The sequence below is a fragment of the Vicugna pacos genome, chromosome 9, assembly GCF_048564905.1.
Source record: "Vicugna pacos chromosome 9, VicPac4, whole genome shotgun sequence".
NCBI lineage: Eukaryota > Metazoa > Chordata > Mammalia > Artiodactyla > Camelidae > Vicugna > Vicugna pacos.
The window spans coordinates 16,721,452-16,956,023 of NC_132995.1; the positions used below are offsets into that span (position 1 = coordinate 16,721,452).

Consider the following 234,572-nt stretch of genomic DNA (forward strand, 5'->3'; position numbering starts at 1 on the left):
TCGTGGTTTGTGCTGTCTGTGTGAGGAGGTCCTGGGAGTAGGGCCCTGGATGACCCAGCTATTGTCATCCCAGAGCCATGACTCTGGGTCAAGGAAGAGTATTGTCCGGCTCCACCACCAGGCCAAGAGATGGCTGTCAGGACTGGCTGTTCCGTGTAATGGAAATAAAGACAAAAATCCAAATGCAGCTGACCTCCAGCCCTCTCCTTTGTGTTTCCCCTCGGGAGTGTGCCTGCTTCTGTCCCTGGATCTCTCATTAGAATTTCAGAGAAGCCTTGTTTGCTACTGGAGGTGCCAGTGCTGAGCCTAGAGAGGATGTCAGCTCTGCTTGCAAATCAAAGTGTTTGGGGGTCATCTATGTACGAGGTCATGACAAAGTTGAAAACCATAATATGGAAAGTTCTCTCCCAGATAACTTTACAGAGCCTCGAGTAAACAATTCTTGTGGATAAACCAACATCCTCTCTTAGCCTATGTGCTGTCTTGTCCTCCAAGCTCGGTAGTGGCTTGTATATGTGAGCTGTCAATCACTGGCACCCATGTGGTTGTTAGGAAGATGAGGATCTTTGCAGTAAGTGGGGACCCTTTTGCTGACCGAGGTCTCTGCAGCCACATTAGCCCACTCTTAAAGTCCAAGTTATATGACCCTAAAATAGCACAAATACTGTCCAAGATTTGAGGGGTAGGAGGGTGAGACTGGAAATACAGGGAGCCTCTTCCCATGAATAAACAATTACCAACAGGCAGCGATGCCTGGATAGACATCCCTGGGAGTGGCCCCCACTCACCATGGGTCAGGCAGGTGCCTTGTTTGTCCAGCTCCAGGGCTTGGGGGAAGAGAGCTGCCACCTGGTGTTCCCAAACAAGACCAGCTGGTGGGGCAGGGGTGGGGTTGGGGAGGCTTCCCAGGAGCTGGGCTCTCCCTTCCACAGAAAGGTCTGAGAAATGCCCCTGGGCTTACTTAGGATGCAGAGGGCAGAGGCTGCGATCCAGGGAGAGTCCCTGGTTCCTTTTCTGACCCTCAGTCAACCCTCACTAGGTTGGGTTCCATTTGGGTCACCTTAGAAAACTCTGAAGCTCCTGAGAGAATGTCACAGCTAGTCTTGCTCCTGGCAGGAAGCTGCCCTTAGCTGTCACCAATACCCTTTTTTTCTCTTGGTCCACAAAGAGCTACCTCATGATCCTCAACCTCCAGGTGGGGCAAGGCATCTCTCTACGTGGCGCTGCCTCCTTTGGGTGGGGTCGAGGTGAGCAGAAAGAGGGCCAGCCACGTCCTCATCACATTTGAGACAAGTCCAGCATTATGCAGTGACTTTAAGCTTTGTGGCTAAACACTGCCCACCTTAAAATCAACAGAAGCCATGGCCGTCAAATTGTGGCATCACAGTTCCTACATTAGCCCAGATGTTAGGCTCAAGGCCAGAAGCTGTGCTCTCTGGCCAACAGTCCCTCCAGCTCTGTCTAGAACTCCCCATTGGCTTGAACCAAGTGCCCACCTTGAACTGAAAATCCCCTGGCAGCTCCTGTTTTGGTATGTTCCATCTTGTCATCTACTTAGAAGAAACTCCAAGCTTGTGTGTCCTTACAGTGTCCTCCAGGGCCATTGAAGCTGTTTTCCAGCCGCTGGAGAGTCAGGAGGGTGGACAGGGCCTGGTAGGATGGGGCCATTTGGTGCGCAGCATTCTCCAGAGAATGCAGGTCTGCCATCTTGCTCTTCCCTCGGTCAGGGGCTCAGTGGAGCCATTTCACACATCCATGCTGCTCTGCTTCTCAAATGTATTAGTGGTTTGGTTTATATATACAGATGCACAGAATGAATATAGTGCAAGAGGGCCCAACCCTCCATGGTGTCTCCTCACCTAGATCAGGAAGGTTTGGTATCTGGGACTTGGGCTACCCAAGGTCCTATTCAGTGGTCAAGCCAAGTCCCAGGGGTGAGGAGTGGTGGCTCCAGAGTCATCCAAGCCAGAGTACCTTCTTGTGGCTGCCTTGGTGGATTAGAAACAAAGTGCTAGAGTTGGGTGTATAATTTATAAAATATTCTTTATTTATGCTATGGAACACAGTCAAGTGGTAACTTTAAAAAAAAAACACTTTTTAAAAGATATTAGTGTGGTGACCCGGCTTTGAGCCCCGTGTGAGGACAGTGGCTGAAGCCATTTGCTTTGGCTTTGCCAAGGTCTCTCCTGCGCTGGGCGAGGTCTGGTGGGAAAGAGAGAAGTGTTGGTGCAGCGATCCTTCCACTTGCTTAGAACCAAGAATAACTTACGAAGAGCAGAGTAACGTTTATACTGCTGGTATCTGATCAAAAGATTACTTACAATACAGTATATTCATTCCAGGATGTATAAAAATGTTTGTACGTACTGTTTATGGGGACTACCCTAGAATTATAGCCTTACTATGGGAACACGGTATTTCTTTACAAATTTAGAAATTCTCTAGTTTATGTAGAAATCATACTTCCTGATTTTACTTAATTAGTAAAGAAATAATTAAGAGTAACATTCAGTAAGGTACTCTTTTTTTTTTTTCTTAAGCACAATGGTTGAATCAAAAAAGATAGTTTGCTTGAAAACGTTAGGGAGGCTCCACCAATCGGCAACCGCGCTGGCTGTCATAGTAGAAAAATCCATAAACCCATGAGGCACTGAGCTGTTTTCACAAGACTTCCCTTCTCATCAACACAACCCTTTCTCCTCCTCTCAGATGTGAACCTCAGATGCCCAAATACCCGTGTGCAAGCTGTAGGCGTGTTGCTGAGCACAGAAGGCTGGCAAGTCTGTCCGGCAAATTCAAGAGTATGATGGGATGGTGTCTGCTTTGGGGCCTCGAGGCTATGCTCTGGTCCTCTGGGCAGGTGGAAGTGGCCCTTACCAGCGCCAGAAAGCATCCCCATCAGAGCATAAGGACTTTCAAGAAAAATACAAAAAAGGCTGATTAAAATTGGAGGCCTACGTGAGTATGTTCAAACTCCTTCCCTTGGAATGAGCCGCACTGAGGTCTTGTGCTGGGCTTGGGTGGGTTACAGGTCCCCTGGCTGGCCTGAGCCCTGGACTGCGACCTCCTCCTCCTGCTCCGTGGGCTCTAAAGAGGACCTCATCCTCCACCAAAAACCAGAGAAAGGGAAAGTCACAAACATTGAGGACTGGGTTCAAAAGCCCCTGGACACCTTCCGTCTGCCTTTCCCCAGCCTGCATCTGGTTAGGGGCCATGAAGCAGAATTCAGAATCTGTGCTGCCCAGAGGGGACGGTCACAAAGGTAAGGAAACACCCAAAGGCAATAAATAACAGCAAGCTCGGGACCCTCACCCCTGCCTCTCCCCCAGCTACCACTGCAGGTTCTTCCCTCATTTGAGCGGGAGGAACCGAGGGAGGAATCCCACCCCAAACCTCCCTGCACAGCACCGAACGCTGGGACCTGGCTGCCGCTTCTGCACAGGATGGAGCCTCAGTCTTTCGCTTTATAGCATCATTTATGGCATGAACTAGGAACATGATGTGTTTACACAAACACACGACAATTGTACATCGGCATCTTTACAATATTAAAGGAGTCATATACAAGTCTACAGGCATCGTACATGGGGCAATGCCGGCCAGGTTGCCCCACCCGCCCAGCAGTTCTCTGTGGTCTCTCCACCCCAGGGAAAGAGCCATCGCAAGAGGGGAAGTGTGGCAAGGCAGGGGGTATCCATCTTTGGGCCTGTCTTCTAGGAGGCAGCAGGTCTGCGGGGACCTCCCTGGGACAGTCCTCATTGGAATCCGGGTCAAGAGCCCAAGGTGTGACTGTGTCTGGGTCTTACTGGCAGGTTGGGTAACAACAGTTTAATTAAAATTCAGTGTGCATGAGTGTGGGAAAATCAGAACTGGGGACGGCTTCCTGAGCTGGGGACCCAGAGGATGCTGACAGATGGGCCCCTTCACCATGGGACCCATTCCTGAGGTAAGGATGCGGTGTGGCCCCATGGCTGGTCCCCATGGGGAGAGACTCCTCTGGGAGCCCAGGTGTGAGTACATACAGATAGGAATCTAAGATCCCTGGGCATTAGTAGGTCAGGTAACTCACAAGTGTGGCCCGTGCCCCAGGCGGCAGCAAAAGTAGGGTCTCCAATGGTTCCAGAGCCATCCATCCCCCACGCCAGCACCACCTCACTCCCTGCAGCCCCACCCACCATGGGGGCCCAGCTTTAGCCCCTATGGCACTGCCATCCCTGCACCTGCACCTAGAGCAGGGACCAGAAGTCTCCAAGCCCCGCTCTGCAGGCACCTGGGCCCAAGTGCCCGGCAGCTCTGCCACCCATGCAGACATGCTGCGTGTCCAATTGAGCTGAGCACCAGATAAAGAAGCATTGATTGGTCCTTGTCAGCCTCTCTCACTTGCGCACTTAGTTACTTCCGCCTTAAATACTGTAGAAAAATAAGCCATCTCTGACGCAAGGAGACCCAGTAGAGTCTGCGCACGTGCAGAAGGATGGGCGGCTCCTCTGGAGTGGGCTGGGGGGTCTTCTGCTGACCTTGCCTCGGCAGGCGTGGAGCCTCGAGGATGCTGCACCAAGCTGGGGAGCCGAGGGGCCCGGGCCACTGGTGGCAGAGTTCCCACCTCGGCATCTTTGGGCCACATCAACAGTCCTTCAGTGGGCATGCCTCCAGCATCCCACGTTCTGTTGCCATGACACACCTAGGGCCCTGGGGCTCTCTGGGCAGGCACTGAACCCTCCAGCCCCACCCTCAGTCTCACGCCCACCGCTAAGCAGGCATAGGCAGAACTCCCCAGCACTGTTTCCAGGTCCCTGGGGCGTGTCCCCAGGGCCAAGGGGCCTCAGGTGGGCACTGAGGCAGGGCCTAGTCCAGGGGCTCCTGCTTTATTCGGACAGCAGTCGGGGTGGGCTGCGGCCGCCGCTCCTCCCGGCAAAGCACATACTCGCTGAACTGGGAGGAGTCCACACCACCCCCGCAGGATGCCGCCACGATGAAACCCCTCTGGAACAGCCTCTCCAGGACCTGCCGGAGAAGAAACAAGGGTCAGCGATGCCCCGCTGCAAGAGTCTGCCTGGCTTAGTCTGGTGGGCAGGTGGGTACTAGCCTCGACGAGCTGCCTTCTCCTGTTAAAATCTGTCTTGCTTACTGACAGAGGTCCCAGCAGAGCCACGAGTTGGCCGCCGCTGAAGGGACAGAAGCAGCCAGACCCTGGGGCCCCTCAAGTGACCAGACCTGGATGGGTGACCACTCTGCTGCCCTCAGGGGTCCACAGCCTTGATGCAAGAAGGCAGAGAGCACCTTTGGGCCCCTCCTGTTTTCTGGTGTAACCTGTCCCTCTCTCCAGATGCACGGTCCCAGGCCCCCCCTCCCTCACTGAGGCCCCCGTAATAGAGACCCTGCCCCCAGCCTTGGGGCAGCCACCTGCTTCCCTGAGCTGTGAGTCCCAGATGGTTTGAGGCCTGGGGGCCCATCAGCTCGAGGGAGCTCAGCGTGGAGAGGAGTCCTTCTCTCTGAGTCTCTGCAGGTCTCCATGTCCATATGGGTTTGTGCCTCTGTGAGGGTGGGGTCTGGACACTGTGTCTGACACCGTGTCCTGCCACTGGCAAGTTCTGGTGGACAGCCTGCGGAATCTGTGCACGGGGAAACTTTTCCCACAAAGTTTACTCTGGCCCAAGCCTGAAATGGGAGTCTGCTCTTAGGTCTGGGAGAGCAGGTGGAAGATGGGTCTCCATGCCATCTGGGGCTTCCCGACTCAGACCCATCTGGGGAAGGCCAGTCCAGAAACGCTCTGGCAGCTGTTTGGGTGAGAGTAGCCCCAGGTCAGCACAATGAGGAAAGGCCACCTCTATTCTCAGCCTCTGACCTGCCGCTCCTACTGCTTGGGTTTAATTTGAATCCAAAGTCAGACTCTGGGTGTCAAATGAAGCACACTTTGTTAAAAAGACTCCAGGCCATTTTTACAGAACATCCTTTTGGAAAAAAAAAAGCACAGATCAATTTTTTTAAGTCCATCCCCCAGGCGCCATCATTTAATTATGAGCAGGACATAAATTATGCATCGACACATTGTTGCCTTTTCTGTAAGATGGCACAGAGGGCCTCGCCATTTCAGGGACGGGGCCTCTCCCTCCAACTCCCTCTGCTGCCCCAGGGTTTCGGGGAGGCAGGGGCGGGCCCTCACCTGCACCGAGTTGAGCCGGCAGTAGCCGTTGAGCGGGAAGCGGATGACGTGCGTGGGGTCCTGGTTCCAGCCGGCGTTGACCGAGTTGCACATGACGTCCCCGGTCTCGGGGAAGACCTCCTCGATGAGGGCCTTCTCGCCGCTGAGCGCGATCCGCTCACCCAGGTCCGGCGTGACGCGCACCACCAGGCAGTCGCAGGCCCGGCTGCGGCGCCGCTGCTCCTGCTCCTGCTGCCAGCGCTCCAGCTCGCGCACCATGGGCTGCAGCTGGTAGTACCGCGCCTCCTCGTACAGCAGGCTGAAGTCCTGCGGGCATGCGCAGACGGGTGCGGGGCGTGGGGGTCTGCCCTGCAAACTCCGCCCCCATCACAATTCCACTGGGACGGCAATCCCCCGCCACCCCAACACACACACACACACACACACACACACACACACACACACACACACACACACACACACACACACACACACACACACACACACACACACACACCCCGTACCAATGGAAAAAATAAGGCTCTTGTGAAGGCGTGCAAACTCAAGGAGTCTCGCCTTCCTAGGGCAGTGGCTGGTATGCACCTGTGCCAGACCCCCTGAGCCCTTCCATCTGGACCCAAGCAATGGAGGGTTGCTTCATCCCCCTGAAGCAGGGAGAAGCTTCTGGAAAAGCTGGGAGGCTAGACTGGAGGAGCTGCAGGCTGTGTCTTTTCCTAGGGACCTGCTGCTTTCTGAGAGGAGAAGCTGGGCTGGGCAAAGGGCAGCCCTGTCCTCACCCACCCTGGAGGAGCTCACTATCCAGCAGGGAGGCAAAATAGACTTTTTTTTTTGCCGGGGTTGGACTTTCGACACCATTATTTGAGACCTTTTCTGAGCCTCAGTTTCCTCGTCTATAAAATGGATGGAAACAACCAGCTCAGAGATGGGGTGAGGCTTAAATGACAAGAAGATGGGCCCCTGCCCTAGCAGACAGTGTGAGGGGGTGTCTGGGGGGACACCCACCTCTCACCAGCAGCCCAGTCCTGGGCTGGCGGGCTCACACTAACCATCCCTCAGGCCCTGATATCAGCCCTCCGCCCCGGTCAAACACAGGTCCACCCACACTGCCCCAGCTCTGGGTAGCCGAGAACCCATGATTTACGCCATTCAGCTCAAGTCCAGCTGGTGAGCCTGAGGACCCCCGGGGAGAAGCAAGAAACCCTCAAAGAAGGCCCACCCCTCTGGCCCTAAGTCCTGCCGCCTGCTGACTGACCCTAGCCTTTGGGGCCACCCCTAGGGAAGCCTCCTTGGACCCAAGGACCCATCCATCCCTCCACATGGGTTCCTCAGGGCCCCATGCTGGGCCTCTGCTCTCATCCACTCGAAATTTTAAATATCTGCAAACCAGCAACCCCTACGTCTTTCCTCATAGTCCAGAACATTCCCCCGGAGGCTCCACCAGCTCTTCCACACAGGAATGGGATGCCACACTCCCCTCAGCCTGTCCTACCCTGGGCCCCTACACAACCACTCAGGACTCAAGCTACAGCTGGAGGCACCCTCGAGAGCCCCTGATCCCTGCCATCCACACACATGGCTTTTGCATCCTTTTCCTGAACATGAGTCTAATCGTCTGCAGATCTGATGGTCATTCCCCTGCTCACCATCCTTCCACTGCATTCAGGGTAAAATACCAAATGTGGAGCCGGCCGCCAAGGACATTGAACAGCAGCCTTCCTTCCTGCTCGTCCCTTCCCGGTTCATAAGGCCCCAGGCGGACACCTCCAGTTGTGGAATGTACAAGTGCTGTCCCCACTTCCCACCCCCCAAAGCCTTCACACTTGTTTGTCCCCGATCCTCCATCACTACCCGGAGACACATCTTTCCTCCAAACCCCCCGGGGCCAGGTTCCTCGTGGGTCACTCTCACAGAACCCTCTGCCTCTCTGAAGCGTTTGTCCCTGTGGGAGTCAAGTGTTTTTTGGTTCAATATCTATCTTCCTACTGGACTGTAACCATGGTGGGGACAGGACCCCCTTCTGCCTCGTGTTTCATCTCATGTTCAGCCTGATTTCAGTTGCTGGCACCCAGTAACTGAACTGAATGAAAGATAAAACAGCCCCAAGGCCATTGGGTCCTCTGTGTGCCAGAAGGAAGGACATTTGCTCGTTGGAGCTGGGGTAGCCTGGGCCTGGGATTCCTGCTTCCTGGCTCCCTGTGTCGTGAGGGGCCCAGTACCAAGGCAGGACTCTAGGAAGCATGTCCACTGCCCCATCCAGGTTCGCCCGGAGACCTGGGGGGAACCTTGTTTAAGGGTGTTTGGTTTGGATCAGGGTTTTCCCCCTGCAAAGTGCCAAAAAGGAAAATTTGGGAACCTCTAACTCCAGCCCTTCAACACAACAAACATGAAACTGGGGTGAGCGCCACTGCCACTGCTTAATTGTTGTTACACTCTGATAAATAAGCTAAAAATGTGAGAAAACAAAATTAGTTTAGAAAAACTGATTTAGCCCTTGGCTTCATCGTTTAAGTTTTTATGGTTGCCATGACAACCATGGGTCCATTTATTAAGTCACAGCGTCCCCTGTGTAATGCCATCGCACAGGCAGCGCAGGCGAGCCGCCGGCTGCGGACTTACCTTGAAGTCATCCGGGAGCAGCAGTTTCGACGTCCTCAGGAAGCTCAGGACATAGCGGAAAATCTCCCCATCCCGGTCGATGAAATAATGTTGCTTCAAACTGTCCAGGACGATGGGCTCGGTGCCGTTGAAGAGGCGGCTTATTCTGGGAGACATGGAGGGTGGGATGTCAGATGGAAAGGCCGGTCCACCTGCCCCGCCTGCAATCCGTAGGGCCCATCCTGCTGGAGGGGCAAGGGGCCTTACACGGGTGACCCTGGGATCACACCAGGCCTGAAAGGGATGTCTGCACACGCCAGGGCAGCCAGGCCACCAGTGCAGCAACCAGCACATGCACACACCCCGCCTACCCTTACAAGCCACAGGCAGAGAGAGACACACCCAGCTGTACACACCCACTGGCCGACGCAGGTTACAAGCCTGGAAGACTACAGTGAGACACAGCCACGCTGTCCCATGCACACAAACCCTTGCCAGACAGACTCGCCTAGAATCTCCCGCCGACAATCAGACACTCCAACACACAGCCACACGCCCAGTGAACCCATGTAGACCTGCCCAGATACTCTTGGGTCACACACAACCATCTCCCCCATCGTGAACAAGCATTGGATGCGGGCACAGGGTCACAGGGTCCCCTCTTCTTGCAGCACACAAATCACAGGCAGACCCAGACCCATCCAGGTGATGGACACACCAGGCAACACGACTCCACCACAGGCCTGGCTGTGTACACTCGACAAACCCACAGACAAACCACCCACAGCCTCGCCTTGCACTCAGAGAGCCCTAGGGGAGAACAGAGGCAGACAGCAGGGGCAGCGTGTGTGTGCAGCCATATGCACACACCCAACAGCATGCATGCACACACCCATGTGAACATGGGCACACATGCCGCACACGCGCATCCCTCAGTGTGTGCACACACACCAGTGTGGCTGCACACAGAACAGTGCACACACATGCACGAATGTGGGCACATCTGGGAGTGGACTGGGAGGGGAGGCAGGTCCTAGCACCCCATCCTCTGAAGGGCAGTAGTTCACACAGAAACACACACCTGCAGGAAGCTCTTGGGGAGCCCCCGATACCTGGCTTTCTCCACTCCAGGAAGAAACCAGGTCTCAGAGCCAGGGCTGCAGCCTCCCCAGTGCCCAGGGCACAGGCTTTGGTTTGGCTAATTCCCCTGCAGACCTCCAGCCCAGGTGGGGAGTGACAGGATTTCCTCAAGTGGGGGACACTTTAGGGTCACACACAACCACCAAGTCATCAAGGACACCAAGGGAACAGAAGGGAGGTCAGCACCTTCCAACACGCTTCGGCAGGCAGGGCCCCATGGGCCTCCCCAGTGGGACCCTGCACAGCCTGGGAGAAGGGTCGCCCAGATCTGGGGCCCAGATCTTCCAGCCCAGCCTGCACAAGCCGATGCTTAGTGCCCTCACTCACTCCCTGCCTGCACTGGCAAGGACCTCCCAGAACACTCCCGCTCCCCTCTGCCAGTGCCCACTCCTCTGTCCACTCCAAGTCACTGCTCCTCTGACCCTGCCACCACCACTGTGCATCAGGGCAACGAGCTGGGCGGAAGCTGATGGGTTACAGCACCCCCAGCCTCTCTCGGGGCTGCTGGTCGACACACCCTCCACGCTGGGTACTGGCATACTCATGTACCGGCCGGCAGGCTCTGCCCGGGTGTGGAGTGACTACCTGTTCTCACTCTGGGGACATGCCCCAGTAGCCCCGCAGAAAGGGCAAGGATGCCTCAGAGATGGGCATGAGCAGGTCAGAGCCTGCGGGGAGGGGCAGAGAGGCCCCAGCCTGTGGGACCAGTGCTGCAGGCACCCAGATACAACTCATCTCAGAGTTCCAAAGGCCCTGGAGCCCGATCAACCCCCCAGGCCTGGTGACGACAATCCTGGGGGACACAGCCTATTCCAGCTGTCAAACTCCCCAAGACAGAACCTCAGCAGAGCTTGGGCATTCAGATGTCAGGATAAGGGCCGCCCAGCTTCGCTGGAGACAGGTGGGCCTGAGCAAGGCTGCCAGGTACCATGGGGCCGTCACCAGATGACAGCTGAGGGCCCCACATGGCACCAGCAGGAAGAAGTAAGAGGTAAGTCAGCAAGTCTGAAGCCCCAGCTTCCCTGCGGAATTTTCTCCACCCTTCCTGGTGGAGCTCAAGCACTCTGGGCAGTGAGCAGCTTTCTGGGCCTGGCTGTGCTGCAAATCCCTGACATCAGGCTCTGAAGCTCCAGACCGTCCTCTCGGTGCAGAGGCCTGCCGGCCCCCCACATTCCAAGGCTGCCTGGTTCTATGCTGCCTTATCGGTCCAAGGCTAGAGTGTTCTCAGCTTGCTTCATTTCAGGACAGGCTGGTTCTAGGTCTTTCCAGGGTTCCGTGTCTCCACAGACTAAGGCCTTTCACGCCCTCGGGCTCTGAGGCTATCAAAGATGTGAGCAGCTGGAGGGAAGGTGAGGACAGACACCACAAAGGGACCTCCCAATTCTTGTGCGATCTCTTAAGAGTCAGTCTCCACCCCAGGCCACCTTCTGAGGGAGGCTGCTGGTTTGGGATGTCAACTTTAGAAGTCTGCCATGGAAGAAGCTGGCCAGTTCCGACCGCAGGTGTCTTCTTTTTCTTTTCTTCCTTTTTAAGCTTTGGGGCCAATTTCCTGGCTGCTTCAATGAAAGGTTTTATTAGTCCTGAAGCTCCTAGACATCTTAATTTGTTGCTTGTACAGAGGGGACGGACGCCAGTGTGGGGCTGTGATGGCAGCAGTTAAATGACATCCAGCAAGTGAGGTGGCAGACCCAGGGAGGCCACTACCAGCCCCGGGCAGCCGTGCTGTTCCAGGGCCACCCAGCAGCGGCACCCGCTGGAGCTGCCTGCATCGGAGCCACGCTGCCCTGCCAAGAACCCGAAGCCCAGACATAGCTCTGCGGGCACAGGGACCCGAGGGTGTGGGGGCATAAGCCCCTGGGTCTCACAGCACTGCCCAGCGTGGGACTGCTGACATCTCAAATCCCCCAGGTGACCTTGACATACTTAATTCTCCATCTCCAGGTGACTCATACATCAGTGACACCGGATGAGGGGTTGATCTTTGTTTCTAGAATTACTAAAAAAGTTTTTTTAATTTTAATGATTCACTCAAAGAAAGACAAGAGAGACCCGAGGGGCTCTTGCCAGCCCAGCTGCCCAACTCACTACTCAGGCCTGGCCTGACCCACTGTCCTGACTGTCCTCCTGGTCACATCACCACCCTGGCCTCCAGGCTGAAGCTTAGGCCTGGGAAGCAGCTCTCCTATGAGCTGGAAGCCATCCAGGCAGAACAACAGATTCATCTCGAGGCCCAGCCCCGGGAAAGAATGCAGACCGCCACCCCCTCTGGGCACATCCTGCCGGGGGAGGGTCCCACATGCCAGGTCACGGGGCCACCAGGGGCCTCAGCTCCCTGGCCAGAGGGCCTGCCCTACGGCGGAGCAGGAGGATGGGCGAGGGTGGGCTGCCCTGTGGGTCTGGGAGGGGAGGGCTGCCCCCTGCCTGCCCTGCTCCAGGCAGCAGCCTGGAGACAGAATGAGGAGGCCCTTCCCCGCAGGCCTGGGCTGTGATGACTCCAGGAAGGCAAGTGTCTGATTTCAGGAAACACTCTTCAGAGAGGTTGTGGGCAAGGGTTTTATGAATTTCACTCGCAAACGTCGTCAACCGATTAAGGGATGATCTATCTCAAACAACGAAGGAATGCCGCAGAAGGCAAAATTGAAATTAAATAAGCAGAATCCATCTCCCATCCTAGACAGGGTTCTGCCAGCCAGCAACTGACAGGCCGACGCAGCTGACATGGCCTCCTGACTGCTACACCCCCTGGAGGCCCCCAGGCCACAAGTGCCCCGGGCCTAGCCTGTCGGGCTGAGGGAATGAAGCTCCAACCGCCAACCAATGCCCAACTCCCCAAATTCTGAACCAGATGCTGCATCTGCCTCCAGCGGTCCCTCCTCCAGGGAGCCCTCCGCCTCCCTGGAGGGCACCACCCTGGCCTCCAATGAGCTCCCAAAGCAGCCACCACCACACACTATGAGTCCATGCTCTGAGCAACCACACCAGCAAACAAGACAGCCAGATCAGAAAGCTTCCCAGAGAGGCTCCCTCAGTATCTGGGGGATTAATTAACTCCTCTTTTTATTTTAAATGTCTAAAACAGGAGGTGATGCCCTGCAGCCTTGGCCCTTCTACTGCCAGCCCTTGGCAGTACCTCGCTCTACCAAGAGCAGTAAGCAATCATGGGCTCAGCAAGCAGCACACTGCATCACCTCCAGGAGATGCTCAGAGACCCATCCCGCCTCCTGTCAGCCCTGCTGCTACATGCCAGTGGGGAAACCAGGTCTGCCCCTAGGAGAGAAACGCTGGAAAGGCCAAAGCAGGAGAGTCACTCGTGCCGGCGCCTCCCACAGATGGGCCCAGGAGTCAGGAGCACTAGGGAGCTCGGCAGAGTGTAAAGCTCCCTGTAGGGAGGGTCCTGCTCAGAGACACTTTGCCCGCTAATGGCGGGATGAGGCTCATGCTTATCCAGAGCCGTGTGTATCCCGGAATATCCTGGAATTCCTAGCCAGTCACTGCAACACCTGCCTCCCCTGGGAGCCTGCTGCTGGCCCTTAGGGTCTGCAGTGGCCAACCAAAGATGACAAATCGCAGCTCCCCTCCATCCTTCCCCTTATGTACTTTCCCAAGTGTTAGACTAGGAAACAGGATTAAAGATTTCTCCCCAACACGACTCAGGGAAGCACACAGCATTGCTCACAAATGATCTCCTGCAGAGGCCAGGCCTGAGTCTCGCTCCAGGGGAACCTGAAGGTACATGAGATTCCCCAGCTAGCTGCTGGCCAGTTTCAGGTGGGGCTCGCTCTGAAAAGGGGCCTCTGCCAGTGGGCCAGGAGCTCCACCTACGCCTAGCGCTACCAATGCCACCAGCTCGAGGTCACAAGTTCCTGTGCAAAGCAGCCTTCAACAGGCAGACTTGGCCTCCTAAACTCTGATTGCCCAGGTCTGGGAGCAGGTGGAGAGCCCCGCATCTCGGCTGGCAGCAGGCTGTGGATGCTGCCTGTCACCCCAGCCCACCCCAGTGCTCTGAGGGGCTCGGCTCTTACCTGGAGTCAGGGTACTTGGTGAGCGTGGCCAGGCTGCTGGTGTACATGTGGCCACCCACGTCTATGTGCACAGGCGCGTTGGACTTAGTGAGCTGGGCGGGCAGTGGGATCCCCTGGGCGGCCAGGGGAGACACAGGCGACCGGGTGAGAGACAACCGGGACATGCTTCCTCCCTCCTGGAGGTGGAAACAAGGCAAAAACAAGGGTTTCTCCACGACAGAGCTAGGGACTCCCCTTTATTGCCACTGTGATCACAGATCTAATCAGATCACTTCTGCCTGTGCCTGATCACATATTCAGCTGACAAATTATGGCCACCACTGTAATTAAGTGTATTTGCATCATTTTCTTCCAAGTACCAGAGGGAACAAGGAAGATGCTTATTAGCAATAAGAAATCAAGAAAAAAAAATTTTTCAAGGTGTCAGCCTCCAGGGGCATAAAACAAACTGCAAAATTCTAATTAAAGGTCGCGGGCTTATGTGTTAGATGTGAAATATCCCCTGACAAACGAATCACCAATTTGTGAATTGGGATTCAGGGGTTTTTGCAAGTTTGTCTCAGTAACGAGACACCTCTAAATTAGTGACTTCCTCAGCACCTAAGGCGTTGAGTTTTATACATGTAGTAAATTTCACATCAAATTAAGAGCATTTTTGTTTCAAAAAAAAAATACATAATCGTACAGCCAGTCAACAGCGGTCTCTCGAAGGCCACAGCTGCGGCTGTGAGGAAGGGCAGCCAGTGAGCAGGCAAAGAAGGGGACACCAGCCCCTGACCCAGCCCACTCTGCTGGCTCTCACCGCGGTGCCAGTGCTGCCGTGGGTGTGAAGTGAGGACCCGCTCGGCCGCTCCTTGCGGTGAGGCATCTAGGCTTCCATCTCTGCCCAGAGTATCTGTGGGAAGCACGGGAAAAACCAGACAGAACTTACTCCTCAGGAGCGATGGACGCTGTTATCTCCCAGAGTCAAAGATGCTCACAATCGACCTTTCTGCACATGCTTTCTGGGACCCCATGCCCTATCACACAGCCCTCTCCAGATTCGCAATCCCCCCCCCCCCGCCACTAGCCTGTCCCTACCCCAAAGCAAAAGCCCCCCAAAGCCTCCGGGCGATAGATTACTTACACACACACATACATGCATGTAACGCACACACACTCACACACGTGTTTCCAGGGCAGCTCCACGCCTGTTAATTCAGCTAATGACAGTACTGAAACATATGCTCACCATTATTGCCCCAAAATGTTTCAGAACAAATCAGATTTTCTTGGTATTTTGGTTTAGAGCCATTTTACCAAGCGTGTCTCCTCTTGCTTCAGCAGAGAACACTGGGGACCACATCTCAGAGAGGATCCCCCACCCTCTATGGGCTGGGGAGCCCCAGGACCTCTCTGAACACTGTCTCTGCGATGTTTCAGGGGTAGTGTGTAACTGGCCAGACACAGAGAAGCCTCTTCCAGCAGAAGCCAGAGCACGGGGAAGAGCGAAAGTCACTGAGGAAGTCACCGCTCCCCTGTGGCTCCTTTGGGAGGAAAACTTGTCTTTGTTTGCCCAGCCTGTACCTCTGCAGTTTCTCCCCAGGCCCCCCAGAATGGTCTTGTTGATGCCTAATGTATTCCAGATCCCTTCGGGATCACACCCCCAAGGCAATAGTGAGCTGGCCAGGAGGCAGCAGCCAGCTAATAAACCCTTTCTCCTGCTCCTCCCCAGTCACTCGGCGACTCTCTGTGCCACAAACACCTGAAATAAGATTGTCCCACAGTTTCTAGAAGCTGCCTGAGGATGCTCTGCAGGTCCTATGCAGAGAGCTGGAGAAGAGCAGGTCTAAGCAGCCCCTTCCACTGACTTGGGGCTGTCTCATGGGGCCGGGGGAGGTTTGCACAGGCCAATTGCATCCCCTCCCCACTCCCCCACTGGCTTCCACACGCCTAACCTGGACTTCTCTCTTGCAGGTTTACCCTCAACCTCCCTCAAGGATTGACTTTGTGCCTTGAAATTTAACATCCAATTCTAAAACCTGGACCAAGGTCCAATGAGAATTAAATCCTGCCAGTTTAAGTCAGGTCACTCTCCTAGTATCTGTTCTGCCCTCGGTGTCCTGACAAGTTCTCTGACAGGAAACTGGGGTGGGGGCTAGCAGACAGTGTGGGCTCCCCAACAAGCTCAAAAAAGAAAACCAGGTCACTTATCTCAAGGAAGTTCTGAGCAACTAAAATATATCTCAGGAATAGGTTATCCTGTCCGGGGAGGCAATGCTGGGGGAGGAGTCAGAAGGAAAGCCACACTGAGGATAAACTGTGCTGGAAGAAATTCCGATGGAAATTCTATCAAAGCGGACTGCACAATGTTTTCCCTACTATCCGGACACTACTCAGGAGTGACATTTAACACCCAGTATCCATCACAACAGCTGCTCCATCCTGTTCTCACCCAGCCTCTTTTCCATTGCAAGCCCAACCGAGGTTCACGGCAAACCAGAAACTCACCATTGGAAGCCCCAGGCTGTACGCCTTGACTCGAACCTCCACTGCTTTCTCCGACAAACGCATCTGTGCTGGACAACGACCCTTTCCCAGAGACCACTGCTGAGGTCAGAAGCATAAAGTGGGTGCGGGAAGAGACACAAGTTCATTCCGTCAACACCAGCATCAAACCCACCACCCCAACCCCAGCGCGCCACCGCCCTCCCGAGGCTCGGCCAAACCGCCTGTTGCGGGGGCCTCGGCGGTAGTGTACTCCACCGCCCACGGGTTTCCAAACTGGCTGGGTATTGACCCGCTTCTCCAAGCTGCGGCGGGAGCCCCGGGTCCCGTGCCCGCCCGCCGCCGAGCCCCGCCCGCCCGAGCAGAGGGAAGCGAGCAGAATGCCACGCTCATTTACACACAAAATGATTTTGTGTCCCATTGTGCTCGCAGTTGTTCAGCTCTCTGGGGGTGATTAAACTGGCTGAGCTGCGGCAGCTTGAGACGATTTCACTAAATCGCTTCTTCGTGAATTCGCTTCTTTGCTAAGCTGTTATTTTAACCATAAAAGGTAAACAGAAGGCGCCTCGAGAGCTCCCTTCAGCTCTGCGCCCCGGGCGCCAGGGGCCTGCAGAACTGTCCAGAGGGTGGGCCAGGAGGAAGGCGGGCGGGCCACCTGGCGCGCGCCAGCCCAGCCAAGGAGCCCGCCAGCCGATGTGAACTTCGGGGCGGCGGGAGCTTGCTGGGCCCAGGCCGGCGGCGCCGCGGGGCGGGGGTGGCCGCGCAACCCAAAGCGCCTGGCAGGACCGGGAGGGGTGTGCGGCAGGGGCGGGGCGGAGGACAAAGTTAAATCAAGAGGCAGACACTTAGAGACCACAGATGGGAAGCTCGCCTAATTAAGGACGTAAAAGCGCTTTTGTTCTCAAAGTTTATTGTTGCCGGGATTTAAAAAAAATTAATTGAAACTAATGCTGTTATTCACTCGTGCAGTTAAATTCCTTCATGCACATTTGAGACACGGAGTGAAAACTTGAAGCTTATCTTTCTGCAGTCAGGGGTGGGGGGCGCGGGAGGACGGAAACACGCTCCAGCTACGGGGGAGGGGGGCTGTTTGCGAGTCTGTGCCGGTGCGCGAGTCCAGATCAGGGGATATCGGAGGGCAGCGGGGATCCCGAGGCGGCGATCGCGTCTCCGAGCAGCCCGCCTGGGGCTCCAGACCCCGCGCGCTTGGGACGACCACCAGCGCGCCAGCCCCTCCCGCTCCGTTTCGGACTCGCGGGTGGGCGTCAGAGGACGCACATCTGTCCCGTTGGAGACTTTTTCTCTCTCCGATTTGGACATCAAGCTGGGCCCAGTCAGCCCAAAGCCCCAGCTCCGTGAGCCGGGTTCTGACCCCGGAAACTCGCCGAGCCTGCAGGGCGCTCGGCCCTGCACTGAGGCCCGAGTGCCAGGACCTGAACACCCCCCATCCCCACCCCGCCCCACGCGGCAGGAAGCTCGGTGCCTGCCCGCGTGGGTAGGGTCCACCCGGGGCCAGGGCCTGCCCACGTGGGCAATCCCCCCCTCCCACGCCAGGCCTTTGTGCTAGGTGCCCCCTCGCCGCCAGTCCCCGCCGCCCTGCACCGGGACAAAGCAGCCGCCCCCGCCCAGGTCCGAATCCCGGCTGGGCGACTTTCCGGGTATCGCAGCCACTTTAGGGACAGGGGTAAGAGTCGCTGAACGGTGGCCGTCCGCGCGGGGCTTACCTTGGAGCGGGAGCGGCGGAGCGGGCTCCGGCGCAGCCCCCGCCCCCCGCAGCCGCCGGTCTCGGGCGCCGGGCGCAGCCTCGCCGCCTGTGCTCGCTGCGCGGGTCGCTCCGGTCTCGTCCTGGAGTTACTTTCTCTCTCGCCCCCAACCCTCCCCCCACCCACCCCTCCCGCCCCGGCCCCCGCTTCGCGCGGCCCCTCGCGGCGCGGCGCGCCGGGGCCTCCCCTCCCCGCCCTCCCCTCGCCTCCTCCCCTCCTCGCGGCCGCCGCCACCGCCTCCTCTTCGCGCCGCTCTCCGGCTGCCCTCCCGCCGCTCCCACCTCCTCTCCTCCCTCCTCTCTCTCCAGCGGCCTTCCCCGATTGCTGGCGAGAAAACCAGCCCCCCACCTCAGCCGGTAGCCCGCGCCCCGACGCGGCTGAGCCCGGACGCAAAGGGCAGCGATCCGGCTCCAAATTACCCAGCGCGGCAAGCGCGAGCGGGAGCGCGCGGCGACTCCTGGCTCGGGGCTCAGCTGCGCCGCGGGGCAGAGGATTAGAGTCGCAATTAGCTCCGCGCGCCCGCGCCTGCCGCGCTCGGCGACAAAAATGCGCCGTTTCCCCTCCTTTAGCCGGCCGATCACTACCCGCCTCCCTCGGAGCCCGCGCCTTCCCGCCGGGGCCTCCGTCAGGACCCTCCCGGGAGCGTTGCGCCCAGGCCCCCGCGCCCCCCGCCGGCCAGCCACGCGGCGCCCGGGCCTCCTCCGGGCTCGGGAGGGGGCGGGGGAGAAGCTGATTTTAATCATTGTCATTTCATCTGATGTAATATTTCCCCGGGCGCTTTCAGCTGGGCATAAATTTTCGGTTCCCAAATAAGTAACACAGGGCACGTTTCTCACATTTCTTGACTCCTCGGTTACAAAGAGGAGAGCAGCCGCCGCCGCGGCGCCCGAGGGTAGGGGCGGGACTAGGGAAGAAACTGGGCTGCGAGTCGGCCCGGTCTGGAGCGGAGCCGGGGCCCAGGGCCGCCCCTCCCCCTCTGTGGCCTTCCTCCCCGGGTCTCTGCCCCGACTGCCCCTCTACCGGGGAGCAGCGCCGCCCGTGACGTCTGCGGACACGCGGTCGGCCACCGCGGGGGAGGGGCACGCAGGGGGCACCGGGCCAGCCGCCCGCGGCCAGACGCGCCATTTCCTTTACGCGCGCGGCGCGATGGAGACGTCTACCGCCAAGACTCCCCACGGCGCCGAGGCTCACGCCTGGGGCGTCCCCCCTGGCCCCCTTGTCGGCTGCCCCTTCCTCCCCCTCTCCCACCTCCTCCTCCCCTTCCTTTTTCTCCTCTTTCCCTTGCGCCCCGCCCGCCCCCCTCCTCCTCCTGGACCATTTCCCGGCTCCTAGGAAACGGAGCGCAGAGCCTCTAGTGCAGTGCGCCCGGCCTGCACTGCGCCCCCGTCCGGCTCCGGGAGCGCCGGGGCCAGAGCCAGGCTCGAGCTGGAGGACCGGTGCGCTCTGGCCGGGAGCGGCACCGGGGCCCCCACCCCGAGCTCCAGCCGGACCTGGGCGCCCTCTAGCGGCCTCACTCACAGGGGCCGCTCGGGGCCGGCCGGGGGAGGGGGCGGGGGGAGGGGCGGCGGGCGCTGGTGGGAGGAGGAACGGGTTGGGGGCCTGCCTCCCTTGACCAGTGGACGTCGCGCGTGGAAAGAGGCCCGGACCTCGCTTCTGTTAACTTCTCCACGCGGGAATAAACAGAAACTTTCCTCCTAAGGGGAGGTTTTATTTATTTATTTATTTTAGAGCTTGAACTACAGGAGAAGGGGGAAATTTTCTCATTAAAGTTACATCCCTGCAGTTAGTTCAATTACTTGATATATGCAGAAGATGTTGTAAATTTATAGATTTAAATAGCTTACAAAGACGCCGCAGGCCCCATCAGTTAATTTCCTTAATTTATGGATTTTTAGCTGCTCCTAGAACTGAAAGGGGCCCTGGAAGTAGGTCAGGGATCTGTACGGCGGCTCCAGCATGGCCCACGGGCTGCCCATTCTGCTCCGCATGCCCTGGCGCCCCCCCCCCCCCCCCGGGCTTCTGGCTCTCAGCTCGGGCCTGACAGTACCACTCTCCGCTCCCTACATCTCAGCCAGGCCAGGCCTGGGAGGTCTGCTTCGTTCCTTGGTGACTGCCCCAGTCCCTCCAGGGCTGCACAAGGAGGCCAGGCCTGGGAGGTCTGCTTCGTTCCTTGGTGACTGCCCCAGTCCCTCCAGGGCTGCACAAGGCCAAGGAACAAACAGCAAAGCCCCCATCCACACTCACCCCACCCCGGCACTGGATGAATGGGCCCAAATAAGAAGTGAAGCAAGTCTCCAAAAACTTTGACCTTCTGTGCCTTCCCTTAATTGCTGGCTGGGATCACAAATGGAAAAGGGCATGTGTGGTTACGTGTGGGTACCCCAAACTTCTTCAGGGACAGAACCTTCCCCCTTCTCAAGCCTTTGCGTGCTTGCGGGGATGGGGGAGCCCAAGGAAGAATGCTCCAGGCTCCTGTTTGGGAAACACAGACCCACTGAAAACCCGCTTGTCATCGGGCCACCCCTGTGGCCCCCAGCTCTCCTCTTCTCCCCACGCTCTTAGGTGCCTGCTAGAGCTTCTTTGTTTTGTGTTCAATGTGGATGAATATATACATATAAATTAATACTTAGAAGATGAGTATAAACCAAACTGTTTTAGGAAGCCACATGGCGATGTGATTAGTATTGGTATTCATGATTTAACATTTCTTTTCCCACTAGATGAAGTTTCTAAGATTTGCAAGGTACATGTCAAGGACGGGTGTATAAATGGATTTTTATTTATTCACAACTCCAAGACTAATTGCTTCTCTTTGCCTCAAGGCCACGAGATTGGTTTTAATATGACACTTCAAAAGTATTCATAGAACTACAGAGATACTAAGTGTCATTGTTTAAGAGACAAATCTCACTGTGGTACTGGTGACCCTGAAAATAGGCTGTTCCATTTCATTTTAAATTCCTCAATGTTTTTTTAAGAGTTTCACTTTATACCAACTATATTAAAAATGCACAATTTAATCGAAACAAGAACTGGCCATTTGGAAAGACCTTTGTTTCCTTAATATTGCTGGGAACTTTGTTTTCATATTCCTGAATCCTTTTATTAAAGAGCTGAACTTTATACGTGTCATTAAGAAGAGTAAGTTTGGATCATAATTTATTCTCAAGTGTTTTAAAAGTTCCCGGCTAAATGTCAACCATCTTTTACATTGAGAGACTTGGACACAGACTGTGATAGGCATTTAATGATCTGTGGTATCTAATGCAATGGGGAGGCTTTTTTTTTTTAATTGAAGATGTGTAATTAGGACTGAAAACATATTGAAACATCTTGTGAAATACATCTTGTTTCATGACTATTGTCCAAAAGACGAATATGAATCTAATCAGAATAGAACTTGCTTTATCAGTAGATTTGACTAACACTTGAGCCATTATGGTTTGCATATTTTAAAAAGCAGGTTCAAATCTGAGTTTGCTTTGAGGCTGCCCTGCATGAGCTCACCTGAAGCGCGATGCAGGTCGGGCCCTGCATCCAGGTGCTGCAGACAAGACCTCAGTCTCCCGATGTTTCAAAGCGGCTTCCAGTGTGATTTTTGTACTTCGTTGTTGCTGTTTGCGGACTATATTTTAAGAAAAGTGAAATGAGCCCCAACATGAGGTCCCAGAGTCTGCTGAACTCGACCTTCTCAGGAAGTGTGTGACCTGGCACCAGATTAACAGGCCGAGACCCAGCTGCTGCCCTCGGAGGATGGGGTGTGTGTGGGGGTGGTGAAGAGCTGGGGTCTGGAGTGTTAAAGCAGGGCTGTCTCCTCTCCCACCCCCAGGCTCCCTGGGGTGAAAGCCAGACCCTCCTAGGTCTGTGCCCACCTCCAGGCTCAGACACGGCCCCTGACCAGGCTACGACGGAGCCAGCCTGGCCCAGAGATCACAGTCTGACGTCCACGTGGCCTCTGCCTCCTCACCAGGAATCCCACCAGTCTTCTCTCTGGGACCCCAGTGCACCTAGAGATTAAGGCAGTGGCTAAATGTGGGACTGTTAGTGCTGCCTCCCGCAAACTGGGTCTCCTGACTGTCAGCCTGGTGCTGGTGACCTACTCCCTGGAGAGCAGAGGATTGAAGGAGGAGAGGTGTGGGCAGATGGCCCCTGCCTGTTCTTAAAGACAGTAAAACAAGACCAACCAGCTCTCACTGAGCTCTGCCCAGTCCCCAGCAAGCTGCTCAGTGGGCACTTCTGGTTCCTGAAGGGAGAGGAAGCCAGGGATGCCTCCAGGTGCTACTGACTCCCCCCCGCTCCCCCCCAATTCCTGCCTTCTGCCTGCAGCCCGGGTATATGCTGCTCAGAACCAAACCAACCTGCCCTCCCCTGGAGCAGCATCAGAGTGACAGCAATGACACAAGACAGATCTCCTGACCAGGAATCCTAACATGGTGGTGGCCTGTGGATGACCTCTGGGGGACCAGGACACCCCCCACCCCTCAGATTGCTCAATGCTCTGCATTTGAGCTTTCTTCCCAAGAGAAGTTTCAGCAGTTTTACCAGATTCTCAGAGTCCATGTGAATTTGGGTGCAAATAACAAAACCTACCTCATAACAGCTTCATGATGAGGAAAGCAGGTTCTTTTACATAATGGGAGGCAAAGTGGCCCTGGAGCCCATTCAGTGACTCAGCAGAGTGTTCAGGGCCCAGGCTCTCTCTACTTGCCCCAGCCATCCTCTGCATGTTGGCCTGTCCTTACACCAAGTCCACTCTGGTCTCAAGATAATGTAGCTCAAAGCTTCATAACTACTTGGACATGCAAGGAGAACAGGGAAGTGATCCAGTGACCTTCACAGCCCTCTTTGGCACATCCCATTGGCCAACTTGCAAGCCACACCCTGGGAAAGCGTGAACCAATCAGGTTTAGCCCTGGTCTGCAACAGGCTGGGGTGGCTGCCCTGAGCGGTGGGGAGGTAGGTGGACCCTGGGCACAATCAGGATCTGCCTGGGGGAAGGAGGAGAGGGTGGGCTTTTTGTTGGGGGCCCCAAAGGTGAAGAGCTGTTGACTAGGACCCTGAGCTGGAAGGAAGGTAGAAGCTAAACAGGAAAGAGAGGCCCCAAATCCCTAAAAGGCACCTCCAGGAAGGTGGCAACAGAGATGCCCCTCCGGGGGCCTGGGAGACACCTGACCTGGCAGAGTCTGGCTGCCCCCAGGCAACCAGGCCAGGCCACAGACCCCAGACCCTCTGCCCTCCTCACCTTTGGCTTCCTCTCAGTTCTCCTCTCGAGCTGCATCAGTTAAACCCCGAGGTCCTCCCAGCAGCCCCTCAAGGTGTGGGGATGAGGCTGTTCCCTGTCAAAGGCATCTGGGCTTCAGCTGGGCAAGCCACATGTGTTGCTGTCTCTGCACAACACACAGAAGAGAGTTCCATTAAGCTGAAGCTGTTGCAGTCGCTGGGGGCCCATGAGTCCCTCTCTAGGGTCTGGGTCTCTCAATCATTGTCAGGCAAGCCTGGGGAAAACAGCCTTAAACACCAAGTCCTGCCCCTAAATGACTGTGTGGCTGCCACTCTGGCTCCAAGTGACCATCTAAGTGGCCCTAAGGTCACAGGACAAGGGGCCCTGCAGATGCATTTGCACGGGTCTGAGGGGAAAAAAAAGAGCTGAGTTAGTGAGGCAAGCAGCCTTTGGTCAGTCAGAAACCCCACCCAGGGCTCCTTCCTTCGGCCAAAGCTCGGTACACTGACCCTCTTCCTTGTCACAGGCAGCTCATTCTCCTTGGGCTTCCGGTCGGGAGACAGTCTGTGCATGAACTTGGAAATCTGAGTACAATGGAGTGACCTTGGGCTTAATCTTGCAGACAGTGCCAGTATCCTCCTGTGTAACGTGAGAACAGTAATAGTACGGAGCTGGTGGCCTTGCTGGGAGAAATCAGTGTAAGAGCAGATGCAAAGAACTCGGCCCAGCCCAGTGGCAGTGCTCTTGAAAGGGTGATGGTTGCTTCCTCTTCCAACTGACCTTCTGAGCGCCTCTGGTGGGGCTGCAGTTACATCCCCAGTCTTACACCGGGACCCACCTGCAGGGGGTGCACAGGAGCTGGGGAAGTGAGTGAAGGGGAGGCCCCTTGACTCCCAGATTTGGGAGTTAAAACCTAGTGCTTGTGTAATTAACAGAAACACGTATACATTGAAGGGGAGAATGTGAAAGTTGCTTAACATTTAAAGATAAAAAAGACTTGAGAGAAATTTTGTGCTTGCTTTGGGCCGTGTCCCTGGGGTGGGGCCAGAAAGTATCCTCAGGCTCCTCTGAGCTCAGGGCGCTTGGGGGCGGATGGAATCACGGGTTGGGACCCAGAAGGCAGAGAGGAGCCTTGGAGGGTAACAAGTATCTGCTGATAAATTCTTTTCATTTTTCAAACTGTGAAACTCTTTGCTGTCTCTTTAAGAAGTATTTTAAAATTTTAATAAAGAATGTATGAGGGGGGGGAGGGTATAGCTCAGTGGTAGAGTGCATGCTTAGCATGCACGACGTCCTGGGTTCAATCCCTGGTACCTCCACTAAAAATAATAAATAAACCTAATTACCTCTCCCCAACCAAAAAATAAATAAATAAATAAAAGAATATGTGATCACTGTTTAAAACACACACACACACACACACACACACACACACTGTGAAGTGTACAAAGAGGAAGCAAAAATTGGTTTCTCCTTCCCAGAGAGAAATGATTCAGTGATTTGGCGTTTGTCCAGCCAGTCATCTTCCTATTCATGTACACACATAGCCACACAATCGCATAGACTCACACAGATACACACATGTGCACACACGCCTGAATAGATATGCAAACATGCACACGGGCACGTGGTTTTTAAACCGTGGCATCAAACTGTTCATAATAATCCGCAGTCTATCTTCCCTCCTCTATTGTGTATTTCAAAATACAAAAAATCATCTAACAGTTATCTACATATGCCCATCACCCAGACATAACAAATGTCAGAAGCTCAAATATTTGCTTCAGATCCCTCTTTAAACAGCAAATGAACTAATAAATCAGTTTAAACCCCTCCCTTCTTCCCACACCCTGTAATTGCTACCCAGAAGTTGTCACATTCCTGAGCACATTTTATACTTTTTGCAACACATGAATGTGTTCATCAACAGAGATGACATTTCTGTATGTTTGAAACTTTTATATAAATGGTATCCAGTGGTACCTCCTCTTGCATTTTGTTTTTGCCACTCGCGCTTCTCACATCACTGGGAATGGTAGGTGCCCTCCCTTGTGGCTCGCTTCATCCACGCAGGGGGCCTCTGCCTCCTGCACTGCCCCCCCCCCGCCCGCCACCAGCCAGCTCTTCTGTGTATTATATGCCAAGGGCTCCCAAAGGCCTCTCCTGGTGGAACTGGGTCTTTGATGCAAATGCTGAAAACAGTGGTTTCTGGCCACTGTGGTGTCAGCGGGAAGGAACAGCTCCACCTCCCGCCTCCCACCAACCCCTCCCATCTCCCACCTCCCACCAGGCTGCTTTGGGAAGAGATGTTTGTGTGGCTGCGGTCCACTCCTCCCCTGTCCCCCTTCGTCCGTCCCCCTTCTTCCCCCTCCTTTCTTCCCGTCCTCCCTCTTTTCCCCTTCCTTTCCCTCCTCCTTCCTTCATCTCCCCCCTCCTCCCTTTCCCATCCTCCTCCTCCCTTGCCTCCCCCCCTTCTCCTCCTCCTTCCTCCTCTCTCCCCTTCCATCTCCCTCCACCTCTGGGCAATGCAAACCTCTAGCTGAAAAGCTGGAAGGTCACCCAAGGAAGTGCAAAAAGAAAAGGCATCTCGATATATTTCAAAACATTATCTCCCTGAGAATTCTTACAGTCCTGTTTTTACATTTAGGTCTCTTATACTTTTAGAATTAACTTTTGTTTGTGGTTTGAAATCAGGATCTAAAAATGAATTTGTCTTTCAAAACAGCTAGCCAGTCTTCCAGGTGAAGTAACTAGTATAAAAATCTATATGAAGATTTTGATCGGGCAAGGGAAGAATCAAGGTCTTCTTATTTTTGCTCTCTTACAGAGGAATGTGGGAATACATGTAAGTTGTAAAAAATTAAGACATCTGTTATTTTAGTAATTGGAATTACTTACAAATTAGCCTCTCCCCCTCAGCACACATACACACCCTGGTAACCTCATATTCCTTTTCCTAGGGAACCTCAGTTTGGTATATGTAATAGGTTAAATTATTGATACCAGTTTTTCCCTGTCCTGTAGTGGCTTTAGACATCTTTACCCTTGCCACTGCATCCTGCCTGGCAGAATGTCCTCCTCCACTCCCCGACACTGGGCTTCACCAAAGGGAAACCAGCAGATGTGGCAGGAGCGGAGGTCTGCCGTCTCCTCCTCTCAAGCTTCTGCCACTGCAATAGGGAGAAAGCGCCCCAGGCAGGTCTGCCCCTCCAAGCTGAGCTCCAGAATGAGACACGTGGGTTGAGGCTGCACGAGCAACCCTGAACACATACAGGAGAAATAAACGCTGATTGTCTATGCCACTGAAACTGTTTTGTGTGCTTGTCACACGGCAAAAGCTGACTGATACAAACTGTACCCGTGTGTGTGTGTTTGTGTGTGTGTATACCATCCCAATCCAATTTGGGTGGGAATGTATATATGGTAGATGTATAATGATCTATATCATTTATGTTTGATTTATGATCTAGGATTCATAATTATATTGTATATATATTTATTGTGTATTATGGATAATAAAGACAGTGTGTGCAATTTTATGTATGTGTACATTTATTTGTTTATTACCTACCTTGGTCCTCTCCTAACATTTGGAACAAGAGGATAAACAGAGAGCCTCATATCATATGTCTAAATACTTAAAAGGTATAAATCAAGCTCATAAGTGTTAAATCAAACAGATTATATGCTCCAACCTTGGCAAATACACCTTCATAATGACTTGAAAGGACGGGTTTCATTTGGAATTCTTGGATTCCTTTGCGTGATGTGCTAGAATGTGGTGGCATGGGGTCCAGGCCAACCCCCTTCTCTCACGACACCTGGCTCTATCCCCCACCATGTACCATAGCCACACCTTACCCTGCACACCCAGGCTGTCCGCACCACCCACAGATGGCAGACCTGGGGGTGCACACACTGGTGGATGCTGTTCACCCTCAAAGGACCTGAGAAAGAGGCCCCCTCAGGCCCAGGTAATAAGCTTAGGGCTGTTGAGGCAGGAAGTTCCGGGGCCCCAGGTACATCTGTACACATAGACCTCTTACCTGCTGATTGTCCCATCTTTCTCTTGCATAGTTACTCTCTCCCGAGCAATGGATCCTTTCCATTAGCCTTCGTGCACATTCAGGTTATCTCTCACTCGAAAAAAGCAAACAAAACTATTAACCGTTCAGCATCCTATTCCAGCCTCTTCCCTGACTCGCTCCACTGCTCCCAGCTGACATAATGGAAAGAAAGGTCTACACTGCCTGTCTCCTACTCACCTCCCAATCCCTCCACAATCAATTCCAGTCGTCTTCTGGCCTTTAATCCCTGAAGGCCACCAAACAGCTCTTTCTCAGGTCACCAAAGACCCACATCACCTCATTCAAAGGGCATTTCTCAGTCCTCTTGCTACTCTGCCTCTCAATAGCTTTTGACTCAGCCAGCCACTCCTCTCCCTTCCTTGGGGTGGTGACTCTGTGCTCCCCAAGAGCTCCCAGCTCTCTTCCTCTGTGGGCTCCATGGCGACATGGTCCCTCCCTCTGTCCCTCCTCTGAAGTTAGGTGAGGCCCCCAAACATGAGTGAGGAGCCAGGGTGCCTGGTTTCGAGATGGAGCCTCTCCTCACCCAGTTCCCAAGTGACCGTGATGAGCAGAGTGCCTGCTGACCCAAGCTGCGCCCATAGAGTGAGGGAGAAACCAACTTTGGTCTTTGCGATTTGGGACCTATTTGTTCTTGCAGTACAACCGCCCCTGTCCTGACTGCTGCACCAGATGTCTGCAGAGCACAGCAGACATCTCCTCCTACTCAGCCCACTGCTTTTCAATTTTTTTTTGCTGACTCATCCCCTCTCCGCCCCAGTCTGGCCATTCCCAGGCCTCCTCTTCCTCTCTTCTCATACCTTCTCCCTCCATAATCTCACCCAGCTCTGCCGTGTCAATGACTCACAGGTTTACACCTCCTCCCACCTGCAGGTCGTGCAGCCCATCTGATGCCTCCAGGGGATCAGAGGTTCCCAGACTACACATTCCCTGACTCAGGCTCATGATTTTGCCCCCTCCTCCAAGTCTGGCCTCCTCTCCGGGTCCCCGTCTCACCTTGCCACTCAAATGTGCAAGCTAGGACCTGAGAGTCATCTGGGAAGCTCCTTCTCCTTGACCCTCTTCATCTCCTCTTCATTTCCCATTTCCCGTCCATCACCAGGGTCTGTCAGATTACTCCCCACACCCACCCTCGTTCCTCCATCACCACCTCTACCAGCCTGGTCCAGCCACAGTCTATCTCACCTCATCTGGAGGCCTGCCAGACAGTCCTTCTGGCCTCACTGCTGTCAATCTTGCCCTCACAATCTTTTACTCATGCCAGCCAGAGGGATCTTTTAGAAAGATCGTGTAACTGCTTAAAACTTGCCAAGGCTTCCATGGCTCTAAGAGATGATACTGCCATCCTCTGTGGCGCATGCGGACTGGCCCACCTCTTCCCTAGCCCCACCTCCATCCTTCCCCTCATCCTCTGTTGCAGGTTGGGCTCCCTGGGAAGCAGGCGCTGAGGTGGAGATTATTGCAGGAGGTTTACTACAAAGAGCTTTTGCATCTGCATCTGTGAGAGGGAGGGCAAGGAAGGAGCGGGCAGAGGGAGAAGTTGAGCCCTTATCAATCTCAACAGAGGTCTCTGCTGACCCCTCAAGGGGCAGAGTTGTCCTCCATCTGGGGCAAGCGTGCTGGGCTTCCGTGTCTGCGCTGCCATATTGGCCACTGGATGTGTCTTTGGAGGTGGGGAGGCATCTCTCTTCACCTGAGGCATTCTCTGAAGGGAGCTGATGGCTAAAGGCTTTCTGCAGGCAACACTCCCAGCAGCTGTGGGAGTAAGTTCTTTCTCATTGAAGTGGGGTCTGGTGGTGCACGACAGTGTCCAACACAATCCAACCTTTGTGTTGACCAGGCTCCACTTTTTCATATACGTTCAGGGAGCCGCTCCTCCAGGATTCGGGCGTGCCTCCCTCTGGGGGAAGTTAGAAGAGGACGGTTGATAGGGTTAACTGCAGCGCGCACTGCTGCAGCTGGTGAGGCCACGACTGATCCTCATCTTCCCTTGCCTTCACTATTGATTCTGGACTCCCCTCCCCTCAGCGAATGACTGTCCTGGTCTCAGTGGCTTACCTGGTGGCATAGCCAGACCCTCATCCCGGAGGGGTCTGAGTTCCTGGCCAGCATGACCTTCTCATGCCAGAGATGCCGCGCCTGCCCATTTACTGTCAGAATTGCGCCGGGGAGTACCAGGAAGCAAATGCATTAAGCAGGCACCAAATGGATCTCACTGGGTGAAAAATCCAGGTGTAGGCAGGGCTGCGTTCCTTCTGAAGGTCCTAGGGAAGAATCCGTCTCTCTGCCTTTTCCAGCTCCTAGAGCCTGGCTCACTCCTCGCCTCATGGCTCCTTCCCTCATCAAAGCCAGCAAAGGCTGGTTGAGTCTTCCTCACCCTGCACCCACCTCTCTGACACTCTCTTGTTTCCCAATTTCGCTTAGAAGGATGTTGTCCCCACCCAGATAATTAAGGATAATCTCCCCATCTCAAGATCCTTAACTTAATCACACCTCCTAAGTCCCTTGTGCCAAGTAAAGAGAACCTATTCACAGGTTCTGGGAATTAGGACCTGGACATCTTGTGGGGAAGGAGCCATTATTCTGCTGACCTCACGGTAGACCCATGTCAACCTACTGCTTATTTAAAGCATGCAGTTTGCTCTGGAGAATGACACCCCCATCTTTGTGAAATAATATCTCTGAGCTGGCACTTGAGCTGTGCCAGTGACAGGCCCTCCGTTGCTTTATCAGACTGGCAGATTCAGGGTGACACAGCAAGTGATATGACCAGTGCACCTTATGGTCATGTGCCAGCCCTCACAGCTCGGTTGCTATACGGCCTTTTGGGGGACCCTGTGTGGGTGTATCCAGCGCTCCGGAAGCCCTCAGACAGTGGTCTGGCTTAGGCCTTGCGGGCAGGAAAAGCAAGTCTGTATCCAGAATATGTGTCTACCCCTAACAAAATGTCTCACTGCTCCTTTCAGGATGAAAGGGATCCACTGTGGTCAACTCGCCACTAGGCTGGTGTCCTCAAGGAGTGGCACTGTGTCTAGGACTTGGCTTTGGGCTCTGTTGCTGGAAGACTGAACATTCAGTAGCAGTAGCAGAGCAGCTTGATCAGCCTCGGTGGGTGAGATCCTACGCTGTTAGACGTCTTCCTAGCTCCACCCCTGCCACTTGTGTCAGCAGTGAACGGGTCAATGACAGAAGCTGGGTGATGTCACTTGGCCAAGTCATTCTGTTGACTCGCTTGTTTAGTGTTTCTTTCATGATGGATGCTCTCCATTGAGACAGAAAGCTTCTCACTTTGTGCCAAGTCCCGGCCACATGACTGCGCCAGATAGCCTTGTCCCACCATCCAGTCATTCTCCTTCTGGTCCCCTGACTTCTGTTTCCACCAAAGCAGATGACAAGTGCTCTGCCCAAACCTCTACCTATTGGCAAGATTTCACTTTGCCGTCAACTCTCCAGGCCAACCCTGAGTGGGGCTGCAGTCCAGGCACCATCTGGTTTTCACTTGCTTCCACAAACCAAGCCAACACTTCTGTGAACAAAGCTGTCTTTCATCAGCTGGTCACACTCCTCCCCTTGGGGCCATAGGTGCAAATCAAGGGAGGGGCCTCAGTGCAACAGTGGTGGATAACAAGGTGGTCTAAGCGGCCTGCCAGCACACCTTGCTTGTGGCCTCTCATCCTGCTCACCCCTGGTCCTGGATGTACCACTTCTGTCTTACGATGGATGATGCTGGGTCCACTTGACCTTCTGACCTGGTGGGTCTGACAGAACCCAACTCATGATGGGCAGTGCTACCGTCTGAGTGTTTCTGTCCCCCAAATTCTTCTATTGAAATATGATGGTATAAGGAGGTGGGGCCTCTGCCAGGTGCTTAAATCATAAGGGTGGGGCCCTGATGAATGAGATCAGTGCCTTCTAAAAGAGGGTCCATAGAGATTCCCCAGCCCCTTCTACTGTGTGAGGACACAGCAAGAAAATGCTGGCTGTGAACTAGAAAGAAGGTCTTCACCCAGTCATGCCGGTGCCATGATCTTGGACCTCCCAGCTTCTAGAACTGTGAGAAATAAATTTTTGCTGTTTATAAATTATCCAGTGTATGGTATTTTATTATAGCAGCCTGGACAGACCAAGACAGGCAGTTATGGCTGAATTTTTACTTGGCGTCCCACGGTCAGGGTGAGGGCCCACAGCATGCCAGGAACTGCTTTCCAAAAGATTTATAATTTTCCCTATGGCATGGCCTTGTGGCAGACCCTTAAGAGTCTTCTTTGTAATTCTCTCTTGGGGGCTTGCCAAAAACTCTGCATGGTGTCTTCTACCGGTGCTGATAACTCCAATACCATAGGGTCCTCTGGGGCAGATAGCCCGAGGCAGCTATATGAATTACACCTCTGGCACCATTGCCTAGACCTGCTGCAAAGTCCCTGCCATCTCTGGACTGACTCAAAGCTGGCAGCTCTTCACATCCCCTGGTATGTGGTTTGTAGGTACTCAATCCTGAAGGGGGACTGTGCCTTCAGAACCCACGGAGGCCTCCCAAGCATTGTGCCTCTTTCTTTGAGGTGGGAGGTGCAAGCAGCCATTATTTGTCCTTCACTGGCTACCCTGGCATGCTCCAGACCATGGCAGCTCCTAAAGGCTTTACTGGGATGACAGGCCCCCGAAACCTCACCGGGCTTACCCTCCCACCTTTTGGAGTGCATGGGTCTTAATCAGACTCACGGCGTACTCGCCACTTCCCGTTCATTCATTCTGAAGGGCACGAGGTTACTGATAAGGCAAACCAACATGATATTTTGCAGGATCCTCGGCCAGTCCAGAACTTGGAGACCTGAGAGTGAATGTATTTCTGGGGCAAGACTGTAAATGTATCCTGTTATCCATTCCAACTGAATGCAAGCTGGTTTTGATCCTCTTTTCTGATCGGGATGGAAAGTGATGCATTTGCCAGATCAATGGCCAAGGACCATGCACAGAGGTCATGATCATTGCGCTAGCAAGACTACCACATTTGTCACAGCAGCTGCAGTCTTGACTATCACTCGGCTGGGTTTGCACCGTCATCCTCCAGGATCTGTCTTGTTTTTGCAAAGGCCAAACTGGTTAATTCAATGGAGCTGTAATGAGGACCACGACCCTTAGATCCTCGAGCTTTTAAAAGGTAGCGCCAATATCTGCTACCACCCTCCCCCTCCCCGAGCTGGGATGAGGTACTATTTTTTATTTACTAGCTTGGAAGGATGCAGAGGAGAGTTTCAGGGACTTCCTCTTTGCCTGGCCCACTACAAAAGCTGCCACCCTACAGGCCAAGGAGTCAAAGTGGGAGTTGTTACAATTACTAAGTGTCTAATTACACTTTGGGGAGTAGGGAAAAGATGGTTGGGTAAATCCAGGGATCCAGTGGATCCACTGTAAGCCAGGCCTGGGCCAGCATTCCATCTGTTCCCTGACCTGTGTGCCCCTGCTCGAATGGAGGGCCGCTGTGATCCATCAGAGCTTAACGCATCTATACCGAGTTGGACCCCTTCCAATGCCCCAGATTTATTTAGCTTTTGCAGGAGGACTGGGGGTATGACTACTAGATAACACTTGCTTTGGTGTTGCAGGCTCATCCTGGGGGCTTGGTTTCTCCTTTAGTCGGTGGGTTCCTGGTCTGAAAACTGACTCACCTCCAGACACGGGGCAAAGAAATCATGACCATTACTATGGTCGGGAGGATCGCCATTAAGCTCTTGATTGTCCATTCTTGATTTCTTTGATTGCACAGATTGAGTAGAACATTTGTTGGCCGCCCATCTATTTTGTGTCCCAGGGGACACCTTGTTCTCCAGGACTCGCTGCAGCCAGGCCACCTGGGGCCACTACTACCTGGCCACTCATTATAATTGCATCTGCCTCTCTCTGGATGGGTAAACGTCACTGCTAGACCTCTGTTGTTTGGGGGTTCTCTTGCTCTTACTGCCGTTAGTGACCCTTGGACCATGAGAGCTGGCCCTACCAGTGGCCCGGGCCACAGACGCGAGCTGTCACCCACTGTCTCAGGGCTCTTCTCACTGGTGTGTCCCCGGCTGCTTGGGTAAGTGGTGTATCTGTCGGACCCTCCAGAGGAACGTAGTCCCCCTCCAATGTTCCCCGCCTCAGGGCTTTAGCACATTCACTCCAGCGCGCTCACTTCGCAGAGTCCTTCAATTCCCTTTTCCACCATCTGACTCAAAAATTCTGGCACTTTTAAAGGTACAGGCCGTGACTTTTTCTGTGCTTCTAGGAGCCACCCTAGCAGCATTTTGGCACCATCGCCTGTGGTGCTTGCGAGGACACTGAACCTCGTATCCTAGGAAAGTGCCTGCGCATTGATAAGCTCTCCAAACATTCCAACCGTATGTGTCTCTCCTGCTCTCCTGCCCAGCTCTGGACGATGCATCTTCAAAATCCAGTCCCACCTGTGCTCTCCTGGCCCCTCCCGTACCTGTGGGCTACAGCTCCTTTCCTTGCTTATCAAGTCCCAGCACTGCCTTGGCCCAGTCACGGAGGGACTTGACCCCTAATTACAGGTCTCGTGGCCAGAAGGGAGATGGGGGCAGATCCTGGGGGGGGGGCTGCGTACTGTCTCGCAAAGCAGAGACCTCCTGCATTTCTTCAAGGAATAGAGGAGCATTCACCCTGAATAGGGAAGAATGGGCCACTTCTGCAGGCCCAGAGGGTTCAAGGCAATCCAGGGACTTCAGATTTGGGGTGCATCAGCTCAGGTGTCCCATCTGAAACCTCCAGGTGCCACTCCTTCCCAATCAGAGCATGGTCTTGACATGGAGCTACTTCGGTTGCATTTAACTTTCTTTGGAACTTGGCTGCTCTGAGATCCTCCGCTGCCAGGACTCAAGGACCTCCTTATGTGCCACCGCCGGCCCTCTGGTTTTCACGCTTAACTCTTAATCAAGCTCAGCCTTTGGTTAGCTTTCTTCAAAGTGTCAGTCAAGTTTAGCAATAATTCCGATTTCGCTTTTCCCTGGTATTTCTCAGGTAGCTGAATAGCCCTCAGCATCGCATTTCCTTCCACAGGTAAACTACCTCAACTCACCGAAGGTGACCGTTTTAATTGCACTGTCACCTTGTTGTAACCGGAGCTGCCTGTGTCCCACTGACCACTGTGACCAGGCAGGCGAGATGGGTGAACCTGTTCTGGAACCCCGCCCCTCACCCCGAGATGGGTGAACCTGTTCTGGAATCCCGCCCCTCACCCCAGCATCTGCTTTCCCGGACTACTCAGCCCTGGCTGCTGTACGTGGGGGCCCCCTGCAAGCAGAACTCATCAGCATGTGAGAGGTTTACCAGGGAGAGCTCCCGGGAGCAGCGCTTGTGGAATGGAGGGGAAGGAAGCAGGATTAGACAGAGGGAGAAGCTGGGCTCTGATGCTGGGTTCGTTTCCTGCTGCTGTTACAACGAAATGCCACACGCTTAGGGGCTTAAAACAACACGCATGTATTATCTTACAGTTTTGGAGTTCAGAAGTTGGAAATGGGTCAGCAGGGGTTCCCGCAGTCCAGCTGGGTGTGTCCCCATTTTACCAGACCTTTGGTAAGGTCCTCCTTTCCCTGAAGTTGGTGCTGACAGATTTCCTATCCTTGCTACCAAAAGGGCTCGGCTGTTATAAATTCCAATTTTTGTCATTGTTCTCTAAATATGTGGCTTTTACATCCCTTCCTTGGGGACTGAAGGGTGTGTGTGTGTGTGTCATGTGTGTGTGAGAGAGAGAGAGAAAGAGAAAGAGAGAGAGAGAGAGAGGGAGAGAGATCTGTGATAAACTTTTGTATATATTTCAGAGGCCTTGGAAAAGATGACACACTCTGTTGGTTACAAAGTTATACTTAAGCAGACTGTGATCGGATCAGTGTGAGCCCCTCCTTGGCCTTGGCTGGGCTGGGTCTCCATGCCTGATTGTGGGTCAGGGGTGGAAGGAAGGGAGGGTTATGTGGGTAAGTACGTTCAGTGGCTCAGACCTCGTGCCAGATATGATGTCAGTGGACACAGCAGGGTAAGGTGGCGGTGGGCGTTGGGGGGTGTCACTGCACAGAGACTAGGCTGAGGGGCTGAGAGGCTGAAGGGGAGCAGAGTCTGAGCAATTTCCCGGCTTTGTGGCTGGGACTGGCAGCAGGCTGGCCCTGCAGGGTCTTTTGTGATCCCTGAGCCTCCCAGTGGTCCTGCAAGGGCAACGGGGGCTCTAGCCACCTGTCTAGGGGGCTGAGGGCCGTATGGGGGAGGAGTGGTCCCCAGCCTGACCGTCATCCCACCTGCTGACCACATGTCAGCAGCGCCTGGCGGATGTGTTGCTTAGGAGCTGTGGAGTGGACGGTCTCTGCCTCCTTATGATCCTTTTTGACATGGAAAAGCAATCACATTTCCCTGTCCTAAAGCCCTGCAGTGGCTCCCGGGTGTTTTCTGCACAAAATCCAATCTCCTTATCATGGCCTGCGGGGTTCTGCCCTCCCCCCAGCTCAGGAGCTGCAGGCGTGTCTGTGCGCACTGCCCTGACTCAGGCCTGCTCCGCCTCAGGGCTGGTCCCCATTCCTGCCCTAGGAGCCAGCCCTACGGGGGGTCGGGTCTCACGCCCTCTCAACCCTCGGGCTCCAAGTCACCGCGCCCCCCAAGGTCAGAGTCCTCAGCCCCACCCTGGGCCCCGCCCACATCGGTTCCCTCCGCACAGACCCTGTCAGGCCCAAGACGCCCCTGCAGCTCCGCGGAGAGCCCAACCCCTGAAAAAGGATGGCGAGCCTTGTCCCTGTGCCATTCATTCTCCTGTGACCAAGGCCTTCCCTCGGGGCACAGGGGAGCGCTGGGCGTCCCATCACACCTGCTGGGCCCGCCAGGACTTTGCCAGTGTTGTTGGAGTTTCCCAAGTGAAATGCAGCGTGGAGATGAAATTACCCCTGAGCCTCGGGCTTGGGTGGGCGAGGCTGGGCGGAGCCGGACCAGCCTACTGGGCCTGGACCCCCACCTGCTCCACCTGCCCCTTCTAGGAGCAGGGCTGCCTGGTCTTTACCTTCACCCAGGTTCTCAGGATCTCCCAGAAATGGTTGCCTCGGCTTCATGCCTGAAACCTCAAACACAAATAATTTTCAATTTGCCTGGGAGTTTCCATTGCACAATCCAATGTTAAATAATAGATTAGATGCCTCAGGGAGAGAAACAGGGTTTAAGCAGAAGAAATAAATAAAAGGAAAAGTAAAATTCAGCACATTGGCTTGGAGAGTAAGAAGGCAGCTTTCCCTCCTGAACTGCATTTGCTGCCCTGGCCTGTCCGGCAGGCTGGGTTCCCTTCCCTGTGTGGCCCAGAGCTGCCTGGAGAAGGTTCCAGGTGTCAGTAGTCCTGGGTCTGGCTCCACCCCTTACCCCTGCTCCCAGGCACTGCACACCAAGAAGATGCCTGACTCACAGCCCAGGGACCTGTCACCTGTCCTGCAGTCAGGCTGACCTGGACACTAAGCAGTTATAGTCACAGAGCCACCGTCAGGCAGACACAGGCTGTTCTAGGTGACAGGCAGGTTAGCAGGCAGGTGGCAGACATGACCTGATGGGGCTGGATGCAGGTGTGGGATGATGGCATCTTTGGACCCAAGAGGAGGCTGAAGAAGGTATGTCTATGGGACGTGACTTGTCTTCAAGCTCTGAAACTGATGTCATCTCTGTCCAGTGACTTTTCCTTCTGCCCACCCTGCCCCTGCCTCTCCCCCCATCAGCCACAGTCTGTCTTTGTTACACAGAAACCACACCATCTCCAAGGTCACAGATTCCCAACTCCCATCTTTCTTCCTCCATAGACCTTCCTACCTTCAATATGCCAGCAGCCTTTCCTGCTGTCCCTTCTTGTCTTGCTCAGGTCCCTCAGGCCACTGTTTCCCTGTCCCCTCCCCCCTTCCAGCACACATGTCTAGGAGGAGCCCAGCTCTGACCTTCTCCGTGCTGCTAGAGAAGCAGGACAGCACATGGGGGACACCAGGGCCAAACTGCCAGAGTTTGAACCCTGGAATATCCTCTTAATAGCTGTGTGAGCTTGGGCAAATTACTTAACCTCTCTGTGTGTCAGTATCCTCTTTCGTAAAAAATGGGAGGATAATGACTGTATCTACGTTACAGGGTACATAAGCTAATATATATGAAATGCTTAGAGCAGTCTCTGGTAAAGCAGTAAAATTATAATTCTTATGATTGCTTCAGGGGCTGAGGAGGGAGATAGAGGTGGCTTGTGTTAAGCTGAAGGCACTGGACAGGGAGAGAAGGATGGATTCAGGATGCACTCAGGGGACAGAGAGAATGACCTGTGTGAAAGGGAGGAGTCCGGGGCTAGAGGGCTGAGACAGGATGCCTGGGGGGGAAAGACCTGAGCGGGGAGAGATGTGAGGCTCAGCTGGGACGTGAGAAGCCAGGTGCCCTGAGACACGCCCACCAAGATGTGCTGCGGGGGTCTGAGCTCAGGGCTGGAGGTGCCGATTTGGGCACCAGCAGCACAGCGGTGTGAGGCTGGCTGAGCACGTCCAGGGAGCATGTAGATCCAGGAGTCTCTGTCCAATTCAGAACGTGGGATAGTTGGAGACGCTGAAGCGAGCTGTTTCTATGGGTGGGGGGACTGGAAGGCAGACCACGGTGAGTTCAAGAGTAAAAGGCTGGTGGATGTGTGAGGCAGCGGGACGAGTTCTGCTGGGAAGGAGAGGACGGAGATGGGACAGGAGCTGGGGGGGATATGGGGCTAAGGCTTTCCTGTTTTTGAAGATGGGGCACTGATCAAGCCTGATGAGCTGGCAGACAGAGGGTGCGGTCTTTGCAGAGGAGAGGAGGGCTGGGATGAGGGAGTGGAGGGCTGACCCTGGCAGGGCAGGAGGAGAAGGAGAACGGGCCAGGGGATAAGGAGCATCAGTTCGACATGAGACAGAGAGGGCCGCTCTGGTCCTTCCCTTTCATTTCACTGCAGTTAAGAGGTACACTGTCAGCTGTGCACATTTCTCTGTGTGTGTGTGTTTCTGTGTCCAGGTGCACCTGGGTCTCTGTGCATGCTTATATGTGTATATGTGTCACAAGTGTGCGTGTGTGTGTGTGCACGCATGTACCTTTTGTATCTGTGCATCTGTGGCTGTGTCTCTAGGTCTGGATGTGTATGGATTTCGGAGAAAGGGTATGTGTGTATCTCTGTGTGTCTGTGTGTGTGGGCATGTCTGCATGTGTTTATGCCCACAGAAGTGTGTGTGTGTGTATGTGTGTTGTGGCTGAGGTCACAGAAGGCCTGTGTCACCCTCCTGGAGAGTGGGAGATAAACACTGGCTGGTTGGTGGTGGCCCCGTGAAGTTTGTGATCATGAGTGTAAGGGAAGCTCAGTGCACCCTCTCCTCCTGCAGCAGAGGGGGCAGGCTGGAGTGGGTTGGTTGCACTGGGGTCCTCCAGGGGCAGGAGACAGAAAAAGTTCAAGGTCGTAAGGTGGGTCAGAATGCACTAAGCTTGCCGAAGGAGTGAAGCCAGCAGAGGTGATGGCAGCCCCCCATCCCCCCACCCCTGGTGACACCTGGCCCTTCTGCACTCTGTGTCCTTGGTGCTGACCAGTCTGTGCCTTCCATGGCTTCCTGGCCCCATTAGGCCTGTGAGGGGTGAGGAGCGCTGGGGACTTCTGGGGTTTTGATGTTAGGGCAGATGTGTCCTCTGGAACTGGTGGGTTTGAGAATGACCTCCAGGGTCTGCCTGGAGACAGAGTTGGAGAGGCACAGTCCCCGTGACCCCATGGCTGGGAGGGACAGAGGGCAGAAGACCGATGCACTTTCCGCTGGGTCTGGGGGAAGCAGCGCCCCGCATGAGCTGCACACATTCGGGGTGTTGCTGCCACCTCGTGGGCCGATCGGGATGCTCAGGGTACGGCTCAGGAGCGAGGACTTTGCGCCTTCTGGTGGCCAGGTGCTGTCTCTGCCCTCCTGCAAAACCCCCACCCCACCTTCCATCGCCCTCCCGCCCCCACAGCACAGTTGCCGAGGGGGCGGGGCGGTGGGCGGACACAAAAGCGAGGCGGCCCAGCCCGCCTGCATGGGTCGGATGCCAGCTCCAGGGCCTGACGCTGTGCAGCTCTGGGCAAGCCTCTGCGCCTCAGTCTCCTCACCTGAAAAGTCCGGCGAGGCGTGATCAGGGCTGCGGGGAGAGGCATTTCAGGCAGCACGTAGGCGAGGCCAGCACAGCACTGGCCCATCAGGAGCGCTTGATTCAAGCGGGCACATCCTAGGCTCCATGGTTTGGAATTACCCATTTCTGACCTCTGACCCCCGACCCTTACCCTAGGCTTCAGGTGCTCTCAGGAACAGCCCTTCAGCCTTCTCCCTCCACCTCCCACTTCCGGAGGCGGGGAGAGGGCAGGAACGTCTTTTCCCAGGTGGTCCCAATTTTGGCAGACCCCTGATCACCCTCTGCTGCCATCTTATGGTTGAGTCTTGTGTGCAAAGGGCCCTTCTGGGCAGCATGAATAGTCAGGGAACAGCAGCAGGCCTCACAGCCAGGCCAGGCCAGCCCCGGGAACCAAAACAAAGCTCAGGGCTCTCGCACACCTTCCCCTGTACCTGGGCTACCAGACGCTGGAGCCCATTCTCTCTGTAGTAACAGCTGTCAGAGCTACACATGCTCCATGCCAGGGGCAGCTCCACCAGCCTCATTCAGGGTCATTGTGCCCATCAGCCTCGGGGGCCCAGAGATGGGGGCAGGAGTATTTCAGGCCTGCTCAGCCCCAGACTGCCGGCCCCTGGCTTCCAGAGACCATCCTGGTCCATTCCTGGGACCATGAGTCAACTCTAAGCCCCCCACCCCGACCTGTGCCCAGCTCTGGGTTCCCCAGCACTTGGGTGGGATGGGGGCGACCCCAGGATTAGCCAAGGGTGTTCCCCAGAGAGGAAAGGGCTAAGATGCTGGAGGGAGAGAGAGGAGACCACCTCCCCACCTCAGGCTCCCCTGGGGCGCCCATCGCCCACTGAGGGGGCTCAACTCCTGAGGATGGAATTGGTAAATGGGCCCTGCCTGGGTGGGGAGGGGGTGCTGGATGACTGTTCCTCCATCCACTGCCGCCCACCTTGGTCCTGGGTCCTGTGTGCAGCCAGGCCCCTGGGGACAGCCATGTCTAGGAGGCCAGGGGGGCCTCAATTTCATGTCTGACCACCTGGCTTGATCTGGCACCTCACCTCCCCAGGGAACTCCAGATTTCTGGAGCTCACAGGCCATAGTGGGGACCCTAGGTTTGGGGACATCTATTTTCTTCAGTACATAGAGAGGAGGGCTCACGTCTGGGAAGGTCTCAGCCACTCTCAGGGCAAAGGCCTGGTAGGGGCTTCAGTGAAGTCTGGAGTACCAAGCTGGCAGAGGGCACTGGGGGTTCTCTGGTTATTTTCCCAACTCAATGGGCCTGCTTGACTCCTTGGAGGAGTCCGTGGCCCCTTCTAGATGGTTCCCTCTAGACTGTACCCCACAAAGTGATAAGCAGATGAAATGGGGCAGGGATGGGCAGGGGAGGGAGCAGCACAAGACTGTCCCAGAGAGGAGGACTGCCCACAGTCCCCCCAACCTCTGACACGTACAGACTCACACACATTTATACATCCCCTCACCCCAGACACTATCCCCATCAGACAGGTACCTCCTACGTCACTTATACACACACTCATACACGTAGACTCACATGCTCACCACCCTCTTCCTAGACACACACACACACACACACACACACACACACAAACCATGGGTGGATGGTCCCCGGGCAGTCTTGATCATCTCCAAACAGCAGCAGTGAGTGAAGGCGCCCTGCAGGCTGCCTCAGCTGGGCTTCCCGGTGTCTCCTCGTTGATCAGATGACCAGTGACATGGCCACAGGCTTTGCCAAATGCATCCACGACCAGAGACATTGTTTCTGCATTGTGTATTCCCTCTCACTTTGTGAGCACCACAGCCCAGGGGCAGCTGTTTCCGGGTCATTGTCCTCCAGGCCCCTCCCAGCTTCCTCCCATGCTGACCTGGCCCTGCCCAAGGTGTGGGTCCGTCTCTCTGGCTCTCTGAGCCTTCAGCATCTCCCTTCCTGCCCTTCACACCTGTGAGTCCTTCCAGCCCTGATCACAGCCTCCTACCCTCCCGCCTGACCTCAGGGGAATCTTCACCCTGCTCAGGGTTCTTGGATGCATGTGGCCCCAAGCAGACAGGTGGCAGCCTCAGCCCCTTGTTCTACTTTTATAAATTTCCAGAGCCTAGGAAGAAAGATGGAGCAGTTCATGACAGTGTGAGCCTGGCTGGGATCCAGCATCATATCCCACCTTGGGGACCAGCAGCATCCCCGCAGGGTCTGGCGGCACCCCCCAGCAAGTGGGAACAGATTGAGAGCAATCTCCCAGGAGAGACTCACAGGCCACAGAAAGATGTGGGAAGCTGTGCAGCGGACCGCTGACAGACAGATGAGACCTCAAAGTGGCAGAGAGACAGACAGACAGGCCCCTGGAAACAATCACAACAAACAAGACCTCAAAACAGCCACAGTCATGCCCTCACTTTTTCTGAGAACTTTCAAGAATCGCCCTGGCTTTTGACAATTTCAGAACCATTTTTGAGTGTGAAAATGTATGCTTTTGGAGAAAAAGTTTCCTATGCAGCTTCTCCTCCCCCTCCCCCTGAGTTGGTTCACAGGGGGGCAGGGAGTCCTACCAGTTTTGAGGTGATTTTGTCAGGTGAAGTCAGGGATCAAGGTCAGGGTCAGGGGATCTGTGGATGACATCTTTGGGCCAAAGCCCTGCTTCTCCTGAGGTTCAGAAAGCCAGGGATGGCATCACTCCCTGCTGGAAATGCAACCCCCCGAGACCCATGTGCAGTGTCCCACTGACCCCAGAGGCAGCCCCAGGTGGTAGCTTGCCCAGAGAGACCTTGTCACTGCTCTGGATGTCCCCAAAGGGCCCCCCACAAAGTGCACTTACAAGAAAGGACTCTGATGGTCCTCCACGGGAACAGATCTGTCTTCTTTTGGGATGACTGTGCTGGTAGCAAGACAGGAGGACCCCGTGGACAGAGTCCTAGTCTGGGGAGCCTGAGGCGGGTGCTGCCACCGAGTCGCCTGCTCCCTCTGCTCCTGTCACACACAGGCTTCTCCTGCCCTCGGCTGCCCTGGGTGGTGCTTGTGAGCACCTGGCTCAGGCCAGTGTGGGGAGGGAGGAAGAGTCCCAGAAAGCATAGGGAAGGGTCTGTGTGTTCCCACACCAACACAGGGAGTATAGACAAGGCTGCTCTGGAAACCATGTGCTTTATTTGGAAACTCATCCCAAGGGACCCTTCCCCCTTGGTCTTAGAAAAGCTGCAAACCGTGTGGTTTGGTACAAGGCAATGGCTAAGGGACTGCGGGAAATCCCTTACGGCTGGGGCCCCTGTCCTCTGGGCCTCAGACTTTCCTGGTCATCCTGACTCTTGGCCGAGCTGGATATGGGCAGCTGGGACTCCTGGGGTGTTCGGCTCACCCACCACCAGCATCTTCCTTATTTGAGGAGTGAGGAAGTGGGTATGGGGCAAGGGCCAGGGTCCCCATCCAAGGCCTGGGCCTCTGTCCCCCCTGAAGCTCCTGCACCATCCAGCAGCCACGGCTCCTCACCTCCTCAGAGCCCTGTTTCTCTGGGTACATCTCAGCTCCCAGGTGAGGACCTATGAGGAGTGGGATGCCCCCTGCCAACAGGTGAGTGGGTGAGGCAGGGTCGCCCATGCCCCTCAGTACAAATCTGCAAAGGGCTTGGAGTAGTTGAACATCAGGTAGTCCATGTAGTAGAAGTCGTAGGTGCGCTGCCGCTGCAGGGTCGAGAGCTGGGCGAAGTACTGGTGGGTGATCCGCGCGGTGGTCCGTGCCTCCTGCGAGTGCCGGTCCTTGAACTGGGGGAAGGTCAGGTTGCGCGGTGCATGGATGAGGCTCAGGAAGAAGTTGGCATCGTCCTCCATGCTCTCAAACTTGCCCACAAAGTCATAGTCGATGAGGCAGGGGCTGCAGAGCCGGCTGACGTGGTCCCAGTGGATGTCCATGCCCACGGGCCGGTGCACGTCCAGCAGGTACTGGACAAACTCGGGGAACCGCACACCGGAGCCTGTCCGCAGGGCCTCCCGAGAGGCGTTGGCCCGGTACCGGGCTAGGATGGCCTTACCGAAGACAGGGTGATAGTAGCTATTGGGGTGTTCGAACTTGTCGCGGAAGGCGGAGACCAGCCTCTCGAAGGGCTCGCGAACAAAGAGCATCTTGGTGTAGGTGCTGAGGCGGTGAAGGATGCCCTGGCGGTCGAAGGTGTCCAGCCTCTTGAGGGCGCTGCCGTAGTGGACGGTGTTGTGCTGGATGTCGGTGGTGGATGAGGCCAGCCCCGCCAGCACCATGAGCACCCGCTTCCAGTTGGAGCAGCCTGCCTTGGGCACCTCGCAGTACAGCACGCGGTGGCGGTCCTCCACGAAGATGCGGGACACGTGGCGGGGCGTGACCGCCCTGCGGCTGCTGCTTGCCCGGTACTTGGCGCACGCCTCCTGCATCACTCGCTTGCGCTCCTGCTGACGCCGCTGCAGGCTGACCCAGTAGCTGTCCAGGGCCCCGGGTGCCGGCTGGACGAACGTGCTGGCTGAGCTGTTGGTCAGAATGGCCGCCGCAGCCGGCATTTTCTTGATAAGCAGCCGGCGGCGGCGCTGCCGTGGTCGCAGACGGGCCCCCCTGTTTACGCGAGGTTGAGGCTGATCTGGCACCAGCAGGTTGAGGCCTCTTGGGGCCCGGCTGGACAAGTCTCGAGTGGCCCTCTCTGTGGGTGTCTTCAAGTCACCATTCTGGGAACTGCCTGGTGGGAGGTCCTGGGGCAAGAAGAGAAACAGTTAACAAGGTGGACAGGATAGCTGGACACTGAGGGTTACACAAGCCAGGACCTCGCCATGGCCAGGTCCCTACCCCCCTCTTTGGACTGAGTTTTTCCCAGGTGAGGGAGAGGGGGGCAGGCTGCCCTGCAAGATGTGACCTGCAGGATGTGACCCCCTTGGTCTGAGCCCTGGTCCAGCCCCCACTGCCCCCTCCCCTCTGCTGGCCATGGTGTGAGGTGCAAGTGTCATTTTGGCCACAAGATGGCGCAGGTCTCCCAGGAACCTCTGCCTGGCGAGGTGGAGTTGGGGTACTTGGTGGCCTGAAGGAGCCAGGCTCCGATTTAATGCTTCTATTAGCAGAGACCAAAGCTGCCATCCAACAGGAAAGGGAAATTCATGGGCCCAAAGCCCCGGCATTTGTTCCTAAGGCTCCTGGGAAGGACCGGACACATTTTCCTTTCCAAAAATAGATTTAATGTGAGCTCCGAGTTTTCTTCCCTGCCCTCCCCAGCTTTCCCCAGGCTGCCCATGCTGAGATTTATCAGACTCTCTGAACTCACGTTGTGGCGCTGCTGTGGCCTGATGTTGAACTTTATTCCTGAAAAGCAAAGAGAACAGTATTAACAGTGGAAGTACCACTGTGCGGCTCCCAGGGACCTGCTTATGGGCTCTTGACTGTGGGTGCCTGGGCTGGAGGGTACTTGGGGTGGGCTCTGTGAAAGGCAGTTCAGAGATGGGAGCAGAGGCACCCTTCAGCGCAAATGCCCCTCCACTCCCACACCCATGGGGAGAGTAGGGGTGCAGCAAAGATTTGGTCTCACTGGCTCCCAGCTGATGCACACATCTGGGGGTCTCACTTCCTGATGTGACCTGGAAGGTCCAGGAAGCACCCTGCCCAGGTGTGCCCACACACCCACCCAGTGGAGCAACCAGGAACCTCACACTGTCAATGTCACGAGGAAAGGGCCCTTCGGGAGGATCTTTCCATCTTCTCTCTACACCCTGCCCTGACTCTAGTCGACATGGACTTTTTGTACTCAACTATGACCCACTCCTACCCACACTCTTGCTCATACCAGGCCTGGGAGTGGAACACACTCCTTCCCCTCAAACTGGGGCCTCCTCGCTGGCTCCAGAAAGTTCCTTCACCTAGATATCTGCTTTGCGATTTTGGCTGTCTCAGGTGGTCGTGGGGCTCTGGGGTGAACTGGCCTCATCCTGCTCACCTGGTCTCCTCCAATGGGCAGAGGAGAGGCTAACACAGTGATTGATTGCCTGGCTACCCCTGCCTGGAGACTCGGGGGAGATGGAGAGAGATCAGTGCACCACTGGCTACACTTCAGAACATCCTCTCTGCCCACCAAGGAGGTGATTTTCCTGTGCTAGGGCCAGGGTCACTCAGGATAAGCCCTGGGGAGGCAAACCTTTGCCAGAGGAGAGGATTCTGCTTCATACCCAGTTTGACCCATTTTGGGGGAGGTCCTGAGAGGATTTCCTTCAGGGAAACCTACTTAGGAGTCTTGGTCTCCTTCGCTGTCCCTGCCTGGCCACTGAGACACTGGGGCTCTTCCTGCCCCTGTGCCATGTGAGTAGACATTTCTGCTCTGAGGCTTTGCCAAAATAAGGGCCAGCCATCCTTTAAACAAGCAGAGAGCTCCAGCTTCCAGCTGGCACAATAGGGCACTGTGTCGACCACACCTAACCGAGTTCTGGCTGCTGCCAGGGGTGGGGGGTGGGGTGTTCCGGAGGCCCAGTACTTCCCTGGCTGTCTCTGTGTACTTGGCAGAGGTCCAGTGGCTGGGGCCCAGCTGGCGAAGGGACATCCAGGTTCTCTGTCCCTGACCCAGGGACTCTGCTGATTTCTCATGCTGTCTAGTTTTGCAGGTTCAGCCACTGCTATAATCCTGGCCTTATACTGGTTAGTCTGTGGATATGCCCACAATTCTTCATTCATCAGCAATAGAGGACTGGGGATGGGGGAGGACGTGAGGTCACCCATGGGCTGGAAAGTTAAAATCCCTGAGCGTGCCGGGAACTTCTTCGAGTCCCAGGAGTGGTGGAGATAAAGGCACAGCTTGTCACGTTGCATCTTTTTTCTGCTGCAATACAATTCTTTGATCTCTTTGAACTGGGAACAGGGGCTGACCCTTCCCTGGGCAAAGGGCAGAGTGTCCACACCTTCCTGGGCATTTCCAAGCTGATGTGCATATGTGTGTGTGCATGTGGGTGAGCACTGAAACAGGCCATCCAGATTCTTCCATGGAGGCTGAGGGGAAGCTCCACGTAGAACTGGCTGCACCTCTCAGGGGATGGGGTGTGAGTAATGGGTGCCCAGCCTTGAGAGCTCTTAGAATTAAGCTCCTCACAAGGGTTCCCCTCTCAGCCCAGAGTCTCCTTCCCTCTGCTGGCCACCCCCTGCCCCATGGCTGTCCCCAGCATGAGTTTCCTGAGCTCATTTCCCTCTGGTATGTGTGGGTTTCCTCCTGCAGCCAATGAACACAGATCCCTTCACCAGAAGGGACCTTCTGCACACTCAGTTTTCCTCCACACTGCCGGGTTTCCTTAATTATTTTCTTCTGGTGATGGCAGCTGGCTCTGCTAAATCACTTCTCCTCCTCAGAGTCTCAGATATGGGAATTTACTCTGCTTGTCAGTCCTGTCAACCTGTCAAGGTGCGATGGCGCTTATTTATATTCCTTTTCTGGAGCAAATGAATCATGCCAGATTTGGCCGAGAGTGGGGCTGAGGAGCCACTTACAAAAGGCATCTTGCCGGTGGGTGAAGTCGGATGAGTATGTGCTTACAGAGGTCACAGCTGTGACCTTCCACTGGCAGCCTGGAGTGTGGTGGGCTGTGGAGCCTGACCTATTTTATCTGTGCAGACTGGACAAGAGGGCACTGAACCCAAAGAGTTTCCAAGGTTGGCCCACTGGAAGACAGGTGGGGCCAGAGCTCTAGACAAAGACCCTGCTGGACAGCGCCCAGGGCTCAGTGAGTCTCCTGACATCTTGGTTACTTTTGCCCAACAAAGCCAATGTGGCTGCAACTGCCCGCTTTGGGAAAACAAACAAACAAACAAACAAACAACAAACAAAACAGAATTATCTTGTGGAAAACCCAATAGCAGATCTTATGTGGAGCCTGAGTTTGCCACAAGCTGCGTGTTCCTGACCTTGAGCTTATGACAGCTTGTTTGTGAAGACTGAAACTGTCCCATGTAGCCACTTTGGAATAAAGAAAGAAACAACGGAGGAAATGTAATGGGCTCGCCCGCTGGCCGGGGGCCAAGTGTCCATACTTTTTCCGTGGAGGAAGCTGCTCCTTCATGCACTGCGCAGATAAAGGCTGAAGCAAAGACCGTCTCCAGCTCAGAGTGCAGCGACGAGGAATCTTGGGCATCTTGAGGCCGGGGGGGGGTCTGCGCGTTCCCCAGAGGGCTGCACTTCAGGACCCTGGACAGCTCCGAGGCGCGCCAGAGGAAGGGCTCTGCCTCTGCTACACCAGGAGGAAGGTACTGCCGCCAGGAGCCCCCAGAACCCGTGCCATGGGGGACTTAGAGCAGGGCTTGGCCTCAATGTAACACCGCCAGCCCCCCTCCAAGCCCTCAAATAAGTGTGCAGTCTAGATAAAAGCCATGCCCTCAGCCTCCCCTTCCATCCAAAATCATCACGTTGCCTCTCACATCCCATGTCTCCCTACCCCGACACTGTGACAGGAAACCCCAAGGAGAGTCATGTACACGATCCACTTTCAGAGTCTGAGTCACTTGTCTTCTCCTTTCAGCATAATATTAACAACCTGTAAGGGAGCCCTTCCCCCTGAAATGGTGAGAAATAAACAACCACTTTCTCTTTCTGGACAGAGAACATTCGCAGAGCAGTTGAAACACACGCAGGATGATAAGAGTGAGCATTGGTGAGAATAAACAAGGCATGAGTTATTGGGGCTGCCAAGTGTGCTCCACACTGTGAGCTCTTCATTGGCTGAAGATTTTCTTCTGAACATTTGGCTGAAAAGCTTTCTGGTTCCCTGCCAAGGGGAGGCAGAGGCTGATGTGAGGGTATGTTAGGCCAGGTTCCTATAATGAGGCCACACTGCCTGGGTCTGGAGCAGAGCAGGGGCAGGGGCTTCAACAAGCACGTGGGCTGTTGGGGAGGAGGGTCCTTTACCCACTGTTTTCTGAATCACAGGAGGGACATCTGCTGCATTCAATTCAAAAGCCCCAATCCTGGATGCTCACTGGGGCTGGGGGCTGAGGACCAGGCTTTTGGTGAGGCTGTGTAGACAGGTGACACTGACATGAGTCAAAACAGGACTCAAGTGCCTAGAAGGGTATGTTTCACGAGCTCTTGACCCCCTGGTCCCAGGTTGGTCATGTTTGAAGAGAGTGACTGCTATTAAGGCTGTTCAAATCCCAGCCCTGGGCCCTGATGGTCAGTAGGGAGAGGGTCTTATCACTGTGAACACTGCAGCCTTGGGGAAGTCATGGCCATCTTGAAGGAGTCAGACCCACAAAGAGGGACAGAGATGGGGAAGAACTGAAGGGGTCAGGAGAGGCCACAGGGCTTGAGGGTAAGTCCAAAGTCCCTGCCTTGTGCAGAGTTTCAGACTTATGGTCCTTGGATTCCCTGGAGTTTCTAACACCGAGCTGTGTTTCCTCGGCTCTTTTTCCATGGCCTGGCTCTTCTGTGGCTGAGCCTATATGGTGGATGGCCCCACACCCACCTGTGCCATCCACCCACATATCCACTTATGCTGCTCAGCAGGCCAGGAAACTTCCAGTGGTTTCAAGCTGAGTCAGGCCAGGAGAAACACCAAAGGCAAGTCCCTCACCGCACCTTGGCTTCTCCATGCATAAGATCCTGTGTCCAAGAGTCAGTCCCACCCCAGATTTGCTGGCAGTCACATCTGGTGGGACAAACACTGTTGCCCTGCTCTGCCGTTTCCACATTCCAATTAGAAAGAAGTATATCCTGCACCTAGCATGTGTGCTGGGAGGAAGACCGTCACGCCCTGGGGCTGCCCTGCATGGCTGGCCAGTGTACGGGACATCACATAAGTCAGATGAGCCACAAGGTGTGAAGCAGGGCTGATGGCAGGAAAAAATGCAGTCAGAGTGCATGTGCTGCCCGCTGGGGTCCGGAGAGAAAATTCTGAGGGAGCTGCCAGGCTCCACTCCAAAGGAAGTCTGTAAGGTTTCTGAATGAGGGTCTTCCAGAGAAACAATCCATAGGAGATACATAGAGAGAGAGAGAGAGGGTGAATTATTTTAAGGAATTGGCTCATGCAGTTATGGGCACTTTGTGAAATCTGCATGGCAGGTCAGCAGGCTGGAGACCCAGGGAAGAGTGGATGGTGCAGCTCAAGTCTGAGGGCCATCTCAGAATTCCTTCTTCCCTAGGGGACCTCAGTCTTTTCTCCTAATGCCTTCCACTGATTGGATGCGGCCCACCCACATTCTGGAGGGTAATCTGCTTTACTCAAAGTCTAATGATTTAAAGGTTTATCACAGGGAGGAGGGTATAGCTCAATGGTAGAGCACACGCTTATTGTGTACAAGGTCCTGGATTCAAATCCCAGTACCTCCATTAAAATAAATAAGCAAATGAATAAACCTAATTACCTCCCTGTATCAAAAAGAAAAAAAATAAAGAAAAGAAAAAAGAAAAGAAAAGAAAAAAAAAAGAAAAGAAAAAAAAAAGAAAAACAAATCCCAAAAAAGGAATAAAAAATTAAAGGTTAATCACATCTAAAAATTATCTTCACAGTAACATCTAGACTGCTGTTTGACCAAACATCTGGGCACCATAACTTCGTCAAGTTGGTTTATAAACTTAAGCATCCCGGTGGGTATATTTTGTTCTTTAAAAAGAACGAACATTTATTCTCTCACAGTCTGGAGGCCAGAGGTCTAAAATGAAGGTGTTAGCAGGGAGGTGCTCCCTCTGCAGCCTCCAGGGGAGCATCCTTCCTGGCCTCTCTCAGCTTCTGGTTGACCAGGTGTTCCTTGGCTGTGGCAATTTAAATCCAATTTCTGCCTCTGTCTTCACATGGCTGTCTTGGGTACCTATCTCTTCTCTGGTTGTTTTGAATTAGGGCCCATCCTAATGACTTCATCCTGATCACATCTAAAAAGACCCTATAATGTGGTCATGCTCACAGGTTCAACCCATTGTGGGGGAGTGAGGACACAATCCGACCCACAACAAGGAGTGGCGAGATTTCAGGGGGCTTTAAGAGCATGTGAAGGCAGGGCAGGAATGGCCTGGAGGAGGTGAGAAAATACTTACCCTGTTGGGTTGGGTTGTCCAATCAGTAGCAAAGGATTGTGTTAGTTCTCTGTGTTCTTTGGGGGCAGGGACTATGTCCTGTCCACCTGTGTTATTGGCAGAAGCTTCACAAATTCTTGTAGAAAAGCAGATGCTGTCTGGACTGAGAGCTGGCCCTGGACGTAGCGGTGGGTGTTGGGCTTTTCTCTGAAGAAGCTGGGCCCAGGGCTCTGGCTGGAGTCTGCCAACCCCTGGCCTGGCTGCCGGGGAAGGCTCTGTGTGTCTGGGGGCAGCTGCCAGCTCAGCACCCAGATACAGACAGGAGCTGCCCCGGCTGAGGGTCTGTCCACCCCACCCTGATGTGTGAGGTCTGTGGGGTCAGAACTAGGACACGCCCAGCTGGCTGCCTCCCCCTGCCATCAGCGGGGCACGCAGCCGGGGCCTGCCCGCCGGTGGCTGCACCTCCTCTGGCTCTTCTCCCACCAGCTCAGGCTCCACCCTTTGGAGGGGCAAACCCTCTCCACTCCCCATTGGCCTCTGCCTGCCTCATTTTGAGCGGCTCCCTTCAACTAGGCAGATTGTTAATTTATGCAGATTAGATGCAAAACTGAAGTTTAAACACACTCAGCAATTAGAGAGCAGCCTGGGCTCAAGGCACAGAATTCAGATAGAAGAAGCCTCACCAGAGGACCTTAAACCCTCACTTGTGTTCACTAGAAAATTCAACTCATTAAATTCTCTGCTAAGGCCTCTGTGCACAGCTGTGCCACCTCTGCTGCCCCCAGGGCCCAGGGCAGGGAAACGGGGCTCCAGGAAGCAGGAAGCCCCAGACAGAGGTGCCGGCTGCCCTTGGAACCCAAAGGTGGCTCTATGGTCAGAGTGTGGACCTCAGGAGAAGGTGAGAGTCACGCCACCCATGCTCCCCTCTCCTCCTGCCTCTGGTGGTGGGGATGGGGGGGTGCTTCTTCAGGTTGCTCTGAGACAACCCAGCTCATAGTGGTGTCACACATTTTCGGCCTAGATCAGAGCAGGGGCTTCCTCTTCCTTCACTTAGAGACTCCACTGAGTCATAGCTGTTAACAGGGGACAGTATATTTAAGAAGAAGAAGAAAAAAAAAGAGAATGAGGACCTTGACCTCACTGAACCTTAGTCTCCTCATCTGTAAAATGGGATAAAAATTCCCATCTCACCGATCCCACAATGTGCAAATGAAATGATGCACAGTGCTGGGCACAAAGAGCGCATGGGATGGAAGCCGCCGGCTCCCGGTGCTCCAATCACCTGGATCCCTTCCTGGTAGCTGAGTTTCCCTGAGCCCAGCTCCTGCACCAGCGCAGGGGCTCTGGGAGCTGTCTGTTGGGGAGGGAAGTGGGCATCTTCCCGTCTTGGGCTGATGGGCACCTGATGGCTCTGACCGCTACTTGTTTTGTTTAGCGATTCCATTGCCTCGCCTCTGTGATTAGGATCTACGATTCAACTGGGTAGTTCCCTGTCAGCTTAGCCTTGGCTGTGAATTCCCTTGGAGCTGTCAGAGTGGAGCATCGGAGCTGCCTGTCAGTCAACCAGCCAGCCAGTTAGCCGGTCTGCAAACCCAACAGCTGTCCTGCCACTCCACATCCCACCCCCCATCTGCCCATCACTTGGTTGCAGGAGGAAGGGGGTGGTGTGTCCCCGAGCATCCTCTGTGTGTCCTGTCCACAAGGGAGGGGTCCCCAGCTCCTGCTTTGAAGCTTTCCTCTGTCAGAGCCTGTGGGTGACTCCACCATGTTTGGGGTGTGTGTGGCCCCAGCATACATGCCATGCCCTGCACTGCACCCCCATGTGTGCATGCTGCATGGAACAGGGCTCATGCTGTTTTGTGCTGTGTTGTACCAAGCGTGCCGAGAGAATGCATCACATCACATCTCTGTACTGCACACTTGCAGGCTTCTGCTGTGTGCTGTGGCCTGTCCTGGGTGGAGAGTGTGTTCACAGCCATGTACAGTTTCTGAGAGCCCATGGCACGTGGTTTAGGGCAGGTCACACCTTTTCCTCCCTTCAACACACATTGGCCTGGAAGGATAAGTAGGAGCTAGTGCATGCTGCTGCAGATGAGAAAGAATTAAGTTTGTGACACTTGCCAGCAAAGCCACAGTGCCCCTGGCAGCCCCCATCTCTTCTTACCCTGCAGTATGAGATTTGGTGGCAGAGCACAGTCACACAGGCCACCACCATCTGTCCTTTCACTCTACACTGACTGAGTACTGTATGAGCCAGGCAGTGTCTCAGGCACCGGTGACGGTGTCTTGGCCATGAACAGGGCAGTCGTGGCCCCGCCCTCATGGAGTTTACAGTCTAGCAAGGAGGTGAGGCTCTGAAGTTCCACGTGTGATGGCAGCAATGAAGGACGTGGCAGGCAGCATGTCGTGGGAGACGTCAGCAAGACCAGGGCATCAGGTGAGGCCTCTCTAAGGTAGTGACAATTAATTGGCACCGGGCGGTAATGAGGTCATTCCTGGCAGAGGTTGGTGGCCTTGCACCGTGACAGCAGGGCTCATGGGACAAAGAGATGCAGAGACTGGCAGGTGTCAGGAAATGGCAGGACCACGGTGGCTGCAAGCAAGGCCTTATGGTCCTGGTAAAGGCAGCAGACCTTACCTTCTCTCCTAAGACCCAAGGGGAACCTAGAAGGGCTTTGAGCCATGAGGTACATTGAATTTACGGGCCATTCTGAGATGAAGAGCTGAAGACAGAAGCAGAAAGGCTGGTCAGCAGAAGTGACCATTGTCCAGGCAGGAGATGTCTGAGGCCTGGACCCAGGTGATGATGACAGGAGGTGGAGAAAAGATGCGGAGGGTATTTCAGGAGGAATAATCTGCAGGGCGGTGTGCTGCTAAATGTTTAACAACTGGCTCCTTGGGTGATGGGGTGGGGGTAGGGCGGAGCCTAATTTGTAGTATTTGCTGATTTCTGGGGTGTAAATACTCCTACTGTGGCAGATTTCAAGCTAATTATGTGAACGTGGTGTTGCTGGGCCCCCGTGGGCTGGTACCAGCCAGCTCCTGCAGCTGCCTGCTTCAGCAGGACCTGGGGACTGACTGAGTGCAGAATAAGGGAGAGTCTGGCTTCGGACTTGAGCAGTGGGTGGATGCTGGGACCATTTCCTGCAAAGAGGGGCAGGCTCTCGTTGAGTCTGAGATGCCTGTGGGTCTCCCAAGAGTAGACATCCAGAAGGCAGGGGACAGAGAGGGAAGGAGGGACAAGCAAGGGGTAGGGGCAGCTGTATGAGCCGGGGGCACATTCCACAGCCTGTGGCTGTCCAGGGTTGGTGGCGGTGTGGGACCCGCACTTTCCAGAGGACAGAAGGCAGGGCTGAGGCAGCCAATTACCTGAAGCACCGGCAGTGGGTGCTTTTGTCCAGAGCCCGTGGTTCCAGAGCCCGTGGGGCACCACAGCTTGGGCTCTGAGTGGTTGTGGCCATGTTTAATGGGATGGATGTAACGGTTCCTCCTGTGTGGCTATCAGGACCCCTGGTGACTGCTCTCCAGCCAGCTCTGCAGAAGGGGGCCGAATTTGGCTTAGATATTGGTGAGTTCCCACCAGGGGTTACCAGAAAATAAAAATGAGTGAGTCATGCTGGAGCCTGAGGTGGCCCCACCGAGGGGCTGCCTGCTTGCAGGAGAAATGCCAACATCACCGGCTGGTCCAGGCCTGTGACAGACACTTCTTCAGCGGAGCCGAGCCAGGCCAGCGGAGGCCACCAGCAGGGCAGTCTCATTATTGCGGTGGCCTGGCCGCAAGATAATGATCGGCCTGGCTCCAGCCGGCTTTAGGATGTGATGTTCCGGCCACGGCGTCAATTACTGAGCTGGGCTGTGGCTGTCAGACCCGCCACAGCTGTTGCCTGCAATGCCTGGAGAGCCACGGAAGTAAATCCTAGTTGATGGTACCTTGAAGTGCACCCCTCTACCTGCTGCCAGACAGCTCGGAGAGGGAGGTGCTCCAGGTCCCCAGGGGGGAGTCAGGCTCCTGCAACTGAGGCTGCAAAGAGCTGCCCAGGGGCTTGGGGATGGATATGCTGATCCTCAGAGGGGCACTCCAGATGATCGTGCACCGGTGGTCGCCACTGTCCCCTGACTGTACCCAGAGGGGCCCCCAGCCCCAACTCCAACACCGCCTAGGCTCAGCCTGTCTCCAGTGTCTCTTCCAGCACCTCTGGGACCACTGAGGGGCAGTGCAGTGGCATTTCAGAGATCATCCTGTGTGTCCCCTGAGCAGAATTGGGTCCCTGGTGACTCACGGATCACATGGGTAAGGTTGGTGGTGCCTGGAGCACCTGGGGGCCCTGGAGGTCAGTCCTGCTGTTCTCTCCCACGGGTCTGGAGAGCTGCCATCCACATCTAAGAGGAGAGGTGACTCTCCCAAGGCAGGGCCCTGAGAGTGGAGTTGGGTCCAGCCAAGGACTGCACAACCAGCAGCTCAGAAATCCTCTGGCCTGAGGATTTGGGTGGTTCTCCTATGAGGTAAGCCCCAGAGTACAGATGTAAATTCTGGCCTTGGCAGTGGCTGGTTGTGGGAACGTCACTTTCCTTGGACATCTGGCTGAGACCCACTTCCTCTCCCTTCTGGTTGGCCAGCCCTTGGCTCTGTCCAGCTTAGCACCCTGGGGTCCAGCTAGCAGTGGACCCCACTGGGCTGGCAGTGGGCTGACTACGGCTGCCTCAGGCCATCCTGGGAAGCACAGACGTCCTATCCTGCCACTGCTCCCCCACAGCGTGTTGGGGCTGGGCTCCACACCACGTCACAGCCCTGCAAACACCCACAGGCCCAGTGCATCCAGCTTCTGGCTCATGACCAATCCTGGGGCACTGACCGCGTGACTGGGAAAAGTGGGGAGGGCAGAGGGGCCCTGTGGGCTGCATGTTCAAAGGTCCTTCTGGAGGCAACTGGGGAATGGCCTGCAGAAGAGTAAGGCATAAAGAAAGGGGAAAACTGACTCATATCTCCTAACGTAGGTGAGCAATGGTGGGCCCGAACTCAGGAAGGGCAGGGAGATGAGAAGGGGAGAGTCGATTCTGGAGGATGACCAGGTGGGAGCACTGGAGGGCTTGGTGGGTCAGGAGTACGAGAGGTGAAGGTGAGGGAACTGTCTGGGGGACCAGCCAGCGTATACATGCCGTCAGAGGGAGGTTCGGGAGAGGGAGGAGCCAACCGGAGGAAGACCAGCCCCTGGGCTTGGCCATCTAGAGCCTGACACCCAAGTCTTGAGTAAAGCCTGCAGGTAGAGGCGCTCTGCTGGAGACAGTGTCCAGACATACCATGAAACCCAGCCCAAACTTCCAACATCCTTGAAACAGGAGCCCATATAACACTGCCTAACAACACCCTCATTAGCTCTGAGCACAGGAATTTTAAGTGGACCTGCACCCTGGCAATGACATCCAGAATTTTCACAAATGTCAAATGTTCTTAGAATTTGCCAAAATCTTTAAGGAAATCCCTCAGCAGAGACCCCCGCTCCGTGTCCCCTCCCCTGTCCAGGATTTTGGGGCTGTCTCCTTAACTCTGAGAGGCACCCTTCTCGGGGAACTCAATGTGGGCCTTTGCCTGGGTGGGGGCGCGGCTGCCGGTTTCCTGGAAGGCAGGTCTGAGGTCCCCCTGAACGTTCCCTTCAAGGCTCAGCAGTTCTCCTCTTAGCCTTGGCCTGCACATTAGCAGCAAACCCCTGGAAATTAGACCCGCCAGCTTTGCAAATAGAACATGGTCCCTGTGTAATGGCTGCTCGAAGGGTGGCGAGGGTCACCGTGAACAGAGAGCTAAAGAAGATGTTCTGAGCTGTTTTCCTGTTTTCTTTGAAGTCCAACCAGCGGCTGCTCTCAGGACGACGCATGCCGATCACAGGCATAGACGCGGCCCCTCCCAGCTGTGTGCATTTCCTTTGGAATTAAGACTCCTGTCTGGACTGCCAGGCACGGGTTTGGGGCTCCTCTTTGCAGTCATGAATGTGCTACTGCACAAAACAAAAGCAGCCTGGCTCGTCCCTTCGTCCTTCCAAAGCCTGTGTGCGGTGGAGACGAGGGGCTGCCCGTGTTGTTGCAGATGGGGCCATCTTCTCCAGAATTAATGATTCTCTGGCTGGGTGAGAACAGCTCAGCCCACTGAGGCTTCTTCTGCAGGATTAAACGTCATTCCTTCTAATGACTTGATTTATGTCTGGAGGTTTATAGCTCCAAACAAAATATTGTGATGATGGCAATAAATCACACGGGGGATGCTTACAACAGCGACTAGCATGTTTTCTGTTTGTTAGGGAGGTGATTACAGAATGAGGGGCTGCTGTGTAACAGCTCATGTGGCGCGTGGAGTGCCCAGGACACTGGCAGCGTCAGGTAGAGGGGCACCTGAACAGGATGTATCAGGCTTTGAATGCCTGAGGCCTTTGTGAGAATCTGTGGTTGGAGATGGTGGGGATTTTGGAAGAGCTGGAAATCCACAGGAAGGCACTATCCTGGACGCCAGGAGGGGCAGGGCACATGGGTGGCGGGCATCCTGAGAATATCATTTCCAGCTTTCAACCACTGTCTGCCCTGCTGCATCTCCGACTGAGAGCACAAGCCAGCTGAGATCGGGGCCCAGGAATCCATGTGTGCCTCCAGAGGTTATACCATTCCTCTGTGTAAGGAACACACTTGGGCCATTTTCCTGTCTTGGGTTGGGAGAGGACCTGGATGGGTCAGGCTAAGGTGGTGCTGCAGAGCTGAGCTCCTGGGAAGAATGAGGACTAGTCGGGCTGCAGAGGACCCTGGACTGGCATCTCTCACTGAGATGCTCTGGGATTGGCTGTCCTTGTGAGGCAGGACAGAGGCTGGAGATGGCATGCGGGGAGGTGCACACTCGAGAGGCTGTCCCAGAATAACCTGGACTGTTCCCACCAGCCCAGCTGAAGCTCCATTCTGGCCAGAAGTCTGTGGCAGCACGAGACTCCTTATTGGTAAAATGAATCCCATTCATGGCCTCAAAGCCGGAGGTGGGGGATGCGGAGCAGGGGTTGGGAGGTGATGGGAGGAGGCAGGACTGGGGTCAAGTTTCTGGGGAAGGTCTGCTCATCAAATGGGAACACAGTAGCTCTTCTGGCCCCTGGACTCTCTTCCTAGGCAAAGAGATGTATTCTCAGAGGAGCTCCATGGCCTTAAATGCCACATCAAAGACAGGGTGCTCATTGGAGGTCATGATACGGGGTGACTCAGGGCTGCCAGGCACTGGGAAAAAGTGATCCTTGACCAGATAATGACCCCAGCTGCTGCTCATGGCACATCTAACTGGGAGATGTGGGTGGGGAAATCTGGGTAGGGGGAGGCTCATGTGCTATACACAGGGTGCCTTCCACGTCAGATGTGATGCAGCACAGGTGAAGGGGAGATGGTAGGTGGCTGGGACACTGACAGCAGCTGGGATAATGCACAGGTAGCGGGTGGGATGGGATGAGCATGGCATGTGAGTGGTGGTGGATGATGGGTGGATGCTTGGTGGATGGGGGCTGGACGGAAAGTGGATAGTGGGTGAAGGGGTTGAGGTCCAGGGAAAGGGTTTGCGATGGAGGCTAGGTGAGAACTGTGGCTGGACAAGTGGGTAGCTGGAGGGGAGATGGAGAGAGAAGGAAGTTACACAGGCACAGGCAGGTGCAGTCCAGCCCCACTGGCCAAAGACGCAGCCTCTGGTTGTGCCTTCCCTGAGGACAAGATGGACAGGAAACTCCAGCCTCCCTGACCGTCTTTGGCTTCCCTGATGCTCAGGAGGTGGCTTAGGTGACAGCAGCAGTGACAGCTCCAAGTCAAAGAAAAACCAGGGCTCCCTTTGACCCCCTTGGGCCCCGAGTGTACATCCTGGTGGCTTAGAAAGATGGCACTTCTCTTTCCATTAAATGCTGAAAGCAATCTCCAACATCAGAAGACAAAGCTTCTGTCCATCTCTGATTAAAACAAGGACCAAAAAAATGTTTGTTTTATAAAGTCTGGCCAATTTTGATAATGAAACCTTTAGAACATATAATACCGAAACCTTTCTAATTCCAGGCAGATAAGGAATGATGGTAACGTATTTCAACTTCAGAAGCAAGAAATAACCTTTTATCACCTAATTTAACAATGTTAGTGGGAAAATATGTTAGGAGAATGTAAAAATGCTATTTAAGTGATAAAATATGCTGTCTTGGATGCCAAGGATTTTAATTGCCACACTCAGAGTCTAAACACACTTTCACGCCAGCTCCAACAGACACCGCTAATGACATGGTGTCTGTCACGAGGCACCAAGGAGAGGGTCAGCATCGACTTCCACCGTCTCCCTCGGGATCTGCCAAAACCCGACAGCTGTCTGGGCTCCGCAGTGCTCATCCGCATCCCTGCCATGTGAAGTATGAACCGGTTTGGTATTAATATTAATCAGCCAACACATTAATATTAATCAGTTAATATATACTTCCCATGACAACAAGAGATAAAGGAATCTTATTACGTGGGGAATCAGGGAACACGGAATATCTAAGTGGATTTCCTTGGGATGCACGGTCTGAAGGAACCTAAGCCTCTTAGGCGTGTCATCTCTGTACAGAATGGAACTGGGGCGCATGCGTGGGCAGAGTCAAGAGCAGGAAATGCCTTGGGGGTGATGGTGAATCCTCTCCAGGGGCAGGGAGATGTTCCCCTGGTTGGCAAGCAGGTTGGTGGGACTGCGGTGGGTGCGGCCGGCCCCCACAACCCTTCCTCTCCAAGGAGGAGTCCTTCCCAGGGGAAGCAGGCTTTACAGCTCAGAAGGAGAGAACACAATGACTCTGTTCTCAACTCCCAACCCTCCTGATCCTGGTGGAGGGGGAGCTTTGCTTCTGGAATTACTTATCTGGAACCTGGTGGGTACTGAGGACACAAGGGTGTCTCATGCACTTAGCAGAGAGGGTCTTGCTCTTTCTGTTTTGTATGAGCGCATGAGTCTCAGAGAGGTTCCTTAGGTTGCTGGCATCCATGCTGCTGGCCTTGTGGGTGGCAGAGCTGGCATCCAGGCCAGACCTGTCCAACTCTATGACCTCATTCTAACCATTATGCAACACTGCCTGCTAGTGTTTGGGGACAGTGGTCTGGCCAGACAGGGGTGTCACAGCAGGTCTCACAGAGCCACAAGGTCAGATTGGGCACCAGGGTCTTGGCCTTGGGCTGCCCACTCTGGGCTTTCTGGGGAGGCCAGCCTGCAGGGCAGCAGCAGGGGGTGTGCAGAGGGTAGAACTTTCTCCACAGAGGACCGCCTTCCTGCATGCTCGCTCGCAGTTTCCAGAGGCAAAAGCACATCTGAGCACAATTAACATTTTAAGCACTAATTATTTTACTTGGGTGTCTAAGTCTGAGCATCCTTCAATTTCAGTTTAATTGGAGAAAAATGGTCATCAGTTATTGAACAGCGGGAGGGCGGCTCCATGCTTCCCCAACACCGAGCCAAGCTGAGAATCATCAGAACATATGGGTCCCCGCGGCAGCAGCCGGGCAGCCGTGACAGGCGAGGGTGCGGTGGGCGGGCCTTGGGCACCCTGCCCCGCCATCCCTGACATCTGCTGGGAAGGCTTTGGGGCCAAGTTAATTACTCGCCTTTTTGTCTTTCCCATTTTGTTCCATTTTCTGCAACAGCATCTGTTGCAAGAAAACCAACTGCAAGAGGAAATGGGATTCATCATCAAAAGGGACCTTATAGCATCCCCTTCCCTCCCCCTTGTACTTGATAATAATCTGAGCTCACAATGAAATTCTCAGGCCCTCCCCCGCACGGCTGGGAGGGTTGGGGCCGGGACGGGTTGCCCTTGGCTGCGGCTGAGGGACACAGGGGTGTCCTGCATGGGAAGCTCAATCTGAGGGGCTCAGGCCAGTGCCCACGGCTGCTCCTGCCCTCCCCTGGGGGTGGGCACCCCAGTGTCCAAGGTCTTATGGGAGAATCACGAGGTTTCGGTTTCCACACTTGTGGAAAACTAAAAGGAATGTTTTATTTTGCTCTGCCTATTTTTCATTTTGGTCCTCTGTGGGTAACCAATTAAGAGAATCAATAGTTCTGGATCCCTGACAGGGAGATGAGAAGGTGGGTCCCAGGAGCCTGGCTGCTGGCGGAGTGGGGTTGTGGTGTTCTCTTCTGGCAGTCTCTGCAGACTGTATGGTCTGGCCCACAGCTGGGGAAGGGCGGTGGGGAGGGAAGGGTGGCTCAGGACACAGAGAGGCTCTAATTTTGTGGCTTCTCCTCAGAGACAGACCCTCAGGCCCACGTAGCCCCAGGGAAGAATGCACAAGAGACTCTGAGTAGGAAGGGTCTGCCCCAGTGCATGCCCTCACTGGGGACCAGAGTCCCTGGTGCAGTCCTGCAAAAACTGAGTGCAGTTGTGACCCTCTGTGGACATGGGACAGGCCCCTGCCCAAGAACACATCCTCCAGAACCCCCACTGACCCCACTCGGTAATCTCCCCTAGTCACACCCTGTGACCCCACTCACTGACCCCATCAGAGTCTCCTAAGTGACCCTGAGACAGGAGGGAAGGGGGCAGGGCACAACCATTAAAAGAATGACACAGCCATTGATGACAAGATAAAAAACTGGTTAGAATCTACTACGCCCAAGATGGCAGAAGATTCCACTTCCACTAGACCTCGAGCCTCATTATATGCTCACTGTAACACACCAGCTTGCTAAGTGATACCCGCAGGCTCCACGACAGTTCTGAGGCTGACTGCCAAAAGCCAAAAAGTGGGCAGTGGCCAATTCTGGGAAATCCCCTCCCCTTCCCCAAAGTAGCTGGAATAATCCTCCCACTTGTGAGCACGTGAAGTGACCGAGCCCTTAAAACCAACAAGCCTGCACCTGTGGCCTCTCTCTCTCCCCCTCTCTCACCTTCTGAGACGGCCCACACTCTGTCTAGGGAGTGTGTATCTACTTTTACTCTAAACTAAATGCCCCCAATGAAGTCGTTTGTCTTATTCATGATTTAACTTGAAATTGATGCTAACTAGAGCAGTCTGCTTTATGGCCTATGGAACTCGCAGTGTACATCTGCTTTAGCCATTAAAAAAAAAGAATTCATTTAACAGCCCAAATGGAGTAACCGTGGTTCAGGCATCCAGAATGGAGCCAGGTGGCCACTGTGGATGTGGTTCCAGACATGTTCCTGCATCACTGAGAACCTGAATCTTCTGATCTGTATCAGATGCAAGGACACCACCAGCCATTCTCAAAATAGCATCTGCCAGCATCTGCCAGCTGCAGCCTTATGGTCTCAAGGTCTCCCCTTGTAACTGTGCAACCATTTCAGACTCCAACCAACCCTTGCTTAACAAGCACCCTTGCTTTTTGCCAGCTCCAATTATAATTCTTGACAAACAACTTACATAATTGTGTGGTTTTTGCCTTTATTAGCCTCCCCAATTTTGTAGTCTGGAAGAACACAATTCAAGTACTTCTTGAATGTGCGTCTCCCAGGCTGTAGCCCTCAGTTTGGCCCAAATAAGTCTTTTCTATTCCCATTAAAAACATAAACAAAACAAAACTAAACTAAACTAAACCAAACATCCCCACACCTCACAGCCTCTCACCTTTTGAGATGGCCAGCATTCTGCCTATGGAATGTGCATTTCCTAAGCCACTCTCACTTTCAAGACCACATCATCTCCTGGGACGGCCACTTTGCCTTCTGAGACAGCCCACATTCTGTCTATGGAGTGTCTATCTCCCTGAATAAACTCGCTTTCACTTAACTATGGATCACTCTGGAAATCTTTTCTGTGCAAAGCCAAGAATCCTCACTTGTCAGGGTGTATCCCAGGGACTTGCCCAAGACCTGGGACATGACCAACCTCTCACACCCCATTTTTCCTGCAACAACCCCATGCTGTCACCACCCTGCTCAGGACACTCTTCTTGGGCCCCATTTCTCTTTCAGCTTCCAGACTCCTCCTGACTCTCCTCCTCAGGGAGGGGCCCCTCTTCCCAGGCAGGCCTGACACAGAGCACTCTGATGCGGGGTCTGGGTCCTCCCAGCCCTGACCCTTCTGGCTTGCCCCAGTGCTGTGGCCCCTCAGTTGTGTCAGCTGCCTCGGACAACCTTAGCTCTGGTTACACTTTATAGAGGCCCTCGGGCCCTGCAGGACTTAGGTGATGCCGCCTGTGGACAGATGAAAGGCAGGACCCATCCAGAGATTTGAGCACCTACTGTGGCCCCACCTGGCCTGATGTGTGCCATTAACGACCCCAGTCATCTCACAAATGTGTGAGCCCACTGCACAGTGCCCACCCTTGGCAAGGGGCCCCTGCCTCCCTTCTCCTAAGGCTCTGATCCTAGAAGACTGGGTCTCCCATCTCAGCAGCCCACCCACAGTGCCCAGAGACCACCCTGGGGGCCAGCCAGGGAAGAGCGGGCACTGCCCTGCTCCTGAACTGACCCCGTGTTCCTGTCAGTGAGGGCATTTGCTGATTCCAGGCAGACCTATAGAAGCTCTGGACCCTTACAGAAGCCCACAAGGCTGGTGCGATTTTGACCCAACTGACCCATGAAGAGATCAAGATGCATACGTGTTAAGCAGCCCATGGGCGCACAGCTGGTCATGGCTGAGCCGGGATTTGAATCCAGTGGTCCTTGGTCCCAGGGTCTGCTTTCCTCCCCATCTACTGCTTTCTTTCTTTCTTCCCCCCCCGCAATTCTTTCGTTGACTTTATTATTTAAAAAACTTTTTAAAATTGAAGTATAGTCAATTTACAATGTTGTGTTAGTTTCTGGTGTATAGCACAGTGATTCAGTTATATATATATATATATATTCCTTTCCATATTCTTTTTCACAATAGGTTATTACAAGATATTGAACATAGTTTCCTGTGCTCTACAGTAGGACCTTGTTTATCTGTTTTATATATAGTAGCTAGTACCTGCTAATCCCGAACTCCCAATTTATCCTTCCTCATGCCCTTTCCCTCCTGGCAACCACAGATTTGTTTTCTATGTCTGTGAGTCTGTTTCTGTTTTGTAAATAAATTCATTTGTGTCATTTTTCTAGATTCCACATGGAGCTGTTCACGCCCGCAGGCAGGGCTGCCCTTCCTGAAGCAAACGGGACTCTCCATCCACTGGACCACAGTTAGAGCTTGTTAGGAGTGTGGACTTTGTAGCTGCACCCCCAGTGGATGCAGGGGGAGCCAAGAGCAGCCTTCAAGCTGCTTCCACGATCTCCACCAAAAAGCCATACCCTACGTGTGTAGGTGAATATAAGTTCAAAGCTTAAAAGGCTTCCTTAGGGTTTTTTTGGTCATGAAACAATTCATCACACAAAAGAATATACATAACATATAATGTTCACAATATAAAGGAAAAAACCCACAAACATCCAGGTAATTCACTACCCAGCATAAGAAAAAGCTTTGTTAATATTATCAGTATCACCCAGAATCCCTCTGCCCCTCTCAGACATCCCCATCCTGCCCAGCCAGGGTAACCACTACACTGAATTCTGTGTTTGTCACTTTCTTGTCTTTTAAATGTCTTTTTTCTTTTTTTGCTTTCGCTTCTCCTCCTAAGAAAAATATTTGTTTTTGCAAGGTAGCTTGGAATTGGCCACACTGCGGACATTTACACCACAGAAATTGGCAAATGCTACCAATCAGAGATTTGTTTGTTTGTCTCCTGCCCCCAAAACACATTTACCAGCATGTGTCTGGTTGGAAGCCACCTCCAGGAGGAAGGCATCACCTTCCAGAACAGGTTCCTGTCAGCGGAGGTCAAATCTCTGATTAAGGGTGCAGCTGTGAGCTATCAGCAGCCCTCACTCATGGTGGCGGGTAATGGGCGCAGCCACCGGGGACGCAGATTTGGGCAGGGCACCCACAGAATCCACAACAAGAGTTACAGCAAGACCCAGATGAGAAGTGGCCTCACAAATCTGCCCCTTCGTTTTTTACTCTACGGCTCACAGTATTTACAGGCCACTCCCTGGAGTCAAGCACATGCCTACCAGAGCTCTTCCCAACCTGAAGTTATTTATGACTTGGCATTCAGGGAGGAAAAGCAATTTTCTCGAAATGTCTCATGTCATGATATATAGTCCTTTTGACATGCATGTGCCAAACCCGATTGCTCTGCTGGTCTGCCCCTCAATTACTATTACCCTGAATTAAAAAGGAGAATTAATGTTGCTTGGCAGGATATGAACTCAAGTGGCATCCAAAGAAAATGCTTAGAGCATCTTCTAGAAAAATACATACCTTGGAAGAAACTACAAAATGCACCAGTTTTTTAGCCAGAGCATTGTCTCCTAGAGCTCTTTGGGTAAGTGATGCTGGAGGAAAGTCCAGCCTCCTGGCTCAAGGAGTCCCCCTCCTAGCTAATTCTGTCTGCATGGCTGTGTACAGGTCACACCTCCCACCTGAACTGCACTAAGGAACATGCTGCCTGGGTCCAGGTATGCCGTGACAGTGAACTCTAAGAACATGCCCACAAACAGACGAATGGGTAAACAAATTATGGCAAATCCATCCAATGGAATGTTACTGTCTGTAAAAAGACACAGCTACTGAAACACATGGCAACGTGGATGAAATTCACAGGCGTCACGCTGAACAGACGAAGCCATACTGTATGTGCTGCGGGGTCTCACCTACGTGAAATTCTACAACAGGCAAAACTAATCTCTAGTGATGGAATAAGATCGGTGGTTGCCTGGGGGGATAGGGGTGGAGTGGGCTGAGTGAGCAGGGGTATGAAAAAAATGTTCTAGGGTGAGGGAAATGTTTTATATCTCGATTGGGGTGATGGCATTCATTTGTCAGGACTCTCTGACAACAAATGTGTTTTTCTGTGTATAAATTATACCTTGATTAAATTGATTAAAAATTGCGTGAACATGTTTTAGAACTCTAAGGTGCCATGTTAGAAAAAAATGCTCTTTTTGTTTTGCAGAGATTGTGCTTGTAGCTCAGAAACCAAATGGCAATACCTGGAAGGAAAAGGTTTTTAGGAAACTGAAAAAAAGAAGTGAATTTATTAGCATCAGCTACAGTTAATTTTCAATGATCCTCGAGTAAGCGAAGCAATTTGGAAAAACTGCTCCCCCACAATTAAGGCTTAAGCACATGTGGGTTGGAGGGGTCAGGAGAGTGAGGGCTGGGAGCTGAAGGTGAACACTGTGGGGAGGCTGGGATTAGATAAGATTTGGGGGATGATGGGGTGCAGTGGCCACTGTTGAAGCACAGTGACACTGCTCACATACAAGTTTCCTTCCAGAGATCACTCTCAGCTGTGGAAAGTTGCCTCACCCAAGGTCGCATCTTCCCTGGGGCTGCCGGTATCCAGTGACTGGTTGATGTAGACCATAAAGGCTCCAGCCCCTTGCATCAATTTAGGAGGACTGGCTGATTAAATCACAGTCTGACTTCTCCCTCTGCCCACTCTTACTTCCCTCCCTTTCCCAACTCCCCCTCCCAGCCCCCGCGCCCCACATTCCCTGCACTTCCTGAATATGCTCTGCAAGAATCTGACAGTTGGTACCAGTGGTTTGAAAAAGCAGATGCTAGGATGAAGTATTAGAGTCGAATCACATGATGACCAGCCAGCAACAAGGACCCCAGACCTGGCAGTAGGTAGAGCAACAGACAGCCCTTGGCAAGAGGCAGTAATGCAATTGTTAAAACTTTTACTGGTGGTGAACTAGGATGGCATACCAGTAGAAGGAAATGAACTGGTGTCTACAAAAATGTATGAGATGTTTGAGAAATATAGGGCAAACGGTAATTTAGGGACAACGGAATTGGTTGTCTATCGCCTCTTTGGCAGCTTATCAAAAGACTCTCATCTTCTGCAGCAAGAAGACCAGTCTCAGGACTTCATTGTAAGAGAAGTGGAGTAGTGGAGTGAGAAGATTAATTCTCAGCAATGTCAGGCACCTGATGGGGGAAGGGATGGGACCCTGAGAAACGGGATGGGGACATCTGGATTGATGCATGTGAAGAGGAAAGCGACTATACTCCTGAGAGAAGTGAAGGACCCAGGAAACAGGTACCAGTAGGAGCCAGGTGTATACATAGAACTTGATTCGGAGGGCGTTAGACAAGAAAGCAGAACATCAAGCTGGAAAGGGAGGAACAATTTATAGGGGAGCATTCTCTTGAGATACAGGATTTAAGAGTATGGCCAGGACCAAAGATGGTGATGCTAACATGCTGCTATGATAGCTCTGAGAAACACAGAGAAGGTGACGGTCCACACAAATGAAGCAGAAATGACAGAACTGCTGTGGCAGACAGTGAAGGAAGAGATCAAAAGGCTCACAAAGGTGATCATGCCGGGTAATCTGTGGAAGGCTGGAGAACCCATGGCATGACTGTTTTGTAGGAGGGCCTGGAGGGTATTCCCCTGCCTAAAGTAATAGAAAATGCACTGGTGAGAGGGGCACCAGCAGCAGTGAGAAGCTCAGTTGGCTCTCCTGTGTAGAACATGGCTGGGTAGGGAGATGCCTTTACAGACCAGGATTCCTTGATATCAGTGGGGGACAACAGGATCCTGAAATAATAAAAACCACATGGTGGTGCTTAGTTACTAGAAGTGAATCCTGAGCAGCAATGTCAGAGTGGCAGCCAAGAGGAGCTAACCTGCAGAGAGCTATGAAGAAGGTTACTAGAACATGGTATTCCTAAGGGCAAGAATGATGGACAGCCAACAAAGGTGTTGACCCATACATACAATGAGAGGAAACCAAGGATGGGACAATCAGGAGGCTGAGGGCAGCTGTCCCAATAAAATGACACAATCCCTTGGACAGTTTTCAAATCCAGAACTCAAGGACTAAGAAGAGGTTGGGTTTCCAAGAGGAAGACCGTTATATCATCGTGGCAAGGGTACACAGTAGTCCTTCCTCAAAGTGACCTGTGGCCATTTATTTGGATAAGTGTACACTGCAGGGGTGTGCGGGGAATGACACCTGAACGTTTCTAGACTATTATGAATTGACATTTACACCTGGGAACTTGGCCCTTGGGGAACTGACATGTCACTGTAGCCTCCCTGGTAGGGTGCGGGAATATAAGGGTCGGGTAATAAATGGCCCACGTCTGGCTCAAGTCAGGTTCATAGACTCCCCCTCTGATCTCTAGATGTACAATCAAAATGGACATATGTGATAGTTGGCAGGGCCCCCATGTCCTTACCCCTGGGATAAGAGCTATCACAGTAAGGAATGCCTAATGGAAGCCTTTGAAAGTTATTAAATAACTGAGCCAAGACATTAAATCAAAGATAATATTTAATTTTCCATTTTACCATTTCTGGGGAAATGGCAGAGATTAGTGCCACCTTTAGAGATCTAAAAGATGCAGGAGTAGTCAAACCATCAAATCTCCACGTAATTCACTAGTCTAGTCCAGGAAAGTGACAAATGGTTCCTGGAGGATGACAGTAGATTGCCGCAAACTCTATCAAGTTGTAGCCCCAATTGTAACCACTGTGTCAGGTGTGGTATCTTTGCTAGATTTACGTGGCCTCGGATACATGGTATACGGCCATGGTTTGACAAATAGATTCTTTTCCATCCCTGTCAAAAAGGAGTATCAGAAACAGTTCACACTGACTTGGAATGGACAACAGTAGATGTTTAGTTTGCTCCAAAGCTTCTTTAACTCTCCTCTCCTCTGTCATAATACAGTCCCAATAAATTTCCTGCACATAAATCTCTGTCTCAGGGTTTGCTTTCCCAAGGAACCCAACATGCAATAGGCTGGAATGGAAATAGAGCTTTGCAATCAGAGGCCAGACCTGGTTCAGGGCCTGGCAGGACTGAGGTTACAGGCAGAGCTGATTCAGACAGGCTCACGTCAACAATTGCAAGGACTAGGGTCATGACTGAAGCAAAAGGCCAGATTCTGCCTGGGATCTAAGCTGGACCAAGAACTATAGAAATTAGGTGATTAAAACCAGGCACCACGGCATCCCTGAAAATGGGACCCTGTGGTGGTAACTGAGCCATCTGGGAGAAGGGAGGCTGTTTTCAGGACCACGGACAGCTCCCAGGGCTCTTTTCCCTGTAGGGTTTGGCCCTAGGTCCTGTTCTTCAGCTCTCCCATTCCAGGAGCCCCCCGGAACTCTTGGGAACAACTCTTTGGGACTGATGGAATTCCATCTAACACACAAGCAGGTACACAGTTTCATATCCATGCAATCACAAATGTAAGTACCACTTGAGTCTCATGCTGTGATTTGTGCAAAAAGTAAATGAGCGACTTAATTTTCATTTACTAAGCAGTCCTGAGCACACAGGATAAAGCTACAGTGTAATCTGGGATGAACAAGTACAGACACGTGTCTGAGGATGATCAGACAGAGCCTCAGGGGAGGAAGACAACTGGTCACTCAGCTCAGACAGAACGGAAGGGAGGGAGAGGTGGACGGAAGGTTTTCTATTTCTGTGACTTCTGGGGATGGGTGAAGTCCAGGCAGGGCTAACCTTTCTCTGCTTGTTATCACTCCATCTTGTGGGAGTGAGAGAAGAGTTAGCTCTGGCTGGGAACAGCCATGGCTGGGAGTCAACCGGGGAAGAGATTAGATGGTTGGAACTAAGTTAAAATGAGACTCTAAATCTCTAAGAACTTACATTTTCCTTGCTCCCCCCACCTCCCCCACAGATGGAAATGGAGAGAGGACAGTCAAGGCACATCCTGTAACTTTAAATGGTAAACGGATTTCTGAAGGGGGCAATGTTGCATGGGGAGCCATGCCTGATCTTCCTGGACACAGCCCATACCAGGGAGCCCTTCTGGAAGCGAGAGCAGGCAGGATTCTCACAGCCTGAATTAATCCTGGCAACCTCCTCTGCTCCCACTGCCCCCCTCTCCAGCCAGGAAACCGTCAGTGCACTTGCTAAAGAACTTGTGCCCCGTCTCTCCAGATGTCAACGAGAACTAATATTTACATCAGAGTAACAGCACACAGGTCTGTAGTGGCTTTGACTCATATGGAGTCCATGACTCCTTGCTTCTGAGAGAACTGAAGTTCTGAATGTGTTCAGTAATCCCCACTCCGCTTCGGCCAGCTGGGTTTCCTGGAAGCCCAGGGATGGCGAGCTCAGAATGACTGCAGTCTTTTCGAAGGCTGATGCGAGCTCTCCTGCCTCTGCGATTGTTCCATTGCCCTGATTAATGACTCGGAGAAGGGCAGAGATGAAATGCTGCACAAACTTTCCAAACATACATTGTCAGGACCTTTTAAAGTGGCCAGCCCATGACTGCGACCTCTCACACAGGCCAATGGTGGCTGGGGGACACAGAGTCCCCAGATCAGCCCCTGGGAAGTTTTGAGCAGTCAGAGAAAATGATATATTTATCTAGCAGAATGTTCTCTCGCTGCATGTCATATCCTCATCAAGAATGGGAAAAGGGTAATTGGATTTAAATGTCAAGATGTTCCCAGTGTAAGGTGGAAGGTACATATCTATTTTCTCAGCTACAGTTTTTTTTTAAGGTCTTCTTATGATAATGAAAACTGCAACCACTTGTTGCTGAGGATGACAGGAGAAAATTCTCAGAGATTTGGAGATAAATGCTGAGTCACAGCCCAGGGGCCAGGTGCGTGCCTACCAAAGGCAGAGGCCCCATGACAGGTGGTCAGGGGAAGAATGAGAACCCAGGATTGGGCAGGGGGAATAGGCTGGGCAGAGAACAAACTGGAGGAGCCCTGGGGAGAGATGGCTAGGAGAATGTGAGAAGCCCAGGCACTCCCTGGGGACAAGTCCTTCTTGGATTTCTGTCCTGTGGCCTTCGTCTGGATCTTGAAAAGCTAACTGTAAGGACTGAACAGCAGGGGAAGGTGAACTGTCTCCCCCATTTGTCTCAGCTCTAATCAAAGCCACCCTTATCCCCAGTCACCAGGCAGCTGATTTCCAATGCAGGGCACAGCTCTGAATGCATGTCCCACTGGCCCTGCACTTAGATGTGGAATGACAATGAGACACCACACATTCTTTCTTTCATGTATATTGGGGGCAGGGCTGTATCCTACATGGCCACAGATCCCAAACTTCTGTGGTGCGGGGTCGGGAGGTGGTTGTGGGGGACAGTGTGTCTGCTGCTGCTGCTGTTCCCTTCAGGAACAGGAAGGGAGTTTGGACAGGACACTTCCCCAACCCCAAGGACACGGGATCTCCGCAGTGCCCCAGGTCCCCACACTGCACCAACATACTCATCTGCCAAGTAAGCGGTCACCCCAGTTGGCCTGGCAGGCACTGGACTAATCATCTGGTCTGAGCTCAGGCAGACACCCCCAGAGCCTCAGAAGAGTCCTCAGAGGGATTCCTTCTCTGTAAAAGCGAGGTCCCGCTCTCTGGAGATGGCAGTACCCAGCTAAAGGAACAGCCAGGTGCAAACCATAGACAGGGGAGGGGAAGCAGTCTAGCTGAGGACCAGCTGGGGAGACTTTCTAAGAAGTGCCATCCACCCTACACCTTCATTCTGAACAGTAGGGTCTAGGGGAGCCCCGTATGATCCTAACATGCGTTCAATGTTCAAGTCCTGGTTAGACTTCTCCCTTGCCCCCATCCATGTTCATGGCTGATGATGAAAGATGGTTTCCTCGGGAGGTGGGAGTGGAGTCCCGGAGGGCGCCTGAGGAAGGCAGGCAGGAGGCAGGACCCCAGGTCAGCACTGAGTGTGGCTTAATCAGTTCCTGGCTAGTTCTTCACTGCTGGTTTCCAAAAAGCACCTCGACTCTGATACACTCTCTAATTCATCCTCCAGCCTCCTTCCTTGCCCTCCAGGAAGGGGTCCAATTCTCAGTTCAGCAAGCACAACTGATAGAGACAAGGATGAAAGCAAATCATTCATCCTGAGGGCAGACTATGGGGCGTTGCTAGGAACTCAGTGGAGCACAGGCTTAGGAAGGGATTCCAAAGGCTGCCTCCGCCCAGAAGGCCTCCAAGACTGTCCCCAGGCTAAGGGTCCGTGCAGGGGAACGAGGCAAGAGGCCCTTCCAAGAGCAGGCTGGGGCTCGGGTGTCTGTTTTGTCATTTGCAGCAGCAACATAGATGGACCTAGAGATTGTCACTCTAAGTGAAGTAAGCCAGGAAGAGAAAGGAAAATACCATGTATCACTCATATGTGGAATCTAAAAGAAAAAAGAAGAAAAAAGGACACTATGAACTCACCCACAAAACAGAAACAGACTCGCAGACATAGTAAACAATCTTACGGTTATGGGGAAAGAGGGTGGGAAGGGATAAATTTTGGAGTTGGAGATTTGCAAATGTTAGCCACTCTATATATAAATAGATTTTTAAAAAACTCACAACCCTTAATTAGAAACAGGTAGCGGAGACATTGGATTCCATTCACAGGTGTGAGTGATCCTTCTGGTGGAAAGCAGAGTCTGATTTTCTACGGCTGGTGTGGAGCGAAGTGTGTGCGTGTGCGCGCACGTATGTGTGTGTGCGCACGCGGGTGCGTGTGCGTGTGTGTGTGAGAGAGAGGGAGGAAGGGGGAGAGGTGGGTAAGGAGATGGCTCTAGCGCAGACTCCCTGGCTGCCTGTGGGCTGGGGAACCAGGAGAGGGGGCAGCACTCAGCTGAAGGCAGGCAGTGTCCCCTCACATTCACTTCTCATGCTGCCAGGGACACACTTGGCGCCTTTCCCCATCAATCTGTGAGTTCTCTTCTCCAGCTCAATCGCTTACTCTGAGTGCTAAGTGTTTGAAGCCTTGGCTGGATGTGCCCCCTCACCCCCTGTTGAGAAGCAAGGAGGTGGCCTCTGTGGCAGGAGGCTGAGTGTCAGGGAGGAGGGGGCCCGAAGCTGTCCCCGCCTCTCTTCCCTCTCTTCCCAGCCAGGCTGTGTCCAGGGATTGTCTGTCTCTGCCAACAGCTGGGATTTTGCTAATGGAAAGCCAGCTCGGACACTGCTGCCTGCCAGCAAGCACATGCCTTTAAAGGCTGCCTCCTCCTCCTCCTCCTCCTCCTCCTCTTCCTCCTCCTCCCCAGGGCCACGGGCTTCCCCGCCTGAAATTTACTGCAGCTTCTTGCCTTGCTTGGCTGTGGCACGGAGGACCCCTGGACAGAGACCCTGCTCACTCTCTGCTCAGCTTGATGCAGAGGAAGGGGGATGCTGGGGACCAACTGGGGAGGATTCATGGTTGTCACTGGGACATCACCCCCAACTCACTGTGCAGGGTCTTCACTCACTCTCCACCCCTCAGGCAGGAAAGGTACTCAGGGTAAGTCAGCTCTCAGGGAGGGGTGCCAGGCATGGCGGGAGGGGCAGGAGAGGCCTTACTCCGCTTGGCTCAGGGCAGCTCTGGGAGCAGGACGGGGGGTCCCCATTCCCGGCAGACTCTGCTGCTGGTGACCCTCCTGGCCTGGGTGGGCACTGAGTAAGAGCCCTCCCTCCCCCTTCTGCCCTCAGTGAGCTCCTGCAATTGGGGTGACAGTGGAAGGGCACACTCCTGGGGGTTAGGAGCCTGGGGCCTGGCCTGGCTAGTCACCACCCCACCCCTTCACCTCCACCCAAGGGCAGCACTCTGAGTCATGCCTGGGGGTCCCCACTGCTGTCTGCTCATAGAGAAGGAGCCTCGACTTGGAGAATCTACAGATCTACAAGATCAGCCCCTGAAGCCTGAGATGGGTTGTGGGTGTGGAGCGGGGCCTCGAGAACAGTGCTCCACGAGGTCGGGCGTGACACAGAGCACCCTTAAACGTCATGTGTTTTTTTGGAGCTGAAGCTGGAACCAGTGATTTATCCATGATACTCCATCTTGTGCGGAGAGGGTTGAGGATGGTGTACAAGACACGCCCGCATGAATTAAAAGTGGGCCCCACAAAGGAGAAACAAGGAAGGGGCTCTAAATGGATCCAACGTTCAGCCTTCACAACGATGTATTCATTTGGGAATAGGCTGTGGTGTAACAAAGAATATACCCAGTCTTTGTCCTCAGGCTCCTGGCACAGAGCTTCAAAAACCCCTGGAATCTCCTGAGTGGTAGGTGTCTTTGTTATGCTAATGAGATGACTCCTGTGGGGGTCCCGAGAGAACTTCAGGATGGGGGCGGGTCACCAGAAAGGTCAACCATCTGATTGGAGAGTTGGGACTTTCAGCGCCTGACGGAGACGGGGTGGGGCCCGCAGACTGAGCTCTATCCTGCGATCAGTGATTAACTGATCGCGCCTCCGTTCTGATACCTCAATAAAAACTCTGGACACTGAGGCTCAGGGGAGCGCCTGGTTAAACACACTGATGTGCCAGGAGGGTGACGTGCCCAGACTCCATGGGGAAGGACATGGAAGCTCTGAGTTCAGGATGCTCCTAGACCCGCTCTGGGTGTCAGAGGACACGCTGGGAGCTCTCAGCTGGGACTGCATGAGGGCTCTGGGCATGGTTATTTGAGGTCCAGCCTGAATGCGCCCGATCTTCACCTGGTACCAGTTGGCACTAAATCCCCCCACCCCTTCTTTGGATCTGGCAGGCACCCTGAAGGACGTCCATTGTCGGAGGCTGTGGTGTGTAGTCCTGGGAAAAGCCAGGGGGAGAAGCAGATGCTACTCAGAAAGGTGAAAAGTACCACCGCCCCTGCCACAGGAGCCACCCCAAAAGCCGCATCCACACACGGCCAGATGGAGGACACAGACATCACCCCTCCCCCAGGCCAGAGTCGGAGTGGATTCTAAACTGGATGGGACTGTGTTAATTATCCCGAATTTGTCCAAGAAATCATGCGCTGGACTGAATCTACCAGAGAGAGTAGCTAAGTAGTCTGGGGAGGTGGGGTGTGGCTGCGGGTCTAGAACTAAACAATTAAAATCTATTCTGGGAAGAAAGTTCTGACTGTGATGCCAGAATTTCTGTGGACTGCCATAGGTGTGGCTGTGAACCTGTCAGGAGGCTAGGGCTGGCTGTAGCCCCCAGGCTCTGCTCACAGCATCGGGGCTCGGCTACCCACAGTCCTGCCCTGGGGCCCCTGGGGAAAGGACCCCCAATCTGTGACCCACCGCAGGTGGTTAGAGCCTGGCTGGGTTTGGGGCTCAGCAAGGCAGTGGGGCCAGGGCTGCGGGACTCTGGAAGGGGAGGCAAAGGAAGGCACACAAGTTTGTGCAAACAGCACACAGAGGCTGGCCTGGAAGGCAGCCACCAGCCCGCTGCAGCAGGAGGTGTCCCCAGGGAGCAGATTCACTTGGCACCTGGTCACGGTAATTACTGCTGAACTTTAAAACCTAATGCAGCAAAACCGCAAATATTTAACATGTGCTCCTCCTCCTGGGGGGGCACGGAGGAAACAGGAGCAAATGGCCAGATTCACAACATGAACTCCGAGTCTGCTCACAAAGAGGATTAATAAAGAAGCCAGCCGAGACAAGATGCATGCCCCCCGGCCAGCAGCAGTCCCCCGCCCCCAGCGCTGCTGGGAGCATGAGCCCGGCCAGCCGCAGATTCTCAGCTCCTCCGAGGCCCACTCTGGCACAGACAAGTGCACAGACACTCGTGTGTGTGGATACACCTGCCCACAGGCTGGCAGGAGCCTCCCCGCTCTCTGCCCAGTCCCCGGGCCCCCCAGGCAGGACTCCTCGAGTGGTGCTGAGAGGAGCCACGGGAACTGGTCCAGCCTCCTGGGTTAGCACAAGTTAGTGGTCTGGCCCAGCCTTTCCATCCAAGCTCTGCAGATGGAGGACTTCCAGGAGGGGATGCCCACGGTACCAGGATTCCCCTCTGGTGGGAACAAAGGCCAGAGCAAGGGAACACAGTTCTGAAGAAGCTGGTGTGGGAGCATCATGACTTGGGCACATCTGAGGAGCTAGACACATGGCTGTCAATGGCTCCCACGTGATTCTGGACAAAGTGCATTGTCCCAGCAGGTGCCTGTGCTGGGAGGGGAACCCATCAGGTCGGGAGAAACTGGGGAGCATGGCCAGACTGGGTGCTGGTGTGTGTGGGAGCAGCGCCGAGGCCAGGCAGCTGGGAGGCCCAACTGCGGGGTCTGCTGTCACCTTTTCCTCCCACTCCGTTTGCTCACAACCCTTGCCCCTTACCAGGGGACCCCTCCTTTCTGGCAGCTGAGATGAAGACACAAACCCAGAGCTGCCTTTGCCAAGTGTGGGGCTCGGCGCCTTTGTGGAGAGGCAGTTATTTGGTGGGTGTCTCTGCTCCAGGAAACTAGACCCAGCTCCAGATTTCCCACCCAGCAGAGAGGTCAAGGGTCTGTGGCCTTGCCACCACACCGAGGCTGATGCCTCACCTTTAAATGGCTCAATACTCACTGTGACCAGACCCATGTGACCTGGCTCTGTCCCCTACCCTACCCACAGCCCCACCTTGCACTCCCAGTGGGAAGCATGGTCATCTCAAGAGATGAGTGGCCCAAGGTCCCACTGCCCAGGTCCACGAAGGCCTCAGGGCAGAGCTGGGTCAACTCCAGCCTCCAGCCAACTGGCCTCTTCCAGGTAAGGGAGGGAAGAAGAGGGATTGTGCAGGATGTCCCCACCACCATGAGCAATGACCTTCCTGTGCAGCCTGGCCACTTCTCTCTGGGCTGCTGGACTGCAGGCAAGAGCCCCGAGGGGCCCCATTCCAAGTGGCAAGTCTAGCTGAACCCAGGCCCCCGCCAGGCCACCCTGACCCAAGTGTCTTCAAAGTGTCTACCATGACCAGATGAGGGGACACAAAGGGACAGGGAATGCTGGGGCTGGAGGTGAGGGCTCACCCATGGCTGAATGCCCCAGTCTGGTGCTGCCTGCTCCTGCTCCCACCCGACCCCTTCCCTGCTCACGCCTGTCTACTGAGACCCCCAGAGTCCCAGGTGAGGACCGGGATGGAGGGTGGTGGGGAGCCACAGGGGAAATCCTACCTCCCTCCTGCCATTTGGAACAGACAGGGAAGAGAAGGCGGGAAGAGTCACCCCCTTCTACTAATGGGGACACCAAAGCCCCTCCAGGCGCCAGGCCTCCAAGACCCCACCCAGGGCCCAGCAGGAGCCCAGGCTGGCACAGTGACCGAGGGATGTGGCCATTGGTTTTTAATTTTCATCGTTCCCAAATTTCATCAACGAAAATTTCAGGTTTGAAGGCTTAAGACCTCAGGCTCCACTCTCAGAATGCGGGTCTGAGGAGCCAGGCCAGTGGCCAGTGGATGTGCTCCAGGAGGGGATGCCCTGGCGGTACCTCTGAGGGTGGTCAACCTGGAGCTAAAGGGAGATGCCCTTCCAGGCTCGGGATCTCCTAGCCCTGCTCGAGTCCCTGTGACATGCAGAGGCATAGACCTGGGGACCCAGCTGTGACCCCTCAGTCACACACACAGCTACTCAGCTCCTGACCCACCCACACAATACCACACACCGGCACACACACGCTCCTGGCTCTCATGACACCTGCTCCCCACCCCTCAACACGTCCATGCACAGCTGAGTTGGATGGCTCCCCAGGGCTTGGGGCACACTGCCTGCCTCCTGTCCCCATCACCTCTGGGTGCCTCCTCCAGGGATCTGCCTTGGAGCAGCTGCAGGCTGTCCGTGCTCCAGCCTGGCCCCCCAGCTGGGGTGAGATGGGCTCATGTGTGGCTCCTCCCTCTGGGCCCCTGGATCAGCTGCAGAGAGGAGGGGCTGCTGGGGATGGCCCAGCGGCCCCTCCCCTGCCCCACCCACAAGCGGCCTTTTTGTTTGAGCTGGCTCCCGAGCCCTTCCCAGGCTTTCCACGCCTGCCATGTACAGAGGCAGTGACCCCACTCCTGCCCTGAGGGCTCCAAGGATGGGGAGGTGGGTAAGGAGACTGGTGCAGGGGGCAGCCCCTGAGGGGCAGACATGGGCCTGGCCTCCCCCCTCTCCAGGGCCATCCCCTGAAGATGAGACCCACCCAGCAGAGCCGTCTGGGCCTGTTCCTGCACGCAATGGGGGAGGAGCTTCCTCCAGGCTGCAGGAGCACATTTTAAGGTGCCTTCAATTATTCATGGAGACTTGGAAGAGCTGCCTGCCTGCTGTGAGCCACCCTGCTGCCACTCACAGAGGGCTGCCTCCGGCTGCTCTGGCTATATCCCAGAAGGGCCTTGGTGTCTCCATCCAGGATGCGAGGACCACTGGGAAGGCAAGGCCCCCACGCTGTACCTGACCCCCTAGGAGAGCGCTGGCCCAGCACCTTCCCCTTCTTCTGAGAGGCTGCCATGGGGTTGGGGGCCCCACACCCAGGGTGCAGACTGGGTCAGAGTCTGTCGGGAAAGGGTTAGGCAATAGAGCAGGAGCAGGACGGGGTCTGACCGGGGAGTCTTGGGGGAGGGTTTGGGTTTCATGGGCAGAAGCCAGTTTAGGGCCTGGGTGACTGGTAACCAGTGGAGCCTGGTCCAAGGCAGGTGGCCAGGGGCCAAGGTTGTTGAAAGCCCAAAGCTAGAGCAGCTGACCTCACTCAGGGCCCGCATAGTGGCTGTTTTGAGCTCCGACAAGAGGCTGGGGGCACTGAGGATGCAGGTCCGGTGCCTTTAGGCTGCACCTTTCGTACTTGGGACATGAGACCCTCGCCAGGGAGAAAAGTGCCAAATATGGCTCCTGCCCACCAAGCCTCCTGTTGGCATCCAATCAGCACCCACTGTTCCCCCTCCCCACTCTCAGCCCTGCAATTTGGACAAGATGACACCACACACACCAGGAGGGACATGTGATCCAGCTGCACCAACCAGCTTAGTTCATTCCCACAGGAATTGACTCAAGGAGGGTCAGGTGACAAAGCCAGGGTGATAATGGAGGCCTAGAGATGACAGGGCCACACCTTGGTGAAAGGCTGCCTGGGAATGAAGCCCATAAGAGGAAAGCAGAGGTGAGGAATAGAGAAGCTGTGTTCTGATGACTGAGATAGCAGCTGAATACAGCCCTACCTGATGCCATCTCTTTCAACTGAAATGTTCTTGTCAACCCAGGACCCTTCTCCCTACAGATTCCCTTCCTCTTTCTGGCACCTGCTTTCTCCAGCAGGAAAGGGACAATGGGTGGGCACAGAGCTCCAGTCACCACTCCTCCCTTTCAGGCACCAGCTAAGGGGGGAGTGACGTGACAGTGAGATGGCCCACGGTAGGGCATCCTGCAGGCACCCCTCTCCCAGAGAGAGGACTCAGGGGTACCCAAGGGTATGCAGCCTCTGGCATGTACAGCAGCATCCTGATGACACACGCAGGCACCCGGCACACACCTTCCTGTAGACACACATATGCGCACACACTCACAGACATGGGCTTCTATACATGTGCACACACTCAGGGATGTGCATGCAGATCTGCACACACAGACATGCACATTCTCAAATAAATGCTCACTGTCAGATGCACATTACAGAGGAGCCCTCAGGCACACCCTAAAGGCTGGCAGTCACCCTCCAAGCTGCTCATACTCACAGGCACACGTGTGCTCACGAGCTCAGGGCGAGTTCAGGTTCCCACTAAGTGGAGCTCTTGGTGGGATCACATGTTGGAGGTGGACCAGGGCGAACGCCCTTGGCCTGCAGGGGCATGGGGCAGAGTCTGACACTGCCTCCTGGTCTCCAGAAGGCCTTGGAGCAGAGCCATGGATCTCTGGAAGGGTGAACACCAGGTGAAAAATGATTAACTGTCACTCAGCCCTTGACTGATGCAGCTTGCTCTTGGCAAAGGGCTGACACGTTATTGATCCACTTAGTGTACTCAAACCAGCAGCCCCAGAGCCTGAGCCAGGACGAGCTAAAGAACATAAAGGGCAGGGGAGGACAGGGCCACGTCGGGGTGAGGGGCGCGGTGCTGGACCAGCAGTTAGGCCCTGGCGGGAAACAGTGGTTTCTCTCCAGAAACCTCATTTCTGTAGTCACACCCGTTCCAGATCTGCGTCCCAGTGGTGAATGCCCATCCCAGATTATTGGAGAGGGGAAGGGATGTAGCCAGGGAACAGGTAGGACAGAGGTAGAACAGGTAGAAACTAGATGACAACACCACAGGAACACTGGGTATGAGAGCTGGAAGGAAATGTCAGCATTTGGACCTTTTTCCTGGAGATGTTCTCTCTGTTTCCTGACAGAATTTAGTCCACAGCAGGGGCTATGGCTTCAGCCTATTAGTAAACCTTTACTGACCTCCCTTTCACTTCCTTTTATAGTACATCCACCTACCTATCCATCCATCCATCCATCCATCCATCCATCCATCCATCCATCTGTTGGTCCATATACCCACCTACCCATTTGTCCATCCAGCCATTGATCCATCCATCAATCCATCAGTCCATCTCTCCCCCTTCCCTCCCTCCCTCCCTTTCTTTCTTCCCTCTTCCCTTCTCCCTCCCTCCCTTTCTTTCTTCCCTCTTCCCTTCTCCCTCCCTCCCTTTCTTCATCTGTTCTTCTATCCATCCTTCTGTCCATTCAACAGACTAGACAGTCGTGAGCTGGCTCAGGGCGCCCTCTGCTGGTGGCAAGGCAAATGCACACCTCTAAAGGCAACATGGGGCTCTAAGGACCTTGGAACTGGGCTTCTAGGGGTGTTCACAGGACACCCAGGAACCTAAGAACCTAAGAACTCCTAAGGGACCACCAGTCTTTCTGTCAGCCTCCATCACCCCCCTACAAAATTTTCATTCTTGGATATATGGACTTTGGGTTTCCTGTTGCTACAGACCAGTCACATCTGGGACAAATGACCTTGAGCCTGGGGATGGCCACATACGCAGGCCAGGGACAGGCAGAACATGTCTGGTCAGACCGAGCTTCAGCCAGCCTGGCTCGGGCCAATTTCGGGCACCATTCCTTCCTGCGTCCAGGCTGACTCTGAGCACAGCAATGACGGGCATGGCCATTCCTGTGGAGGGCTCCCACACACCTGGCCCCAGCTCCCGGGCGAGATGGCCCCTACAGCGGGAAAGGAACTGAGAGGTCCCTGCCCTGGGAAGCTCCTGCACTGCACACCTTCGCCTGCCCAGCTCCCTGCCGGCTGCATCCTCGTGGCCTTGGAGTGGACACGTGCCCGAGCGCTCATCACTGGGGTGGATGCTGCAGTCACCACGGGAGCCCCAGAGGGTTAAAGGAAGGAAAAGGGCTGCCCCCTGCAGCATGCAGACGCCAGGCTTGGAGGCAGAGCTTCGGCTGTGCATGACTTTGGCTGGTGAATAGCAGCCAATGGGACGGAGTGTAGTGTGTATGTCTGGGTGTGTGTGATGTGAGTATGTGTGGTGGGGTATGAGTGTGATATTCGGTGTGTATGATGTGTGATGTGGTGTGTATGTTGTGTGTGTGTGTGTGTGTGTGTGTTTGTGTGCACATGTGGGTGTGAGGTCCCTCCCTGCCCCTCCCAAGGCACCTGGAAGCCCAGGGCCTTTCCCACCTCTGACAGGTTCTCTAGTCGAGAAGGTCTGGCTGGGAGCTTCTGCCCCTCCGAGGGGTAAGTCCCAGCTTCCACGGGGCAGGGCCACTGAGGCAGACAGGAGGACGGCCCCGCCTCCCAAACGCCACAGGTTTGAAGGTCCCACAGTGGGGAAGCCGGAGCCCAAGTGTCTCCTGGTGGCCCTAAGCCTTCCCATTGTCATCCGGCAGCTGACATGCTGAGTGTGTGGCCACAGCGGTGGCACTGTCACAACACAGGCTGGTGGCCTCCCTGGCGGTTTGAGGGCTGTTTACAGGAGCCGGTCACACGCCGTGTAAAGCCTGGGCTTGCTGTGAACGGTTCCGGTTTCACTGCAAGAGTTTCTTTGTTTCTTGTAACTCAAAATAAATTGCTCCGGGCCCCATTCGGCTGGCGGGAGGGTCAGGCTCAGCCACGTCTGGCCGCCTTTCTTCCTTGCCAGGGTCCTGAGAAGACCTCCAGCCTAGACAGTCTGGGGTGTCCTCCTTGGTCAATGCAGGGAGGTGAAGGCCCAGTCCTCAGGCAATGTCCAGTCTCCCCTGGTCCCTCATCGTCCTGCCACCTCCCTGAGCCGAACCCCAAACACCTGTCTCTTCCTAGCCTTGAGCAAACTCCCATTCGTCTCAGCTTTGGACATTGAATCTGCTCACATCTTTCAAAGACACCCCCCGTCCCTTTCCCCTAGAACAATTCCTCAGTGAGTGCAGACTTTCCAGAACAGAAGCTAGAAGTAGGGGGGCGTCATCTCAGATACAAATCCACTCCCCCACAAGGACACAGAGAGACCTCAGGAGGAAAAATTTAACCAGAACTAAACACGAATTACTATCACCATGGATTATTGTGCAGCAACAGCACAGCCCCTTCCCGCCTGCCCTGCAGCACCCCCCCCATTACAGACACAGGGCTCCACCCCCAGGCCTGGGTCTCCCCAGAAGCCTTTCTTTATTTCCTGGGGAAAGTCCTTGCTCTGATCCTGCTCCTCCAGTCTCAGGCCCCCCACCCGCTCCCGACCCACGCCCGGCTGACAGAAGGCATTTGCCTTATATCAAGGGAAGTGTAAACAGTTTTAAAAAACATTTTAGCAGCTTCAGCAACAGTTTGGAAAACATGCATTATTTTGGAGGTGTCAGACGCCTGCCCTGTCTCTGGCTCTAGAGTGTCACACCCATGACATCACTAGTGGGAGAGGGGGCCTGGCAGGCATGGCGGTTCCAGGCCCTGGGAACCAAACCTGGGGTCCGGAGCCCACCGTCACACAGAGAAAGACCTGGGAGCCTCCTCCCTCAATCCGAGTAGCAACAGGGATTCAGGATTCTATGGCAGCCCCACGGGCCCCTCCCGCAGACCCTGTCTCACCCCGTCTCAAGCCCCAGGTGGCTGTAGCCCCTCCCCACCGGGTTCAAGGGCTTGAGAGCTGTCTGTGCTGCTTCCGCACTGTCCCCGGCAGGCCAGGGGCTTCTGGGTGAACACAGTGGACTGAACACATCCATCTATCTCATCTTCCTCCCAAGATCCTTGTGTAATGACAGCCAAGGAATAAAGCAGATAGAGGAGCAGAGACCTGGAGCAGGGACCTGGAGGAGGGTCAGCAGCAGATGCCAGATTTCAACACATTTTTGGAAGCTGGGAAGTGGATGGAGGGTGATGACAGATGCTACAGGGTGAAGGAGCCGTGTAGCCAAGCCCGCAGAAGCACGTACGGTGGACTGATCTGCCTCACTGACTCCAGAGGGGCTTGGGACGTGGAAAACCCCAGCTGCCAGGGCTGACGTGTGGGCCTAGCCAACTGTCCCTTCATCACCACCTGCACCCCCGATCCACCCAGCACGGGATGGAAGATTTCCCCTCCCATGAAAGTGCTAAGGCCTTGGGGACTCCAGGTGGGGAGGGGAGCAGGGCTGCTCTGGAGCGAGGATGAACTGCAGGTACCGGAGGCCTCCCTGCAGGCTAGAGATAGCAGATCTCGCTGAGACCCGAAATCCATCTGTTGAAGTCCTATCCCTCAGTAGCTCCAAATGCAACTGAAGATGAGGTCTTTAAAGAGGCAGTGAAGTTACAATGAGGTTCTAATCCAACAAAACTGGTGTCCCTGTAAGAAGAAGAGATTCAGACAGAGCTAAAGACAGACCATGTGAAGACGCAGGGAGAAGACGGCCACCTGTAAGCCAAGGAGAGAGGCCTCAGAAGAATGCAACCGTGCCAACACCTCGATCTTGGATGTCTAGCCTCCAGGACTGTGACAGAATACCCTGCAGTCTGTGGTAGTCTGTGGCAGCCCTAGCAGACTGACATTCTCCCTTGGAAGTCTCCGGCTGGAAGGCTGACGCCTCCCCACACACCATGCAGGAAAGCCTTGCCCCCGACCTTACATCAAACAATCAGGTGTTTGGTGCCCTGCTGTCAACTATGGATCGATATCTTAGGGTTGCCAAGCATCGGAGGACTGCCCCCAACACAAGAGAGACCAGAAGAAGCACACAGGAAAAGATGACCCCAGAGGAAACAGAAATAATTCATAAACTAGACAAAAATTGCAAACACTTTAAATGTAAATCAGTGGGGAGCTGTTTAAACAAACCGATGGTACATCTTTACAATGAATACCGTAAGGCTGTCGAGAAGGACAAAAATAATCTTTATGTGTCTGTGTGGAAAGAAGTCCATCCAGTAGCACTAGGTGAGAGAAAACAGATTACAGTGTGTGGGGTGTGATTGTGTTTATGCAGATTACATGTGTCTAAGAAGGGCCTGGCAGAGGGTGGTAGGCAGGCCTGCAGTGCATGTGTGTTGAGAATACCTTCCAAATGGACTCACACATGTGTCGGTAGACAATCTCTATGGCCTGCCTGACTTGCGTGCTTGCCCAGGTACCTCTGGACCCATGGAACCACTTCTGTTTGACCTGGAAGGCCAGGAACTCATACACCTGCCTGAAGAGGTCAGCATGAAGCCAGGCACACAGCAGACGCTCAATGACTGCTTGCTGGATAAACAGATGGATGGATGGGAGGATGGGTGGCTGGTTGGATGTGATCACATGATCACGCTGGGAGCTGGATGACGACCAAGACCAACCAACTCAGCAAGGAGATGCGGGGTATCCTTGGCGCTGAGCCGTCTGCCCGTTGAAGACCTGCACATCTCCAGGGCTCCTGTCACCTCCTGCCTGAGCAGACACTGATGCCCGGAACAGAGACTGAACCTGTTGAGTTGCCAAGGCAACCAGAAGCATGCTGGGATGCAGAGCTGCCAGTCCCAGGAAGTCTTATCTTCCATTTCCTAAATCACAGCCCTATCAGCACTACCTTGAGACCAGACCCTATCAACTCAGAAACCAGCCCTGGGTCTGCTTTCCCTCCCTGACCTCAGTTCCAGGAGAAGCTACAAGACCCCCGCCAAGACCCACTATGTTCCCCACCTCGGGAATGGGGGTCTAAGTCCCCGCTCCCGAAGGGGCTCAGATCATGCAGGGGACAGGGCATAGCCAGGCAGCGGGTTGGGAGCTTCGAGCCATTCGCAGCATACCCGTGGCCTGGACCAAACAGCAGCCCCGGGAGAGTGGGGAAGGGGAGGACCAGGGTGCAGAGCAAGGGAGGGACTTGTTCAAGGGCAGGGCTGGAGTTTTTTACTGGCTGGAGAAGAGAGGCAGTTCAGATGGCAACAGGGCAAACATGAAAACAGCAGGGTGAGCATTCTGGACGAGCCCCATCTAGAGGGAAGCGGGAGTGTGCGAGAAGGTGACAGCTGGTAGCCTTGGTGCTGGGGTGAGGGGGCTGTGGAGGGAGGGGCTGGCTGGGTGCAGGGCGGGTGGAGTGGGGTGGCTGTGTTGATGACAGTGCTGTGTGTCAGTAGGCTGTGCCATCCCCCTGATGGGCAAGGCTGCTCTGTGAAGCTGGAGCTGAAGCTCCGAGGCTTGGGTCAGTGTGAGCAAGTCTGGTGTCAGGATCCCACACCCAGTGGGATGGGGAAGGAGGGGCTGAAGCAGGGGCTTAAGGAGGACAGAGGGAGGGCCACCCCCAGCTGGGTCAGGACTCCGAGTAGAAGAGGGAGAGGACGAAAGAGCTGTCAGGAGCTGGAAGGACCCAAGCCTGGGCATCGTTATCTGATGACAGAGATGTTTGCCTGTGCCCCCCGATGAGGTCCAGAAGCAGCCCTCCTCGCTCTCGGGCTTACTGGGCCATTAAAGTCTCCTAAACGTGTCTCAGCCTGCCACGTGTCCAGCGTGTCTCAGCCTCCAAGTGCATTCACACCACCTGGGAATCTTCTCACTCTGCAGACTCTAATTCAGGACATCTGGGGGCAGGTCTCAGAGTCTGAGGTTTTAGGAAGCTCCCAAGTGTTGCAGATGGTGCCAGTCGGTCCACAGGCCACATTTTAAGTAGCATGATTCACATTATGAACGCTTGCTGTTAGAAATGCAGAATCTTGGGCCCACTCAGACCCTCAGAATCAGAATCTGCATTTTAACAGGTTGTCCAAGCGATGAGGAGATACATTAAAATCTGAGAAACACTATTCTTAATCCAATGGCTTTCAGAATTGCTTGCAGAGTGGAGTCGCCTGGGGAGCTCTATAAACTTCTGCCGCCTGGGTCTCTTCTCCAGAGATTTGGATTTGATTGGTCTAGCGGGCAGTTTGGACTTCAGGATTTTAAAACGTCCGCAGGTATTTCTAACATGCACTCTGGGCTGAGAACTGTTATTTCTAAGTAGTGGCTGCCCCTTCCAGTACCAGGTAGAGGGTGCTGGGTAACTGCAAGGCCTGGCATTCAGGCTGCTCTGGCCCAGCCCTGCACTCCTCAGCCAGGCTCTGTCCGGGACCTGCAGCTCAAAAGCTCAGGTAGATTCAAAACCCCCATCCCAGCCTCTCCAGCAGTCACAACTTGAAATGCTCGGGTTTTGCCTGGTAGCTCCATGCCTCGAGGAACGGAGACCCTCGGAGGGAAACGGGGAGGGGAGGCAGTGGCCTCACCAGAGCAACTGCCTGTGACCCGGTGGCATTTGAGGCAGCACCTCAAAGACGGCTGAGGGGGAGCCTACTGCTTCTTTACTGCTAACAGGATGCCAAGGCCGCCCCGAGCAGCGGTGCCTGCCCGGGCGACCAAGCCTCGTTCCTCTGCTAGGAGAGCAGATACCAGAAGACACGGTACCTCCACAGACCCCTGTGGACTGGGAGAAGCCACGAGTGGCAAGTGGAACCTCATTTCGCCCACCCACTGAACTACACTGGTTCTTGAAATGGCAGTGAGCATGGCTGGGTGACAGATCCCTCTCATGCGTCAGGGATGGAGGGGCCTGTGCCAGGTGATGCTGGGGTTACCTATGGCAGGTAGAGGATGTGAGTGCCAGAAACCCCAAGGCTGGGCTCAGGGCCTCATCACTGATGCCTGGCTGCTGTCCACGGGGTGAGAGGGCCCACACTGGATGGCCAGTCTCCATCTACATTGTATCTGAAGGAGTCATGAGCTAAGCCTTTTATAGCATGTCCCTCTAAACAAGGGTGGACAGATGGCAGGGAGAGAGGTGGACATACAGACAGGCAGGGTGGAAGGGCAGAGGGTGACCGGCAGCAATCAGGCAGGGTCCCAGCACCCTAGCTGGGATGGGGGGTGTCCTTGTCCTAAGACGAGTAGGGCAAGGAGCCCCCTCTCCAGTTCTTGGCTCAGGGCTGCCCCGACTCAGAGTGAGGTATTTCCACTCAGGCTCCCATTGGACAGTCTGCTGCTGTGGAGCAAGGCCTAAAATTAAGGCCCAGTATCGTGTGCTGCCTTGACACCTGGCGAAATCGAGAGGGCCTCCCGTGGCCCAACTGCAAGCCCCCTTCCCATCTGCTCCGGCAGATGAGGTCCCCTGGCCGAACAACCCAGCTGTCGGGGGTCCAAGCACAGTTCCGGCTCACCCCGAGTAGCAGGTTTCAGTGCCCTACCAGCCCATGAAATTATTCAAATGAGCCAATGACACCCTCCTGTGAGAATCAGGGGGCCCCTTACCCTCCTGATACTACGAGCCTGCCTCCCATAGCCTCTGTTTGTTCCCTCTCCATGTGACCCTAGGGGAATGGCATGTGGTGTCCGCCTCCCCCAGGCTGTGGGTACATGTGACTAGTCAAAGGCTGTTGAGTTCAGCTGTCTAGTGTTGAGGGTTGGCCACTTCCATAATCACAGGTTGGGAATCCCTTCTTACCAACGAGGTCAATAGGAGGTAATTAAACAGGCTCCCGGCTCTAGGAGTGGGGCTACACTGAGAGGGGCCGGTGCAGAGACTCAGAAGTTACATATTCTGCTTCCAAGGGTTAGCTGCATTTAAAAATAAAGTCCAACGTTTATTACTATCCCTATGTTCCTCCCTAACATGATAAGGATCCTAGAATTCTTAACTCCAATTACTGTCTCCCATATAAACTTCCATGTTATTGCAGTTCCTAAACCCCTGCATAATGAGTGTTTATTATTATTTTTAAAGTAAATATTTAATTACATTTATCTACATACCTACAAACTTATTTCCTTACCACCATTTCTTGCATCCCATTCTTTCTGGCTAAATTTCCTTCTTACAGAATTATATCTACAGGGTGATTTGTCACCAAAATAAAGCCACTTCTGGGAGTTGGGGGAGCACGGATAATAATTATACCAGGCCATAGGTATAAACTCGGACTCTCCCAAGCAAACTGGAACAACGGGCAGAGGGCTTGATGCCTTCTATGGGTGCTATTTCCACATAGATTACACTCTAGTTCAGCACTTTAGTCAGGCCAGAGACCTGCGCCCTCCTGTCTATGCAGACATTGAGACCCCAGGATGGAGGTGGGTGTCTGGAATGGCTGAGTGAGGAGCTCGGCAAAGTCCTTCCCCAAAGAAAATGACATAACAGGAAAAAAAAAATCAAAACAACCACTTAAGAACACTGGAAAATTGACCAAAGATATACAACATATTAGGAAGCAATTATTCAAGAAATTCTACTGAATCGTAGGAAGAACAATGCAAACCCACAGTATTTCAGCCTGGGGCTACTCCCATCACCCTCACCCAGTTTCCTGGTGGTTGAAGTCCTACCACGGTAGAGACGGCCATGAAGAGGAAGCATTTCCATGCTCAGGAATGTTGCTGAAAGAAATAACTCCAAATTCCCAGCTAGCTCAAAGTGTGATACAGGGGAGGGGAAGGAATAGCCCGGCAGACCATACAGAAAGTTAAAGTGAGATCTAAAATGAGACAACTAAAGTGGACTACAGATAAGGCAGTGCTCAGAAGGAAATTTATAACAGTAATATCTACATTAGGAAACAAGGGTCTCAAGCCAGCGACCTAAACTTCTGCCTTAAGAAACTAGAAAAACAACTTAAAGTCAAAGAAAGAAAAAAAGGCAATAATAAAATACTAGAGTAGAAATCAATGAAATAGAAAACAGGGGAAAAAAAGACAAAAACAGTGAAACTAAAGGTTGGTTCTTTTAAAAGATCAACAAGATGGACAATCAGGAACAAAAGAGGAGACGTCACTAAAGAATATATAAAAATACTATCAACATTTTTTATACCAACAAATGAGACTTCAATGAAATGAACAAAGCCCTAGAAAGACATAAATTACTGAAGCTAACTCAAGAAGAAATGGAAAATCTGAATAGATCTGGAGTAAAGAAACTGAGTTTGTAATGTAAAAATCTTCCCACGAAGAAAAGTCCAGCTCCATATGGCTTCATTGGCAAATTCTACTAAACATTTTAAAAAGAAATAATGCCAATCGTTCACAAACTCTTCCAGAAAGATAGAGGAAACAGTTCCCAACTCATTCTAAGACCCATATTAATCTGACACCAAAGTTAGAAGAAAACATCACAAGAAAACTACAGACAACTATCCTTCAAAAAATTCCACACCATAACTTTACCAAAATGAATTCAGCAACCCATGAAAAATAGTATACACCATGAGCAAGAAGGATTTACCTCAAGCATGCAAGGTTGAAGTATTAGTGTAATACACCATATTTACAGAATAAAGGATAAAACAATATACACATCTTGATAGATATAGAACAAGCACTTGAAAAAAATCCAACACCCATTCGTGGTAAAAAAAAAAAATTTTTTTCCCCAACAAACTAGCAATAGAAGAAAATGTCCTCAGACTGGTAAAGGTCAAAAATCCTACGGCTACCATTATACTTATTGATCAAAGATTGAATGCTTTCCCTCTAAGATTAGGAATAAGGCAAGGATGTCTACTCTCACTACTTCTATTTCATACTGGAGTAGAGGTTCTAGTCCGTGTAATCAGGCATAAAAAAAGGCACTGAGATTGGAAATTAAGTAAAACTCTCTTTATTTGCAAACAACATGATCCTGTACTTAGCAAATCCTAGGGAATTTACAAAAAGAACTACTAGAACTAATCAACAGGTCGCAGGGTACAAGATCAACATAGAAAAACCAATTGTATTTCTACATATTAGTGATTAACAATCCAGAAATGAAATTAAGAAAACCAATTTCATTCACTATAGCATCAAAAAAGATAAAAAACTGAGGAATAAATTTAACAAAAGAGGGGTAAGACTTGTACACTGAAAGCTATAAAATATTACCAATAGGAACCAAAGAAGACCTAAATAAATGGAGAGGCATTCCATGTTCATAGATTGGAAAACTCAATCGTTAAGGGTGCAATTCTTCCCAAGTTGATTGTTGGATTCAGTGCAAATGCCTATCAAAATCCCAGTGGCTCTTTGTTGGCAGAAATTGACTGATCCTAAAATTTACCTGGAAACTTACATGATCTTTACAAAGACTCAGAATAACCAAAACAATCTTAAAAAAAAAAAGAGCAAAGCTGAAGGACTTATACTTAATAATTGCACAACTTATTATAAACCTATAGTAATCAAGACATTGTTCTGTTGGCGTAAGGATCAACAAATAGACGAATGTAATAGAATTAAGACACCAGGAACAAACCCTTACATTTCAAGCCAATTTATTTCGACTAAAATGATAAGGCAATTCAATGGGGAAACGATAGCCTTCTAGAAGCAGTGCTGGGATAATTGGATATCCACATGCAAAAGGCCATTATCTCACATGAAACACAAAAATTAATCTATAATGAATCATGGACATAGATGTAAGAGCTATAACTTTTAAAGGAAAACATAGGAGAAAATCTTTATAACTTTCAGTTCGGCAAAGATTTCTTAGATACAGTTCGAAAAGCATGATCAATAAAAGAAAAAAAATGAATTGCACTTCTTCAAATTTAAAGGCTTTTGCACTTCAAAAGACACCATTAAGAAAATAAAAAGAAAAACCACAGATGGGAGAAATTTGCAAACCTGATAAGTACTTGTAGCTAGAAAACAAAGAATAACAACTCAATAAAAAGACAAATAACTCAATTTAAAAGATGGGCAAAAGATTTGAAAAGATATTTCACTAAAGAAGATATTCGAACGGCTAACAAGCACATGAAAATATGCTCAATATCATTAGTCATTAGAGAATGCAAATTAAAACCACAGTGAGGTACCACTTCACCCTCACTAGAATGGCTATAATTAAAAAAATAGATAACAACAAATGTTGACGAGAATGTGGAGAAATTGGAACCCTCATACACTGTTGGTGGGATAAAATAATGTAGCCATTTTGGCAACAGTTCGTTTAAAAATTCAACATAAATTTACTATACAGCCTAGGAATTCTACTCCTAAATATCTACCCAAGAGAAATGAAAACATACATTCACACAAAGACTCGCATGTGAATGTTTGTAGCAGCATTATTCGTAACAGCCAAAAAGTATAAACAATTCACATGTCCATCAACTGGTGGATAGAGAAACCAAGAATCCATGCAATGGAATACTACTGAGCAAAAAAGAGGGATGAACCACTCATTCAGGCTACCTGATGAATCTCAAAAACATGATGCTAAGTGAAAGAAGCCAGATGTAAAAGACTACATATCATATGATTACATTTATGGGAAATGTTCAGAAAAGGCAAATCTATAAAAATGGAGAGTAGATTAGCGGTTGCCTGGGGCAACGGGGAATGACTGCAAATGGACCTGAGAGATTTTGGGCTGGAGCCGGGCTGGAGGGTGGGTGGAAATATCCTAAAATTGGATTGCGGTGATTACACAGCTCTATAAATTTATTAAAAATCACTGAAGTGTACACTTGAAATAGGTGAATTTCATGGCATGTAAATTATACCCGAATAAAGCTGTTTTGTAAAAAAAAAAAAAAAGCCCTCGCCTCAGGCTCTGTGGCAGGCGTCCCCTGGTGCTCACTGCTTCTCTCTAATTCCTCTCATTTTCTGCCTCCTGGGAGTCCTCTTTCCTTCTTGAGTTTTAAAGAAGTCATAGGTTCTATTTCACCCGGGGTGGGCAGGTGTACCAGCTCAGTCAGCTGCACTGTCGGCATTTACTTTCCTGGGATTCTGGCATTTTCTCTTCCCTGAGGAGGGCTGTGTGTTCCCCTCAGTGAAGCGAGTAGAAGTCATTTAAAAAATCGACTTGGTGGAGGATGCTCCAACCTGGGTGGGAGCTCTGATCGGCTCCTGCTGTTGGGCCTGTCTCCCCCACCCCTCTCTCTAGGACACAGGACAGGTCAGATGGGGGTCATGCCATGCCAGTGCCCTTCCTTCCCCTTTCTTTGATCAGCAGGACATCTCAGCATGGTCTCAGCCTCAGACCCTAATTCACAGGCCCTAAAGTGCAAGAGGAAGCAGACCCAGACATCACCGCTCTCCTAGGACCAGCTTGTTTGGGGAGGAGTCGGGTGGACACCAGGAACTCCCCATCACCCTACTCACTATGAGTTCCTTGTGGTCCTGTTCTCTGCAGAATCCCAGTGCTTGGCTGTGTTAGGACTCAGTAAATATTTCTAAGATAAACAAGTGAAAGTGGAAAAGTTACCCCAGCAAGAACCCACCTCCTTCTGGCCTGTGGCCTTCTTGTTCTCACTGACGGTCCTTCCAGTCCCCAACAAGGGGCAAGGCCCACACACATTTTGCAAGCCCTGTAGATTGTACGTGCTCGACTAGCAGAGTTGGTTTAAGCCCAGAAAATCCTTTAATTACTGCCGCTACTTCTGGCTGGGCTCTGGGAAGGAACTAATTCGAGCAGCCGTCACTCGACCTGAAATATTATGAATGTAATTTCATTATTTGGTCTGCCCCGGTCGCAGGCAGAGGGGTTACAATAACTGGTTCTGCTGAGTTCCTGCTGGAATGGCAATTAATTTCTTACCCACTTCAATGGTGACAGACAACCACAGACAACTCCCTTCCGTGGTAGCAAAGTCTCCTGCCCCGGGCCAGGTCCTGAGGCGCATGTCCCACGCCTGCTCATATCACCTGCAGTTGTGAACATCAGTGGGCGTTCCAGGCAGCCAGCCCCAGACTTCAGTGGGAAGTGTTTCCCACGTGAGCAGCAAGTCTGAGACACACCCTCTCTTGGTGTTGTGCACGCACACACTCCATACACACGATCGTGCATGAGAGCCAGACATGCACACACAGTCACAGAGGTCCCTGTCCCTTCACCAGCACATGTATGCACAGACCAGAAAGTGTCAGCAACACACAGGAATGAAGCACACCCCACACATCAGTGTGGCACTGTATGCGGGCCCCCAGGCTGGCCCTCCAATACTGTGTGTCTCAGCTCCGAGTGACTATCAGGATCAGCAGTAAAATCCTGTGTTTTGGGGATCCAAAGACCCGGGTTCTAACTTAGACACTGCCACTTCCTGGCTGTGTAACCTTGGGCAAGTGACTCTGCCTCTCTGGGCTTTAGTTTCTCTATCTGGAAAATGGAGACAGGGTGCTGTGAGGCTTCAGTGTGCGAAAATTTATAGAGCATGTAAAGTGTGGTGTCTGGTAGACAGTAGGTCCCTGGCACTCACACCATCATTGCTGCTCACAGTGCAGCCCCAGGTGCCACCTCCCTGAATGCTCTCAGGTCCCACTCACAGCCCCCGTGGCATCACCTCCAATATTGAGGCCACTCCCTGGCCCTCGCTTCCCTGATATCTCTGCCAACCAGTCACCTGGTCCTTGGTGCCCAGGTCCCAAGCCTGAATGGTGAACAGGTGTCTGGTGGGGCTCCTGGCCCCCTGAACCAGACAGGGGTCCCTCAGGGCTCTGGGAGGTCATCCTTGGGCAGCAGGCCCTAGAGAAGCTCTGCCCATGATTCGCTTGGGGACTGGCTTGATGTGAGTCCTGCCAGGACTGGAAAGAGCTAACAAGTCTCCTGCCCACCATGGAGACCCCCCACCTCTCTGTGCTAGGCAGGTGGGGGAGGAGGGGAAAGGCCTCCGCCTGAGGGAGGGTGGGATACGGGACAGACCCTCTCCTTCCAGCCCATCCAACCAACAGAAGTTGTCAAGCGTGACCAACCAACTCTGAAGACACCTTCTACAATTTGAGCTACCACTTGAAAATCAGAAGAAATTACATAATTCTATGTTACAGCTTCCTAGCTTCTTTGAAAAAAATAAAAAATAAAAAGGTGGATCTGGCCACCCTGGGCCCGCATCCCACACAGAATTCTTGGCTGCAGCTGAGCAGTGGCCCTGCCTGAGGAGCCAGGAACCATCTGTCCTCCCCTCTTCCCCATCCCGTTCCCCACGGTGCCCCCGCCCTGGCTGCTCTGTGCTGAAACATTTTCTGATGGACCTGGTGACCCCACACGGTTTTCACTGACATCCCCCCTCATCTCCTCCTCTTTCTTATCTGCCTCCCTCAGGCATAGGCCCAGACCCGAGGCCAAGGTCAAATGCACTCATACATGCTTGGTAGCCTTTGGGGAGGCGGGGTGGGGGGCCTCAATGCCTCCCAGGCTGCCTTTCCTTGCCAGGACAAAACACATTCAGACACATAACCAAAATGTGGTGAGAGGTCCACAGATCACCCCCTCAGTCCAACCCAGGTTGGGAACAACCCAGGCTGAGAACCTTGGGCCAGGGACTGGACCCTTGACCTGCTCTGGGGACAGTCAAGCCGGGGTGAGCGGGGAGCTTGGAGAGGAGCCAGCCCACTTGACAGGTGGCTGGTTTTCAGGACTTCTGGAGGCTGGGAAATGCCACAGCCAGGCTGCAGGGCTTAGCGAGAGGCAGGCCCCAGCTTCCTGCCCGGACCCCAGACTAGGAGAATGGGAAGATCTCCCCCACCACGGGGTCTCCTCACCCCTCCACTGAGAGCCAGTCAGCTGTGCAGGAGATCCCCAGCAGCAACTGCTGGGGACAACGGAACCTGTTTATGTTTGGCTATTTTTCCAACATAAATAAAAAAATTTTAATAACAGGACTGTCCACCGAGTTCCACCGTGATTCAAGTTAAAACTGCAGAGCCACAAATCCTGGGAAATAAGCTTTCTAATGAAAACATGGGCAAATCCATAACAATGAGCTTCTGGCTTAGATGGGGTCTGCCTGCGCCCCCAACTTCCTGCAGAGATTTCGGGAAGGATTGACCCTAAAGGCACATGAAAGGCATCACCACAAACAGGAGGGGTCAGCGTGCCCATCTCCGCCCTGAGCAGGCACCTGGGGCCCAGGTGAGAGCCCCACAGGACCGGGCCCGAGGCCCGAGGGCCTCAGCCCACACCCAGGGCATCCCTGATGGGCCCACTGCATCCATCGTGGACCACATGGGCCTCCAGTGCTTCTGTTGTCATAACTACCACCATGACCTTTCTAGGGTTTACAGAAACAAGAACCACCCAGTGGCTGTGGAGAAGGACAATGACCCGTAGCGACAGCCTTGTCCTTGGACCGGGTTTCGGCACAAAGTCATCTCTCTGCTGCCAGCGTTAGCAACCTAGCATTTCTGGAAGGTTAGCGGAGCCTCGATAAGCACATGTTAGGACCTGACAGGACTCTTCCCCACATTGGCTGTGAGATTCACTGTGTGTCCTGAGCCCTTCTCCCCATACCCTGTCTCCTCGTCCGGAGACTGAGGCCAGCCAAGTGGAGCTGAGCGGGAAGACGAGCCAGGCAGAAGAGGCCGCCCCCTCGGAGCCCTGTGCCACTTTGGGGTTGGAGTCTCGCCCTGCCCTCCTGGTCCCCCTGGCAGAGCTCCTGGGCTGAGAAGGGGGGCCTGGCTCTGAGGTCAGGTGCCCCCCGCTGCTGAAGACTCCTGGCTGGTGAATGAGCATAGGGGTGGCGGAGGTGCGGGACACACGTGGAGGGCGCTCAGCCTGGCTAATGCTGCCACAGGTGCGGTCACCACGGTGGCCCAGGCCAGACGTAATTCTGGGGCATCACACACAGATCTTGAGCCCTCTTCCTCCTCCCTGTGTCCCTCTTATTCATTCTGGGCAGATGGGAAAGGGGTCACCCACACCCGAGCCCTGCTCTGGGCCTGTGGAGTTGTGACTCACATCGCAGGTGAACAGAGCCTGATTCACCCTCCCAGGTGGGGGCCTGGGGTGGGGGAACAATCACCTGCTGTGGAGACACAACCTGAAACCAGGGCTCCCGGGGCAGCGTGAGCATCGGAACCGCCAGCCCCACTTGGCCCGGCTCAGCACGGCTCAGCCCCGCCCTGCCTGGACACAATGGGAGACCCAGTGTCCCAGTTGCACTGTAATTTCAGAAGATGTCTTTGTGCGGGCTTCATTAACCAAGACGCCAGAGGAGACTTGGGGCTGAGCAGGGTGGCCGGCTGCTAACAAAACCTGCTGGGTGTTGGCAAGAAATGCCTTTTGAGGAGAGGGTAGAAAAACATTGAATCAGAAAATACGAGCACTGCAGACTGACACGTTAACTAGCAGCATCAGGCAAGGAGAGCGGACTGAGCTGAGTGAGGAAGGGTTTTGAAGCAGGCAAATCTGGGTTCGAATCCTGGCTCTGGCCGCTCTGGCTGTGGGTCTCTGGGCAACTGACCTAACGTCTCTGAATCTAAGTTGAGGACAATGATGCCTGCATCTCACAGGGTGAAGGAAGATGAAATGAAGGCACTGGGGACAGTGGCTGGCGCCAATGAATGAAAACTATTACTAGGTTTCATGCACACTGAAGCTTAATTACATTGTCTCGTTTAAAAAATTATCATCGTACACGTGTGTGGAGCTCCGTGGGTTTCAAAGCCATCTTTGTCCCTTACTTCATTAGAGCTACACGGTGATCCGTCTTCTATTTTTAGCATTTTACTTTAGTTCCTTTAAAACCCAAGTCTTGCTCTTATTGGATCTGAGTCCCCATTTTCCGTTCATCTCTCCTTTTTAATTTCCCCACCCCTAGGAACCTTTAGCATAACAATGCTGGGACCATTTTCTATTAATATCAATTTTCAGATTACAGTGATATGATGTCTGTTTCCTAATTTAATTAGGTGATTCCTGTTATTAGTTCCTACATGCTCATTATTTTTCATTTAGCATATTTTAATGCACCAAAGGAAAAGTGAGGCTCTGGCTGGAGAACTCCGGGGCGTCTTCTGCAGGGGGTAAGGAAATGTTCCTTCCCCTCTGCAGGAGGGTAGAGGAACCCCAGAAATGGGGGCTACATCAGAGAAGCAGATGCCAGCGAGCTGCAGGCCAGGGCGGTGTTTCAGGTGAGAGAGGGTGGGCGCAGAGAAACTCCCACTGCAGGGGCCCACAGTGGGCACCCCTGAGGTCAGGGCCTTCCAGGGAGGGTGGTAGTGAAGGTCCTCCATGAAATCCTCCCCAAAAGCAGCCTCTAGAGAAGATTCCAAAGCCAGCACCCCCAGGGCTCCCAAACCCACTGGGCTGTGGCACTCACACCTGAGGGCTGCATGTTCTGACGATCCCCTCCCCCATTTCTGATCGCCATGGGTAGGTCCCAGGTCTGCCCCTGTTGGAGTACTGTCCTCTGCACAACTCCAGGGGGCGCCCTTCACACCACAGTTTAAATCAACACTACCCTGGAATTAGCACTGCATATCACGTGAGTGGTACCTCCCCCAAAATGTGCAAGCTCTGACTCAATGCTCCCACCCCATCTGTGGTGGGTACTCAGCCATCATGCCATGGGCTCCAGCCACCCCTGGTCCCCAGTCCTCTAAATTGTCCACACTGACCCCACCAGTTTCCTTCCCTCAACCAGCACAGTGATGGCTGGGCTGGTCAGCTCACTGCCCACCCTATGGCACCAGAAAGAACCCCCGCAAAGTCACTCTGGAGTTGAGGAAAGAGAGGCAGGAAGCCCCAGGGCCATGCTTGAAGAGAGCACTGCTATGAGCATCCTGGCCCACAGTCCTGACTGTGAGAGGCTTGTGCATTCTGTGACGAGGAGTGGGAATTCCAGATACCTGAAAACTCACTGAGTGGGTTTACCCAGAGTCCACTTGTCTCTGCTGTGGCCGCAGAATGGCGAGGTGAGGGAGGTGAGGCAGCCTCCATGAGCCCTGGGTGGCATTCGGTGAAGAGAGTCTGAACACACACACTTGCAGGTGCATTGTTTAGAAACACTGGGTTCTGAGAGTCCCAACCCTGCTGATTTTGCAATGATATATTGCCAGCTACTTAACAGGATGGATCACTGCAATTACATGTCACTTCTGATATTCACAGTCACAACAAGGAGGTGTCAGCCTCGCAAGGTTTGTAGGAAATATATATGATGTTCCGCAGTGCCATTAGAAAATGGTTTCAGGAGACAGACTCCAGAGGATTCCAATAAAACTCACCTGCCCAGGCAAAGTAGACGGCTCCATGGAAACTGGAGGGACTGGCTCCCCTGGCCCTGGAAGGAGCGTGGGTGTAGGCACCCTGGCTCCAGCAGGCTGCCCGTCCCCCAAGGCCAGCCTGGGGCCACTTGCCCAGAGAGTGCAGAGGAGGGACAGCCATCACATTGCTGTTTACTCCGTCACACTCACATGGGTGAGCTGTTGAGAGCATCTCAGCATTTTGTCCCTTGGTCCTGGTCCACCCAGGGCTTTTCACCTGGTGATGTGTCTCAGGGATACAAGGGGTCACACCTGGACAAAGATAGTTGCTGTAGGAACAAGACAGATCTTCAGCCTTCAGCGCTGGCACAGGCAGGGCCAAGGGTCCCTGGTAACTATGGAATCAAGACTGAGGGCCCCACTTTATCCAGCCAAAACATCCCTACCTCGTGGGTGCTCTAGGGTGGGTCAGACCCCTGGGCTTGGAATTCTGGCTCTGTCAGTTTCTAACTACGAGATATTGGGCAAGACACATAACACCATGCATTCTGGAGAGAGACCCCAGGCTCCCACAGAGTCTCACCCAAGTTCTCTTCACTGTTTCCACTGGAGTTGAGTACTTTGTTGCCTCTTGTGCACTGGAGAAGGCAACCAAACAACCGACAGCCGCCTCCTCCAGGAAGCCCCCCCTGACTTCTCTGGCCAGGACCCTACCCTCGGGTGTGTGAGAGAGAAGGAGTGAGTGCATGACCTGTGAGTGGGGATGCAGGTGGAGGAGGGGGGTGGGGGCAGGGTGGGAGCTTCTGCTTTTCTCACCTGTTCTGTGAGTCCGGAACCCTGGATGCAGGAGTCACAGGGCAACACCACACACCCTGCCCAGCATCTCAGATGCCATCTGCCTAAAACAGAACACATGGTCTCCATTCCCTCCCCCAGACCACTCCCTGTCTGCTGTGTCTGCCTTGGTGAGTGGCACCCCAAGCCCCACTGACCAGAGCGAGGAACCCTGAGCCAGAGTCACCCTGAACCCGGATGGCTGCCCTCCTCACCCTCCTCGTTCTCCTATCCACATGGTCGCCAACTGCCCGGACCCACTGATGCGCCTGAATCACCCTCTGCTGTCCCTGCCTGCCTGCCCCAGGCCTAACCATCTCTTCCGGCCTCACTCACTCTCTCCCAGCTGGTCCCTGGGTCTTGTGGTCTCCCCCTCTGCTGTTGCCCACGACTTCATGACATGCAGCCACTGGAGTGGGCTCTCCGATGGCCACTGCCCCTCAGAATCCCCAGAGCTCCCCAGCTGAGTCTGCGGCAAAGGCTCACTCCCCTGAGCGGTCCAAGGGCTCGGGGTCCCTGAGCCTGCCTGCATCTTCAGCCACAAGTCTGGACCCACGGATCTCACTCCAGCCCCTAACGTACCCGGGGGCTCTTCCTACACACATTCTCTAGTGCCTCCGAACCTGGACCCACGCTCTTCTCTCTGCCACGATCTGCTCTGGGCCTGGACAGTCCCTCCTGTAGCAACGACTACTGTTGGGAAAGCAGTAGGTACAGCGGGCAGGACAGCTCTTGGCTCTGAAGCCCAAAGCTGTGTGATTATGGGCACAGCGTGTAACCTCTCTTATCTCAGGAGTCTCATCTGGCAAATGGTGTGATAGGACTTAACTCAGGGGGTTCTGAAAGCATTAAATGAGTGCTAAATACACGTGAAGTGCTTGTCTTAGTGCCGGGCACACAGGGAGTGGCTGGGAGGGTGAGCCAACATCAGTGGTGGTGGTGTCTGTGGGTCCATCCTGTACATCTCGGCATCTCATTTATTATAAGAATTATATGCATTACAACATGTAGAGGGCTTACATGAGACCTGGCATGTGGTGAACTCCCTGTTGTTATTACTGTTGCTACCCCTGGATGCTCTTGCACCCTGGATGAACGTCCTGGGGCTAGCTATCGACCAACAAGTCATCAGGGGCTGTCTAGTCCCCTCGTCTGCACTTGGGGCCCCTGAGCCATCACTGTGGCTGCCCTCCCCACTCGGCGCCCCCGCACTGGCCCCAGCCCCCAGCAGCCTCACCCACAACCCCACGGCTTTGGGAAAGCAAAGAGCTACTTCACTAAAATGTGGAGCGGCCTGCTTTAAAGAAATTCACTCTGCAAAAACCAAACATTGAAACAACTATAGTGTGCTAGAAACAGAAACTATCATTAGATCGCTTTTTTAAATGTATCAATGAATAAGCCAATCAATCCACTGATCACTTTGGCTTCATGGGTCACTAACAACACCTCACCTCACCCCATTAAAACAAAATCCATCCCACTTAAACGAATGAAGAAGGAATGACACAATTAGCACATGGCATTGTGCGGCCCCGAATGAACAGATGGTCTAGACACACGATCAGTGGCAAATTGACATCCCAAAGCAGGTGCATGCCTCCCGACAGAAGAACACTGGATCACATGTGAATTTTTGCCAAAAAAAGAAGTAAAACCCAAATCTATACCTGGCCGGCTAGATCTACTTAACTGACAGGGAATACAAAGAACAGAAGGCAACGTTGAGCTCCACCAAATGGGCGCAGTCAGCAAAAATCCCAACCATGGGAAACGTACAGGACCTGCAACCCAGTTCCCTCCAATAAATAACAAGAGAAAAATTAAGATGAGGAGGGACTCTTAGAGACTGAGAGAGACTTAAACGACTCATCCAACACCTGCAGTATGCAAGCCTTATCTGGATCCTGGATAAAACAAACTGGACAGAAAGGTATTGGTAGTGTTTGCGGGACAACTAGAAATTTGAACACTGGATGTTTAATGATATTAAAGAATTGTCAAATTTAAAGAAGAAAGAGTTCTTATCTTTTAAACTGAAAAATATATTGAAATAATTATGGCTGAAGTGACAGGCCATCTGGTATATGCTTCAAAATGAGACAGGAGAGAAGTGGATGGGGCCATGGATGGGGCCATGTTGGGGCTGCTGGGTGTTGGGTGCACACGGTTCATTGTACTATATGCTAATCTACTTTTATGTGTGTTCCAAGCTCTCCATGATACAAAGTTCATAAGGTTCATAAGTTTTTTACGAACTCATAAAAAGTCAGCCTGCCCAAACACACATGTGGTGTGTGCCTCCTGCACCCCCAGGGTCAGCATATTGGGATGTGTCAGCCCCGGTTCTGGCCTGCTCTCCGAGTCTCCCACTTAGGGAAGGGGCAGCTGTAGTCTCCCGGGTCAAGAAGTGAGTTTCCTGAGGCCCAGGACCCGGCAATAGTGCAGACTGGAAAATAGTTGGATAGGTGAATTCTCTGATACCCAAGAAAATCTAATCTTAGAAGGAAGGTAAGCAATTTTATGTTTTGAAAGGTTTGATTTAAAATATAAGCAAACATTTTTGAAAATATGGCTTGGTTTACAAAAGTGGGCAACCCCCTGTAGGGTTACATCTGATGCACAAGCAGGTGAGAGTGGCTGGCCTCTGAGAAGTTCAGATGCTGTTAACACCTGGGAGCTGCAGGGGAGAAATCTGAACCTTGAGGGACCACAAACAACTAAAGGCACTGCCTGCCTTCTCAAGCTTGTTTCTGGAGCTTCACCTGCTCCCCCTCTCCCTCCCCACTCCATCAGTGACCCCAACAGCAGATCCCAGGCTCTCCATTTCCAGGGAAGTTTCTGTGGCTGGGAAAGCCAGAGACGCCTGTGTGGAATTTCCTCTGTAGATGAGTACCTGCCCATTGGCCTTGCCAGATCTAGATGGCAGGGCAGCCTCCGGAGTCTGAATGTCCCATGGGGAGAAATCCGGGCTTGTCAGGGGGCCCAGAGTACCACCCACCCATGCAACTGGATACATACACTTTGTAAGCACTGTTTCCAACAGATAAATGTAATCAAGGTTTATATGTTCAGAGAACCCAACAGGATGGGATTGTTTCACTTGAAAGATCAGAAGAAAATTGTAACTAATGTTGTGGAAAATTACTTTGATATTGCTTTCTTGGTACCGAATCACAATTAGGCTGCTGTGAGAAGTACAGGGAAAGAATAAATGAATAGTAACAAATCAACACAAACAGCCTGTGTCAGGAACACTTTGCTTAGGGAAAGTAACGTAAGCATTACTTAAAGTTTTATGACTGTGTTTGATGTGATTCACGTAGAATGGCCAGGTTGCCCACCACCTGGCACGGGACGAGGGTGGTCCAGCTCCATTTACAGCCAGAAGAAGGCAGCTCAAGACCTAAGCATCCTCCTTGCCTGCGTCTGCCAGGTCCACAACATTCCCAGCTGCAAGGGACGCTCACCTACATGCCCTGCCAGCCTGAGGCTCCATGCTCCTTCCCCATTCACCACTCCACCCCAGAAATCCTAGCTGTCCATAGGCCCCCGTCCCAGCGATAATCAAGGAGGCCTACATGCACGTGCACTGGGGCAGCTGTGCAGGGCAATGCTGGCTGGGGGGAGGGACAGGAATCCACACCTGCAGAAGACATGAGGGGCAAACGCTCTGCTTTGCCAGCTGCTACGGCGCTGCAGGGCACGTGTCGTGGCCACCAGACTCCAGCTCCACCCAGGAATATAACACCTGTCCCTGGAGGATACCCCAGATAAGCACATGGCCGGTCCTGCGTGGACACCACAGACACACTCATGCCTTCTCCCCCAGGACCATCCCACAGAATGCAGACACCAGACATGAGGACCCTCTGCACACGTGTGCCCCAACCATGCACACGCCAGGACGTGCACCAAGGATACACAGAGCCATGAACCCCAAGCCGTGTCTGAGGGCCTTTTGGGGGAGCTCACTTCTGCACACATAACACCCAACTGCGGAGACCAACTCTTAGTCCCTCCTGACGGTGCTACGTGTGGGGCCTGGTTCTGTTGACACAGGGTCGCCAGACACCCTGGGGCTCCCATGAGGCTGCAAAGTCTCCACGGAGCAGCCAGCTGGGTCATGGGGCCTTGCTTCTTCAGAAGCCAGGGTGCAGCCAGATCCATTTTGACCACCCCCACCCCATCACCCCCGCCAGTCAGGGTCCAGCCCAGGCGTGAGTCAGCACCTGTGACTCACCTGCCATCTCCTGGGGGCCCAGCGCCTGGGCTGCCTCTTGCTGACTCTCTGTGATGAAAGAACCAACTCACCAGCCTGTCCCACCAGGGCCTCTGATCACAGCTGCCAGGCCCAGGGTCCCAGCTCTGGATCCCTTGTGCTCCTTCTGCCTTTCTACGTGGTGCTTACAGACCCTCAGTCTGAGCTCAGGGGGGTTGCTGGCTGCCCTGAGAGTATGAACCACAGCTGAGGGTGGGGCTGGGGAGGAAGCGGCAGGCCTGAGGGCCTGAGTGCCCTCCCCAAGGACCAGGTGCTTCTGCGTCATGCCCCACACCCCTGGGCTATGGGCTGCACGCAGGGATGGTACAAAAGTCCCTCTGCCTAACCCCCCAGTCTCCATGTCTCTTTCCTACTGTCCGTGTCCTGGAGCACAGGGCTGCCTTCACAAGGCCTCCAGGACCACTGCTGGGAATCGCTGGTCCCCGCGCCTGGCAACCGATGTTTTCCTCTCACCCCAAAGCAGAGTGACCTCTGGCTTTGGCCCGGCACCTGCTGCCCTCCAGCCCTTCCATGCTCTCTGAGGTGGGGGCTGTGTCCCAGCCAGAGGGGCCTTGCCCAAGGTCTCCTCTCCACACCCCTTCTGCCCCAAGGCTCCAGAACCATCCTTCCTGCTCTCACCTCTCTGCCGTCTCACCTCTGCGAGTCAGGGAGGGTGCTTCCCTCCAGTGGGTGGGGGGCAATGGCTGGGGGGACAGCAGGAGCCGCCTCAGTTTCACAAGCCAAGAGGTACTGTGACCCCCACCCTGGTCCAGGATGAAGGGACCAAATTCAAGGGGTCCTCAGGGTTGGGCAGAGAAACTGAGTCCCACTTGGGAGGCCTGGGTTCAGGGAGAAGTCATTCGTCCTCTGATGTCCCGGACTACGTGGAAGAGGCCCCAAGAGGTGGCAGAATCCTCCTTAAATCTGAGTTTCACCAACCACAACAACTGGCTGGGAGATGGACAGTCTGGCTATCATTCCCAAGAGGAGTGCACTGGCCAGAGGCCAGAGGGCAGAGACCAGAGGCCAGAACCCTGAGACTGGTGGTCTGACAACAGACACAGTGTCCCCATATTAAGGCTGACGACCACCAGCAGGAAGCCAGGATCCCTCCTCTGCCTGCTGGGGGGTCTCAGCACAGCCTTGGCACCAGGGCAGCATGGAGGCCTGCACGTTGGGCGGGAAAGCTGCGGCAAGGGGGCGGCGGGGCCGAGTGCAAGGGCTCACCTGGCACCTGCTGGGGGGCGAGCTCCGTGGGGTCCTGCAGGCTGATGAAGAGGAGGAGGCCTGCAGCTCCGAACAGCAGGATGGATGAGAACATGCAGGCCAGCCGCATCGCTCCTGTTCTCGGGGTCATCCGGGGCTTGCTCCGGGGTCACCTCTCGGGTGTGGGAGGTGCGCTCTTCCTTCATCATCCACACCAGGCGTCCATCAGGCCACTGGCTACTGGGCAGTAGGGGAGAAAGACGGTCCATCACTGAGGCATAGGGCTCCAGTCACTGCACGTGACTGAGTGTCATCCCTGTAACCAACCCCCTTCTTACTCAGGTGTGTCCCTTTCATCTTTTCAAGCCCAAGCAGGTGAAAGGGAAGGCTGGCCACCACCTGCAGCTGGGACATTGGCTTCCTGCCAGGGTTCCTGAATCTGCACCCCCAGGAAAACCATGGAGGGAGACTCTCCAACTCCTGCCCAGGGGAGCCCAGAGTGGACCCATGACCCCCACAGCCAGGGATAGCAGTCACCCCCCTGCACTGTCCAGGCAGGAATCTGGGTCCTTGTCCCTCACAACTGGCCTGGTGGACAGAAAAGCTCTTAGATCTCTCTGCCCTGGTTCCTCTCTACCAAATGCTGGGGACAAGGGTCTCTACAGAACAGGAGGCTTTGAGAAGGAGCCTCCCAGGCCCAGAGGATGTCAAGGACTGACTCCCCACCCACATCAGCCAGGGCTCTCCCTCCCTGACAGATCGAGGGATGGGCTAGTGGGATCGAGGTCCCATGGATAGTCCCACCAGTAGGAGCTGCAGCTCCGGCCGGATCACGGTTGTCCTCGCTCTCAAGGCCCCTGGGCCTGGAGCTGAGACGGGGTGGCCAGACTTGGGTCAGACAGACTTCAGGCTCAGAGGCCGTGTCCCCGAGGACAGATACCTGCTGCTCTGGCCACTGCAGACCCACAGCATGCCCGCATGACTTGCCCCCACCCTGGTTCCTCCTGAGGGGGAAGAAATTCCAAATACCCCAAAGACCAGCCAGTGACCTCAGCTGGGCCAAGCTGTGGGTCAGGACGGAGCACCCCAAGGCCATGTGCCCAAAGGAAGGATGTAAGTTCCTGCAGTGGGGTGGGGTATGGGGACAGTCAGGCAGGTGTGGAAGACGAATCCATCCAGCAAGCTGGGCTAGATGGGCAGGAATTCCAGGACCTCTCATGGAGGGGGGTCACTCTGTCCCCTTACCCTCACCCGGTCCTACCCTCCAGGCCCAGGGATGTTGCCCCCTTTCCACCCAAAAGAGCCTTTGGGATCTTCCCCCTCCCTGGCACGGGGCAGTGCCCAAGGGAGGCTGAGGCCTGGTGGGCAGCTACCAGCAGCCTCGGAGACCATAGCTGGGTGGTTGGGCAGGCCCCAGACCAGACGTGCTGCTCAGCACAAGGTTGCCTCCCTGCCTGGGAGTACTCCTTGGCGAAGTACTTTGGTCAGGGAACCCATCCCCGACCTGGCACCTTGGCGCTGGGGGCGGAAGCCCCCGGTTTTGTCTCACTGCATCCAGCCTCACGGGGCATGAGGCAGGAAGTGGTAATAAGAGAGGCCCCTCCCTCCCCTGCACAGACAAAGATTCGCAAGGTCTAGCCTGCTCTCCGCAAAGCTCTGAGGCTGAGGAGTGTTAAATTGCAGGTTTGGGTTTCTTCCCTCTGCCGTCTCTGTAATTATTTTTTCACTCAGTTAACTTTAATTAACCTGCCCCAGGCCTCCACGCACGGGAACACGACTGAATGCCGGGCGGGCTCTCTGGGCGATGCCGAGCAGGAGTTTCCCACGACCTCCTAGCTTTTGTGTTTGGGATGCACGCAGCGCTGAGCCGGGCTCAGTTTTGCCTCTGGAGTTGGCTTCAGGGTTCCAGCTGGCCCCGACCTCACTGCAGCAGACCCTGCCGCAGAGAAAAACAGCTGCTTCCTGCCATCACCAGGGACACAGCTGCCGTAGGCTTGCAGGGGGTGAAAATGGGCAGCCACGTGTCCCTGAAGGCTCAGACCCTGAAGCCCCTCGTGAGGGACCGTGGCCTCCCCAACCGTGGCTGCCCCAGGTGGGGTTTTCCCTGGGCCCTGGCTCCTCATCCTGCAAAGACACAGATGAAGGAGTGCGGGCCCCAGGCCCCGGGGAAGAACGAGGACACTCTCCACACCGCCCACGGCCGACACCCTGTGTTTTCCCAGCCCCTTCCCTCAGTGATCACAGGCCCCGCATGCAGGGCCCAGGGGTCAGCCCAGAAGCAAGGCTCCAGCCATAAGGAAACCCAGCTTATGCTAGCCATGGTGTTGGCACACTTTCTGCAGACACAGCCTCCTGTGTCAGACACGACGTCAGGAGGTTGATCTGATCCAGGGTGAGCTCTGGGGTCAGGACACTTCATAAGGACAGGGAGAGGGAAGGAGGAAAGAAAGGACAGCAAGTTGTTGGCCAGCATACACAGCTGCCAGGTAAAATAGCGAATAAAGTGCCACCCGATGTCGACCCAAAGACTACTGATGGAAAAAGGGGACTCAGACGCACGTGGTTTTACCATCGAATTGTTTATACAGCATCTGGCACTGCAGAAGTGACCACAGAAGAGCTGGTCAGTTCCCTCTTCTCTCTGATCTGTTACACCGTCGCCGTTCAGGCCAGGAGAGACTTCCCCATGTCCTGCAGCCACAACCTGTCCTCACTTGTTTCTGAACCTGCCCAAACCAAGCTCACCAAGTGGAGCCAGGCTCCGGCAGCCCATGTGCCTGGGAGTCAGGATGAGGACCACATCCCCACCCCCAAATCTGGGACAGGGAAGAAAACAGCCCCAGGACCTGCATCTTCACCATGGCAGGAGCAACAAAGGTTCAGGTGTCTCATTTCAGAGACTCTCCCCTTTGTTGGCCCCCAAGAGGACGTGCGCACCCTCTCCATGCCCAGGGAAGCTGGTGTTAGAGACGTGCATGGCTTCCCCTGCCCACCCCAGCCCCTCAGCCTCAGACCCCAGTCTTCCCCTGCTGGGACCCTCCTCCCAGGGTCCACTCTCACTGGAGACCATCTGACCTGCTCTCTCTCTGCTCTGTGCAAACAGGAATCAAAGGTTAGCATGCCCCCAACCCTGGTTTGTAATCTGGCTGGGTCTTCAATGCCCCAGGAGGGGGCCAACCTCACAGAATGTGTAGTAACCTCCATCCTTCAAAGGGGAGGTAGATGGGAAGTCACGAACAGACCACCAGACACTCCAGACAGGATGCACATCTGATTCCCTTTGTTCCTGTGAGGGTCCTTGCGTTCAAAGTCACACATTATTTTCTAGGCAACGGGGAGATGCTGTCCAAAGATGCTGTCTCCCTCTCCTGGGAGTTGAACTGCTGCCTAGAAGAGGGCATACTGCCCTGTCCCAGGCTGGGGCTGGGCTGCCCGGGGCCCCATGCACACATTCACAGGCCTCTGCCTCCACCTGGGACTGGTGCATCCTCACCACTCACTGCATCACACTCAGCTCCAATCACAAGTGGAAAACCCTCCCCTACTTCCCTGCTTCCCTTCCAAGACCAACAGGCAATAAAAAAAATTCAAATAGCTGGGGGTGGAGGAGGGAGGGGTAAGGCAAGAAAAATAAACAGCCCATGGAGTTTTCACAAGGTCCTGCCCTCCTCACAATCCCTGGTCCTCCCAGCGGCTTCTCTCCCTGAGGTCCGAATGGCGTCACCAATTTTTACAGTAAGAAAGAGAAATCCAATTAATCTTGTAAACACCTCCTGGGACACAGGGCAGGGCCAAGGATTTCTCCTATTTCCTTATTTATCTGATTTAAAAATTTGCCTCTTTAGAAAATTCACTTCAGGGCACAAGCAAGGACTTGGGAATTCAGCCAAAACACACGCACCTCCAATGGTGAAGGGCCGGCAGGCAGACGGACGGACGGTTCCAAGGGCACACTTGGCTGCGGCTGCTCCAAGGCCTGGACACTTCCTCCAGTCACTCAGAGGGCCCCTCTGGCTGTGGGGACCCACCCCGTGCCCCACTGGAGGCAGCAGGAGGCATCCAGCCACATGCCCGTGGGTGCACCCACTTGGTGTGCAGACCCCAGGCCTGGGAAAGTTCTCTGTCCAGCCAGTCTCCTCCTCAAACCGGCAGGAACGAACAATGACGTCCCTCCCAGCTGAGGGCTCCAGGAGAAGCTGCTCATCGGGAGAGAGGCTGCTATGGCAACTTGAGGAGAATGGAGCCAGGCACTGCCGTCACCTTGAATCCGGCACCGAGCAGTCTGCCGTGGCAGCAGAGGGGGCCGTACCTCCAGCTCTGCCCCCACTGAGGCCGGCACTGAGGCTGACCTCCCTGGCTCCCTGCCTCAGCCTCCTGGCCCCAGTAACTCATTTGCACTTTGTTGAAACAAAGCACACAACCCAGTCCCCTGAGAATACCACCTCCATCTGTTTTGTCAGACGAATTCTTCCGTGTGTGCGGCTCCTGCTCACTTCTGAGATGGGGTTCTTCTTGATTTCAGCTCATTAAAATCCTGCAGCTAATTAAACCTGCTCTAACGGCAGCGGTGGTGGCAGCAGCAAACTCTAAGACAAGTCCCTCCAGTTTTTATGCGTACACATAAAGTTACAATGCTCTGTGAGGATGATGAAGATGAGGAATGGCTGCAAGTGCTGAGGCTGAGGTGGGGCTGCAGATTCCTGCCCCAACACTGACTCAGGGGAGCGCTGACCTGGGTCCTGAAATGGCCAGGGACCAGCCTTGGCACATCCAGGAGGGCATGACTGCACCCTACTCCCGGGGGATGCAATTCACTTGACATCCACTCTCCTGTTACAAGGGAGGGATTCCCTCCAAATCCTCTTGTTCTCTGCAGGGGGAGAGAAGGGACCATCAGGCAAAGGCTGAGGCATAAATCAGGCTCAAACAGCCCCAAAGCCTTGTCCCCACAGCCCCACTAGAACACCACAGCCCAGCTTCCCACCACTGCTCATCCAAAGAGGATAAGGGGAAGCTTGCAAATACAGAGATGCAGCAAGGGTTTCCTGAGAGCCTGGCCAGGGTGTCACAGGACACAAGGCCCCCCACTGCTATCAGGGGTATACCACACCATGCTATTTCTGACTTGAACTTCTCAACATTTTCAGGGCATTTTATGACAATGGGGTAAGGTATGGGGTAGTAATTCTGCAGGTAGAGAAACAGTCCCTTTTCACCCCAACTCTGGCAGAAACTGGAATAGGGACTCAGTATCTCCAATCCTGGGGGCATGTGTACCTCAGTTACAGCCCTTCCCCCACTGTGTGGAGAGCATTCACATGCCTGTCTCACACTCTTGGGGCCTCTGCTCATCTTTGTATTCCCAGCACTTAGCACAGTGCCTGGCACAGGTGATCGATAAACTTTGCTGCACATTGAATGGGTAGGAGTTAATAGACAGAGGAGACTGGGCCATCTGGAGAGAGGCACTCCATAAACCTGGAATTTTAAAAAGGTCATTTATGTTTCAGGGAGCTGTGGGTTTGTTTTGATCAGGTCTGGGTTGGAATTAGGCCCGACGAGGAGTCCAACCCTATGATAGAAGAAGAGACAAGGAACTGAGCTCCACCAGGGAGTCCGATGGGACTTGACAGCTCCTAAACACCCGAGGCCTCCTTACCACCAGGATGCCACTTCTGTATCCTCACGTTGGTAGGACGGATTTCAAATCATGGGGCTTGAAGGCTAATATACTTGTAGAGGTAAATGATGACTCTATATATACAGGTATATTAACACAGAGAACACACACACACACACACACATACACACACACACAAATACAAGTCATTTAGATGCTGTAAAATGGATGATTCCCAAACGTTTAAAATATAGTATGATGCCAGGAAACTCCCAAACAAAACATGGTATATCATGGATGAACCTTGAGGACATCATGCTATGTGAAACAAGCCAGTCACAATAGGACAAATGTTGTATGATCCCATGTAGTCAAATTCAGACACAGAAAGCAGAATAGTGGTTACCAGGTGCAGCAGGGGAGGGAGGAATGGGGATTATTGGTTATCAGTTTTAGTTGGGGAAGATGAAAAAACTTCCAGTGATGCATGGTGGTAATGGCTGCACAACAATGTGAAAGTTCTTAATGCCTCTGGATTTGGTTAAAATAGTAAATTTTATATTATGTATATTTTACCACAATAAAAAAATGAAGGCAAACTGAGCAGAAATCACTCTGATAGTTTCACTCATTCCATAGGTGACTGGATGTGGGCCCAGGAGCTAAGGAGGACAAGAATGGTCAAGTTCATGCCTGTGTGAAACATGATTAGGACACGGAGGAACTGGACTTATGGACCCAGGTAGCCCGAAAAAAGTGGCCAGATGTCATGCGATGGACACTAGCCTCAGAGTAGGGAGCCCAGGTTCCCAGCTTGGTTGCCTCTCCAATTAGCTGTTGACCCTCAGGACTTGATTTTCCTAATTTTGGAATGAGTCTACATCCAAAATAGCCACTATAGGCGAGTTTCCAAGTTCCTTGCAGCTCTGATGTGAGACAAATAGGAGTCTTGGAGAACACAAAGGCACCTTGTGAATTTCATTTGCATGAGGCCACTTTTGAGCAGAGCAAGTGGCCCTCTGGAAAGGGCATCCCTCACCCACATCTGCTGACTGTCCTTTGCCACGGATTTGGATCCCTGCTGTGCTCTGATGGACCAAAGCTGCCAAACTGTTTTGGTCCTTTTGAGGTAACTCTGTCCTTGTTTGAGGGGGCAAAGATCCTTCCTGCAAGTGTCAAACTGGAAAATGTGTTCTCATGTTCTTTCTGATCTGCAAAGCCATGCTCCCCTGAGACTTGCCTAGTTGAGGCCAGTCTCTCCTGGGGCCAGTCTCTACTGAGGTGACCACTGATCTATGTTTGAACCCCAACACTGAGCCCAGTGCCTCTTTTAATGATAGAAATCATTTCAAGACAGAAATCAAAACAGGGCTAACGATTTGGACCCCACTGTATCCACAGTCATCTTTGCCATTTAAAAATCTTTAATTTTTAAAGAATTTAAAAGGGCAATATGAGGCATCCTTGTGGTGATGGAAATGTCCTCTATCTTGCCTGTATCAATGTGAACATTCTCATTGTGATATTGGACTGTAGTTTTACAAGATGTTACTATTGGGGGAAACAGGATAAAGGGTATACAGTATTTCTCTGTACTACTTCTTATAAATGCATGTTAATGTTATTTCAAAATAAAAAGTTTAATTTAAAAAATCAAGAACTTAAAAATAAAAGCCACTGGCCTTTCAGCTCATACATAATGGAAGCAAATTCTAATGTTGTGCACGTAAATAATAGATAACCATTTTCATGGATCAGCGCCACCCTCTCTCATATAAGAAACATTTTAAAGTTAGGGGACTATGCCTTTAACAGGAAAATTTGATGTGTTAGCAACTACTGGTTGATCTTTGTGCATTTTTCAATTGTAAATTGCACTTTAAAAATGCAAACAATTATTAATATTGATTTGGACTAAAACAATATTGAATTTCAATATATTTCCAGCTCTTATATGAATTACCCTGTGGATATGTGGTTATTATGATAAAAGAGTATTTGCATGCTCGATTTCCTTTCAGTGAGGAACCTTGAAGAGGACTGACATGATCCACGGATAATGAACTTCACAGGGACAAAGCTGGCTCCAGAGTCCCCCGACTGGCCCTTCAACTTAGCAGCTGGGATAAACTTTCAGGGACATTTTTGTCTTTGGGCTTTATTCAGATTGATATTACAGAGCACAGGCCATGAACAACTCCTCAATCCCGGGAATGGGACTTAGTGTCACAGTGTTTAGTGGAAGGAAAGGAAAAGGAATAGACATTTGTTACATTCATTAATGTTCCATTAACTACGTTGGATATGACATAAACATCTCATTTAGAAGGGGAGGGTATAGCTCAGTGGTAGAGCGCATGCTTAGCATGTACGTGGTCCTGGGTTCAATCTCCGGTACTTCCACTAAAAATAAATAAATAAACCTAATTACCCTGCCCCCAAATTAAAAAATAATTATTTAAGAAAACATCTCATTTAGCTTTCTCATTTAGCTAATCTCCTGAAATCAAAATCTTCATCCTTATTTGTCACAGGCTGAGTTCTTTACAAATAGATGCTGAGATGGAGTTCGGGGTGCAAGATGCTTATCAAGGATCAACACCTGTGAAGGGCAAAGAGAGGAAGAGGAAGTGGGCAGAAGTGAAGTTGGTCAGGGATGCAGGTCCAACAAAGCCTAGATGGGCACTCTGGAGTGAGTGTCGGCTGTCAGAGCACTCTGCAGAAATGGCTGTGCCTTCATGCCTCCACCTTACTCAGTAATTAGATGTGGGGTGCCCAGGGAAGGGTGTGACCTGGGATGAGGCAGTTTGCTGCACATCCTGAAGTTGCTGACAGCTGACCACCTGTCTCATGAGTGGTCAGTGAGTCCTTCCTGGAAGGGAATCCAGGCAACATATCTCCAAGTCCACTGCTCTGTTTTACACAGACCCAGAGAGACTAAATATTGTCAAGGTTACACCGTAAAGAAGCCATCCCAGATCTGTTTGAGTCGTTTCTCCCAAACAAAAGCATAGATCAGACTGTCCTGACCTTCAGTTACTGAGACACAAAGATTTGAACGTCTCCAGAGGAACATGCAGAAAGTTTGACTGCGTAAGCAGATACCTTCGTTTCACCTCTGCTAACATCCCTGCAACACACACGCATGGTCTGCATGCGCATACACACACCTACTTCTTGGCAATTATCTCATTGCTAATAGTAGGTGGGGACATGAATTATTTGGGTTAAAAGTTCCCCTGACAGTACAGCCTGGAGAACAACCTCCCCCTGCCTCCCAAGTAGAGCTGCTGGATCTTGCCAAGAGCAGCAGACGATGTATGAAGCTGCACAGCCTCCTTTTACTTTTAGAAAGCACTGAGCTATTCACATTTTCCAGCTGCTCTGACATCCACAGCCACAGCAGGGAAAATTACAGGGAGGGAAAAATTGCATATTTACCTCTCAAAATTGAAAGTTGGGGTATAATATGGACAAAAAGGAGTGTATGAGTAAACCCAGAATGCCCTGGCCCCTGGCAGGGTGCAGCTGCCTCCAAGTTGCAAACAGCAATCCATAGCCTCCAGAGGAGGAGAGAATGGCAAGGAGGTCTGGCTTCCTTCCAGGGAATCCCTTTCCCTGTGGCTGGCACAAGGGAGCCCCAGAGGACTTGTCTTTGTGTTTCCAATTGCCAGTTAGTGCCTGGCACTGAGTAGGTAGGTACTTGGGCAATGTGTAGTGAGTGATGAGAGAGCTAATAAGAGGAGGGAAGAAGGAAAGGGATCCTTGCACACTAGGGCCAGCTGAGTCCTTTGAGCTGAGGTCATGTGGAGCCCAGCAGGTGTGCCCTGGATGTCCTCTCTAAGCTGGCTCTAAGGCTGACCACCACATTCTTAAGGTTTATTTATTTATTTACTTATTTTTAATGGAGGTACTGGAGATCAAACCCAGGATCTCCTGCATACTAAGCACACACTCTACCACTGAGCTCTACCCTCCCCCCAGCGACCGCCTTCTTGATCCTCACCAGTGCAGCATGATTTTCCCCAGAGTTCTCCTCAATACAGCCTGGTTTCTTGAAATCTGAGGGCTCAAGGACTGAGAATCTGTTAGAACAATCAGTCAAGACTGTGGACTCTGTCCTGATTGTTCTGCTGAAAACTGGGTCTCTTTCAGGCCATCAGGATGGGGCCAAGGCTAGGAGTGACCTGGAAGTTCTAATGAGTGGCTATGCATGAGGTAGGAGCCTGCCTTCTCCATAAGTCTCTGCTTCATGTCTCCCTCTACTTGACCCCCCTATATTTCAAGCCTTTTCCATCCCAGTGACCCTCAATGCCTTCTTCCTCTTTATCCACAGAGTGTCGGAAAGATAGAAATTTGGGACCACCTAACCCTCCCTCTTCTCTCTCCCGACATCCACCTCTAGACTTAGTCCCCTGTGTCCTGTCTGTCTTTTCCAGCCCCTCAGTGCAGCTGATTCAGCACTAGTGTCCTGGACAGCTCCCTGCAGTGTATTTGCTATCCTCCCCCGTTCAAAACCATTTGAAGTCCCAGTTGCCCAATGGTCCAAGTTTAAATGTCTCAGCATGTTCCACAAGGTCCATGAGTATCCAGTCTCATCTCTCACCATTCCCTGACAGCCCCCAGGCCAGGTGAGACACAAGCCAGTATGCTCCAAAGAGCCCCTGGGCTTTTCTCCAACACAGGTAACAGTGAGAGGCTAGTGCAGAGAAAAGGCCACTGGGCTTTGAGTGTCTGCTACTCAGCATTAAATCTTCTCCCTGGGAGACTTTGGCATCATGATTTTACATCTCTGAGCTTCAGTTTTCCCAAACAGTAAGACAGTCCTTGGTGGACTGATACCGCAAGGCTATTTGTGAAGATTCCTGCTGTGACGGGACGCTGTCCTGGGGTGGAGGAAAGAGGCTCATGGCAAGTGGAGTGGGCTTATGGGTCCCAGTCCCTTCCCTGCAGGGTACATTCTCCCCACGGTTGGTCTCGCCTTTCTCTCCACATGGTTTTGCTGACTTCTTTCCTTAACTTGAATAACACTCATGGTGGAGAGGGGCTGTTTTAAATTCCTCTGAGCTTGCAGCCTCTTATCTGCTGTCCTGAGTCCTGTATGTCTTCATCTCTCAGCCTCAAGGACACAGGTAGGAGTGTCATAAAGGGGTTAAACCTTTACAGTCCTTGGACATGGCACTCTGTGGCATGTTTGCCAGGCTGGAGTGGTGGGCCATGGAGGTAGGCAACACCCAGTGAACTGGGAGCATCTGAAAGCAGGATGGCATCTCCACAGGTCCCAAGCTGTGCCCTTGTCCCACTCTGCATGTGAAGGATCACTAGAGCCTTGACTTCTTACATGGTTGCTGAAAAGAGGAAGACACAGGTGAAAATACACATTTTTTTTGATGAGACTCAGATTGGCCAATCGCTGGCCTTCAATGGATGCTTGTTTGAAGTAGCCTGTTTCTTGAAATAACCGTATGACAGTTTTATATGAAAAAATTTTTTAATTGAAGCATAGTCGATTTACCATGTTGTGTTAATTTCTAGTGTACAGCATAGTGATTCATATACATATATATATGTATTTCTTTTCATATTCTTTTTCATTATAAGCTATTACAAGTTATTGAATATAGTTCCCTATGGGAAATTAATTTTAAATGACCCTCAGATTTTCCAGTTTGGAAATCTGGATTTTTAACTTGAAATTTCCTGATTCTAAAATTGGCAAGCAATGCACATTTTAAAAACTGACTTAAGCCAATAAAAACTCATGTCCAAGTTTGATTTGGTCTGAAATCCAAACTTCGCCACCTCTGCCATGAAGAACATAGCCTAAACTGGGGGAAAGCACATGACTTCTGGATAAAAATGATGCCTAAATGCTCAATGAATTTTGTGCAAAATCAGTTGAAGGAAGAGAAGGCGTATGAGTCAGCTGCGGTGGAGAGAAGTTACATTAGCTTCGCTGATCAGGAGCTGCTCCCTACAGCTCTGTAACTGGATGACATTCACACAGCAACATGGGCTTCCAGCACAGGGCATCTGTCTCTGCCTGGAGGACAGTCACTGTGGTGGGACAGGGGAGTAGTGACATAGGACCTCCGCCCAGGAATGGCTCACACACACATACACACACACACACACAGACTCACACTCATATGCACCTGTTATGGGTTGAATTGTGTCCCTCCGCCCCTCAAATTCATATGTTGACGTCCTAATCCACAATACTTCAAAATGCGATCTTACTCAGACACAGGGTCGTTGCAGAGGTAACTGACTAAGATGAGGTCACACTGGAGTAGGGTGAGCCCCTAATCTAATAGGATAAAACACCATTTTTATAAAAAGGGGAAATCTGGACACAGACGTGCACACAGGGAGAATGCCCTGCGAGGATAAAGGCAGAGATCTACAAACCAAGGAATGCCAGAGGCTGCCAGCAATCCCCAGAAGCTAGGGGAGGGACCTGGAGCAGATTCTCTCTCATCACCTGCAGAAGAAACCAGCCCTGCTGACACCTTGATCTCAGACATCTAGCCTCCAGAACTGGAAGACAATATTTTCCAGTTGTTTAAGACTCCCAGTCTGTGGCACTTCATTATGGCAGCCTCAACAAAGGAAAGAGCCCTGGGGAACAAGGCTCAGCCCTGACCTACAGGCAGCATCCTCACAGGGACACGAAGGAGCGGGGGTGCTGCCCAGAGACCAGTTCTTGCCAGGTTCAGTGGTTGCCATCAGTTGTGTGCAGTGTCAGACCAAGCATCTGACATGAGCCCCCTGACAACCAGAATGGGTTTGCAGGTGAGTAACAGAAAACCCAGTTTGGTGGGAATCCTGAAGTTCCACGGTGTCACCAGGACCCAGCTCCTTCCTGTGGCTCCCCTTCCCCGTCCTCAGGCAGGTTTTATCCTCAGATGTCCCCTCTGTGGTTGTACGATGGCTGAGCCACAGCCCAGCCCATGAGCATCCTCATTAAGTCCAGTAGGAGAGAGGGAACCCTGCCCCAACCATGGAACAAAACTCTTGGACCCTAAGCCGACAGCACCTCTGGGGCTGGGGGAATGCCCTGTGCTGGTGGGTGCAGGTCTGGGTTACTGGAACCAGTGGGATGGAACTGGCCTCTCCAGAGCCAAGGAGGGGGGGGCTTCCCAAACTCGAGGACCAGGAGGCAAGACAGGGGGCGGAGGGGCAACACGGAGCTCGCCACCAAGTCCATCACTATTCTCCCCTTTGCTCCATATAAAAGCCACATAAACAACTATAACATCATTTTACAGATGAGGAAACAGGCTCAGAGAGGCTGAGTAACTTACCCAAGGCCACACTGCTAGGAAGTGGCGGAGCCAGACTTGAATTCAAGTCTAAGTTCAAAGGACGAGCTCTCCACCACCCCCTGTTGAGTCCTGGCATTAACCGTGCCTGTTACTAAAGAAACCACATCCAAGACACACTCCAGTGCAGACCTGTGTCAGTCAGTGAGGAGGGGGTCAGGGAGGCTCTGTGCTCTCAGAAGCCCTCTCCAAGCCACACCCTGCCTGCAGCAATGGCCCACGGGCTCCCAAGCAGATACCGGCCTCACTGAGGGCTTGAGGGACAGTGAGAGCAAGGAAGACCCTGAGAGGGCCTGCGGCTCATATATGAATGTGTCTGTGACTACGTGCGTGCACACCCATGTGTCAGCGTGCATATGTGTCTCTGTGACTCCATCCTGTGGATAGAGTGTGACGGCCTGTGTATGCGTGCCTGGGTGAGCATGTGCATGAGTGGATGTGTCCATGTGTGTGTGCACATGCGTGGGTGTTCCAGAACCTCCCATATCTCTCTCCTGTGGCCACTAGCTGGGAGCAGTCCAGCTGCAGCCCAGGCCATTCCCAGCTCTTGGTCACCAGGACAAGGACCACAGCAGCTTTCACTCCCAGCTCCACAGTGCTCCCCCATCCCCCTGCCACTGCCTGGGGTCCAGCCTCCTTCCCGGCAGGGGAGAGCAAGGCTCCCTTTTCTGCAAGGTCTGGAGGGAAGCCGGTGGGAGGGTGGGCTGGGGGTACTCAGGGGTAGCAGCCCAGCAGGGCCTTCTGCCATCTGTGCCTCCCGCTCCACCGCCCTCTGTTCCCGCTCTGCCTCAGGGTGCATCACTCTGGAGACCCCTGGGAATTGGAAGCTAATTTTCCACGATCATTAGTGATGGAAAGACCTCAGGTTCTGCCTTTAATTAAAGTCAAACGTGGGGCTGAGGAGAAACGCTGCACGCGGGCGTCCTCTTCTCAGTTGTAAAAGCCATATGCAAATAATTAGCTAGACATGGAAGCCATAATTAAAAATTTCACAGACCCCCTCATTAGCTGAGCAGTCTGTACAGAGAAGAGGGACTGAGTTCCTTCCCCATGCTGGTGGCAGCTCCTACAGATGGTTAATTGGGGCTGGCGGGGAGAGGTGGGCTGCAGCTAGGTGAAAGTGTCCCTCTCAGTGAGTTTGCAGGACTCCTGGCCTCCCAGGGCAGCAGTAATGACCTCTCACCTCTATCTAGGAAGCTTCTAGCCAAGGACCAGGGGTCCCAGAGTGACGTGGGTGAATCCAAACATTCATCCATCCATCCCAGGGCAAGGAGAACCACAACACAGGACCCTAGTCTGAAATCATGCAGCCTCCCTGGCCCGAGCCCCATTTGTGCAGAGAGAGGATGCACTGATGGAGTGGGGAGAAGGGTCTCAGCTAGAGACTAGACTCGGACTCAGTAGACCCCTTCTCTCTCCCAGCAGCTGCATGTCCTGAGGCCCTTCAACCCCCTCCACCCACACAGATGTCCCCAAACCTGGTGGCTGCTATGCAGGGAATGACCCACCTGAAGACTAAGGTCCCATACAGGATACCCCTACACCCCCCAGAACCACTCTGTCAGCCCCAGCTTCAGTCAGCATCCAGGGAGCTGGGGGTGAAAGGGGATATGGCAATCTTGCTGTTCTAGACATTCTCTGGTCCCCTCTCCTCCCAGGGCCCCAGCCTGAGCCCTCAACCTCTGTAGACATCTGGTCCACCTCATGTCCTGAATCGATCCTGCCTGGCCAGTCACCGCAGGCATAATCTCCACATGCTCACTGACACTTTCAAATGAATATTCACTCGTCTCGATCATGGCCACTTGTTTTCCGTCGGGTCTGATCAATGGCGCTCCCTCTGAAGGAATTATGCTTACCAGAGGCATTGATCGATGTCTTGGAAGCTGGCTGGCATGCATGCGCACATGATGTGTCCTCCTAGCCACGAGCCTGGACACCGACCAGCTAACCGCACCCACAGCCCGCAGGCCAGAGTGTCTACACCATCAAGACCCTCATTCCTTCAGTGTCGCAGGCATAAACTGAACACGATTAAAAAGAGATCCAGAAACTGGATCTCCTTTCATGGACTTGGGGATCTTATGGGGCCACAGGAAGTCATGGAGCTGAGTTCTGAGTTCTGTTCTTCTCAGGTCAACCCCAACCCAGAGGAGTCCCTGCCAGACATCTTCCACCAGGTCCCTGAACTCAGCCCTTTGCACCTTCCTGGTGGCTCAGGAAACATCATTTCTCTTTCTGTCTCTTCTCTGGCAAGCAGAAAGGATAGAAGCTTTCCTGCCAAGGGTCATCACCACCCTGCCAGCATCCTGCTCTCGGAAGCTGACCCCAGGCAGCTATGCTCTTGTTTCTCATCTGTCCCCAACATGCTGTGACGGTCAGCTCTGCAAGTCAGCCCGGGGCTCCCTTCATTTTGCTCACCCTCCATCAAGCTGCCCTGATGGTCAGAGCTCCTGCCTCACCTTCTCTTCCTGTCCCTCCACATCCCTCTGTTACAAACGCATCTGCCTAAGAACTTCCATATTCAGCCATTGACAAAAATACTACACAAAAATGAGCCTATATGTTTGGATGGAGAAGGGGACCATCCCACTGATACAAAAATATATAAATTTTACTTTTGACTCAGTTTGATATTTAAAAGTTCACTATGAAATATTTCAGGTAGATAAATGATATATAAAAATGATAAAGAACAGCCAGTACACTCACCCTTAGCTTAAAGAATAAGACAATTACCAATATTTGGAGACTCTTTTGTACCCCTTCCTGCTACTTCCCTGCTCCCTCCCCTCTTGAAGTAACCACATGTGTCATAAATATTTAATGAGCACCTACTATGTGCTGGGCACTATTCTAGGCAATTGAGATCTATTGGTGAACAAAACAAACATCCTGCCCTTGTAAAATTAAATTGCAACCATGAGAGAGACAGCCAGTGCTAAAAACATAATACATTAGTAAATTATAAATAACGTTAGAGGGTGATAAGTGTTACAGAGAAAAGAAAAACAGCAAGGTGAGAGGGCTGGAAGGACTGGAAGCTACAGGCAGTCTTAGGATCTAAGCATGTGGGAGTAGGTCTCAGTAAGAACTAACACTTGAACTACATGGAGATCTAGGGAACAGCACATGCAAAGGCCCTGGGGTGGGAACATTCTTGATACCCAGTGTATGTGAGGAGGAGTGAACATAAGGAAGATGAAAGGAGAGACGAGGTAAAAGAACTAAGTATGGGTACAGTCAGGTGGGCCATTGAAAGGACATTGGCTTTGGCTTTGACTTTGAGTGAGATGGGGCAGAGGAAGGACATTATCTGACTTGTATTTCAAGCAGGGTCCCACTAGCCACGTAGGTAGGCAAGGGCAGAGGCAGGGAAGCCAGGGAACAGGCAACGATAACAGTTTAGGTGAGAAATGTCTACAAAGTGCAAATTGCTACAACATGAAAATCCGTGTCTGCCAGTCTCATGAAAATTGGCACTTTCAGAAGAGGGCTTTATTATGATGTTGAAATACACGTATTTTTACTTTGATGCTCTGATATCAACATGTCTCAGGTCCACTTGCTGAGCTTTTCCCACATGAGTATTCTGGATCCTGAAAAATCTGTAAGTTACTCTTCACATTAAGCCTGGCCTGACAGCTGGTTTTCATACCTGGAAGTGCAGGAAACTCAGCTGCCTGGTATATGCGAGCAAAATGGAGTAATGAGACATCAGGTGATGACAGGGAGGTGGGCCCTGGAGTGGCTAGGCTGCTTGGGTCCAAATCCCAGCTCCATCACTTACCAACTGTGTCTAGGCAAGTGACTTTAGCTCTCTGTGCCTCAGTGTTCTCATCCGCAAAATGAGAGTAATAATGGCTACCTCTCATATATGTTCTGTGTTAATGGATGTGATTCAAACACTGACTTTTCCATTAGTGTCCAGGGTCAGGAATTTGAAAGATTTGTGAAATCATAAACTTTACATGGACACATCTCACTATATTTTTGTTGTATACAGATATAAACACAAAAAGAAAGAGGTAAGAAAAAATTACCATTAGACAATAAGGGAGAAAATGACATTTTAGTTATAAACCTCTCCTCTGACAGCCATGCCTCCTCCCCACTGACACTGACCAGATAACTGACCAATCCAGGATGTCAGTTGCTGGTTGGGTTCTGGGTGGAATGTTGGGGTGTCCCCTGGGGCTTTTTGTGGCTGGTGGATCCATGGTAACTGGGCAGAGCCCTGTGGTGGGTCAGTGCCATGGAGGGGCTGCCGTCCTCTGTGGAGCTTGGCTTTGGGCTGATCCTTAGGAAGCTGAGAGTGGTCCTGGTTTTGATGCTGCTCAATGGCCTGTGTTCCCAGTTCATGTTCCAGAGCTTCTGCTTGGAGACAGTGTTGAGTCTGCCTGTCCTCACCTTACTGCTGGGTGTCTTATTTACTTTCAGACTTACTCAGTCTGTTAGAAGTCAACTTAATAGAAGACGTGAAAAATAACTGGCAAAAACATTGGCTGCGCAGATCGAGGACAAATGCCACCTCATTGACAAGCTTTGTGTGGCTAAAAGGGAGCATGCCAGGATGGAGACAACTTTAAAGAATGTCAGGCTAGAGACGGAGCCAGTAAGTATATCCATCCTCGCTGACACTTACAGAAAGTTGATGCCGGTCAACCTGAGTTCGAGGAAGGAAATCAATTTTCTTGTCCAAGAACTGAAGAAAGAGAGAGCCCTGCAGTCTATAAGAGATGGTGGAGATGCTCAAGTTCCTGGAAGAGGTCATGAGAATCAGCACATTGCAAGGGGCTCTTACCCAGCCAGGGGACCAAGCACCAAGTCCTGATGGTCCCTTTCCCAGGAGTGGGCCCTCGTCTTAAAGCTGTGCTGTTCCCTCCCCTCCACTCAGGCCTCCCAAACTGCCAGGCTGCATTCACTCACCCAGTCAGATCCTCACCTGAGCTGCACTGAGGCCAGTGGATGGAGGGCAATCCCCTCCTTTGGACCAGAGCTCCTCCACCTTTACAACTGAGCACAGCAGTGAACTCCCTCATGGTCAACATCTCTCATCTAAAATATATCAGCAATGTAACTGAAGTGTATATATAGTTACTCTGTGTACAAATATTGCATTATAATTTGAAAATGTATGCAATTTGTCAATATAAACTTTTGGATGGCAGTAGCATTTATTTCTAGACTTCAATTCTGAAGTTGTAAGTTTAAGTCAAAGAGCTTTTTTTTTAACCCGAGTATGTATAGTTAAAAAAAAAAGATGAACTTTTTTAAGCTGAAGTTAAATTGTACTCTTAGAAGAAATTGTTATCATTTAATTTTTGTATTCTGCTCTAACAATATCCATAATAAAAATTCATTTGATAAATTAAAAAAAATGGCTACCTCTCAAACTTGTTATAAAAACTAAACAAACAGTAAGAGTGATGCTCTTGGGGCAGTGCCTGGCACACAGTGGCTGCTCGGTCATGTTAATGGTTGTTTTGGGGAAGATGAACTCGGCTCCCCAAAGTGCTTCTCTTTCAGGCAAGTCCATCAACCTGGAGCTGGAGAAACAACCACTTTTTGGATATCATCTAGCAAAGCCTGAAGGCCAGCAAGAAACGGGAGCTGTGGAAGCTTCCAACGGGGGTCTCCGGGAAACATCTCAGGAGCTCAGGCTACAGACAGATTCAGAGAAAAATGCAATGCGTCTGGAAAGGGCTTCCATGAAACTGGGTCTTGAGCACTTCATCCACTGGAAAAAAGGAGCAGTTGTTCTGCGCACCACGCCTCTGCAGCCAGCACTGGCCTTGGGCTGTCTCTACTGGTGTATGTCACCATGCGCAATGGGGTTGGTATTTACTTTGAAGTTCCCTGTTTGCAAAACTATTTCAGTCATGTCTGCTGAGTGTGCCAAGCACTTCAGAATGATCAATTTTTGAAAGTTTAATGCAATTGGTCTTTTCCCTGATGATTAAAAATAGGTAACCTCTACCTTCAGCCCATACACTCACCAAGCACCTTTGATCATTTCGGTTCAGACCAAAAGAACTCAGCATGCAATCCAAATTCTCTGGCGTGCAAATCTTCTCAGAATTAAGAAAACAGCACAGCATCCAATGCATTCGGTTTGGGTGGGTGTTTTTGGTTGTTGTAGTGTGTATGTGTGTTTTTTAACATAATTAATTATTTTGCTAGCAAGGTTGAAATCTTCTAAAAATTGGCAAACTGTTAGACGCTGAAGCTTGGCAGGGAATGATGGAGTATATTCTGAAAATATTTGAGAGGTTTTCCCTTGTATTCACACATAGAGACACAGAAACACACATACACACAGTCCTAGTCTTGAATCTGGTATTGCAAGAACCCCTATAATGGAAGTCTAATATTATTTTCCAATTCGGCTCAGTTACTTTGAAGAAGTGTGACTCTGGTTCAGAGACATAGTCAACTCTATTGGTAGTCTCCAAAGCTTAGGAAAGCAACACTTCCTCTCTGATCATCCCCAGAGTCATGTATCACACACCTCTAAGTAGGTAGGCATGGTTTCCTTTATCATCCATTCATCACAGCTAGTAGCCAAATAATAGATCTGAACTTTTGCAAAACTTTTAGCCTGCCACCCTTGTAATGAATTCCTCCAGGATGTGTTCTCTGTTTCTTCACTAAGGTAAGGTCTGGCTGCCCTCAATGCAGGTTTCATGGGAGTTTCTAATAAGGCGAGAATCTGTATCCTTTAGGAGTTAAAAATTTTTTTTTTTTGTGGGGAGGTAATTAGGCTTTTATTTATTTATTTATTTATTTATTTATTTATTTATTTATTTATTTATTTATTTATTTTTTAACGGAGATACTGGGGATTGAACCCAGGACCTCGTGCATGCTAACCACATGCTCTACCACTCAGATCTACCCTCCTACCAGCATTTAGGAATTTTGTACAGACTGGTGACAGATGTTTCAGATGCTGATGGTGTGTTCCACTGCTAGTTTCTTTCATTTCTTTCATGTGAGGCAGAGAATGATGTTTTGCAGAGGGAGGGGAGAAAAAAATACCCATAGGTTTTGGAATAAATTTCACATGACCTTGGTCCAACATTATTTAAGATGTGAATGTGGTTTGGCCTGATTGCCCAGAATCTGCCAATGCCTCAAGGAAGGTGCACCCTGTCTTTGCAACAGACATAAATCTACCCTTGATGAGCCTCATGCATCATCATCAGCTACCCCAAGTGGGACAAAGACAGCAAAATCAGAGTCCTGATGCTCAAGTTTGATATGCAGATGGCAACGTGACCTCCACGGCCAGTAGCCAGAGGGTGGGGGTGTGGCAGGCCAGTCATCCACTCACGCCCGGGCTCCAAGAAGCCAGAATGTGGCTGTGGGTCTGTTTAGCATAAAAAGTCGTGAGCACACTGTGCTAGCGCCTGTGGTGTTGGAAATGATCTTACTTCGATTTCCAGCTTGTGTCGTGTTAGGACCAACTTCAACTCTTGGAAAGGATAACGCTGAAGATGTAACAAGCTCACAGTCCCTTTTTTTTGTGCTACACTATAGTAAATACAAAAATCAAACTTTTCCTCAAAGCATATCTTCAACTTAACACAGAAAATGCTTATGTTTATGACTTGTAACAGGAATCACAGTACACACGGCAACACAGACACACAGACAGCCCACAACGTACCTAACACAAGGGTCACAGAGCAACATCTCCAAATCTCTTTCATAAGAAACTTTGCAGGACCCCACCCACCAGGAAGACAGTGAAAAGCTTTACTTTCTATAGTTTGCTTATGAAAATACAATTTTATACTTTGAACCCTCCCCACAAAACACCTCTTCAATTATGAAATATTCTTTTTTCAAGCCTTACAAATCCTCCTCTCCCTCCCCAGATACTGGTACAAGTGCCTGAGCTTCACCTGCTCTGTCCCGCTTTCTCCCATCTCCCTGGAGAAGTGTGCTGTCAACGACCACCTCTGGGGAAGGCGGTGAAATGATTCCATCTGTTTTTCCAAACCCTAATGGCTCAGAGACATTCCTTCCTTCCCCACAAAGCCACAGCACCTCTTCCCATCTCAGACAACTTGGTCGGGACCAAGTCCCAACATCCAATGTGGCAGAGGGTGGAGTTCCCGGAGGCTGTGTGCTCTCCCTGCCCAGTGATGAAAACAGCCAGTGAGGGCTCTCAGAAGGAAGGCGGGGGTTTAAGCAGCATGCCTAGCACGGAAAACCCAGGATCCCCAAGTGTTAAGCCTCCATCCCCTGGCAGCAATCACTCAGATGCAATTTAGTTAATTCCCTTCCACATCATCTCAGCATTCATGGCAGCCTTCCCGCATACAATAGCAGAGGGGGCAGAGTCATGGGCGCGAAGGGACCTCAGAATCATTCTGTCTCAAGCAGAGACAATTAAAAACCAAGGGTCAGATTTGCTCTCTGACACATGCAGGGTTATGGCCACTCTTTCTTTCCCTCAGGCTCTGTTGTTTTAGGATGATATGAAGTGACTCTAAAGATGGCCAATATTTCTCGCCCGGCACAAAGGCATAAATCACTACATCTTCAGTGCTTTCTTTGTGGTATCGATTCTTCTGAGAATGAAGGCAGATGGTTCCGATATGGCATCATCTAATATTCCCTGAGCTTGATTTATAGATTTCTTTGTGCATTACCTGAACATAAGCCAGTCTTGCATTATTTCTTGCACACTTGTCAAATTAAGGTAAGATATTCTTGTTGACCTTTAAACCTAAAAAAAAAAATTAAATGTGTCTGAGACATTTTCCAGCAAGTATTAAAATGAGCTGAGTCCTCAGATACCAATTAAGAGGATGTAATTATGAAGGGGATCGTCGTCTGTGCTTTGGGTAATGATTTAATTTTAGTTTTAATGTGTTCACTCAATGGGGGAAAAGAAAATAAGCTGGTTACGAATAATCTCGTGAAAGAGACGAGAACAATTTGGCACCATTTGTTCCTTAATTTACCAAAATGGGTGGGAGCCAGGGGAGCTTGGCACCTCAGCCTTTCAGAAGGAAGGAGCGCTTCTTGAAAGGTGTGGAGAGAGGCAGCAGTGGCAAGAACCAAAATAGAGACAAGGCTGCCGTTCGCTGTGATGTTACCAAACAGAGCCAGCGCCAGCCTTCAGGCTGTGCGAGGGTGTGAATTGGATCTAACTTTCAGCAGGGGAGGAGATTCCATTCGGGTGCTGCATTAAGGCTTCCTCCTCCATTGTTTCTCCCTCTGTCTTTCCATAGTCAGGTCCAGACCCAGGAAAAGGGTCTCTGGGCAGCATCCACATAGGGCTGGCTATTGTGTGCCAGGACACAGATACAGTGAATGCACCATTCACCCTCCTTTTACAAACCTCACTCTTCAAGGCTAAGTGATGCTGGTTGCACCTATCTGGGCCAGCCTTAGTATGTACAAACCTAGGAGCGCATGCACGCACACACAAACACACACACACACACACACACACACACACACACACACAACTGTGATCACATTGGGGCTTGCCCATGAGGCTGGCTTTGGCACGTCTCAGGTCCCTTTCAGGAAAATACCCACTTAATCCACTTTAATCACTTATAAAGCTAGACTGAAGATTAAAAGACAAAAGCAGTAAAAAAAATAACTGTGATTACAACAATTTGTTAAGGGATACACCAAATAAAAAGATGTAAGATGTGCCATCAAAAACATAAAAGGTGGGGGGTGGGGAGGAATAATGTTGAGCTTTACAATGAGAGCAAAATTAAGTTGTTATCAACTTAAAATAGACTATTCAATGTAGACCTCCTGGTAGCCACAAAGCAAAAACCTATAGTAGACACACAAAAGGTAAAGAGAGAGGAATACAAGCATACCTCTAAAGAAAGTCATCAAACCACACAAGAAGAAAGGAACCAGAGGAATTACAAATACATCCAGAAAACAATTAACAAAACGGCAATAAGCACATACCTAGCAATAATTACTTTAAATGTAAATGTACTAAATTCTCCAATCAAAAGACGTAGGAAGCCGGTAGATTAAAAACAACAACAACAACAACAACAACAACAATGACAAGATGACCCATCTACATGCTGCCTCCAAGAGACTCACTTTAGATGCAGGAACACACACAGACTGAAAGTAAAGGAATGGAAAAAGATATTCTATGCAAATGGAAATCAAAAGAAAGCTGGAGTAGCTATACTTATATCAGGCAAAGCAGACTTTAAAACAAAGATTGTAATAAGAGAAAAAGAAGAGCATTACATAATGATAGAGGGGTAAATTGAACAAGAAGATATAACCTCTGTAAACATTTATACACTCAACATAGGAGCACCTAAATATATACAGCAAATATTAACAGACCTAAAGAGAGAAATGACAGCAATACAACAATAGCAAGGGACTTGAATACTCTGCTTCCATAAATGAATAGATCATCCAGACAGAAAGTCAGTAAGGAAATAGAGGGGTTAAATGACACACTAGATCATATGGGATTAACATGTTTATAGAACATCCCATCCAAAAGCAACAGAATATACATTCTTCTCAAGTGTACATGGAACATCTTCCAAGATAGATCATTTGTTAGGCCGCAAGACAAGACTTAATAAATTTAAGAGGGTTGAAATCATATCAAGCATCTTTCTCAACATCATGGTATGAAATTAGAAATTAATTACATGAAGAAAACTGGAAAATCCACAAATATGTGATTAAACAACATGCTGAACAACCAAAGAGTGAAAGAAAAAGTCAAAAGAGAATTCAAAAAATACTTGAGACAAGTGGAAATGGAACACACCAAAATTTATGGGATGCAGCAAAAACAGATCTAAGAATCTCAGGAACCTCAAGAATCAAGAAAATTCTCCAGTAAACAACCTAACTTCACACCTCAAGGAACTAGAAAAAGAATAAATAAAATCCAAATTAGTAAAAGGATGAAAATAAAACAGATTAGAGCAGAAATAAGTGAAACAGAGACTATAACAATAATAGAAAAGATCAATGAAACTAAGAGTAGGTTCTTTGAAAGGGTAAACAAAATTGACAAACCTTTAGCTAGAATCACCAAGGAAAAAAAGAGGACTCAAATAAATAAAATGAGAAGAGAAAGAGATGTTACAACTGATAGCACAGAAATATAAAGGATCATAAGAGAGTACTAAAAACAACTGTATACTAACAAATTGGACAACATAGAAAAATGTATAAATTCCTAGAAATATACAATCTATCAAGACTGAAACATGATGAAATAGAAAATCTGAACAGACTAATTACCAGTAAGGAGACTGAATCAGTACTCAAAAACCTCCTATCAGACAAAAGTTCAGGACCAGGTACTGCTGAGTTCTACCAAATATTAAAAAAAAACAACCCAAAAAACAAACAAACAAACAAACAAACCACTAATCCTTCTCAAACTCTTCCAAAAGGGAGAGTAGGAGATAACTCTTCTAAATTCATTTTATGAGGCCAGCATTACTCCAGTACCAAAACCAGACAAAGATGCCACAAGAAAACTATAGGCCACATAGATGTAAAAATCTTTAACAAAATATTAAAAAGCCAAATTCAATAATACATTAAAATAATCATACACTTAATCCTAAAATAATCATACACTATGATCAAGTAGGGTTCATTCCAAGGATGCAAGGATGGTTCAGCCTCTGCAAATTAGTGTGGTATACCACATTAACAAAATGAAGCATAAAAATCATATGATCATCTTAATGGATAAAGAATAAAGCATTGGACAAAATTAAACATTCATTTATGATAAAAAAATTAAAACTCTCAACAAAGTGAGTCTAGAAGGAACATACCTCAACACAATAAAGGCCATACATGACAAGCCCATAGCTAGCATCATACTCAATGGTGGAAAGCCAAAAGCATTTCCTCTAAGATCAAGAATAAGACAAGGATGCCCACTCTCTTCACTTCTATTCAACACATTTTTGAAAGTCCTAGCCAGTAAAGATGGAAGACACAAAATCAATACACAAACATCTGTTGCACTTCTATACACTAATAATGAACTATTAGAAAGAGAAATTAAGAAAAAAACCCATTTACAATTGCATCAAAAATAAAACAGGAATAAATTTAAGCAAAGAGGTGATAGCCCTGTGTATCGAAAATTATAAGACATTAACAAAAGACATTTAAAAGACACAAATAAGTGGAAAGATATTCTGTGCTAACAGATTGGAAGAGTTAATATTGTTAAAATACTATCCAGAGCAATCTACAGATTCAATGCAATCCCTATCAAAAATTCAATTTTGACATCTTTCACAGAAATAGAACAAACAATCCTAAAATTTCTATGGCACCATAAAAGACCCCAAATAACCAAAGTAATCTTGAGAAAGAACAAAGCTTGAGGCATCACTTGCCCTGATTTCAAACTATATTACAAAGCTATAATAATTTATACAGTATGGTATTGGCATAAAAACAGATACATGAATCAGTGGAAAAGAACAGAGAGCCCAGAAATAAACCCACATGTATATGATCAATTAATTTACAACAAAGGAGTCAAGAATATACAATGGCGAAGGGACTGCCTCTTTAATAAATGGTGTTAAGAACATTGGACAGCCACGTGCAAAAAAGTGAAACTGGATCACTATCTTTCTCTACACATGAAAATTAGCTCAAAATAAATGAAAGACCATAAGACCCCAAACCATAAAACTAGGAGAAAACTTAGGTGGTAAACTCTTCGATATAGTTCTTTTTTAATCTGACACCAAAAACAAAATCAACAGAAACAAGCTCATAGATACAGATAACAGATTGGTGGTTGCCAGAGGGGAGAGGGTGGGAGAAATGGTCAACTGTTTGTTCGTTTTCTTAGCTTAAATAAATTGAATTTAAAAATACCCACTTAACAACCAACCTGTAATTAAATCTATCCCCAAAGCTCACTGAGATAATAAAAGGGATCCTATGGGTGATGCCCAGCTGCCTCTGTCTCCATTCTGTCTCCAGATCTTGCATGTATGCACATGCAAGCTGTTCCCCTCCTCTCTCTCCTCCCTCGCTCCAAATGCCCCAACCCCCTTCTCCTTTCACACCCAGCCCTGAGCCCCACAGCCCGCTTGGCCTCTCTCACCTTCTATCCCTTCTCTTCTCTGCTGTGATAACCCTGCACTTCCCTGGGTGACCATGTCCCCTCTTCCTTTCAGGACCCATGGGATCTGTCTCCTTCTCACTACCCTGACCACACAGAGGCCTGGGGAACGCCAGGCAGACAGAATTCTCCTCTTGAGGCTGGGAGGAGGGGATGCTGGGGTCCTTGCCTACTAGTGATTGTTTCCCAGCCACACTCGTCTGCGGGTGCCCGCTTGTGTTTGCGCACGCGCGCACGTGCACACACACACACACACACACACACACACACACGTGCTCATTCAGCTTGAAGGAGAAGAAGCACATGCTCTCTCCGGGTCCCCTGACCCTCCTGGTCACATGGGGCATGAGGTACTCAGTCCAGACACGAGTGCTCCATCTCGAGCCACATATCAAATGAATGTGGTCTACACAGCCGGGCCCTAATGGGTCCTTCCTGTCCTGCAGCCCACTGCACTTAACCTCAGTTCCCCAGCCCAGGAGAAAGCCAGGAGAGGCAGAGCGGTTCTGAGGCCCATCCAAGAGGGCTGAGGCTGGTCCCTGGAGAAGCCTGGCTTTCAGCATCCAGCTGCAGGGATGCCACTAGACTCTTTCCAAACCTGAGGATGTTTGCCCCAACCTGACCCTTCTACTGGCTCCCCAGGGCTGGGCAGGCCACTCAGTGCCCTGTTCACACAACCAAAGCTTCCTGAGTGCAACCATGTGCAAGCTCAGATCCCTCCCAGACCTGCACAGGGTCAAGAAGCACTTCCCAGAGGACCTGCCTCTCCGGCCGGAGCCACAGAGGAGCAGCCATCACCCTCCCTCCTGGACTTTGGCAGCCCAGCCTCACCCTGGTCTAGCAGGACAGGGTTTGAGAAATCTTTTTTATCCTTCAGTTTTGTAAATTCCCAAATAACCCTTTCAATATGATAGTTCTGATTAGATGCCTAAAATATTTCCATTTGCCATTTTTCTACTTTCATACCCATCTGTGTCTTAAGGATCAATTAAACCCCTAAGGGTCATCCAACAGCATCTCATAAGGAAATACTTCACACAATACAATTAAAGCAAAGATCCCTTCAAAAACCACCCCAATCTAGTCCATTCCATCCTGGGATAATTTGGTGCAATTCCTTCCAGACTTCTTTCTAGCTGTGTACTGACGATTACGTAAACAGAGAATATACAGTTGTGGGGTTTTTTGCATGTACATATTTTTTAGCCATAAATGGTATATAAGTACATACCGTTCACAAGTTTGCTTTCTAACTTAACAAAATGTTTTGGCCATGTTTCCCAGGCAGTACATCCAGAGCTACCTCATGCTTTTTAACTATCCAGAATATTCAAATGTTGAGTATTGCAAATTCTAATCTCAATGTACACAAACACCTGGAGTGACCGCTGAGCTTAGCATAACCAGTTTCTCTTCTTCCCAGGAAAGAGGGCCCAATGTCCAAAGGTCACCTCGAAAAACCATCTTTCAGTTGATGCCCTGCAGGCTCCTGGCACATATACATCCCATCTGTTTGAAAACAGTCCCCACCCTCGGAGTCCCTGGTCCTTGTCTACAACTTGTGCCCTGTCAAGGAGTCTATGACCCTCAGCCCCTCCTGGCAGAGTCCCTAAGATCCATGACTCCAAAAACCCCATTCAAAGGAGCTATTTGAAAGGAAAATCACTGTGAATTTAAATGACTTTCTCAGAAGCTTGACTTTATAAAAGGAAGATGAATCTGGCCCTTGCAAATAAAAAACAGATTGAGAAGCTGAGCTTCGTGGAGTGACTTAAACAGGCATTCAGAACTGGCACCCACTGGGAACAGTGCGGCAAAGGCAGGCGTTCAGAACAGGAGGAGCCTGGAGCTTGGCTCAAGAGCACCCTCCCTCCACCTTTTTGTCTCCTTCTCTTCGCCCTCTGCCTGCACCATCACCCCGCCTTCAACACCTCCCTTTGAGGGTTCCACAAAACCCTCACTGAACACTGCACTTACTATGTGCCATTCTGTATAATATTACCCTCAAAGAGTTCCCAGTGATGCCAAGACAGTTCCGAGGCAAGAGACCACACCATGTGACCCTTTTCCTCTTGGCAAAGGAAAAGCCCTGTGCCTGGCACACGCAACGTGAGAACTGAAGGAGGGGTGGGGCAGATAAGGGATGAGGGATGACTATGAACCTCTCCCACCAGATTGTGCAATTTTCCCTTTAAAAAGACCCACTCTGGCTGCTGTGGGAAACAGATCTGTGGGAGGGAGCTGTCCCCCAATCCACTCCTCCCACCCAGGGGCAGCCCAAGTGGCTCTGGGTAAATACCGGCCAAAGAAGCAGGGGTCCCACAGGTGGCTGGGCAGGGGCTGTGCAGGCTACAGGGAAGAATGTGGCTGGGAGGTGGGCACCGCCTCACTCCTGATGGTCCAGCAAGGATAATTCAGCCATGAGGGGCCAGACTGCCCCTCCCTTGGGGAGGAGAGAGGGGCTCAGGGGGTGCTGAGCTCTGCTCCAGCTGAAATTCATGAGGTGGCAGGGAATACAGGACCTGGGTAAAAACCCCACTGGACCACTGACAACCTGGATGACCACACACATGGGGCTCAACCTCAGGTCCTTCTTCATTCATCGACTGGATTCCAGACTAGGTTGCCAGCTCCACACAGCTTCTGTGCCCTTATGTTAGGCCAGGGGTGCAAGAAGCCTTCCTTCCTGCCATGAACGCATGTATAAATGGATAGCATTCACCTGGACATGTGAGGAGGCTGGGGCTAAGGGAAAAGGTCAAGTTGAGTAAAGAAAGAACTTTCTAGCTTGGAAAAGCAGCAATCAGAAGATGAGGGACTTCTGTGTTAAGGATGCAAACAAGCACCATTTTTCTAACTTCTTTCCCTCCAAACTTCTATTGAAAGGATCAAATAAGTATAGGCATGGGCAGGGTGGTAGTGGAGCCTATATCCACAGAAGAAAGCTGGTAAGGGCTCTGCCAGGAATTCCAGCAAGCCCAGTGCAGCGGGCACAGGACAGGTGACAGGGCAGCCTCTGAAAGGTCAGAGCGCCTGGCAGAGTCCAAGGGCCATGAAGGAGGTCCACAAAGGCTTTAGGGGGACACCAGCAGTTAGCCCCGTGGAGTGACCTCCATAGATGGGCACCAGTACATCTCACAACATAGCTTCAGACTCTATAAAGCAAATGATTAGGGTGGAAGATTTGACAAATCCCCAGCCATAAAGGTTATAACACTTTTTAAATGCAAACAAAATTACATAAGAATATTAAAGATTTGACTAATAAAATCTGGCACTCCCTCTCACACCTTTGTGCTCAGCAAACAAAATACAGTTTTCTCAGTCACTCATAGGATAGTTAGAAATATGGGCTTATATTAGACTACAGGGAAAAAATCTCAATAGAAGTCATTACTTTGCCATGTTGCAATAAAAATAGAATCTAACAAAAAAGAGAGATGAAAATGTTGGTTACTGCATTGTTTTCAATAGAAAAAAATTTCAAAAATATAAATTTCCATTAGTAGAAGAATGTTTAAATTTTGGTCCACCCAAACTCTGGAATCCTATTCAATTGCTGGAAAAAAAATCACCTCATTCATCTAATACAGAGTTTCAGAAGAAGAGAATGAGGTACTGGTAGAAAAAAACAATAAATTGAGGAAATGTGGCTAAGAATGATTCAGAATTGAAGAAACATGTGATTTTTTTTGGACTGAAAATTTACACACAGGGCTAAATGTTTAAATTCACTGATTTTGGTAAAATTACAGGATACCAAAAACAAAAAGGAAAATCTTAAAGTTTACAGAAGAAAATCTTATCTACCAACAAACAGCAGACATCTTAGCATCAAGAGATGCCCTGAAGACAGGACAGGAATATCATTTTTTCATAGGTGTTATAGGAAAATAAGAGTCATTCTATTCAATTATTCAAGAATGAGGGCAAAATAAAGACATTTTCAGGCACTCAAAGCTGAGGGTGTGCCAGCTAAAATGAAAGAATTACTACAGGATACATTTCTGCAAGAAAAATAAACCCAGAGAGAATGAGTGCGATTTTAAAAACACAAACAATGGTAAAATTTGTTAGGAAATTTAATTAACTATCTCAAGATATTAAAAATACTATTTTGTATTAAGGTAGAAAAAAATTCTCAACTATGACAAGAAGGAAGATGGAGGGAGAGGGTGTTCGGTGTGCAGTTCTCATGTGCAAAGCTCCCTGATTGTTTTGGAGGATGACAGAGATAGTAAGCTTAGATTTGCTAAAAAATTTATAGTCAAATATGTCTGTTAACATTTTGAGGGTACTCAGATGATAGAAAAAAATATACTTTTCAAATCAATGGAGGAAAAAAAGAAAGAAAGAAAATTATATTGATTGAATTGAGCATATGAAAGGTCAGTAAACAGAAGCCACAAATAAGGTGATAGAAATGAATCCAAAATACTAGTGATGACAATAAACATTAAGGGATAAAACCCATCTAAAATTTAGCGATGCTCACTATATGCCAAGCTGTGGTCTAAGCATTTCACGTGTATTGGCTTTTTTAATCTTCCAAACAAGTGTATGAGTTAGGTACTGTTATGATCATATTTTATAGATGGGGTAACTGAGGCCCCAGGAGGTTGAGGGATGTGTGCAAGTACCCACTGCTGGCAGAGAATAGAGCCTACATGCAGGTTCTCCAGCCTATGCACTTTCTCACATTCTCTGCTGCCTTCAGAAGCAGGTGCTTGCACACAAAGAGGGCCCACTGCCAGCCCAATGAAAACCATCAATCTTGGTCATAAAACACTTTTAAAAGCAACACAGAAAGGCTGGAAGTAAGTGGTTAGAAAGCAGAATGCCAGGAAGTACTAACCAAAAGAAAGCTGACATTGTAGTAGTATCATCAGATAAAAGTGACTTCAAAGCAAAAAAAAGAACTCATCGGGGTAAGGAGTGGTACAACATAATAAGAGAAAGAACAATCTAAAAAAGAAGGTATAACAAGTAGGAACTTGTAGGCATCTAACAACAGAACCTCAAAATACATAAAGCAGAAAGTGGCAATCACAAGGAAAATTAACAAATTACCATCAGAGTGGAAGATTTCAATAGTTCTCACTCAGAAATGGAAAGATCAAACCAATAAAAAATTAGCAAGGGATAAAAAATTTGAGAAGCACAGTTTCAAGACTGATTTTTATATATGCATGTGTGTGCATATGTGTATGTGTGGAACATACAGAAATATGTGTGTGTGTGCACGCTCTCTGGGCATTCCCATAGCCAGCAAATAGAGAAGATATATAATTTTCAAGAAAATAATAATGTAATAATAATAATGTAAAACATTTATAAAAACTGCCACTTATCACATACCAGGTTACAATGTATTGCAAGGATCTAACATACTACAGATCATATTCTCTGATCACAATGTACTTATATTTAACATGAATGATAAACTCCATTATTTCATACATTCAAAGATGAACTTTTTCACATCGTCTCTGAAGCCAAGATACATCTTACAATTGTCGGAATGTTAAGAGTTTAACTAGCAGTTTTTTTTTCTTTCTCACTGAAATATAAAATAATGGTGTACAATACAGTCAGCATTGATTTAAATTGCATGTGACTATGGTAGTTTTTTTTTAAAATGTATGATATTCTGTGTTTCTATTGTATTTGTTGTAATTTCTCCATTTTCCTTTCTTATTTTGCTAATTTGTGCTCTCTCTTTTTTCTTCTTTGCGAGTTTGGCCAGAGGTTTGTCGATTTTATTTACTTTTTCAACAACCAGCTTTTGGTTTGATTGATTTTTTCCTATGGTTTTTTAAAATCTCTATTTTATTTATTTCCTCCCTGATCTTTATAATTTCCTTCCTTCTGCTGCCTTTTGGGGTTTTTTGTTCTTCTTTTTCTAATTCTTTTAGTTGGTGGGTTAAATTGTTTATTTGACATTGTTCTTCTTTTTTGAGGAAGGCCTGTATCGCTATAAACTTCCCTCTTAGCACTGCCTTTGCTGTGTTCCATAAATTTTGTGTGGTTGTGCTTTCATTTTCATTTATCTCAAGGTATTTTTTAATTTCAGCTTTGATTTCCTCATTGACCCACTGGTTTTTTAATAGCATATTGTTTAATCTCCATGCTTTCCTTTTTTTCCCCTTTGTTTCTCTGTTGTTGATTTCTAGTTTTATGGCACTGTGGTCAGTAAAGATGCTTGAGATAATTTCTATCTTCTTAAAATTGTTCATAGACCTAGAATTGCCAAAGCATTACTGAAGAGAAAGAAAGAGGCTGGAGGAATAACCTCCCAGACTTCAGACAATGCTATAAAGCGATAGTCATCAAGATAGCATGGTATTAGTACAAAAACAGACATATGGACCAATGGAACAGAATAGAGAGCCCAGAAATGAACCCACAAACTTTTGGTCAACTAATCTTCAACAAAGGAGGCAAGAATATACAATGGAATAAAGACAGTCTCTTCAGCAAGTGGTGTTGGGAAAACTGGACAGCAGCATGTAAAGCAATGAAGCTAGAACACTCCCTTACACCATACACAAAAACAAACTCAAAATGGATCAAAGACTTAAACATAAGACAAGATACAATAAACCTCCTAGAAGAAAATATAGGCAAAACATTATCTGACATACATCTCAAAAATGTTCTCCTAGAACAGTCTACTCAAGCAATAGAAATAAAAGCAAGAATAAACAAATGGGACCTAATTAAACTTACAAGCTTCTGCACAACAAAGGAAACCATAAGTAAAACAAAAAGACAACATCTGGAATGGGAGAAAATTTTTGCAAATGAAACCAACAAAGGCTTGATCTCCAGAATATATAAGAAGCTCATACAACTTAATAAGAAACAAACAAACAACCCAATCCAAAAATGGGTAAAAGACCTAAACAAGCAATTCTCGAAGGAAGACATACAAACGGCCAATAGGCACATGAAAAAATGCTCAATATCACTAATTATAGAGAAATGCAAATCAAAACTACAATGAGGTATCACCTCACACCAGTCAGAATGGCCGTCATTCAAAAATCCACAAATGACAAATACTGGAGAGGCTGTGGAGAAAGGGGAACCCTCCTACACTGCTGGTGGGAATGCAGTTTTGTGCAGCCACTATGGAAAACAGTGTGGAGATTCCTCAAAAGACTAGGAACAGACTTACTGTATGACCCAGGAATCCCGCTCCTGGGCATATATGCAGAAGGAATCCTACTTCAGAATGACACCTGCACCCCAATGTTCATAGCAGCACTATTTACAATAGCCAAAACATGGGAACAGCCTAAATGTCCATCAACAGATGACTGGATAAAGAAGGTATGGTATATTTATACAATGGAATACTATTCAGCCATAAAAACCGACAACATAATGCCATTTGCAGCAACATGTATGCTCCTGGAGAATGTCATTCTAAGTGAAGTAAGCCAGAAAGAGAAAGAAAAATACCATATGAGATCGCTCATATGTGGAATCTAAAAACAAACAAACAAACAAAGCATAAATACAAAACAGAAATAGACTCATAGACACAGAATACAAACTTGTGGTTGCCAAGGGGGCAGAGGGTGGGAAGAGATAGACGGGATTTCAAAACTGTAGAACAGATAAACAAGATTATACTGTATAGCACAGGGAAATATACACAAGATCTTATGGTAGCTCACAGAGTAAAAAATGTGACAATTTCATGTATAAATGAAAAATTGTGCTCTACACTGGAATTTGACACAACATTGTAAAATGATTATAAATCAATAAAAAATGTTTAAAAAATGTATGTGATATGATATTATCTAACTAGAAATTAATAACAAAAGAAAAAAGAAAAAGGTTTAAAATACTCTCCTGAATACCTCTCTTGTAGTGAAGAAGAAATAAAAACAGCAATTTTAGACTATGAAAAATTATGATAATAACAATTTACACACATCAAAACTTACGGACTGTGGCCAGAACCATACTCAGAGGAAATGTTATTGTTTTAAGTGTTTCATTCTTAAAGAAAAAAGATAATAAATGAACTGGATATTCAACTTACAATTAGAAAAAGAACAAGATAATAAACCTTAAAGGGGGATGAAAGATGAAAGAAGAAATTACAGAATTTAAAGAGTTTAATAGCAAGATGAATACATTCAGTACCTGTTTCTTAGAAAAGGTCAATAAAATATACAAATCTCTGGTAAGTCTAATTTAGAAAAGAGAGAAAAACATTAATGAGAAAGAGATACAACCAGAGCTGCCAAAAAATTATTAAAATATAAGAATACTACATGGAATTCTATGCTAATAAATTTTAAAATCTTGATTAAATGTATGATAGTCTAGGGAAGCAGAAGTTACACAAACTGATTTCAGAAGTAGAAAAGCTGAATAGAAAATAAGTGTGGAAAACAATCATCCCCACCCCCAGAGGCGTTGTCCTCAGACAGATTTCACTGGAAAATTTCAAACCTTCAAGGAACAGAAATTTTCTATGCTATTTAAAATGTTCCAGAGGATAAAGAAAGGAGAGAAACTTCCTAATTAGTTTTATGAATAACGCATAACCCTGGCACCAAAACCTGCCAAAGATGAAACAAAAATAAAATCATAGACTAATCTTGCTTGTCACTCTACATGTAAAAATCCTAAATAAAAGATCATGGCAGACACACATAGCCCCCACCATCACCACCCCCAGTTCCAAATGCAAGGAAACGCCAGATAAAAGATAATATAAAATAATTAAATACATAATTGAGCTAAAGGAATACAAGGAAATCCTCTGGTGCAAAAGATGAAGAGATGTGAGAGCTGGAGTGATAAACAGTCAGCTGGTGCCCCAGAGGCCCTGAACAACAGATGGCAGACCCCAGAGGCCAGGGCTGGGGTGTTAGTGTCCACAAGGGGCTGGAGATACAGCCTGGCTCTCATCTCTCCTAAGGGGAGGAATTGGAACTGAGCTCTTGTACAAAGGTTGGGCTCTAGAGGGAATTCCACCTGAGTGAAATGGGGGCTGGAATACTCAACCCCTGTCTGAGGAAATACAAAAGATCTTGATGGGGAGGGGGCGGTTTCTAGAAAGAAAGGAAATCCCAAGCCTGCACCATGGTCATGGAGTCCAAATTTACACTACATATGTGGTGTTAGAATCCCCACATGTAGAAATAATGGAGAAAGTGGGTCCCAACTGATGCATCCACGTGACTCCCAGGAAAAACAATTTTTGAAATGTTCTGAAGCAACACTTTACAACCCAGGAAGCACAGGGCTACCATTAAAAAAAAAAAACAAACCAAGTTTAAATTAGTTTGGATAATTTTTGCTTCCCCAGAATATCATATAGAAATTATAGTCTGCTCAAGGAAATGATTCACCAAGAAGGAAAATCAACTGATAAACAAACAGAGGGACTAGTGCTCCATGAATGCAATAAGAAAAAAAAAACCCAAAGATAATATGTCTTAAATTATTAAGTGAGTAAAAGAAAGACTAAAAATAATGACAGAATGAAAACTACAAAAAAAAAAGCATGTAGATTTTCAAGGTCTCCTTAGAATTTCTAGAAATAAAAAATATAACTATTGAAATTAAAAACATACTACAAGAGTTTAATAACAAATCAACTAGTACACCAGGAGATGCAGTGATCCAGGAGATAAACCTGGCATAATACCCAAAATGCATATAGGGGAACTATGAGACTGAGGTTTCAAGGCAGAGAACATAATGAGAAGGCCCCAGAAAATGCTAATAATCATGGAGACTCTGGCAGAAATGCATCCCCAGGGACTGAAACAAAGTTCGATCTTTCTAGAAAACTCACAATAATGATTCTGAAGCAAACACGTTAGTGTCAGTGTAGGGTCTCTGGAGCATTCCAGGGAACAATAATAACTAGGACTTACATAGAAATGACCATGTGCCAGGAGCTATTTTAAGCACTTTACATATATTAACTCAATTATTATCACAACAACTAAGAGTTTGGTAATATTATTATGCCCAAATTATAGACAAGAAAACTGAGAAACAGAGTTTATGAAATTTTCCTCAGCTGTGAAGCACTGAAGTAGAGTCAGAGCTATCTGCAGAGTCCATGTTCTTACCCACATGCTATACTGTCCCTATCCATGTGGTTGGCGTTTCAAAGGCCAATATTGAGAAGAAAGGGAAAGAACTATTTGAAGAGACAATGACTGAAAATTTTTCAGAACTTCAAGAAAGCCATCAGGTTGAATAAATACGCACTTCAACTTCCAAGCAGGAGAAATAAAATTACATACCTAGATATATCCAAGTGAAGCTGACGAATATCAAAACAGAGAGGAAAAATCATAAAAACAACTAGAGATAAAGACATTATCTACAGAGGACAGACAGACTGACTCCAGGCTTCTCTGAGGAATAGTAGGGACCATAAAACAAAGGAATAAGTCTTCAAAAGGCTAAAGGAACACAACTACCATTCTAGAATTCTATACCCAGCTTAGCCATTAAGGGCAAAATCATATTTAAATGAACAAAGTTCCAGAGAGTCCTTGGCCTTCTACACAGGTCTTCTCTGAAAGAACTACTAAAGGGTTATGAGGGGTAGTTAGAAATGGAACCTAGAGAGAAGGAGTAAGATGCAATAAGCAAAGGTGAGCAAAAAGTTGATAAAGTTGTAAATCAAAATAATCATTAACTGAAAATAATAATAATAATAATAATGATTTTAAAATTAGGGCATTTATTAACAATGTAGTTCTAAAATTAGACAAAAGATATGGGAAGGGACTATAATCAAAATTAAAATATTCTACAATTATTGTGTTGTTTTGGAGAAAGGTAGAAATTTTTACTTAATTCAGACTGAGTGGAGGCAAGTCTGTATATTAAAAAATTAAAGGTAATCATTGAAAGAATAAAGAAGAGAATGTGTAACTTTCAAATCAATAGAGGGAGCAAAAAGGAAAAAAGAAAATACAAGCAATCTTTTAGAAAGCAGAAAAGGTTTTCTAAAAAGAAACACTGAAAAAGAAAGAAAAGTAGAAAACACAAAATAAAACAGAAAAAAGAATGCAAATACACCAGCAACCACACACACACACACACACACATTATTCTTCTATGAGAAACTTCCAAAACATGATGCAGAAATGTTGAAAGTCAAGCAATGCTATAAAGCTATACCACATAAAAGACAACGAAAAAGTGGTTTTTACAATAGTAATACAAGGTAAAACAAAATTAAAGGTAAAAAAGCATCAATGGGAATCAAGAGTTCTTACACAAAGAAAAAGATAATTCACTAGGAAGATATAACAATCTTGAACCTGTATGCAACTAATAATATAGCTTTTAAAAAAATACGGACAAAAAGTTGATAAGATTAAAAAGAAAAAAATCAACAAATTGATAACCATATTAGGAGATTTCAATACACCTCACTCTGAAATTGATAAATTAAGCAGTCAAAAGCTTTAAAGATATAAAGATGCAAGCAATACAAGAAGACTAAGCTAAAGAATGCATAAAGATATCTGTAGACTCCTGCACCCAACAATTAGATAGTATGCATTATTTCAAACATAATGGAACGACAACAAAAAAAAAACCCATATACTAACCAGAAAACAAAGAAATTTTCAACTAAAATTAAAGAATCAATAGCATGCAAGCCCCAGGCTCTGGCTAAAATGCAGCAAGACTGGGAAGCAGAAAAGAAAAATTTGCCCTTGAAATGCTTGTTAGTCTAAATAATTCATGAGTCAAAGAATCACAAAGGAAATTATAAAACTTTGGCTATTGAACAAGCAGTATAATAAAATAATTATGTACCCCAATAAATTAAGATTAATCCAGAAATGCATTACAGAATGGCTCAGATTTAGAATATCTATTAATATAATTTATTGCATCAATAGGTCAAAGGATAAAAACCATATTTATCTCCATAGATAGATTAAACCTTTGCAGGAGAGGGAGAAGTCCTTGATTATATATAAACATTAATAATATGGGACACTTTGTTTTTTAAGTTCTGAAAATATTTTCCCATAGACAGTATTAGAAACATTAAAATCAGGAAAAGAACAAGGGAAGCCAGCTGCTATTTAATATTGTCCTGGGAAGACTTGCCAATTCAATTAGAAAGGAAAATTAAATTTTAAAACATATATAAATAAAAAGGAGAAAGGAGTAAATTTTCATGACCTTGAGTCAGGCAAGGCCTTTTTAGATACAATACCAAGGCAAAGCAACAAAAGAAAAAAATAGATAAGCTGGACTTCATAAAAATTAAAAACTTTTGCACTGCAAATGACACTATCAAGAAAGTGACAAGATAACCTACAGACTGGGATAAAATATTTGCAAGTCATATATCTGATAAGGAACTTGTACCCAGAATATACAAAGAACTTTTATAATTCAATAATTAAAAAATCAATTTATGGGCAAAGGATCTGAATAGACATTTTCCAAGGATATACAAATGACCAATAAGTACATGAAAAAAGGTTCAACATCATTAATCATTAGAGAAATGGAAATCAAAACTGCAATGAAATAAAATACTAAATACATGTCAAATATCAAATACAACTTTACATCCACTAGGATGGTTAAAATCAAAAGGACAGACAATAACAAACTTGTAAAGAGGTGAAAAAATTAGAACACCCACGTTGCTGGTGGGAATGTAAAGTGGTACAGTCATTTTGGAAAACTGTCTGGCAGTTCTTCAAAAGGCTGAGCACAGAGTTACCAAATGACCCAGAATTTCTACTCCTCTATATATGTCCCAAAGAAATGAAAACACACATTCACAAAAAAAATTGTCCCATAATATGTACAGTGCAGCCTCATTAATAAAAGCCAAAAGGTAGGAACATTTCTATCATCAACTGATAAAAAGCTAAAATAATAAATGTGGTATATACATTGCAATGGAATATTATTCAGCCATAAAAAAGAATGCCATGCCACATTATGGATGAGACTTGAAATCATTTTGCTAAGGGAAAAAAAGGCCAAAAACCAAAAGACCACATATATATTGTATAATGATTCAATTTATATGAAGTGCCCAGAATAGACACACTTATAGAGACAGAAAGTAGATTAGTGTAGGACTGGGGACATGTAAATGAGGAGTGACTGCTAATCTGTACAGAGTTTCTTTTGGGGGGTGATGAAAATGTTCTAGAATTGGTTGCACAACTATGTGAACATCCTGAAAACTATTAAATTGTACATGTTAAATGGGTGAATGATATAGTATGTAATTAAAGCTCAATAAAGTTATGTGGGGCTGGTGGAGACAGAGAGAGACAGAGAAATTCCAGATTCCAGTCACCATCTGGGCATCCATGATTCTGCCCTCTCAGCCTTCTCTATCCTTTTGCCAGAGGTTACATGTCTGTGCTCCCAGAGCAAATCCCTCCACTTCCACCAGCTCCAATGCTCTCCAACCTTCTCAAGGACTTTGCTCCAGCAATTCTCTCCTCTCCTACCTGTAGAATTGTCCACATTCTACTGGATCATTTCCATCAACATAAACATTTCCTGTTATTTCTCCCATCAGAAAAACCAAACAACAACCAAAAAACCCTCTCTCAGCTCTTCCTCCCTCAGCAGCTAGCTTTCCATTTCTTTGCTCTCCTTCTCAGCAAAACGTTGAGCTACCCACATTCACCATCTCATCTCTTGCCATTCTCTCAAAGACCCACTTAAACCAGAACGTTGTTCCTCCCACCAACGCCACTCTTGCCAGGTCACGAAGTGGATCCATTGGTCAATCCTTGGTCCTCATCTTACCTGAACTGTCACCAGTATTTGACACACACTCCTCCATGAGATATCTTCTTCACTTGGCTTCTAGGTCATGACACTCTCCTGCTTTCTTCTTATCTCACTGGTCACTTCTTGGTCTCTTCTGTTGATTCCTCCTCATCTCCCTGACTGCCTCATGTTAGAAAATTCTAGGTCTCAGTTATTGGTTCTCTTTTCTTCTCTATCTGCACTCACTCCTTTACTGACCTCAGTCAGTCTTATGGCTTCAAAAACCATCTGTTGATGACTCCCCCGCTCCCAATTTATATCTCCAGTTCTAACCTCTCTCTATAACTCCAGACTCATATATCAAACCAGAGTCAACATCTGCAATGGGATGTGTACAGGACATCTCAAATGCAGTGTGTCCTTAGCTGAACCCCCTCCAACACCTGTTCTGCCTACTGCCTTTCCGATCTCAGTTGTGGGCAACTCCATCCTTCTAGTTGCTCAGACAAAAACATTCTTTTCCTCATACCCCCATCCAATCCATAAGGAGATCCTGTTGGCTCTGCCTTCAGAGTATATCCAGAATGTGACCTCATTTTCTCCATGTCACTGTCACCATCTTGACCCAGAACATCATCTCTCATTGCAAAAGACTGCCATCTCTCTTTGTCCTTCATCATGGATGCTCTCAAAACATACTCCTGTTTAAAATCCCACCTCATATGAAGTAAAGTCAAATGCCTTATCCTGCCCTGTATAACCCAAATTGTCTCCCCATCCACCCTCCCACCCATGACCTCATTCCCAGCTACCCTCCTCCTCCATCTCTTCACCTCTTTGATGTTCCTTAATTTTGCCTTAAGACTTTCCCTCAGTGCCCCTCTGCCTGGAAAATCTTCACCTAGATCAGAATTTCTCAGCCTCAGCACTATCATTTGGGGCCAGACAATTCTTTGTTGTGGGGCCAGTTCTGTGCATCAAAGGATGGTCAGAGCATCCCTCACCCGTACCCACTAGATACCAATAGCACCTTCCAGATGTTGCCAAATTCCCCTGGGGGGCACAACTGCCCCAGTTTGAGAACCACTGGCCTAGATCATCTGCATGGCCCGTGCCTTCATTTCCCTCAAATCTCACAATCACAACAAAGCCTACTCTGACCCCCCCTGACCCCACACTTCCAATCCCCTTTACCCTGCTTGGCTTTTCAAAGCAACTATCATGTTGACTTCACGGGGGGCGGGGGCCTGGGATCTTCCTCTGCTTTGTTTCCCGGTGTATCCCCTGTGCCTAGAACAGTTCCTGACACACAACTGGTTCTCAATAAATATTTTTGAGTATGTGAACCAGAAGACTCAATATGGTAAAACATAATACAGAAAGTGAAAGGTCAGTTTATCTGCAAATTAATCTTAAATTTGTCTAAAATGAAACACAATCTCAAAACAGATCTCTACGGGATACTATGTGAGATTTGAGCTGATATTTCTAAGAGTGTACCTAAAAGAATAAACATGTGATCTCACACAAAAATAATGAGGGGAGACTTGCCCTCTAAGATGTTACAAATGTGTTCATAAGCTCCACTTATTAAAATAGTTGGTTCTGGTACTGGAATAGACAGACTAAACCAGAAGAGTCCCAAAGCGGCCCCAGTGAATACAAGAATTAAGCAAATGACGAAGCTGGTAAGTAAAGTAAGTAAGCAAAAAGTGAGTGCTCAATAAATAATGCTGGGACAATTGACTGGCCATTTTACACCTGCAGTACACGCATGTGATGTGGAAATAAATATAGAAGTCATAATACGTGCCAGGGAAACAGCTCCTGGGGGGTTGTCTCTGGGGAGCAAGACTGGGAGGGATGTTGAGGAATGAAGCAGGGAACTGCTGGGTTTATTACACACTTTTTATTATCTGTGCTTTTAAAACTACACATACATACTACTTTGATGAAAACAAAAGTTATTTCAAAAAAGCAACAAGCATGCCTCTCTTTAACCTGTCAAATTGACCAAGATTTTAAAAATGAAGATTTGCTGGTATGCACCACTGGGTCCTTCTGTAAGGTGATTTGTCAGGAAGTATTAAAAGTCTTAAAAGCAAGCCTACCCTTTGAGTCAACAATTCTACTTCCAGGAATGTATTCTGAAATGGCACAAAGGAATATAGCAAGAACGCTCACGTCAACATTGTTTAAAATTGAAAAACAAAAATGAGGTTCCCCCCAAAATGTCCAACAGGGAACGGTTTATACAAATTATGGTAAATTCACACCAAGGAATGCTGTGCAGGTGTCAAAAGCAGGAGGGAAAGAGACCCATTCCCAGGGGAAGGCGTTCGTGGTGCATAAAGTGATTAAACAGTTTAGATGCAGTAGGCATAAAAATTATTATTGCATTTTTTAGTAAAATGAATATGACTTATGAGTTTATATACATAAAGGGATTTAAACATAAGATCCTCCCACTTGGTGACAACGTACGGGAGCCCCAAATCCAGAGGGTGGCTTGGGTGATAAGATTTTGATATTCTGCTTTTTGCTTTTATTAAGGAATTTCTGCAGGGAATTGCTAAGACTTGTGATGGTGAAGGCAGGAATGGCAAGGTGAGATGCCCCTCTGCCACCCACTCACCCACCAAACCCCAAGCTGAGTGGCCCAACCGGCCACGGCTGGACTTGCCTGGATCCAACTGCACTAGGGGTTCAGCCAGCGACCTGATGCCTGCAGCCCTGGCAGTGAGAGCCCCCTTCCGGCAGATGGCGGCGGGGGCAGGGGTCCCAGGACAGAGGCTACATTTGGGCAGGCCACAGCTGCCTGCAGCCTTGGCAGTTACTGTCCCTTTTTGGGGCTCTGGCTCTCACCCTCCAGGTGGCGAACTGTTCACCTTGCCAGTGAAGCTCCAGGCTCCAAATTCCTCCAGCCCAGAAGCCAAATGCAGTTCACAGGTATATGGTTTGGTCGGTGGAAGACTTTGATTTTAAATTCTGAATTCGTCTCCAGATTTCAGAAGGGGAGAGATGTCATATAAAAATCTACCTATTCTTGACTATTTGAATATCTGGCTACCCCGAAACCCCAACCAGTTTCTGCAGTGACAGCTGGCGCTGAGTTCCCTGACACCCTTCCAATGGGGCAGGTGTCCCCGGGCATCCCAAACTGCACCACTTCCTTTTCAAGAGGCCTGACTGCAATGGGAGCAGAATTTTACACCTGGGCTATTCCATGTCTGCGCTACATCATGCTCTCTCCCCACTTTACCAGGACCCTCTCCCCTCCCACCGTCAGCTGTGGGAACCAGGCTCCATATCCCGGTGCCCTTGACCCCTGTTCTGACCTGCCCCCTTGGGACATTATGGTTTTCATTGCAGAAAATCCTTCCAAGTCTGCCTCCTACCCAGAGCCGAGTGGTGTGACAGCTCAGATCTAGGGGAGCCCTTTGGCCCTGCTGCTGCTCAGACCCTACCCAGGGGGACCTGGACTGAGACCAAGACCTTGTCAGTGCCTCACCTCAGCTCTGGGCTCAAGAAGGGAACATAGAGCAGAAAGGACGATCTTGGTCCTCGGGGAATCTGATCCGAGCAGAAGAGACTCACCTGGAAGACAACTGGTTTAGGAAAACTGAAATCCCTGAGAGCCAGTGTTGTGGACTGAGTTCCCTGGGAATTCTGGGGTTTATTGGGAAGGGCTCTCGGAAGAGGTCCCACAGGGAGCTCTGGAGCAGGGATGGACACAACCAGTCACTGGATGCAGGATGAGTGTAGCCTTGGGCAAGGAACCCCCTGAGGCCAAGGGCAGTTCCAATTTGGTGGGGGAGGGGTGCCGCTAGAAGCATCAGCCGCAGATTTTCCCAGCAGCTCCCATGGGAGCATGTGGGCAGAGCACAACTTGGGGGGGGGATAGTCAGGGATGGGTTTCGTAGGGGGACAGTGCCAGCCTGAGTGCTACAGGCAGCCTCAGCGGAAGGGGTCAGGGATCCCTGAGAGACTCCTCTCTCTCAGGCAAAGCCTTCTATGAAGAGCTAGAGACACAAGAGGAGGAGACTGCACTGAAAATTCAGTCACATCCCAGCATTTATTTGAAACAGAACATTAATTCTGACTGTCATTAGAGTCCATTTCAATTTTGTAATAACATAAAAAGTTAAGAGTCTAATTTATTCATACAAATCTTGTTAGCATCCAATTTCCACACAATGTAACATATTCCTTAAAAAGCTGACAAAGCAGAAGGAATTAAAAACGTGAAAAAAAAAGACATCCATGGGTGCTAACTGCCACAAAGCCAAAGGTGAGGAGGGGGAGAGTAGGATGGCTCCTGTTAGGGCTGGAAGACTGGAACAAGACCCAGCAGAAGTCAGAGAGGCAGGCTGCGCCACCCAAAGGAGCTGTGGTCCCATCACATCCCAGACTGTCCCCCAGATGCTGCGTGGGGGGGGTCCTCTTCACCACCTGCACTGGCCCCCACCCCCCCGACGCTGTCCCAGTGTGTGTCCTGGTCTTCCAGCTCCACAGACAGCTCCCTAGCACTTTCCTCAGCAAATCCATCCTCGAGAGCCCGTAACTCCTCTTAATTACACGTCTGCGGTGTTTGCATTAGATAGCTGTCACCCTATAATTTACCCGTACACGGGTTTTAATTGTACGTTAATCTCCTACACGCCACTCCTCTGCTAGAATCTGTAACAGCAGCAGTTTGGGCCATTTTGTTTATTCCTCAACCAAAAAGAGCTGATGAATGTAATTGCAGACTGTCCCTCCCCTTCTTTTCCGGGATCACCTGCTGTGTGCTGGGGCTGGAGAGGTTCCTGTCACTCGCAGGCTGCCTCTAAACACAATATTGGACTGTTCCGTGGCTGACATAAATTTCAGAGGAAAGGTCAGCAGCAACAAGCAATCTTCCAATCACCCGCCATGTGTTCCCTGGGTGCCCCTGATCACATCCTCTCTCTCAAGCGCCAGCCTGATGGGTGCTGGAAGCGCTCACATGGGAAACGTTCTCACAAGAGAGGACGACAAGAGAGGGCAACGTGTGAGCCTAAGAAATCCACCAGCACGGAGGTTCCAAGGTCACTCAGAGAACCAGGAAGGAGAACTATAAATTACAAAGCCCTGGATGGCTGCCAGGGCCCTAGGAGGCTACATTTAGCATACGATTCTCCCAGCAGCAGGAGGAAGCTTTCACTCCCGTTCCAATGGAATTTGAATGGGATTTGTTACAAGAACACTGTGATTGAAATATCACCAATTGGCTTTTCATGACAACTCTGCAATAAATTGCGACTGCGATGTGTGTGTGTGTGTGTGTGTGTGTGTGTGTGTGTGTAGGAGGGGTGGCTGTTGTGTTCTCCAGCTGGCCGAGGTGGCAGGAAAAGGACCCCATACAATATTTATGAAATCCAGATGAAGCCCTATGCTGGCAATGAGCTGATAGCATAACACAGATTTCAAAAACGCCTTGACATTTGCCCAAGATCAAATTTCCCCTTGCGAAACCCCACGAGGCTTTGTGCTGACAGCGGTCTGCGCACTTCCCCCCTGCAGCAACCTTCTCTGTTTAAACCCGGGTAATTAACACTGGATCGGCGCAACACAGGGATGGGTGTGATGCAGACTGACACCACAAAAGTCCACTTTTCTTATGTGGAGAACAGAAGCAGTGGGTTCTCAGTGGTGCAAGACAGGAGTTTTGATAATTTTTATTGTTAAACACTTTCAGGCGTGCAAAACAAACTCAGTCATCTCCTTACTGACGAGGCTCTGACAGCGTGTTTGGATGAAGAGAGATGTGCAATGAGCAGTGATCCATCACACATCAGCCCGGGAAACAAAAACGAAAGCAGGAAATGTATTTCCTTGGGGTCACTGATCTCATTTAGGTGCAACCCTTGATTTGTTTTAGGAGATCCCATTAGGAAGAGTGTCACTAACCTTCCCATGACCTGGGTAACAAGTCATTTCCAAAGTGGTCCCTTAGGGCATCTTCCAGCCCAAAGGGTTCCCTCTCCTACCACTGCCCAGTCCCCGGGACTTTTGGAGACATAGGCTCCCCATGTACCAGGACCCAGACTGGTGAAATATTGCATGAAATATTGCATGGGATCCAGGCCTGACATCCCCAAAGATTGTTTACGAGTAACAGGCCAGGGCAATTTAGTTGGGTTTTGAGAAACACTTCATACTGCACATTCTAAGAGAAGCAGAATCGTTGTCAAGCATGCATCTTTATGAGCTGTCCGCCTATAAACCTTGCACGAAAGGTCCGTGCTTAATGTTGGTTTGGCAGTAAACTGGCGCGATGCATGGGGCTGCTGCATCAAATTAGCATCAACTCATAAAACGTTACTGAACGATTCCTCAAATCTGCCAACTCTTCAAATCAATTTTGCAGAAAGCGTCAAGGTTTTTTTTTAAACTTTGATAAACTTTTCATATTAGTTATCACAGAAGAGCATAAACCTTTCTAATCTGTCTTCCCATAAAAAAAAAAGGTGTTGTTTTTCCCAAACTGCTTTTAGCTCTTCCATCTTTGCACACCCGCCTCCACATCGCATAAACAATGTGTGTGTCATGGATTCTTTGTTGCCCTATTTTAAAGCGACTGGTATTTGGTTCACACTGTCCCTGCCCCCGTGATCCTGCAGCTTAGAGAGAATTTCTACCAGCACCAGGATAACATTTTCTTTTCTTGCCTTTAACATGCAGTCCCAAGCACGCCTCCTCCAGGAAGCTTTCCATAACTCACCAATGAATTCTGATCACTGCTCTATACCCTTGTGTGTCATGTCAACTAGACCACAGTCTCCTGTGGGCTCAGTGCACTTCTTTCCCTGAGTACTTCATGCTTTGGTCCCTCGAGGCTGACACTGAGTGATCCATGAGGTGTCATCTCCCCCCTTCCCATCTATGAGGACCAGCCTGGGTCTCCCACCTCTGTGAAGTCCCCAGCAGATGCCCTAACCAGAAACCCTTGCTCTCGGTCCCCACCTTCAGAGATCTCAGCCTCTCCCAGTCAGCCGCCACTGTTTGTATCACAGTTGGTATGAATCTTCCCTCAGGGGCAACAGCTGGTCTCAAAACAAAATAAGAAAAGAACCTGGATTTGAACCTGAGGGGTCTGACCCAAAACTCTCATGCTCCCAGCCATGCTGCTTTCCAAATAATTATGCCACCCTTGAGGAGAAAGGGACCTAGTCAAGCCCAAAGAAAGGCTTTATCATAGTCCGCATCAAGATGTGATAGGGCAGGAGTGGATGGGCTGGTAACAGACATAGCTCTGACTTTCACTTGACCGGAGGGCATGTCATTTATGCCCTTTTCATGTCATCTGTGAAGAGGCGGTGTTGCAAAGCTGAGGAGGCTGCGTGGAGCAGGGATGGAGTGCTGCTTTCAGCGGGGCTTTCAGGCCTCTCTGGAGGGACCCAATGACAGATGAGCCCATCAGGGATGGGGTCCCCTAAGGGATGCTCCTAAATGGCCAGCGCCTGGAGCGCTGAGGGTGAGCATGGCTGCTGGGGGCATCAGCACAGAGCCTGGGGCTTGGAACCGCAGACCTCGGTCGGAAAATGGCTTTGGAGGAGGGGGAGGTCATTTACAGGAACAGAGCATCAGGATGGGACACCCTCCAGAGCCCTTCCCATAGCAACCCAGGCTTCCAACAAATCCCTGTCAGATCAGCTGGGGTGAGAGAGGACAGAAGCCAACAGGCAACACTCCATCCTCTGTCTCTTTATTCAGTGGGTATTTACAAGGCCCTACTCCGTACCAGGACCGTTCTAGGCGCTGGGACACAGCAGTGCACATGACAGACAGGAAGTCTCAATGCTCCTGGAATCTGTGAAGGGAAAGAAAGACAAGCCCCAGAGAGACTGATGGACAACGGAAATCCATCTGGTGGTTCTGGGGCAGGTGGCCAGGTCCCCAGCTTCATCCAGAGAAACACCTGTCTATTCCACCCATGCCTAACAGCATGGTGGTTTCAAACCCGCATGGCTGAGGGAACCACAAGCACCCCAGACATTTAAGACACAATTTGGAGATGGAAGTGAATTTTCAAATTTGTTGAAAAATGTTTTCAACTTCAATATATCCTTGGCAAAAAAAAAAATATATATATATATATATATATATACTGTATTAGTCATCTGGGAAATAAAATTAAAACCACAGTGTGATAACTCTGCATGCTCATAGAATAACTAACATGAAAAAGACCGACAACACAAAGTGCTGGAAAGGATGTGGAGCAGTTGGCACTCATATATGATTTGCGCCATGGGAATTAGTACAGCCACTTTAGGAAACTGACAGCATCTACAAAAGATGAAGGTATGCATTTTCTGAGACCCATCAAGTCTCTTTGAGGTATATGCTTATTAAAACCTGTATATATGCCCAAGATATTCAAGAATGTCCCAGCAGCATTGTTCATAAACCCCCAAATTCTGAATGATCCAATGTCGATCAACAGGACAACAGTGAACCTTCACACCACGGAATCCTAGACAGTAACAGGAACAAACTACAACTCCTCACTGCAGCGTGGGTGACACTCACAGACATGATGTACAAAGATACACAGACTTATGACTCCACTACTGTCAAGTTTAAAAACAAAGAAAAACAATCCACGCTATCACAAGTAAGGAGAGCGGTTCCCAGTGCTGGAAGGGAAGCATCACGAAAGGATCACAGGGATGCTGGCCACTTTCTGATTCCTGCTCTGGCCCTGGGCACACAGGCCTCTTTTGTTTGCAGATATTCACTGCACTGTACACACAATCTGTGAGCTTTTCAGTGTGCATACAGCACTTCAAATAAAGTTTTCAAATGTACTGAATGCAAGTCCGGGAAAAGGCATCCATGGGAAACTGCTAAGAAAGAAGACACCAGTCATGGAGCCACATGCCCCCTCAGCCTCTGTCACATCACCAGACAAGACCCTTGATCAACATGCTTCTTTGCATCCGAGATGGAGAAGGATTGAGCCTTGGCTGAAAGACCAAACACAGGAGATACTGATGCTGGTGATAATGGCAGTTGCCATTTATTGTGGGCTGGCTATCCGTTAGGCACTATGGCTCTGTGAGGTCTAGTCAATATTGTCATCCCCATTTTACAGATGAGGAAACTGAGTCTATAGTCCAAGAGGGACATATGGTGAAGCTGGGATTTCAACCCAGGCAGTCTGACTCCAGGTGCTGGCTTCAGTCACAACCCCGAGATGGCTGCATGGGGCGGAGTGAGGGGTGGAGCTGGTTGCCATGGCTGCACACTGACACCTTTAATTCATGGAGGCAGATTGTGTTTTCATAGGGATGAAAGGTCATGAGATTAAATTTGCACATGAGGCCAACCCTCAGGAGGTAAAATAACATCCATGGATGGGGAGGCCCAAAATCTAAGCAGGAGATGGCAAGATGGACCCAGTCTGGAGAAATGCAGTTCATCCTGCGCACCGAGGCAGTCATCCACGCTTAAAAGACTTTCATGAGAAAAATGTGCAGGAGTGGCTGCTGCAAGGGATGCCCAGGGGACCGTGACCACTGACAGCTGGCTCAGCCCCCAAGCACGGTGACAGGGGAGGGGGCATCTAGGTAAGATCACCATATGACACCAGGTCCCCACACCCCATGTGGCACCACCTCCAGCCCAGTGGCCACACCTCTGCCAAAGATCCTAAAAAGACGTGGGAAAGTTGAGGGAACCCTCAAGGAAAGCCCGTTGGAAGTAAGGCTCCTTCTAAGGGAAGGAGTAGAAAAAAGTATTCCTGGGGAAAGTGTCAGGAGGAGCCCCAGACAGGCTGACTGCATCCCCTACTGGCTCCACTAGTGTAGACAGATGGCTTTCGCCATGAACTGGCCTCAGTCAGTGTAGACAGACTGCACTGCACTTTGGGCTCAACCACCCCAGTTCTGGGAGACAGAGCCTGACGTCTGATGGCCAAGGGGAAGCGGAGGCCTGAGGGAAGTCCCCAAAGCCAGAGAGCGTTTCAGAGCCTGTGCAAAGACCCTATAGACAGCCAGGCAGGCACAGACTAAATGGAAGTGTCCAGTGCTCACCCTGGACTCAACTAGTGTAGACAGACTGTCTGCACCATGCACTGGCTCAGCTGGTGTAGACGGAGTACCTGCATCACACACTGGCCATGGTGTAGACAGACGGCACAGTTAAGCTCACTCCGCCTGCCGGCAGCAATCACTGAGCACCTTCTCCATGCCGAGCTCATCACGGCCCAGGCACAGGAGAGAGCAGTATTTGCACCAGCTCCGCTAGCTTTCTCCAGACATGGCAGGAGGTGCTGCACATGAGGGACCCCCATCAGAATTTGCTGGGTTCTGGATGCTCCCTCAGGCGCACAGGAAGAAAAGCCCCTTCGCACAGCCCCCAGCATCTCAGGGCTGGAGGAGGGTCTCAGTGTCCACAGGCTTGGGCAGATGGGTCTTGTCCAGGGAGATGAGTCAGCCCCCAAGAAGAGGCAGCCTTGAAGGTGGGGACGACCAGTATGCCAAGGATGAGTCAACCTGAGCCTGGGCTAGGGGCTGCTGGCAGGGGGCTCTGCTGATGAGCATGAGGGCACGACCAGCGGTCCACGGTGGCGAAGGCAGCAGCCAGGATAGAAAGAAAGCCCATCTGGTGAGGCCACACTCCAGGCAAAGAGCCCAAGGGCTGGAGGAATCAGCCCCAGAGATGCCTGGAGCCCGTGGAGTAGATCCGTACCTTGTAGCATCCTCTCTTTGGCTCTCATCCCTTCTGTCCCAGAGTCTAGCCCAGCCAGGGAGGAACTGGCTCAGGTCCAGGCAGAGTGAGGACAAGGTGACAGCGACCTGGGCTGTTGCCTGCAGCTCAGCGGCCGCTCGGCTCAGGGCCCAAAGCCAGCAGCGTAGGCCCAACGGGAAGCAGGGTGACTCACAGAATTGCTCCCCCCCACCCCAGTTCTGGAAGACAGAGCCAGAGGGACCCAGCTGATGTCCACGGGAAAGCCAGGGCCTGAGCTGAGCTCACACAGCCCCAGGGAACTCACTGGCATTGGAGGGGGTTTGGGAGCTCAGGGCCATGCCCATTGCAGAGGGTGGGAGCAGGTAGAGCCTGACTCCCCAGGGAGGAGGGAAGGAGAGGGGACAGAGAATGAGAGGTGGGCACAGGAGAGGAGTTCTTTCTGGGGCAGGCACCAGCTAGCTGCCAGGACAATACAAGTGGGTGGTAGGTTGAGGACCTACCAGGGAACCAGGAAGTTAAGTGGATGAAACACAGGTGGAGGCCACCTCTGGCCAGCAGGTGGGTGTCTGAGCTGTCTATGCTCACAAGAGAACACTGGCACTGGGCTGTCACTTACTGAGTGCCTGCCATGAGCCAGGGCTCAATGGTGAACACACGGTGGGAGGTAGCAGAAGGTCCAGGGGCTCAGGGGAAAGCTGGAAGGTGGGCTAGCTGGGCAGGGGCAAAGAGGTAGGGCCACACGAGTGGCTGTCTGACCTTCCCTCCCTGGCCCTGGAGGATATAACCCAACTAGAGTGAATGGGCATTTGGACATTTTGGTCCAAGGGGCACCCAGTCACGATCCAGAAGTCACCACCTCCCCTCGGCACCTAACCCAGCACCGAGCCCTGGCAGATTCATGTCCACCCACCCCTCTTTAGCACCACAGCCGTCCTCCTCCAGGATTACTGCACACACACACACACACACTGGGCTCCCTACTCTCAGCCGCTGGTAGGTCCCTTCACCCCGTCTGCAAGGCCCTATATGGCCTGTGTCTCCTCCACTCTCCTGACCCCGTGGGTCTTCCCACAGCTCCTGGATGGCGCTCCACGATCTCCCTCCCTCACCCACATTCTGTGCCAGGAAGCTCCCCCTCCCACCCCCACGTGCTTAGTTCCAGCTCTTCCTTCAGAGCTCAGCTGAAGAGTCAGTCACCTCCTCAGGGAGGTCCTCCCGAGCCCTCAGCCTAGGTCAGATTACCCTATTTTATATCTCATAACCACCCAGATGTTTCCTTTACACGTTTATCATAGCCTAGAATCACACGTGTGTTGGTGACTTGTTTGGTAATGGTGTTGTCTGGCACAGCGTGAATCAGTGTGTGATGAGATGATGGTAAGCAAGCCTCTATCCCACCATCTACAAACCCTGCCAGGGCAGGGCCACTCTCAGGCTGGCCTTCCCCAGAGCCTGACCCAGCAACGGACGCTAATAGGCACTCATAAACGCTCACTGACGGCAAAATGGAGAGTGACAATGAGCCTGACGCTAGGAGGGTGGGATGGAGCATTATTTGGCATCAGGTTTCAATGCTGACAACTCTAATTTAGTTCAAATAAATGTCACTCACCAGGGCCAGCTCTGGCCTTAGGTTGCCAGGGACAAGGTGTCTTGCTCTCAGTCACCAGGAGCAAGAAGCACTGATTTCCCAGAAACGCACATCCTTCAGGGTATGAGTTAAGAATGCTAAGACCCAGGCCTCTGGGAGGGCAGCTGTCTGCGCCCCTAGCCCCTTGCCTGCAAACACTTTCTGACCTCCCAAAAGATGGCTTTTGAGATACAATTTTGCTTCTTGGTGTCAACCCGCCGAGACACAGGCTTCCCCACTGCCGGTAGCCGAGGCTGCACTTGTGGCCAGCAGGCGCAGACCAGAGCTCCAGATCACAGATGACAGGAAGTTCTGTAAAGGGTAAAAGTCACAACTTTTTCCCATGACCAATTTGTAAGTCTCATCTTCTGCCACAGTGATTTACCGATCGCACGGTCACACATCCTCCAGCCGGAAAGAAATGAGACGGCATCTCCCGTGTCCTCTGCCACCTGAGCTAATGTGTCCCCGGCTGTCTGAGCCCAAGGGTTTCCTCTGCTTTTGGGCAGCCTTTTCCCAGGAGGGAGGGAACACAGCTGCTCTGGAGTCAGACAAGACTTGGCGAAGACTCCAAAGACAGTGCCAGGGAGCCTACTGTTACCACACTGTTGCCACGCAGGCTGCCTGCCCCCAGCAAACTTCCTGAGACTCCCAGACACCCAGACATAGTCACCACATACACATCCAGACAACTATCCTCCATTTATTTTTTATTTCTCACTGTCCCATGTCAGAGCTGTGCTGATCTCCTTGGGTCGGCACTACATGAACCTCCTGTTTATAACTCATTAACTTCTGATTAGCTGAAAGTCTGGATACTTGTTTCACAGTGTTATCTAACTGCCATAGTTACTCACAAAGGAGCTGCAATAATCCTTTGTCCACTTTCCCCGCCCATAGGCTCCCTCCCTGCTCCACCTTTCTCCATTGTAGCTGCCACGCACAGATAAATCAGGGAGGTGCGGCAGGTACCACTAAAATAGAAGTCTCAGACTCCAGGTCGAGCAGCAGGCAGGAGATGGGGCACCTCAACTCCCCATAAGTAAACTAACAGCCCCCATAAGACTCCAGTGCCCACCACAGGTGTCTTTAACCAGATGCATCAGCAAACAACGATAAAAGCTCTAAGTTCCCATCTCTTCGATCAGCAAAACCGCAAAAAGCCTATCAGGCCACCACTGGTACGAACCAGAGGAAAGAGCAGAGAAGGAGCCTGACAATGTTTCCAGTCAAGAGGATCTGACATTCCTCCTTTTAATTGAATTGAAGGGGAATTCTGAGACAAGCCCACCAGGCACACTTTCTGAACAACCACAGGGTGAAAAAGTAGTTACCAAACTTTCCCAGACTTATTAGCTTACATAAACAGAGATTTGAATAAATGTTTAAAAAAAATGAAATTCCCTTGATACTCTGTAATCAGTAAATGTTCATTACGGAAACACAGCAAATATGCGTGAAATTTCCCAAGTGGTATTCTGGCTACAAGATTAAAAAAGCATCTCAAATAGCAGGCTGAGTTACAAAGCATCCTCCTCTGGTCACAGTCCAGGAAAGCCCTGCCCAGCCCAGGAGGTCAGACAAAGCTGCTCCTCACCCGGCCGGAGTCAGGAAAAATCAGAAGACGCTCCTCTCACCCACTCAGGCAATTTAGAAGTGAGCCCTGGCACTGGCTGATTGATGTCTCTCTATAAATAATTAATCCTTGACCTTGCTTTAAGAAAGACTTGACTTTTTAATTTGGGGTCTTTTTAAAAATCAATATTGGGGGAACATAATTCACTCTTGTGGAGTCTGATTCCAGGTAAATAAATAAATAAGCTATGCCTCCCCTGATTCCCAGGGTAAATGGGCCAGGCAATAGATGGGGTCAGACTCAGAGGTTTTCTGTCTTCAACTGCTATTGGATTATCGATCATCCTACGTGGCTCAACTCTCTTTAGGGTCTGAATTTTATCCCCACTGTGGGTTACTTCACAGAGGCAGATCTGATGAAGTCTCCAGGATGTGCTTCCACACACCCCAGAATCTCCCCGGAACCTGTCCTGCTGTATGTAGCAGGCTGTCTGAATGAAAATAGGGCCTCCTCCAGGGACCAGAGGGTCACCCTTTCTGATAGCCTGTCTCCCTTGCCTTTGGGACAGGGGCAGAGAATGGGCAGAAGAAGCCATGACAATTGAGAAATTTTAAAGAGGACTCTTAAAGGCCACTCTTGCCTCAGAGGCCACACTGCTCTAAGGCAGGACTTAGGAAAAGTTCTCCATCCCATGAGCAAGGGTCAAGGTGAACTTAGATGTGAGAGGTTAGCCAAAGAGAGTGGGCTTAGTAGTGCAGCTTGTAAGCAGCCCAGGGATGGGGAAGGGGCTAGTTTGCCGCTTACCCCTCTGCAACACCCCCGCCCCTCCTCCTCATCCCCAACACTGGTCCCCTAACTCACCGGCCTCTCCTTCAGGCTCTGCTGCCAGGCCAGATGCCGGCCAAGCAGATATAGAGGGCCCAGCCGGCTCCCCTTAGTGTAGCCAGTTCCGGCTCAGGCTTCAGCTGGGAGGGGGCCCAAGGACCCGGGGTCCACTGCGATACCGGAGACTATAGAGGGCCAGGGAGTCCTAAGATTGGCCCCCAATAACCGGCTGGGACAGACAGCCGGGCAACGAGTGCCCAGGGCGCTGCACCGATGCCGAGTCCACTCCTGGTCGGGGTCTCTGGGCCTGGAGCCCGGATGTACCGCGAAAGTTAGGGCGGCGGGAGTCCCGCGCGGAGGAAGAGAGAGGGGTCACTTCTGACCCAAGCGCCAGCACTGGCACTGTCAAACCCCGGAAATTCGCCTTCCCCTGGCTGGGTTTGCCTCTGCGAGGCCACAGCTGATGTGCAGAACTAGCAGCCAGCAGCTGGAGTCGCAGCCGCCGCCAGAGCTCGGCTGCGTCCCGCGGCAAAGCGTATCCTTTCCCCTTCCTCCGGAGCCGCCCGAGACTCCGACGCCTGCACTCCTGGACACACGCACGCACACACCTTCACACGATCACTGACGCACACACACTCTTCTCGAGTTCAAAACAGGCGGGTGCCCGGGAGAGTCGCGGGATGGGGATGAATGCGATGGAGTGAGAAGGCACCTTCCGCCGTTCGGGAGGAAGCCAAGAAGGCAGCCTCGAACTCTTTACCTCGCCCCTGCCCGCCACTACCGGTCCCCGAGTCCCAGTCCCGAGCGCGCGGGAAAGCCCTAAGCGCCTCGGGGACGCCAGCCCCGCCCTTTCGGAGACGGACGCTGCCTCCCCGTGCCCAGCATCTACAGCGGGAAAGAGGAGCGGAGGATCCGCAGGGACCTAGAGAGCCCAAGGGGTGGCAGTTCACAGACGCGCGGCGACGAGTGAAATCCAAGAAGCAAAAGTCTAATTAAAGTTCCCGCTACTGGAGCCAGTCCCCAAAGTGCAGCCAGACCGGAACCCCACGCGCCCTATCTCCGCCACTGCTTCGGACTCTTATCCGCGTCGGTTCGCAGGGCTGGGGCGCAGTGCAGTCCCAGATCCTCCCGGGACCTTTCGGGGCGCCGCTCCCGGCGGGAGCTGGCATAGGGCGGGGACAGGAGTGGGGCCGGGGTGCAGCGCACTTACCTGGCGTAGCCGGCGCTCGCGGGGCCGCGGACGCCTCCAGCCGGGGCGCGGTCCTCCACGCCGAATCCTCCGTTCCGGGGCGCCCGGGCTGCAGGGAGGACCTCCGCCCCAGCTCGGGCCCGGTGCCTCCTCCAGCTCCGAGCGGAGCCCCGTGAGGTCTGTCAGGCGAGACGCGTGGGGCCGGCGGCCGGAGCGCGCAGGAGAGGGAGAGGGCGCGGTGGCGTGTTCCTCCTCGGTCACTGGCCCCCGTCCATCCCCCTCCCACCTCCAGCCTCCCGCCGCCGCCGTCTCCCTTCTCCTCACAGAGCAGCCAGATCGGCTCTCGCACAGGGAGGGCTCCCAGCGAAGTGCGAGCTGAGCCTCCGGCGAGGCTGGAAATAGCGCCGCGCCCGCCCGGCGCCCCGCCCCCGGCCTGGGCCCCGCCCCGCGGTGGTGGAGGCTACGGCGGTGGCCGGGCCGGGAGAGGATCGCTCCTGCGATCTGCTCGGCCCTCCCGGGAGCTCATCCGAGCCGCGCCCACGCGCGCTCTGCGACTCCGGCGGCCCCAGGGGCCCCGCGCTCGCAGTGAAACGCCGCTGGGCGCGGTCCGGCGGCCACGGGGGTGGGACTGGGGATGCCGGGGGTGGCGCCCGTCTCCTGGGTTCCCTGAGAGCCGGACTCCCGGCTGCCACTTGGCTCCAGACCGCAGCCAGAGTGCTGCCACTGCCTCGGTGGGTCGCAGGCCGGCGCCGACCCGGGCAAAGGACGAGGCGTCACCGGAGCGGGCCGTGACCACCGCTGGGCAGGAGGGCGCGCCTGTGACCCGACGCGGCGGGGGCGTGGGGCGGGCGAAAAGCAGAGGATTGATCCCAGGAAGACTCCGTGAGATCCCTTGGCTACAGCCTCGGTGGAATTCGGTCAAGGTCTTGGGCGGCATCGAGCCCTAGTGTCCGGACCGATCCCCAAATTCCTGGGGCTCTGGAAGTGCCCCATGACCCAGGCTCTCCTTGAAGTTCCTGTTGGGTCACGGGCCTGAGAGCAAGGAGGGGTTGTGAACGAGGTCACCGTGGGTCAACCAACCCCTCCGCATAAACACCCTCAACAACAGAGTGGGCACGTCACAGATCCACAGCTACACAGCGCCAGGGCAGAGCAGGGACATAAAGGGGGTGGGTGAGATGCTCTGATTCGGTTCCTCGTTATTCCTGAGAAGAGGCAGCCCCACCTGCAGGGGGCAAGCAGGTGCCCAGAAGGAAGGCAGTCTGGCTTTTCACAGGAACGATATGAAACTAAATCATCCACCACTTCTTGAAGGGCCACTCAGTATTTTAAAAAACCTATAGAGAAACGTTTAGTAAAATAAAGCGAAAGGTGTTCACCCTCCTTTCATTTTATCTGCTGATAAAGTATCATGATCTCCCTTAGTTCCTGCAACAACAAAGCGGGCATTATCATTATGCCTGTTTTATGGATGAGTTACAAGGTTACCCCAAGCATGCAAGTGACGAGCCACCAAGCCACCAAGTTGCTGGAGTCCACACATCTGAAGGATGGCAGAGCCAGGATTGATTCCACAGCTGTATAGGTTTGGGACTGGGGTTCCTTCTCCAAGACTCTGAGCTCAAGCATTGTCAGATCCAGGGCGTTAGGCCCAGCCTCGCTCTATTGGCTGCGTGTTACTTGTGTAGGGGGGTGGATTGGGGGGAAGGATATGTAGACGGACGAAATTGTCCTCCTCCACCTCAGTCAGGTGCATATTAGACAAGCCTGAATATAAGGGAAAAGGACTCAAGTGTCAGAAAGAGCAGGACAGTGGCATCCTTATCCATCCTGTGACCAAAAGCTGTCAGAGCAGAGCAGAAGGAAAGAAGATGGCAGACAAAGAAGGGGTGGGGGTGCTGGCGGTGAGGTGAGCAGAAAGCTACTTGCCTGAGGAGCCCAGGATGCCCTGACCCTGTCCCTGCCCCCGCGCCCTCTCATCCCTACACCTCCGACCCCCTCTCACCACCTGGGGTCCTCACCACCGGGGGTCCTCGCCGCTGGTTGGCTGGGCAGTGGGGCTGATTGCTGAAGAAGCCCAGTGGTGAAGGGAACCTCTTCAGTACTGTGCACACACACGGGGGCACACAGGCACACTCACTGGGCAGTGGGGAAAGGGTGGGAAGAGGAATTCCCAGCCCCGCAGCCAGGAGGAGGCTCTCCACCACAAGAGCTTCCACAGGATAAGTCTATACAGGCTGCATGTCTGCAGGATGAGTCTACACAGGCTTCACTGAGGCCAGGCTAGCAGCGAGTGTGGCTGCCCTGTGCATCTGTGTGCAGTGATCCTGCTGGGAAGGACGGTTTTTCCATTAGCTTTTCCAACTGTACTTATTAGCACTTATTTGCATCTAATATTCAGGCAGACCCTCTAGGAATCAACAGCGCTGCATTCCTTTGACATATGCTACATGTACAGTTTTTCGCTCAGACTTCCTTCTTGTTTTGAGAGGCCCCTGGGGAAAGCCCTGAAGGGGGCCTGAAGTCCCTGGCACCAGCAGACACTGAGTTTTCCTCCTTGGGATTTGCCCAGGGCTGTGTGCCCTTTTTTGAAAGTCAGACTCGGTCTCTGCAGCGAGGAAGGCGGAGAAACGCTGCAAATCCCAGGCATGAAGCCCTGTGCTCGCTTACAGTTTTTGATATGTGTGTCTCCCCTGAAAGATTAGTGGCAAACTTGTCCCTCTGCAACCCAATGAAGGCAAAAAGACATTTGCATTGGATGGCCCATGAGTCCAAATCCCAGGCCCCAGGAGAAGTAACGGAGATTCAGAAGGCACTCTGTTTGCTGCCAAGGGGGTGGATGCAGGAGGGGACTGGACCAGGTTTGGCTGAGGATGGCAGGCAAACCACTCCTCCCTGCTGGGCCCCAGACCATTCCCTGGATGGAAGATTCTTGCTGCCTTTGGGCAGAGAGCTGAAGGCAGCATGGGGCCGGGTAGGGGGAGGGGGGAGAGGGGAGGGTTGTGCAAAGCACCTTGTATTTGATGAAAGGCATGTAAATCCAGTGGTATGACTGACTCCTAAGTCCTAAACCTTCCATTCTGTTGCAATGAGCAGAACCCGGGCACTGTTCCTGGGAGGGGAATGGGAGCCATCTGGAATGGCAGGTCTGTCTCCCTTATTCCATGGGAGAAAAAAAAGAATGATGGGATGGATCAAAGGGTCTATCTCAGCTCTCAAAGGGCTGGCTGGGTGGTCTTAAGCACGTCCTTCACCTAGCCCTCCCTAGCCTGTGTCCCCCATCACTTGCAAAACAGGAACAATAAACTCTGCCCTGCTCGGGCAGCAGGGATTCCCGGGTGAGGTGAAGGGTGTGAAAGCATTTTGGAAAGTAGGTCTGTTCTGAGTCACGCTCAGACCAGCCACTTCAAGGCTTAGGTGTCCAGCATCTGGCTGTGTACTGGCTTCTGAAATATCATGATCCCAAGGTTTCCCAAAGTCAGTTAAACACACTGTGACATGCTGATCCAAGCACCGTTCAGATGGAAGATTCTTCCCAGCCTCTTCTGCTGTGGCCCTGCTGTGGGTTGGTGGCCAAGCCTTCCCCGCCATTTGAACAGGGATGGGAGTGCAGCCCAGGTCTCTGAGGCCCCTCCAGGCCTGAGCTGTGATTTCATGATTCCTAAAATTTCCTCATCTGGAAAGGAAGCCCAGAGCTTCCTTTGGGCACTTGGGAACTTACCAAATGAACGTCCCTCCCCTGCCCTCTTCCTCTACTCCTCATGATCCTTCTTCTTTCCTGTCCCCCGTGGGTTTCTGAGGAGCTGGATGGAATGGGTGGCTTTGCTTCCTTCTGTGTTGAGTTGCCTGAAATTTCCTGAATGCCAGTGTGCTTGTGGGAGAGTTGGCTACATTAGCAACGTTGCTGGGGTTCCAGGCACCCTCGCATCCCACACACCTGTTATAATTTCTGAAATTTCACCATCATAAGAACAGTTCCTTTTTAAAGACCAGATTTCTGGGACAGGCCAAGGTGATACCAGTGTCTGTCTTTAATGTGACGAGACTTGGGGAACAAATAGGGTCTTCTGGGTAGCACATGTCAGAAACGGACTGTGGCTAATGAGTAAAAAGGGGGGGCTTCTTTAAAGGACACTGGGGGTCTCAGAGCAGAGGGGGAGCCTAGCATCCAGGAAGGAGTAGGGGAGAAATCAGGGCAGCAGGGTAGAAGACCCTTGGAGTCTCCAGGAAGGGACACCCTGCCCCAATCTAAGACCTGCAGGTCTGCAGATGGGCTTTTGTTGACTCCAGAGTCCAAGAAGGAACCAGATCCAAGTCCAGCCCATCCATGCAAACTAGGCCTGGAGCCAGCCGAGTTTCTCGGTTGAGGTCTTGCCAATTTCAAGTTCATTTTGATGCTTCTTAATTAAAAATAAAAACAAAAACCAAACACTCCTGAGTTAGTCAGCTGCTGGTCACTCCTTCAGTTCCCATGAATCCTTGAGCCCCAGCGTCCTCTGGCGGTCTGCCTACGGTGAAGAGAGGACACTGTCTAAGGTGGGGGCTTGTCTGCAGGAGAAGATCCAATAGACCCTGAACATAAACGGTAGAGATTTTTCTTTTTACTTTGGGGTAAAGAGTGTAAAGCTCTAGAATATCTATGTGTCACAATTCAGTAAATGCTATTTAATTTGGACCAAAGCAATTCAGCTTTCATGTCATGCAGAGTTGGGCTGAAGTTTACTCTTTCGCTGTCGGTCAAAGACAGTGGGAATAGGCTGGTGGAGGTGCTTGTCTCCCCTGCCTTAGAGAGTAAATGGGTTTTGATTTCTTCTTGCCGCTGTCGTGTTTCTGTGCATCTATCTGCATCCAGATACAAACAAGCTCATTGTGAAGAGTCCCCTCTATTCAATCAAGTTCACTGGCTGACCTTCTTGGTGGGGGGGGCTATGTGTTATTAGTAATTAACTGAGGTGACTGTTAATACGAGGAAATTACTGTATGACATAAATAAATGGCACTTCTTTTTCAACAATCCCTAATTGGGAGAGCTTGCTGATTCTCTAGGACTCCCTCTGGCTTATTCCCGATTGGCACGACTCAGCCTCCTTTCTTGCCGGTCACCGCTCCGCCCCCCTCCCCCCCCCCCCCCACCCGCCGGAGTAGAGCAGCTGTAGGTTATTCAGCTTGGTCCAGGGCTCTGTGGGGTCTGAGAAAGGCAGCGGGATCTCTGAGGGCAGCATCTCTTTAGCCTCAGCAGCCCATATGCTCTTACCAAGGGTCAGAAATCATCTCTTTCCATTGTGGGGTAAGGAAGTGGAGCTTAAGTGTCTTCTGAATTCCTGAGATAGCTAAAAGCAGTTTTTATAACCACCAACTTGAATGCTGTTCCAAATTTAATGCTTAGTATTAAGAATCAGGTTTGGAGATTTTTGAAGAGAAAGGATTGCTTTGAACTGAACACAGTATTTCCACAGGAACACTCCAGAAACATTTATCAGGTGCCACTGAGGGCATGCCATGAGGTTAAGGAGGTACACCCTGAGACTTCCCTGACGGGGGAGGTTTATCATCAGATGAGCTAGAAATGTGACACAAAGAGGACTCAGAAGGGGCAATTTCTTAGCCAGGCTAGGAGAATCACATTCTGGAGGAGCAGATCTGTGTCTACGCCCTCAGAGCTGGAAAGCAAGAAGGTCATGAATTTCAGTAGTGATGTTTGTTTGAGGATAGACACTCCAAAAATCTCCCAGATGCAGTGGGTTAATCTCAAGGTTTTCTCAGACCCTTTGGGCACAGGCAGGTTGTGCCATGAGCCATGTGGGCGGCCACAGCAGAGATGGAAACACGGCGGCAGGTACTGCCCTTCTTCTCCAGGCAGTCTTGAGCAAGTGGTATTTTCACAGTGTGCCTGGAGCCCACACAACGCCTGGCAGTAAGCATTTTTCCACCGGGACTGAAAACAAAAGCTTGGTGGATGACGCATCGAAGGAAACAGATCGGGAGATGCCGTCAATCAGGCAGCGTGCCTCCCCAGTGGGACATCTAAGGCCAGCAGATCAGGAATGCCTGTCCCCAGTCCAGCACCCAAGCTGGGTCCCTGACCCGCATCCTCTGCCATTCGGTCTTCTGTGGGAGGATACCTCAACAGGAAACACCCGAGGTAGCCTTGGAGGGAAGGACGTGAACCCTTCTCCTGCAGGTTCCCTGTGAAGGAGAACCTAGAAAAGCCTGAGCGGGTTTGGCCCCTCAGACCCTCCAAGGTTTTCCAGATTGGAAGCAGGTCCTGCTAAAACTTACTGTCAGCCCTTCCTATGCCATGCCCCAGCATGTTGCTGAGAACCAGCCAGCCACCCAGGAAACTCTCCTCCCAGCCTTGCAAAGCCATCCCCCAGCACAGAGAACGTGCCAAGGTCACCAGGCTTTGGAAGCAGATGACATGACCTGCAGAAGGTTTGCGGGGGAAGAGACATCTCCAGCTTCCCGGGATTCCTGGGTGCAGGAGTGTTCTGCAGGGAAACCCTTGGATACCTGGAGAAATTAAACCCTGTCACTGAAAATAGAAGGCAGTGGTGGCAGAAGCTCAAATAAGCAACTGCCACTTGATTGCCGAGTTCTCCCAGATCCCAAGAAACTTCGTCCTGCAGGCAGAGCCTGAGATGCTCTGGAGTTCAGAGCGCTGCCCAGTGGCGTCCTGTCAGTAGCTATGGAAACAGTGAGCCGTTGCCTCTCTGTCGGCTTTTGTGCCAGAGACATCTTGCTGTCAGTAGTGTTTAAAGTTAGCTTTAAAAAAACAAGACAACCCAAATCTCCTCTTTTGACACCACACAAGGGGTCCTGTGGCATGGAGGCAGCCCTGCAGTTCCCAGCATGGAGCCTGTCATACTCTGTCCCCCATCTCTGTCCTCAGACAGGGCTTCCTAGCTGCTTGCTTTTAGCAGTGATGTCTTGGTCTCAAATGAGTCCACCTTTGTGCCTGTTCCAGCCTTGCTGCCTTGTCCCGAGATTCAGAGGTATGGGACATGAGCCCAGCTCAGCCCTGGGGAAAGGTGTGCTGAGACGATGCACTCACTGGAGGTGAGCACCAAGGTGAAGTCTACCCACTTCTACAGTGTCTGGCTGCTTGCCTTTATGCACAGACTGCCCAGCCCGGCCTTCACTCAAGGACTGCTAGGGACAGGATGAGGGGAGGCAAAGGGGAGAACAGCTCACAGTCAAGGAGGCAGGTAGATGGACAGACTGAAATACAAGGCAGATTATGATGGACTCATGGGAGAGGTGGCTGTGTTGCCTTCCCCGAGGCATCAGGGAGGGTTTATTGGAGGAAGTGGCATTTGACTTGACCTAATCTCACCTGCCTGTTCTTACTCATAAGACTCACAGCCACAGAGAACCAGGGGGACAATAATTCAATGTATATTTGGTTCAACACCAAGAATACTCTGGCATCTATAGATAAAGGAGTCTCATTTCCACGCCCAGAAAAAAGTCAACTCTACACTTAGAAGGTAGGATTGCTGAATTCTGGAAAACAAGTCTAGCATTTAGAAAAAATGTAAAGGGGAAACAGCTAATCAACCAGGGCCTTTTGAGGAAGTAAAGGGGGCATAGACAAGGAAAAACAAACATTCCATTTGTGTAGAATAAAAGATGTCTCACCAAAGGCTATTAAAAATATTAAGCCAACATCATTCTATTTTTGACAGTCATAAGCAGGTTATACCACATGAGGGATGTTTGAAACAGGCAAGGCTCCTGGAACACAGCTTAGTCTCCATTTTGGGATTTTCCCCCCAAAGCCGACCCAAGACAAGCATTTGGGCTTGGGTAGTTTCTCTGAGAGTGACTCCAGGAAGCCCAAGTCAGGCCAGCAAGCTTTGGTGGCACCAGAGAAAGCTCTCGAGAGAGGAGAGAGATGCAGGAGCTTGAGGTTGGAACCGTCTCCTGGGTTGAACTCAGATGGGCTGAGGGATCAGCAGGGTCTGCTGCAATGTCATAGTCAGCACAAGACACTCTACACAAATGACTGTTTACATGGCTCTTCTCCTCTGGTTCGACTGTGCTAAAGAAGCATCACTCAGTGGTGTTAAAGTGCCAATGTTAAAAGTTCTCCCTGTGCTATTTTTGAGAAGATGGCAGCAGTCCTAGTAGTATATTTTTGAATATCCTTGAATCTCCTAATGAAAACAGACAGACCAGGGAGGGAAGTAGCTCAGTGGTAGAGCACATGGTTAGCATGCATGAGGCCCTGGGTTCCATCCCCAGTACCTCCATTAAAAAATGAAAAACAAACAGGCAGACGAACCAGATAGGCAGACCAAAAACCTGTGGGAAACGTTCTCAATAAAACTAGTGGGCAATGTATTCCTCCAAACATCAAAATACTAGCAAGGGGGAAAAAAAACAGGGTGTTTGTCATGCCTGAGAGCAGGAACACCCTCAAAACAGCCAGCAGGTATTCTCTGGGAAGCACAGAGATCCCCTTTTAGAGCAGTGGCTGGAGCTGGGAGGCACTTGCCCCCTCCAACAGCATGTAAGTGCAAAGGGCATCAGGTAAGATGATTTAAAGGGGATGGAGCAGCCCAGGTCCTGCGAATTTCCTGAAACTGACCAGCCAGGTCTCCCTTCCAGGACAGGGCTCCCACACAGAGGAGACACTGCTGAATGAGGAATCAGAATTGAACAGATCAGGGACAAAAGAGTGGAAGGAAACAGAAGATCCAGATACAAGTGGAGACATGTTTGTAAGAGCCAGAATCTTGGAAATCAAACTGCCAGATCTTTTAATCGCATGAAATGAAACAGGGAGCTTTGTGAAGTTAGAAAAGCTATCTTGAACTAAGCCGCCTTCTAAAAGTTCAGAAAAATTAATCTCATCTTTACAGAAATGAGCGGAAGAAAAGGATCAAGGTCATATCCCACACAAAATAAGAAAAAGGAGAAAAAGGAGTAGAATACCATCTCTACAGATAATAAAAAGCGTTCAGAAAGACATGCCTACAAAACAAATAAAAAGCAATAAGCTACTATTACCCCCTCCAAAAGCTATAAGAAATTAAGGGAGCAGTATAACAAACAACACAAATCAGAAATTAAAAAAACTCGGAAATGAAATGACAGACTCAGGGAGGAATTCGGCTTAAAAGAAAAAAAAAATTCAGAAATTAAGACTAAATCATAAAGAATCCAGGACTGAATAAACATTACAGATAATGCCTTCGAAGAAATAGGAGATGGGAAAAATGGAAAATATTAAAAAGCACAAAGAAATGATCATGATACAAAAGATTCAAGAGAGAGTGACAAATGTTGAAGCCACGTAAAGATGACTCGACATACAGAGAATAGGACTCCCTGAAGAACAAAAACAAAAGTAGGGATCAGAACAAATATTAGAAGCTATAATTCAAGAAAACCTTTCAGAAATAAGAAAGGGTTGAAACTACAATTGAACAGTCACACCACATTCCTGAGAATATGGACCCAGAATGGCCAACATATAATTTTTATATATATATACACACATATATATGTATATAAATATATAAAATATATATAAATAAGTTTATATATATATACTTATTTATATAATTTTAGTAAAATAATGAAACTTTAAAGAAAAATAAAATTCCTTTGAGTAAGCAAAAATAGCATATGATTTGTAAGGGACAGAAAACTGGACTATCGTCCACTTTTTTACTGTAACACTTGTGCCACAAGAAAATTAAGTACTGTACTGAAGATACTCAAGAAAATAACATACTGACCAAGGATCTGGAGAATTGACTTTTACATATAAAGGGAACAGGGGGAGGGCATAGCTCAGCGGTAGAGTGTGTGCTTCGCATGCACAAGATCCTGGGTTCAATCCCCACTACCTCCATTAAAATAAATAAATAAACCTGATTACTTCCCAATCTAAAAAAAAATATTGAAAAAAAAAGTATAAGGGATACAAACTGTTACCACTACCCAAAAATTCAGGAAATATTGAGCCCTTCCTGCGGAATCTACCAGTAACTGAGCTTCAGTGAGCCAAAGTGACTAGAGAAATGTTAGCATAAGGAAGTGAAATGAACACCAGATATTTGGTTGTTTATGGAATTAAGAATAAATGAGGATTAAAAAGGAAAGAGTGTAGTATATAATGGCTGTACGCTCTGAAAATATAGATAGAGTACAGCTATTTATAAATGGAAGGAATAAGAGAATGAAGAAAGCACACAGAAAATTTTTAAATTATTTTTCTTTTTAAAAAATTATTTTCAATAATGATGTTGATCGAAGTAGTGTTAGTGCTTTAGATGTTTGTGTGTATAGCATGGAATAAAGTAAATAAGTAATTGTTGGGTATTCTAATTCTGTCATCTCCTGTGCTCTTGAGAACTACAATTCTTTGGTAAGAAAAGGAATTTAGTATAAGAAAGAAGACTTTAAGTAAACACTCGATAATTCTTGAATTGGAAGAACTGGTATACACTTGTGAGGCATTTTATCATTTTTAAAGTAATATAATTAGTTTTTAAGAGTTAAGTTCACAGCGTATTTGAGTGGAAAGTACAGAGAGTTCCCCAGTACCCCCTTCCCCCACCCAACAATCTCCTGTACCATCAGTGTCAGTGGGGACTTTTATAACAATCCACCTACCAATGTTGACCAACATCAACCAAAGTCCACTGTTTACATTTGGGTTCAGTCTTGTGCTGTACACGCTACAGATTCTGACAAATGTATAATGTTATGAATCCACCATTATAGTATCACGAAGGATATTATTACTGTTCTAAAAATCCCTTGTGTTCCTCCTATTCATCCCTCCCCCTCCCGCCTCTTGCTCTGAACCCCTCGCAACCACTGATCTTTTCTACTGTCTCCGTAGTTTTGCCTTTTCCAGAACTTCATATAGTCAGAACCATACAGATGCAGCCTTTTCAAATTAGCTTCCTTCGCTTAGCAATATGTGTTTATGTTTTTCCATATATCTTTATGGTATTCTTTTTATTTCTTTGTACATTTTGGATAACAGTCCTTTATCAGAGGTGTATTTTACAATGTTTTCTCCCAGTTTATGGTTTGTCTTCTCATTTTCTTGACTTTTTTTAAAAAAAGATAGGTAGGTAGACAGATAGGTAGATAGAGTCCCCTATCTACAGAGAGCAAGGAGGCTAGGTAGCTAGCAGATAGTAAGGAGGCTGTCAGAGACTAAAAGATCATGCCAAAAGGACACGGAAACCATCTGTAAGAGGCTCCCAGTGGCCGAATATGGAACCATTTGAGCTTTAATAAAGATTATAATTGTAGTGAATTAAAACCATCAAGTGTATTTAAACCTTTAATTCATAAGGCTGTTTAAAGCATAGTCACCTTCAGAGGAGAAAGAACAAATGTATTCTCTCAGAAACTGGTAAATAAAGGGAAAGAATCAAACATTTATCCTTCCTTTAATATTTGAACTGTGCCACTGGGTAGCCAGACAGTTGATGAGTGGAAGCATCTCTTTCTAGAGGTACTCAGGTTAATATATGAAAGAGAAATGATAGAATTATCACCATTTTAAACCCCAGTGAATGAACAGAGCTAGATATTGTGCAGCAACAGCTGTTAACTTCACAAAAGGCAAGGCAAACAGACATTATGTGTCTGCTGATGAAAGAATACACCGCCACCTATGGTCTTGCCAAAACGACTGAACTGGAGTCTGATCCAACCCCTGGATTCAGCTGCCAGTTTGCAGGAAATACAGAGGAACACCTTGAACTCCACCAAGAGTATCAATCAGCAGATTCCAGACAGTGGAAAAGCGAGGGGCAAAAGGCTCAGATTCTTCAACAGATAAATTGTAAAAAAAATTGTAAAAAAAATAGGAAGGGATGGAGGGGGAAAACTTGTAGATTACAAAGGACTCAAAAGATAGATCGGATTTTGAAAAATGGCAAGACTACAACACATGTCTAGGAAGGCAGTCAGGTGATGAAACCGTAAAGGAAGACAGAGACCAGATTTCTACTGGGGTCCAGAGAGCGGTCGCTTCTGCAGGGAGGAAGGCAGCTGAGATCGAAAGGAGACATGTGAGGACCTTGTAGCGATGCTGGAGAAGTTCTGTTCCTTGATCTGGGTGGTGGTTTTTATGATAACTCCTTAAGCTATAAATTGGTTGGGCTGATTTTTTTTCTGTCTGTTTTATTTTACAATGAAATACTTCTTTAAAAACTTCTCCTAATCCCCAATTTCAACCTCATTCTCCACATGCCCGGAGGCAATGGCTGTGGCTGTGACTGATTTCCCAATATGATGCCTTAGGGCTCTATCTTGCTCCAGAGTAAGGACGCTGAATGTCTAATTAGAGAGACCCACGGACCTACCAGGATATACACTCCAGAAGGCCAGAGACCATGCCTGCCAGATTCACAGCTGCATGCCCAGCTGCACCTGGCACGTAGTAGGTGCTCAATAAATATTGAATGGTTGTATGACACAAGCTGGACTCAGAGGTTTCACTCAGTTGGGGTGAAATGTATAGTATAATCAGTCACATAAAAGATACTGTGACCCCCACCATGAAAAGGCCTGGCCCCTCCCTGTTTCTGGATTAGTCATATCTGTATCTCTGAAGTCACTTCCTAGCCCACCTTTGCACACCACCTCTCCCACTGCTTGGATGAGGTGAACCTCCTTGGTGAACCACAGCTATCAAGGATGCCTTGCTGTTCCTAGAGGAAGAGAGGGCCAGGCTGGGCCAGGTGTGCAGCTGGATCATCTTTCGCCTTCATTCTGAACCAGAATTTGGTGATGCTTCAGAGACTTTGCCCAGGTCTCCATGTCCCCCTGTGTGGAGAAGAATTCACCATGGTGACTGCTCAGGAGAAGCAGGGATATCTGTGCGTTCTGGGGCTCAAGAGGGTTCCTCCTGAAAACATGAGGGAAAGACAACATGGGCTGACACTGGTGGTGCCATTTCTGCGTCCCGTCCCTGCCCCGAGAGGTCCCCAAGAATGTGGCGATTCCAGGTGCACCCACATACAAACAAGGTACCATTGGCATCCCTGGAGACCCAAATTCAGAGCAAGTTTGGAAGGTAGCATTGTTGCTGAATAATTCTCAGCAATTCTCAGCAACAAAATTGCTGGAATTAACTGCTTCCCATAGCCCCCTTTATCCTGGTTTATGCCCACTTACCATCTGGGACAGCAGAGGCCAAAGGGTTAGTCATTATCCCAACTGGAGAGGATTAAGGGCTCTTGAGGGTGATGCCTCTGTTTCCATTTAACAAACGTTTACTGAGCCCGTCCTGGGCAGGGATGGTCTCACTCACCTTCCAACCTCAACTTTGGCAAAGAGGAGCAGGTGCTTCAAGGGACAGGAGGCAGTTTCCACTCACCTGGCATTTGTTTGCAGTTCTCTTCCCAGACCACGGATGCCACGTGCCCCTCCGTGCACAGTTTCACCTCCCTTTCCAAGAGATAAATTATAGAAATCCCAGGGTCTCCGATTCCCTACAGTCAGATCTCTGGGCCTCCTGTTCCAGAGAGTCACTTGCTGTGACTCATCCAAATGTACGGAGTTGATTCCTTCAGTGTCATCATCCTAGTAAATGTCAGGCACAAAGTGAGCGAGACAAGCCTGGACCTCCCTTCACAGAGCTTATCCCCTGACCAGCGGACATAGAACGTCTGTGCATCACAATTTCCAGAAGTGGATAGAGGTTCCCTTGCTTAATAAAAAAGAGGAAAAAAATGGATTGAATCATATATCTCCCAGGTACTCAGGTAACCAACCCTCTTCTCCACCAGTTAAGTACAGTAAACCTATTTTAAGAGCATCTCTCAGGAAGCATAAACTTTATTTCACTGCATCATGTAATCCCTTGTAATAGAAAACCAGTAATGAGGATGCCAGCAGCAGGTGCAAAAGGCAGTTTTACATCAATAGAAAATTCAATTCTAATTAATCTCTTCACAGCCAACATAATTGAGTCTTCATGGGGACCACTGGCCTCACCAGCTCCCCCACCTCACTCTTTCCTTTGACGGGCCTGTCTTGCCCACTGCTGTGATGGAATGTGTCTGGAAACAAAGGGAAAAACAGTGCTGATACCATCTCGGGCAAGCTGGGTTTGCAGCCGAGTCTCTTTATTTCCATCACCGAGTTATTACTGACATCCAAGGCACTGAGCGCAGTCTCAGAGGCCTTCCCTGGGTATGTAAATAGCATCCCGCTTTGTTATTTATTTCTTAGCTCTCTTCCTTGCTCCCCTGCCCCCAGGGTTGTTTTCTGGTTCTTTTTTTTTTTCTTTCCAAAGACATCATAAGGGTCACATCTCTCTTTGCCATCACAGTGCTCTCCACTTTTGCAGCCTAAGAAAGAATTATGAGCCGGGTGAGTGCCCATGTCCTATGCGGGGGTGTATGTCTTGTTGGCCTCCCCATCCTCCCAGGTTGAGGCCGTAATTCATGCATGGGTGACAGCCAGTTTAAAAGCCATCACTATGAAGCCAGAAGAAAATGCACAGGATTCATAAACTCCCAGTATTGCCTCATCTGATCTATTTCCTTCATTGCTTTCTTCTGATGTTGAACTGTGATCATCCCTAGAATGGAGCAAAGTTGCGTCAGTCTAATGTTTCAGACCAGCTACGTTAATTAAAATGCTCCCCTTATGCTGATTTCCAATAGGTTCTCCTCCCAGCAAATGTAAGTGCACAAAAATAAAGCCAAAACCAAACTTGGATTGGTTCTTCACGCCCACTGTGAGCGACAAGCCAAGCAGAGATGGGGTGGGGGCACTGTCTGTGAGCCAAGGGCTGGCACAGAAAAAGAACGCTGCAACTTCAGAGCCCCTCCCTGAAGCGGAGCTCATGATCCCTGTGATCAGAACGAGTACCTTGCCAGGGTGAGTGGTCTCCCACCTTATTCAGAGTCTGGGGTCTGCTTTGGATGCCTCTAAAAAAAAGCCTGCACCTTTTATTGCCAGAAATAGATTTGAGTTTCTGTCCTTCCCAGGTAAATCCATGAGCACTGCCAGATGAGGCTGTGAGCCTCAGCAAGTGTGGGTGGAGCATCAGCAGGTGTGGGTGGAGCCTCAGCAGGTATGGGTGGAGCCTCAGCACTTGTGGGTGGAGCAGTCCTGCTCATCCAGCAGCCCACCACCTGCATCATCACCAGATACCTATTTGCCAACTATCAACTCAAAGTTCCCAACTAGGAATCCAGGGCTGGGCTTGGGCAGAAAATCAGGGTCCATCTCCTGTTCACCATCATTCTTGGACCTTGTTGTCTCAGAAGCTGGGAACACTTGCTCTGCTCTAATGCTTATGTGAGCAAAGATGACTAGGGGCAGCAGAAAGCTAAGCCGAACCAGAGAGAAGCTTGGGAGTGGGGTCCAAATAGACTCCTTACCAGCGGGGCGCTAGCTTCTTAGTGGAGTTTGGGGTGAGAGGAGCAAAGGAGTCTGTGCCAGGACTTGTCCTCCCCCATGTTAATTTTCCTCGAGGACTTTTTTTTTTTTTTGATCAGAGAAAGTTTATTGCTGGGCTGAGCAAGGAGAACGAGCTGCTCATGCCTCTCAAAACCCCCAACTCCCCTTCAAGGACTTTGAAGTGTCCCTGTTTCCCCAGTCAAACGCCCATTTTCAAACACACAGCCCACTTCCCAGTCTCCTCACAGGGCTGCCCTCCACCCATTTCTCTGCCCTTCTGGGCTTTCCCTCCTCCCTTGCCTGCTTGGTGCCCGCCTGCTCCTTGTTGCCCCGGCTGCTGTGGTGCTGGTGCTGAGCCGCCTTCTCTCCAGTCTCCAGGTCTGGGCTCATCCTCTGGCTGCCTTCTGCCCTTCTGCTGCTGTGATGGCTGGATAGGGAGGGGAAGGAAGGAGCCTGAATGGCTGCCCTGGGGACCCTGGGGGGAGTGGGGAGGTGTTGGCACCACAGTGAGTCAGTCTCTCCCAGACCTGCTTCTATTCTCACACCACACCCTTGAGGTGCAGCCATCCCTACTAACTTAGAGATGCCCACTGATGTTCCAGACTGTTATGGGGCTGAACTAGCCAAGGTCAGATAATCGAAGAGGCAGGTGGGGAAGCCTTGACCACAGCAGGAGAAAGTTACCACCGCTTTCTGTTGTCTCAGACGTTACACTGAAGGCTGGGGCCATAGTACTTGGAGGCCTGAAATCTTGAGTTTTTATGGATTACCATTTGCGTTATTATGCATTCAACAGCCACTAACAAAACACACACACACACACACACACACACACACACACACAAATCCCACAAAACCCCGTCCCCACTGGGTAGTACAACTGAGCATGTAGACATTCTTCTGGAGGGCGAGATAGGGAGGGCAGAGGCTGCCCTTGGGGCAGGCTATCAGCTTGATCCTGCCACACTTGACCCTCTGGAGGAGGAAACACGAACCTCCCCAATGCTGCATGAGACCCTCGGGTTTTAGGACCTAACCCTAATCTCAACAGAAGACCTGGTGTTGCTTACCACAGGGGGCACCAGCAGACACTACATAGCTCCTGTCCTCACCATCAACCCGTTGATGATTGGTGAGGACTTAACTAATCACCCTATCTGGGTCTCACCTCCCTGTGGTCTACCCTCCATCATGATCTGACCCATACTTCTAAAACACAACCTGGTCACACCAGTCCGATGTCCACCACTTGCGACGTCAAACCCATAATCCCCACCCTGGGAATTTAAGACCAGCTTCTCCTTTCTTTGCCCCATTCTCTAGACACATCCCTGCTTTCTTCGTGCCTATTCCCGTTCATGCTGTTCTGCTGAAATATCTCCCATGCCACCCACTGCCTCTCCTCAGTACCATCTTGCACCTGCTACTGCCTCTTATCCAATACTGTTGTGAGAGTCTTAGCCTGTGCAATAAGTCAAGAAAAAATATATAGGTATATATAATGGTACAAAAAGAGAAAAGAAGGTAATTATTTGAAGATTTTGTGCTTTTCCAAGAAAAAAAAAAGAAAGAAAAACTGTAGCAACAAAAAAAGAACTGAGATCCATAGTTTCCCTATATACAAATAGTAACTCGTTAAATATAATGAAAAAAATCTCATTTACCATAGCAACAAAATATATAAAATATCCAGGGATAAACCAAAAGAAATATGCAATAACTGTACCAAAAAAATCTATAAAACTGTACTATGAGATATAAAATAAGAGCTTAATAAATGAAGAGCCATGTTACGGCATAGAAAAACTTGGTAATAAAAATATTTCAATTCTCCCTAAACTAATCTATAAATGTAACTCCAATAAAAATCCCAGCAGGATTTAGGGAGAAGAACTTGATAAAATTCAATTGGAAGAATTCCAAACAACCAAGATGAACTGAGAACTTCTTTAAAAAGAACAAGGAAGGTAGAGTTGGTCTACTGGCTATTGAAATAGAATATAAAAGGATGCTCCTTAAATATAGAAGTAGACAAATAAAACAACAGAACAGAAAAGAACACCCAAATGGATTCTGGCTTATGTAGAAATTTGGGGTTACTAAGAATAATAATAGTTACTTGCTGAGTACTTCCCAGGCACTGGACCCTGTTCTAAGCATATTATGTGTATTAATTCATTTAATCCTGATAACAACCCTGTGAGGTTGGTTACTATTACTATCCCAAGTTACAGATGAGGAAACAAAAGCACAAAGAGGTTAAATAACTTGCCCAAGGGCACATGCCATTACATGTTAAGAGTGACAGATAAAGTTGGTGTAAGAAGGATAGTCTATAAATACATGTCAATAGGATAAAAGGAAGAAAATGGAATTCCATTTCCTACCCCAACCAGGTACAAAATTGAATCTTAGATATGGAATCAAGGGTATTGGATGCCCATAGCAGAACTATTCACAATTGCCAAAAGGTGGAAACAACCCAAACGTCCACCAACTGATGAATGGATAAACAAAATGTGGCATGTCCCTGTCATGGAATATTATTCAGTCATGAAAAAGAATGAAGTACTGACACATGCTATGATGTAGATGAAACTTGAAAACATTATACTGAGTGAGAGAAGCCAGACACAAAAGGCCTACATGTTGAATGGGTCCATTTAGCTGAAACATCCAGAATAAATAACTCTATAGAGATAGAAAGCAGTGGTTTCTACCAGGGGGCTGAGAGTAAGTGGGGGAAATTTGGGAGTGACTGCTCGATGAATGTGCGTTTTCCTTTTAGGATGATGAAAATATCTTGAAACTAGATAGAGATGATGGTTTCCTAACCTTGTGAATGTACTAAGTGCCATTGAATTGTACACTTTATAATGGTTAATGGTTAATTTATCTTATGTGAAATTTACCTCAAAAAAAAAAGTATTGGGGTGAGGATATAGCTCAGTGGTAGAGTGCATGCTTAGCATGCCTGAGGTCATGAGTTCAATCCCCAGTACCTCCATTAAAATGTTTCTCCGCAGAAAGAGTGATTTTAACATATTGTGGTAGGGCATTACTGTAAAGGCCACTGAATCACATCTTCCTAGGGCTATACTCCTTTGCAATGTGATTTTAGTGTTCCTTCCATCAAGAGATGGAATCTGTCTCTCTACCTTTTGAAGCTAGGCTGAACTAGTAACTTGCTTTGGCCAATGTAGTTCAGGGAAGTGACACCAGGCCAGGTCTAGATCCTCTGGATCCAACTGGAGAGATGTTGCAGCTTCCACTTTACCCTCTCAGAGCCCTAAGACCACCATGCCACGAAGGAGGCCAGTTTAGCTTCTTCGAGTAGGAGAGGGCGTGTATTGGAAGCACCTCAGCCCAAAGCCAGAACCAACAACTGCCAGCTTTAGCCACGTGAGTGATCCCAGGTGAGACCAGCAGAAAAACCACCCAAATGCCATTCAGAGAATCATAACGAAGAACAGATGGTTAATGTTTTAAGCTACTATGCTTTGGAGTGTAGGGTGGTGAATCAATGGATAACTGATACATTTGGACTGAGGAAGGTTTTTTTTTTTTTTTCTGCAGTAGTAAAGAAAAAATAGACGGTGATGAAGTAAAAATTCACATTTTAAGGCAAGACAAGAACAATTTAAACAGAAAACTTTTCCTCTGCCCTTTGGCCTCCTCCCTCCCCTCCAATGTGAATTGTGCACCTGCTTTATGCGTTAACCAGACCTCCCCAGTGGCAGAAATACCTCCTCAGCCATAAAGATCATTTTTAAAAATTCTGGCACCAGCCATGTAGCTCCTTAGATGATAACATTCTTTTCTCAGTCTTGTAAGGGGTCACGATGACCCTGCGCTCATCTTGTATGCGCAGACATCTCTGGTGAACTTTATCTACAACGCTAATATATCATTTCCCCTAAAGATAGTGCAGAACAGACTGGTCAAATGACCCGGGGAGATACTGGGCTGCACCTAAGAAAGTTCTTGGCTTAAATACTTACTTACGACCTCATTCATGTTACTAGCTATATTACTTGTAGTCTGTCTATGTTACAAGATTATTGTTTCTTGCATTTCCAAATAGTGACTGAGCCTCTGATAAAATTAATGATGATTAGGTGACTTGAAATGATTGATTAAAATATAGTTCTATAAGACCAATGACTGTGGTAATCAAAAATTGGTGTAATTCTAGAGACATGGGAGAAGCAAAAAGAGGGGGCCGTTTCCTGGACCATGACAACTAGTAAGACAGGTGGTCCAGTGGCCTTTGGCTACTGTTAATCACATCAAATGACCTGTCGATGAAATCCTCGCCTGACCTAGGAACGAGCATTTCTAGCGCCATGGGACAAATTGGTCATGAAATGCCTCCCAAACGTTGGTAGAAATTAAGACCAAAAGGGAAGGGATTGTAAAATAAAGAATGCTGTCCACTGTCCAGTTCTGTAAGAATCAAGTCATTAACCACTGCAGTCGCTGCCCTACAGTGTACCCTGCAAGGAATTCAGGGTGACAATCAGGATGAGGTGCTTTGGGAAAACTGAGAACTGGCCCTCAGATAGTTAGGCATTTTCAGGAGATTTTGTGACCCGAGTTTCTTGCATCTTCCCATACTTAGAAAAGCACTAAACCCATTACCTAAGATGTCTTCCTCATGGCTAGGGGCAACCTTCTACCAAGGTGTGAACTTGATTGCACGGATCCCTTTGACAAAATCATTTACATACTGGCCTCCCATTTTACCTCTTCAGAACAGTTTTCAGATCTCTTTGAGAGAATGTCTCCCAGGTTATAATCCTCAGATTGACTCAAATAGAATTTTTCACTCTTTCTTAGATTGACTATTAAATTTTTGGTGACGACTAAAGTAGGATAAATTTGGCTAGGTAAAAATGCAAGACTTCCATACAGCAAAACACAAACAAATAGAACATCACTAACAACTGGTACTCGTCCCAAGGATAGGTGAAAACTGCCTGGGGAGCTTTTTCAATATGCACATACCAGTCACATCCCAAGGAAATATTTCAGACTCTCCAGGGTTGAGAGTGAATACGTGTGGCATTACCTCATGGTTAGAACAAGGAACCCGTAGACGGGCAATGGCTTGAATCCCTCTTGCTGGCTGTGTGCCCTTGGGCAAGATGTTTCTCCATACCATAAAGTATGGTACTTTATGTACCATAAAACTGGTACAATAATAGTATGTACCTCATAGGATTATTGTTGTATGGATTAGATAAGTTAATAACTATGAACCGATTAGAACAGTGCCATATAGTAAACTGTCATATAGTAAATACTTAATAAATGTAGTTAGCATGTGAATACTGGAAAATTTCTAAATGATTCCCATACACCATCTGAAAAACCAGAAAACAAAATTCGACTGGAATGTGTATGTGGGCAGTGATTTGCAACATATTACAGAGAGCAAAAGGTTATTGTCCTCAACATGTAGAGAGCCCTTAAGAATCAATAAGAGAAACATGTACAAACAAATGCTATCAATTCCAAAAGAAATAAAACTACACAACAAACATTAAGACATTCAACTTTAATATCATCAGAAATATACATTAAAATAATATGTTTCTGGTCTCTGATATTTGCAAAGAGTGAAAAAGGATAATTACCAATGCTGATGAGCATGGGTGGAAAACCGGAACTTGCATACCCTGTTAGGTAGATTCTGAATTATTACCATCCTTCTGAGACCAATATAGCAGCAATGTATACCCACGTGTAATGTGATCCACTCTTTGGAATTAATCATAAGGAAATCAGCAATCGTCAAACAGGTTGAAGACAATATATGAATAAGGATGTTCATTGTAGTCCCCATGTTAAGACACCTCAGACGCCAATTAATGGAGCTTCACAAAGAGACAAAACTGGTTTCAGAGCAAATTGAATATGATTGGATCCATTTTTGTAGATACATATGCAGAGGGTGTCAAGAACAGCTGTTCTGAGTATTGGGGAGGGGGCTGGTGGCAGGTATGATATTAGGAAGCCCAACAGGGGCTGCAGATCCTTGGAAATTCACATCAGTCTCCTCACGCCCAAAGCTGACGATTTCAACTCCACCTGTCTGATTACTGAATTTTGTTTCGCAGTTGGTTCAAAACTTGATAGGGAGAGAAGAGTATTGTTTAATGCTCACCTCAAATGCCAACGAACACCTCATCTTCTCTCATTCTTTCACAATAGACCTGATTTGATGAGCCATTAAGCCCATCATTTAGCAACCCAAACTTGGTTACCCTTTCTCTCCTCAAGGGCAGGAAGGGCTTAATATGCAGACCTTCCCGGAGGAGAGATGAAATATTTGCATTCTGTCTCTCTAATGCAACAAAAAAGAAAAAAGATCAAAGAGCTTAGATTCTTTAATGAAGCAGGCTGAGCACGCATAGTCTGCTACCACATATATGTAAAATGTATTATAAGTAACTGAGAAAAAAGACTGGAGGGATATGCACCCAAGGACAAAGTGGAGGAGGGGCAGGAGAGTTGAACAAGACATTAATAGTAATTGAATAGAACGGATCAAGGGTGTTTCCTGTTTTCTTGAATTTCATGATTTTTTTCCTGTAATTTACATATATTTCTCCTGAAGTAGAAACAATCCTCTATACACTTAGATTGTTGTCTGCCTCTCAGAGGTGTCTCCTCAACTCAAAATCATCTCTAATCCTAGCCCTTATTTCGACAGTGTTGGTGGGTGTCTAGCAGCCATCTTGTACCATGCGCTTACCTGCTTCCAATCCCCAATGCTACCTACCTCCATCCTGGCCTGAGGAGCTGAACCAGGGGTGGGCAGTGTGGACGGGGAACGTTGCCTGCCATTCCAGTAAACAAAGAATGTTGTCCACCCTTCTAGTTCTCCAAGGATCAAGCCAGCAGCCACTACTGTTGCCCCCCTCCACCCCTCCCATCCCCACCCTGTGCACCCTGAGGGGAATTCAGGATGGAGAAAAACAGGGAGCGTTCTGTGCTGCAGAACTGGCCCTAGACAGTTAACTAGCATATCTAAGGGATAATTTCAAAAGAGATCAGCCTCTTGCATCTTCACGTATACAGAAAAGCACTAAAATCCTTAACTTGAAATGTCTGTTTTTTGTGATTAGCAGTAATCTTTTGATGTTTGATTACATTTTTTCCAGCAAAGAACTCCTGTGCATCCTGGCTCCTCCCTTACCTCTTGGGAGTAATTTCTCAGAGTTATCTGAGAGGCTGTCTCCTGGGCAATTGTCCTCAGTAAGGTCCCTGAATAAAAACATAACCTGCAGTTTTTCGGTTGTGCATTTAACTTCAGTCAACAGCAGTTACCCAAACTGGGCCAGTCAAGATCTTCTGGCCAGGAGTTTGATTCAGGCTGAGAAACTCAATCCTTCCCTTGGCTACATCTGTAACCTATACAGCCAGGAAAGGTGGGCAGCCATGTTTTTAACCATGTGGCAATGGGAGTCCGGGCTCTGAGTGGTGGACCTTCCTAAGGCTCCTGCTCACAGGTTCTGCAGCCTTGAAAAACCTGTGTTTTTGTTTAAGCCTATTCTAGTTGGATGGTGTAATCAGAGGAATATTAACACATAACCTTGTGACCAGAAGAGGAGTTACAAGGGGACAGTCCTTGAAAGACAAGGCAGGATGAGAATGAAGGTGACATGACCACAGTGAGGTATCCCGCCCAACACTGAGAAGCCTCCCAGCTGGGTTAAATATTAGAGAAGCAATGATGGTGCTTGCTGGCCCCTGGGTCTAGGATTAAGGGCTAACAGAGAACAGGGCTGTAGGACGTGCCTATAGTTAGATGGCTCAGGTTTTCACAAGAGATGTGTTTCCAGACAAAGAAAGCCTGGTCTGATACAAACTACTGTGTACAGAATAGATAAACAGCAAAGTCCTACTGTACAGCACAGAGAACTATATTCAATCACTTGTAGTAACCTGAAATGAAAAAAAAATGAAAAAGAATGTATGTGTGTATGTATAACTGAATCACTATGCTGTACACTGGAAACTAATACAACATTGTAAATTTTTTAAATTTCCTTTAAAAAAAAAAAAAAGAAAGAAAGAAAACCTGGCCAACAGGGGCTTATAATTCTTGGTCCCTCAAAAAATCCACAATTCTGAGCTTGGGCTCTAGCAGGGAGAGAACCATCTAGGCAGTCACTTCCTCGGGGGACTCTTCCTCACTGCTCCTTTTTGGAGGGTCCCCACAGGACACTGGATCAGGAATTTCCCCCAATCTCCCCCCCAGGAATTCCACCCTGGGGTGGCTGCTGGCCAGGGAAGCGAGCCACCAAACACCCGTGGAAGGCAAGAATCCATTGGTCCCATCACTCCCATGTTCCTTCTGGGCAGGAAGAAATGGTATCTGCTTTGGATTGGCAACTGAGAGGGGTACAGTTCTGTTCTAGAAGGTACTTAACATGTCCCCTCTTCTAAATGAAACTCAGCACTGTAACTGGGATGTCAGCCTAGGGTGGCACTGGACATAGATGGAGTAGTCAAGTGACCCCCTCCTTAGAAAAAGAAGGTGAGCTCTGAGAAGAGGAGCCTTGTCGCTGCCTAGGGCATCAGGGTGGCAGGGCCAGGTGAGTTTTAGGTACCTTTCCACTGGGAGGAAGTCCTCCGATCTAGGTTGGGGACAGATGGACAGGCAGGAGGGGCTGTCCTGTTAGCTTTACGTCCCTATTTCCAGGCCTCCCACTACAGGCTGCCCTCCAAGCCTGGAACTCCAGGGTTGACTACTGCCTTCTTCCAAATAGGTATCCCCTTATGCTCAAATTAGCTTTGGCTATGTTTTACTTGCAACTTTACAGAGTCTTGAATTTTTAAAATTAATTTATTTTTTACTAAAAAGGTCATAACTGAACATGATAAAAAATTCAAAGAGGTCAAAGGGTAGTCAAGAAAAAGTAGATCTGGCTTCCACTCCAGACCCCTGTCTCTTTCTCTGGAGGCAGCCACCATTAACAGTTTATAGAAAGGTTTTCCATAAGCCCTTTCAGAACCGTCCATGCATAGAGAAGCACTTGTACGTGGTTTTTAAAACAAATATTACACACACTGTTTGGCACTTCGATGTTTGTTCTTTTTATTTTTTTGCTTAAGAACATCTTAGAGATCATTTCTTATACTAATTCATTTTTAATTTAAACATAAGTAAATAAAGAAGTGGTACTATGATAATTAGCTAACTGTTTGTGAAAAATATTAGTTTTCTTCTTTATACTATGCACCAAAATACATTCCAAGTAGTAGATTAAAGGTTTAATTATAACAACAGAAGCTTTCAAAAATAATGGAAGGAAACGTGCGTGTGTGATCTTCACATGGTGGCTCTTGAGTGAGATAAACATGAAAACTACAATATCCTAGGCTCCCAGGCTCAAGTGTTGGCATGTGGGTTCTCTCTGAACTCCACTTTTTTTCCTATAAGACAGGAGTGTTTTAGATAGGGCTCCCCAAATGCAGACCCCAAGATGAGAATCCATGTGGTTTATTAAGGATACACTCTTAGGGAAATGCATTGAGGGAAGGGGGCAGGGCAGGGCAGGGCAGAAGCTAGAGAAGATGACTATCTCAGGCAAAGTCCCAGCTATTTCCATCTTGAGGCAAAGAAGCTGGGCTTTCCCATGCCTGCATCTGTCAGTCATTGATTAAGGGTTGCCCAAGGGACATGACCTCTTTGTGTCTGGGGGCGGAGCAGCTCCTATAACCCAGGGAGGCCTCGAGAAGTTGCAGGTACAGCTCACAGGACTAGAGCACAGATGCCCAAGTGTGGCAAAGGGGCTCCGAGAGGCTCTGGGAGGAACATCAATTGTGCTGACTGCGGAGGGAGGCTTTCACAGAGGTGGGGGCCAGGGGAGGCCTGTGGGGTCAGACCAATGCCACGGTCAGCTGGAGGTCAAGACGTGAAGTTACAACTCTGAGTTTGCAGCAAAAATTCCAAAAGGATGGGATCTCCCAGGCCCTCACACCCACAGCCAGCTGGCCCCGGAGCAAAGGCATCTTCAGGGCAGGGAGTTTGTGCTGAGGGCTCTCAGGACAGACCCCTGTAAGGGAGTGAAGAGTGCAGGAGTGGACAGAGAGAGAAGCCGACCCCAGTGGAGTTATAACCAAGACCTCAGCCAGTCCCACAGAGAGGTCTGGAGCTGGGACAACCCTTCACAGTTGCCCCCAAATCTATGCAAGGAATAAGCCATTGTATCCTGGCATCAGCCAGACACTGGCTGTGGAATCGCTCCAGGAGAGGTGCTTGCTGGCTGCCGAGGTAATGCCTGTTGAAGGACACAGTGAAATTCCCAGCAGCCGAGCGGTGACGGTGTCGGCCCTGGAGAGGGGGTCTGGGTGGCGCACCACGTTGTCCCCTGTATGCAGAGATGGGAACGTCTCCTCTCCTGGAGACTCCCGGCTGCTGTGACTCTCCCAGGAGAGGAGCTGAGGGGGAGCCCCGGGAGCCGCAGATCCAAGGCCATTGGCATGGACTCACCCCTCAAGGAGATTCCTTCTTTGGAGCCCCAGGGAAGTGGGGATGGGTGGGTGGGGGTGCTGCCAATGGGAGAGATATCAGAGAAGGAGATGTTCTTAGAAACCTGGCTGGGGGAACACTAAGGGTCAAAGGTGAAACTCTAGAGTCGGGGTGCTCCAGCCTGGGGCCTGTCTCTCCAGAGCTTTGCTGTAGAAGGCAGAGTAGACTGACTAGGCGGTCAGCCAGCCTGAGCAAGGTGGACTTCAGCGAATGCTCTGCCCCTCTCCGGGCTGAGCAGACCGTGGCAGGTTTACCTTTGAGAAGGGTTCCCAAGAGGGTGGGGGGCCTGTGGCTGAGAGCATGTTGCTTCCCTTTCCAGCTGCTGGATCAGAAAAGCAGAGAGAGTTGCCCAGGAATGACCAGGCCTGGCCTGGCTTGGAGAGAAGGACTGTCTCGAGCCTGGGAGGTGTGTTTCTGGCCCCACACCCCCATCCCCATCACCTCAACTGCGGTTGCTTATAAACAAATTATCCAGAGAATCAGAAGTGGCAGAGGGGTGTGGGTAGTAATTGGAGGAATTGTCCCCACCCGCCACCCCACCCCACCGCCTGCCTCCCGCCCCTTCACAGATCAGGTTATGGCCAAAGGCAACCCTGGGAGCCCAGAGAGGCGGTGATGGAAAAAGCAGGCCAGTTCAGGGTGTGGCCACCCAGGGAGGGGTGTGGACCCCTGCACAGCTTGGGTCCAGCCAAGAGGTGGGGTGTGCACTCTTGCTGTTCCCTGTGCTGCCCAGCACTGGGCTGGAGCCGGGGTCTCAGGAGGACTTGGCTTTGGGTTTGGTTGCCAGGATACGGCACGGCCCTGCCTAAGCATCCCTGGAAAGCTTGTTTCCCTGAAACACCCCCGACCAGGGCCAGAGCGGAAGGGCCGAGACTCATTATTGGCTGAACAGACGGTTCTTAACAAATTGTCCTCGGCAAGCTCTGCAGACAGGGATGTGTGGGCAGCTCAGCCGCATGAGGAGGTCTGGGGAGGATCCAGGCATCTGGTACTGTGGGGGAGAGGAGTTCGTGTGCCCCCTATATCAGGAGCAGCCAGGCTCCTTGCTGGAGAGGCTGTCAGCCAGCTCAGCCCCCATGCCCCTCATTGTTCTCCCAGAACTGCCCCCAGGACTATTTCCCTCCACCCCAACTGGACACCCCACTCCTGCACACACACAGCCCCCAAGCCTGTGAGGAGCCAGCCACCAAGAGCCAAACATTATGGATTACGCCCCAAACCAGAAAGGACAACTAACAACTCAGAACGGAGCTCCGCTCACACTGGTATTGATTCTGGCCCTACAGTGGTGCGGAGGCCGGTGAGAACCAGGCGCACCTGTGGAAGGAGAGTGTTTCTTGCCTCGCAGACACTGAAGGTTTTAATCGACCCAGAACGTCTCAGGACAACATGTGCTCCCCCACTGCCCTGTGCTAGGCTGGGGCACAAGAGCGGCAGCTCAGGCAGTTAGAGCTGGTGCCTTTGGGATGCAAGACCAGGTCCCAAGCCAAAGAGGGTTCCGTGGACTTACGAGCTGGGGAATCCTAGGAAATGGAAGGGACCAGTCCCATTGCATGCAGCTCAGGAGAGCATCAGTGACCCGGCTCAGCACACCAGTCCTGCAGGTGGGAGGACCCAGTACCAGCCCATGTGCCCTGGAGTGTCTGATGCTGGCTATAAGACTTGCTCCAGGGAAAATATTTGAGCTGTGGATGTGTGGGACTTTGGCATTGCATCCTCAGTGGCCCCTAGCTCCCCTTCACTTGTCTTGTGGTGGCTGGATTTTCAGGAAGCAGGTCCTCGTGAGAAGGAGATGGGGCTGGGGTGTGTAGGGCAGAACTTCTTCCTAAAGAGAAGTGTGGTTCCAGTGTCCTTCAGAGCCTCATTTAGGGAAGCCTGGACAAGTGGAGGCAGCTGTGTCTGCTCAGCTGGGAGGCACGAGAGGTGGGGAGGAGGGGCAGGCAGATTCTAAAGGAGGCAAAAGCCCTGAGATGTGGCTTCCAGATGATGGGCCCCAGGCCGACAATGCTCATGGAGGTGGGCCGGCAGCTGGGAGGAGAGCAGACCCACCAGGCCCAAGAAGGAGCCCCAGCTGGGCCAGCAGTCACTGGGAGCAGCCTCCAGGCGTGCTCTATCTGGGATGCTTCCTTTGTGGCCAACGCCGGAGGTTTATCCTTATCATGGAGGCTGGATGTTTCCCTCCACTGCCCTCTCCTTGCAGCCGCCCCGGGCAGAGTGGGGAGGATCACTTAAACATGGGTCATGTGAATGCGCAGCCCAAAGATCTCGGGTTGGCCAGGAACATTGAGCCCTTTTCTCACAGGCTGCCGGGTCCGCGGGGAGCCTTAGCAGCGCCCCCTGGAGGAGAAGTGGGACCTGCAGCTTCCCCTGTGGGCCAACCCAGCCAAAGGGCCAGGAGGCTGCCATCGAGGCAGCACCTCTCTGGAACATCGGTGTAGACGGCATCCCCAGGGAGCCCAGGAGGTCCGAAGCTGGGGCACAAAGAAGGACTGGCCTCCACATGCACATCAGGGCTGCGGGAAATGCTGCCAGGGAGACGGAGGGAAAGGCAAAAGTGCCACTCTCCACGAGCTCAGAAGAGTGCTTCAGGGACAGAGAAAGCGTCTCCAAACTGGGGTCCTTGGTCCACATGGGAAGGAGACCCTCCCTTCGGGAGCTCCAGAGGGATCCAAAGTCCTATCTCAGCTGTTCTGGGTGAGTAAGGCACAACTCCATACACGTAAAACGTGGGCATGGGCTTCCCGCCAGGAGCCTACAGAGTGAGTCATTTGGGGCTGCTGAAATTGAAGTCTGGGCGTCAGTGCATTCATCATTCATCTTAGTGTTCTGCTGAGGTGTGTGGCGGCCAGGCCGCACCGCACGGCTCCCCACTCACAGGCACCCAGGGCATGGAGATCACCAGTTGTCAGGGAAGAGCTTTGTTATGATCACATCCTCAGACTCCTGTGAGTCGGTCACAGCACAGCTGCTGTTAATCTTGTAGCGGGGGTAACACACAGTGGAGGAAAAGAATTGCAGCTTAAAACTATCATTCTATTCTTGGGAGGGGTGTGGAGCCTGGTGAAGGAAAGATGACCCTTTCAGAGGGTCTGCTCTTGGTTCTGCCCCAGTGACCCTCACAGTGTGTGTGTGTGTGTGTGTGTGTGCGTGTTCAGCACAGCGATGGTGGGCTGGGAGCGGCTGTGGGAGTAAGAGCTTGGACTCCTAGGGGGCAGCCACCTCTGGGACAGGGGTAGGGGGCAGGGGGCAGAGGTCGTGGCCAGAAAGTGGGAGCCCAGGGCAGACACAGAGAAAAGGGATGTCTAACAGGCAGCCCCTCCTCACAGGTCCACACAGTCGCAGGCCTCCACTTGTGTTCTCAGTTGATTTGGAGAGGCTGGGGAGGGTAGACCATGATGACTAAATCACAGAGGCATGACAGAGAGCAGAGGACAAGAATTCAGCAGCGGCTGCAGCTGGAGCCCGAAGCGACATGAGCATATAATTCACCCCCACTCTCAGGCTCCAATGTGCAGAACTCTCAGGAGAGTTATGAGACTTTCTGTTGCATGTGAAATAGTGTTTAGACCATAAGGGGCATCTGGGTTACATTTGTTAGGTTTTAATATTGTTTGGTTTAATTTTTGAATGTTGTTATTAAAGCGATGCATACACCTAGCTCAAGAAGTCAAATAGTACCAAAAGAATTATAATAAGGAACAGTGGCTTTACTTCCCTGCATCCCAATCTTCTTCCCGGAGACAGAGCTTTTACCTCCTGTCCCTGCTCCCTCCCGCGTTCACCTCCGTGTTTCCAGTCCACGCTCACAACCATGGCTGCTTCTTCACTCGTTGGTTCTGTTGTTCTATTTTGATATCCCACCATGGGAATGAGTCCCCCTTCCCAGGGCACCCCTTCCCTACTTCTCCAACATCCGCCATCACACTTCTGGGCAGTGTTTATTACTATGACTACAAATATTGTTTATTGTTGAGTCAGGAATATATCATCATCTCATCTCTTACCCAACCTTGTTTTTTTCCCTCTAGAGTTATTAATTGCTTTGCTTTTTTATTTGCCTGGTTTTCAATATACCTATCATTATTTTTTTTCATTTTTTCAAATGGAAGTATAGTTGGTTCACAATGTTGCAGGTGTACAACAGAGTGATTCAGTTATACATAAATATATAAATCTATTCTTTTTCAGATTCGTTTCCACTATAGGTTATTACAGCATGTTGAATATTGTTCCCTGTGCTGTGGTTATCTATTTTACATATGTTAACCCCAAACTCCTAATTTATCCCTCCCCTCTTCCCCTTTGGTAACTATAAGTTTGTTTTCTAGGTCTGTGAGACTATTTCTTTTTTGTAAATAAGTTCACTTGTATCATTTTTTTAAGATTCCACATAAGTGATAACATATGATATTTGTCTTTCTCTGTCTGACTTAATTCACTTAATATGATAATCTCTAGGTCCATTCATGTTGCTGCAAATGTCATTATTTCTTTCCTTTTAATGGCTGTGTAGTAATCCATTGTATAAATATACAACACCTTCTTTATCCATCCATCTGTCAATGGACATTTAGGTTGCTTCCATGTCTTGGCTATTGTAAAAAGTGCTGCTATGAACATTGGGGTGCATATATATTTTCAAATTAGAGTTTTCTCTGGATATATGCCCAGGAGTGGGATTGCTGGATCATATGATAACTCTGTTTTCAGTTTTTTAAGGAACCTCTATACTGTTCTCCATAGTGGCTGCACCAATTTATATTCCCACCAACAGTGTAGGAGGGCTCCCTTTTTCTCCACACCCTCTCCAGCATTTAATATTTATAGACTTTCTGATGATGGTCATTCTGACTGGGGTGAGATGATACCTCATTGTAGTTTTGATTTGCATTTCTCTAATAATTAGCGATGTTGAGCATCTTTTCATGTGTCTGTTTGTCATCTGTATGTCTTCTTTGGGATGTACCTATCATTAATTTTTTCTACATGTTTTGAAACCTCTGCCACAGCCTATTAACATTATTTTTTGACACACTATAGTATCACAATGCCCAAACTGCACCAACACAGCCCAGGACATTGGAGTGAAAATACAGAAGAATCATGGGATATTTTTAATTTGTGAGAGAAATGCAGTGATAATCAATATTTGTTAGCTAGCACAAACTACTAGCACAAAGCAGTTCACTGTTTCAGTGTTAGCATGAACTACATTCCTTAAAGCGATGTCACATTTTTCCAAAGATGGTTTTCATCATTGACTAGGATAATATGCAAGTACTGGGTAGATATCAATGTGAAACAGAAAATTAGGGTGGAGGTGTATAATCTGATTCAAAAGTTTGAAAAGTTGTGGGTATACATCTCAATAGGAAATAGATATTAAAAGTGAAATTCAAATATTTTAATTATAATTTATGTGTACTGGTTTTTCAAAAGACTACTGTGTTGTTAGGATGTAAATATTGAGTCAGTTTTTCAGGCCTAACTATTTAGTAAATAGAACCATTAGGTATTTCTCTTTTTTTTAAACATTTTTTATTGATTTATAATCATTTTACAAAGTTGTGTCAAATTCCAGTGTTCAGCACAATTTTTCAGTCATTCATGGACATATACACACTCATTGTCACATTTTTTTCTCTGTGATTTATCATAACATTTTGTGTATATTTCCCGGTGCTATACAGTGTAATCTTGTTTATCTATTCTACAATTTTGAAATCCCAGTCTACCCCTTCCCACCCTCTACCCCCCTGGTAACCACAAGTCTGTATTCTCTGTCCATGAGTCTATTTCTGTCCTGTATTTACGCTTTGTTTTTGTTTGTTTGTTTGTTTTTTAGATTCCACATATGAGCGATCTCATATGGTATTTTTATTTCTCTTTCTGGCTTACTTCACTTAGAATGACATTCTCCAGGAGCATCCATGTTGCTGCAAATGGCATTATGTTGTCGGTTTTTATGGCTGAGTAGTATTCCATTGTATAAATATACCACCTCTTCTTTATCCAGTCACCTGTTGATAGACATTTAGGCTGTTTCCATGTTTTGGCTATTGTAAATAGTGCTGCTATGAACATTGGGGTGCAGGTGTCATCCTGAATGGATACAAGCCCAGGAGTGGGATTCCTGGGTCATATGGTAAGTCTATTCCTAGTCTTTTGAGGAATCTCCACACTGTTTTCCATAGTGGCTGCACAAAACTGCATTCCCACCAGCAGTGTAGGAGGGTTCCCCTTTCTCCACAGCCTCTCCAGCATTTGTCATTTTTGGATTTTTGAATGATGGCCATTCTGACTGGTGTGAGGTGATACCTCATTGTAATTTTGATTTGCATTTCTCTGATAATTAGTGATATTGAACATTTTTTCATGTGCTTTTTGATCATTTGTATGTCTTCCTTGGAGAATTGCTTGTTTAGGTCTTCTGCCCATTTTTGGATTGGGTTGTTTATTTTTTTCTTATTGAGTCGTATGAGCTGCTTATATATTTTGGAGATCAAGCCTTTGTCGGTTTCACTTGCAAAAATTTTCTCCCATTCCATAGGTTTTCTTCTTGTTTTATTTCTGGTTTCCTTTGCTCTGCAGAAGCATTAGGTATTTCTTTTGGCCTAGACTTATGAAGAAAAAATGACCAAGACAAGGACACCAGGAACGAAGAAAATCTGGGAACCTCTGCTCTAATACAGACATTCTGTCTCATTCCTGAGGACTGCCCTCCTGGAACTTTCTCGTTCTTGCTGCAATCTGCTGTGAAGCTACCACCTTAGGAACAGCCTTCACTCTTGTCCTGTGTGGCTCAACCATTTCCCAGATGCCATATTCTTTCTCGTCTTGCTGGACTGTGTCCTTCAGGTTCCTGAAAAATAAAAGGGATTTGGAAAATCAATCTTTTTAGTGCCTGAAGGTCTGAAAATGCCTTTATTCTGCTTTCATTCTTGATTGACAGTTTGGCTGGGTGTAGAATTCTATATTGAAAATAACTTTTTCCCAGAATTTTAAAAACATTGCTCCATTGTGTTGTAGTTTTTACTGTTGCTATTGAAAAGTCTGATGCCATTCTAATTTCCAGTTCTTTATAAGACATCTGTTGAAAACATTGTCTTTTCTCCGTTGAATTGTCTTGGCACCCTAGGTTGAGAATCAATTGACTATATTGATCGTCTATTATGAGATTTGATTTCTAGGCTCTCTGTTCTATTCCATTGGTCTCTATGTCTTTCCCTATGCAGGTACCATGCTGTTTTGATTACTATAGCTTTGTAGAAAGTTTTGAAATCAGCAAGTATGAATTTTCCAAGAAAACTTTTCTTTTCAAGATTGCTTTGTCTGTTCCAGTCCGTTGAGAGATTCTGTATGAATTTTAGAATGTTTCTCTATTTCTGTAAAAAAAAGTCCATTGGGATTTTGATAAGGATTGCATTGAATCTGTCGATCACTTTGGGTAGTGTTGTCATCTTAGTAATATCAATCCATGAACACATTATGTCTTTCTGTTTATTCAGGCCTCCTTTCATTTCTTTTAGCAATGTTTTGTAATTTTTAATAGACAAGTCTTTTACTTCCTTGGTCAAATGTATTCCTAAATATTTTATTATTTTTGATGCTATTATAAATGGAATTGTCTTCTTAATTTCATTTTTGAATCATTCATTACAAGTGTGCAGAAATACAAATTTTTTTTGCACGTTGATTTTATACCCTGCAACTTTACTAAATTTATTAGCTCTAAATTTTTTTAATTACTTGAGAGTTTTCTACATACCAGATCATGTCATCTGTATGTAGAGATCTCTACTTCTTCACTTGAATGCACTATTTCTCTTTCCTGCATAATTGCTTTGACTAGAACTTCCAATGCTATGAATAGAAGTTGTGATAGACATTTAGTACAACTGTTGAAAGCACACATCCCTGTCTTGTTCCTGTTCTTAGGGGGAAAGTTTTCAGCCTTTCATCATTGAGTATGATGTTAGCTATGAGTTTTTCTTTTATGGCCTTTTTCATATTGAGGAAAGTCTCTTCTATTTCTGTTTATACTGAGTGGTTTTATCATGAAAGAGTGCTAAATTTTGTCAAATGCTTTTTCTGCATCAACTGAAATAATCACATGTTTTTTCCTTCATTCTGTTAATGTGGTATACTATATTGATTGGTTTTATTTGTGGATTTTTTGGTTGTTTTGTTTTGCTTTTCTGGTTTTTAAAAAATGTTGAGGCATCTTTACATTCTGGGAATAAATTTGACTTGGTCATGATTTATAAGCCTTTTTATACGCTGCTGAATTTGGTTTGCTAGTGTTTTGTTGATGATTTTGGCATTGATATTCATTAGGGATGTTGGTCTATAGTTTGTTTGTTTATTTTATAGTGTTTTTTACTGGCTTTGGGTAACTAAAAAGCTGGTCTCATAGAATGAGTTAGGAAGTGTTTCCTCTCCAGTTTTTTGGAAGAGTTTAGGAAATATTGATGTTAATTCTTCTTGAAGTGTTTGATAGTATTCACTAGCGAAATCATCTGGTCCTGGGATTGCTTTGTTATGGGCTTTTTTTTTTATTTAAATTACTGATCCAATCTACTTACTAAGTATGGGTTTACTGAGCTTTTATTTTTCTGTTTTGGTAGACTAATGTGCTTCTAGAAATGTATTCATTTCATCTAGGTTTTCCACTTTGTTGCTGTATGACTGTTCATTCATAGTATTCTCTTATAATCTTTTTCTACTTGTGTATAATCCATAGTAATGTGCTCACTTTCAGTTCTGATTTTAGTAACTTGACTCTCTTTTTATTCCTAGTTAGTTTAGCTAAAAGTTCATTGATTTTTAAAAAATTTTCAAGGAACCAATTTTGGTTTAATTGAATTTAGTTTTCTGTTCTCTACTTTATTTATCTAACCTTTGTTATTTTATTCTTCTACTTGCTTTGGGTATAATTTACTTTTATTTCTCTAGTTCCTTAAAGTATACAGTTAGGTTATTGATTTGGGATATTTCTTCTTCTTAAATGTATGTATTGGCTTCTATAAATTTCACTTTTAACACTGCTTTCATTGCATCTCATGAGTTTTGGTATATCATGTTTTTGTTTACATTAGTGTCAGGCATTTTCTAATCTCCTGTGTGTTTTTTTTCTTGGACCTATTAGTAGTTTAAGAGTGTGTTGTTTAACTTCCACATATGTGTGAATTTTCCAGTTTTCCTTCTGTTACTGCTTCTAGTTTCATTGTGTGATCAGAAAAGATACTTTGTATGATTTCAGTCTTTCAATTTATTAAGACTTGTTTTGTGGCCTAACACATGGTCTATCCTAGGTATTGTCCCATGTACATTTGAGAAGAGTGGGTATTCTGCTGTTGTTGAATAGAGTGTTAAGTATATGGCTATAAGTCTAATTGCTTTATAGTGTTGCTCAAGTCCTCTATTTCCTTTTTGATCTTCTATCTTTTTGTTCTATCTGCTATTGAAAATGAGGCACTGAAGTCTCCAACTATTGTTATAGAGTTATTTCTCCCTTCATTTCTGTTAATTTTTGCCACATATATTTGAGGCTCTGTTATTAGATGCGTATATGTTTAGAATTGTTACAGCTTCTTATTGTATTGAATCTTCTCTCCCTCTCTGTCTCTCTCTCGCCTCTCCTTCTTTGCCTCTTTTGATTTAAGGTCTATTTTGTCTGACAGTAATATAGTCACCCTACCTCTCTTTTGGTTATTTTTTGCATGAAATATCTTTCCCCATCCTCTTACTTTCAACTTCTTGTGTCCTTATATCTACAGTGAGTCTCTTGTAGACAGCATATAAATGGATCTTGTCTTATTTTACCAATCTTCCAATCTCTTTCTCTTAGTAGGAGAGTTTAACCCATTTACATTTAATGTGATTACTGATGAAGAAGGATTTACTCCTGCCATTTTCTGTATTATTTCTGTAAATAGAAACAAATATGTAACTATTTGTTTTCTGTATGTCTTCTATAGTTTTTGTTCCTCAATTTCCTCACTACTGCTTTTTTTGTGTTTGGTTGATTTTTTGTAGTGTACCATTTTGATTACCCTTTTTTTTGTGTGTATTTTAAAAGTTATTCTCTTAGTGATTACCTCGAGATTGCAATTAACACCTTAAACTTATAACAATCTAATTTGAATAATGCCAGCTTAGTTTCAATAGTATACACTCTGTTCCTATATATGTCCATCCCTTTCCTTTATATTGTTTTCATAGATTGCATTTTTTATATTATATGCTCATTAACATAGATTTACAACTCTTGTTTTATGCATTTGCCTTTTAAATAATATAGGAAAAGAGGAGGAGTTACAAACCAAATCCAAAGTACAATAATACTGGCTTTTATACTTACCTATGCAGTTAACTTTACCAGTGTTATTTCTTCTTATGGCTTCAAGGTACTGTTTGGTATATTTTTATTTCAACCTGTAGGACTCTCTTTGGCTTTTTTCTTTTTTGGAAGGAAGGTCTATTGGTAATGTTTTTGCTCAGTTTTTATCTGGAAATGACTTAATTTCTCACTCATTCTTGAAGGATAGTTTTGTCAGATGTAGAATTCTTGGTTGCATTTTTTTTTCTTTTAGAGCTTTAAATATGCCATCCCATTGTCTTCTGCCCTCCATGGCTTCTGTTGCCTGAGTAGACTGCCCTAGGAGAACCCTGCTAAGATTTATGTCAGAGAATGTTTTGCCTATGTTTATTCTAGGAGGTTAATTGTGTCTTGTCTTATATTTAAGTCTTTAAGCCATTTTGAGATTATTTTTGCATATGATATGAGGCAGTGTTCTAACTTCATTGATTTACATGCTACTGTCCAGTTTCCCCGAAATCACTTGCTGAAGAGACTAACTTTTCTGCATTGTATATTCTTGCCTCCTTTGTCAAAGATTAGTTCACCATGGGTCTGTGGGTTATATTCTGTTCCATTGACCCATATATCTGTTTTTGTGCCAATACCACACTGTTTTGATTACTCTCCATGGCTTCTTGTGAGATATCAGCTGTTAATTTCATGAAGATCTCTTGTATGTGACCAGTTGGTTCTCTCTTGCTGCTTTCGAAAATTCTTTCTTTTTCTTTGGGTCCAGCAATTTGAGTATAATGTATCTTGGTGTGGATCTCTCTTGGTTTACCCTACTTGGAGCTTCTTGGATGTTTATATCATGTCTTTTATCAGATCTGGGAAGTTGTCACCACTATTTATTCAAGTATTTTTCTGCCTTTCTCTCTTTCTCTTCTTCTGTGGGTTCTATAATGCATACATTGTTATATTGATGATGTCCCATCAGTCCCTCAGTCTGTGTTTATTTTCCTTCATTCTTTTTTCTTTCTGCTCCTCAGACTGAATAATTTTAATTGTCTTATCTTCAAGTTTACTGATCCTTTCTTCTGCCTACTCAAATCTTCTGTTGAACCCTTCCTGTGAGTTTTTCATTTAGGTTATTGTACTTTTATGCTTTAATTTTCTATTTTGTCCCTTGTTATAACTTCTCTTTGTTGAAATTCTCATTTTTAAGACACAATTTTCATGATTTTCTTTAGTTCTTTGTCCATGGTTTCCTTTAGCTCATTGAATATAATAAAGGCAGTTGATTTCATGTCTTTGACTAATAATTCCTATGTCTGGTCCTCCTCAGGAATACTTTCTATAAAATTCTTTTTTTCCCTGTGAATAGGCTACACTTCCCTGTTTCTTCATATGTTTTGTTAATATGTTGTTGAGAAGTGGACATTGTGAGTATTATGTTGTGGTAACTCTTTTACTCAGATTTTCCCACTCCTCAGAGATTGCTGATTTTTGCATGTTGTGGGCTGAGGCCATCTATTTGTGATTTCTTCAAACTATTTATGCAAAGTGTGTATTCTTTGTTGTGTGAACACTGAAATTTCTGTTCCATAGTTTCTGTGATAAGTCAGTGACCTGACAAAGATCCTCTTAGATATCTAGGGGGAGTACTCTCTACCCCTCATGGTGGGGAAGCTGCTTGAGTTCATGGGGCTTCTAACAATGATTGACCACTGTGCCAGCCCCTCAGTGATCAGAAGCAATGTTCAGCAATCAAAACACACAACACTTTTTCTTGAAGGACAAGATCCTTATTGCCTATCCTGGCACCAGCAAGCCATGCTAGGAACATGGAATGCCATCCCCAGGACTGCTTGCCAAGGGGCTGGTGGCTGGAGGACGGTAACAACTATGTAAAATGTGAAACTTTACAGAAATTTACCAGCCTCATCAAGCTCTCCCCTGGACACTGCAAGTGTTCAACTGGATTTCAGACTTCCAAAATGATTGCTTCAGACAACTCCAACCAGCTCAATAGTTGTGTGGATGGAGGGACAGATTTCTGTAGCTTCTTACCCTGCCATCTTTAGTGACATTACTAACCCCCTATGTTTTTAATCACCCTAAATGCACACTCCCAGCCCCAGCTTCTAGAACCCAGCCCCTCCCCTCCTGAGCCTGGGCATTCTGTGGCTTATGCTCACCAGTGTCCCCCTCCAACGCACCTCTGACATTATTTTTTCTGCTCTGCTCAATCAGAATGCACTCCTCACTCTACTTTCTGCCTTCCAAAATTTATTGAAACCTCTCACTGCTACTATTCCCTCAACTGTCTTTGTCTTTGTTGGTTTATACCCTTTTAAGTTGCCTTACTTTCAAGGTTGGGATGGGGAGGAGAAGATGCCTGAGGTCACATCACTGGTTTTTAACAGGAACTCACGCCAGGTTTCGCTACTGCTAAACACCTTGTTCTAGTGCAAGGCAGCACTGTTACTGTTTGACTGTCATTGTGTTCCTCTATGTATTGGCTATCATGGTCAGGAGAAATGGTGGAATAGGCAGTTTGCAAGGGTTTGCCCAGCAGTGTGGTCATGTAATGGCAAGATAGCCAGCCCTGAGTTGCATTTAGGGAAAGATGAGTCAAAGTGAGGTGCCTGGGGGCTCCTTGGCATATTACAGGAGGGGACACTAAATCCTAAGCAAGCCAGTACGCAGTTCTGCTGAATTCCAAAGCAGCCTGCTACTGTGGCTTTGTTCTGTGCTTAACCTGCCTTGAACTGAATGCATGAATAACAGGCACCTATGATGCCAGGAGGGTGCCTGAACCTTTAGGGTTCAAGAGGAGTGGTGGGCCTCTCCTCTGAGCTGGGTTCAGGCCCCCATACACTTACCTGCAAACAGATGTTACTACCCTCACAGGCCAAGGGAAGGCACTTCCTTTCTCTGTTCTTTGGTGTTTGATATTGAGTTTCAGTCCTGACTCATGATCGCAGCTGCTGTCAAAGGATCTACAGGAAAATCCGTTTTTATTGAAGCTGAAAAGGTCAATTTTCTTGGGTGTCTCCATGGTGAAAATAATACATGCAGCACATTCATACCCTGTGTGATATTTAGGCTCTCCAGCTGGAATGACCCTTGGGAAAAACACCTGAGATTTTAATTATGTTTCTCATCCTTCCAGGCAACAGTTGCTGCAGAGGATGCCAGCTGGTTTCTCCCTGGGTCATAGGGTAGGTATGTGGTCAGGGACTTAGCCACCCTGTTAAGTTTTATCCAGCTTAGCCTGGGCAAGTTCCCAGTGGGCCTTCCTGGCTCAGGAGAGCAGGACACCATTTGGTGTAAAATATGACAAATTAGCTACATGACTTTTGCCGTTTAGGGCTTATCTCATCAACTGACCTGAATTTGCAGAAGGACTGTTCTCTATCTGTCCAAATTCCACTTTCAGGTAGGGACCTCCTTCTGGGAAACCCTGAACAGCTGAGACACAGTTTGTGGGCTCTTTCCCGACACTCCCTTTACATGTCTCATGCTTGTTATGTGCTGTGTCCTTCAAGGCCCTCGGATACTTTTTAACCGCACATGTCAATGGCTAAGGAGTTTGAGTAATTATCCCAATGAAACTTTAATAAGGGACCAAAACATTTTTTTGTAATGAGGTTGATGGTGTATCTTTGGGAAATGTGGAGATAAACTCAGCTTCTTTATCTGAAGACAGCAAAATAACAGCACCTACCTCAGGTTCTATGGCTTGAATTAATTAAGACGATCAATATCTCTGAAGCCCTTAGAACAGTGCCCAGTGCGTGGAAGTGATCAATAAGTGGCACTTAGACTTTATTTATTATAATAAAAGTTGTCACTCCTATTCCTGCTATAACACGACCTCCTTTGGTTAAATCACTATGTTATGGTGAAATCGCATTCTGTATTTACAGTGATATATGCTGCAAGTCTCCAAAATACAGATAGCCTAAGGATGGGATTATCTTCTTACCTCAAATTCAAGCTGTTACTAAAGAACATCAGTGGATAAGTATACCATTTCCTAGGGGACATGAAGGGCCACTGTGCTATTTAGGTTTATCCTGTAAAACTAATCTTGCCCCACACTCTCTAGGAAGAATAAATTATATATACGCACTCATGGATACACACATATACATGTGTATATATTTTATATATGTAAATATATATGAAAAATATTGGTATATAATTTTATATACATGTGTATATAAATAAATATGTGTTTACATATACATATATATGTTACAAATACATATATAAATGTATACACACATATATGTGTATATGCATATGTATAAATTATATACACATAGTATATATGTGTATATACATACATAATAATGACTTTAGAGGGACTAATTTATACCTAGCTTTTTAATCCTTTTTACAACCACATTGAATATAGTTTAGGCTCCTCTTTGGGACCCGGAGTCTGGCCCTTCTCCCCTCAGAACCTCTGAATCCTGGAATATAGCCCAGAGCTCCGTCTTTTTCCTAAAATTCAAAATAAGGGAGTTTTTTCCCCCCTCAGAGCAAAATTGGCAAATGGAGACAACTCTGCAAACAGGGATGTGTGGCCTGGGGCTGAGATAAAAGGGAAACCCTGTGCATCACAGCTGTTCAGTGTCTGTACCAGGATGTCTCCCCATTCCAGGACCCCGAGCTAGGAAGTCTCAGCACATTGAGGTCCTGGTTGGGCCCTGCTGTCAGGCTGGAGTGGCAGGAGAGGAGGGCTTCATGGAGGTGGTGGCAGGGTAGGTTCAGCTGACCTCAGTGTAGGCCACAGGCAGCTATATAACCTCTCTGAGCTTTGGTTTCCTGGCCTGTGAAATGGGCTCACAGCACTGCTCCGGGGTGAAGAGGACATGTGTAGGGAGAAGTGCTCTGTAGATGGACCAACTCTATGAGTCCTGCCTGGGCAGTCACCTCCCTCTTTTCCTCTGGCCCGGCCACTTGACAAGGTGTCACACCCGTGACTCTACCTACTCCCCTCCCAAACATTCCCTGGCTCCCTCCAGCTGGCGTGTCACAACACAGCCTGGCTGTTTTCACCAAAATTGAACAGTTCCACTCAATTACCAAGTCCCTTGCCCACCCCCCCCCACCCCCCGTTGCCAGCCCCTCCACCTCCTTCAGCTTGAACAAGGGAAGTGAAACAGAACTTGGGTGACTCAGCTGCCCAAGAAAGATTCCTTAAACCTAGCAATGCCCCTGTACCTGCAGGCCCTGCCATTCGCTAATGCCCAACAAACTGCTAAGAAAAGAATGGGCCTCCAGTGCAGGCAGTGGATTCCCATCCCACCGTGGTGTGGCACAGGGTACCTGAGTTTTGTCCTACACCCGCTGGGCAATCTTTCCAGCCCTTAGCACAGTCTGTTCCCTGAACAGCACTGATGCTGTTGGATCAGAAGGCCAGTGTAGGGGAGGGCAGGTGCAGACATGTGCCCCATACCCCCATCCCCACCCTCTTTGGATGCAACTTTGGGTAACTCTGTGGTCAACAAAGACAGATGTTCCTGGATCAGCAAACATAGGTCGCGGGCACACACAAATCCAGGCACCAATATGCTTATCTGTGTGCACACACGTACTTTTGTGCATACACACCCTGCACAGGTATGCATGTATGCACACTTATGTGTATGTACACACATGCACCACACACACCCATGTGCACAGACACAGGCACACAGGCATCTGGGTGACTTTCCTGTCTGCGGGACCCCTGAGACTGCCCCTGGGCCTGGGTGGACCAACGGGCAGGATCCGCCTGAGTGTCCTTAGATGCCCTCTCGCCCCCCACATCCCCTGGAGCCTGGCCTGGGCAGTCCCAGGAGGCAGCACTGTTATATCATTTTCCATTTTCTTCTTCTCACCGAGGAGACCTCAGCAACACGAGCCGCCCAAGGGTATGAGTGGTGCACATAGCTGTACAAGATTCATTTGAGAAGCTCCAGTGGTGGTGTCTGTCTGTGTCAATTCCAGAGTGTCAGGCTTTATTAAAAAAAAAAACAAAAAACAAAAAACCCAGAGTCTGGTCTAGACATGGATCCTCTGGTGAATGTGCACGCACACACACACATGAATCCTCAATTGCGCATGTGAACGCACTCACAAGCACACATACTCATACATGCGAGATACACACACCAACACACGCACATGTACTCACACAGATGTGAGCATGCCATACACATTTTCACACACAGCACAAACACAAGTGTGCGTGCCTGCACACGCACACTTGTAGAGAGACATGCACCCAGGTAAGCACAGAAACAAGGCTGCGTGCACCACACCCAAAGCTGGTTTGGGATTCCTGCCCTGACTACTTCTGCTGCCTCGTTCCAGGCTGGACAGGCAGGAGACACTCTGGCTTGGCTGACCTCCAAGAGAAGGGAAGCAGAAAACGCTGATTCTGCCTTCTATTTTTCACACGCACTGGCCCTCTCTCCAGGCTCCCTCCCTGCCCCCCCAGGGGATCAATCTCCAGGTCACTCTGAACCCCAGCTCTGAGCTGCAGAGATGCCTTTAAGACCAAGCCCTGTTGCCTTGGCCAAATGCTCCACTCACCCCAAATTGCCCCCCTCATGGACATTACCCTGTGCTCTGGGCACGTCAAGTCTCTCTTCTGCCCCCAGACCTCCAGGTGGTGGGCACCAGCTCCAGACTCCTATGTACCCCTCCATGCTGTCTTGGATGGCCCCTTCTCTGGTGCCCCCCTCCCTCACCAGGCTGTCTCTTTGCTGTTCCTGAGCTGGGTGTCCCTGCCTCCAGGACTGTTCTGCTCACACCATCATTCAGTGTGGCTCCGTTTTCTCTGCCGTATCCATTAAGCCCTTCTTGGAAGCACAGGCTGCATCCTCCTCATCTGAAGATGCCAGGAGCCTGGCTGGTGGTAAGCCCTCAATAAATAGATGTTGGCGGAATGAATCAACAAACGAATATACCAATGGTGCTAAGTTGAAATCAGTTCTGTTCTGTTTGGAGACAGGGACCTAGGCTGGCTGGAGAACCTTCCCTCTCTGCCATACTGTTCTGAGTTCATCTCTGTCCCCAGAGGGGAGGCTCTGGAGGAAAAACTTAGCAAGGGAAACGCCATCTCCTTTAATCTGCAAATGCCCACCTTCCTCAGGAAGGTCCATTTTCTAAGTGAAAGGGCACGTAAGATCAGATGTTCTGTGTTCAAATCTATAAGAATTTCAGTTCATTAGCTCAAAACTTTGTATTATCATCCAGCTTTGGCTCAGATGAGCATGGATACATCACTCTGAAGGGAAACGTTCAATGACAACAGAAGGGAAATAGTCCCATGGTGGTGGCTCCAGCAGAAGGATGTCACGTTTCTGTTTCTGTGTCCATAGGCTGAGCCTGTGCCCAGCGGGCACCTGCAGACGGCCAACCTCTGCAAATGCCAAATGTTCGTAATGTATTCTTATCCCATGCACCCTGGTGAGGTCAAGTTCTCTTTTCTCCATCCCCTCCCCTAAATAAGGTACACTCACCCCAGTCTCAGCTGAGGCTTTGCCTTTTAAAGACCCTTCGGATATTTTGGTTCTTGAGTTTCCACATTTATCATTAAAACAATTATCAGCTAAAAAATGCCCTGCCTGCTCTGTAAAACAATGCAATCAGACGGCAGGAGCATATTTGAAGTTATAAATAACTTCCTTTCTCCCTGCTGCTTGTTTGCAGTGCTATATAAATCTTTAGGTGTGCGAGTTTCATCATTACTAATGTTCTTTAAAATGTAATAAAACTTTTCTCATTAAAAAAAAGCCAGCCAATCAAAACAAGCACCTCACAGACCCTCAGAGTCGGTGCCGTGGTATTTGCATTGCAGAACAACTGTAATTTTATTCATGGGTCGGCATAGCCGCAGCCCATCAGTAATTAAACACGGAACAGCTGTCACTCTGCAGCATCCAAAGCAGACAGGATGGGATAATGAGCCCCTGTCCCTGGGCTCGGCGCAGGGGGCTGGCGCAGGAGGAGGGGGGCCATACAGGGAAGGGCTGGTGCGGGCAGGGGCTGGCGTGTGGGATCGCTGGGCTGGGCTCAGGGCTGTCCCGGGTTCACCCACTCCAGCCTATCCTCCTCGACTCTGCGGAAAGAGGGGCCTAGAAAGATAATGGAGGGTTTGCTGTATTTGCATAGACCACAGACTCCTGGTGGATATGGGCTGGGGTGGGAGGCACTTCCAGCTTCCACTGTGTATCTTCTGGGCTGTTGGAGATAGGTTCACAAGCCGGCAGGTGATGACTTGTGTAACTGACAGAGCTGATTTTTAAAAAGGGTCAGATCCTGAGTCGTAAGAGCAGAGGAAGAGAGGGGACTCTGGACCCGTCAGGGCACCTGCTGGACTCCCACAGACTCGGAGGAATGGGTCTTAAGTCTTTAGATTTCCAAGCCAGAAAAGCCATCAGCAGCCTTCTGGCCTAATGCTTCCATTTTGCAGAGGAGGACAACTGAGGGATGGAAAGGCACCGTGGTGTGAGGCAGTCACTGGTATGAGCCCAGTGCAGGACTGGGAGACTGGAGGTCTGAGTTCTAGACACCCACGACCCGCAGTGTAACTCAGAGCTCCTCCTGCCTCTGGACCTCAGTTTCCGTCTCTGTACAAGGAGTTGGGTTGGGGTGGGGGCTTTAGGGCTGTCAGCCCAGACATCCTGGGAGCAGAGTCTTCTCAGGGCCCTTTTTGGTGTGGACCTACTCATCTTCCATGGGGGCCCAGATGGGGAGCCAGGGGTAGGGGTCCAATCTGCTCTCTGCCTGTCCCTCTAGGGGCCCCACCTGGGCTCCCTTTATACCTCTCCAGCCCCTAGTCTGCACGTCAGCTTCTCCGAGGGTTTCTTTCTCTCTCTCTTCCTCTCTCTCCCTCCCTCTCTCTTTCTTCTAGGCACTTCCAAGTTGTGTGTGCCACCCCCACCAGCAGGGCACAAGGATAATGTCCCAGAGCCCTTGAAGAGCCCATATCAGGGGCCTGAAGGCAGGACCTCAGGATTCTGCCCTCCTGCAGGCCTGGGTCCCTGCCCACTGCCCCAGGCTACACTGCTGACCATCATAACCCAGGCCTCCTGCTGGTCTGGAGGCCACGTGGGCGGAGACCCTTCCTCCAAGAAGGACTCTTGGCTTGCCCGGTCCCCCAGGGCACTCCCATTTTTCTTGATCTCTGCCACACCCAAGTCAGGGAAGAACTGTGCAGACCCGCTGGTCACATGTGGGTGGGAGACACAAGGCCCCCTCAGGGGGGGCTGCACTAGGGTGGAGAGGAAATTCTTCCCAGAGTGGGCTGGCGGGGCCAATGGTAGTATCTGAGATCAGAAAGATTCATGTCCTGGACCCACGGTGACAACAGGGGGCAGAGAGGAACCTACTCAGTGCCTTGGGTTGGGCACCATCTGTCCTGGGTGTGCAGAGGGTGGTCGGAGGGGTCTGTGTGTCCACCTGTCTGGAGAATGGCTCTGTGGGAGCTTGGGGGAGGGTTTCAGAGGGAGGGGTACTGACTAGGTATCCCCAAGGCCATCACTGTAGGCAGAGGAATGAGGTCATTGCTAGGGGAGGGAGGGGGTGTGCCCACTGCCGGGCTGTGCCCTTGGGGACCCAAAGAAGGGGAGACCTGTAATGCAGACCAGAGGTGGAGGTGCCTCCATCAGACACACAGAGTCCCGGGGGCTTGGCTGTACCACAGGCACCCCCAGGTCTGCGTGTCTCCCTGTGACTGCAAGGATTTTATATCCTACTGGGCCTGGTGTCCTCTGTACCTTCATGTCTGGACCAGTGAGGGTGGCTGGATTTTCAAAGCCATCTACGACACCTAAGGGCTGATGACAGAGAAGAAGGTTTGAAATCAGGGACCTCTGGTGAGGCTCCTGGGGCCAGGTGGAGAGAATATCTCACTGGGTCGGTGGAGTCAATGTTTGCAAAGATGCTGAAGCCGACCTACGTCAGGCTGGGGACCCTGAGGACTGGGACTTTCAGGAGAAGGCGATCTCCCAGGCTGACCTCCCACATGCCTGGGACTCGTGACTGCTGCAGAGGGCCACAGACAGTTGCCTGCCGAGCTCTCTCTGCTCTGGTACAGACAGAAGGATCAAGTGCTTTGGGGCACGTGAAGGTGACTGTGTGCGCGTGTGCACGTGTGCGAGTGTGGGTGTCACTGCTGAACCATGCAGCCTGGAGGGCCAGGAGTGAGTCCCAGGAGGCAGCTGGATGTCCCAGGCTAGCATTTCTCTTGGCCTTTCCTTCCCTGAGCAGTGGGCCCACTGGATAAGCCCCAGTGTTGCTCCCCCAGATAGACAGTGGAGACTTTCCCCGCAGCTCCCACTGCCATTTAATGGTCTGAGTCCAGCAAAGAGAGAGAAAGCTTTCTTGGGGCAGGGTGGCAAGGCTCCCGCTGCCTGTTAGCAGCTTTGACAGATGTGGATTCCTGGGGCAGATGGCTGCTTTGGGAGAGAAAACCTGCTCAGAGTGGGTAGGGGTTTAGAGTCACTTCTGGCCACGGTGGCTGGCGGTACTGTGGGGCTGGTGGGCATGCGGGCCAGGCCTGCTTAGCTCCAAATGCAGGGCCCAGAGGCTTCGCAGTGTGGTGGGAACACTGAGGCATCCATCAGCTCAGCCGAGAGCCGGGAGATGCTGAGGAGGAAGGAGGAGAGGAAGCCTAGTGGGGCGCTGGGCTGAGCACCATCAGCCGAGTTAGGCCCACGTGGGAGGGGCCCTGATGGAGAAGGCAAGGGAGCGCTGCCGAGCCTGCAGAAAAGCTGCTTCTGCCACCCAGGAGCACGTGGGCTGGGGCCTCCCAGCAAGATGCAGGTCCCTCCTGGGCTGCAAAGTCCCTTCAAAGGCTCAACTTGGTCTTCCTTCCTTACACTGGGGACAAGCATCCGTGTTCCCCGATGCCCCTGACAACAGCCATGGTGGCTGTTTAGAGGGGCGCTGTGCTGGGTGCTGTCCCAGGCACTGTACAAGCTCCTCTCCGAGCATCCTCGTAACAAACCCACGAGGCAGGTGCTACTGCTCTCCCCCTTTACAGAAGTTATATCAGTTACAGGGATGAAAACCCAGCTCAAACAGGCTTATGCAAAAGTGGGACGCACTGGCTGAAGTAGCCATACTTCAGGATCCATATGTCCAGGATCAGCCCTAGCCCCAGGGCTCTGAGTGGTCACATGCTTAGCCCAGAACCGATCACCATGGCTGAGGTGTGTGATGCTCTGATTGGCCAGAGTGTCAGTGGCTCCAGAAGCCAGAGGGCAAAGAGTGGGTGTTCCCAAGGGAAGAACGGGGCGGCCAGGAGGCAGATGACTTCTGGCGCTGTGGCAAAGCACAGATGCCCATCACATACGCCAGATCTGAGCCGAGGTCTGGGCAGACTCCAGAAAGCGCCACATCTCTGCTTCCCTATAGTGCTCTGGGGTCACTGGGCTGGCATACCTGCCCCCAAATCTTTACCGCATGGCCCCTGATGGTGGCCCAAGCCTTGGGGACCATTTCTGTCATTGTCACCTCTGCTCTCAATTCTGGGAGGTGCAGGGTGCTAGGGTGGGACAGGGTCCTCTAGCACAGGCTCCAAGCTCGGACCCTGGGAGCCCAATCAGATTTTCACTGCAGTTACATAACTTAAATATACAGGATGCAATTATTTTTTTAAATATACCAATAAAATTGTCTCTGATTGTTTTAGTCACAATACAAATAGCCTCAATTAGAGCAGAAATAGGGCGCGGGTTTATGGCTCCCATGAATCTGAGATCAACCTCAGTTCTAAGGCAGAAAAGCCAGCAGCTCCCGCCTGGCCCAGCCATGAATCCTGCAGCAGAACATCCCCAGTTCCAGCTCGGGGGCAGGAGCCCGGGAGGAAGGGGAGGGAGGCTCCCTGGGTTGCCTGTGCCAGGCCTCATCTCCCACAGCTGGTCCCAGGCCTGCTGGGAGAGGGAAGGCCTGCAGGCCCTGCAGGAAATCTGTACGTGGAGTTGAGGACACTGACCCACTTACGGGTGGGTCCCCGCCCCCTTGCAGCCAGTGTGCCCGTCAGTCCCTCTGTAGCAGCCTGAGACCTGCAGGGTCTGGAATAGCCCCACTCTGGGTTGTTCTCCCAGGCTCTCCTGGGCCTTCGGCTCTGGTCTGGCCCACTCAGCCCTCCTAGCCAGCCTGACGCCCAGGATCCCCTTTATAAAAGGGTGGTTTCCACCTGCTGAGAAAGGCAGTCCTGCTGGAGAGACCCAGACCCTGAGATCCAGCCAACTCCCCCATATTACAGATGGGGAAACTGAGACATCGATGTATAGAACGGTCCAGGGTCACACAGCAAAAGAAGTGGCTGACCAGGGGGATCCCCAAGCTCTGCAACCCATTCCCAGGAAGCCACAGGAGAGGGCAGGATGGAGTGGGGACAGCCAGTCCTTAGCAGGGAAGCTAGGTCCTTACAGTCCTCCCTGCCCTGGCCTTCCCCCTGTTTCTCTTCTGAGCATCTGCGCAGTCACTGAGACCCCTGTGAGTCCAATCCAGCCCCCTCTTCCCTGTCAAGGCCAAGGAGACCTCACCAGGCATGGAGCCCCTACGCTGGGCCCACCGCCACTCCCCTCAGGAGACCCTCACCTTCCTGCCTCAAATTCAGTATATACTGCGGGTGACTCTGTCTGTCGTGGGCCACCCATCCAGGAAACAGCATCAACACCTGAGGACCCAGAGCTGGCACACTTCCTGGCCTCGTGGTGACACTGTGGCTGTGTGAGGCCACGATGTTCCTGCAGGGCTGGGGTAGGGCAGGAACGCGTCTGATATGTGGGGACAGCAGTGCCCCTCAGCCTGGCCACGCCTGCTCTTTCTGATGAACTTGAGCCTTTTCCTCTCAAACTCCAGGGAAAATGTTTTGGGGATTTTGGAAACTGGAATTGCAAGATCTACACAAAAACTACTAGAACTAATAGAAGAATTCAGCAAGGTAGCAGGTTACAAGATTAACATACAAAAATCAGTTGCATTTCTTTACACTAATGATGAATCAACAGGAAAAGAAAGTAAAGAAACAATCCCCTTTAAAATAGCACCCAAAGCAATAAAATACCTAGGAATAAATCTAACCAAGGAGATGAAAGACTTATACATGGAGAACTATAAAACATGGATTAAAGAAATTAAAGAAGACTTTAAAAAATGAAAAGATATTCCATGTTCCAGGATTGGAAGAATCAATATTGTTAAAATTGTCATACTTCTGAAGGCAATCTACAGATTTAATGCAATTTCTATCAAATTACCCAGGATATATTTCACAGAACTAGAACAAATCATAATAAAATTTATATGGAACCACAAAAGACCTAGAATTGCCAAAGCATTACTGAAGAAAAAAAAAAAAAGAGGCTGGAGGAATAACCCTCCCAGACTTCAGACAATACTGTAGAGCTACAGTAATCAAAACAGCATGGTATTGGTACAAAAACAGACATATGGACCAATGGAACAGAATAGAGAGCCCAGAAATGAACCCAAAAACTTTTGGTCAACTAATCTTTGACAAAGGAGGCAAGAACACATAACGGAATAAAGACAGTCTCTTCAGCAAATGGTGTTGGGAAAACTGGACAGCAGCATGTAAAGCAATGAAGCTAGAACACTCCCTTACACCATACACAAAAATGAACTCAAAATGGATCAAAGACTTAAACATAAGACAAGATACAATAAACCTCCTAGAAGAAAACATAGGCAAAACATTATCTCGCATACATCTCCCAGGGCAGTCTACCCAAGCAATAGAAATAAAAGCAAGATTAAACAAACGGGACCTAATTAAACTTACAAGCTTTTGCAAAACAAAGGAAACCATAAGCAAAACAAAACAACAACCTACAGAACAGGAGAAAATTTTTGCAAAAGGTGAAACTGACAAAGGCTTAATCTCCAGAATATATAAGCAGCTCATACGACTTAATAAGAGAAAAACAAACAACCCAATCCAAAAATGGGCAGAAGACCTAAACAAGCAATTCTCCAAGGAAGACATACAAATGGCCAATAGGCACATGAAAATTGCTCAATATCACTAATTATCAGAGAAATGCAGATCAAAACTACAATGAGGTATCACCTCACACCAGTCACAATGGCCATCATTCGAAAGTCCACAAATGACAAATGCTGGAGAGGCTGTGGAGAAAAGGGAACCCTCTTATACTGCTGGTGGGAATGCAGTTTTGTGCAGCCACTGTGGAAAACAGTATGGAGATTCCTCAAAAGACTAGGAATAGACTTACCATATGACCCAGGAATCCCACTCCTGGGCATATATCCAGAAGGAACCCTAGTTCAAAAAGACACCTGCACCCCAATATTCATAGCAGCACTCTTTACAATAGCCAAGACATGGAAACAGCCTAAATGTCCGTTGACAGATGACTGGATAAAGAAGATGTGGTATAGTCATACAATGGAATACTATTCAGCCATAAAAATGACAACATAACACCATTTGTAGCAACATGAATGTCCCTGGAGAATGTCATTCTAAGTGAAGCCAGAAAGAGAAAGAAAAATACCATATAAGATCATTCATATGTGAAATCTAAAAAAGAAAGAAAGAAAGAAAAAAAAGACAAAGGAACACAAATACAAAACAAAAACAGACTCATAGACATAGAATACAAACTTGTGGTTGCCAAGGGGAAAGGGGGTGGGAAGGGACAGACTGGAAGTTCGAAATTTGTAGATACTGACAGGTATATATAGAATAGATAAACAAGATTATACTATATAACACAGGGAAATATATACAAGATCTTGTGGTAGCTCATGGTGAAAAAGTATACAACAATGAATATGTGTATGTTCACATATAACTGAAAAATTGTGGTCTACACTGGAAATTGACACAACATTGTAAACTGACTATAACTCAGTAAAATAAAATTTAAAAAAGAACTGGAATTGCAGTGAGAACACTGATAAACCTGGAGAGAACCAGGATCTTCACAAGTGAGACTTCCCACCCCAGAAAGAATCATTTCTCTCTAGTCAGGCATATCTTTTTGTCCTTTTAGTGTTTTAGAGTTTTCTTCATCTGGCTCTTGCATGTTTCATGTTAAGTTTATATCATTTGTAGCTTTACTGCTGTTGTGAATGAGGCTCCTTTTTTTTTCATTTCAGTGGCCAAGAGGAAGCTGTGGATTTTTCTCGGTGTATCCTCCGTCAGCCCGCCTTTCCAAGCTCTCTCAGAGGCTCTAATTGTTGTGCTGTTAATGTTCTTGGATTTTCTAGGTAAACATAGATTGTCTGCCAAGAATGAAAACATTCTCTTCCTTTCTAATCTTTGGTTTCCTTTTTCTTCATTTCCAGTCTTACCGTGGTGGCCAAGAACTTTTGTTTAAAACTCACGGATAGAGGGGTCACCTCCAGCTTTTCCGTGAAGCCCCAGAGATGAAACCCTAAGGGCTCATGGTCCTGTGCACACCTGCTGGCCTTCCCAGAGAGGTGGCGCTTTGGTCCTCAGTAAGCCCATGCTTCCAAATGCCTTCCCTTTCCCCGGACTCTCTCTTTCTTCTCAGGGGCCTCCAGGGCCAGGCTGGGGATGGAGGTGGCCAGTTCCGCTTGCTCTGAGGGCTCCTTGTGCTGGGGGCTCCAAGGGACATTTTCCTTGCTGGTCCCCATGTACTTCCTCTTGAGTGCTCCTGGGCCTTCGGGTGCCGCAGTGCTGACCACAGGGATGAACCCCTTTCCTGACCTATGATCCATCTGGGTGATCCCTAACGAAGGGTGGCAGGCCCAGCCTGGGGTGGGGTTGGTCTCTGTGATCCTTGGAGTCCTGGAACGTAGAACTGCGGTCCCACCTCTCAGCTGTGCCGTCTGATCCTCCACCCAGCATGTGTTAATGGGCACCCACTACTGGCCACATCCAGCACAGCAACTGCGGGTCCAGGAAGACCAGATGAGGATGAGGGAGCATGCACTCACAGTGCAGCGAGATTGGCCTGGGTCCATGGTTTAGACATGCAGCAGCTGCAGGTGAGGTGGCTGTTGGGCTTGAAGGTGAGAGCAGCCCCTCCTGCTTGGCTCTGTGACGGGGGAAGCACTGTGGGGACAGGTCGGGGTCACCTGGTGGAAAGATGGGAAGAGCATGACAGATGGGGGAACAGCAGCCCAGAGGTGTGAGAGGAGTACTGACCGCCCACGTCCCAGGATTCCAGGTTGGATGGGAGAGGACTCGATGCTGCAGGCAGATGGGGGAATGGCAGAGAGGCCCAAAGTAATGAGCTGAGATCTGGAGGGTCTCAGGCTGAGGGTGAGGGGCTCAGGTGCGCACATAAGAAAGATCACGACCTGGGAGAAGGGGAGCTGAGAACATTCTTTGGGATTGTCCACCACCTATAAATTTATGGTATTTGGATTGGTTAGAAATATGGTTCCTCCTCACTAAGGGAGGGGAGAAAATGACCACCCATCCCTGCTGTGGCTTTGGCTATGCCAGGAGTCAGGGGAGGATATACTCCAAGGGCAGTTGTCTGCTCTGATAAACCTTCATCATGGACTTGCATCACATACTGGTGACATTAAAAGGAAGAGCGCACAATTTTCAATTTGGGGAAAAAAATGTTAAGGTGGCCTGGATTGCAGTGGTAGCAGCATGCACATTTTAGCAGCTTCTGGTGGGATGTCTCCCTGCTCTCAGAGCCCTGCTCTTTCTCTGGGAAGCCCCCAGGACTCAGCCAGCTGGGCCCCGGCAGCCACGCCCGGGACTTAGGCCTGGCCAAGCGGATCTCCTCTCTCTCGGGAACCAGAGGTGGTGAAACTGAGTGGCCCGCTTATGGCCAGCCCCCAGGAGAGGAGGAGCCGGGAACTCCAGCCTGCAGGGCTTCAGGCCACTCTGATTTTGCTCAGCCCTCTCTGGTCCAGAGACCCACCTTCCCGGTGTTTGTCAGTGTGGGGCTACCCAGCACCCATTCCCTCTTCTCAGGATCCTGATTCCCCCATGGGACTCACTCCTCCTGTGTTCTCAGCCTGCATGCTGTGGGTAGAGCTGTGCTATGTGGGGCCAGCTTGTGACCCAGGCCTCAAGCCCATCAGAATGCTGCTCTCCTGTGCCACGGTGATGGGCCCTGGGGTGTGGATGTGACTCTGGCCGCATGGCTGGGCCCCATTAGAACTAACTCCAGGGTTTTTGTCTGAGACACTGGCATGTGGTGCCCACCATGTCCTAATAGACCTGCACCTGGACCAGTGTGAGCAACTACCTTGCCCCTACGTGGAACCCACGAATGTCAGCAACAGAGTCAGCTGGAGCCCAGAGTCCAAAGTCCAGAGATAGTGGCTGAATCTAACCCCGCCATTCTGCCCTGGACTGACTGAGTCCGGAGTGGGCTGGGTGTGCCACCCCTGGCCACCCCAAGAGACCTCCCCAGGTCCAACGTCTTTCCAGCAAACCTTCTCCCAGTCTTCTGGCTTAAGTTAGCTCAAAGCAATTTCTGCTACTGGGCAGAGGAGGCAGCCCCAGAGGGCTGCTCTGTTCAAGTGGACAAGAAGGAGGAGACCCAGATCCAGGAAAGCCCAGGGTTTTGACCAGAGCAGGGAGAGATAAACCCAGCATTGTCCTTCGAGGATCCGGACAGCAGTCGGGAGCTCCTGAGGCAGATCCAGGGATGCGCCTCAAGACTGCCTGGGGTGCAGGATGCCTGGGGGCAAAGTGACTTGCACTGGGCCTTGGTGGCATTTGGATGGGGGAAGACATGCTGGTGTGGGACGCCCAGGGACCGAAGACCAGAGGCAAAACTAAGTGAGCCTGGGTCCTGAGACCTGGCAGGAGCAGAGGTGGGAGGAGACTGGCAAGCAGGCTGGGGAGTTTGGATTTGACACTCAGGAAATAGGACATCACCACGATGTGATTTACTCCAGGTGGGTGATCATTGATTTAGGACTCCTGACAGGTGCACTATTCTGAAAGTTGACAGAGAGAAACATTAAGTCCAGGAGTCCCCATGATGCGTGGAGCAATAGCATTTCTCTACACCCGGTCAATTCTACAGCCAAAGCACTTTTGTCCCCTGGAGGGAGTCAGGATGGATTTGAATTAACCAGGAAGTTCTTTGATTGCTATTTTCAAACTTCTCTCTGTTACCTGGCCTGACATAATAATTACCTGCCTGTGATTTATCTCAGGCAGATTATGAGCGATGATAGGGTTTGGGGTGATAATTGAGTGTGTCCAACACCTCGCCTCCTCCCTCGTCATTCAAGATGAAGCTGCCTTGGTTTTCCCTCTGGGCCACTGGTGTTCCCTGCCACCTTGATGAGAATGGGTTGCAGAACGAGGTGGGCATTTTGTAATGAGTCCTATACAGCTCACCCTCCTGCTCTGGCCAGCCTGATGGGGGTCTATCCAGCTCAGTCTTGGTCCAGCACCTTGTAAGTCATCCATCCCTTAGACCGAGACTCACAGCCCCAATACTAAGCCAGACCTCTGCTTGCAACTTCCCCGAATATTTACTGAGCTCCTACCGTGTGTCTGGCACTGTTCTGGGGACAGATCGGTGAACCGAACAGAAAGAGCTCTGCATTGTGGGAGTGCGGAGAGCGTGAGGGGCAGGGCACCCAAGGCACATCATCCAATCAACGGGAAAGGAACTTCAGAGACAGACGTGTGCTATGGAGGAAGTGCGACAGGGCTCAGGAGGGCCCCTCTGAAAGGGGCCTTGGGAGTGGAAGCCCAAGGAACGAGCCATGGAATAGGCCGGAAGGAACAGGCTAAGCAAAGGGCATGGCAAGGTGGGGAGGATGGGAAAGAGGCTGAGGGGTGGGGAATGAGGGGAAAGTGGAGAGTGTGAGCTTGCAGAGGTTGACAGTGTGGGGGAGACGGTCTTCTGCACCTGGGGGTGAGGTTGCTCCAAAAAGCAGCCCCCACACTCCCCAGAGGAAGCCCTCGGGGAAGGGGTTGCGGTGCAGCCAGTAGGAAGCCCTGGATGGAGCCCTGGAGGGTCTGCAAAAAAAAATCATCAGTGGCCCCTGGAGGCAGAGTGTCTCCGTAATTGTGGGGCCCATTGTTCAAAGAGCAGGGCAAAGCGTCTTCCTTTCTTCCACAGTCTCTCTGGCCACCTGTCATGGTGGTTTTTAATTTGCTATTTAATGCTGCTTTCCCTTGAGCACGGGGAACCTTGGAGGGTGAAGCAGATCCTCACGGGGTGCTCGGAGTACCCCTGCCTGCAACTCAGTGCTTAACCCGGCCTCCTGTTGCCTGTGCACAGGGAGTGGAGTGTGGAAAAGTCACGAGGCAGGGGTGGGGAGTAGGCTGCTGGGAACGCATCCTGGGATGTGGGAGGTGGGGGGAGGAGGGGACTCCAAGCCCCAGCACATGTTCCATTGTCCCTTTGAACTTCACTTACAAAACACAAGTTCAAAGATTAAAGTTATAAAGTGGCGGCCACAGAGATTAAACCCCAAGTACTGGCCCCACTCTGAGCACAGCGTCCCAGCTGCTGAGAGCCGGGCACTGCCAGGGCTTGGCCAGAGCAGGGTCTGGGCCAGGCTCCCCACGCTGGCCTGGCTCTGCCACAGCAGTGTGTGCCTCTGGGGGAGTCATCGCCCTCTCTGGGCCCCAGAGTCTGCATCTGTGGAATGGTCTCGTGGCTGCCATGGAGTGCCTCCTATCTCCCTTCAGAAATTGTCACTGAGCTGCAGGAAGCTGTCAAGCCACAGCCAGGTTCTTCCCAGGATCCCTTAGCTGGTGACTGAGGATGGCAGCGGTACGAGGACCTGTCTGGTTTTTTGGTCCTCTAGCAGGCAATTTTCGCTGGGGAGCTCCCCGTTAGGTTGGCTGAAAATTTGTTGCATCGCCATTGGGGTCTGAGGCTCTCCCTGCCCAACCGCTTGCTCCCTTGTTATTATATATCATATCATTTCATATATTACCCCCGAATGAACCTGTGCACCTCTCACTCCCTTCCCGCACCTGCTTCCTGGAGGACCCATCTGGCACAGATGACAAGATGCTGTCCTCATGGAGCTGCCAGGAAGAAGGTGAGAATGCCAGGCCAGGAAGCACGACTCCTGGGGCACATGCCTCCTAGAACAGAGCGGGCAGCACTGCCTGGAGTTGTGCCTCGCACCTGCCCAGACGTCTTGTGGGTCTCGGGCCACTCAAGCTGTGGTGGACTCTGCATCACAGCACTACCTTTCTCCTGTCTCAGAGACTAAACTGTCCCAACTCCAGGGACCCCATGAACAATGGCACATTTGTCCCCAGCAGCAACTGGCCCTGGCTTGAGGTCTTCTAAGCCTGCTTCACGGAGAGCCCAGCTCATGTGCAGCCTGGTGTGGTGATGGCTAATCTCAGAACCCAGTGTCCAGGAACTCCCAAGGGAAGATGTCCTCAGTGCTGTCCCAGCAGTGGCTGCAGGTCCCTATCCACATGGGAGACTTGCCTCCTCCCCCTCCCTGCTGAGGGAGCCCAGTGCCCCTAAGCCATGGCCCTGGCTGGCTGATAGGGGGTGGGGGACAATTGGATGAGAGCTCCTGGCTTGTTGGTACTGCTGGTCTGCTGTGCACAGGGCCATTGCCATAGGGTGGTGCTGCAGTGGGTGTATTTTATTTCTTAACAGGTCTCAGACCTGGACTCTGCCCTGGTTTTGCCACAAGCTTCCTATGGGTCCTTAAGAGAGACATCATTAGCTCAGTGTGGCCTCAGTGTATTTATCCATGAAATGGGCATAATGCCTTCTCTGCTCCCGGCTTCTCAGAGCTGTGAGTGAGGGCTGTGAAGGACCTGGGGGTCAAGCAGTTACTGGGCTGGGGCTGGACTGCTGGGTGGCTGGGCCTGGTGGCCACATGCCCCAAGTTTCCATCAACCCACAGGGGAGTGAGAGAAAAGAACAGAGAAGAGTCTATAACTTTCTGGCTCTGAGAACAGGATAGTTGGTGGTCATACCATTTATCAAGCTGGGGAAGTACAGGTTAGAGGGGGCAAAACCCAGTATTGGGACGCTCTCTGGACTGGGGCAGCCTCAGTTCCTGTCTGCTCAGTGTGCTTCCTTCTTGTCCTCCTCTGGTGACAGAGCCTGTCCTTTCCGGGCTTACTGACTCCCACCCTTTGCTTCAAGTGTGGGACCTGACCCAGACCTGGCCAATGAGAGGACCTCATTCCCTGGCTCAGTGATGGGCACGTGACCTGAGCCAGCCAACCAGAGGAGTCCTTTTGGGGACTTCAAAGGGTGAGACTTTCTCTTTTCCTGGGATCACAAGCTGATATGTGGAAGCGCTTTAGGAAACACTTGTGGCTGTCTTGGCTGCCAAAGGGAGTCAGCCTGTCTGAGAAAGAAACCAAGAACACGAGAAAGCAGAGCCAAAAGAGAATGGGTGGACACCTGATGATATCGTTTGGAACCCCTAGATCCCACTGTACCTGAAGCTGGACTTCTCAATTGTGCAAGTCAATAAATTGCTCTCTTTTCCTTCAACAGGTAATATTTGAGCAGTTAGTAAATGTCCAGTACTATGTCGGAAGCAACGTGAGTGCAAACAGACATGGCTGGCCTCTTTAGGAGCTTTTGGGCTGATCAAGAGAGTGTTTCCCTGAGCTGTAAATCTAATCAGAGTTTGTCAGTTGGATCTTTGAGAGGGTTGTGAACATCACAGCAGCGTCCACGGGAGCAGTCTTACGGAAAACGCAGAGGACATCGACACGTGTTCATGGCATGTACTGGTCCTCAGCAGAAACTGAGGGCACAGATGTAGTTTGGTAAAAACAGCTCTGTGTTAAAGCAGAGAATTGTAGTGCTGGTGTGTAACTTTCGAGGGCCTGGAGAATCTGTGAATGGTTGGCTTGTCTCCTGAGCAACCTCTTCTGAGTGATGATATTCCGATGAAGATAACATAACTACACTAACAAACATTTGGAAAACAGATGAATATCCTCTATAATTCCCCAATCCTAACATCACTGTTGTTAAAAGTATTATTTGGGGGAAATGATGGCAGAGTCTTTGATGTGGTTGATGATCCTGTGAAACACACTCATTATTCTGAGGCCCTGGTCAGGCCTCTGAGGCAAGGGTGAGGTAGGTGATAAAGAATGACTCTGAAGCCAGACCAACATGGTTGGAGCCCTGCCCTATTTGTTTAAGAACTGTGTGATCCTGAGCAAGTCACTTAGCCTCTCTGAGCCTCAGTTTCATCTGTAAAATGGAAATAATAATGGTACCTATTTCATCAGTACATTAGGAGACTGAAATGAGACGGAACTGGGAAATATTGGTCATCTCCTCACCCTCCTGCCTTGACCACTACCTGAGCACAGCCACACACCTCTGAACCTGGCTGAGCCCCATGTCCTGAGACCTCCATCAAGAGAACGTGGATGGTCCAACCCTGAGCTGCCAGTGGCGTATTAGAAGGAACTGTCACCTCCACGCAGAAAAGGCTGTACGTCTCATGTAGGGGTGGGCTGGACAGATGTGTGCTCTCTCTCTCTTGCTGTGCACACCTTAGGATGGGTCGGGTCAGTGTAAGTGTCTTGGAAATGAATCTCCTGTCTCCCCCCAGGTCCTCCCTAACCCATAGGCTCCTTTGGAGACAAGTCCCCTGATGTCCTGACTTGGACATCATCCCCCATTTGTGGCTTTATAGGAGGCCCAGCTGTGAAGGCTCACAGCCCCATCCTTGTTACTAGAGGAGCTGAACTCCCCGTGGCATCTGGCTGACTGCATTCTGCTCTGTGCCTGGTCACCATGTATCATCCTTCACTGCCTGCAGGGAACTCAACTGATGCTGGAAGAAACTATACACATCCAGCCACCATGGGAACACAACCATCTGGGAAGTTCTGGGGCTTCCCAAGCCCTGCCGCATGCCCAGTTCAGGCACATCCCACCCCCAGGCACACTGAGACACTCATTTCATACCTTCTATGCCGGGGTATGTGCGGGATGCCAGGCTCTCTGAGATGTGAACGGAGGGGCTGTAGCTCTCATGCACAGTCCCAGAGCCGGGGCTGCAGGAGGGGCTGGAGCACCATCTCTGCCTAGAGAGGTGACCTGCTTACCGGAGATCACAGAGCAAGTCAAGGGGCAGAGCTATGCCTTGAATCTAGGTCTCCTGACTCTGAGCTGAGTGCTCACCTTTGAGGAGGAGTTGACAGAGGCCAGGAGGATTTGTGGACCAGAACTTGGGGGGGTCTCAGTTTCTCTATCCCTTCCACACTCCTGAAACTTCCCTGACTGGCCCTCTCCCCCATGGATCTGCTTTATGATCCTGGGAATGCCCAGCAGAGTGCCAGAAAGAAGGATGTGTGCTCACTGAGTCCGGTGTAGTGAGTTGAGTGTTGGTCCCCCAAAGATAGGTCCACCTGGAATCTTGGCATATGACCTGATTTGGAATAAAGGTCTTTGTGAACCTTATTAAAGATCTCAAGATGAGATCATAAATCCAACGATGAGTGTCCTTATAACGGACAGAAAAGGAGAAGATGCAGAACCCAAGGGAGGGGGCCATGTGAAGGCGGAAGCAGAAATTGGAGTTACACCACTGCAAACCAAGGAACGCCAAGGGCTTCCAGCAGCTCCCAGAAGCCGGGAGAGAGGCTGGGAACGATCCCCCTCAGAACTTCCAGAAGGAACCAATCCTGCAGACAGCTTGATTTTGGACTTCTGGCCTCCAAGACCATGACATAATACATTTCTGTTGTTTTAAGCTACCCAATGTGTGGTAATTTGTTACAGTGGTCTGAGGAATTCAATACACCCCGGGGAGGGAACCCTGGGGCCAGGGGCCGGGCCAGCTATGTGTCACTTTCTCCCATGTGGGCCCAGGAGAGGTGGGAGGGAGCCTGCTCTCGCCCTGCCTGTCTTTCACTCAAGTGTAAGTTCTAGAGGATGTCAAAGAGCTGCAAAGCCAGACACCAGATAAAGGCAGCAAAGATAGATTTTATTGAGGAAACACTGCCGGAGGAGAAAGAGACTCGGGTGTAGAACTGAGCTCAGCTCCTGGTGTAGAGGCCACTGGGCATCTTAAAGGGAGAAAGAGGGAGGGGCAGGGGAATGGGCAGGGGCTGGGGCAGTCAGGGAAGTGAAAAACTGCAAAAAGCAGGCGGGGGTGGGTCAAGGCGATCAGGCCTCTGGGTCTGCTCACTGGAGCTTTGGGATGTAGGCTCCCACCCTCCCCTAGAGACTGGGAGACTGTCGACTGGAACAAACAGTGTATATTTTGGCAGCCCTGAGCTTTCCCAGGCTGGAACTTAAGGGGGGCCGGGGTATCCCAGAGATACGGCCTTGAGCTATGGCTCTCTTGGTGCGGGGAGTGGAGGAAATTGTTTGTGCTGAGAGGCTGTGGTCTTTAAGGCCAAGGTTGGGGCCAGTAGACAAGAGGGTTCAGAGGAGCCTGAATTCTGCCAAAGAGAGAGTCTTTGTCAAGAGATGGAAACACATGCGGGCCCCGCCCTCCCAGCAGGGAGTTCTAGTGGTGAAGGCAAATCTTCCAGCTGGGGCAGGGCCTTGGGAGAGTTTGGGGTGATGAGGAAAATGCAGGAGTGGGAGTTGGGGTGGGGTGGGGGCACACAGAGAAGGGACATCTAATGAGGCAGGAGGCAGGGCCCTCAGGGAAGGAGGGACAGTCCAAGCTGTACCTGAAAGTGGTGAGGGTAGAGGTGGCAGGGAGTGTGGCTGGGGGGGGGGGCTGCATATTTGATGTGCTAGGCCTGGGAGCAGAAGAGTCAGGGTGGAAGGAATGTAGAATTAGGGGAGGTGGGTGCGGGCAGTGAAAGATGGACCCAGGCTGACAACAGGGGGCAGGTGGAGTTGTCCCAACGTTTGGGGCCCTTTGCCCAGAGGTGGGATGCAGATACCACATTGCCAAATGCTCTCAGGGTGATTATAAGATGCAGCCCTGTTTGAGACCTGACTGCTCTAGCCTAAGGGTAATGTAACATCTCTGAAGGGCTATAGCTGGGAGGAACAAGATAGGATCTCTTTTATTTAAAGGATCCCTGGGCAGAAGCTGGCAGAGCCTCACTGAAGTTTCTAGCAATAACCCGGGGAGGGAAGAGGGAACCTGGCCTAGGGCAGTGGGCTTGGGAGAGAGGAAGAATTCCAGGGATACCTGGGGTAGGAGGGACTGGCAGCATTTGGAGACAGATGGGATGTACCTGTGAGGGCGAGGTGACACCAGATTTCTGTGGGGAGAGCTGGCTGCGTGGCCACTGAGATGAGGAATCACAATGGGAAGGGAGCATTCAGTAGTGACTGTCTTGCCTAGTGATACCTGAGTCGTGCTGTTGGGAGATACAGAAATAGGGCGAAGGGGAGACTCTCAGCTGGGGAGGAAGCTGCTCCGGTTGCCAGCAAGTGGGCAGCAGTTAGAGGATGGAGGGCCTGTGACAGAGCCCTGGGTGGCTCCATTTTTGGAGGGATGGACTGAGTCTCAGCAGTTGGAGGAAGACTTGCCAGAGAGGCAGGAGGAAGTTCAGAGAGGGAGGGCAGCTGGGAGACAAATCAAGGGAGAGTTTCAAGAAGGAGAGAGTCATCCTCAGTCACCTCCCGTAAGGTGCCAAGAGGCTGAGCAGGACGAGGGTGAAAGGCGTCTGATGGATTTGGAAGAACAAGGAGCCTAGGCTAGGCTTGGCTGGGCGGGCCCTCCTCCTATCCCCACCTCCCGGCCCCCAGGCTGAGGCTTGCCTCCTACTTGGAACCCCAGGCAGCCCAGGGGTCAGGGTAAAAGGCAGCTATGGGGGCACAGAGAGAGGTATCTCCAGCAGGATGTAAATGTTCAGCTGGCTTTAAAATGGAAACCTCAGGGGGAGGGTATAGCTCAAGTGGTAGAGCACATGCTTAGCATGCGTGAGGTCTTAGGTTCCATCCCCAGTGTCACCTCCATAAATAAATAAATAAATAAATAAACCTAAGTACTGCTCCCTCCACACTAAAATGTAGACCTCAGAATTTAGGTTTCTTCTCCTTTCCTGCCTCGGGAAGAGGGAATACAAATGTTTCCCTCTACTTCGTGTCCTGTCCAGGGCAGCCTGATTAATTATAGCAACCTTTCCTTCAAGTCTAGCACGCAGGCTGAAAAGTGCACACATCCTAAGGTGTGCGGCTCCATGTGTTTTCACAGACTGAATACACTAATGGAACCACTCCAGTGAATTCAACCCAACCTCACTGGTCCCAGAAGTCTCTCCTGTCCCCTCTTCTAGGCACTACTGATCTGACTTGTAACCGTTTAGATGAGTTTTTCCAGTGTTCTTTTTAACCTTTTCCCTTTTTTTGATTTTGTTTTTATTTTATTTTTTATAAACAGGCAATATATGCATTCGTGAGTCCTGATAAAAAGCAAAATTCTACCAAGTAAATCTGGAGCTCTAACTGGCTTTATTCAATGATACATGGATCGGACAGCATCCCATCCAGCAGACAGAAAGGAGCTTTGAGGAGCTGTACAGAATGGAAGACTATTACGGGCAGAAGGAGTCTGGCAAGAAGTCATTCTAGCAAAGAGTGGATTGTTTCAGGCAAGGTCAACTTCCTTTGGGGGAAGGGGGCGTCTATCAGCCAGATTACCTCACCTGTGCTGACCAAGTCATTCCCGGCTGACTGGTTAAAGGTCACCTTCCTGGGAGAGGCTGAAACAGCAGTTACGTTAGGTGTTGAGTCTTCGTTTGCTGACGCTGAGGCTGAGCACAGGTGACTCCATTTTGGCCTGTTATTTCTTTTTCTTTTTTTTTTTTTAACAGTTCAAAAACCAAAGTGATATAAAAGAGTGTGTCTGTTGAGAAGTCTGCCTTCCACCTGTCTTTTTTCCATTCCACCTACCTTATAAATCACATGTTGGTAAACTTTTCTGAAAAGGGCCAAATCATCAATATTTTAGGCTTGCAGGACCTGCAGTCTCTGTGGCAATTACTCAGGTCTGCAGCTGTCATGCAAAAACAGCCATAGACTCACATAGCACATGCTCTTCTGTGTTGAGTGTTTCTGAGATTCATCCTCTTTTTCTGAGGTTCACCCTCTTTGCAGCATGGATTCTATTGCATGGAAGCTTACCTTTTTGGGCAGGGGGAGCGTAAGTAATTAGGTTTATTTTTTAATTTATTTTTAGAGGAGGTACTGGGGATTTAACCCAGGACCTCATGCATGCCAAGCATATGCTCTACCACTGAGCTATACCCTCCCCCCGTGAGTCACTGCATAAGAACATCACTCTATCCCATCTGCCACTGATGGGCATTTGGGTAGTTCTAGTTTGCAGCTTTTCCAAACAGAGTAGCTACAAGCAGCCTTGCTCGTGTCTGCCGATGGACAGATGCTCACATTTCTGCTGGGTGCTCGCTCACCCGGGAGTAGGGTTATTGGGTCAGAGGTGAGCACTATTTTAAGGCTGCAAATGAATGCTTTCTTTTCCAGGTTTTGTGAGTTGTCTAGGCTGAATGTGAAGATGGAGATAGAATTTGGGGTGAGTGGTGGAGGGACAAGAGGAGGAGGGAGCAGAGCCCTTCGGCCACCGTCAGGAGGCCGGAGCAGAGTGGAGGGGTGGGGACCCAGTGGGGAAACTACTGTGAAGTTGGTCGGGAGAGAGAAGATCCTGCCCATGGACCACCGCTGCTTCCCTCTTATGGGACCCTTATCCCACTGTCCCTGCCGACAGTGCCAGGGAGGACTATGTCTTGAAACGTTTTTGGTCTTGGCTCCCAGCAAAATCAACCAGAGAATTTTCAAAGAATCTGAAATTCTGATTCAGCTGTTATGCAGTGTATGCAGTGAAGCTCTGTCACTAGCAGCTTTGAGAGATTGTCCGGGAGATTCCAGTGGGAGCCAGGGAAGAGGACCACAAAGCCTCATGCAGTAGTGGTCCCTGAGGTCACAGTTGGTCCCCAAGAATCTGGGTGCCCACTGAAGACCACCCACCCTCTGGCAAATGTGTCTGGCAGGGCTCTCAGTTGTAAACAACAAAAATGGACTTAAAGAAAGGTATGCTGAAAGGAGCTCCTGGAAGGGTGAGAGGCAGCTCTCAGAACCTGCTGAGACCCGGGCTGGGGAGGAACTCCCGGAGGGCAGCCTACAGCACCTGCTCCCTCTGCAGCCTGCCCAGCTGTCAGCACTGGCTCCAAGTGAATGTTTTCTGCCTGAACGGAGCCCTGGGCAGGGCACTGGCTCGGCTATGCTTGGAGCCTGCACACCCAGCAGCCCTCGAAGGAGAAAGTGTGTTGGGGCACAGGGCAGCTGTGGTGACAGTGCCCAGGAGTGCTAGCAGGGTGGGGGTGGGGCAGGGAATTCTCTACCTGATCAGGAAGGGGCTAAACTGGGGAGGGGGATGAATACTCCCAAGTGGATGATGGTCAGTGACTCCCCACTTTCTCTCCAGTGGCCCAGATTCTGCAGCCAGTACTAAAGCCCCAAGAAACAGGGGACCCAAGTGAGCTCTTAGCTGGGCCCCTGGGTCCAGCAGAACAGAGATTGACCAGCGGTTTCCTAGGCCCCTTCCCTAAACTAGCCTGCTCTTTTCACCAACAGTGTGACCTTTACCAGACAGTTTGAACAGCGTCCCCTCTTGCTGTGGTCACTATTGGCATTTTGTGGTTGACGTGACAGTCCCTCAGTGAGCTGGCTCTGAGGTCGATCAGGGCAGAGCATGTTTCCTGGAACCCCCTGGGGCCACCCAGGAAGATGAGATATGCATGTCAGGATCCCAGGGAGTCCCCAGCCAGCACCCCCCCCCCGCCCCCATAGCCCAGATGCCCCTCCAGGTCTCTGGGAGGAGGGAGCAGGCAGGGAGGCCTGCGGGGACTGTTGTGGAGCAGCCCCCCTCCCTCCCCAGCTGATGGGCTACTTCCCTCACTTCCCTCCCCCTCACTCTGGGCTCAGGTGCTGGGAGAAATCTCTGAATCCATGGAAACCACAGAGGAGGCAGAAATCAGAAGGAAGGAGGGGGCTGAGCACTGTCTTGCAAACCCTGGGGAGGTGGAGGGCGGACAGTCCCTTCCTCGATGAGTAAAAGCCTGAAACACCATTTCTCTCTCAGTGGCAGCCCCCTCCCCCCACCGAGGGCTGGGCTCCCATTTCTCTCCAGGGTGTGGAAGGGACAGCAGGAGGGGAATTGTTGCTCTGGGAGGAGCCAGCAGGCCCTGGGGTTGGGGGCGAGGGTCAGGGTAGGGGGCAGGGCCCTGGGGCTGGGAAGTTGGGAGATGCGAGTCAGTTGTGGAGAAAGGCAGAGTTTGGGAGGCAGGGGTCAGGAATTGGGGATTCAGGGGCTGGGAAGGTGGGGTTGGCTACACCGGGCCTGGGCTCCCATGAGCCAGGGTCGTCCCCACCCCCAGTGGCCCCAACCACCCAACTGTCCTCCTGGCATTACCCCGGAGGGCTCTGTCCGTGATCCTCGTAAGTAAAAACCAGGCCTTTTCCTTCAAAACACAAACCAACCAACCTCCCCTCCCAGACAGTCTGTGTGACTCAGGAGCCAGGGACTTGGGGGTGGGGACAGGCCAGAGTAGGAGGTGCAGGGAGCACTGGGGGAGGATCCAGCAGATTCCGGGTTCCCAGATTAAAGCAAGCTCCCTAGTTTGCAAAGGACTGCAGAGCATTCCTGAGATAGAGTTTTTTTTTTAAGTGCTTTTCTTTCTTTTTAATTACACAAATGCATGAATATATTCTCCTTTTTAAAAAAATTGACCATGAGATAAAGGTATAGTCCCTTCCACATCCTCACACGACCCCCTCCCCCATCCCCGAAGACAACACTTTGTGTATCTTCTTCCAGACCTTCTCAGCGTTTTTACAACATAAACATGTGCCCGTAGAGAATTCATAGGATGTCTATTGTTTTACAGGTTTGTAAACATAATGATGTAACACAAGATGCACCGTTCTTCAACTTTTCACTCAACAGAGCGCCGCTGAGATTTCTCCACAGAGATACCTGTGGATCTAGGACATTCCTTTTAATGGATCTCAAGTGCGCGCAGAAGAGGGTTCACGTGTGGATGAACACACAGACTGCTTCTAGTTTTTCATTGCCGCAAATGATTCTTCAGTGAGCGTGCTGGTTTATAGCTTCTTGTACTCGCAAGGTGGAGCTTCTTTAGGGTAGATAATGAGAATTGCAATTACAAGTCAGAAGGCTTAGTTTAAAATTTTTTGGTTTAAGAGATATTCCCAAAGCGCTCTCCAAAGTAGGCGTTCCAGTTTATTTTCCCACAGCCTTAGAACATTTGGTCCCAGCAAGCTCTTACTCGATGCCCACTTTGGGGTGGGAGGGTTGAGCTGAGGGCTTTTTAGCCAGCAGGGGCTCCCTGGGTGGAGCCAACGAGCTTTCCTGTCTGGGCTGGGAGTGGGGCGGGAAGGAAGGGGCGGGAAAGTGAGGCATGAAAGGTCCCTTACTGCGGGGAAGGGAGGGAATAAATGTGTGGGTGATGGGGTGATGAACTCAGGACTGATGCCTGGGGCCCATGCCTCCTCCCTGGAGAGGCAGCAGACAGGTCCGGCAGAGTAGCACATGTGAACTCAAGACACAATGGAGGCTGAGCTGCCTTGGGTGGCTGTCTACACAGTAAACCCCACACCTGGCCGCAAACCACAGGTGGCTGGAGTGCTGGTTAAAAGTCTAGGCTCCTGGGCCACACTTTATCCCACCAACTCAGGATCTCTGGTGGGTACCCCCCCCACCCCCAAAAACCACACAGAGAGAGCTGGGAGCTTGTCCCTCTGTGGGTGGGCCTTCCCCAGCAGACACGGGCCCCCTGAGAAGGGGCCCTAAGTCTTCATATAGCAAGTGCCCTTGGTGACAGAAGGGACAGAGTCTGCCCTTGGCATCAGATCCAAAGCTAAAACTGGTTCTCCGTGCAGCCAATTTTGCAGATGGAGTTTAGGGAGCGTCCGCAAATAAGCCCGGAGCTCTTCTCAGCCCAGTTTGGGCCACCTCCTCCCTCATGCAGAGCTGCCGCCCAGGGGAGGTTTTAGGTCCATCCTCCTCTCAGGTCCCTGTAAAGAAGCCCTGGTTGCCCACCCCCGACCCGGGCTGCTGCTGCGGCTCGGCTCCGGGCAGCCCTGGTTGATTGCCTGGTCTCCCCTGGAGGCAGCTGGGGGAGGCCTTGTGCTGGGCCGGCAGCTGGTCCCGTAGGAGGAGGATTCGTGGTCTGGGAGGAGCCGCCTGTGCAGAAGCTTCCGCCTCTGGCGTTTCCACTGTGAGATGATTTTCAGTAAATTTCCCCTCAAGCCCTAAATATTGATCTCTGAGCTCTGGAAATAAAATTGTAATTTTCCCAAAGACTGTTTGAACGGAACATCCAGACAGGATGGGGAAGCGAGCGAGACCCCTGCCGGCTCATGAAGCTGCCGGCGAACTCAGCATCTGACTCAGAGACTGTGCTGCCGTCTGGACTGAGCACATCAGTGGCAACGCCTTGGGTATCTGCAAGTCTTTTTAAAAGATGCTCCGGACAGAATGACTAGCGCTTGGAAGTGTGGTGGGCTCTCAGCTTGGACAGTCCGAGCCTCGGACTCGGGCAGGCGTCTCTGCAGAAGGATGCTTGTCTTCATCTAGGTAAGAAGGTGCTTTTGCTTTGGGAGGAGCAGGGCTCTCCTGGTGCTCTGTGCTTGGCCTCCCATGAGGTGTGGGTCTGTGTGAGCAAGGCTGGCCTGGAGGTGAACTCCCTGCTGGAGGGCTCTCCTCCTGGCTTGCAGATGGCTGCCTTCTTGCCGTGCCCTCACATGGTAGGGAGAGAGAGGGGCTCTCTGGTGTCTCCTCCAATAAGGGCACTAATCCTATTGGACCAAGGCTCCACCCTGATGACCTCATTTAGCCTTGATTACTGTCCCCTCTCAGCTACCCATCCAGGCTACCCAGGTACAATCCCATGCTGTGTACACCCTGCGCTGGCCTTGCTTTGGGCTGTGACAGTGCAGGCCAAGTACCCAAGCCAGGCTCACTGGCCTTCGGTGCACACAAGGCTCTACTGACATAATCATTTGGATTTAATTGGCACCAGTCCCATCTCTATTACAGGAGTCATCAAGTTCCCTTGAAAGTCTCTTCCACGTATTCCGGGGGTCCCCAGAGGGATTCTTACAGAAACTCAGAATCCTCCCATTTCTTGTGCTTCAAGGCAGCTGCCCAGGAAGCCCCACTAGGGGCACCACGTCTCTGCACCACCGCTGCCCAGCGGGGGTGCTGCCTCTTCGCGCCCCCAAGGCAGTTCAACCACATGGTGCTGGGCGGAATCGAGGTCCCTGCAGCCAGGCTGTGCACTAGGCAGAGGTGACGTGAAGGTCACACTTTCTCCCCAGGGTCCCCCAGCAGTTCCGCTGGGACTCAGCACCTCCCAGAGTTCCTTGTGAAAACAGCCCCTACCACATCTGTCCCCAGGCTCCCCTCTAGGGCCGTGGTCCCAGGCCCCTCTCCCTCTGCCCTGTGTGATAACCCAGCATAACAAGCTACCCAATGTAATGGCTCAAAACCATCATTTACATAGCTCAGGATTCTGGGGGTGGCTCAGCGGGTGTCTGTTGGACTCATTCGTGGATCTGCAGTCAGCCCTCAGGTTGGCTGGAGGCTGATAATCTAAGCTAGCCTTGTCTGTATGTCTGCTGGTTGGCAGGCTATCAAACAGGTATCTTATACCCTGGCAGGCTAACTAGGGCATCTTCATCTGGTGCTAGGGCTTCCCAGAGCGGCTAGAGGTTCAACCCCAGTGGGTGAGCCCTTTCCAAGGCCTCTGCTTTTGTGAATGTTTTATCATCCAAAGTAAGTCATGTGGCCACTCTAGATTCAAGGGCTTGTGAAATAGACTCTACTTCTGGATAAGAGGGGCTGCAGCATCACTAAGCAAGGGCGTGGGCACAGTAGGGAAGAGAATGTGAGGCGGATTTTGCAATCCTTTGTATGTCCCTAACCCCTCTCACAAACCTCCTTGCTGCCCTTCTTCCCTACATGCAAATCTATACCTACCAGCAGAGCTCTGTGGGCTTCACAGGTGGGGCCAAAGGCCCTGGGTACGGCCAGGGATGCCCTCTCTGCGGCCTTCCCCACTCACTCTTGTTTCCCTGCATCTCTTCAGCATCTCTGTGTTTGGCCAGACTGCCAGCTCATGTGCAGGGAGCAGGGCTGGCTCAAGGTTGGCAGCCAGGCAGCCCCAGGACCCAGCTAGTCCTCTTGAAGGCAGTAAGCACAGCTCTGAGCACCTTGGCTTGGGATTATGGGTTCACCCATTTGGGTCAAAGTTGCTCTAGACGTGGACTGAGAGTGGCCTTGTAGGGCATCCCACCCACCTGCATGCCTTGAGGATAAGGGTCCTGGTGTTTTCCTGCTGCCCGTACTTCTCACGTTAGCACTGAAATAAGGATGGCAGCCACCTCAAGCCAGGGGCTGTGCTGAGTGTCTCACAGGACCACCCACCTAATCTCCTCAACAGTCCTCCGAGCTGAGGCCCATCACATCCAGTTTACGGAGGACGCAGCTGAGGCTCAGAGAGGTTGGGTAATTTGCCCAGTGCCACACAGTGAGCAAATTAAAAAAAAAAAGAAGAAGAAGCCAGGAATGAGACCTAGGCTCCTGCATCCACAGCCTTAACCTCCATGTACATGCTCTAAGATAAGTATTAGAGTAAGGGAAGTGACCACTGCCTCACTTGAATAGTGTTACACTGTCCCTCAGCCCTGGTGTTCAAGGCCTCCTCTGCCCCTTGCAACTGCCTCTTAAGGGAAACAAAGGCACTTTGTTGTCTCTGCCTCCAGATGGGGAAAGTGGGGTCCAGAGAAGTCAGGGGACCCAGGCTTCTGATTCTGAAGTCCACACACTTCTTTTCTTTCTCCCCTGCGTGATTTCTAACGGGCCATTGGTGCTTTGGGCTATTTATCCGGCAATGATATGGAGGCAGGGCGAGCTGAAGAAATGAAAATGATGTATTCTCCTGTGTAAACTGCAAAGAAAAACCATGAAACGAGAAACTCACACTTGTGCTGAAATGAAAATTGCTCCATTCTACACTTTTTGATTGTAATATTAAGGACAAGTTTGTTCAAGTCGAACTTTCCAAGGTTTTATTTGGGGGAAGCTGCTGGCACCCCAAGTTGGTATCCACAAGACTATGTGTTTTAGGAGTTTGTGTATATCTCCCAGCACCTTAACCCTGACCTGTTCTGAGAATAAGACTGGGTGAGATGCCAGGTCCCCAATCCTCCCCTCCTGCCTGCAGAAACCCGAAGGGACAAGATGGCCAGAGAGTGGGCATGAGGCTTGGGTTCTGCAAGTGACTGCACTGCCCACCAAAGGCTTTGGCTGTGCAGGGAGTGAAGCCCGGATGCCGTGTCAGTCCAAAGTGATGTCCAAGAGTAGGGGTGTTGGCAACAATTTGGGGCAGCAGTGTGAGGTGTGTCCTGGCTGTGTGCTTGGCCACCAGTGTGCCTGGCTCCTGCCAGTTTTCTGAGCCTGCCTTGCCTTCAAATGTGCCACCGGACATTCCCCAATACATCCTCCTCTGCTGGAGATGGCCAGACTCGGGCTGTTTGCTACAAAGAACCCTGATGAGCATGGGGCTCAAAATGGGAAGAGACCACAAGCAGCCTTGTCAGTCACACGGGAGAGTGGTGAAGGGGCCGCAGGAAGGGAGATGTGGGGGTGGAAATGGCAGGAGGCGGGGGACTACTAGGCACTGAGGAGAAAGAGCAGACAGGTGTGATGGTCAGGAGAGCAAGGAGTCACAGGTGACCCCAGTCTTGCAGGTAGCATGGACAGGTTAGGTGGCTACTGGGGACATAGTCTATGGACTGAAAACATCCTCCTTAAAATGACGCCGATGAGAGGGGCAGTTGTGAATGTCAACAGGAATGTCAGAGACATTCATTATCTTGGAGCTGCGCAGAGGGAGAGCCCATGCCTCGGGTCACAAGCCACAGAACCCAGTTTCCCTGCTCTGGGACTGTACCCTTACGCTTCGGAATTTCATTCATTTTATCAAGATCTTGAAATGTGGTAATAAAGTTACACCAATGAATAGCCCAGTACAACACGGGAAATGCAATAAAGGTGAAAGCAATAAAAGGTGGAGGGACCAGCCACTCGACACTGATACGACTCCTAAGAAATGAAAGTAATTATCACCTGCCCATCGTGGCCGGTCCACTCCGCGTGCACGGAGGAAAACCGTTTCAGAACTTTATTTCCTATATCGGATGTCGATAACTGGATGTATTTATAAGTCTGTCTAGAAGAAAACAGCTTGTGATTTCAAGATGAGAAAACAGTCTTCCGAACAGTGAAAAACAATATATTCCCCATTTTCACACACATACACACACAAATGCACACACGCACACACACACACAAAGAGCTTGTTTCCTTCGATGTTTTTAAGGCGCTATTGGAATGATTTGCCTTTCCGAAGCCACCGTTCCATTTCTCATCTTGAATTGCCTCATAGACCCTGGCAAAGCACTCAGCGGGGACCACTTCATCTGAAGCAGTGACGGGGCTTCCTAGGGAAGGGGCCCCCCCACCCCTCCCCTGGCTGCTGCTTGCTTCTTTTTGCGGGAAGATGGATACCCAGGTGGGCCAGGTGGGGTGATGAAGGGCAGGAGGAAGGTGGCGTGGTGTGGGGGCTCCTCTGGGGGGCTGACGGATGCTGGTGACAGCTGTGGCACAGAGCCGGAGGAATGAGCAGGCCAGGCTGGCCCCTGGAGTGGAAGAGCCATGGCTGCCACTGCTGCTGATGTTGCAAAGGCTGAGGGCTGGGATCTGCCAGAACCGTGATGGAGAGGCGGCCTCCTGGGCATTTCATTCCGTCACGCTCCTTCCTTCCCTGCTCGAGATGAGGTTGGATTGGAATATGACACCCCTGCCTCCCATCTCACACCCACACACACCCATACCCCGCTCTTCTTTCTGCTCAGTCTACTTGGTGCTGGTTTTCTGAGCCTAGTCTTCTGGTCTCAGCAAAAGCAAATGATCACAAAACCCCCACATAATGCCCCCTGGGGGGTTTCACCCCTGAGGCTGGTGCCCCGTGCAGTTGGCACAGAGCCGCTTGCCAGCTCTTTCTAGTTCTCTCCTCCAAGCCTCCCGAGCTCCTTCCTCCTGGCAAGGGCTCAGACTGTACTGCTCTCCTGCTGAGGATCCTTCAGTGACGCCCCACTCATCACATACTCCCTCTTCTCTTGGCCCTCCCAGATGGTGGGCTCCTTGGGGATGGGGCTAAGGGCCCCTTTTCCTCCTCTGCTCCAGGACAGGGCGGGGTCTGGGCCCCATCCCCTCACAGTGTGACACAGTGATACCATGGGACAGCTTGTTAGCAAAGGCAGACCTGGTGCCAGGTCACCTCCAATGTGGTCCCACAGAGCCTTCTGGCCGACCAGTGTCCTCAGTATGCAGCAGGAGATAGACGGAGCCCGTGTCCTGGCTCTTCCAGGGATGCCCCTGCAAGGCCTCAAGTCAGAGTCTGGCTAGTCGCCACCTCTGGGCCTGCCATCTCCAGGCAGCCAGCTGTCAGCAGAGTCCATGGAGCTGCAATACCGTGGTGATTGGATCGGGCAGAGTGGGCCGAGCAGGGAAACCTGGCAGGACACAGAGTCACAAGGACAAAGGGAGCCTTGGGGGCTTTGAGGAGAAGGCTTCCCACGACCAAGTTTCTTTTGTGGATCTCTGACCGGAGCAGGGCACTTCTGGGGAGACGTGATGCTCTGGTTACTGGGCTGGCTGAGCACAAACACTTCTCAGCCACATGTACGTCACTACGAGAGGAGACTGTTTCAGCCAAGGGTCCGTGACCTCGAGGGGACGCCGCGTGAGGCCCGAGTGTGCTGGCTGGAGCTCTCCCTTGCTGATTTATACACTCTCATTCCAACTCTCTAAAATCAATCTTTCCCCAATTGCTTCCTGGCTCCTGGCAGCGCTCAGGGTCGGCCCTGCATGAGTAACTATGCAATCTTCTCCCACTCCTAGGGCTGCTTCTCCTGGAGCCCCTGCCAGAGCCCTGATGAGAAGGGGTGGGAGTGGAGGCAGCCCTGCCAAAGTCTCTGATGGGAGGGGTGAGCAGTGGCAGCCAGCCCTCTGTGCCAGGCTCACCTAACATGGGCAGGGCAGGCCTACTGTCCAGACAGGCCTGAGTGGGCAGGAGGTGTGGGCAGGGCCTCCCCAGCACTGCTCACAAACAAAGGTTCTCCATGCATTTGGCAGATGCCCTCCCCCTATTATTTTGTGAATGTTTAGGTTAATTACTTCTTTTTCATATTAATAAACACTCAGAGCTGGATTAATTTTGACTTATTTCCCGTCAAAAGAAAGGGTAGAGGGGCTGTGATTATCTCCAGGGCAGGTTTTCCTTCCGCAAAGTAGCATGAAAAGATCATTTTACTCACCCTTTTTATTTTTAAAAATTGTCTCTTATTAGAGAATCAAGTCTCTTTAGCTGAAGGTGGAGAAACTGTTTAATGGGAAGAGGGGGTCCAAGTCCTCAGGACAATGGGCTGGCCAGTAGGATGTGGGGCCTGGGCCTCTGTTCTGCTCACTGGAAACTGACAAGAGGGCTGATCCATCCTCTCTGGGGTCCTGCCTGGAGGAAGTGGGAAGGGGGAGGAAGGTTCGAGGTCCTCTCTTCCTCAGCCTTCTCTGGGTAAGGGAAGTGAGAAGGGCTGCCACTTTCCTCCTTACAGCTCTGGCCATTTTAGCTGTGCCACAGGCTGGAGATGCCTGGATATTTGCTCGTGAAATCCTGCAGCAGCCCCACGAGGTGAGTACCATTAGCTTCCACCTGACAGATGACGAAACCAGGGATGATGCTGGGACTCAAGCAGGCACAGTGTGTTATCCATCCTGTTTATGCTCTGTCTTGATTCCTCTCCCTATTTAAGGGGCCTGCTCTGTTCCCAGCTTTACGGGGTCAAAAAGCAGCTGTTTTGCCATCTTGCAGTCCCTGACGCTTCCTAGCTCAGTCATGGTGACCCACATACTTGTCCTGACAAAGGAACAAGCTCTTCAAGCAGAAGTTACTTCCAGCTGTGGGATAGCTGGACACTGGGGTCAGGGGCTCCATGGGCACAGCCCACCTCCTGTCCACACACATCTGCATACCCTCGTGGGGCCCAAGACTCCAGAGGTATCCCCTCCTACCAGCCCTGGGACTCCTTCCTTTAGAGAGCCAGTGTGAGTCACCCCAGAGCCACTACTGCACAAGCTCAGCCCCTATGTGAGCTCAGGCGAGTTACCTACCTCTCTGGGCCTCAGTTTCCTCATCTGTAAAATGGCATTAAGGATAGAGCCTACTTCACAGGGCTGTTGTGAGGATTCAAAGAAGTAACATTTGCAAAGCATCAGGACGCAATTACTGCTCCGTACTTGTTGGCAGTAGTGGTTAGTACTACTATTACTCTAAGGCACGTACAGCACAGGGAGCTCCCCTGGAACATCTACTTCCCATCCCCCACCTGTCCCCTCCTCAGCTCCCTGGAGGACCCTGCATCCAACACGAGTGCACAGAAGGGCAGAGATTCTGGTAGATTCTCCCTCCTCAACTGTGCCCTCCATGTGCCTATGCCTTCCCAGCCCTCCTCACTGGCCTCCCTGCCTCCAGGTCCCTCTTCATTCTGCAGTTGAGGGAGCTTGGAAAGGTCCTACCAGAACTAACTCCCCAGTGCCATATTTAAGGCGCTGCGAGATCTGACCCTTGCTTACCCCTGAGGCTGC

The 234,572-nt window shown here is 50.1% G+C and overlaps 2 protein-coding genes and 2 non-coding genes across 6 annotated transcripts; 1 reads left to right on the top strand and 3 right to left on the bottom strand.

Moving 5' to 3' along the window:
* Positions 1–3,457: 3,457 nt before the first annotated feature.
* On the bottom strand, positions 3,458–18,282 carry KCTD15 (potassium channel tetramerization domain containing 15). 2 transcript variants are annotated; one of them, XM_072967253.1, is made up of 7 exons: positions 18,132–18,282; positions 16,411–16,506; positions 14,723–14,815; positions 13,921–14,096; positions 8,780–8,924; positions 6,164–6,469; positions 3,458–5,004 (listed from the first exon to the last, which is right to left on the bottom strand). In XM_072967253.1, exons 3-7 carry the CDS (start codon positions 14,786–14,788, stop codon positions 4,846–4,848), a joined length of 852 nt encoding a protein of 283 aa, XP_072823354.1. In that variant the 5' UTR covers positions 14,789–14,815; positions 16,411–16,506; positions 18,132–18,282; the 3' UTR covers positions 3,458–4,845. The 2 variants fall into 2 exon arrangements, with proteins under 2 accessions (XP_072823354.1, XP_072823353.1); XM_072967252.1 differs by having other exon boundaries at positions 16,411–16,509.
* Positions 18,283–42,737: 24,455 nt separating this feature from the next.
* On the bottom strand, positions 42,738–160,008 carry CHST8 (carbohydrate sulfotransferase 8). 2 transcript variants are annotated; one of them, XM_006212185.4, is made up of 4 exons: positions 159,694–160,008; positions 103,890–104,105; positions 44,882–44,919; positions 42,738–44,318 (listed from the first exon to the last, which is right to left on the bottom strand). In XM_006212185.4, the coding sequence occupies exons 2-4, from the start codon at positions 104,017–104,019 to the stop codon at positions 43,212–43,214; spliced, it is 1,275 nt and encodes a 424-aa protein (XP_006212247.2). In that variant the 5' UTR covers positions 104,020–104,105; positions 159,694–160,008; the 3' UTR covers positions 42,738–43,211. The 2 variants fall into 2 exon arrangements, with proteins under 2 accessions (XP_006212247.2, XP_031527932.2); XM_031672072.2 differs by having other exon boundaries at positions 103,890–104,108.
* A 9,453-nt stretch (positions 160,009–169,461) lies between these two features.
* On the top strand, positions 169,462–169,534 carry TRNAA-CGC (transfer RNA alanine (anticodon CGC)). The gene has a single exon. It is a non-coding gene; the product is annotated as a tRNA-Ala (tRNA).
* A 53,470-nt stretch (positions 169,535–223,004) lies between these two features.
* Positions 223,005–223,077, bottom strand: TRNAA-GGC (transfer RNA alanine (anticodon GGC)). Its single transcript has one exon. It is a non-coding gene; the product is annotated as a tRNA-Ala (tRNA).
* Between the last annotated feature and the right edge of the window lie 11,495 nt (positions 223,078–234,572).

What these genes read in the sequence shown, in the direction of transcription:
- KCTD15 (XM_072967253.1), bottom strand. Translation starts at nt 14,788, where the DNA reads ATGCCTCACCGCAAGGAGCGGCCGAGCGGGTCCTCACTTCACACCCAC. An exon ending in ACGGCAGCACTGGCACCGCG is followed by an intron (nt 14,097 to 14,722) that starts GTGAGAGCCAGC and finishes TTCCACCTCCAG; the next exon opens with GAGGGAGGAAGCATGTCCCG. An exon ending in ACCAAGTACCCTGACTCCAG is followed by an intron (nt 8,925 to 13,920) that starts GTAAGAGCCGAG and finishes CATGTCTCCCAG; the next exon opens with AATAAGCCGCCTCTTCAACG.
- CHST8 (XM_006212185.4), bottom strand. Translation starts at nt 104,019, where the DNA reads ATGACCCCGAGAACAGGAGCGATGCGGCTGGCCTGCATGTTCTCATCC. An exon ending in CGCCCCCCAGCAGGTGCCAG is followed by an intron (nt 44,920 to 103,889) that starts GTGAGCCCTTGC and finishes TTTGCTTTTCAG; the next exon opens with GAATAAAGTTCAACATCAGG. An exon ending in GGCCACAGCAGCGCCACAAC is followed by an intron (nt 44,319 to 44,881) that starts GTGAGTTCAGAG and finishes TTCTTGCCCCAG; the next exon opens with GACCTCCCACCAGGCAGTTC.